General features: G+C 34.6%; 1 protein-coding gene across 6 annotated transcripts; it reads right to left on the bottom strand.

Moving 5' to 3' along the window:
- Positions 1-130,340: 130,340 nt before the first annotated feature.
- On the bottom strand, positions 130,341-286,525 carry Cyp4c3 (Cytochrome P450 4c3). Of its 6 annotated transcripts, XM_081727021.1 has the most exons (13): positions 286,073-286,210; positions 250,111-250,226; positions 203,418-203,533; positions 201,640-201,730; positions 196,259-196,444; positions 194,796-194,865; positions 190,795-190,921; positions 185,403-185,508; positions 163,019-163,128; positions 159,550-159,618; positions 152,350-152,518; positions 137,482-137,661; positions 130,341-133,379 (listed from the first exon to the last, which is right to left on the bottom strand). In XM_081727021.1, the coding sequence occupies exons 2-13, from the start codon at positions 250,160-250,162 to the stop codon at positions 133,219-133,221; spliced, it is 1,437 nt and encodes a 478-aa protein (XP_081583147.1). In that variant the 5' UTR covers positions 250,163-250,226; positions 286,073-286,210; the 3' UTR covers positions 130,341-133,218. The 6 variants fall into 6 exon arrangements, with proteins under 6 accessions (XP_081583147.1, XP_081583138.1, XP_081583143.1 ...); XM_081727012.1 differs by lacking the exon at positions 203,418-203,533 and having other exon boundaries at positions 286,073-286,525; XM_081727017.1 differs by lacking the exons at positions 203,418-203,533; positions 250,111-250,226 and adding an exon at positions 231,569-231,684 and having other exon boundaries at positions 286,073-286,525.
- Between the last annotated feature and the right edge of the window lie 1,833 nt (positions 286,526-288,358).

The following is a 288,358-nucleotide window of genomic DNA, read 5'->3' as shown; positions in this document are numbered from 1 at the left end:
GGCAAGAATGAAGTGTTAAGCCTCCATTTTTGTTAAGTGAGTTCATTTATTGGTAGCCTATTCATATTTTTTTTTAAAGTTTTAAATGCTTTTGTGCCAAATCATTTTTATATAACACGGAAAAGGCAGTATAAAGTAGTGATTTTGACGAGAAAAAAGAAAGAGTATAGAGTATTTGAACCTCCAAAAGAATATTAATGCTCTTAAAACTAGTACATCTGATCAACACAAAACAACGCGATACAATTCCATCTTTATATTTAGCACTTGTATAGAACTGTCCTTAAGTGCAGTGGTTCCCAACCGTCTTTGACGCATTTTACTGCATTACTACGACATCGCAACCATCGTTTAATTTTTTATTAAAATAACTACCCGAAACTGCGCTCTCTACACAGCGCTTCATTCACATATGAACATGAATCTCCTTGTCATTCCTCACAACATCTATACATGTCCCTACATGTCTATTTACAGACACAAGTGAAACACGTCTTGATAAAAGTCGGCAAGGAGTACCATAAAGAGTGATTTTTCGATTTTTTTTCAATATCTCAGGTTGAAGTTTCTAATTCATGTATGATCAATGTTTTCTTTCTTCTTGCATACAGTATGTAATAAGCAAATACATTACACTCACAACTAATTAATGTTAGTGATATAAGGCAAAACACTACAGACAATAAAGATTCATGTTAGACTGGAGAAATAGTTATCCTTCGTTTTTCATTATCATTTGGCCATGAAACACGCCTGAGAGACATCCTACTCCTATATACAATTATGTGGTGTTGAAAAGTATAACTCGTAGGATATGATGCTTTACTTTTTTAAAATTTCAACACTTTCCGTGAACCCCTAAAAATGCAATAAAAAATAACGGCCATGTTTTTTAAAATATTAAATTAGAACTGGACAATCTACACAAAATTTGGAATCGACCAGTGAAAACGGCACGTTTCTAACACTTGTGGTTTTCGAGGTGTCATTGTCGAAAGGATTGGAGACAAACATATAAACCTAGCATTTTAATATATACCTAGGTAAACTAGCTGAACCTGCGCTCTCTACACAGCGCAGTGGCGGCTAATGTTAGTGTTGCAGCGTTGCGCAACGACCAAAGTATTTCAAGAAAAAAAATTATTAGCAATAGTAGTAAAGAACAGAAAAAAATACTTTCTAATACTCCCATATATACTTTAAATAACATATATATATTTTTTTACTTGTGTAACTGTTCGTTTCGTTAATCCGTTTTAAAAAGTGAAAAATAATCCGTCACAGAGTCTCTAATTTATATTGTGTTGCAGCGAGCATACAACGACCAGATTCCTTCAGTGCGGCAATTGGAGCGAATGTTAAGTCTCCTTTCCCCTATCTCAGAAGTTAAAGGCTCTGGTCGTTGCAGTGCTTCTGCAACACAGCACGGTTTCCATTGAATGAGAAGGTTTTACGCACTAAATAAGCTTTCTGAATTTTATTTCACTAGCAATTAACAAATGGAATTGGTTTTTATGCATTCATATTTTTAAATTACGGTACTAATACTGAAGCAAATCAATATAATGACAATTGAAAAAAGGGATAGCAGAATTACAAAGTAAGAAAGAAAATATGTAGTAGAGCAGAAATCAAATGAAAGTAGATCCGCATTTACAAGTTAATTCTTAGCTTATATAGATAATGAAGGTTTCTTCTACAGTAATTTATGAACCAAATATTAATAAGTCAATATGCAAAAAAAAACCCTCTGTGGATAGTATTTTAGTATATACATATTTCTTTTATAAAATAAGTATATTTTATACTCTTGATAAAACTGTATGGTGGGGAACGCCACATTGAATTTGGGACTAGTTAGCAATGCTCAGAGGCGTAGCCACGAAGGGGTCCACAGGGTCCGGACCTCCCAAAAATTTCGAAACTTGACTAACATTTGTAGACTTTCCTAACGAACTATACTTGTTTAACAGAGAAATGATTGATGTACGCTAAATATTTTATTTTACGCCTCATCATGTACTCTTTCTTTTCTTATAGAAATAATCGTTCTATCATTTTTCTAAAAATATAGGTGACAGTAATTAAGAATTACTTATCTTTTCGGATACAGTATAAGACAGGTTCGTTATTACGTAGACGTATTGGACCTTCCTCAAATACTTTGGACCCCTCCCAGCTAACATGTTGTTCCTATATCTGGCGTGTTTCAAGGTTGGTTTCCAGAACGTATGACATTTATAAACATTGTTTCGCCTCATGTGGAAGTATATTGTGTTCATCATGCATTGCGTAACAACCAAGACGAATGATTTGAAATGTAGTTTTTTTTCTTTTACGCACATGTGTGTGTGTGTGTGTGTGTGTGTGTATGTGTTGATATATGAATAGGATTGCCAACTCTGTAAAATAAAAAAAAATGACACTTTCTCAAAATTCTCTACGATATAGGTCTCAGCGTGAAGTATCTCTGTTCGGACATATCCATGGAAAGGAAATGTACTATCGTGAACAAAAGTGCATTAACACATATATTCTGTATGTCCTTAGAACATTCAATAATAAGCTTAATAGATACATTGTGCTATAAATGAGAAACTAAAATTGATCAATCGGCATTGATCAATTTATTGTATTTACCAGTAACTACCATTTCTTTAAAATTATCGAAACAGATGAACAAAAGTTTAATAATCTTTACGTGACAATTTTGGATTTGGAAAATGAAATTCACTCTTTAAACATATAGTCTCTACTTCAACTATAGGAAATTGCTTTAAGAAGTCCTTTTCCACTCTTAATAAATGTATAAAATTCCTTGAAAGGAAATTTACATTTCCACAATTTATTTTAAATTTTTCTAGATAAATTGTGAATAAAGCGTGTTCAATGTACATTTTTTTATAACATTAATCAATGCTACGAACTCTCTTCAGTCTACACTGAAGAGGAATTCGGATCACTGTCAGGGACTGAGTTTGCTAGAATGAATTGTTCACAATAATCTGGAAAAACTATTTAGTGAATCTATAAAGCTTCTGAAATTAATATTAACTGTACCTATGGCGTCAGTAAAAGAAGAAAAGGTTTTTTTTTCACATCAAAAAGAAATGACACTTTCTCGAAATTGAATGTCCCAAGAAAGGTTATCACCATTGGTTATGCTTTCCATCGAAAAAGACCTGACAGTAAGAATACAAGAGTTCAACTAGTATGTATTAACCAGATTTGTTCCAATCAAAGAGAGAAGAATGAAGTTACTAATTAAATAAGGTGATTAATCGGATTAAATGTTTTGCATTTTTTATTTTTTTAAAAAAACAGAATTTTATTTAATTTAACATGTCACATAGCATTTGCATCTAAAGTTATGCTGATTAGTCAATGAGTCCACTTTATATATTCTGTTTCCGATCGTTCGTACTGCAACATCTGAAACCACAATCCACCAACCGCCACTGACACAGCGTATCATTCATATATGAGCATGAATCTCTGTCATTCCTCATAACATCTATACATGTCCCTTTACAGATACTAGTGCAAGATGTCTTGGTAAAATAAGCAAGAGATGACATAAAGGGGAAATTTTTTCGATTATATTTTTCAATATCTCGCACCGTTTGCAAGATTGAGCCTAATTCCGCTTGAAGTTCCTAATTCATGTATGATCAGTGTTTTCTTTCTTTTTGTATGAAGTATATAATAAGCAAATACATTACAATGCAAGTGATATATTTTGTTCATTGGGCAAAACACTCCAAATAATAAAGACTCATCTTAGACTGGAGAAATGGTTATCCTTCGTTTTTCATTATCATTTGGTCCCAGCCCCCGCCAAGTGAACTTTGTGGTGGACAAACACTGTGTGCGTGGGTTTTCTCGGAGTTCTTCCGTTTCCTCCCACTTTCTTCATTCCACCATTTCATTCATTACTCATAATCACCGTCTCCTTTAGCCTAACCGGCATAACCGCGGGACGTAAAACTCAAAGATTTCATTTTCATTATCATTTCGCCATGAAATAAACGCCTGAGAAATATACAACCCTTGTATACAAATAAATGCTGTTGGAATGTATAACTCGTAGGATATGATGTTTTACTTTTTTAAAAATTTCAACACTTTCCGTGAACCACTAAAAATGCAATAAAGAAATAACGGCCATGTTTTTCTAAATATTCAATTAGAACTGGACAATCTACACAAAATTTGGAATCGACCAGTGAAAACGGCACGTTTCTAGCACTTGTAGTTTTCGAGGTCTCATTGTCCAAAGGATTGGAGACAAACATATAAATCTAGCATTTTAATATATAGACTAGCTGAACCTGCGCTCTCTACACAGCGCATCATTCGCATATGAGCATAAATCTTCTCATTCCTCACAACATCTGTACATGTTCCTTTACAGACACAAGTGAAAGACGTATTGATTAAAAAAAAAAAAAACAAGGGGTATCATAAAGGGGAGATTTTTTCGATTCTTTTCTCAATATCTCGCACCTTTGCAAGATTTGAGCCTACTTCCGGTTGGAGTTTCTAATTCATATATGACCAATGTTTTTTTTTTTCTTCTTGCATGCAGTATTAATAAGCAAATACATTACATACACAATTAATTACAATTTCAGTTATATATGGTGTTCATTGGTCAAAACACTCAAAAAAAAAAAAAAAAAAAAAGATTCATCTAGAGTGAAGAAATAGTTATCCTTCCTTTTTCATTATTTGGCCATGAAACAAAGGCCTGAGACATATACAACCCCTATATACAACAATGTGGTGTTGGGACTTATAATGCGTAGGATGTGATGCTTTAGTTTTTTTTAAATTTCAACACTTCCAGTGTACCCGTAAAAATGTAATAAAACAATAGTGGCCATATTTTTTAAATATTCAGTTAGAACCGGACATTCTACATGAAATTTGCAATCAATCAGTGAAAACGCCATATTTCTAGAGTCTGTAGTTTCCGAGATCTCATTGTCGAAAAGATTGGCCACAAACATATAAGAGTCCACAAACATATAGTTTAAAAGACCTCCAGAGATGGCCGCACAATTCATTTACATTGATTTTGGAGAAGGATTATTAAAATACAAAAGCCTTGAACAATAATTTTAAAACATAAACTTTATTTTTATCAACAATAATTTTAAAACATAAAAAAGATGTATTTAAATAGTTTATTTAAAGTACACATACTTTAAAATATTTGTCTTTATTAAACGTGAAATCACAAATAACCGTAAATCAAAGGTTTGAAATCCAAAGTTCTAAGGTGGAGTTCAGGCGTTTTTATTCAAATATCACTTATCCCAACAAAAGTAGTCCATGCTCTATTTTCCTGATTACCTCTTCCCGAGTCGAGGGCGTAACCCTTGGATGGGGTTAGCTTTGGGCTAGCAAAAAAAGAAGCGCTTTTATTGCTATTGTAGCATTTTAATAGATAGAAATACATTATAATAGTCAGTGGCGTACGCAGAGTTTAATCAAGACAGTGTTCAAGCACTCTAGTTCATATGTTTTTTTATTAGGACACGCATGTCTTTTTTTTGTTTATATCATATTTCTTCATATAACAAGTTTATATTTTTTCACATCTTAGTTAAAATCCGAACTCCTTCCCTTTATGCTAGAGGTCTGCACGGGCCGGGCTTGGGCTCTACTTACTTAGCAAGCATTACTTCGGGCCAGGGAGGTAAATTTTGAAATATAAAATCATATTTCTCGGGCCTAACTTTGTAAATATACAGTAGAACGATATTTATTAGACCGTTCTTTCTGGAGAACTTTTAAATCACAACTACAAAATGAAACCTCTAATTGCTGTAAATAAAAATACAATTTTGCGTTAATTATTAAGTTTCTGTAATTCAGGCTTATTTCGGGCTCATTTGATTATCACACGAGCTCGGGTTGGGCTTGGGCCTATATGCTAAAACATATTTCGGACTCGGGTCGGGCTTCAGATTATAAATTCACGTGCCGGGCTCGGGCTAAAAATTTCGGCCCGTGCAGATCTCTATTTTACGCACGCAAGTGACAGTAGTATAAGACTAAGTAACTTTAGTAGTACTGGCCATTGTTGCTGGCGTTGAGGCATTAGCTGGTGCAACACAATCTAAATATTTATTCTAACTAATTGGTTAATTAAATTTTAAAATTTTGCGACCCACCCACTAGGGCTGCGCGACACACCGGTTAGGAATCGTTTTTAGTGTACGGTACATTTGAATCATAGTTCGTCTGCTTGTCTGCAAGATCAAAGATCATGAAAACCAAAGTCCAAATGTGAAGCAGCGTGGGCAGAGTATAAAAAGCATATTTCTTCGTCTTTCTTTTTGTTGTCTTAACATCAGAAAGACAAAGCCACCCAGATTTTTTTTTAACACATGTAACATCATGTACTGAGAACATGTCTGTTTTTAAGTAACTAAACTGATTAAGAAATATTGTAGGAAGTCTTATGTTTTACTTCTGAAAGAAACGATACAATGAGAATGAATGTTCTGAAGTATTGTTACAGTTGTCGTTTTCGCCTTCGGGAGGTCTCGGAATCCTACCAGTCATCCTGATTAAGATAAGTTTCGGATGTTCTAATTAGAGTTCGAATCAAGCTTTTGTACTAGGAGATAGATGTTTCCACATTTACGAGGAGGTGTTTTGTACTAAGGTATCTGTACTCTCTTATAATTAGAGACCGAATGTTAAGCTAAATGCCTATTCTTTAATATTAAAGACTAGCAGCGTTCACCCCGCTTCGCTGCGGTCACCCCGGAACGCAATAAACTTTGTTACTTAGATAATTTTTACTTTTTCGCTTTCAAGTGATATGATAAAAACCATAGAAGATTGCACTAATGTTAACATTATATCGCCTGTCATTTATGTTAACCCGCCCCGCTTCGCTGCGGTCACCCCAACCCGCCCCGCTTCGCTGCGGTCATCCCGGAACGCAATAAACTTTGTTACTTAGATAATTTTTACTTTTTCGCTTTCAAGTGATTTATAGCGCCTGTCAGTTATGTTAACCCGCCGAGTCACAGGGTCATGCGGGTTGCATATAAATACGTTTATTTTTATACCTATGATGAACTAATAACAAAGGATTTGTACGTATGGACACCTGAATGGTCAATTATCTCAAGACACTGGTAATTGAAAATTAAAGTGATATGATAAAAAACATCTAGGGTCCACATCCTAACAACCCCCCAAAAATGAAAGAAATCGGTTCAGCCGTATTAGCGTGATGAGCGGACAAAGGATTTTTTGTACGTATTGACACCTGATTGGTCAATTATCTCAAGACACTGGTAATTGAAAATTAAAGTGATATGATAAAAACCATCTAGGGTCCAAATCCTAACAACCCCCCAAAAATGAAAGAAATCGGTTCAGCCGTATTAGCGTGATGAGCGGACAAAGGATTTTGTGCGTTCTCTTTTATATATATAGATATGATCAAAAATAACATTTTAAAAAAAATGAAATGAAATCTTTAGTTTTATGTCCCACGGTTATACCGGTTAGGCTAAAAGAGACGGTGATGATGAGAAATGAATGAAATGGTGGAATGAAGAAAGTGGGAGGAAACGGGAGAACCCCGAGAAAACCCACGAGCACGGTATTTGTCCACCACAAAGTCCACACGGCCCGAGCTGGGATCGAACCAGGGACCCCAATCACCGGAGGTGAACGCTCTACCACTTTTTTTATTTTTTTTAAAAAAACTTCCTGACTTATTTTTTACTGCAACCATTTTTCAGGACTACTAGACACGACAGGGACACGAACACAGAAACATCGAGGACAGTTAAAATTCCACCCTTGCTACTACAGAGGGACTCGAACCCCCAATGGGCTTCACCTCACGATCATCAGCCTAACGCCTCAGACCGTTCGGCTACACCCACCGGCTCCACTGAGCCACCGCGTCCCCTATAACGTTTTAAAGCTTATATGGGGGGTTATAGTTTCGATTTAAGCCAGTTTTATTTTGCCTATTTCGACCTTTACTGCCTAAATAATTGCTTTAGTGCCTAACGTTGCCTATTCTTCTATGCCTTTTCTTTAAAATAAGCCTTCATTGGGAAAATATATAATTTATATAACATAAATAATACACAGATATATACGTATATTAGGTGTTTGTAAACACAAGCACGTGGTACGTTACAACATATATGCAGGGGGAACTTCAAAGATATGCACATGCTTCTGGAAGTGATTAATGATGTCAAAAGAAGACAAAAAGTCTTTTTGTATTTTGTCGAATTCCGTGTCGTGTAAGAGTGACAGTGGTGCCAACTTGGAATCGAAAATCGAATCTTGACAATTGGAACGGAACAGATGTGTAATGCACATACGTTGGGAGGTGATTTGTGACATGAAAAGAAGACAAAAAGTCCTCTTGAATGTCACGAATAACCTCCTGAAGTATGTGCAAACTTTTGTCTCGTTCCAATTGCTAGGATTCGATTTTCGATTCCAAGTTGCCCCGCTCTTACCAATTGTCCTCTTGAATGTCACGAATAACCTCCTGAAGTATGTGCAAACTTTCATGTCTCGTTCCAATTGTTAGGATTCGATTTTCGATTCGAAGTTGCCCCGCTCTTACCAATTGTCAGGATTCGAATTTCGATTCCAAGTTGCCTTCCTTGTCACTCGTACACGACGCGGAATTCCACAACATGCAAAAGAACTTTTTGTCTTCTTTTCATGTCACGAATCACCTCCCGAAGTATGTGCACATCATTCAGGTTTACCCAGTATATATGGAATGCATAACAAGCTTCGTTTTTATATATACCATAAAAGAATATATATATATTTAAAAAAAAAAAAAACAAGTATGTTTATATATTCTTTGAACATTATCTATGACTTTAATCTATTTTTTAATGGTATTGAGTATTTATCTTCATTATTTCGAGTTACATTTTAGAGCCTATTTTACTGTCTATTTTTTTTTAAATTTTAGTGCATATTTGCCTGCCTATTTCCCAGGTTTTTAGTACCTAAACATCCGGTCTGTACTTATAACATATTGACAGTGCCGTGCCTCGGAGGGAAGGAGGTAGCGGAGCGACGGCCCCTGGCGCCGTAGTAAGGGGCCGCAAAATTTGGCAGAAAAAAAGAAAAAAAGGAAAGAAAAAAGGGAGGAAAACTAGTCTTGTCAACATATCAGTACAAACTAATATGTAATTAATTAAATCCTCTTCCTGCTTTAGGAAGTGGTCCTGTAATGTTACTCATGTTAGGAAAATGCATGTGCATAAATATATAATGGAAGGAAAGAAGTAATAAAAAGTGCTGAAAATCAAGGAAAATCAGGGTTTATTTTTGAAAATTTTCTTACGATTCGCGCCAACCATGGTGGCGCTTCGCCGCTGGTCTGTCGACCTCACTCATATGTACGGGGGCGCCATAGTATACTCTCGCTCCGCGCGCTGATTTTCCACGGCGCGGCACTGCGTATTGAGACCGTAGTGAAATACATATAAGTTTGGTCATTAATAACAATGTAAAAATATTTTATTAATGGATGTAAAAATAAGATACTACTTAACAAATTTACATTAAGAGTTTAGCTTTATGTGACAAACTTTCTGTAGACTTTTCCCGGTGAGAAGTGTCTTTTGGAGAGCGATGTCCAGTCTGTTCATTCTGCCGCAAAATGTTTGGCAAGAAGGCCTTTGTAAATATACATATAATCACAAACACCACAGACGACAGTACTTTTCATTCTATTCGATTTCGAAGTTCAGTGAGAGTGTTTTTAAGACCACACAGTCAGACTTAATAAGATTCTGTTGTTAGTACGTTTGTTCGTCCCACCCATTGGTCCGTCCGTCCGTTATTCCTCACGATAACTCTTGAATGGACAAGAGATTATCTCGACCGAGTTCGTTAATGCGATCAATCCGTTAACGTCTGAACGATTTTAACGGAGAAGCTATTTATTAGCATATATTCCATATATCTAAGCTAATTTTTGAATTCTGTTTCTTGCAATAGTTAGCTACAGCGAATATTTCGGCTGAGCTCGCTAATGTGATCAATCCGTTAACGTCTGAACGGGTAACGACGATTTTAACGGAAGCTATCTATTAGCGTATATCTCAACATCTAAGCTAATTTTTAAATTCTGTTTCTTGCAATAGTTAGCTAGAGTGGATATCTCGTCCGAGTTCGCTAACGGCTCAATTGGTTAGTATATTAACACGTAACAGGAAGAACACTACAAAACTGTTACTTTGTTTATTATTTGTGGAATCATTAATAGAGCTGTAAATCCTCTTCATTATTCATTCTTGACAACCTATAGGGGCCAAGGTGGCTCAGTGGTAGAGCGTTCAATTCTGGTGCATGGAGTCCTTGCTTCGATCCCAATTCGCGCCAAGTGAGCTTTATGGTGGAGAAACACCGCGTGCGTGGAATATCTCGCGGTTCTCCCGTTTCCTCCCACTTTCTTCATTCCACCATTTCATTTATTTCTCATAATCACCGTCTCCTTAGCCTAGTCGGCATAACTTTTGGACGTAAAACTTACCCAAGACTTCATTTCATTTCATTTTTTGACAGCTTATTTTCTGAACTTGTATTTATCTAAACAAAGAACTAAAAGTTTCAGCGGGGTTCAAGGTGCCGTAAAGAGTGCTAAGTCTCCTTCCCCAGCTCATCCCTATTAGCTAGGGATCTGCTCCACAGTTTATTTATCTTTGCAGTTAATGTTCTGGAGGCTTTGTACCTTGAGGCAACTTTTCTCTAGGAGTCCTACACCTTTGATGCTAATCATATTGCAAAAATATGGCACCCGAGTTTGAAATTCTTAGAATGTAAAAGGACCAAGGTGAGATTTCGGTGCATTTAGCAAGAAGTATATAAATTTACGCACAAATTAGTAAAATGCAGTAAATTTAATTTAATAAATATAATCGCAAAAATTTTATATCTAAGTTTTGCTTTAATATTAAAAATCTCTACAACTTTTTATTTTAAAGGAAAAAAATAATTTGTGACGGATATTGCCCGCTCTTTCCCCCTCCTTAGCTACGAGCCTGCCTATATCCCATACATGTAAGCGAATTTTTAAATTCTATTTTTTACAATATATATCTACAGCGATTCTCTCAGGTGAATTCATCAATGAGGTCAGTCCGTTAACATCTTAAGAGATAACAGCGACTTTAACTATGATGTCTATATCCCAAATACCATACAAAGCAAATGTTTAAATTTTATTTCACACGTTAGATAGGTAAAGCGATTATCCGGTAAAACTAGTTCTTCCGTTTTCCTGGTTTTTATTTGTCCTGGACTTCAGCCCTACCCCCACTTCATAGTTCTTTAAAGGTCTGTACCAAAGCCAAAAGAATGCTCTCCAGAAGAACAGATAAATTAATTACTGCAACATTTACGCCTTTTAACCTAAACTATGGCTGAGAACGTGTAAACAATTATTTTTTGTTTATTAATTTGTCCACACTGGACCTCAAGAGATCTGAAGCTCACTAAGCATCAAGAGGAGGTGTTTGGCTAGAGACTACAGGAACGGAATTTACTGGATTCCAGTACTAAAATTTCATTTTATAGGAATATACATAAAAAGTTTTTTAGTTACTATGTAGTGAAAAAATCCCACTAATTTGTATAAATATACATGTAGATCGTCTGGATCAAAGCACTAGGTTTCCAATATACTTCTAAAGAATGGAGATTGTTATAGATCCTTCTAAACAGCCTCAAAGGCTATTATTACATGACGCGAACTCTTAACTATTAATACCAGTGCCATATTCCAGGGGTGCCCACAAGGGGGGTCTATGACGCAAACTGCATCATTGAAATATTTGGGGGGGTTAAAAATCTATATAAATATGTTTGAAGGGGGTGTAAAAATTAATCGAAAAGAATATTTTATTTTCATGAAAGAACACCTACGGATAACACAATGCATAATTTTTTTCTTCTGTCCTTTATATCACGATACTGACCATTTTGGTTAATGGTTGAAACGGTTTTAAGGTTTTCGGTTGCATTCCTTACCTGAAAATCATCTTGTCTACGCCACTTCAATCTGCACTTTTTCTGAACTTTATTACATTAGGGGATATTTACGAATTTTTTTTAAAATTAGCTGATAGTTTAATTTCGATGTCGAAAACCCTGTTAATTAAGTAACTAATCATCCAACTTTAGCTTGAAGTTCACGTGTGTTTTGTCCAGAGTTTGGAATATGGAAAGTGGTATTTAGATAGCAGATCCTTGACCAGTCATTACACCCTGTCCATGTTTAACCAGAGTCATCAATCCTCTTTGATTAAAGCGTTGTTTTGATTTATATTTTATATGCGTTAAAATTAGTTGCATCAGACGAGATTGATATTTGAAGTAGTCGGTTATAGTAGCTTTTTATGTAACAGCATTTTAAATGTTTTATAATGACGACAACTTCCACATATCAGTAGCCTCAGATAAGATATTTGTTATCCTGGGCCGCTATCTTGAATCTGTTTCAGGATTTCTTTTTTACTTTTGGCATACTGTAGTTGAGCCTGAATTTTAGCCAATGTTCTTTGGATTTTGCTTGCTGAGAACTGTTTGTGGTTCGCAGGAAGAATTTTGTATTTGAACTTAAAATTATGGATAGTAGAACAGACGATTTGGCAAGCGAAAGTGTTTGTATATACATAACATTTGAATTTGAATTGTAATAATTATACGATCAGGCTGGGAGGGGGGTAAGTCAGACAGTTGCGGGGGTGCGTCATGAACATAAGGGGGGTGGGCACCACTGCATATTCTGTAGATCTGAAGGAAATATATGACAGTATACCTGTGTTTCTAGATATGAATGATTATTACAAATACTGCTGACTCATTTATGAATATTTCAAGGTCATTGGTATATTACTAGGATTACAGGAATAATATAGAAAATAGTGTTATTTTCTTAGCTCCTGGTAAAGCAGAGTATTGCGGAATCACATTAAATATTACTGCCTAGTTTCTCTACATATAAAATTAGACCTAGTAAAAAAAAAAAAAAAAACTTCGTTAAGGACAGGGACAGCTTGGTTAAAAACTCACGTCGTACATTGTCACTTTGATGTACTTTTCCTAAAACTTAGTAACTATGCATGGGGATACGGACAAAATCTCGCGGCCGAAACATCGCCGCCCAAAATCTCGCCGGCCGAAACCTCGCGGGACAAAATCTCGCCGGGCCAAAACCTCGCGTGGCCAAAACCTCGCCGCCCAAAACCTCGCGGGACAAAATCTCGCCGGGCCAAAACCTCGCGTGGCAAAAACCTCGCCGCCCAAAACCTCGCGGGACAAAATCTCGCCGGGCCAAAACCTCGCGTTGCCAAAACCTCGCCGCCCAAAATCTCGCCGGGCCAAAACCTCGCCACCCAAAACCTCGCCGCGAATGAAACTTTTCTTTAAAATTTACCCAATGAGTTTCTTAATATGCAATTCCACATTACAAATAATAATAATAATAATAATAATAATAATAATAATAATAATAATAATAATAATAATAATAATAATAATAATAATAATAATAATAATAATAATAATAATAATAAGATACAAAAAACATCGTGTGCATGGGCTTTCTCGGATTATTCCCGTTTCCTCCCACTTTCTTTATTCGATCATTTCCTTCATCCTGGTCATCTACGTCTCCTTTAACCTACAGGACATAATCAAGGGACGTCGTAAAAACTCATATATGATTTCATACTTTCATAAACATTATTAGATTTTTGTTGAAATTTTAAGTTTTTGGATGCTACAAAGTTCACGAAACTAACCCCGTTAGTTGTCATTGCTTTCCTTATGCAGACTTTCTTTCCCTATAACCAGTTTAAAAACATCCTGTCGCCCTACCTTCACATTGAAATCCTCTAATACAGAAATAGAATTTTCATATGGTATCGCGAGACTTGGTCAAATACCCGTGATACTTTTTCTGAAACAGCGTCTTTTATACCGTCATCCTTATCATCTGTTGGAACATTTACATTTTGGTCAGGAGAGATTTTGGGTATGGCGATATTTTGGGGCGCGAGGTTTTGGCAAGGCGAGGTTTTGGCCCGGCGAGATTTTGGCCCGCGAGGTTTTGGCCCCGCGAGATTTTGGGCGGCGAGGTTTTGGCCAGGCGGGGTTTTGGCCCGGCGAGATTTTGTCTCGCGAGGTTTTGGGCGGCGAGGTTTTGGCCAGGCGAGATTTCGGCCCGGCGAGATTTTGGGCCGCGAGGTTTTGGGAGGCGAGGTTTTGGCCAGGCGAGGTTTTGGTCCGCGAGGTTGTCGCCGCGAGGTTCTGGCCGCGAGGTTTTGTACCCAAACCCTATGCATGACCAGCAAAATGGAAAATTTCATCTTGATATTCAGAACATGTAGCAGAAGTATAAAATGATGGGCATCATATGTTGTTCATCATATGATGGGCAACTACTGCTGGATTCTAGTTAAAGAAAATGACACGCGTTATAAGGGAAAAAATGAACTGAAAGAACAAGTTTTAGAAACATTTGTCGTTTCTATAATACTTTGTATATTAGCTGCATATTTTAGATTAATACCACAACAAACATTACAATAACATTAATTCTGATATTTTTTTTAATTATAAAAAGAACATTTTTTCGAAAACCTTGGCTTAATGTACTAAATAAAAATTGAAATGTCGGTCAATATTACAACTTAAAGTAATTCCAATTTTCTAAATGTATTAAAATAAGTTCAAGTAACTGTGAAAAGCAGATACATTTATTGAGCCGTATTCAAGCCAAACAGGGACGTACGCAGGAATTTATTTCGGGAGGGGTCCAAATACAATTTGAGGCTAAATTATATGAAAATTTCTAAAATTGTCCCTAAAAGTAGACTACATTTAAAAACAAATCGGGATTTCGGGGGGGGGAGGTCCGTACTCCGGACCCCCAGGACCCACCCCCTGCGTATGCCCCTGAAGCCAAAGATTAATTTTCCAAAAGCAACATTAGTTCATTACATTCAGGGGTATCTCGTCTGTAAAATGAATGCTTTTTTAGTCAAATTCAATCATTAAGTTATTAAAGTAGTGATCTAACTAAAATTGTGTATCAACAAAATTAATCTTTTTTTTTTTTTTTTAATTTTCACCAGAATCCTACTCGCTTCTGTCATACAAATATGTACGTTACGTGTTAGGAACTTTTTATTGCCATTTTCGTGTACGGAGGTGGATTTAGTAAAAAATAAACTACTTTCGTCCATGTGGTATACAAAAAGGTTAAATTTGTTAACTAATGTTATCAGAACAAACTTTTAAACCCACAATAAGCTATTCTTTTTTCTTTATCCTTTTTTCCCCCTCCACTTGAAAGGAAAATGTTCTGTTTCATTTCGTTTGCTACGCAGAGTTTTGTTTCTAGCTATGCAGTAGCAGGAAATTCCATCACTGATTTGCAGGAAATAACATTACTCACAGTTGGAATGTGACTAAAGAACTCATAAATAAAATGATTCACACAACAGCAGTCAAGAACAACAGAAAATGATTGCACAACTTGCATTATTGCCTACGAAACGAGACATGAAAGTTTTCTAGCCTCGTTTCGATTTTCGAAGAGCTTTAGTTGTCTTGTTTTGTAAATTTATGTACACGATTAATATCCCGATTTTTTTCTTAATTTCATCTAGAAGTTATCAAAATCCTTCCAAGTCACGAGGGGTTCACAAAGAGTGTGATATAACAACATTCATATTTTTTCTTTTATTGAAGTACTGTATATTGTGTAATAACGTGGTATGTCCCTAAATGTTCATAAATGCTGTTCATTGTGTTCGTACAATTTCTTCATAGTTTTTATACTACGAATAATATAACACTTAAACAGTGTTTGAGATCTAAGTTTTGGGTGAAGTAGTGTTACCCAGGAACCCAGGAGGGTAACGTTCATATGACCTAAGCGGCATAAGTCCTAAAAATATGGGCACAAACTCTAAATTTTAGGTCTTCTGTTGTTGAAGAAAAGCGGTACGGTAGCTCAGTGGTAGAGCGTTTACCTCTGGTGCGTGGGGTCCCTGATATGATTCCAGCTCGCACCAAGTGGGCTTTGTAGTGGACAAACACCGTTTTCGTGGATTTTCTCGGGATTTTCCTGTTTTCTACCACTTTATTCATTCCACTATTGCATTCATTTTTCATCATTACTGTCTCCTTTAGCCTATCCGGCATAACTGTGGGACTGAAAGATTTCAATTCATTACTGCCAGGGGCGTACGCAGGGGGTGGGTCCTGGGGATTCCGGACCCCCTTCCGAAATCCCGACTTTTTTGTAAATGTAGTCTACTTTTAGGAGCAATTTTTAGAAATGTTCATATAATTTAGCTTCAAATTGCATTTGGACCCCCTAAAGCGCTTTAGACCCCTCCCGAAATAAATTCCTGCGTACGTCCCTGCTTTCTGCCGTTTAAGTGTTGTGCCGCTTAGGACTTCTGTCGTTTAGGACTTGCCCCTGTCCCATTTACTTGCTTTAGTTCTGAAATTTGAAACTGCGACAGTGCAGTAGTTGCCACAACACTATTACCAACGTAGCTAATTCAACGAAACAGTTATATAAAGAACACTGAAAGTATATTGTCATTATTATTCTGCAGTCATATATAGGCCTAAAATAACTTGCTTCATTGTAAAAATGATGAAGAAATGATTTTTTTCTACGCAAAGGTTAATTTAAAATATAAATTACGTCAATAATAATATAAAAGAAAAAAACCTACCTTCGTACAGAGGTATCTACCTTCTTTTCTAAGTCATAGAAAATATCAACAGTAATTATTAGTGAAATGCTTTTTAGATGGAGCATACTGTGGTATAAATCTGTACATTTAATTCTTACAAACTTCTGATATTAGTAATGACAGCTCCACTTTGTTCGGCCGTTTCTCAGTCGGTTTGTATGAAGATCTCATCCTAAAGTATACTGTAAGGGTTGATCTTGCAATTGGTCTATACTGTACACCTTAGCTATAGTTCAATCTCCGACCATGGTCAATAGTAGGTCTTGTTCTTTGTAAACACGATGTTGTCTAAGGATGCAAAGCACAGAATAAAACCACTGGCCAGTTAGCCACTGGCAACCGCTTACTATTTGGTACCAAAACGATCACCATCCTAGGTGTTGATCAACACCAATATCATCTCTCTACGATTTACGGTTCCCGAGATATGGCTCCTTAAATCTCCCGAAATCAGCATTTTTTTTTTGCCAATATCTCGGGAACGGTAAAAGTGACGCGAAAAATTAATATCATTTGTTTAGATACGTTTTGATGCTCTATCGAATGGACGACTCAAAATTGAAAAATTCCCAAATAACACACAGACAGACTCACACACACAGAGAGAATTCAGTAAGAATTTTCAAAGTTCGTTGAACACACACACACAAACTCAAACATAGCTATTTATTATAAATTGATTTAATGGTTCATACCTCCCTCCCAATCCTGGGTGTAGCCTTCATTAAAAGTTGTTCTTGTGTTAATAATACTTGTTTTAAGTATATTTTAAGTCTCATTAATTTCAATTAAGTTACTTTTGAAAGATGCTATAAAATTTCAATGCTACACTGTAGGATTATACCCCATTCACCCCTTTTGGGCACTCCTACTACAAATCACAAACTTAAATTATTCGATAAAACATAGTGGTATCCGTTACCTATGTGTACTTCTTCTACAATATTTTTGACATGGACGGGAGATTTTTAGGACTTATATCGTTTACGACTACAGCATGCGAAATTCAATGCAGTTTAGAGTTTGTCCCGTTTAGGACGAGTGCTGCGTCCCCCACCCCACCCTACGAGACTCGAGAAATTTCTCGTCTCGTCTCGAATTTGCAAATGTATTTTCCTACTTCCATCTCGTTTTTGAGACGAAAACTTTATGTACAGTAGTGTCTCTAGTGGAGGGTCAGAAATAGATGTGTTCTGGTAGGAGAGGGGTGGATGTGTTCTGGTCCCCAGAATCTTGATAATTTTGCTGAGATCTTTGCTTGGATATCTGATGAGTATGATGAAAACCACACATATCTGAATGTCCCTCCATCAAAGTTATAAAGAAATCAGCACAGCTACATGTTCCCTCTAAATATCTTACAGAGAAGATAAAAGAAATCAAGGCTGAAGGTACGTCGTACACAGAATAAATAATGAAACAAGAAATTCAAATGAATTAAGATATATTGCTAAATAATAACTGCTGAGTTGTATAGTTACATGAAACTACATGTAATGTGTTGTAAATAAACACACAACTCTGTTCCATTTCCTTTTTTCTTCACAGAGATGGTATTATCCTTTTATTCTTATTACGTTTAAAATACCAAACTTTCATATAGGTAATGATGCAATATATGCTATAACTTAACTGTGTAACATAACATTTATTTGTTCTTCCTATCTATTAATACCTACTTAGGTTGCCTTCACACTAGGATCTTGTGAGCCACTCATGTGAACCTGTAGTGTGAAGGCATTGAATACTTTTGAGCAGCTCAAAAGATCGTGGTACAAAAATGGTAGCCATGCTAGAGCCAGAAGAAGCTACAGCTTTAATTTTTGCGATAAATTGCAACTTAAAAGGAAAACGAGAAATGGAACAATGTGGATTCATCTTATAAATCGATCAAGATTCGAGGAATGTTCATTTTGCAGTTTGTTTTGTTTCCTAAACTGAGAGAAGACGAAAGAAAATTTTTCAATTACTTCAGGATGTCTACATCTTCGTTTGACGAATTGTATAATAGAATAAAGTGTGTATTTCGTCAGAGTAGCACCAAAATGAGAAAATTTTCAACATCAAATATATTTAAACTTTTCTCCATTCCAACTGAATTCACGCTCACGTGTGAAGGGCTCTCATAAAACTGCGAGTTATTTTTTTTTTTTTCGCACCAGCAGCCCGCTTGAGCCAGCTGCTGGCGGGATGATCTTCATAGCAGCTTAAAGCCGCGGCTCACTTGCACTGAGGAGCATGTGTGAAGGCGTACATTTAATACAATGTAAAGCTAGCAGCTGCAGCTCTCGCGAGGGCTCACAGGATCCTAGTGTGAAGGCTACCTTACTCTATATAAGCACCTTAATCAATTTTATCTCCAACATCTTAGAACTAAGAATTAATTTGATCGTTGGGAAAGAAAATTGAAAGAAAAGTTATCTATAGTAAAATTGATTATATATGGGCGATTTTCTGGCAAGTGGTCCATTGTCAGTAAATTTTCAAAATTAATTTGAAACTATGATGTTTATGTTTTTCCATTAAGAAATAGTGTAACTATATACTGAGACATTTAAAATCTTTTTGTAAAATATATTTACAAGATTTTGACCACATAAACTTTATCTGTTCTACACCATGTTCAATGCTGTTCACATGTTCCAATTTTCAAATAATTTTCAAACTAAATTCTAAATCTGTAATTATATTAACAATAGAAAAAATATGAAGTGGACCTTTGTCAAAAATTTGACAATTTTGTTTTAATTAATGTTTGATTCTGGTAAGCAAAAATCGTAGTTTTCTCATGTCATGTTTTGCTGTCCCGTGCGTAACGGAAAACATGTATTTTACGTGTTTCCTTTGTAATTGTAGAAGATACAGTATTGAAACTTTTGTCTCAAATTAAAATTATATTAGCATGTTAGTGGTACTTATTAAATTTATTTATTATCCTCCTTATTTATTTTAAGAAGTATAGAAATGTCCCGTGCGTAACGTTACGCACGGGACATTTACAGATTTATGCAAGAAAGTGAATAAAATCAAGTTATTAAGATTTTAGCGCGTGTTTATTGTTATTGAGGTTAAACAATAAAGAATAAAGTTTTATATTAACTCAAAGAAACATGAATTTGAAGACAGGAACTAAGCCAAGCATAACTAAACTATCAAAACTGTCTACGTTAAGTTACATAGAAACATTTACCACGAGGCTTAGAGAGAAGTTATTATGATAAATCACACTTTTTTCTTGTCATTAGAAAGGTGGTATCTACGTTGGTTTGACCATCTTCTAGGGGATAAATAGATTAGCCTAAAAACTCTTTAGTTCCTTTCAAAAACGTCTATTGGTTCTGGAAATTTATAGTACATTCTTTCACCCTTTATCAACAAATTAAATTCTGAAAGTATAATTAAAACTTAATCAAATGAGACATAATATCTATTCTTTTCATCAAAACAAAACTTTGTACAACTGTTGTCCATGCATTTCAGATTTGTTACTCTAATGTCTCCATCTTCTTCTACATCACTTTCAGACACACATACATACCGATATTTAATCCTATTTCAGGAAGAACCACAATCAAAAATGAAATGAAATCTTTGAGTTTTACGTCCCACGGTTATGCCGGTTAGGCTAAAGGAGACGGTGATTATGAGAGATGAGTGAAATGGTGGAATGAAGAAAGTGGGAGGAAACGGGAGAACCCCGAGAAAACACACGAGCACGATGTTTGTCCACCACAAAGTTCACTTGGCGGGGGCTGGGTTCGAACCCGGGACCCCAAGCACCAGAGGTGAATGCTCTACCACTGAGCCAACGCGCCCCCCGAGCCACAATCAAATTTCACTAGGAGAAACACACCTGCTCTAATATTGCCAATTCTGAGCTCGACAGTTAGAGGGTTGGAATATCATTATGAACATCGTCTTCAAAGTTGTATTCTGAATTAATATCGCTCTCTTCACTGATCGTTTGGCCACTACAGGGCCACTTTTTTGAAAGCAGCAAAAGATAGTGATATTCTGGATTTCGATGAAAATGACTGACTAGGGAACCTATCCAAGTGTAACTCTGACTTCGAGTCAAGACTATGGCCGTTGGGTACCTTGTCCCAAAAGAACATAACACGAAAAGGGATACATCCTTGATCTCAACCGTTGCGGATATATAAGCGTGAAAAGTTAGAAATTGAGCTCCATACTATACATTACAAAGTCAGATTCCGGGTCAGATTTTTCGGAAGCGGTCGAGTAAGGAAACTCAGCGAATACATATCAAATTAGTGTGTGACCTTTTGAAAGAAAAAAATGTGTCCCCCGGGCACTCCCAGGGTCCCAGCATCAAAATTTGCAAATGGAACTGGGGATCAAGTGCATATTGTATGAAAGCTATTGTTAAATAAAAGAAGATAGAACAAATCTCAACTCTCTACAATAACCCTGTGCAAAGGGGCAACTGGTCAAAATATCAATACAACCTACATCAGAAAATCTATGGCCACGCTTCTAAATCCGTTAAGTTGCGACAATAACAAAACAGAAAAACACGTTTAAAAGTGCAAACAAAGTGCAAAGTGCAAAGTGCAAAGCAAACTGCTGCAGAGTCTCTCACAGAGTCACACAACGGACCTTATCCAAGTATAAGTCTGAATTCGAATGACCAATGGACCATAGAATGACCATGACCATTGGATCGAGTGTCCTAGAATAGAAAGGATACATTGTCAATCTCAACCGTTGTGGAAGGTGAGAAGTTCAAAAGGCAACGGGTCTGTTTTCATTGAATTTTACGATATTTGTTTTCATTTTGTCTAGCGCAATATATGTTTTCTTTATTGAAGTAACATTCTGTAAATACACCAACACGTATATGCAAAGTTGTATATCTACTTTCTTTGGACATAGTTTTGTTTACTTATATTTCATCCACATATTCTTCCAATAAATTTGCATATTTCTTCAAATCAATATTGTATTGTCACAGGGTATTTTGTGTGCCAATATTCTATGAAACACTACCTTCTGGTACGTTCACTATATTTTGGCTCGTCTCCCACCCCACTTGGTTATCGTTTTCTTTCCCGAGTTTACAATTATCAAACTGGTTTCCAACTTTATATTTTAACGAAATATTATTCTTGACCATTCCCTATAGCCCTAGAAAAGCACCCTCCGATATGTTTTATTTCTGCACCATTATTCCAGTTTTCTCCAACCCCACTCCTCTCCAAGTTGCCTCACAGTTTCAAGGTGTCACCCCTTTTCTTCCTTATCATCATGTTTTTTGTTCGGCAAGTACTCCGATAGAAATTTCACGGTGCAATCTGCGAATTTGAGGTCCCGATTCGCGAAGCATATACCGTTGCCATTTGACCTTCTCACCCTCCACGACGGTTGCGATTGACAATGTATCCTTTCTCTTTTAGGACACAAAATTCAATGGTCATTTTATGGTCCATTGGTCGTTCGAAGTCACTTTTATACTTGGATAAGGTCCGTTGTGCGACTCTGTGAGAGACTCTGCAGCAATTTGCTTTACATCAATACCTTGCACTTTTAAACGTTTTGTTATTGTCGCAACTTAACGATTTAGAAGCGTAGCCATAGATTTTTTGATGTAGGTTATATTGATATTTTGACCAGTTGCCCCTTTGCACAGGGTTATCGTAGAAAGTTGAGATTTGTTCTATCTTCTTTTACTTAACAATAGCTTTCATACAATATGCACTTGACCCCCGGTTCCATTTGCAAATTTTGAGTTAGATCCCGCCTGGGACCCTGCGAGTGCCCCGGGGACACAAAATTTTCATTCAAAAGGTGCTGTGCTCCCCACACTAATTTGATGTATTCACTGAGTTTCCTTACCCGACCGTTTCCGAAAAATCTGACCCGGAATCTGACTTTGTAATGTATAGTATGGAGCTCAATTTCTAACTTTTCACGCTTATATCTCCGCAACGGTTGAGATCGAGGATGTATCCCTTTTCGTGTTATGTTCTTTTGAGACAAGGTATCCAACGGCCCACAGTGCGTCTACCAATGGACAAAAATGAGAAAAGAAACAATTTTCTTCGGACTTGCAAATAGCACGGAATGAAGCACAAATGATTCACAAGACAGAAATCCCTAGCCACAAACTGATAACAACCCGTCAGCCTACAGAGGGCGCTCGTCAAGTTACCACATTAGACCGACCCGAGTCGAGATGACACTCTTACAGATAACAATTCGCATGCACAACTACTATACTAGACCGACCTGAGTCATTATCGCCACAGCGATCGCACTGGTATTTCAGACTAAAGCGAAAGTTGAGACCTTTTGTCACTAGTGGGCAGTTATAGCACAGGTACGTTCTTTCCTTTACGACGAACGATTGGTAATCATTTTTTACTGGTATATTTGGAATATCTCAAAAAAGCCTAAACATGTCTTGAGATCTCTGCAGGAATATCTTCCTTTAATGATTTCCTTTGGATTCAGCAATAGTGTGTGTGCAAGTGTCCGCAATATTGACTGTAATTAGTGAAATTGCGAAAGAAAACGCCATGAAAAACAAATACATTTTTGAAAGACGGATAACAACCACCAGTGCTAGTCGGAAGAAAGCGGAAACTATGCAGGCTATTTGTAGTCGTTATAAACTTGAAGACGCCAGGAACATGTGTACAAGAGTTTAGAGAAATTTAGTAAGTTATTAATATGACCTTGAGCAAAAAAAATGGAGGATGTCGCACAGAGTTTCGTCGGTTTTCCTAGCTAGAAATAAAGAGTGGTTTGATCGTGCATATACACTTCCGAACTATGTCTCAACAGTGATAACTGCTCGGTATCACAGCAACGTGAAGACCGATGTAGCTTGCTCTACTCGCGGTAGAACCAGTAAACAGTTCGCAGAGTGTTCAGTAAAAACAAAGAAAAAGCGCTTAGATCCTCTTGTAGTGACTAAATCGGCAGAGGAGCTTGCCTTTGCTGCCAAAGAAGCTTCAGTGAAATTAAATACACCAAGAAATGACGAATAGTCCAAAGGATTGTCGGTTATGCGGAAGAAACTTTAGAAGCCCTCCACAAAGTCTTCCGTCACACTAGGCTACATCTTATAACTTCTCTCTTCAATACTTATTTCGACTTAATGAAGCATATGCTTATTCTATCTGACCCTATTATTTCCTCCAAGATACAGATTCACGCAAAGAAAAGGAGGACAGATACGGATCTGGAAAGTTATTTCAAAACTGATGCTGCTAATGCTGTCCAGCTTCATAATTCTGTCGCTATGAAATTTGATAACTTAGACAGTGATGTACTGGCTTATCTTTTTTTAAAAAAAAAAAAAACTCTAGAAGTATTTCAATCATTTCATGCACTGCTTTTATTATATTTTAGCGTTATGTAGTTTTGAGTCGTATGGGTTCGTGTTTACGAGTGCCGTAAACAGGAAGGGCCTTATGCAGAGTCGTTTTGACGTATGTTTAGCGTCATACTAAAGGTCTGACTACTGCAGGAAACATATGTTAGTCGAACTCTTTAGTATGGCACTAATCACGCGTCAGACTACTCTGCATAAGGCCTTAAATGTCTAACTTAGTTTTTTTACGTCCCTGAACGGGATATTATTTTCTATATCAGTACAGTTGTCAAGTTCGATAACTTAAATAACAACTTTGCGTCAGTCTAAGTGAACAAAGAACGCCTTGCGACACAATAAACATGTGATAAAAGCTTCAGTATGATTTGTTTTATTTTTGTCCATTACTCCCATATGCTCAACGCACTGTGCGGCCATAGTCTCGACTCGAAGTCAGAGTTACAATTGGATAGGTTTCCTCGTGAGACTGTGATATGTTGTAGATGTTCTGATCCTGAGAAAAACTTTCAACAGGCACAACCACAAATCACTGACCGTTTGGCCACTACAGGAGCACTTTTTTGAAAACAGCCGAAGATAACATTCTGGATTTTGGTAAAAATGACTAAAACCGTTATACACTGAGGGAAAAAAATGTAGGTAGCGTACTTAGAAAGGTAGGTTACATACGTAATTTGTGTAGTTTTTGGACTGAACGTACAGCAGACGTATAACTGTAAACGCATGTTTTATAATACTTTCCGTATAAGTGTTCCATCTATACGTACTTTCCGTATGAAACAATATAGGTGGTCAGGATCTCACATACAAATGGACGTATATAACATATAGCTGAGGAATGTAACATAAGTATATGCATGTGATATACGAAAAACTGTTAGATGTCAGACATCTTGCAACGGCATGATGTAACATCTAATGGCAGTGTCTATGTTGTATACGGATAACGTATGCTCCGTACTGATTTCTGTAGTAAGCAAGAAGATACCGTATATTTGTACAATATACCGCTTTCCGAAGAACGGAGTTTTCTCAGTGTATGTTGTAGATATTGTGATCCTGAGAAAAAGTCTTAATGAGAATAAGCACCAATCACTGACCGTTTTGCCACTACAGGGTACATTTTTTAAAACAGCAGAAGATAAGGATACTCTGGAATTTTGATAAAATTGTATGAAACCCTGAAAAGTCCGATCCCACAACAGAAAAAAGGGATGGGAAGAATAGCGGCCAACATCATTTAAGCACAGACAACATTCAGATGTTCATCTTGCAGGACAAAGGAAAACCTTGAAAAGCCCTAGACAATTTTTCTCAGGGTCACGACATCTACAACATATCACAGTTTCATTCATTTACACCGAAATCAAAAATATCGTTATACCCGGCTGTTTTTTAAAAATCTGGACCTGTAGGGACCAAACGCTCATAATTCAATGATTGCGTCTATTAAGACTTTTTCTCATGATGAGAAGACCTTCAACATATCTTAGTTTTACTCAATCTTACCGAAATCAGCACATCGTTATACTCCGGCTGTAATCAAGAAAGTAGCCCTGTAGTGACCAAACGATTAGTGATTTGTGGTTGTGTCCACTGAGTCTTTTTCTCAGGATAACAATATCTACAACATATCACGGTTTTGGTCATTTTCACAAAAATCCAAACCATCACTATCTTCGGTTACTGTCATAAAAGTGGACTCGTAGTGGCCAAACGGCCAGTGAGTGGTAGTTGTGCCCATTAAAACTTTTCCTCAGGGTCACAATAGGGTCTATATACAACAAATAACGGTTTCACGCAATTCCATCGAAATCCAGAATACCGTTACCTTCTGTTTCCCCCCCCCAAAAAAAAAAGCGACCGTGTAGTGGCCAAACGGTCACTAATTGGTGGTTATTCACATTAAGATTTTTTCTCAGGATCACAATATATAACATATCACGGGTTTAGTCATTTTTACCGAAATCCAAAATATCGTTATCTTCGGCTGTTTTCAAAAAAGTAACCCTGTAGTGGCCAAACGGCCAGTGATTTGTTGTGCTCATGGAGACTTTTTCTCACGAACACCATATCTACAACATAACATGGGTTTAAGCAATTCCACCGAAATCCAATTTCCATAAGGATTGAGCGTTGTCCTTTGTCATTTCGAAGGGGGCCATAGCCCCTCCAACCCTTTTCTCGCAAAAAGGTCAAAACTCGTATTTCCTACTTTGAAGTCATCTTTGCATCGGAAGAGTTTAGTTTTTTTAAATTGGGCCTTTTAATCAAGGGGGCCCTTTTTTGAAAAAGGGGGCCTTTGTCTCAACCTATTTTCCGAAAGAAACAAAAAATACATGTCGATTTATTTTTGGTCTACTATATATGTGCCAAGTTTGAAAATCGGATGAGGAGAAACCCTTGTGAAGCTACTCCTTTACACTTTCACTTTTTGAACTTAACGGGTTTTTGCCCCAAAGTCTTCAATTATTAAAATATGTTTTCAGCTTCACTTACTATTATTAGTCTATATTATTAGGTATTCTACCTTTTGGCAGGTCTTGGGACTAATGAGGATTTTTTTTTTTTTTTTTTTTAATTTTAGATTTGGGCCTGGAAATGTTTCTTCCACTTTTGTCGATCTTCAGCTTCCTCTTTTAACTCCCAATATTTTCTCCTATCTGTCAAATCATCGATCAGCTGTGTTCTTCTTCTTCCTATTCCTCGCTTCCCCTCCATCTTTCCTTCTATGCAAAGATTCCTTCTGTGCACTTACTATGCACATGTTTATTTTCAATAATTTAACATTAAAAAGTGTATTGAAACAATGCTTTCTATAAATAAATTTTGAAGTAATACTTTCCATAAGTCCTATGGAGAATCTTATTTTTTAAAAAAAAAACGGTTATATTGATTTATTTATACGGCACGCCCTTCCAGAATATTAATCCCCATAGATGGAAGACGGTAAGAGAAAGCAAAATGCTTCTTGATTTGGATCCAGTGTCCCAGGAACATAGTACATCTCTTGTTCTTCTTTCATTTAACCCAGAGATGAAAATTTATCAGTTGCGATTTCAATCTTGGATCCTTATGATTTTTTTTTTTTTTTTTTAGTATATCTATATTGTAAATTTCAACGAACTTAAAAAGTTCGTTACTGAATTTTCTATGTCTGTGTATGTGTCTGTCTGTCTGTTATTCCGATTTTTTTTCAATTTTTGGCCCTCCATTCGATAAAACATCAAAAAATCTCTCAGAAAGTGATGATTTTTTTTTTGTGTCGCTCTTACCGTTCCTGAGATATTGGTCAAAAATGGCCGATTTCCGGAGATTTAAGAAGCCATATCATGGGAACCGTAAGTAATAGAGAGATGGTATTGGTGTTGATCAATGCCTAAGAGAATGGTGAACATTTTAGTACCAAATACTAACAAGTGGCCACTGACCAACTGGCCACCGTTCCCTAGATATTGGCCAAGAAAGTTCGAATTTCGGGAGATTTAAGAAGCCATATCTCGGGAATCGTAAGTCATAGAGGGATGGCATTTTGCGAATTTTTGCGAGAAACAGAAGATGCGGTTAAAAAGATTTACTTTTACATATAGGAACAATCACAATTATCCTTTCCGCTCCATCTCTCCATTCTTTTTAAGTTCGTTCTGGCACTAATCTTGGAGCATTCTCAACTGGTTCTAAACTGTAAACGAAACTTAGCTGTTTTCTTATTAGAACACTCGCTTCACTTTAAATATTTATTTTATACTTAAACACTATAGACACTTCATTTTAAAAGACCGTCTGTCAGTGGCGTATTTACGATTTTGTTTCGGGAGGGGCTTTGCTAACTTTCGGGATGGGGACTTTGCCTGAAAATGTGAAAATTCAGCAAGATATTTCATATACTTTACTATAGTAAGTAAGATTTCGGAGGGGGCTTAAGCCCGGAAGCCCCCCTGAATACGCCACTGCTGTCAGGAAGTAATAGAAACTTCTCAATTTACTTTAATACAATAAATAGTTTTATTTCTTTATCTTTATATGATTTTTTAGTCTCTTATATCACAAACAAAAAAGACATTTCAGTAACCAAATGCCTCTTTAAATATCTATATGTAGTTTGATTTTATGATGCTATCTTCCAGATTGCCTCAATTACGCTGATTACGCTGAATAAATTTTCGTATATTTTAGATGTTCACATTTTTGAAGGTGCACTTCACTGACCATAAAGTAAGATGCATGTTCAAGGCTTCTCCATAGAAAAATTTCCGGATATTTGTTCTTTGAAGATTTTCCGTGGAATTTTCCACCGAGCGTTACATGAAAAAGAAAAGATTATATTATTAATACATTAACCTAACAAACACATCAGTATCCTATGTTGCTTATAAATTGCATTTCCTAGCTTTTTACAGCCTCAAAACATCATAGAAGAGGAGATGCCTTTTTGTAGGATTATGTGTGTCCATTGCCATTGTTCTTTGATTTATAGTTTAAATTTGAAAACTCATAATTCAAGTACCTTCCAAATTGCATATCGTTTTATGCCTCCAACGGGAAACCGAATCCTAAACCATTCAGATCAAAGTCCATATGGTAGTAGCCAGGGGTGCACATACCCACCCAAAGCTGATGGCGCACTCCCCCCCAAAACTAATAATCTCTTCCCTCCTCAAAGCTCAAGTCCTCTAAAACAATTGCCCAGTGTAGCAGTAGTTTTTATAGTACTAGTAATTGTTATTTTTGTTGTTTTTATTTTCTGTAGTAGTATTATAGAATGCTTGTAGTAGTAGTAGGGGCAGTAGTAATTATAAAAATGGCATTACTTTTATTAGTAGTCTTGGTAGTGTACAATACTAAATATGTTCTATAAGGATATTGAAGGGTATAAAAACTTCTACACACTGTGTATGGTAGTGGTGCCCCCCACCTTATGTCCATGACGCACCCCCCCTTCCGCAATTGTCTATCCATAGGTGTTCTTCTATGAAAAAAATCTTTTCGATAAATTTTTACTCCCCCTCAAACATATTTACATAGATTTTTACCCCCCAAATATTTCAATGACGCAGTTTGCGTCATAGGCCCCCCTTGTGGGCACCCCTGGTGTATGGCACAGGTATTCTTTTTTTACAATTAGTAGTGTTATTTTTTCTTTGCAAAATATTGATATAATTCCTTTGTACATGAAAAGTAAGACGCAAGTTAAAAGTTATTGAGTTTGATACCAAAAGAAAATGTTATCCTCGAAATTAGCCTACAAAAAGAAGTGATATCCAACAAAAAACATTCCTGTAAAAGAGCCAAGTATGAATGGCCTTAAAAAGAATTGAAATCACAAAAATAGGCACCAAGTTTTGGTGGACAACAGTTACAAACACTCACTGGCTCACTTCAAATTTAGATTTGAAACTTGGCTGTTGTCTGTATGGTTACCACTAGCTCACAATTATGTCAAACTACTTTATAATTTTCAACAGACAACATAGGCAAGTTTCAAATCTAAATTTGAAAGTGATTCCTTGAGTGTTTGTAACTGTTGTTCACCAGAATTTGGCGCTCATTTTTGTGATTTCACTTCTTTTTAAGGCCGCTCATACTTTTTTTTTTTTTTTTTTTATTTTTTACAGGAATGATTTTGTTAGATTAAATTATTACTGGTCGTGGTGGTGACATTAACCTACCCTTGATGTCCTTTATAGAGTAATAATTTTTTTCTTTGCTCACTCGACCAAGCAAATTTGTCTATAATATCGCTGTTGGGAATGGATTCTAAAATGTCTTTTTCATAAGAAAGGACAAGCATGTCGGAGAGCCATACATCTCCCATGCTGCTTCTTAGTCTATTTTTTACAATCTTTACTTTACTCATAATCCTGTCTGCTGAGCAACTCGTTGCTGGTAATGACAGAAGTATCTGGTATAATATTGTTAGGTATGGAAAACCAGACATATTCAACAAATCTGTGGGCGGCCCTTCTCTCTTAAAACGAACCAACCTTTCCTTTCATACGGCTACTTGCGCGGTACTTCATTCATCGAGTATCGAAGCAGGGGGTACGGGGGTTCACCCGGAAAATTTTTGAAAATTAGCTTCTCAAAATCGTGTTTTAATGCTATTCCGACAGTAAAATTGCTAGTTCGAAAGTAGAGTAAAATCCCCCCAACTTTTTCTCAATGGCGCAGCTTGCGCCATACACCCCCCTGTGGGCGGCCCTGGTAGTAGCAATATATGAACGGCTGGTGCGAAGATAATGACAAGCCCCTCTTCTGGAGAAATTGAAAAATGAAGTGAAATCTTTAAGTTTTACGTCCCACGATTATGCCGGTTAGGATAAAGAAGACTGTGATGATGAGAAATGAGTGGTGGAATGAAGAAAGTGGAAGGAAACAGGAGAACCCCGAGAAAACCCACGGACACGGTGCTTGTCCACCACAAAGCTCACTTGGAACGAGCTGGGATCGAACTAAGGACCCATGCACCAGAGGTGAACGCTCTATCACTGAACCACCGCGGTCCCTCTGGAGAAATTGATTTATTAGGTGGACTGCGTTTCGATTAGACCACAGAACAGTATGCAGGTAGTTTAATATTGGAAATGTACTGCACAGGGCAACGGAAGCTTGCTTAATATGTGTTATTGCATTGAATTGCATGGGAATGGTCAATCTTCTTTTCAATTTATTTGAAAGTTAGAAAATGTGACACACTATTGTATTCGCAGCTCATATATTTAGTACGACTTAATTATTACATTGTGCATTCTTAACAACTACTCGTGCGTTTGAAAGTATATATTCGTAATGCTATATTATCAATCTCAAAATATGTCTCGAATCTTTAATACCGAAATATCGATTTTTTTAAATGACAGCGAATTATTAAGAAATAAGGAGGTGGTACAGATTGGGTCAACATAACTGAACCGGACGTGGAAGGTGAGAAACAGAAAAGTGCTAGTATATTCGACGTAGCAACATGGAATAATGTAATATTATTTCAGTTTAGCGTTTCTTTCAGCAGCGAGGCTATACGAGACGTGAACCTACAGGTTAACATAGGATCCGAAACATATGAGGTTCTTCCAGAAATCGAACCCGGAATCCCTGTCCCATGGTGTGCATAACACGGAATGATATTTCGTATTCCAGGTAGCGATCTATGAATGAAGGACATTTACATTGAGTGGAGAGAGGAGAAACATAGGAGGGGGAAAATACGACCAGCAACTGTGAAGGAAAAACAGCCCAGGTACAGTAAAGTCAACTACTAGTAGAGACAGAAAATTCTGCTGACGAAGGAGGCCAGGATGTTCATCTTAAAAGATTACTAGTCACAAAAATCATTGGAATGAGTAGAAGAATAGTTTCATGCCGAATTCAACAGTGATCTAACCACCAAATCATCAATATATGAATCCATAAAGAAGTTTGCTCGGGCAAGATCTGTGCAAAATAAGAAGCATGCATATCCGCTTTAGGAAAGGAACGGAGTGCACAAAGAAGATATTCATCAGCGGAGTTGCAGACCCCCAATTATTGCACGGAGTGTCTTTCGCAGCAGACAGGTGGTACGCAAACAACTTCAACCTGTAGGATTTTAACTGAAACCGTACAAGGAGTTGAGTTACACACCATGTTAGATATATACAGTACTGCAAATGTTACTGCAGGATTCCGAAAGTTATTTCCTCGATCCAAACTTCTATTTTATGACAAACTAGGCGTGATTTCACTTCAGTGGTTACGTTAATTCGCAGTGTATGAGGTATCGGTCTGTCGAAAACCCATCCATGATATATACTCGAGGTAAAGTACGAGACAAGAATAAACGACCAAAAACACCATTAGTTTTAATGGTATTTTTGGTCGTTTATTCTTGTCCCGCACTTTACCGCTGCATGATGCAAAGATTAGAGTGCGGTCCGCTGCGTCGGGAGTAAGAATCATTCGACCGATTTTTCGTCGAAACGCAGTAAAATAACAGATTCTTTAGCATCGTTTCGAAATGCAGTACATTTAATCAAGGGAATAGTGTCCTGTTCTTTGGAAGAATCCGACTGAGTGTACAACAGAGAAATTTTTAAATAGTGAATAATGCTTTGAAATAGAAAAAGATCTTCTCTACGTATACACACAATGTATGTGTACAAATATGTTTGTACAAATTAATAATTCGAAGTAGCTCAAGTGGTAGAGCGTTGGCTTCGCATTCGGGAGGTCGTGGGTTCGAATCCCGCTGCCGACCATCCTGACTGAGGTTTTCCAGGGTTTCCCTCAGTCCTACCAGGCAAATGCCGGGATGGTACCTACTAAACAGGCCCTGGCCGATACCTTCCCAAATCCTTTCCATTGTTATTGTTGTTGTTGGATATCCAGTGTAAAATGGCTTCTGAGCTGTATCTGGCGATTGTTAAATAAATAAATAAATAAATAAATAATTATTGCAACGTGAATATTGAGTTATCTCACATTAAGAGCTCAATTTTAATTACCTTCGTGCGTCAATAATAGTAAATAAAGAGACTTCTGATAGAAAAGAAATCGAGATCTCTACGGATATAATAAATTTATAATTTTACATTTGTCTCCTTATTTTAACATTATGTATTAACTTTATTAACCTAACTATTAACAGTAAGAGATTTTCGCAGAAGACCGAATAATATTTTATATCAATTTTGTTCCTTTTCTTTTCGCACAATATGTGTAAAATTTGAAAACAAAATAGTGTTGATAAATTGGCGTACTTCTATACAAGTGACCAAACTTTGGAAAGTCATTAAAAGTGATGTAGATGATGTAGCGAAGGTAATATTTTAACTACTAAAGCGAAACTCTAACAAAAGTACTACAACTATAAAAGTATAACAGTATACCTAGGTATACTAGACTATAACTATAGGACTAAGTTACTTCAGTGTTTCGAAGATGTCAAATGATCTGTAATTTTTTGTGTGCATTCAGATGTGAAGTGTGTCAAGTCCTTGCAATAGACCGGAAAGACTTTATTTACACAAACTTTCCTGATTCTCTACGTACCGTACATTATAAATATATATATATATATATATATATATATATATATATATATATATATATATATATATATATATATATATATATATATATATATATATATATATATATAGCTTCTGCACCAATTCCATCTTCATCATAAATACACGTTCTTAATAATATTTAAATTTTGGTAATTCTCTGGCTCAAAAAGTGGTAACTCTGTATTTCATTCCTTTCCTTACTACAAGGTGCACATTCTTGCTAGTAGTATTTCCATGAATACCAATAACGGCCGGAAGCTTCTCTCAAAGAATACTCAAAAGAGTATTAATTCCTTCCCTCAAAAGAGTATTAATTTACTGCTAGCAGTGTACAATATTTGGCCATAAATCAGAATGACTCACTTCATTGGTAGATTACCAGACCATCTTTTCTCCTTGTTTCAAAAATCTTGCAGAATAATAATGGTCGTCCTTCTGATTAATTACAAGCAGTGGCGTATTTAGGGGGGTGGCTTCCGGGCTTAAGCCCCCCCCCCCGAAATCTTACTATAGTAAGATATATGAAATATCTTGCAGAATTTTCACATTTTCAGGCAAAGCCTCCCCCCCGAAAGTTAGCAAAGCCCTCCCCGAAACAAAATCGTAAATACGCCACTGATTACAAGTATCACAAAAGCAATACGAAAGTGAATTTTATTATGAATTCTGCATCCAAATAACATGTTTCCTGGTCCCTATTTAATTCCCGCTTAATGACATAGTTTAGCTTGAGACATGAGAATTCATGATTTCTGTAAACCTCATTTAAATTTGATTCAGATGAAAATGAAACGAGAGATCTGATATTCTTGACAAACAAGACGAAATACATGATAACAGACTTCACTAAAATAAATGAAACGCTAATTTCAAAGGAGGCCAACGCACATGAAAGCACTGCTTGTAAGGCGTCTAATTTCTTGATTTCTATCATTAGGCATAGCTTCTAACTACACCTATCCAAAAAGAAATGCACATTCTTCGCGCGAAGAATGTGCCAGATAGTACCCAATACTTGTTATGACTAACAAGATCGGGTTAGAGCGTTTTGAGTGACGGTAGCAGAAATATTGTACCCTCTTTAGTACTAAATCATAAGCGAAAAAAGTATTTATTTGTCACTCAATACAAGTGACTCTTCTCAAAATACAATATTGAAGTCTACCATTGGTGAATAAATTATACTAATTTTAAAAAGGGTTTTACTTTTCTTATGCATGTTTGAGTTTTACTGATTGTTTATGAAGAAATGTAAATCTAGAAGTGATGTCATCTGTTGATCAATTTTTAATTTATGTGATTATTTATATTTTAATTTATTTATTTTCCAGGAATACTTTCCGTATGTAAAGTAGTTTTAAAATCTAAATACAGACTTACATAGCCCCCCGAAACTGTAAAATATTCCGAAGTTGTAAGCGCCAATAAACATAAAGAAGTTAAGTGAACCCACACAATAGTAAAATTTCAAGATAAATTCAAATAACTTCAAACGTATTCTCGCAATCTATAAGAATTTTTAGTAATACTTTATATTCCATAGAGGCTATCACAGAATATACTGTTGCCAACTCGGTATACAAATTTTATTTTCGGATAATACTACGTCATGTTATTACGGAGATAATGAGCTCATAATGGTGAATGAAAACGTTTATCTAATACATAATAGTGTTGTAAACATTTTGAATTATTTGAGGAAATGTATTGCTACAATTTCAATGCATAATTTATAAAATACACGAGAGAAATGACTGATTCATTGTTTTGAAACTAATACATCACATTTCTCATGTCAAAATATTTCAAGCATACAAATGATAGAATATCATTGGGGAATTAAACAAAATAATAATCTATCAGGACAGAAATAGAGAGGGCGCGGGGCAAAAATCACTAAAATAAACTTCATTAACCAGTTCTCGGTGTAGCCTGGTGGTTAGCGTACAAAACTCTTACGTGGTACATTAGGGTTTAAATCTTGCCCACTCCAACTTCCATATAATTTTATTTGTTTATTTTTACGTTTGGTTTTGGCATTCAGGAAAAATATTGGTTACAGTAGTACACCTCAAAAGCATGCGAGATATCGTCGAGTGTTATTACCTGACCAGCGAACGAGTGCGGGCGGCCGGTTTTCAAACTAAAATGCAAGCAGCAGTGTTTCTAACCGGATTACTTGTAATCAATCTATCATAGTTCTTTTTGTCCTGTTCGTAATAAACCACTTCACGCATGTACTCAAGCCAGGGGCAGATCCATGGGGCGGGGCGATTGCCCCTCCCCCAGAATGGGATATTTTTTTATTTTAAAAATAAAACCTAAGAATTTTCACCTTTGTATTATAAATGTAAAATAAAACCTAAAATAGGTAGGCCTTACTTTTTTTGTTTTACGTTGCAGAAGTCAAATAAAGCAATAAATTGCAAGAAATTACTTACATTGGCGTTCTTGCTCAAAAAATGTCCACCTTTGGAATCGCAGGTGGCCATTTCTGTTCTAGAAATTGCAGACAATAGCTACTTCTCCTTTTCTAAAGTTACTTTACTTTACTTTTTTTTTTTTTTTTTCCATACACTCTTACCTTGATTTAACTTCGAAACATTCAGCCTAAATCCGCCCCTGGCTCAAGTTAAGACAAACAGTTTCAAAAGTTATTGAAGTTATTTGCAGAACATCTTAAGTAACAAGAAAAAAAAAAAAAACTACAACAAAAATACACCCTCCATATTAACTTGTGAACAAACTAGCGAGCAGCGTTTTACAGGGTGCTCCTGTTTTATAATGACACCGAATAAAACGTAATCAATTTTTATACAATCTGCTTAATACACGGTAGTAGCTCACTGAATTGTCAATTGTGCTATGTTGTTTTTAAATTGGTAATTTCCATTCATATATCACTATTCACAATACATCTGCATTACTGCAGGAATGGTTCACTACAACCATATAACTTACGGCGTTCTTTATTAAGCGGAAAGAGATTAGGCTATGCATAACATCCAAACTGCAACTTTTAAAAACCGTTTGATACACTGCAGAGTGAAACTCTCCGCTCCCCTGTCCCGCCGCGCTTGCCAAGAAACTGATGTAAACACAACAGCAGCGCCATCCTCCCAAAACTGCACTGCTATCCTGGTCAGGTAATAACATTAAACTGAGTTAGGTGCAGTGGCGCCGCCTTGTGCAGTTCGCAAGAGCACGTGAACCACCAAATATAGTGCGCTGTTTGTTGCTTCTTAACATATTTAATAATATTTAGAATGTTATTATATTTGCGTTAATTTTTACTCTTCGCTTGCGTATATGCATTCCATCATCACACCACGTTCACAACAGAGCAACGAGCGTGATAGACTGCTCTATGTGTAGTACAGTAGGGAAACGCGGGCAGTTGAGGGGAGGAACTGCGGTCTCCTGACGTTCAAATCAAGATATGAACGAGCAGCGTTCACAACTATTGTTAACTTATTTCCAGTAATGTGGCGCTTAAACAGAATCAAAGAATGAACTGCTTTTAAAATAGAAGAATATAGTAGTAGTATATAACTCATTCTTTCAATCAGTTATCTACATTTCTTTCTCTCTCAAATTCTTGTAGTGAAAATAAACTAATGGGACAAACAAAATTACGGCTTCCCGAGATCCTACCAAAGGGAATGGGAGGTTTAGAACCTTTCCCCAGAGAGGAACTAAATTAAATTTTAATTTATTTTCAAGACTTTTTTTAATATATATATATATATATAATCTCTGATTTTTTCTTTAGGGTACGGTTTTCCTGCCTAAATAAGCTAAATGTTTGTAAGAAAAGCGAATAGCTTATCAAAACGTACTGTACTTGGTGACATTGCTACAATAGTATAATCTTGGAACCTAAAGGGAATTTTAGAACTGATTTTTTTTCAACATTCATCTTTAACATATGCAAAATAGAAATAGAATAGGAAAAGTGTTGGTGTTTGCAGTAACTTATGTCCAGCTGTAACACTTCTAAAAAACGCGAAAAGTTTTTTCTTTGGAGGGGGGGGGGGATAAAACTATTTCGGAGATCGACTTTATGCGCAGAAACATTATTCTCTCAGTGTATTTCAAAGTGGCAAAAGTGAAAACGTGTTGTGTGGTGGTATACTGATTGATTTATAAAATGTGTTTTCTGGTATTTATTATTTCTTGTCCATAATTCCCATCAGCTATATACTGCTAGAATTTTTGGTAGGTATACGCTCGATCGTTTCCAAAACTATAGCTTATATCCATCCCTATAAATCTATTACATCTCTCAATTAAAGTAAATATACGCCGAATTGTAATATATACTACACTACAATCCTATCGAGAAGGGTATACGGAATATATACCTGTATACCCTTCTCGATGGGATTGTAGTGTTAGGTTTTTCTAAAATACTTTCTCAATACTAGTGAATCTAAGGCCTGTTCGATACGGAAGCAATTTTCGGAAGATTTCTTGTGAGAAAAAATTTTATCATTACCCTTTTCCGTAAAGGATTCTGTTGAGCAATTGCAAACTACTGTGTATGTTTAGGTGCACTGACGGATTGTGAAAGTTTAGAAAGAAATTGTTAAAACATAATCGACCAAAGTTAACTATCATCTGGTGTCGAAATTTCAAAGTTGATTTAAAGCAATAAATAGCTGATAGATTACGAAACGAAAATATGATTGTTTTGCTTTTCTTGTGTCTTATATGAAGGGAATTAGCAGTGGACCTGAATTGTGTAATGTATTTGGTACATCTGACTAAAAAAGTAAAGAAGTATGAGAACTGTAATAAAACATTAAAATTATGCTGAATTTAATTGGTGTGAGCACCAAGGTAGCACCCAAACAGAGAATCTAACGGGTTTGGAATCAAAACTTCTTAACTTGACATTCGTTTGTACACTTTCATAATAAAACTATAACTGTTTAGTAAAGAAATGACTGATGTAGCCTAAAGATTTGATGTTACATTTCATCTGTACTATTTCTTTATTTAAAAAGTAATCTAATTCTATATTTTTCTTGGAATATAGATGGCAGACCTTACCAATTAGATATATTTCTCGGCTGTAAAATTACATCGGATCAATCGTACATAGATATAGTTTCTTATACGAGTAGTATTGGAAACCTCAAATTTTGGCTTATCCAACAAAATTTTCTGAGTGCGCGCCTGATAAGTGCGTCAAATATTCTATCACAATTCGTTCGCATGATCATTTCTATTAAGTCTGATAATAATTTTGTAGAAAAAGAAGTCACATTCGCTCACTTTTGATTGTTGTAACAGATTTTGGGGTGTTGGAATATGCTGTATGTTTCCATTAAAGGTCCGAAAATTTTAGTAGCTCTGGTGTTTTTCGTGGTTTGGTTGATTTCATGAAGTGTCGTGTCATCCTCATTTGTATAGTGACTAGTGTATGTCTTTGGTGGACTGGCCCCGAGTTCAGTTCCAAGTGGGGAGCATCAAACATATTACAGTAATCTCCTTTTCAAATTGTAAATCTCGTTTGTAGCCTAACCTCTAACTGAGAACGTAAATACAAAACAGTCATAAAGTGTCTTGAGACAATAATGCAAAAGTACATGGGCAAAATATTCGTTATTAAAAGTGCCTCTGCATTTGTCATATTAATTTGATACATTGTATGTTTCGTGTATACTGTTAACAGTTCACATAACAGCATACATTGCAATTCAAATATACGAGATAGCAGACGTTTGGAGACTAATGGAGATTCCATTAATTATATTGGACAAAAAATTCCAATAATAATTGAACCACTGATTGGAAAAAGGGAATAAGTACAATTTTTTGCGATTTTAACCTGAGATACCAGATGTGTTCCATTAAGATAGTTACATCGTTGAGTAAAAAATAGGAATGTTTGGGCAACTCTATATGACCAATGTAGAAGGCAAAATCTCTCGCTGATTAGAAAAAGGGAATAACTACGTTTCTTATTTCTTTCTTCCAGTCACTACAGGACACGACCACAACTGTCATAACGGTTCACCACTATACATCAATATTTGCCTGTGAGAGGTCACAGTTTTTACCATGTGACCGAAATTTTGCTGTAATCAAACCAGAACTCAAACGACACAATCGCATTTATTTACCAGCACAGTATAACCACATGATTGCGAATGCAAGAAATACTGATACTCCATTTCAGGTTTACGAAGTTGTTAATGAAGAAATCTTAGATTTTAAACATTTGTGGTAACCGTTTTACAAGAAATCTTCAGGTAGCATTGTGGACAAAACAGTGAAATTCCAAGTAAGTAAATAGAGACACTGTTTACAAAACAGAATCTCCAGGTTATGTGCAAGCTCATAAGTTTATCAATGGACTAAGAACTGATATTTTTCGATTACTCAAAAGTAATGTCAAAAACGTTCCACTGCCAACGTCAAAGGCATACGATTGACAGGTCTCGATCAATCTAAAAAAGATCAACGTTTCTTCACAAATCATCAAATGCATACATGACCAATACAAACAGTTTTATAGGATGATCTGTTCATGGAAACCCACTGACCAAGCTACTGTACAAGACAAGGTGCACACGGATAGGACCCTATGTAAACCCATTCTACTGTGACACTGACAACGTATTTTGCTACGTATTTTGTTCAGTTGTCTATTGTATTACTTTTCTTGTTGTATGAATAACATGTGCTGTACAGAAAAACGGTGACAATAAAAGTGTTAGAAGCCTAATATGCGTGATAATTCGAATACATATATATCCAAGATTAACATACAACATTGCATTAAACATGTATATTTTCATAGCTTTCTATCATAAACTGCACATTACATACCCTACACACAATTACAATTGTATCCAACTTTAATTGATTGGAAAAAGGGAATATTTTTTCTATTTTTAAGCTTTTTTTAACTAATTGCAGTGCTGCAATACAAGATTCTTCTTGTTGCCTTAGTGTTTGTTAGTTGTCTTGCTACAAGTAATCAATTATACACTTTTTGCAACAAATACAAACAACGCCTTGAGAAGGTTTTTTAGCGTTATTGAAAACTTAGGTCTGATGCACTTATTCCCTTTTTCCAATCAGTGATTCAATTAACATTGTGTAATGGAATGTTAAGAAAAGAATCTTGCTTGATTTTGCTCTAAACGGGTTCCCGTTTGTTTTATATGGGGCAATAATGCGGACTGGGTTCAACAAGCCCCTTCCTTGGTAGTACATGTTATCTTTTTTTTTTCGTTCTGACAAGATATCGTTGCGGCTTGGTGTTTTTGTTTTCTGCTACAAATAAACACTGGCATGTCTGGGCCTGGCAATACTAACGTTTTGCAACACTGATGGGCTTGGCAACACTAATAACACTGCTCTACAATGATTTTGCTGTTTGGAAACTATTAAGGTTTTCTTAATGTTTTTGACCTGAGAAATCCAAAAATGTAGCTAGTTTTGCCCTATCACGTACAGTTTTCTTAAAATAGAGGGGAGGGGGAGAGGAAAATAACCGTATAAATGTATATTTCGGAAGAAATACTGATTATAATTACAAATATAAAAAAGATACTTTCGATGCCATAGCCTTCTGATTGTCTTTGAATTTGTAATAAAGGACGTGCAGTTACTTATTCTGCTAACATTGAAAAAAAATATGTACTGTATCTGGTAGCACTGAATGATATCACAAGGCGTTACACATTGGGAACGCAAGAACAGCGCTGTGTAAGCTGTGATTTCGAGAACTATAATGCAGAGGAATGGAGACTTTTCATTGATTCCAACAAGAGAAGTTTGAACGGTCTGCTTTTTCACAACTGCAACCAACAACCCTCTGTACACCCATTATTCATTCTGTACATTTAAAGGAGATTTACGAAAATGTGGAAATGTTTAAAAAAAAATAAAATAAAATAGGAGGATCATCAGTGGTTATTGTGGGCGATCTGAAGGTGATATGTATGCTTCTTGGACAGGAGTAAGGGTGAACCAAATATCCATGCCACATTTTGCGAATGGAACAACAGAGAACACAATAAACACTGGACTCAAATTGATTGCCAGCGAAAGCCGCAATATAGGAAGTAAAAATGTGAAAAACATCTGCCTCGTAGACCCTTCAAAAGTCATATTACCACCGTGCATATTAAACTGCGCCTAATGAAACAATTTGTCAAAGGTCTGAATAAAGATGGACAGTGCTTCCAGTGTCTAGTGACAAAATTCCCAGAACTTTCAAGTGCTAGGTTAGAAGAAGGAATATTCATCGGTCCTCAGATCAGAAAGTCCCAGATCAGTCAGACTTTGAACATTGTATGACAAGTGTTGAAAAGGAAACATGAAGTGCATTCAGGGACGTGTGTCATAATTTTCTCGGGAACAAAAGAGACGAAATTACAAGTATATTGTGTCTAATATGTTTCAGAAGTTTAAAACATTAGGGTACAAAATGAGTCTTAAGATTTATTTTCTGTATTCACATTTAGACAGCTTTCCTTCTAACTTCGGTGATTAAAGTGAGGAACATTATGAAAGATTTCACCGGGACATCAAAACAATTGAATTCCAGTATCACGGACGTTGGAGAACAACAATGTTGGCGGATTACTGTTGGAACGTTGGTACGTAAAGATTCACGAACTATTCACAAAGGAAGTCTAGTTTTAGGAGCTTGCAAGTGAAAAGGCAGAGACAAAAATGAGGTAAGTTGTTTATCAATGACCTTCAGCGACATAAATACGCTATTTGTCGCCTGAGGCAAGAACGCGCCTTAGCGCTTCCCTGACCAACCAAACCAAAACGCTCCCCAAATATTTGCCCAATTTGGGCCCTCCTAATCCGACGCCGGGGTAAAAGCCCCGTTTGCCCTCCCCTAGTTACGTCACTGATGACCTTAATTATTTAGAATATCGATGTTCAAATTAGTTCTGATGCAAAATAATGTTCCTTTGTTAGAAATATATAGTCATAATGTTACTCTATATTAGTAGCGTTGCTGTGTAAATAGCACAATTTACGCAATCATGCTTTCCGATTTGTGAAAAAACCTGACGTGATGGGGGAAAACTAATTTCATTTTCGTAATCAGCAACCTCAAATTATATAAAATCAGATGTCAAAGCAAAAACAGCTTTCAAAAATTTTCATTTTGACGAGCAGTGTAATTGTCACTGTTTGTTATTGTTGAACGTGGTCGGTGATTTTGCAGTACTGAAAAGAGAACTAACATTGTGATCCTGCGAGTTAGATGTTTTGTTTTATAGCATTGCAGTATTTTCGTAGCTTCAGTGCTAATATTCTGAAGTCGAATATTGTTTCTTTTGTGTGTCGTATCGCGTAATAATATCAGTGAATGTAACCTATTCGTATAATCTACATGTATAATTTCATTTATAATGATGATTATGATGACGTGGGGTTCTACTCGAATGCAGATCATGTACCCGAATGTCCATGGGCGAGACGAACCCATGGTGGTTTGCCATTTCCTTCCATGGGATGATTATGACGTCCAGAGGACGGGACCTACAGTTTAACGTGAGATCCAAACCACTTTTGTTCCCGCTTGTGGAATCGAACCCAGGACCCCTTGATTGCAAGGCTACGACCTTAATCACTCATCCACCCGGACACTATTTCATTTATAACTGATTATTTAATAAAACATCTGATAATTTAATTTGAAAAGATTTTTTCTCTATCGATTCAACGAGCCCCGCCTGGTATGCTACGTTATAGAAAATACCTTGGTATCGTAAAGGTTAAAGAATATAAAAGCATTTAAAGGAGTACTGTAGCTCAAAGTAGTCTCAGTGCATTAGCTATAGCAAGGTTTCTACTGGTCAGGGAAATAAAGGAAGTCAGGAAAAATTCAGGGAAAATGGTGCAGGTCAGGGAGGTTCAGGGAAAAACACTGGAAATCAGGAAAAGTCAGGGAAATAATATCAACTAATATCAACTGTATACCAATTTCAGCTTAGCCAACCATTATACTGGACGTTGTTCAGATTTTTATAGGAGATAAATGAAATGAGCAATTGATTACTATTTGTCTCTATAGAATAAATGTTCTCGTATATAAATATTCACAGTTATTTATTTCTTATTTATATGTCAACGTCAACCGACACCTGTCATGAAAGTCAGGGAATTTCCTGCCAAAAGTCATTGATTACTATTTGTCTCTATAGAATAAATGTTCTCGTATATAAATATTCACAGTTATTTATTTCTTATTTATATGTCAACGTCAACCGACACCCAGGGTTTGAAAAAGCCCAACCCACCTGGGCCCATATGGGTTTTTTCGGGTATTTTCGGGTTTAATTGGGTTTTTTCGGGTTTAATCGGTTTTTTTCGAAATATTTCAATGTCTTTCGGGTAAAAATGTTAAAATGTGATGTATATTTCAAGATTGTCATTGTCACAACTGCAACAATTTTCTACTTACTGCTGTTTTGAAAAAAGGCCGCCATTTTGAAATTTTACATTCGATTGCCGAGAAAATCTATACAGCAAATTTGTCAGATCTCGTGCTTTCACCGTCAAAACTTCAACTTAAAAGACTGAAAATTGCGCTTCGTAGCGTGGATACTCGCTGTTTTGAAAAAAAAAAAAAAAATTCCGCCATTTTGAAATTTTACGTTGGTATGCCGCCAAAATCTATACAGGAAGTTTAGAGTGTCTCGTGCTTGTATTCTGAAAATTTTAACTTAAAAGGCCAAAAATTGTACCCAGCAGTGTGTGTGGTAGAAGCAGACAAACGAGTTGAGTTGATTTTGTGTTTAACGTCCCTTTCAGCAGCGAGGCTATATGAGACGGGACCTACTGATTAACGTGGAATCCAAACCATATGAGCTCCCTCCGGGAAGCAAACCCGAGTCCCACGATGAAGACGCGTGCACTAACCGCATAGCTATGAAGGAGCTCGGCAGACAAACGAACAAATGTAGATCAAGGCATCCAGAAGCCTGACTGACGTTCGCCAAATATGAATACCAAAAGGGGTCTATTAATTTAAAACAAAGACACAATTCATGTTGTATGAAATAAATACATGTTTTAAAATGTCTTATATGAAATTAACATCTTCCAGCGTAAATAAACCTGCCATATTTTCTCCATGAGAATACGGGACACCTCAGATCCCCCCCCCCCTTCCTCAACTTTCCAACACAATGCAATGAACTGTAGTCTGGTTATGAACAAAAGTATAATAGGCCACGGTGGCTCAGTGGTAGAGCATTCACCTCTAGTGCATGGGGTTCCTAGTTCGATCCTAGCTCACGCCAAGTGACCTTTGTGGTGGACAAACACCTTTGCGTGGGTTTTCTCGAGATTCTCACGTTTCCTCCCATTCTCATCATCACCGTCACCTTGAGCATAGCAGGTATAACCGTGAGATTAAAAGTAAAAGATTTCATTTTATTTAATTTTTTTTTCAAGAATATAATTGGCGAAAGTTCACTAAGCATCCGCTGCTTTTCTCTTTTCGTACCCTGCAATTAATTGTATAGACTAAAGATGCCTAAAAGCTTAAGATGTGCTATAAAAGTGCTTTACAGGAAAACAATATGCAAATTATTTAAATCAGTGGTACAATCTACTTTCAATATTTTTCGCGCGTTTAGCAATATTTATTTACATGGCTGTAGCTGTATTTACATGGCTGTTCGTTAGTTTAATCTGATGAAAAGCTGATTTTTCTCCTTTTGTCGTGTATAATTGTCAGGACCAGATTTACATTTTTCTAAGACCTGGACCAAAGCACAATTCTGTGCCCCTAGCCCCTGAAAAAGATTATGATTCTTGTTAACTTATCTAATGTGTTGCTTAAGAAAAGGTTAGTCATCTTCCCTATGTTTGTAAATGTAGAAACACTCAAAGCCATTTTTTTTTAATGTTCCGGAGAGTATCCGAGTTTCCATCAAGTGCAATGGAAAAAGTAGCATTGCAAATTTAGCTCGCTATCAAGTCGAACAGGGTGGTGTTATAACTTCCTCGAAACTGTTACATGCAACAGCGTACTGTTCATACACTAATTACAGGATTCCCAGCCAATGTCAGAATTTTTTGTTTTTCACTTTTCGAATAAGCTGATATTGATAGCAGAAATGGAACGGAGTTAAAATATGGGACATTTCCCTGTCCCGACTAAATTTAGGAGATGCGGGACACTCGGGCCCAAAAACGGGACACTCCCGTTTTTTGCGGGACGTATGGTAGGCTTAAGCGTAAAATAAATAGTTTTATTGTTGAAGTATTCATTTCCGATCCTTCTGCGTTTAATTCGGGAATTTTCCGAGCACTTCTTTCACAGCGTGTACATCAAAACTTCCACTAGTACGGAAATTTGAACTGAGCACTTGAAATAGTAAGCGTTACGTTGTTTTCGAAACCCCGAGCATTAAGCGTCTTAAATTTGACAAGAATTTTTACGCTATTGCTGGTGTTGATTCTACAGAATGCTTACTTGAAGAGTAGCAAGAAATGACTGAACTAAACTGTTATTGTTGGAAAACCAAATTTTAGTTGAAGAACCTTGTGTTTTACATCAAAGTTAAGAAATAATACTAATAGTTTTACTAATGTATTTATATATGTACTATTAGTACCGGCACCTATGACCTTAAACCCGTCAAACGTATGAGTGATAATGTCCCTCGGTGTCGCCAAATCGACGAGCATACTATTCACAGAAAATATTTTCTAAAGTACAAAATTGTTTATTTTAATTCAAATAGGTTATAAGCATAATCCACACATTAATTTGTTCTATAATTATCTCAAGCTATTTTTTTTTTTAATTCATTTAGTGCATTCAGAACTTTATGTTGAATGTTGTTGTATACCTTAACGTGAAAGCCTCTAATTCGCCCAAGGAAAGTCTGAAATCTGATAAAAATCACTTACAATGTGATCACCTTAGTTGTATCAATAATATACTAACAAATAGGTAAAAACCCAGGTGGGTTTTAAAGTGGGTTTTTTCAGGTGGGTCCAACCCGAAAAAACCCACCGGGTTTTTTCGGGCTGGGCCCACTTGGGCAAACCCTGCCGACACCTGTCATGAAAGTCAGGGAATTTCCTGCCAAAAGTCAGGGAAAATCAGGGAAATAGATTTCTCCAGATCAGTAGGAACCCTGTATAGTATCAACAGAGAAAAATTTTTAAAAAACTAAACTTTAGAAGAGTTATTGACAAGTTGATTTTCCAGAAGAAAATCAGAAGTGATGTCATATACGAATGAAATGGAGCATTTGTTTATCAATGAGTACTTCTTATTATATGTAAAATGCCTATATATGTCTATATATTAAAATGCTAGGTTTATATGTTTATCTCTAAAGAAAAGTTTATATGTTTGTTTCCAATACTTTCGACAATGAGATATCGAAAACCACAAGTGCCAGAAACGCCGTTTGCACTGGTCGATTCCAAATTCTGTGTAGATTGTCCAGTTCTAATTGAATATTTAAGAAACAAGACCATTATTTCTTTATTTCATTTTAGGGGTACACTGGAAGTGTCAAAATTTTAAAAAAATAAAGTATCACATCCTACGAGTTATACATTCCAACACAACATAGCAACATAATTGTATACAGGAGTTGCATATCTCTCAGGCTTTTGTTTCACGGCCAGATGATAATGAAAAACGAATTACGTCCATTTCTCCAGTCTAAGATAAATCTTTGTTGTTTGGAGTGTTTTGCCCAATGAACACTATATATCACTAGTATTATAATTAATTGTGTGTGTAATGTATTTGCTTATTACATACTGCACGCAAAAAGAAAGAAAACATTAGAAACTCTAACTGGAAGTAGGCTCATATCTTGCAAACAGTGCGACATATTTTTAAAAAAATCTCACCTTTATGATACCCCTTGCCGATTTTTATCAAGAGGTCCTTCACTTGTATCTGTAAAGAGACATGTACAGATGTTGTGAGGAATGACAAGGAGATTCATGCTCATATGTGAATGATGCGCTGTGTAGAGAGCACAGTTTCAGCTAGTAGGTCTATATAATTATTTTCATTGTTTTTTAATTTCCTAAAGACTGTGAACTACCGAAAAATTATGTCAGAGACGCCACTGGTTAGATGGCTTTTGCTACCTTGTTATATAACTAATGAATTTGCTATAGACTCACTGCTACTCCCTTGATCTAGATAATCAGGAAAAGTGACGGTTTCCGGTTAAAGTAGCTCTATAGATGACTGTCCTACTTTCAACTACTACAAAAACATATAGCCTGACAAAACAGTGTTGTCAGAGCATAAAGGACCCTGCACAATCCTTATAGAAATTGGATTTCGGTGGAATTGCCTAAAACCGTGATGTGATGTAGATATTGTAATCCTGAGAAAAAGTCTCAATGGACACAACTACCAATCACTGACTGTTTGGCTAGTACAGGGCCACTTTTTTTAAAAAGAGCAGAAAGTAACGGTATTCTAGATTTCGGTGAAAATGACTGAAATCGTGATATGTTGTACCGTTAGATACTGTGATTCTGAGAAAAAGTCTTAATGGGCACAAACACCAATCACTGACCGTTTGGCCACTAAATGAGTGAAATCGTGATATGTTGTAGATATTGTGACCTGAGAAAAAGTCTCAATGGGCACAACCACAAATCACCAACCGTCTGGTTACTACAGGACCACTTTTTTGAAAACAGCCAAGTGTAACCATATTTTGGATTTCGGTGAAAATGAATGAAACTGTGATATATTGTAGATTTCGTGATCCTGAGAAAAATTGTTCATTTGTAGCTACCGAGCAAGGGTAGGTCAGTTGATAGAGAAATTGTTCGCATTCGGGAGGTTCGGCCCAGAACGGTCATCCTGTCTGAAGTTTTCCAGGGCTTTCCTTCGTCCCGCAAGATGAACATCGGGATGTTATCTATGCATAAATGGTGTTGGCCGCTACACTCCCCATCCCTTTTCGGGTTGTGGAGTAGGATGAGAAGATCTAAACCTTTTCAGGGTTTCATGTAATTTCACCAAAATTCCCCAGAATATCGTTACCTTCTGCTGTTTTCAAAAATGTGGCCCCCTAGTGGCTAAATAGTCAGCAATGGGTGGTTGTGCTCATTGAGACTTTTTCTCAGAACCACAATATCTAAAACATATCGCGATTTCAAGCAATTCTAGCGAAATACAGAATACCGTTATCTTCTGTTTTTTTTTTTAAGTGGCTCTGTAGTGGTCAAACGGTTAGTGATTGATGGTTGTGCCTGTTGAGATTTTTTTCTCAGGATCACAATGGCTACAACATACCACGTTTTCAAGCAATTCCACCGAAATTCAGAATACTGTTACTTTCCCTTTAAAAAAAATGTGGCCCTGTAGTGGCCAAACGGTCAGTGATTGGTGATTGTGCCTGTTGTGACCTTTTCTCAAGATCACAATATCTACAACATACCACGGTTTCAAGCAATTCCACCGAAATTCAATTTCCATAAGGCTTTCCTTTACATTTTTGTATCTTTGTAAATCATGTTCTGAACAACTTTTAAGACTGGAGCAAGATATCTTCTCAAATTGCTCCTGAAGTTTCCAACTGCTACTTATTATTCATATATTCTTGTTCACCGTTATCTTGGTATTCTTCTAGTGACTGAAACATTGTGACATTATTACAAAAGAACTTAATTAACTAGAGGCTTAATTTCCGAACATAAAGCTTGTTCGTATCACACCCGAAAAATAATCTGCGCATTAATATATATTTGAATTATGGAATGCTTTTTTTTAAAGTTCCTGTTTCAATAGTGAGCACAAAAGTGTCTACTTTTTCTCGACTCATGAACTAGACAATGGAAAGAAGAGAATTGGAAATAAGGCCTACCAAATGACTTCAATATAGAAAACTGAAACTCTCAGTCAGTTCCGCTGCTATCATCAGCTATCAGATGTGGACTTTAATGCTATATCAAATGTATTGAAACGCATTACCTACTACAGTATCAGAGAAAAAATCCGTAAATATGTAGGTCCTATCAATGTAAACAAAACTTATTGCTTTGGTTTATATCGAATCTACTCTTTCCATTCACTTACTCGTTTGAACCCAGACTTTACACTGGTGAATTCTTCAGTATTTGACACTTACATAACGTTTCTGGATAGTGTTTACTTCGTCATTCGAACATTGTCGTGTGTGGCACTTTATTGAGGAAATGTATTTTGTTGTGCATCTTGTTCAAAATCTAAGCATACACTATACCTCTCAATCCTGTCAGTGAACATTCAAAAGTGGAGTGTAGAGGTCATTGTCAGGAACAAAAGTTTCTACATCAGGTCTGTGTTTGGAGTAGTTAGGAGGTAAATCTACTAAAAGTTGCCGGTTCTACACCATAAACGGAGTGCAAGAGGACATGGAAAAGGGTTTTCGGTTATATTTCGAAAACGGTGAGTCGTAACTGAGAAGTTACTATACTCAAAGTGAAGGCTGTCAAAATTTCCTGCAAGATTGTTTCTATTAGTTTTTATGTATTGCCAATAATTTTTGAGACATCCATCTGCAAAGATAAATATTCGAAAAACACTTTTTGCCTCACACTTTTTGACACACTCTGAATTCTAACACCTTAGTCCTTGGTTTTATAGCAAAGCTCTCAGAGAAGTAGAGAGTTAAATTATCTCCAAAATGAGTAATTATTATTAATGCATCTTCAACTAATCGAGAGCTCCTTCGTGGCTAAGCGGTTAGCATACGTGCTGCTCACGTAGGAGACCCGTTTTCGATTTTCGGTTCGGTTTAGGTTCGGATTCGATTCCCATGTTGTTCAAATTCCACGTTAATCAGTAGGTCCACGTCTCATACAGCCTCGCTGCTGAAGTTAAAATCAAAATCAACTCAACTAATCGAAAGTTACAGCAATTTGAAATTTTCAGGTACATTTGTAGAAACCGAAATGAAACTCATTTATTTGTATAATTTGCTGTGTTGTTTATTCTGTATTTAAAAATCCAATCACATTAGGACAAGCACAGAAAATTACTCGACTACACTACTGTACATTTTCTACACCACTGAATTTTTTACTGTAAATTTTAAGTATCATAATCAAAATGTGAAAAGATGGCAAACAAAACACTTTTGAGTACAGTTGTTGATTTTGCGAAAATTTGTTTGTTTTGACTCACTTAGGGTTCAGCAATTAGCTCAGGACATTGCACATATACCGCCACCTCGGATTTCCAGAAGACTATTTCAATTCATTTTCTTCTGCTCTTGATAGTTTTGAAATGAAATGAAATGAAATCTGAGTTTTACGTCCCACTGTTATGCCGGTTATGCTAAAGGAGACGGTGATGATGAGAGATGAGTGAAATGGTGGAATGAAGAAAGTGGGAGGAAACGGGAGAACCCCGAGAAAACCCACGAGCACGGTGTTTGTCCACCACAAAGTTCACTTGGCGAGGGCTGGGATCGAACCCGGGACCCCAAGCACCAGAGGTGAACGCTCTACCACTGAGCCACCGCGCCCCCCTTGATAGTTTTCGTTCCCTTCTGTTTGAGGTGGGAAAATGTATCCATATCTCTCCACAAAAACAAACTTGAATTTACGTTTATTAAACCATTTTCAAAGAACAGCCGCTTTAGTTGTTTATAACGAGAAATAATCCGAGAATAAACTAAAAATATCTCTAGAAGGGTGCGTGCGCCGCAGAGAGATTCCTTTAAAGTCATCTTCTATTCATCTTTTTCTCAGGTTCAGATCCTTTTCAACGTGGGTCGAGTGGCATTATGTTATGAAAATGGTTAAATATAAGAGTATTGTTATCTATCTATCTTTCTCTTTTACACATATCAGGTGTGTTCAATATAACGAATCGCGCTTATGATACACAACATTAAAATTGGAGTGTTGAGTCGCAGAGTCCCTTAAGCTTCAAAATAGAAATTTCTCAACTATATACCATAAATGTCATATATATGCAGAAAGGTGCTAAGTGCCACTTCCCTTGATTCCCAACTAAGTGCATATTCTTACTTCTTATTTCATGTTTAATGTTGGCAGAAAGGAGACAATTGGCAGGAGACAATATTGTATTAAAAATTTGCAGCGAAAACTGAATTATATAGAACATAGAAACAATCGAATTTAATTAATATTTAATTCGTTTTTATGCTCTCCTGAGAAATTTGCAGTTTGGCGCTTAGCACCTTTCTGCTTTCTGGGGGCGATATATACTATATATACACATATGACATTTATGGCATATAGTTGAGAAATTTCTATTTTGAAGCTTAAGGGACTCTGCGACTCAACACTCCAATTTTAATGCTGTGTATCCTAAGCGCGATTCGTTATGTAGAACTACCTGAAGTGTGTAAAAGAGAAACATTGAAAGTCAATGCAGCTAAATAAATTGAATTCTGACGACTACATTTTATGTACTCCATGTAAATTGATAATTCGTTTTCAGCTGTAAGACCATTGCTATCTTAAAAGGAGCCTCAGGTATAGGTTCCAAACATATACCGTACTTAGAAAGACCAAGTACTACCCTAGAATTTGTCAATTCCAACCACATTCCACCTTGTTGAGTAAGCAAAGAGATCACATGCATCGTTGTCTAAAACATACAGAGTGAAACATCGAAAATTGTTTATAATATCCTAGATGACATCACAAAATATAATTCTGAAACTATAAAAATCTACGATTGTTTTCTAATATACCACAGATATCAGTAAGTAATAATATTTATCCTGACACTAAATCAAAAAATGTAACTTCCATTCAAACGAATTAGTATAAATAATTTGCATATTTTTTTTATTAGAAACCAATTCAATAAATTGTATTAACTAATAAACCAATTTTAAACGGTAATACTGTTCCCTTGAATTGAAGTCACAAAGAAGTATCGGTACCTTTCAATAACAATAATTAGTATAGATAATTTTCACCATTATCTCGCACCTTCTTTATTAGAAACTAATTCAAAAAAATGTGTTCACTACTAAATCAATTATCAAAAGGTAATACTCTTTCCCTTGAAACGAAGTAAGAAATAAGTAGCTTTCATTCAATTATCTCGCAAATTCTCTGTTAGGGACTAATTAAATAAAATGTGCTTACTACTACATTAATTTTCAAAGAGTAATATTATTTACCTCGAAATTAAGCTACAAACAAGTATCTTCCATTCAAAAGAATTAGTATAGGTAATTGCGCTCCATTATTTCTCACATTCTTTATTAGAAACGAAATAAATGAAATGTGTCCACTAATACATAAATTTTTGAAAGATAATACTCTCTTGAAGTCACAAAGAAATATGTTCCATTCAAAATATTTAGTATAGAGAATTTGCTCTATTATCTCGCATATTCTTTATTAGAAACTAATTAAATATACTGTATACAATACTAAATATTTTTTACAAGATAACAATATTTCCTTTGAAATGCCGTAAAAAACAAATATTTTCCATTAAAAGAATCAGTATAGACAATCTGCTTTATTATCTCGCATATTCCTTATTAGAAACTAATTAAATGAAATGTGTTCACTTGTACATGAATTTGTAAAATGTGATAATATTTCTCTTGAAATGAAGTCACAAACAAGTATCTTCCATTCAAAACAATTAGTTTAGATAATTTCCTCTATTATCTCGCACATTCTTTATTAAAAACAAATTAAATAAAATGTGTTCACTACTACATAAACATTTAAAACATAATACTACTTCTCTTGAAATGAAGTCACAAAGAAGTATCTTCCATTCAAAAGAATTAGTACACATAAATTTTGCTCTATTATCTGGTATATTCTTTATATTACCAAATATGGTAATTAAATAGAATATGCCACTAATACATAATTTTTAAAATTATAATAGTATTTACTTTGAAGTGACAAAGAGGTATTTTAGACTCAAAAGAAAAAGTATATATCATTCAACTCCATTATCTGCCACATTGTTTATTAGAAACTAATTGAATAAAAGGTGTTCATTAGTACATGAATTTTCAAATGGTAATACTATTTCCTTTGAAATGAAGTCACAAAGAAGTATCTTCCATCAAAAGAATTAGTAGACAGAATTTAGCTCTATTATCTGGGAAACTCTTTATTAGAAACTAAGTAATCTGCGTAACTACTATACAATATTTTAAAAAGATTTTACTATTTCCCTTGAAATGAGGTCACATACAAGTATGTTCCATTCAAAAGAATTAGTATACATAATTTTGCTCCATTATCTGGCACATTCTTTATTAGAAACTAATTAAATAAATTGTGTCACTACTCCATATCTTTTTATAAAGAATACTTTTTCCTTGAATAGAAGTCACAAAGAAGTAACTTCCATTCAAAGAACTAGTAAATATAATTTGGTCCATTATTTCGCACACTCTTTATTCGAAACTAATTTAATAAAATTTGTCACTACTCATAAATTTTTGAAAAGATAACACTATTTCTCTTGAACTGAAGTCATAAAGAAGTATCTTCCATCAAAAGAGTTAGTATACAGAATTTTGCTCTATTATCTGGCACATTCTTTATTAGCAGCTAATTAAATAATTTGTGTCACTACTCTATATCTTTTTATAAAGAATACTTTTTCCTTGATTAGAAGTCACAAAGAAGTATCTTCCATTCAAAGACTAGTAAACATAATTTGGTCCATTATTTCGCACACTCCTTATTCGAAACTAATTTAATAAAATGTGTCACTACTCATAAATTTTTGAAAAGATAATACTATTTCTCTTGAACTGAAGTCATAAAGAAGTATCTTCCATCAAAAGAAGTAGTATACAGAATTTTGCTCTATTATCTGGCACATTCTTTATTAGAAACTAATTAATTAATCTGAGTAACTACAATATAATATTGTAAAAGGATTGTATTATTTCCCTTAAACTGAAGTTCCAAAAAGTATCTTCCATTGAAAAGAATTAGTATACATAATTTTGCCATATTTTCTGACACGTTCTTTATTAGAAACTAATTAAATAAAATGTGTCACTACTCATAAATTTTTAAAAAGAACACTATTTCCCTTGAACAGAAATCACAATGAAGTACATTCCATTCAAAAGAATTAGTAAACATAATTTGCTCCATCTCGCATATTCTTTATTAGAAACTAACTTAATAGAATTTGTGAATAGTACATAAGTTTTTGAAAAGATAATACGATTTCTCTTGAAATGAAGTCACAAAGAAGTATCTTCCATCAAAAGAATTAGTATACATAATTTTGCTCCATTATCTGGCACGTTCTTTATTAGAAAATAATTAAATAATTTGTGTCACTACTCCATATCTTTTTATAAAGAATACTTTTTCCTTGAATAGAAGTTACAAAGAAGTATCTTTCATTCAAAGAACTAGTAAACGTAATTTTGCTCCATCATCTCACATTCTATATTGGAAACCAATTTAACCATATGTGTTAATAGTACATAATTTTTGAAAAGATAATACGATTTCTCTTGAAATGAAATCACAAATAAGTATCTTCAATTGAAAAGAACTAGTAAACATAATTTTGCTCCATTATCTGACATATTCTTTATTAAAAACTAATTAAAAAAACTGTTTCACTACTCCATAACTTTTTAAAAAGAACACTATTTCTTTTGAATAGAAATCACAAAGAAGTACCTTCCATTCAAATGGATTAGTAAACATAATTTTCTCCATCATCTCGCACATTCTTTATTAGAAGCTAACTTAATAGTATTTGTGAATAGTACATAAATTTTTGAAAAGATAATACGATTTCTCTTGAAATGAAGTCACAAAGAAGTATCATCCATCAAAAGAAGTAGTATACAGAATTTTGCTCTATTATCTGGCACATTCTTTACTAGAAAATAATTAATTAATTTGAGGAACTACAATACAATATTTTAAAAAGATTGTAATATGTCCTTTGAAACGAAGTCACAAAGACATATCTTCCATTGAAAAGAATTAGTATACATAGTTTTACTCTATTATCTAGCACATTCTTTATTAGAAACTAATTTTAATAAATGGGACACTACTACATAATTTTAAAAGATGATACAAATGGAGCAATGAAATGACTCCCTCGAAATGAAGTCACAAAAAAGTATGTTTCATTCAAAAGAATTTTATATTAATTAACTCCATTATCTGGCACATTCTTTATTAGAAACTAATTAAATAAATTGTGTCAGTACTCCATATCTTTTTATAAAGAATACTATTTCCTTGAATAGAAATCACAAAGGCACACCTTCCATTCAAAAGAATTAGTAAACATAATTTGCTCCGTCATCTCGCACATTCTTTATTAGAAACTAATTTAATAAAATGTGTCAATAGTACATACATTTTAGAAGAGATAATACTATTTCTCTTGAAGTGAGGTCACAAAGAAGTATCTTCCATCAAAAGTAGTAGTATACAGAATTTTGCTCTATTATCTGGCACATTCTTTATTAGAAGCTAATTAAATAATTTGTGTCACTACTCTATATCTTTTTATAAAGAATACTTTTTCCTTGATTAGAAGTCACAAAGAAGTATCTTCCATTCAAAGACTAGTAAACATAATTTGGTCCATTATTTCGCACACTCCTTATTCGAAACTAATTTAATAAAATGTGTCACTACTCAAAAAGTTTTGAAAAGATAATACTATTTTTCTTGAACTGAAGTCATAAAGAAGTATCTTCCATCCAAAGAGTTAGTGTACAGAATTTTGCTCTATTATCTGGCACATTCTTTATTAGAAACTAAGTAATCTGCATAACTAGAATATAATATTTTAAAAAGATTTTACTATTTCCCTTGAAATGAAGTCACATAGAAATATGTTCCATTCAAAAGAATTAGTATACCTAATTTTGCTCCATTATCTGGCACATTCTTTATTAGAAACTAATTGAATAATTTGTGTCACTACTCCATAACTTTTTAAAAAGAACACTATTTCTTTTGAATAGAAATCACAAAGAAGTACCTTCCATTCAAATGGATTAGTAAACATAATTTTCTCCATCATCTCGCACATTCTTTATTAGAAGCTAACTTAATAGTATTTGTGAATAGTACATAAGTTTTTGAAAAGATAATACGATTTCTCTTGAAATGAAGTCACAAAGAAGTATCTTCCATCAAAAGAAGTAGTATACAGAATTTTGCTCTATTATCTGGCACATTCTTTACTAGACACTAATTAATTAATCTGAGTAACTACAATACAATATTTTAAAAAGATTTTACTATTTCCCTTGAAATGAGGTCACATACTAGTATGTTCCATTCAAAAGAATTAGTATACATAATTTTGCTCCATTATCTGGCACATTCTTTATTAGAAACTAATTAAATAAATTGTGTCACTACTCCATATCTTTTTATAAAGAATACTTTTTCCTTGCATAGAAGTCACAAAGAAGTATCTTCCATTCAAAGAACTAGTAAATATAATTTGGTCCATTATTTCGCACACTCTTTATTCGAAACTAATTTAATAAAATTTGTCACTACTCATAAATTTTTGAAAAGATAACACTATTTCTCTTGAACTGAAGTCATAAAGAAGTATCTTCCATCAAAAGAGTTAGTATACAGAATTTTGCTCTATTATCTGGCACATTCTTTATTAGCAGCTAATTAAATAATTTGTGTCACTACTCTATATCTTTTTATAAAGAATACTTTTTCCTTGATTAGAAGTCACAAAGAAGTATCTTCCATCAAAAGAATTAGTAGACAGAATTTAGCTCTATTATCTGGGAAACTCTTTATTAGAAACTAAGTAATCTGCGTAACTACTATACAATATTTTAAAAAGATTTTACTATTTCCCTTGAAATGAGGTCACATACAAGTATGTTCCATTCAAAAGAATTAGTATACATAATTTTGCTCCATTATCTGGCACATTCTTTATTAGAAACTAATTAAATAAAATGTGTCACTACTCCATATCTTTTTATAAAGAATACTTTTTCCTTGAATAGAAGTCACAAAGAAGTATCTTCCATTCAAAGAACTAGTAAATATAATTTGGTCCATTATTTCGCACACTCTTTATTCGAAACTAATTTAATAAAATTTGTCACTACTCATAAATTTTTGAAAAGATAACACTATTTCTCTTGAACTGAAGTCATAAAGAAGTATCTTCCATCAAAAGAGTTAGTATACAGAATTTTGCTCTATTATCTGGCACATTCTTTATTAGCAGCTAATTAAATAATTTGTGTCACTACTCTATATCTTTTTATAAAGAATACTTTTTCCTTGATTAGAAGTCACAAAGAAGTATCTTCCATTCAAAGACTAGTAAACATAATTTGGTCCATTATTTCGCACACTCCTTATTCGAAACTAATTTAATAAAATGTGTCACTACTCATAAATTTTCGAAAAGATAATACTATTTCTCTTGAACTGAAGTCATAAAGAAGTATCTTCCATCAAAAGAAGTAGTATACAGAATTTTGCTCTATTATCTGGCACATTCTTTATTAGAAACTAATTAATTAATCTGAGTAACTACAATATAATATTGTAAAAGGATTGTATTATTTCCCTTAAACTGAAGTTCCAAAAAGTATCTTCCATTGAAAAGAATTAGTATACATAATTTTGCCATATTTTCTGACACGTTCTTTATTAGAAACTAATTAAATAAAATGTGTCACTACTCATAAATTTTTAAAAAGAACACTATTTCCCTTGAACAGAAATCACAATGAAGTACCTTCCATTCAAAAGAATTAGTAAACATAATTTGCTCCATCTCGCACATTCTTTATTAGAAACTAACTTAATAGAATTTGTGAATAGTACATAAGTTTTTGAAAAGATAATACGATTTCTCTTGAAATGAAGTCACAAAGAAGTATCTTCCATCAAAAGAATTAGTATACATAATTTTGCTCCATTATCTGGCACGTTCTTTATTAGAAAATAATTAAATAATTTGTGTCACTACTCCATATCTTTTTATAAAGAATACTTTTTCCTTGAATAGAAGTTACAAAGAAGTATCTTTCATTCAAAGAACTAGTAAACGTAATTTTGCTCCATCATCTCACATTCTATATTAGAAACCAATTTAACCATATGTGTTAATAGTACATAATTTTTGAAAAGATAATACGATTTCTGTTGAAATGAAATCACAAATAAGTATCTTCAATTGAAAAGAACTAGTAAACATAATTTTGCTCCATTATCTGACATATTCTTTATTAAAAACTAATTAAAAAAACTGTTTCACTACTCCATAACTTTTTAAAAAGAACACTATTTCTTTTGAATAGAAATCACAAAGAAGTACCTTCCATTCAAATGGATTAGTAAACATAATTTTCTCCATCATCTCGCACATTCTTTATTAGAAGCTAACTTAATAGTATTTGTGAATAGTACATAAATTTTTGAAAAGATAATACGATTTCTCTTGAAATGAAGTCACAAAGAAGTATCATCCATCAAAAGAAGTAGTATACAGAATTTTGCTCTATTATCTGGCACATTCTTTACTAGAAAATAATTAATTAATTTGAGGAACTACAATACAATATTTTAAAAAGATTGTAATATGTCCTTTGAAACGAAGTCACAAAGACATATCTTCCATTGAAAAGAATTAGTATACATAGTTTTACTCTATTATCTAGCACATTCTTTATTAGAAACTAATTTTAATAAATGGGACACTACTACATAATTTTAAAAGATGATACAAATGGAGCAATGAAATGACTCCCTTGAAATGAAGTCACAAAAAAGTATGTCTCATTCAAAAGAATTTTATATATAATTAACTCCATTATCTGGCACATTCTTTATTAGAAACTAATTAAATAAATTGTGTCACTACTCCATATCTTTTTATAAAGAATACTATTTCCTTGAATAGAAATCACAAAGGCACACCTTCCATTCAAAAGAATTAGTAAACATAATTTGCTCCGTCATCTCGCACATTCTTTATTAGAAACTAATTTAATAAAATGTGTCAATAGTACATACATTTTAGAAGAGATAATACTATTTCTCTTGAAGTGAGGTCACAAAGAAGTATCTTCCATCAAAAGTAGTAGTATACAGAATTTTGCTCTATTATCTGGCACATTCTTTATTAGAAGCTAATTAAATAATTTGTGTCACTACTCTATATCTTTTTATAAAGAATACTTTTTCCTTGATTAGAAGTCACAAAGAAGTATCTTCCATTCAAAGACTAGTAAACATAATTTGGTCCATTATTTCGCACACTCCTTATTCGAAACTAATTTAATAAAATGTGTCACTACTCAAAAAGTTTTGAAAAGATAATACTATTTTTCTTGAACTGAAGTCATAAAGAAGTATCTTCCATCCAAAGAGTTAGTGTACAGAATTTTGCTCTATTATCTGGCACATTCTTTATTAGAAACTAAGTAATCTGCATAACTAGAATATAATATTTTAAAAAGATTTTACTATTTCCCTTGAAATGAAGTCACATAGAAATATGTTCCATTCAAAAGAATTAGTATACCTAATTTTGCTCCATTATCTGGCACATTCTTTATTAGAAACTAATTGAATAATTTGTGTCACTACTCCATAACTTTTTAAAAAGAACACTATTTCTTTTGAATAGAAATCACAAAGAAGTACCTTCCATTCAAATGAATTAGTAAACATAATTTTCTCCATCATCTCGCACATTCTTTATTAGAAGCTAACTTAATAGTATTTGTGAATAGTACATAAGTTTTTGAAAGGATAATACGATTTCTCTTGAAATGAAGTCACAAAGAAGTATCTTCCATCAAAAGAAGTAGTATACAGAATTTTGCTCTATTATCTGGCACATTCTTTACTAGACACTAATTAATTAATCTGAGTAACTACAATACAATATTTTAAAAAGATTTTACTATTTCCCTTGAAATGAGGTCACATACAAGTATGTTCCATTCAAAAGAATTAGTATACATAATTTTGCTCCATTATCTGGCACATTCTTTATTAGAAACTAATTAAATAAATTGTGTCACTACTCCATATCTTTTTATAAAGAATACTTTTTTCCTTGAATAGAAGTCACAAAGAAGTATCTTCCATTCAAAGAACAAGTAAATATAATTTGGTCCATTATTTCGCACACTCTTTATTCGAAACTAATTTAATAAAATTTGTCACTACTCATAAATTTTTGAAAAGATAACACTATTTCTCTTGAACTGAAGTCATAAAGAAGTATCTTCCATCAAAAGAGTTAGTATACAGAATTTTGCTCTATTATCTGGCACATTCTTTATTAGCAGCTAATTAAATAATTTGTGTCACTACTCTATATCTTTTTATAAAGAATACTTTTTCCTTGATTAGAAGTCACAAAGAAGTATCTTCCATCAAAAGAATTAGTAGACAGAATTTAGCTCTATTATCTGGGAAACTCTTTATTAGAAACTAAGTAATCTGCGTAACTACTATACAATATTTTAAAAAGATTTTACTATTTCCCTTGAAATGAGGTCACATACAAGTATGTTCCATTCAAAAGAATTAGTATACATAATTTTGCTCCATTATCTGGCACATTCTTTATTAGAAACTAATTAAATAAATTGTGTCACTACTCCATATCTTTTTATAAAGAATACTTTTTCCTTGAATAGAAGTCACAAAGAAGTATCTTCCATTCAAAGAACTAGTAAATATAATTTGGTCCATTATTTCGCACACTCTTTATTCGAAACTAATTTAATAAAATTTGTCACTACTCATAAATTTTTGAAAAGATAACACTATTTCTCTTGAACTGAAGTCATAAAGAAGTATCTTCCATCAAAAGAGTTAGTATACAGAATTTTGCTCTATTATCTGGCACATTCTTTATTAGCAGCTAATTAAATAATTTGTGTCACTACTCTATATCTTTTTATAAAGAATACTTTTTCCTTGATTAGAAGTCACAAAGAAGTATCTTCCATTCAAAGACTAGTAAACATAATTTGGTCCATTATTTCGCACACTCCTTATTCGAAACTAATTTAATAAAATGTGTCACTACTCATAAATTTTTGAAAAGATAATACTATTTCTCTTGAACTGAAGTCATAAAGAAGTATCTTCCATCAAAAGAAGTAGTATACAGAATTTTGCTCTATTATCTGGCACATTCTTTATTAGAAACTAATTAATTAATCTGAGTAACTACAATATAATATTGTAAAAGGATTGTATTATTTCCCTTAAACTGAAGTTCCAAAAAGTATCTTCCATTGAAAAGAATTAGTATACATAATTTTGCCATATTTTCTGACACGTTCTTTATTAGAAACTAATTAAATAAAATGTGTCACTACTCATAAATTTTTAAAAAGAACACTATTTCCCTTGAACAGAAATCACAATAAAGTACCGTCCATTCAAAAGAATTAGTAAACATAATTTGCTCCATCTCGCACATTCTTTATTAGAAACTAACTTAATAGAATTTGTGAATAGTACATAAGTTTTTGAAAAGATAATACGATTTCTCTTGAAATGAAGTCACAAAGAAGTATCTTCCATCAAAAGAATTAGTATACATAATTTTGCTCCATTATCTGGCACGTTCTTTATTAGAAAATAATTAAATAATTTGTGTCACTACTCCATATCTTTTTATAAAGAATACTTTTTCCTTGAATAGAAGTTACAAAGAAGTATCTTTCATTCAAAGAACTAGTAAACGTAATTTTGCTCCATCATCTCACATTCTATATTAGAAACCAATTTAACCATATGTGTTAATAGTACATAATTTTTGAAAAGATAATACGATTTCTCTTGAAATGAAATCACAAATAAGTATCTTCAATTGAAAAGAACTAGTAAACATAATTTTGCTCCATTATCTGACATATTCTTTATTAAAAACTAATTAAAAAAACTGTTTCACTACTCCATAACTTTTTAAAAAGAACACTATTTCTTTTGAATAGAAATCACAAAGAAGTACCTTCCATTCAAATGGATTAGTAAACATAATTTTCTCCATCATCTCGCACATTCTTTATTAGAAGCTAACTTAATAGTATTTGTGAATAGTACATAAATTTTTGAAAAGATAATACGATTTCTCTTGAAATGAAGTCACAAAGAAGTATCATCCATCAAAAGAAGTAGTATACAGAATTTTGCTCTATTATCTGGCACATTCTTTACTAGAAAATAATTAATTAATTTGAGGAACTACAATACAATATTTTAAAAAGATTGTAATATGTCCTTTGAAACGAAGTCACAAAGACATATCTTCCATTGAAAAGAATTAGTAGACATAGTTTTACTCTATTATCTAGCACATTCTTTATTAGAAACTAATTTCAATAAATGGGACACTACTACATAATTTTAAAAGATGATACAAATGGAGCAATGAAATGACTCCCTTGAAATGAAGTCACAAAAAAGTATGTTTCATTCAAAAGAATTTTATATATAATTAACTCCATTATCTGGCACATTCTTTATTAGAAACTAATTAAATAAATTGTGTCAGTACTCCATATCTTTTTATAAAGAATACTATTTCCTTGAATAGAAATCACAAAGGCACACCTTCCATTCAAAAGAATTAGTAAACATAATTTGCTCCGTCATCTCGCACATTCTTTATTAGAAACTAATTTAATAAAATGTGTCAATAGTACATACATTTTAGAAGAGATAATACTATTTCTCTTGAAGTGAGGTCACAAAGAAGTATCTTCCATCAAAAGTAGTAGTATACAGAATTTTGCTCTATTATCTGGCACATTCTTTATTAGAAGCTAATTAAATAATTTGTGTCACTACTCTATATCTTTTTATAAAGAATACTTTTTCCTTGATTAGAAGTCACAAAGAAGTATCTTCCATTCAAAGAACTAGTAAATATAATTTGGTCCATTATTTCGCACACTCTTTATTCGAAACTAATTTAATAAAATTTGTCACTACTCATAAATTTTTGAAAAGATAACACTATTTCTCTTGAACTGAAGTCATAAAGAAGTATCTTCCATCAAAAGAGTTAGTATACAGAATTTTGCTCTATTATCTGGCACATTCTTTATTAGCAGCTAATTAAATAATTTGTGTCACTACTCTATATCTTTTTATAAAGAATACTTTTTCCTTGATTAGAAGTCACAAAGAAGTATCTTCCATTCAAAGACTAGTAAACATAATTTGGTCCATTATTTCGCACACTCCTTATTCGAAACTAATTTAATAAAATGTGTCACTACTCATAAATTTTCGAAAAGATAATACTATTTCTCTTGAACTGAAGTCATAAAGAAGTATCTTCCATCAAAAGAAGTAGTATACAGAATTTTGCTCTATTATCTGGCACATTCTTTATTAGAAACTAATTAATTAATCTGAGTAACTACAATATAATATTGTAAAAGGATTGTATTATTTCCCTTAAACTGAAGTTCCAAAAAGTATCTTCCATTGAAAAGAATTAGTATACATAATTTTGCCATATTTTCTGACACGTTCTTTATTAGAAACTAATTAAATAAAATGTGTCACTACTCATAAATTTTTAAAAAGAACACTATTTCCCTTGAACAGAAATCACAATGAAGTACCTTCCATTCAAAAGAATTAGTAAACATAATTTGCTCCATCTCGCACATTCTTTATTAGAAACTAACTTAATAGAATTTGTGAATAGTACATAAGTTTTTGAAAAGATAATACGATTTCTCTTGAAATGAAGTCACAAAGAAGTATCTTCCATCAAAAGAATTAGTATACATAATTTTGCTCCATTATCTGGCACGTTCTTTATTAGAAAATAATTAAATAATTTGTGTCACTACTCCATATCTTTTTATAAAGAATACTTTTTCCTTGAATAGAAGTTACAAAGAAGTATCTTTCATTCAAAGAACTAGTAAACGTAATTTTGCTCCATCATCTCACATTCTATATTAGAAACCAATTTAACCATATGTGTTAATAGTACATAATTTTTGAAAAGATAATACGATTTCTGTTGAAATGAAATCACAAATAAGTATCTTCAATTGAAAAGAACTAGTAAACATAATTTTGCTCCATTATCTGACATATTCTTTATTAAAAACTAATTAAAAAAACTGTTTCACTACTCCATAACTTTTTAAAAAGAACACTATTTCTTTTGAATAGAAATCACAAAGAAGTACCTTCCATTCAAATGGATTAGTAAACATAATTTTCTCCATCATCTCGCACATTCTTTATTAGAAGCTAACTTAATAGTATTTGTGAATAGTACATAAATTTTTGAAAAGATAATACGATTTCTCTTGAAATGAAGTCACAAAGAAGTATCATCCATCAAAAGAAGTAGTATACAGAATTTTGCTCTATTATCTGGCACATTCTTTACTAGAAAATAATTAATTAATTTGAGGAACTACAATACAATATTTTAAAAAGATTGTAATATGTCCTTTGAAACGAAGTCACAAAGACATATCTTCCATTGAAAAGAATTAGTATACATAGTTTTACTCTATTATCTAGCACATTCTTTATTAGAAACTAATTTTAATAAATGGGACACTACTACATAATTTTAAAAGATGATACAAATGGAGCAATGAAATGACTCCCTTGAAATGAAGTCACAAAAAAGTATGTCTCATTCAAAAGAATTTTATATATAATTAACTCCATTATCTGGCACATTCTTTATTAGAAACTAATTAAATAAATTGTGTCACTACTCCATATCTTTTTATAAAGAATACTATTTCCTTGAATAGAAATCACAAAGGCACACCTTCCATTCAAAAGAATTAGTAAACATAATTTGCTCCGTCATCTCGCACATTCTTTATTAGAAACTAATTTAATAAAATGTGTCAATAGTACATACATTTTAGAAGAGATAATACTATTTCTCTTGAAGTGAGGTCACAAAGAAGTATCTTCCATCAAAAGTAGTAGTATACAGAATTTTGCTCTATTATCTGGCACATTCTTTATTAGAAGCTAATTAAATAATTTGTGTCACTACTCTATATCTTTTTATAAAGAATACTTTTTCCTTGATTAGAAGTCACAAAGAAGTATCTTCCATTCAAAGACTAGTAAACATAATTTGGTCCATTATTTCGCACACTCCTTATTCGAAACTAATTTAATAAAATGTGTCACTACTCAAAAAGTTTTGAAAAGATAATACTATTTTTCTTGAACTGAAGTCATAAAGAAGTATCTTCCATCCAAAGAGTTAGTGTACAGAATTTTGCTCTATTATCTGGCACATTCTTTATTAGAAACTAAGTAATCTGCATAACTAGAATATAATATTTTAAAAAGATTTTACTATTTCCCTTGAAATGAAGTCACATAGAAATATGTTCCATTCAAAAGAATTAGTATACCTAATTTTGCTCCATTATCTGGCACATTCTTTATTAGAAACTAATTGAATAATTTGTGTCACTACTCCATAACTTTTTAAAAAGAACACTATTTCTTTTGAATAGAAATCACAAAGAAGTACCTTCCATTCAAATGAATTAGTAAACATAATTTTCTCCATCATCTCGCACATTCTTTATTAGAAGCTAACTTAATAGTATTTGTGAATAGTACATAAGTTTTTGAAAGGATAATACGATTTCTCTTGAAATGAAGTCACAAAGAAGTATCTTCCATCAAAAGAAGTAGTATACAGAATTTTGCTCTATTATCTGGCACATTCTTTACTAGACACTAATTAATTAATCTGAGTAACTACAATACAATATTTTAAAAAGATTTTACTATTTCCCTTGAAATGAGGTCACATACAAGTATGTTCCATTCAAAAGAATTAGTATACATAATTTTGCTCCATTATCTGGCACATTCTTTATTAGAAACTAATTAAATAAATTGTGTCACTACTCCATATCTTTTTATAAAGAATACTTTTTTCCTTGAATAGAAGTCACAAAGAAGTATCTTCCATTCAAAGAACAAGTAAATATAATTTGGTCCATTATTTCGCACACTCTTTATTCGAAACTAATTTAATAAAATTTGTCACTACTCATAAATTTTTGAAAAGATAACACTATTTCTCTTGAACTGAAGTCATAAAGAAGTATCTTCCATCAAAAGAGTTAGTATACAGAATTTTGCTCTATTATCTGGCACATTCTTTATTAGCAGCTAATTAAATAATTTGTGTCACTACTCTATATCTTTTTATAAAGAATACTTTTTCCTTGATTAGAAGTCACAAAGAAGTATCTTCCATCAAAAGAATTAGTAGACAGAATTTAGCTCTATTATCTGGGAAACTCTTTATTAGAAACTAAGTAATCTGCGTAACTACTATACAATATTTTAAAAAGATTTTACTATTTCCCTTGAAATGAGGTCACATACAAGTATGTTCCATTCAAAAGAATTAGTATACATAATTTTGCTCCATTATCTGGCACATTCTTTATTAGAAACTAATTAAATAAATTGTGTCACTACTCCATATCTTTTTATAAAGAATACTTTTTCCTTGAATAGAAGTCACAAAGAAGTATCTTCCATTCAAAGAACTAGTAAATATAATTTGGTCCATTATTTCGCACACTCTTTATTCGAAACTAATTTAATAAAATTTGTCACTACTCATAAATTTTTGAAAAGATAACACTATTTCTCTTGAACTGAAGTCATAAAGAAGTATCTTCCATCAAAAGAGTTAGTATACAGAATTTTGCTCTATTATCTGGCACATTCTTTATTAGCAGCTAATTAAATAATTTGTGTCACTACTCTATATCTTTTTATAAAGAATACTTTTTCCTTGATTAGAAGTCACAAAGAAGTATCTTCCATTCAAAGACTAGTAAACATAATTTGGTCCATTATTTCGCACACTCCTTATTCGAAACTAATTTAATAAAATGTGTCACTACTCATAAATTTTTGAAAAGATAATACTATTTCTCTTGAACTGAAGTCATAAAGAAGTATCTTCCATCAAAAGAAGTAGTATACAGAATTTTGCTCTATTATCTGGCACATTCTTTATTAGAAACTAATTAATTAATCTGAGTAACTACAATATAATATTGTAAAAGGATTGTATTATTTCCCTTAAACTGAAGTTCCAAAAAGTATCTTCCATTGAAAAGAATTAGTATACATAATTTTGCCATATTTTCTGACACGTTCTTTATTAGAAACTAATTAAATAAAATGTGTCACTACTCATAAATTTTTAAAAAGAACACTATTTCCCTTGAACAGAAATCACAATAAAGTACCGTCCATTCAAAAGAATTAGTAAACATAATTTGCTCCATCTCGCACATTCTTTATTAGAAACTAACTTAATAGAATTTGTGAATAGTACATAAGTTTTTGAAAAGATAATACGATTTCTCTTGAAATGAAGTCACAAAGAAGTATCTTCCATCAAAAGAATTAGTATACATAATTTTGCTCCATTATCTGGCACGTTCTTTATTAGAAAATAATTAAATAATTTGTGTCACTACTCCATATCTTTTTATAAAGAATACTTTTTCCTTGAATAGAAGTCACAAAGAAGTATCTTTCATTCAAAGAACTAGTAAACGTAATTTTGCTCCATCATCTCACATTCTATATTAGAAACCAATTTAACCATATGTGTTAATAGTACATAATTTTTGAAAAGATAATACGATTTCTCTTGAAATGAAATCACAAATAAGTATCTTCAATTGAAAAGAACTAGTAAACATAATTTTGCTCCATTATCTGACATATTCTTTATTAAAAACTAATTAAAAAAACTGTTTCACTACTCCATAACTTTTTAAAAAGAACACTATTTCTTTTGAATAGAAATCACAAAGAAGTACCTTCCATTCAAATGGATTAGTAAACATAATTTTCTCCATCATCTCGCACATTCTTTATTAGAAGCTAACTTAATAGTATTTGTGAATAGTACATAAATTTTTGAAAAGATAATACGATTTCTCTTGAAATGAAGTCACAAAGAAGTATCATCCATCAAAAGAAGTAGTATACAGAATTTTGCTCTATTATCTGGCACATTCTTTACTAGAAAATAATTAATTAATTTGAGGAACTACAATACAATATTTTAAAAAGATTGTAATATGTCCTTTGAAACGAAGTCACAAAGACATATCTTCCATTGAAAAGAATTAGTAGACATAGTTTTACTCTATTATCTAGCACATTCTTTATTAGAAACTAATTTCAATAAATGGGACACTACTACATAATTTTAAAAGATGATACAAATGGAGCAATGAAATGACTCCCTTGAAATGAAGTCACAAAAAAGTATGTTTCATTCAAAAGAATTTTATATATAATTAACTCCATTATCTGGCACATTCTTTATTAGAAACTAATTAAATAAATTGTGTCAGTACTCCATATCTTTTTATAAAGAATACTATTTCCTTGAATAGAAATCACAAAGGCACACCTTCCATTCAAAAGAATTAGTAAACATAATTTGCTCCGTCATCTCGCACATTCTTTATTAGAAACTAATTTAATAAAATGTGTCAATAGTACATACATTTTAGAAGAGATAATACTATTTCTCTTGAAGTGAGGTCACAAAGAAGTATCTTCCATCAAAAGTAGTAGTATACAGAATTTTGCTCTATTATCTGGCACATTCTTTATTAGAAGCTAATTAAATAATTTGTGTCACTACTCTATATCTTTTTATAAAGAATACTTTTTCCTTGATTAGAAGTCACAAAGAAGTATCTTCCATTCAAAGAACTAGTAAATATAATTTGGTCCATTATTTCGCACACTCTTTATTCGAAACTAATTTAATAAAATTTGTCACTACTCATAAATTTTTGAAAAGATAACACTATTTCTCTTGAACTGAAGTCATAAAGAAGTATCTTCCATCAAAAGAGTTAGTATACAGAATTTTGCTCTATTATCTGGCACATTCTTTATTAGCAGCTAATTAAATAATTTGTGTCACTACTCTATATCTTTTTATAAAGAATACTTTTTCCTTGATTAGAAGTCACAAAGAAGTATCTTCCATTCAAAGACTAGTAAACATAATTTGGTCCATTATTTCGCACACTCCTTATTCGAAACTAATTTAATAAAATGTGTCACTACTCATAAATTTTCGAAAAGATAATACTATTTCTCTTGAACTGAAGTCATAAAGAAGTATCTTCCATCAAAAGAAGTAGTATACAGAATTTTGCTCTATTATCTGGCACATTCTTTATTAGAAACTAATTAATTAATCTGAGTAACTACAATATAATATTGTAAAAGGATTGTATTATTTCCCTTAAACTGAAGTTCCAAAAAGTATCTTCCATTGAAAAGAATTAGTATACATAATTTTGCCATATTTTCTGACACGTTCTTTATTAGAAACTAATTAAATAAAATGTGTCACTACTCATAAATTTTTAAAAAGAACACTATTTCCCTTGAACAGAAATCACAATGAAGTACCTTCCATTCAAAAGAATTAGTAAACATAATTTGCTCCATCTCGCACATTCTTTATTAGAAACTAACTTAATAGAATTTGTGAATAGTACATAAGTTTTTGAAAAGATAATACGATTTCTCTTGAAATGAAGTCACAAAGAAGTATCTTCCATCAAAAGAATTAGTATACATAATTTTGCTCCATTATCTGGCACGTTCTTTATTAGAAAATAATTAAATAATTTGTGTCACTACTCCATATCTTTTTATAAAGAATACTTTTTCCTTGAATAGAAGTTACAAAGAAGTATCTTTCATTCAAAGAACTAGTAAACGTAATTTTGCTCCATCATCTCACATTCTATATTAGAAACCAATTTAACCATATGTGTTAATAGTACATAATTTTTGAAAAGATAATACGATTTCTCTTGAAATGAAATCACAAATAAGTATCTTCAATTGAAAAGAACTAGTAAACATAATTTTGCTCCATTATCTGACATATTCTTTATTAAAAACTAATTAAAAAAACTGTTTCACTACTCCATAACTTTTTAAAAAGAACACTATTTCTTTTGAATAGAAATCACAAAGAAGTACCTTCCATTCAAATGGATTAGTAAACATAATTTTCTCCATCATCTCGCACATTCTTTATTAGAAGCTAACTTAATAGTATTTGTGAATAGTACATAAATTTTTGAAAAGATAATACGATTTCTCTTGAAATGAAGTCACAAAGAAGTATCATCCATCAAAAGAAGTAGTATACAGAATTTTGCTCTATTATCTGGCACATTCTTTACTAGAAAATAATTAATTAATTTGAGGAACTACAATACAATATTTTAAAAAGATTGTAATATGTCCTTTGAAACGAAGTCACAAAGACATATCTTCCATTGAAAAGAATTAGTATACATAGTTTTACTCTATTATCTAGCACATTCTTTATTAGAAACTAATTTTAATAAATGGGACACTACTACATAATTTTAAAAGATGATACAAATGGAGCAATGAAATGACTCCCTTGAAATGAAGTCACAAAAAAGTATGTCTCATTCAAAAGAATTTTATATATAATTAACTCCATTATCTGGCACATTCTTTATTAGAAACTAATTAAATAAATTGTGTCACTACTCCATATCTTTTTATAAAGAATACTATTTCCTTGAATAGAAATCACAAAGGCACACCTTCCATTCAAAAGAATTAGTAAACATAATTTGCTCCGTCATCTCGCACATTCTTTATTAGAAACTAATTTAATAAAATGTGTCAATAGTACATACATTTTAGAAGAGATAATACTATTTCTCTTGAAGTGAGGTCACAAAGAAGTATCTTCCATCAAAAGTAGTAGTATACAGAATTTTGCTCTATTATCTGGCACATTCTTTATTAGAAGCTAATTAAATAATTTGTGTCACTACTCTATATCTTTTTATAAAGAATACTTTTTCCTTGATTAGAAGTCACAAAGAAGTATCTTCCATTCAAAGACTAGTAAACATAATTTGGTCCATTATTTCGCACACTCCTTATTCGAAACTAATTTAATAAAATGTGTCACTACTCAAAAAGTTTTGAAAAGATAATACTATTTTTCTTGAACTGAAGTCATAAAGAAGTATCTTCCATCCAAAGAGTTAGTGTACAGAATTTTGCTCTATTATCTGGCACATTCTTTATTAGAAACTAAGTAATCTGCATAACTAGAATATAATATTTTAAAAAGATTTTACTATTTCCCTTGAAATGAAGTCACATAGAAATATGTTCCATTCAAAAGAATTAGTATACCTAATTTTGCTCCATTATCTGGCACATTCTTTATTAGAAACTAATTGAATAATTTGTGTCACTACTCCATAACTTTTTAAAAAGAACACTATTTCTTTTGAATAGAAATCACAAAGAAGTACCTTCCATTCAAATGAATTAGTAAACATAATTTTCTCCATCATCTCGCACATTCTTTATTAGAAGCTAACTTAATAGTATTTGTGAATAGTACATAAGTTTTTGAAAGGATAATACGATTTCTCTTGAAATGAAGTCACAAAGAAGTATCTTCCATCAAAAGAAGTAGTATACAGAATTTTGCTCTATTATCTGGCACATTCTTTACTAGACACTAATTAATTAATCTGAGTAACTACAATACAATATTTTAAAAAGATTTTACTATTTCCCTTGAAATGAGGTCACATACAAGTATGTTCCATTCAAAAGAATTAGTATACATAATTTTGCTCCATTATCTGGCACATTCTTTATTAGAAACTAATTAAATAAATTGTGTCACTACTCCATATCTTTTTATAAAGAATACTTTTTTCCTTGAATAGAAGTCACAAAGAAGTATCTTCCATTCAAAGAACAAGTAAATATAATTTGGTCCATTATTTCGCACACTCTTTATTCGAAACTAATTTAATAAAATTTGTCACTACTCATAAATTTTTGAAAAGATAACACTATTTCTCTTGAACTGAAGTCATAAAGAAGTATCTTCCATCAAAAGAGTTAGTATACAGAATTTTGCTCTATTATCTGGCACATTCTTTATTAGCAGCTAATTAAATAATTTGTGTCACTACTCTATATCTTTTTATAAAGAATACTTTTTCCTTGATTAGAAGTCACAAAGAAGTATCTTCCATCAAAAGAATTAGTAGACAGAATTTAGCTCTATTATCTGGGAAACTCTTTATTAGAAACTAAGTAATCTGCGTAACTACTATACAATATTTTAAAAAGATTTTACTATTTCCCTTGAAATGAGGTCACATACAAGTATGTTCCATTCAAAAGAATTAGTATACATAATTTTGCTCCATTATCTGGCACATTCTTTATTAGAAACTAATTAAATAAATTGTGTCACTACTCCATATCTTTTTATAAAGAATACTTTTTCCTTGAATAGAAGTCACAAAGAAGTATCTTCCATTCAAAGAACTAGTAAATATAATTTGGTCCATTATTTCGCACACTCTTTATTCGAAACTAATTTAATAAAATTTGTCACTACTCATAAATTTTTGAAAAGATAACACTATTTCTCTTGAACTGAAGTCATAAAGAAGTATCTTCCATCAAAAGAGTTAGTATACAGAATTTTGCTCTATTATCTGGCACATTCTTTATTAGCAGCTAATTAAATAATTTGTGTCACTACTCTATATCTTTTTATAAAGAATACTTTTTCCTTGATTAGAAGTCACAAAGAAGTATCTTCCATTCAAAGACTAGTAATCATAATTTGGTCCATTATTTCGCACACTCCTTATTCGAAACTAATTTAATAAAATGTGTCACTACTCATAAATTTTTGAAAAGATAATACTATTTCTCTTGAACTGAAGTCATAAAGAAGTATCTTCCATCAAAAGAAGTAGTATACAGAATTTTGCTCTATTATCTGGCACATTCTTTATTAGAAACTAATTAATTAATCTGAGTAACTACAATATAATATTGTAAAAGGATTGTATTATTTCCCTTAAACTGAAGTTCCAAAAAGTATCTTCCATTGAAAAGAATTAGTATACATAATTTTGCCATATTTTCTGACACGTTCTTTATTAGAAACTAATTAAATAAAATGTGTCACTACTCATAAATTTTTAAAAAGAACACTATTTCCCTTGAACAGAAATCACAATAAAGTACCGTCCATTCAAAAGAATTAGTAAACATAATTTGCTCCATCTCGCACATTCTTTATTAGAAACTAACTTAATAGAATTTGTGAATAGTACATAAGTTTTTGAAAAGATAATACGATTTCTCTTGAAATGAAGTCACAAAGAAGTATCTTCCATCAAAAGAATTAGTATACATAATTTTGCTCCATTATCTGGCACGTTCTTTATTAGAAAATAATTAAATAATTTGTGTCACTACTCCATATCTTTTTATAAAGAATACTTTTTCCTTGAATAGAAGTTACAAAGAAGTATCTTTCATTCAAAGAACTAGTAAACGTAATTTTGCTCCATCATCTCACATTCTATATTAGAAACCAATTTAACCATATGTGTTAATAGTACATAATTTTTGAAAAGATAATACGATTTCTCTTGAAATGAAATCACAAATAAGTATCTTCAATTGAAAAGAACTAGTAAACATAATTTTGCTCCATTATCTGACATATTCTTTATTAAAAACTAATTAAAAAAACTGTTTCACTACTCCATAACTTTTTAAAAAGAACACTATTTCTTTTGAATAGAAATCACAAAGAAGTACCTTCCATTCAAATGGATTAGTAAACATAATTTTCTCCATCATCTCGCACATTCTTTATTAGAAGCTAACTTAATAGTATTTGTGAATAGTACATAAATTTTTGAAAAGATAATACGATTTCTCTTGAAATGAAGTCACAAAGAAGTATCATCCATCAAAAGAAGTAGTATACAGAATTTTGCTCTATTATCTGGCACATTCTTTACTAGAAAATAATTAATTAATTTGAGGAACTACAATACAATATTTTAAAAAGATTGTAATATGTCCTTTGAAACGAAGTCACAAAGACATATCTTCCATTGAAAAGAATTAGTAGACATAGTTTTACTCTATTATCTAGCACATTCTTTATTAGAAACTAATTTCAATAAATGGGACACTACTACATAATTTTAAAAGATGATACAAATGGAGCAATGAAATGACTCCCTTGAAATGAAGTCACAAAAAAGTATGTTTCATTCAAAAGAATTTTATATATAATTAACTCCATTATCTGGCACATTCTTTATTAGAAACTAATTAAATAAATTGTGTCAGTACTCCATATCTTTTTATAAAGAATACTATTTCCTTGAATAGAAATCACAAAGGCACACCTTCCATTCAAAAGAATTAGTAAACATAATTTGCTCCGTCATCTCGCACATTCTTTATTAGAAACTAATTTAATAAAATGTGTCAATAGTACATACATTTTAGAAGAGATAATACTATTTCTCTTGAAGTGAGGTCACAAAGAAGTATCTTCCATCAAAAGTAGTAGTATACAGAATTTTGCTCTATTATCTGGCACATTCTTTATTAGAAGCTAATTAAATAATTTGTGTCACTACTCTATATCTTTTTATAAAGAATACTTTTTCCTTGATTAGAAGTCACAAAGAAGTATCTTCCATTCAAAGACTAGTAAACATAATTTGGTCCATTATTTCGCACACTCCTTATTCGAAACTAATTTAATAAAATGTGTCACTACTCAAAAAGTTTTGAAAAGATAATACTATTTTTCTTGAACTGAAGTCATAAAGAAGTATCTTCCATCCAAAGAGTTAGTGTACAGAATTTTGCTCTATTATCTGGCACATTCTTTATTAGAAACTAAGTAATCTGCATAACTAGAATATAATATTATAAAAAGATTTTACTATTTCCCTTGAAATGAAGTCACACAGAAATATGTTCCATTCAAAAGAATTAGTATACCTAATTTTGCTCCATTATCTGGCACATTCTTTATTAGAAACTAATTGAATAATTTGTGTCACTACTCCATAACTTTTTAAAAAGAACACTATTTCTTTTGAATAGAAATCACAAAGAAGTACCTTCCATTCAAATGGATTAGTAAACATAATTTTCTCCATCATCTCGCACGTTCTTTATTAGAAGCTAACTTAATAGTATTTGTGAATAGTACATAAGTTTTTGAAAAGATAATACGATTTCTCTTGAAATGAAGTCACAAAGAAGTATCTTCCATCAAAAGAAGTAGTATACAGAATTTTGCTCTATTATCTGGCACATTCTTTACTAGACACTAATTAATTAATCTGAGTAACTACAATACAATATTTTAAAAAGATTTTACTATTTCCCTTGAAATGAGGTCACATACAAGTATGTTCCATTCAAAAGAATTAGTATACATAATTTTGCTCCATTATCTGGCACATTCTTTATTAGAAACTAATTAAATAAATTGTGTCACTACTCCATATCTTTTTATAAAGAATACTTTTTCCTTGCATAGAAGTCACAAAGAAGTATCTTCCATTCAAAGAACTAGTAAATATTATTTGGTCCATTATTTCGCACACTCTTTATTCGAAACTAATTTAATAAAATTTGTCACTACTCATAAATTTTTGAAAAGATAACACTATTTCTCTTGAACTGAAGTCATAAAGAAGTATCTTCCATCAAAAGAGTTAGTATACAGAATTTTGCTCTATTATCTGGCACATTCTTTATTAGCAGCTAATTAAATAATTTGTGTCACTACTCTATATCTTTTTATAAAGAATACTTTTTCCTTGATTAGAAGTCACAAAGAAGTATCTTCCATCAAAAGAATTAGTAGACAGAATTTAGCTCTATTATCTGGGAAACTCTTTATTAGAAACTAAGTAATCTGCGTAACTACTATACAATATTTTAAAAAGATTTTACTATTTCCCTTGAAATGAGGTCACATACAAGTACGTTCCATTCAAAAGAATTAGTATACATAATTTTGCTCCATTATCTGGCACATTCTTTATTAGAAACTAATTAAATAAATTGTGTCACTACTCCATATCTTTTTATAAAGAATACTTTTTCCTTGAATAGAAGTCACAAAGAAGTATCTTCCATTCAAAGAACTAGTAAATATAATTTGGTCCATTATTTCGCACACGCTTTATTCGAAACTAATTTAATAAAATTTGTCACTACTCATAAATTTTTGAAAAGATAACACTATTTCTCTTGAACTGAAGTCATAAAGAAGTATCTTCCATCAAAAGAGTTAGTATACAGAATTTTGCTCTATTATCTGGCACATTCTTTATTAGCAGCTAATTAAATAATTTGTGTCACTACTCTATATCTTTTTATAAAGAATACTTTTTCCTTGATTAGAAGTCACAAAGAAGTATCTTCCATTCAAAGACTAGTAAACATAATTTGGTCCATTATTTCGCACACTCCTTATTCGAAACTAATTTAATAAAATGTGTCACTACTCATAAATTTTTGAAAAGATAATACTATTTCTCTTGAACTGAAGTCATAAAGAAGTATCTTCCATCAAAAGAAGTAGTATACAGAATTTTGCTCTATTATCTGGCACATTCTTTATTAGAAACTAATTAATTAATCTGAGTAACTACAATATAATATTGTAAAAGGATTGTATTATTTCCCCTAAACTGAAGTTCCAAAAAGTATCTTCCATTGAAAAGAATTAGTATACATAATTTTGCCATATTTTCTGACACGTTCTTTATTAGAAACTAATTAAATAAAATGTGTCACTACTCATAAATTTTTAAAAAGAACACTATTTCCCTTGAACAGAAATCACAATGAAGTACCTTCCATTCAAAAGAATTAGTAAACATAATTTGCTCCATCTCGCACATTCTTTATTAGAAACTAACTTAATAGAATTTGTGAATAGTACATAAGTTTTTGAAAAGATAATACGATTTCTCTTGAAATGAAGTCACAAAGAAGTATCTTCCATCAAAAGAATTAGTATACATAATTTTGCTCCATTATCTGGCACGTTCTTTATTAGAAAATAATTAAATAATTTGTGTCACTACTCCATATCTTTTTATAAAGAATACTTTTTCCTTGAATAGAAGTTACAAAGAAGTATCTTTCATTCAAAGAACTAGTAAACGTAATTTTGCTCCATCATCTCACATTCTATATTAGAAACCAATTTAACCATATGTGTTAATAGTACATAATTTTTGAAAAGATAATACGATTTCTGTTGAAATGAAATCACAAATAAGTATCTTCAATTGAAAAGAACTAGTAAACATAATTTTGCTCCATTATCTGACATATTCTTTATTAAAAACTAATTAAAAAAACTGTTTCACTACTCCATAACTTTTTAAAAAGAACACTATTTCTTTTGAATAGAAATCACAAAGAAGTACCTTCCATTCAAATGGATTAGTAAACATAATTGTCTCCATCATCTCGCACATTCTTTATTAGAAGCTAACTTAATAGTATTTGTGAATAGTACATAAATTTTTGAAAAGATAATACGATTTCTCTTGAAATGAAGTCACAAAGAAGTATCATCCATCAAAAGAAGTAGTATACAGAATTTTGCTCTATTATCTGGCACATTCTTTACTAGAAAATAATTAATTAATTTGAGGAACTACAATACAATATTTTAAAAAGATTGTAATATGTCCTTTGAAACGAAGTCACAAAGACATATCTTCCATTGAAAAGAATTAGTATACATAGTTTTACTCTATTATCTAGCACATTCTTTATTAGAAACTAATTTTAATAAATGGGACACTACTACATAATTTTAAAAGATGATACAAATGGAGCAATGAAATGACTCCCTTGAAATGAAGTCACAAAAAAGTATGTTTCATTCAAAAGAATTTTATATATAATTAACTCCATTATCTGGCACATTCTTTATTAGAAACTAATTAAATAAATTGTGTCAGTACTCCATATCTTTTTATAAAGAATACTATTTCCTTGAATAGAAATCACAAAGGCACACCTTCCATTCAAAAGAATTAGTAAACATAATTTGCTCCGTCATCTCGCACATTCTTTATTAGAAACTAATTTAATAAAATGTGTCAATAGTACATACATTTTAGAAGAGATAATACTATTTCTCTTGAAGTGAGGTCACAAAGAAGTATCTTCCATCAAAAGTAGTAGTATACAGAATTTTGCTCTATTATCTGGCACATTCTTTATTAGAAGCTAATTAAATAATTTGTGTCACTACTCTATATCTTTTTATAAAGAATACTTTTTCCTTGATTAGAAGTCACAAAGAAGTATCTTCCATTCAAAGACTAGTAAACATAATTTGGTCCATTATTTCGCACACTCCTTATTCGAAACTAATTTAATAAAATGTGTCACTACTCAGAAAGTTTTGAAAAGATAATACTATTTTTCTTGAACTGAAGTCATAAAGAAGTATCTTCCATCCAAAGAGTTAGTGTACAGAATTTTGCTCTATTATCTGGCACATTCTTTATTAGAAACTAAGTAATCTGCATAACTAGAATATAATATTTTAAAAAGATTTTACTATTTCCCTTGAAATGAAGTCACATAGAAATATGTTCCATTCAAAAGAATTAGTATACCTAATTTTGCTCCATTATCTGGCACATTCTTTATTAGAAACTAATTGAATAATTTGTGTCACTACTCCATAACTTTTTAAAAAGAACACTATTTCTTTTGAATAGAAATCACAAAGAAGTACCTTCCATTCAAATGGATTAGTAAACATAATTTTCTCCATCATCTCGCACATTCTTTATTAGAAGCTAACTTAATAGTATTTGTGAATAGTACATAAGTTTTTGAAAAGATAATACGATTTCTCTTGAAATGAAGTCACAAAGAAGTATCTTCCATCAAAAGAAGTAGTATACAGAATTTTGCTCTATTATCTGGCACATTCTTTACTAGACACTAATTAATTAATCTGAGTAACTACAATACAATATTTTAAAAAGATTGTAATATGTCCTTTGAAACGAAGTCACAAAGACGTATCTTCCATTCAAAGACTAGTAAACATAATTTGGTCCATTATTTCGCACACTCCTTATTCGAAACTAATTTAATAAAATGTGTCACTACTCAAAAATTTTTGAAAAGATAATACTATTTCTCTTGAACTGAAGTCATAAAGAAGTATCTTCCATCCAAAGAGTTAGTGTACAGAATTTTGCTCTATTATCTGGCACATTCTTTATTAGAAACTAAGTAATCTGCATAACTAGAATATAACATTTTAAAAAGATTATACTATTTCCTTTGAAATGAAGTCACATAGAAATATGTTCCATTCAAAAGAATTAGTATACCTAATTTTGCTCCATTATCTGGCACATTCTTTATTAGAAACTAATTGAATAATTTGTGTCACTACTCCATAACTTTTTAAAAAGAACACTGTTTCCCTTGAATAGAAACCACAAAGAAGTACCTTCGATTCGAAAGAATTAGTAAACATAATTTGCTCCATCATCTCGCACATTCTTTATTAGAAACTAATTTAATAAAATTTTTCAATAGTACATAAAAGTTTGAAAAGATAATACTATTTCTCTTGAACTGAAGTCACAAAGAAGTATCTTCCATCAAAAGAGTTAGTATACAGAATTTTGCTCTATTATCTTTCACATTCTTTATTAGAAACTAATTAATTAATCTGAGTAACTACAATACAACATTTTAAAAGGATTGTAATATTTCCCTTAAAATGAAGTCCCAAAAAGTATCTTCCATTGAAAAGAATTAGTATACATATTTTTGCCTTATTATCTGGCACTTTCTTTATTAGAAACTAATTAAATAAATTGTGTCACTACTCCATATCTTTTTAAAAAGAATACTATTTCCTTGAATAGAAATCACAAAGGCATACCTTCCACTCAAAAGAATTAGTAACCATAATTTGCTCCGTCATCTCGCACATTCTTTATTAGAAACTAATTTAATAAAATGTGTCAATAGTACATAAAGTTTAGAAAAGATAATACTATTTCTCTTGAAATGAAGTCACAATGAAGTATCTTCCATCAAAAGAAGTAGTATACAGAATTTTGCTCTATTATCTGGCACATTCTTTATTAGAAGCTAATTAAATAATTTGTGTCACTACTCTATATCTTTTTATAAAGAATACTTTTTCCTTGAATTAGTGTTGTAAATAGAAAAAAAACCGTTCGTATTTTTTCAGAAATGTACGTTTTTTTTAAGAAAAAAAAACATTGCCTCTCGTTTTTTTTCTAAATTTCGTTTTTTTTTTCAAATAGTCATTTGTAATGTATCTTACGTCATTTAAGTCTGAAGTTTTTTTATGTAGGTATAATTACCATAAAATGCAACATAAATTAAACACTAGATACTGATACGCTACAAATATTTTACAATTTATATGAGTAGCGTACCTACTAATAATCCGGGTTTCTGTACTGTTTCACCAATATCAACGAAGAAATAAAAGTATAAATGAACATTTGTTTTTTTTTTCGTGAAAGTAGGCCTTTAATAAGTACGAAAATAATATCACGAACAGTATAAAATGCAAATAACTTGTCTAAAGGTAAAAACTAATACTAATTTGCCTACTAATATTTTTCTGAATATCATATATAAATAATTTGTCGACTAGATATATAATATGCATTGCCGGCTCTACAATATATGCAACACGTGCATTTGCACTGGGTTGCAATATCTGTCATAAGTATTTTATTTAAAATAAATATTTCTTGTTGGAGACAGACTTCATGATCATGGTAGCTAAATTTACTAAGCTGACCTTCTATTTGAATACTACATTCATAAATTTTGTTTAGGTCGCATTAGTTTAAGTGACATGATCAGTGCTAAAGCAAATGGTAAAACAAATCCCAGAATAAATTTCTTGATTGTTGTCAAATACAGGAACTCAATTCTCGAATGCCTGTCCCCTTCGGTTAGTTATCAAAGTTCTGATATGAAAGCTTCTCTTGTCTTTGTCGCAAATAAGATCGTTATCATTGAAGGTGGAAACACTATTTAAAAAAAATAATAATAATAACAGATGTAGAAGGAAAATCAAGAAATAAAGGTAAAAGAGCTAGTTGCACTATGATTGCAAACTGATATGTTGAGACTGAAACTCGATATTGAATTCTATAAAAAGGATGTATTTGCTTTATTTTTCACTAACATAATAGATTAATATTTAAAGAAGAAAAAAGACACAACAATATTGTATCTGTAGTAAGTATTTAAGCCTTTCCGAGTGCGAGTGTAGTTTCCCTCCCTTTCGTTGTTCATGCTAGGGTACCATACTAGGGTGGGTCGTTTTGCCAGTTTTTCTTCGGAACGAAATGTAATACCTGGCAAAAGTGGCCAATCCACATGGACATTTCAGGTATAGATTTTTTTTCAAATCAGATAATATCTTCTGTAAGAACTATTGCATCAAAGTTTCAAAATTTCACTGAAAATTGCAAAAAATACCAAAATTGTTCATTTTTCTGTTATGTTAAAGTAAACATATTTTTGGGTTTATACATGCCAGATCTATAAAAACTGACATTCCAGTCTCAAAATATCAGTTATATTCGCTTGGGGGGTATAGGGGTGCCTCCTTTGGGGCCGGAAAAGAGAGTAAATTCAGTGCAATTAAGCGTTTCTACAACCTTTTTCGTCCTTGCCTTTTCCTTCGGGACCTGCTGGACCAATATGATGAACGTGACAATTTTTTGGATAGCATCGTCACTGGAGATGATACGTGGTGTTATCACTACGAGCCGGAATCCAGAAGACAGTCCATGGAATGCAGATTTTTACAAACGTGACATGCAGGCTCTGGTTCATCGTTGGCAAAAGTGCATAACAAACGGTGAGAACTATGTGGAAAAATGAGTCTGTAGCTGAAATATTGCTCAATTTAGCTGTGCTGTTGTTAGTTATGTATCTCCATTAGTTTCCATAAAAAAGGAGGCATTACTTTCGGAACGAGTTTCGTAGATTTGACTGAAACTGTTATGATTGCTCAGAGATACAATATAAGCGAGAGGGCTGCGGCACATATAACAACTGTGCTTCAGGCAGCTTCAAAGGCTGGAATTGTAACTTCTCAAAAATCTAGCGACATAACATCTGCTTTAACTGTAGACAGGAACAAAATAAGGCGTGCGAAACTTAAACTTGCTCGGAATTTAAAAGAAAGTTCTAGAAATGATGATCTCATTAAAATCCTATACTTGCATGATAGAAGGGATGACACTAAAATACACACAGGCACCGTTAGAGAAGAACACTTATCATTTGTGGCTGAACGTAACTCTCAATACGTTGGTCACGTGACACCATCCTCTGGCTCTGCACATAAAGAGACCACAGCTATTTTCGAATACATCATAAACCAACTCAGAGTTGGGCTTTGATAAAGTTGAGGTTCTTGGATGTGATGCAACATACACTAACATGCTTGGAATGGAGTTGTTCTTCGAAAATTAGAGGAACTAACAGGAAAACAAATGCAATGGGCTATTTGTCTCTTGCATTTTAATGAACTGCTGTTCCGAGCTCTCTTCACGCATATTCACGGCGCTTATGCAAGCCACTATTCTTACACACGTCCCATAGTTTCAAAACTATTTAACTGTGAAAAAGCTTTCAGTGTTGCTATTCAAACCAATAAAATGTGACTTACCTCATCATAGTCCAGAAGAGCACAGAAAACTCAGTAAGGACTTGAGATGCTATCTCAAACCATTGACTCCAGAGCATGCCCGGAAGAGCTTGTCTCTATGTTTCCTGGCAAACTAAACAAAGCTAGCTGGTTGACTAGTGCCAAAAGAATTTTAACATTGTATATTGCAACAAAAAAACCTACCAAGAAATTAATAGAAATTGCGACATTCATACTTAGAGTCTGTGTGATTATGCAATGCCGTATCAGAACATAGCCTTTCATTGCTGATGGTCCTCTCACGTCTTTGAGGCCATCCAAGGTCTAGGTACTTACCAAGGAAATACCAGGCTGTAATCCGTTCATTCATTCAGACGAATGCATTGTTTGCACTCCCAGAAAATTTCTTCTCGCCATGATGACTGATGGTCGACTTGCTGTCCGACAAGATGCATTACATAAGACTCTTAGTGCTCGAGAATACGAAGCAGGAAATCTCCATAACTCCATTAGGTATAACATCATTCCCAGACTGAATTTCGAGGCAAACGATTACACTGCAATGATCTTTTGAGAAAGCACTGATGTTTTAATAACTGTACTACCAGTAAGTTCTATGGACGGTACCAAACAAACAGCTCATGTTCAAACTTTCACTTCCTGACAACACTGTGCCAGAATGGTCCTTCACCGTCCATCGTGCCACACAGTGGCAGTAGAACGGATAGTGAATTTGTCACTGAAGAAGCCTCCCGAGTATGTGCCAGTGATGCTAGAGGCGGAATAATCAGGTCAACCTTACTTTCTAGACAAGCTGCGTCTAAATTTCAATCAAAGTCCCAATTTGTGACAATTTTTCGTGACAGTGACTAATCGGATCTGTTCATCCGGCCCAACATATGGTTGGTTGATTGGATAGGCCTAGCAGGGGAGCCCAAGGTGCAGCCATCTCTACATGGTGGGCTCTGGGTCACTTGGCCAGGCTATATTGCCAGGTGAGAGAGGAGATGCACAACCGCTAAACTGTACTGAATTTGCCCCCTTTTCTGGCCCCAGAGGAGGCACCCCTATTCCTCCCAAGGTCATATAACTGGCATTTTTATACTTGAATGCCAGTTTTCATAGCAACTGACATGTATTTAACCAAAAATATGTTTACTTCAACATAACTAAAATTAATGAACAACTTTGATATTTTTTGTAATTTTCAGGTAAATTTTGAAACTTTGAGGCAATAGTTCTCACAGAAGATATTATCTGATTTGAAAAAAAATCTATACCTGAAATGTCCATGTGGATTGGCCACTTTTGCCAGGTATTACATTTCATTCCGAGAAAAAAATGGTAAAACGCTGCGCCCTAGTACCATACTTAAAATCGTGACTTTTAAGATTTGTTCTTTCTGGAGAAAGATTTAGGCGGCAAATTACGTCATTGCGCGGGCGACAAATTGCCTAGAGCCGGCCCGATGATATGTACACTCATGTCCACAATGATTGTCGCATATCTATAACGGTCTTTTTGTAAGAATATAATTTGATAATTATTTTGCAGGGTACTTTTAATACTGATGATGTGTGCATAATCGGAAAATGTATATTTGTGGTAAATTTCAAAGGAAAAGAATTATACGAAAATGAGAAAGAGTAAAAAAAACTGTTGCTAAATGGACAAGAAAGTTTTATTTTCGTTTTATTGTTCTTATTTACTGCTGTTTTGACATGAAATTTGCCACATACATGTCTTTGCCGATTATACACATACTAACATTATAAGAAATACCAGGCGGATTCGTTATCAAATTATATTCCTACAACAACATATTTATAGACATGCGACAATAATCTTGGACATAAGTGTACATACAAGACATGAATATAGGATGACATAATTTGAAGTAATGCAGGGTGTTTCAAAATGAATATTAGGATTTTGAAACTTTGTAGTATCTATTACAATTAACTTACAATTATAAGTATTATCAAATAAAAGAGCAACTCAAACAGTTTTGTACACACGCATGTCATGCATTGTTTCCTCTGTCTGCCGTTAGAAAGAGCAAGTAGCAAAGATGGAGACTAGAGACCTGAAAGTTTTGTGTGTTTTAACTTTGCAAAGACTGAATCTGTAGTTACAGTGCAACCGTCTGTGTGAATTGAATGTTTTGTGCCATATGGCGGAAAGTTTATGAGCCTTTCTCACTTATTGACTCAATGTGTGCCATGTGACGAATGAAGCTCACATCGAACACTTGAAGCAAAAACTGTTTGAGGTGTTCTTTTGTTTGATGTATTATTTATAATTGTGCGTAAAATGTAATAAGTACTACGAAGACTTAATTCCCCGATATTCATTTTGAAACACCCTGCATTTCTCAGCATCAGTATTGGAACTAAGATGTAAAAAGGAGAGATTGTTTACAACAACGATATTATTATTAGTCAAGATTATAATTACTACAACAACACAAGTTAGTAGTCAAAAATGTAATTAAATGTACACTCGTAACCCTTTCGGACCCAGGTGGCCAAAGCGGCACATACGGGTGTGTCAATTTTTTAATCAGTTCCTGTATGGTCACTAATTAAGATATCGGTATATATATTTTTTGCCAAATATGGTTGGTCCATAGTTTATCATTTTAGTTTCTTTTTCTTCTGCGTGTGGAATTTCCCTCAAATTTCACCCCAGTCAAAAATTCGAGAATTTTCAAATTTTCTTTATTACTTTGCCCCTGTAGCTTCATTCGTTTTAGAGAGACCTCCTTAAGACTTGTCAGGTAGATACGTCGGATGGATACCTAATTGTTGACATCAATTGGACGGGCTTGCGCGCAGTGTTGCCAACTACGGAAATTAAAATCTCCTTAAATTGGGGCAAAAAATTCGAAATTTTTGTTATAAACCGTACCTATACGTCCGAATGCAAGTCAACTTACGCCAGTCGAACATTTGTTCTTACTGAACAAACTCGGGTACATATCGTTACAGTGGGGTAATTAGGGGACGCACGAAAAATTCGGATTTAGGTTCTAACTCTTGATTTTCCCCTACTTTTCTCTTTATCGAAATATATTTTTGGTAATTAAAAGCATTGTTTCTTAAATATCACCATGATACTTGTAGGATATATTAGTAATGTACCAGTGTTTAAGATAGTTTTCGTCTGTCTGGTAGCAGTGTTGCCAGCTACGGAAAATTTTAATTCAAGATGTTAGGGGAAAATTACGTGTTTTGTCTGTTATATCCCTCTTGTTGGCTACATAGGAACAAAAGTACCAGTATCTGAAAGTCTTGTCTTTATCCTTCACAACGCACTATAGAAAGTTTCAATAGGATAGTTAGGGGAAGTACAGCTAAGGTTTACAGTAGACCTTGTTCTCTAAGTGGAAAGATAACTGTGATTTTTTTAGGTAAACTGAATATTTTTAATGACCTGCTTACTTTATTAGATATCGTCACAATACTTGTAGGGTATATTATAGGGATACCAAAGCTTCTTTTAAGATAGTTTGTGTGTGTCTGCTAGCACTGTTGCCAGCTACAGAAAATTTTAATTTTCGATTTTAGAGGGAAATTTTGGAAAAAATCCCATTTTGTCTCTATTATTTTCCCTCTTGTTGGCTACATTCCAGCAAACGTACCACTGTCTGAAAGTATCGTCCTTAGCCTACACAACACACCATAAAAAGTTTCGATAGAATAATTAGGGGAAGTACAGTTAAGGCTTATAATAAACTATGTTCTGTAAATGTTAAGAAAATTGTGAATTTCTGAGGTAGAATGAGATTTTTTGTTTAAAAAAATCATGCTTACTTTGTTAGATATCGCCATGATACTTGTAGGAAGTATTCTTGGGGTACGAAGGTTTACTTTCAAATAGTTTACGTCTGTTTTATGGCAGTGTTTCCAGCCAAAACAATTAATTCCCGATTTTAAGTAAAAAATTCGGCAAATTTCCCTTTCCCCTCTATTATTTTCCTCTTGCTTTCTACGTTGCAACAAATGTACCACTACCTGAAAGCCTTCTCTTTAGCCTACAGAACGCATCATAAAAAGTTTCAATAGGATAATTAGAGAAGCTGTAGCCCCGGGATATCTGTTGGTTTTTGCTTCTGAGGCGTAAAAAGTGTCAAAATTTCATGTGTATGGAAACAGAGAATTTTTTCTTTCTCTCTTTGAATGGAAGCCAGCGACTATAAGTTTTCACTGTACCTTGTCAACGCACCAAAGAATTTTTTTTAGGTGACTTAGACCCATATTGCAACAGTGGTGCTAGATACAAAAAATCTTGAAATTCGGTTAGGGATTTTTTGTAAATTTTCACCCCTACATTTCCCTCAGTGATTTCCCACCCGCTCGCAACACTGCAATGTAACGTACACCAAAAAATAGCCACATTTCTTTTCTAAAAAACATGGTCTTAACTATATCAATAGGGTAAATGGTTTTTGAGCAATAAGTAACTAACTGACAAAATAGGAAAACGCCAAAAATGATCTGGGTCCGAAAGGAATAATCACACGATTTTGCTCGTATAGGTACAAGGAAACAAACGATTTGTAAGTTACGAGGGCTTCGACTCAAGTTCTATTGATTATTTCAATAATCTTCAACATAAATCAATAAATAATAGCTGCCAGAAAAAAAAACAGACATTTGAAAAAAAACATGAAAAAGAACGATGTTTTTTATTGAAAAAAAAAACTTCACAGAAAAAAAACCGTTTTTTTACAACACTACCTTGAATAGAAGTCACAAAGAAGTATCTTCCATTCAAAGAACTAGTAAACGTAATTTTGCTCCATCATCTCACATTCTATATTAGAAACCAATTTAACCATATGTGTTAATAGTACATAATTTTTGAAAAGATAATACGGTTTCTCTTGAAATGAAGTCACAAATAAGTATCTTCAATTGAAAAGAACTAGTAAACTTAATTTTGCTCCATTATCTGACATATTCTTTATTAAAAACTAATTAAAAAAAACTGTTTCAATACTCCATAACTTTTTAAAAAGAACACTTTCTTTTGAATAGAAATCACAAAGAAGTACCTTCCATTCAAATGATTTAGTAAACATAATTTTCTCCATCATCTCGCACATTCTTTATTAGAAGCTAACTTAATAGTATTTGTGAATAGTACATAAGTTTTTGAAAAGATAATACGATTTCTCTTGAAATGAAGTCACAAAGAAGTATCTTCCATCAAAAGAAGTAGTATACAGAATTTTGCTCTATTATCTGGCACATTCTTTACTAGAAACTAATTAATTAATCTGAGTAACTACAATACAATATTTTAAAAAGATTGTAATATGTCCTTTGAAACGAAGTCACAAAGACGTATCTTCGATTGAAAAGAATTAGTATACATAGTGTTAATCCATTATCTAGCACATCCTTTATTAGAAACTAATTTTACAAAATGGGACATTATTACATAATTTTAAAAGATGATACAAATGGAGCAATAAAATGACTCCCTTGAAATGAAGTCACAAAAAAGTATGTTTCATTCAAAAGAATCTTATATATAATTAAGCTCCATTATCTGGCACATTCTTTATTAGAAACTAATTAAATAAATTGTGTCACTACTCCATATCTTTTTATAAAGAATACTATTTCCTTGAATAGAAATCACAAAGGCATACCTTCCATTCAAAAGAATTAGTAAACATAATTTGCTCCGTCATCTCGCACATTCTTTATTAGAAACTAATTTAATAAAACTTGTCAATAGTATATAAAGTTTAGAAAAGATAATACTATTTTTCTTGAAGTGAGGTCACAAAGAAGTATCTTCCATCAAAAGTAGTAGTATACAGAATTTTGCTTTATTATCTGGCACATTCTTTATTAGCAGCTAATTAAATAATTTGTGTCACTACTCTATATCTTTTTATAAAGAATACTTTTTCCTTGATTAGAAGTCACAAAGAAGTATCTTCCATTGAAAGACTAGTAAACATAATTTGGTCCATTATTTCGCACACTCCTTATTCGAAACTAATTTAATAAAATGTGTCACTACTCAAAAATGTTTGAAAAGATAATACTATTTCTCTTGAACTGAAGTCATAAAGAAGTATCTTCCATCCAAAAAGTTAGTGTACAGAATTTTGCTCTATTATCTGGCACATTCTTTATTAGAAACTAAGTAATCTGCATAACTAGAATATAATATTTTAAAAAGATTTTACTATTTCCCTTGAAATGAAGTCACATAGAAATATGTTCCATTCAAAAGAATTAGTATACCTAATTTTGCACCATTATCTGGCACATTCTTTATTAGAAACTAATTGAATAATTTGTGTCACTACTCCATAACTTTTTAAAAAGAACACTGTTTCCCTTGAATAGAAACCACAAAGAAGTACCTTCTATTCGAAAGAATTAGTAAACATAATTTGCTCCATCATCTCGCACATTCTTTATTAGAAACTAATTTAATAAAATTTTTCAATAGTACATAAAAGTTTGAAAAGATAATACTATTTCTCTTGAACTGAAGTCACAAAGAAGTATCTTCCATCAAAAGAAGTAGTATACAGAATTTTGCTCTATTATCTGGCACATTCTTTATTAGCAGCTAATTAAATAATTTGTGTCACTACTCTATATCTTTTTATAAAGAATACTTTTTCCTTGATTAGAAGTCACAAAGAAGTATCTTCCATTCAAAGACTAGTAAACATAATTTGGTCCATTATTTCGCACACTCCTTATTCGAAAGTAATTTAATAAAATGTGTCACTACTCATAAATTTTTGAAAAGATAATACTATTTCTCTTGAACTGAAGTCATAAAGAAGTATCTTCCATCAAAAGAAGTAGTATACAGAATTTTGCTCTATTATCTGGCACATTCTTTATTAGAAACTAATTAATTAATCTGAGTAACTACAATATAATATTGTAAAAGGACTGTATTATTTCCCTTAAACTGAAGTTCCAAAAAGTATCTTCCATTGAAAAGAATTAGTATACATAATTTTGCCATATTTTCTGACACGTTCTTTATTAGAAACTAATTAAATAAAATGTGTCACTACTCATAAATTTTTAAAAAGAACACTATTTCCCTTGAATAGAAATCACAATGAAGTACCTTCCATTCAAAAGAATTAGTAAACATAATTTGCTCCATCTCGCACATTCTTTATTAGAAAGTAACTTAATAGAATTTGTGAATAGTACATAAGTTTTTGAAAAGATAATACGATTTTCTTGAAATGAAGTCACAAAGAAGTATCTTCCATCAAAAGAATTAGTATACATAATTTTGCTCCATTATCTGGCACGTTCTTTATTAGAAAATAATTGAATAATTTGTGTCACTACTCCATATCTTTTTATAAAGAATACTTTTTTCTTGAATAGAAGTTACAAAGAAGTATCTTCCATTCAAAGAACTAGTAAACGTAATTTTGCTCCATCATCTCACATTCTATATTAGAAACCAATTTAACCATATTTGTTAATAGTACACAATTTTTGAAAAGATAATACGATTTCTCTTGAAATGAAATCACAAATAACTATCTTCAATTGAAAAGAACTAGTAAACATAATTTTGCTCCATTATCTGACATATTCTTTATTAAAAACTAATTAAAAAAACGGTTTCACTACTCCATAACTTTTTAAAAAGAACACTATTTCTTTTGAATAGAAATCACAAAGAAGTACCTTCCATTCAAATGGATTAGTAAACATAATATTCTCCATCATCTCGCACATTCTTTATTAGAAGCTAACTTAATAGTATTTGTGAATAGTACATAAGTTTTTGAAAAGATAATACGATTTCTCTTGAAATGAAGTCACAAAGAAGTATCTTCCATCAAAAGTAGTAGTATACAGAATTTTGCTCTATTATCTGGCACATTCTTTATTAGAAGCTAATTAAATAATTTGTGTCACTACTCTATATCTTTTTATAAAGAATACTTTTTCCTTGATTAGAAGTCACAAAGAAGTATCTTCCATTCAAAGACTAGTAAACATAATTTGGTCCATTATTTCACACACTCCTTATTCGAAACTAATTTAATAAAATGTGTCAATAGTACATACATTTTAGAAGAGATAATACTATTTCTCTTGAAGTGAGGTCACAAAGAAGTATCTTCCATCAAAAGTAGTAGTATACAGAATTTTGCTCTATTATCTGGCACATTCTTTACTAGAAAATAATTAATTAATTTGAGGAACTACAATACAATATTTTAAAAAGATTGTAATATGTCCTATGAAACGAAGTCACAAAGACATATCTTCCATTGAAAAGAATTAGTATACATAGTTTTACTCCATTATCTAGCACATTCTTTATTAGAAACTAATTTTAATAAATGGGACACTACTACATAATTTTAAAAGATGATACAAATGGAGCAATGAAATGACTCCCTTGAAATGAAGTCACAAAAAAGTATGTTTCATTCAAAAGAATTTTATATGTAATTTAGCTCCATTATCTGGCACATTCTTTATTAGAAACTAATTAAATAAATTGTGTCACTACTCCATATCTTTTTATAAAGAATACTATTTCCTTGAATAGAAATCACAAAGGCATACCTTCCATTCAAAAGAATTAGTAAACATAATTTGCTCCGTCATCTCGCACATTCTTTATTAGAAACTAATTTAATAAAATGTGTCAATAGTACATACATTTTAGAAGAGATAATACTATTTCTCTTGAAGTGAGGACACAAAGAAGTATCTTCCATCAAAAGTAGTAGTATACAGAATTTTGCTCTATTATCTGGCACATTCTTTATTAGAAGCTAATTAAATAATTTGTGTCACTACTCTATATCTTTTTATAAAGAATACTTTTTCCTTGATTAGAAGTCACAAAGAAGTATCTTCCATTCAAAGACTAGTAAACATAATTTGGTCCATTATTTCGCACACTCCTTATTCGAAACTAATTTAATAAAATGTGTCACTACTCAAAAAGTTTTGAAAAGATAATACTATTTTTCTTGAACTGAAGTCATAAAGAAGTATCTTCCATCCAAAGAGTTAGTGTACAGAATTTTGCTCTATTATCTGGCACATTCTTTATTAGAAACTAAGTAATCTGCATAACTAGAATATAATATTTTAAAAAGATTTTACTATTTCCCTTGAAATGAAGTCACATAGAAATATGTTCCATTCAAAAGAATTAGTATACCTAATTTTGCTCCATTATCTGGCACATTCTTTATTAGAAACTAATTGAATAATTTGTGTCACTACTCCATAACTTTTTAAAAAGAACACTGTTTCCCTTGAATAGAAACCACAAAGAAGTACCTTCCATTCGAAAGAATTAGTAAACATAATTTGCTCCATCATCTCGCACATTCTTTATTAGAAACTAATTTAATAAAATTTTTCAATAGTACATAAAAGTTCGAAAAGATAATACTATTTCTCTTGAACTGAAGTCACAAAGAAGTATCTTCCATCAAAAGAGTTAGTATACAGAATTTTGCTCTATTATCTGGCACATTCTTTATTAGAAACTAATTAATTAATCTGAGTAACTACAATACAACATTTTAAAAGGATTGTAATATTTCCCTTAAAATGAAGTCCCAAAAAGTATCTTCCATTGAAAAAAATTAGTATACATAATTTTGCCTTATTATCTGGCACTTTCTTTATCAGAAACTAATTAAATAAATTGTGTCACTACTCCATATCTTTTTAAAAAGAATAGTATTTCCTTGAATAGAAATCACAAAGGCATACCTTCCACTCGAAAGAATTAGTAACCATAATTTGCTCCGTCATCTCGCACATTCTTTATTAGAAACTAATTTAATAAAATGTGTCAGTAGTACATAAAGTTTAGAAAAGATAATACTATTTCTCTTGAAATGAAGTCACAATGAAGTGTCTTCCATCAAAAGAAGTAGTATACAGAATTTTGCTCTATTATCTGGCACATTCTTTATTAGAAGCTAATTAAATAATTTGTGTCACTACTCTATATCTTTTTATAAAGAATACTTTTTCCTTGAATAGAAGTCACAAAGAAGTATCTTCCATTCAAAGACTAGTAAACATAATTTGGTCCATTATTTCGCACACTCCTTATTCGAAACTAATTTAATAAAATGTGTCACTACTCATAAATTTTTGAGAAGATAATACTATTTCGATTGAACTGAAGTCACAAAGAAGTATGTTCCATCAAAAGAGTTAGTGTACAGAATTTTGCTCTATTATCTGGCACATTCTTTATTAGACACTAAGTAATCTGCGTAACTACTATATAATATTTTAAAATGATTTTACTATTTCCCTTGAAATGAAGTCACATAGAAGTATGTTCCATTCAAAAGAATTAGTATACATAATTTTGCTCTATTATCTGGCACATTCTTTATTAGAAACTAATTGAATAATTTGTGTCACTACTCCATATCTTTTTATAAAGAATACTGTTTCCTTGAATAGAAGTTACAAAGAAGTATCTTCCATTCAAAGAACTAGTAAACGTAATTTTGCTCCATCATCTCACATTCTATATTAGAAACCAATTTAACCATATGTGTTAATAGTACATAATTTTTGAAAAGATAATACGATTTCTCTTGAAATGAAGTCACAAATAAGTATCTTCAATTGAAAAGAACTAGTAAACATAATTTTTCTCCAATATCTGACATATTCTTTATTAAAAACTAATTAAAAAAAACTGTTTCACTACTCCATAACTTTTTAAAAAGAACACTATTTCTTTTGAATAGAAATCACAAAGAAGTACCTTCCATTCAAATGAATTAGTAAACATAATTTTCTCCATCATCTCGCACATTCTTTATTAGAAGCTAACTTAATAGTATTTGTGAATAGTACATAAGTTTTTGAAAAGATAATACGATTTCTCTTGAAATGAAGTCACAAAGAAGTATCTTCCATCAAAAGAAGTAGTATACAGAATTTTGCTCTATTATCTGGCACATTCTTTACTAGAAACTAATTAATTAATCTGAGTAACTACAATACAATATTTTAAAAAGATTGTAATATGTCCTTTGAAACGAAGCCACAAAGACGTATCTTCCATTCAAAGACTAGTAAACATAATTTGGTCCATTATTTCGCACACTCCTTATTCGAAACTAATTTAATAAAATGTGTCACTACTCAAAAATTTTTGAAAAGATAATACTATTTCTCTTGAACTGAAGTCATAAAGAAGTATCTTCCATCCAAAGAGTTAGTGTACAGAATTTTGCTCTATTATCTGGCACATTCTTTATTAGAAACTAAGTAATCTGCATAACTAGAACATAATATTTTAAAAAGATTTTACTATTTCCTTTGAAATGAAGTCACATAGAAATATGTTCCATTCAAAAGAATTAGTATACCTAATTTTGCTCCATTATCTGGCACATTCTTTATTAGAAACTAATTGAATAATTTGTGTCACTACTCCATAACTTTTTAAAAAGAACACTGTTTCCCTTGAATAGAAACCACAAAGAAGTACCTTCCATTCGAAAGAATTAGTAAACATAATTTGCTCCATCATCTCGCACATTCTTTATTAGAAACTAATTTAATAAAATTTTTCAATAGTACATAAAAGTTTGAAAAGATAATACTATTTCTCTTGAACTGAAGTCACAAAGAAGTATCTTCCATCAAAAGAGTTAGTATACAGAATTTTGCTCTATTATCTTTCACATTCTTTATTAGAAACTAATTAATTAATCTGAGTAACTACAATACAACATTTTAAGAGGATTGTAATATTTCCCTTAAAATGAAGTCCCAAAAAGTATCTTCCATTGAAAAGAATTAGTATACATATTTTTGCCTTATTATCTGGCACTTTCTTTATTAGAAACTAATTAAATAAATTGTGTCACTACTCCATATCTTTTTAAAAAGAATACTATTTCCTTGAATAGAAATCACAAAGGCATACCTTCCACTCAAAAGAATTAGTAACTATAATTTGCTCCGTCATCTCGCACATTCTTTATTAGAAACTAATTTAATAAAATGTGTCAATAGTACATAAAGTTTAGAAAAGATAATACTATTTCTCTTGAAATGAAGTCACAATGAAGTATCTTCCATCAAAAGAAGTAGTATACAGAATTTTGCTCTATTATCTGGCACATTCTTTATTAGAAGCTAATTAAATAATTTGTGTCACTACTCTATATCTTTTTATAAAGAACACTGTTTCCCTTGAATAGAAACCACAAAGAAGTACCTTCCATTCGAAAGAATTAGTAAACATAATTTGCTCCATCATCTCGCACATTCTTTATTAGAAACTAATTTAATAAAATTTTTCAATAGTACATAAAAGTTTGAAAAGATAATACTATTTCTCTTGAACTGAAGTCACAAAGAAGTATCTTCCATCAAAAGAGTTAGTATACAGAATTTTGCTCTATTATCTGGCACATTCTTTATTAGAAACTAATTAATTAATCTGAGTAACTACAATACAACATTTTAAAAGGATTGTAATATTTCCCTTAAAATGAAGTCCCAAAAAGTATCTTCCATTGAAAAAAATTAGTATACATAATTTTGCCTTATTATCTGGCACTTTCTTTATCAGAAACTAATTAAGTAAATTGTGTCACTACTCCATATCTTTTTAAAAAGAATAGTATTTCCTTGAATAGAAATCACAAAGGCATACCTTCCACTCAAAAGAATTAGTAACCATAATTTGCTCCGTCATCTCGCACATTCTTTATTAGAAACTAATTTAATAAAATGTGTCAGTAGTACATAAAGTTTAGAAAAGATAATACTATTTCTCTTGAAATGAAGTCACAAAGAAGTATCTTCCATCAAAAGAAGTAGTATACAGAATTTTGCTCTATTATCTGGCACATTCTTTATTAGAAGCTAATTAAATAATTTGTGTCACTACTCTATATCTTTTTATAAAGAATACTTTTTCCTTGAATAGAAGTCACAAAGAAGTATCTTCCATTCAAAGACTAGTAAACATAATTTGGTCCATTATTTCGCACACTCCTTATTCGAAACTAATTTAATAAAATGTGTCACTACTCATAAATTTTTGAGAAGATAATACTATTTCGCTTGAACTGAAGTCACAAAGAAGTATGTTCCATCAAAAGAGTTAGTGTACAGAATTTTGCTCTATTATCTGGCACATTCTTTATTAGACACTAAGTAATCTGCGTAACTACTATATAATATTTTAAAATGATTTTACTGTTTCCCTTGAAATGAAGTCACATAGAAGTATGTTCCATTCAAAAGAATTAGTATACATAATTTTGCTCTATTATCTGGCACATTCTTTATTAGAAACTAATTGAATAATTTGTGTCACTACTCCATATCTTTTTATAAAGAATACTTTTTCCTTGAATAGAAGTTACAAAGAAGTATCTTCCATTCAAAGAACTAGTAAACGTAATTTTGCTCCATCATCTCACATTCTATATTAGAAACCAATTTATCCATATGTGTTAATAGTACATAATTTTTGAAAAGATAATACGATTTCTCTTGAAATGAAGTCACAAATAAGTATCTTCAATTGAAAAGAACTAGTAAACATAATTTTGCTCCAATATCTGACATATTCTTTATTAAAAACTAATTAAAAAAAACTGTTTCACTACTCCATAACTTTTTAAAAAGAACACTATTTCTTTTGAATAGAAATCACAAAGAAGTACCTTCCATTCAAATGAATTAGTAAACATAATTTTCTCCATCATCTCGCACATTCTTTATTAGAAGCTAACTTAATAGTATTTGTGAATAGTACATAAGTTTTTGAAAAGATAATACGATTTCTCTTGAAATGAAGTCACAAAGAAGTATCTTCCATCAAAAGAAGTAGTATACAGAATTTTGCTCTATTATCTGGCACATTCTTTACTAGAAACTAATTAATTAATCTGAGTAACTACAATACAATATTTTAAAAAGATTGTAATATGTCCTTTGAAACGAAGCCACAAAGACGTATCTTCCATTCAAAGACTAGTAAACATAATTTGGTCCATTATTTCGCACACTCCTTATTCGAAACTAATTTAATAAAATGTGTCACTACTCAAAAATTTTTGAAAAGATAATACTATTTCTCTTGAACTGAAGTCATAAAGAAGTATCTTCCATCCAAAGAGTTAGTGTACAGAATTTTGCTCTATTATCTGGCACATTCTTTATTAGAAACTAAGTAATCTGCATAACTAGAATATAATATTTTAAAAAGATTTTACTATTTCCTTTGAAATGAAGTCACATAGAAATATGTTCCATTCAAAAGAATTAGTATACCTAATTTTGCTCCATTATCTGGCACATTCTTTATTAGAAACTAATTGAATAATTTGTGTCTCTACTCCATAACTTTTTAAAAAGAACACTGTTTCCCTTGAATAGAAACCACAAAGAAGTACCTTCCATTCGAAAGAATTAGTAAACATAATTTGCTCCATCATCTCGCACATTCTTTATTAGAAACTAATTTAATAAAATTTTTCAATAGTACATAAAAGTTTGAAAAGATAATACTATTTCTCTTGAACTGAAGTCACAAAGAAGTATCTTCCATCAAAAGAGTTAGTATACAGAATGTTGCTCTATTATCTTTCACATTCTTTATTAGAAACTAATTAATTAATCTGAGTAACTACAATACAACATTTTAAAAGGATTGTAATATTTCCCTTAAAATGAAGTCCCAAAAAGTATCTTCCATTGAAAAGAATTAGTATACATATTTTTGCCTTATTATCTGGCACTTTCCTTATTAGAAACTAATTAAATAAATTGTGTCACTACTCCATATCTTTTTGAAAAGAATACTATTTCCTTGAATAGAAATCACAAAGGCATACCTTCCACTCAAAAGAATTAGTAACCATAATTTGCTCCGTCATCTCGCACATTCTTTATTAGAAACTAATTTAATAAAATGTGTCAATAGTACATAAAGTTTAGAAAAGATAATACTATTTCTCTTGAAATGAAGTCACAATGAAGTATCTTCCATCAAAAGAAGTAGTATACAGAATTTTGCTCTATTATCTGGCACATTCTTTATTAGAAGCTAATTAAATAATTTGTGTCACTACTCTATATCTTTGTATAAAGAATACTTTTTCCTTGAATTAGTGTTGTAAATAGAAAAAAAAACCGTTCGTATTTTTTCAGAAATGTACGTTTTTTTTAGAAAAAAAAACATTGCCTCTCGTTTTTTTTCTAAATTTCGTTTTTTTTCAAATAGTCATTTGTAATGTATCTTACGTCATTTAAGTCTGAAGTTTTTTTATGTAGGTATAATTACCATAAAATGCAACATAAATTAAACACTAGATACTGATACGCTACAAATATTTTACAATTTATATGAGTAGCGTACCTACTAATAATCCGGGTTTCTGTACTGTTTCACCAATATCAACGAAGAAATAAAAGTATAAATGAACATTTGTTTTTTTTTCGTGAAAGTAGGCCTTTAATAAGTACGAAAATAATATCACGAACAGTATAAAATGCAAATAACTTGTCTAAAGGTAAAAACTAATACTAATTTGCCTACTAATATTTTTCTGAATATCATATATAAATAATTTGTCGACTAGATATATAATATGCATTGCCGGCTCTACAATATGTGCAACACGTGCATTTGCACTGGGTTGCAATATCTGTCATAAGTATTTTATTTAAAATAAATATTTCTTGTTGGAGACAGACTTCATGATCATGGTAGCTAAATTTACTAAGCTGACCTTCTATTTGAATACTACATTCATAAATTTTGTTTAGGTCGCATTAGTTTAAGTGACATGATCAGTGCTAAAGCAAATGGTAAAACAAATCCCAGAATAAATTTCTTGATTGTTGTCAAATACAGGAACTCAATTCTCGAATGCCTGTCCCCTTCGGTTAGTTATCAAAGTTCTGATATGAAAGCTTCTCTTGTCTTTGTCGCAAATAAGATCGTTATCATTGAAGGTGGAAACACTATTTAAAAAAAATAATAATAATAACAGATGTAGAAGGAAAATCAAGAAATAAAGGTAAAAGAGCTAGTTGCACTATGATTGCAAACTGATATGTTGAGACTGAAACTCGATATTGAATTCTATAAAAAGGATGTATTTGCTTTATTTTTCACTAACATAATAGATTAATATTTAAAGAAGAAAAAAGACACAACAATATTGTATTTGTAGTAAGTATTTAAGCCTTTCCGAGTGCGAGTGTAGTTTCCCTCCCTTTCGTTGTTCATGCTAGGGTACCATACTTAAAATCGTGACTTTTAAGATTTGTTCTTTCTGGAGAAAGATTTAGGCGGCAAATTACGTCATTGCGCGGGCGACAAATTGCCTAGAGCCGGCCCGATGATATGTACACTCATGTCCACAATGATTGTCGCATATCTATAACGGTCTTTTTGTAAGAATATAATTTGATAATTATTTTGCAGGGTACTTTTAATACTGATGATGTGTGCATAATCGGAAAATGTATATTTGTGGTAAATTTCAAAGGAAAAGAATTATACGAAAATGAGTAAGAGTAAAAAAAACTGTTGCTAAATGGACAAGAAAGTTTTATTTTCGTTTTATTGTTCTTATTTACTGCTGTTTTGACATGAAATTTGCCACATACATGTCTCTGCCGATTATACACATACTAACATTATAAGAAATACCAGGCGGATTCGTTATCAAATTATATTCCTACAACAACATATTTATAGACATGCGACAATAATCTTGGACATAAGTGTACATACAAGACATGAATATAGGATGACATAATTTGAAGTAATGCAGGGTGTTTCAAAATGAATATTAGGATTTTGAAACTTTGTAGTATCTATTACAATTAACTTACAATTATAAGTATTATCAAATAAAAGAGCAACTCAAACAGTTTTGTACACACGCATGCCATGCATTGTTTCCTCTGTCTGCCGTTAGAAAGAGCAAGTAGCAAAGATGGAGACTAGAGACCTGAAAGTTTTGTGTGTTTTAACTTTGCAAAGACTGAATCTGTAGTTACAGTGCAACCGTCTGTGTGAATTGAATGTTTTGTGCCATATGGCGGAAAGTTTATGGGCCTTTCTCACTTATTGACTCAATGTGTGCCATGTGACGAATGAAGCTCACATCGAACACTTGAAGCAAAAACTGTTTGAGGTGTTCTTTTGTTTGATGTATTATTTATAATTGTGCGTAAAATGTAATAAGTACTACGAAGACTTAATTCCCCGATATTCATTTTGAAACACCCTGCATTTCTCAGCATCAGTATTGGAACTAAGATGTAAAAAGGAGAGATTGTTTACAACAACGATATTATTATTAGTCAAGATTATAATTACTACAACAACACAAGTTAGTAGTCAAAAATGTAATTAAATGTACACTCGTAACCCTTTCGGACCCAGGTGGCCAAAGCGGCACATACGGGTGTGTCAATTTTTTAATCAGTTCCTGTATGGTCACTAATTAAGATATCGGTATATATATTTTTTGCCAAATATGGTTGGTCCATAGTTTATCATTTTAGTTTCTTTTTCTTCTGTGTGTGGAATTTCCCTCAAATTTCACCCCAGTCAAAAATTCGAGAATTTTCAAATTTTCTTTATTACTTTGCCCCTGTAGCTTCATTCGGTTTAGAGAGACCTCCTTAAGACTTGTCAGGTAGATACGTCGGATGGATACCTAATTGTTGACATCAATTGGACGGGCTTGCGCGCAGTGTTGCCAACTACGGAAATTAAAATCTCCTTAAATTGGGGCAAAAAATTCGAAATTTTTGTTATAAACCGTACCTATACGTCCGAATGCAAGTCAACTTACGCCAGTCGAACATTTGTTCTTACTGAACAAACTCGGGTACATATCGTTACAGTGGGGTAATTAGGGGACGCACGAAAAATTCGGATTTAGGTTCTAACTCTTGATTTTCCCCTACTTTTCTCTTTATCGAAATATATTTTTGGTAATTAAAAGCATTGTTTCTTAAATATCACCATGATACTTGTAGGATATATTAGTAATGTACCAGTGTTTAAGATAGTTTTCGTCTGTCTGGTAGCAGTGTTGCCAGCTACGGAAAATTTTAATTCAAGATGTTAGGGGAAAATTACGTGTTTTGTCTGTTATATCCCTCTTGTTGGCTACATAGGAACAAAAGTACCAGTATCTGAAAGTCTTGTCTTTATCCTTCACAACGCACTATAGAAAGTTTCAATAGGATAGTTAGGGGAAGTACAGCTAAGGTTTACAGTAGACCTTGTTCTCTAAGTGGAAAGATAACTGTGATTTTTTTAGGTAGACTGAATATTTTTAATGACCTGCTTACTTTATTAGATATCGTCACAATACTTGTAGGGTATATTATAGGGATACCAAAGCTTCTTTTAAGATAGTTTGTGTGTGTCTGCTAGCACTGTTGCCAGCTACAGAAAATTTTAATTTTCGATTTTAGAGGGAAATTTTGGAAAAAATCCCATTTTGTCTCTATTATTTTCCCTCTTGTTGGCTACATTCCAGCAAACGTACCACTGTCTGAAAGTATCGTCCTTAGCCTACACAACACACCATAAAAAGTTTCGGTAGAATAATTAGGGGAAGTACAGTTAAGGCTTATAATAAACTATGTTCTGTAAATGTTAAGAAAATTGTGAATTTCTGAGGTAGAATGAGATTTTTTGTTTAAAAAAATCATGCTTACTTTGTTAGATATCGCCATGATACTTGTAGGAAGTATTCTTGGGGTACGAAGGTTTACTTTCAAATAGTTTACGTCTGTTTTATGGCAGTGTTTCCAGCCAAAACAATTAATTCCCGATTTTAAGTAAAAAATTCGGCAAATTTCCCTTTCCCCTCTATTATTTTCCTCTTGCTTTCTACGTTGCAACAAATGTACCACTACCTGAAAGCCTTCTCTTTAGCCTACAGAACGCATCATAAAAAGTTTCAATAGGATAATTAGAGAAGCTGTAGCCCCGGGATATCTGTTGGTTTTTGCTTCTGAGGCGTAAAAAGTGTCAAAATTTCATGTGTATGGAAACAGAGAATTTTTTCTTTCTCTCTTTGAATGGAAGCCAGCGACTATAAGTTTTCACTGTACCTTGTCAACGCACCAAAGATTTTTTTTTAGGTGACTTAGACCCATATTGCAACAGTGGTGCTAGATACAAAAAATCTTGAAATTCGGTTAGGGATTTTTTGTAAATTTTCACCCCTACATTTCCCTCAGTGATTTCCCACCCGCTCGCAACACTGCAATGTAACGTACACCAAAAAATAGCCACATTTCTTTTCTAAAAAACATGGTCTTAACTATATCAATAGGGTAAATGGTTTTTGAGCAATAAGTAACTAACTGACAAAGTAGGAAAACGCCAAAAATGATCTGGGTCCGAAAGGAATAATCACACGATTTTGCTCGTATAGGTACAAGGAAACAAACGATTTGTAAGTTACGAGGGCTTCGACTCAAGTTCTATTGATTATTTCAATAATCTTCAACATAAATCAATAAATAATAGCTGCCAGAAAAAAAACAGACATTTGAAAAAAAACATGAAAAAGAACGATGTTTTTTATTGAAAAAAAACTTCACAGAAAAAAAACCGTTTTTTTACAACACTACCTTGAATAGAAGTCACAAAGAAGTATCTTCCATTCAAAGAACTAGTAAACGTAATTTTGCTCCATCATCTCACATTCTATATTAGAAACCAATTTAACCATATGTGTTAATAGTACATAATTTTTGAAAAGATAATACGGTTTCTCTTGAAATGAAGTCACAAATAAGTATCTTCAATTGAAAAGAACTAGTAAACTTAATTTTGCTCCATTATCTGACATATTCTTTATTAAAAACTAATTAAAAAAACTGTTTCAATACTCCATAACTTTTTAAAAAGAACACTTTCTTTTGAATAGAAATCACAAAGAAGTACCTTCCATTCAAATGATTTAGTAAACATAATTTTCTCCATCATCTCGCACATTCTTTATTAGAAGCTAACTTAATAGTATTTGTGAATAGTACATAAGTTTTTGAAAAGATAATACGATTTCTCTTGAAATGAAGTCACAAAGAAGTATCTTCCATCAAAAGAAGTAGTATACAGAATTTTGCTCTATTATCTGGCACATTCTTTACTAGAAACTAATTAATTAATCTGAGTAACTACAATACAATATTTTAAAAAGATTGTAATATGTCATTTGAAACGAAGTCACAAAGACGTATCTTCCATTGAAAAGAATTAGTATACATAGTGTTAATCCATTATCTAGCACATCCTTTATTAGAAACTAATTTTACAAAATGGGACATTATTACATAATTTTAAAAGATGATACAAATGGAGCAATGAAATGACTCCCTTGAAATGAAGTCACAAAAAAGTATGTTTCATTCAAAAGAATCTTATATATAATTAAGCTCCATTATCTGGCACATTCTTTATTAGAAACTAATTAAATAATTTGTGTCACTACTCCATATCTTTTTATAAAGAATACTATTTCCTTGAATAGAAATCACAAAGGCATACCTTCCATTCAAAAGAATTAGTAAACATAATTTGCTCCGTCATCTCGCACATTCTTTATTAGAAACTAATTTAATAAAATTTGTCAATAGTACATACAGTTTAGAAAAGATAATACTATTTCTCTTGAAATGAAGTCACAATGAAGTATCTTCCATCAAAAGAAGTAGTGTACAGAATTTTGCTCTATTATCTGGCACATTCTTTATTAGAAACTAAGTAATCTGCATAACTAGAATATAATATTTTAAAAAGATTTTACTATTTCCCTTGAAATGAAGTCACATAGAAATATGTTCCATTCAAAAGAATTAGTATACCTAATTTTGCTCCATTATCTGGCACATTCTTTATTAGAAACTAATTGAATAATTTGTGTCACTACTCCATAACTTTTTAAAAAGAACACTGTTTCCCTTGAATAGAAACCACAAAGAAGTACCTTCCATTCGAAAGAATTAGTAAACATAATTTGCTCCATCATCTCGCACATTCTTTATTAGAAACCAATTTAATAAAATTTTTCAATAGTACATAAAAGTTTGAAAATATAATACTATTTCTCTTGAACTGAAGTCACAAAGAAGTATCTTCCATCAAAAGAGTTAGTATACAGAATTTTGCTCTATTATCTGGCACATTCTTTATTAGAAACTAATTAATTAATCTGAGTAACTACAATACAACATTTTAAAAGGATTGTAATATTTCCCTTAAAATGAAGTCCCAAAAAGTATCTTCCATTGAAAAAAATTAGTATACATAATTTTGCCTTATTATCTGGCACTTTCTTTATTAGAAACTAATTAAATAAATTGTGTCACTACTCCATATCTTTTTAAAAAGAATACTATTTCCTTGAATAGAAATCACAAAGGCATACCTTCCACTCAAAAGAATTAGTAACCATAATTTGCTCCGTCATCTCGCACATTCTTTATTAGAAACTAATTTAATAAAATGTGTCAATAGTACATAAAGTTTAGAAAAGATAATACTATTTCTCTTGAAATGAAGTCACAATGAAGTATCTTCCATCAAAAGAAGTAGTATACAGAATTTTTCTCTATTATCTGGCACATTCTTTATTAGAAGCTAATTAAATAATTTGTGTCACTACTCTATATCTTTTTATAAAGAATACTTTTTCCTTGAATAGAAGTCACAAAGAAGTATCTTCCATTCAAAGACTAGTAAACATAATTTGGTCCATTATTTCGCACACTCCTTATTCGAAACTAATTTAATAAAATGTGTCACTACTCATAAATTTTTGAAAAGATAATACGATTTCTCTTGAAATGAAGTCACAAAGAAGTATCTTCCATTAAAAGAAGTAGTATACAGAATTTTGCTCTATTATCTGGCACATTTTTTATTAGTAACTGATTAATTAATCTGAGTAACTATAATATAATATTTTAAAGAGATTGTAATATTTCTCTTAAAATGAAGTCAGAAAAAGAAGTATCTTCAATTGAAAGGATTAGTAAACATAATTTTGCTTCATTATCTGACACATTCTTTATTAAAAACTAATTAAATAAATTGTTTCACTACTCCATAACTTTTTAAAAAGAGCACTGTTTCCCTTGAATAGAAATCACAAAGAAGTACCTTCCATTCAAAAGAATTAGTAAACATAATTTTCTTCATCATCTCGCAAATTCTTTATTAGAAACTAATTTAATAAAATTTGTCAATAGTACATAAATTTTTGAAAAGATAATACTATTTCTTTTGAAATGAAGCCACAAGGTAGTATATTCCATCAAAAAATTAGTATACAGAATTTTGTTATATTATCTGGCACATTCTTTATTAGAAACTAATTAAGTAAATTGAGTAACAACTAAATAATATTTTTAAAAATTGTACTATTTCACTTGAAATGAAATCACAAAGAAGTACCTTCCATTCAAAAGAATTAGTATGCATAATTTTGCTCCATTATCTGGCACATTCTTTATATTAGAAACTACAAGGAAACCAAGAATGTCAAGTCAAATGTGTCAAGAACTCGCTCAACGATTTGGGGTAAGCAACGAAATCATTCGTGTGCACTTGCATGAGCTTGAAATATCGTGCAAACTGAGTAAGTGGGTCCCTCACTGCTGACTGCTGCGAAGCGCATCCAACGACTGAACAGTTGCTCTTCCTTGCTGACTAGGAACAACAACTGCCCAATTTTGGACCGCATTTTGACGTGTGATGAAAATTGAGTAACGTACGATAACACAAAACTCTCGTACCTTTGGCTATCGTCAGATGACTCCATGTCTTTAAGTGCAAAATCTGCTCTTCATCAGCGAAAGGTGATGCTATGTGTATGGTGGAGTACTGTTGGGATTGTGCACTATGAGTTCTTGACAAGTGGTAAAACCATAACCAAAGAGATGTACTCAGCACAATTGCTAAGAGTAGGCGAAGAGCTTTCAGAAAAACAACCTGCACTAGTGAATAGGAAGGATGTTGTTGTTCACCAAGACAACGCTAGACCTCATACATCAAAGATGACCTAGGAGATGATTTCTTTTCTCCGCTGGGAACTTGTGCTACACCCAGCGTATTCACCATACATTGCTAGATCAGACTACCATTCTTTCTTGTTTATGGACAACCATATTCGCAATCAACAACTCAAAACCCGAGAGGAGGTTGGAAACGCGGTGGCGCAGTTTTTTGAGTCCCAACACAAAGATTTCCTCAAAAATGGCATTTACAGGCTTGTAAAGCGATGGTATAAGGTTGTAGAAACGGATGGTGGATATTTTGAGGAATAAACATAAAGTAAACTCATTTTATGAAACTTTTCCTTTTGGTATTGAAACTACACGAACTTTCTTGGTTACCTGGTAATTAAACAAAATGTGTCACTAATACATAAATTTTTAAAAGATAATAGTATTTACCTTGAAATGAAGTCACAAAGAGGTATTTTCCACTCAAAAGAAATAGAACATATCATTTTACTCCATTATCTTGCGCATTCTTTATTAGAAACGAATTAAATAAAATATGTTCACTAGTACATGGATTTTCAAAAGGCAATACTATTTCCTTTGAAATGAAGTCACAAAGAGTTATTTTCCATCCAAAACAATTAGTATGCATTATTTTGCTCCATTATCTGGCACATTCTTTATTAGAAACTATTTAACCAAATGGGTCACTACTACATACAATTTTAAAAGATAATACTATTTCTCTTGAGATGAAGTCACAAAGAAGTATTTTTCATTCAAAAGAATTTTATATATAATTTAGCTCCATTATCTGGCACATTCTCTATTGAAACTAATTAAATAAAATATGTCACTACTCCATAGCTTTTTAAAAAGAATATTTCCCTTGAAATGAAGTCACAAAGAACTATCTTCCATTGAAAACAATTAGTAAATATAATATTGCTCCAAGATCTCGCGCATTCTTTATTCGAAACTAATTTAATAAAATGTGTCACTACTACATACATTTTTGAAAATATAATACTACTTCTCTACAAACGAAGTCACAAAAAGTATCTTCCATCAAAAGAATTAGTATACAGAATTTTGCTCTATTATATGGCACATTCTTTATTAGAAGCTAAGTAATCTGCGTAAGTACAATATAATATTTTAAAAAGATTTTATTATTTCTCCTGAAATGAAGTCACAAAGAAGTATTTTTCATTCAAAAGAATTTTATATATTATTGTGCTCCATTATCTGGCACATTCTTTATATTGGAAACTAATTAAATAAAATGTGTCACTAATACATACATTTTTAAAAGATAATAGTATTTACTTTGAAAAGAACGAAATGTGTCACTGCTCCATAAGTTTTTAAAAGATAATGCTATTTCCCTTGAATCGAAGACAGAAAAAAGTGTCTTTCATTCAAAAGAACTAGTATATATAATTTTGCTTCATTATCTTGTACATTATTTATTAGATACTATTTAATAAAATGTGTCACTACTACATAAATTTTTGAAAAGATAATACTATTTCTCTTGAAATGAAGTCACAAAGAAGTATCTTACATCAAAATAATTAGTATACATCATTTTACTCCATTATCTGGCATATTCTTTATATTTATAAACATGGTAATTAAATACAATATGTCACTAATACATAAATTGTTGGTTTCTGGTGTAGACGTATCGTTTGACATGAAGCAGGTATTCCTTGGTGTACATAGATTACATCATTATGAAATGTGTTTTTCTAACATATTATCAACCTTCAATTACCTCTTTTTCAACAGTTTCTCTCAAAAACTTCTTTGCATGTCGTAGAGTATATTTGAATCACCGATCTTGGGTTTTTATTATTGTTGTATTTTCTATGCAGTTTACCATTTGACTATTCTAGCACTGAATGATACTTTTCTTTTGATAGTTCATGTAGAAAAATCGTGAGTGAAAGGTACAATTCGCGTTGTCCTAGTTATTTTTAAAGGTTTAATCCATATATACACAAATAAATGTTTAGATACAACAATTATTGCGATAGTGCAAGCATCGTGAAAGATAATTTTATGATGGTAAAAGAATGTTAAGAATTAACGAAAGAACAGTAAAATGATAAGATCGGATGATCCAAAAGTTGGAAACTATTGACATCAAAATATTCATACAGGAGCAATAACTTTTATAATATGAAGATAACATGATGTAGATATCTCATCTTAGAAAATCAAACAAATATGAAGGTGATTCAGAAAGTAATTCCTCCAAGCCCAGTACTTGTCCAATAGTATTGCAAACATTCTGAACTGTCTATCATTAATACACTGATGTTTAAACTATAGAATGACACTTGTTTCACCTTCCTGTCTCTTCCAGAGTAATGGAACAATCCATGGCATCCAGTGGTAACGTCCGGTTGAAACTGTGGCTGTCATTGAATTTCAGACTGCGGAAGGTTGTGCCCCTGGAAACATTCATAGCCGGCAACGAATCATGGAAGCATCATTACGACCCGGAAAAGAATCGTCAATAGATGGAATACCGCCACACTTCCCTCTCCTCCGCCCAAAAATTCAAAGTTGTTTCATCTGCTGGCTAATTGTTGTTGACATTCTTCCTAATCCTGCCTATAGCCCGGATCTTGCGTATATGACTTTCAGCTCTTCTCCAAACGTAAGAATCACCTTAAGGGCCAACACTACAGTTGTGACGCGGTCGTCAGCAGCCAGCACAATCCTTCGTCGACGGCACGAAAAACCTTGTTTCGCATTTGCGCAAGTATGTTGCCCGTAATGAGAACTATGTTGAAAAATTATACCATCATTTGTAGCTGATATTGCTTTCCACTGATACCTGTATCGGTGCTATCTGTCAAACACAAATGAAAGTGTCACCTTGGAGGCATTACTTTCTGAATCACCCTCGCATATGTAGCTGTTAAGTTAAACATGAGTGCGATTGTAAACTTAGTTTAGTAGTGGTATACCTCCCAAAGGAAGGAAACGACAAGCGAACGTACAAAGTTTCTTATTTATGTTATTTTTAACGTGATCGGTATTAAGTGAAAAGTGACGTAAATATACGTAAATGTAAGCTACTGAAATTCTAGGAAGGAATGTTTTTGAGAAGAATCGTATATTTCTTTCATGGTTGTGTACTATTCATTTAAAATGTGTAAGGTTTATTCAAACATAATGAAAAATCATAATTATTCTTACATTTTAAAAATTCAACCTTTTCTTTCTGCTAAACGGTAGAATTGGTATGAAATGTAGTTTAAAATAGTTTTCTGATTCTTAATTTAAAAATAATGATATACTTTTTTTTTTAAAAAAAAAGTTTAATGTTCATGATTATACATCGGGGTTAAAGGAGGCGGTGATAATCAGATGAATGATAATGATGTAATAAAGAAAGTGAAAGGAAACATTAGAGCTCCGAGAAAACTCATACCAACGGAATTCGTCTACCAGGAAGTCCAGGAACTCTACGCACTAGAGAGTGAAGCATTGAGATAGTATAAAGAACTAGAGATTTCCTGATGCGAGATCTTTGATGGTATCGAACTCGCATATATCGAATTTATCCGCCATATTGGAAGAGGAAACAGAGGTGTTTTTCACGTAAGGCTCCAAAGTAGGGCTGTTCCGATAATCGAGTAATCGATAACAATTCGATAAAATTTCAAAACCGTTTCGCCGATAAAGAATTTTAATTTTATCGAATTATCGAACTTTCGAGACTCTCGAATTGTTTGAGACTTTCGAAACGTTTGACACTCTCGAAATGTTTGAGGCTCTCGAAATGTTTGAAACACTCGAAGTCTTAGAAAATTTAGACGAGTTTGAGAGATTCGAATTGTTAGAAAGCAGCAAATACTGAAAGATTTGGAAGAAACAATGCAATCGATGTTATCATAGGTGTAGGCCTCCATATGTACTATATATACACAGGGTGTTCATTTTAAAAGTTGCCTCTCTTGATATGAAGTTAAAGAATGGTTTCTACCCTCATGTCTTTAAGACCAATGTTTATGTATGTACAGGGCCGTAAATAAGGGCTCCGCAGACCACGCATTGCGGGGGGCCTCAAGCCATTAGGGGGCCCCAAATCGTAAAGTGGGACGTAGAGAAAGGGCCCTGCTCCACGCTGTCTGCGGGAGGGACCCCACGCCTCTAGTTACGCCACTGTATATGTACAAGGATTAAGTAGTCTGTCAGGGAAGGGAGAGAGAGACACACAGATAGACAGAAACAAAGGAAGATAAAACATGCATCACCCGAACAGGATTGAAATCCAAGACACTATGGGCCTTATGCAGAGTCGCTTTGACGTATGATTAGCGTCATACTAAAGGCCTGACTACTGCAGGAAATATATGTTAGTCGAACTTTTTAGTATGGTACTAACCACGCGTCAGAACAACACTGATACAATAGATGGTCAGCAAATAACAGAGTTAGAATTCAGGAAAAAATTGAATTGCCTGTGTGCGTGTGTGTGTGTGTGTGTGTCGAAAAAGCAGTTCCTTTCTGCACGCTTTCCTTTCTCCTCACAAATACAACTTTGCAATAAATTATCATATGATAAAGTAGTAGTAGGGGTCGACGTATATTGCGCCGAGTCAGCAAAAATTTTTGTGACGTCATAGGTCAAAGGTCAATGACCTTGGCCCGGGGTCAATGACCTAGGGGTACCTAGGACCACCCCCTCTAAATTTTGGCAGGGGTACAATGGCCCACCCCCTAAATTTTGGCAGGGGTACATAGGACCACCCCCCTTAAATTTTGGAAATTGCCAAATCTAAAAATTTGGTATGGTAGGGTAGGACCATAGTATGTACCTCTATCAGTATTGGGGGTCTATGTCGTTCCCTTTCATGGGTAAAAAATTGCCAAAAATTCAAATTTCGGGGGTTTTTGACCTAATTTATCCCCTTTGATGAAGTATTATTACCTTATATAGTTATATAGGCGTATACAGGGGTCCATTCCCTTTCATAAGACATGGGTATATTGGTGCACCCCTTGAAAAATTTGGGAGGGGTACCTTGGCCCACCCCTTAAATTTTGGAAATTGATCAATTTCAACATTGGGTATTATAGTACAGGACCCTAATATGTATTATGATAAATTTGGGTGGTCCACCTCGTTCCCTTCTAGGGGTACAAAATTGCCAAAATATAAACGTAAGCAATACGTAGTACCACGTGTTTGGTTTTTGGTCGATTTTATCCCCTTTGATGAGGTGTTATTATCCTATATAGTTATATGGTTATGTATAGGGGTCCATTACCTTTCATAAGATATGGGTATATTTGTGCACTCCTTTAAAAATTTGGGAGGGGTACTTTTGCCCACCCCTTAAATTTTGGAAATTGCTCATTTTACATATTTGGTATTATACTACAGGACCCTAATATGTATTATGATACATTTGTATGGTCCACTTCGTTCCCTTCTAGGGGTATCAAATTACCAAAATATAAAACGTAAGCAATACGTAGTACCACGTGTTTGGTTTCGACATAAGTTATCCCCTTGGATGAGGTCCTATTACCTTATATGGTTATATGGTCATGTATAGTGGTCCATTATCTATCATAAGACATGGGTACATTTGTGCACCCCTTTAAATTTTTGGGAAGGGTACCTTGGCCCACCCCTTAAATTTTGGAAATTGCCCAATTTAAACATTAGGTATTATACTACAGGACCCTAATATGTATCATGATAAATTTGGGTGGTCCACCTCGTTCCCTTCTAGGGGTACAAAATTGCCAAAAATATAAACGTAAGCAATACGTAGTACCACGTGTTTGGTTTTTGGTCGATTTTATCGCCTTTGATGAGGTGTTATTATCCTATATAGTTATATGGTCATGTATAGGGGTCCATTACCTTTCATAAGATATGGGTATATTTGTGCACTCCTTTAAAAATTTGGGAGGGGTACCTTGGCCCACCCCTTAAATTTTGGAAATTGCCCAATTTAAACATTTGGTATTATAGTACCGGACCCTAACATGTATTATGATAAATTTGGGTGGTCCACCTCGTTCCCTTTTAGGGGTACAAAATTGCCAAAATATAAACGTAAGCAATACGTTGTACCACGTGTTTGGTTTTGACCTAAGTTATCCCCTTGGATGAGATCCTATTACCTTATATGGTTATATGTATAGGGGTCTACTCCCTATCATAAGACATAGGTACATTTGTGCACTCCTTTAAAAATTTGGGAGGGGTACCTTGGCCCACCCCTTCAATTTGGAAATTGCTCATTTTATATATTTGGTATTATAGTACTGGACCCTAATATGTATCATGATAAATTTGGGTGGTCCACCTCGTTCCCTTTTAGGGGTACAAAATTGTCAAATTTTAGTACAACCACGTGTTTGTTTTGGCTCAATTTATCCCCTTGGATGAGGTCCTATTACCTTATATGATTATATGGTTATGTATATTGGTCCATTCCCTATTATAAGACATGGGTATATTGATGCACCCCGGGAGGGGTACTTTGGCCCACCTCTTTATTTTGGAAATTGCCCAATTTAAACATTTGGTATAATAGTATAAGACCCTAATATATATTATGATAAATTTGGGTGGTCCATCTCGTTCCCTTTCATGGGTACGAAATTGCCAAATTTTAGTACAACCACGTGTTTCGTTTTCACCTAATTTATTCCCTTGGATGAGGTCCTATTACCTAATATGATTATATGGTCATGTATAGGGGTCCATTTTCTATCATAAGACATAGGTACATTGATGCACCCCGGGAGGGGTACCATAGCCAATCCCTTAAATTTTGGAATTTTTTTAATTTAAGCATTCGCTATCATAGTACATGACCTCAATATGTATCATGATAAATTTGGGTGGTCCACCTTGTTCCCTTTCATGAGTAAAAAAATGCCAAAATATAAACATAAGCAATATGTTGTATCACGTGTTTGGTTTTTGGCCCAATTTATCCCGTTTGATGCGGTTCTATTACCGTATATGGTCATATGGTCATGTATATAGGTTCATTTCCTATCATAAGACATGAGTACATTGATGCACCCTTTAAAAATTTGGGAGGGGTATCTTGACTCATCCACTCAGTTTTAGAAATTGTTTTAATATAAGCATTTGGTATCTTCGTACAGGTCTTCAATATGTACCACTATAAATTTGGATGGTCCACATCGTTCCCTTTCATGGGTAAAGAACTACCAAAAATCAAATTTCGGAGGTTATTGACCCCTATTTAGCACGTTATATGGTTTATTACCTTTATATGTTTATGTTCTCTTTTAAATTTGGGAACTATAAAATAACATAATTTGGTAAACGTTTTCTAGGACCCATTGGTGTTCCTCTTATGGCCAAATATTCAAAATTTAAAGGTTATTGAACGGCTTTATTATTGAATAACTACAGGATTTATTACTTTTTCATAAGACACAGGTGTATTTGTGTACCAATCTTAAATTTCGGGAGGGGTGCATTTCTTATTGTCATATCAATAATTGGTAATTGTTCTTAAAATTGGATAGTATTTCATTCATTGGGTAAATCATTATGATCACGTGATCAGTTATTGACCTATGATGGGATTAGGAGTCCAGGACATTGGTACATTTAAACTTTGTAGGATAATTTGAGAATGCGTCATTGGTATTGATTATTACAGCCAAATATAAACGTAAGCAATACGATGTACCACGTGATTGACCTTGATGAGGTAGTGTACAGGGATACATAGCTAACCTTATTGAATCTTATGACTCATAGTCTTAAGGGAATACATGCTACAACACTGGCAAAGTTATTGTTGATGTAATTTGATTGGTTGATCACTATCTTTCGTGCAATCTGATTGGCTGATCACTATCTTTCGTGCAATCTGATTGGTTGCTGATTTTCAAATCTTTGCTGCATTCAGTTTTAAGTTTTGTTTAACATTTAAAAATCTTGGTTTCGTTCAACATTTTGCACTCACTGATAAATATGATCAAAACCGTTTATTTGTTAATCGAATAGTTAAAAACCGGATAAAGTTTGACGGTTAACCGTGAAACGTAAAATTTTTAGTTTGACTTTTTTGTTTGAAACTTTTTGTTTGAAAATTCTTGCTTTCAAATTTTTGTTTGAATTTTTTGTTTCAAAATTTTGTTTGACATTTTTTTTGACAACTTTTGTTTCAAAATTTTTTTGTTTAAAAATTTTTCGTTTGAAATTTTTGTTTGAAATTTTTCGTTTCCAAATTTTTTCGTTTAAAATTTTTTGTTTAAAATTTTTTGTTTCAAAATTTTTTCGTTTGAAATTTTTTGTTTCAAAATTTTGTTTCAAAGATTTTTGTTCTAAATTTTTGTTTCAAAGTTTGGTTTGACATTTTTAAAAGTTTGTGCACTCATTAGTAAAGAACCGGAACTGTTTAGAGCAAAAACCTTTGACAACATTGTGGTGCAATAGTACACGTCAGAACCTGGGGTTGTACTTGAAATGAAAAAACACAATTCATTGAAATGGATCATTTTATTACACTCCACATACATCCATACCAGATAGTGGTTCTGGATATTGTCGATACAATGTATTTTGAACTTCTTGCACTAGTTTGTCTTTAGCATATAATTTTAATTCCAATTGAAGTCTTTTAAGATCTAATGCAATATCAATTGGTGGAAACTCAATGTCCATTTGATCACAAATAAACTGTTTATCAATACAGGTATGCACTAGCCGGAACTGTTTAGAACAAAAACATCTGGCAACGTTGTGGTGCAATAGTACACGTCAGAACATGATAATGCAACGTCATCAGTTTTGCATCATATATAAGTATCGTTGGAGTTAGTATTCATGATAACGTCATCATGGCTACTTGTCTGCAGTTTCTAAACACACGTGATGTGATGAAATCATTTACCAAGATTACTAATTTACAACAGAATGTACCTTATAGAATCTTAGCTAGCCAAATGATCCCTACAAAGTTTGGATTAAGAATCGTAGTGAAGCTTGAAAATGATAAGAATATAATTTTACCAGCAAGATATTTACCCATGGAAGCATCAAAACAAGAAGAACTGCTGCGTTTCTTAAATACTGGATCTGTATCTTTATGTTACAAAGGATTCTTGGGTCGAAGTCATCAACTTGAATTTAGTACACAGCCGGATTCGTCAGCCATTGTGATGAAATCATGAATTCAAACGTCAGACATAGTTGTATGAATTTGGTTGGTCAGCATGACGTCAGCAACTGTGATGAAACCATGAATTCAAACGTCAGCACATTCCTTACCAATGACGTCAGCAATAACTATAAACCAGCAAATACAGTGTCAGCTCATGAAATCATTTGAGCAAGTGCTTTTCAGGAGGAAAGATGTGTACTTCTAACGATAAAGAGTTCATCTTCGCAAGCTATTATCCAATAAATATATTTCAAACAAAACATGTGATGATTGGTATCAGTGCTAGAACATTTGAACCTGTGATTCGATTGGGCAAAGCAGAACAATTTGGTGTACAACTGACCTGTGAAGAATGGCAAATATTATGTTCACGAATCGACCAAATGAACGATGAGCTAAATGTGACCATAGTCAAATCATTAGGCTCAAATCATGAAGTGGTGCTGCGTACAGTTCTCGAAGAGAAGATGGTGCTGTTACGTAAAAAGAGTACATTCCATGTCCCTCGCAATATGGTGTATCTAACACAAACTGAATGGAACAAATTCATCAGCGTATTTCAGTGTGTGAAACATGCAGTGGAAGTGTGCAACAAAACTAGTATATTCCTGAAAAAGTACTATTTTGAAAAATGTGTTATGCATATTGTACAACATGTATCTAGATATTGTGATGGTTGTCAACATCGTTCGTGGGTGCATACCTGTATTGATAAACAGTTTATTTGTGATCAAATGGACATTGAGTTTCCACCAATTGATATTGCATTAGACCTTAAAAGACTTCAATTGGAATTAAAATTATATGCTAAAGACAAACTAGTGCAAGAAGTTCAAAATACATTGTATCGACAATATCCAGAACCACTATCTGGTATGGATGTATGTGGAGTGTAATAAAATGATCCATTTCAATGAATTGTGTTTTTTCATTTCAAGTACAACCCCAGGTTCTGACGTGTACTATTGCACCACAATGTTGTCAAAGGTTTTTGCTCTAAACAGTTCCGGTTCTTTACTAATGAGTGCACAAACTTTTAAAAATGTCAAACCAAACTTTGAAACAAAAATTTAGAACAAAAATCTTTGAAACAAAATTTTGAAACAAAAAATTTCAAACGAAAAAATTTTGAAACAAAAAATTTTAAACAAAAAATTTTAAACGAAAAAATTTGGAAACGAAAAATTTCAAACAAAAATTTCAAACGAAAAATTTTTAAACAAAAAAATTTTGAAACAAAAGTTGTCAAAAAAAATGTCAAACAAAATTTTGAAACAAAAAATTCAAACAAAAATTTGAAAGCAAGAATTTTCAAACAAAAAGTTTCAAACAAAAAAATGTCAAACTAAAAATTTTACGTTTCACGGTTAACCGTCAAACTTTATCCGGTTTTTAACTATTCGATTAACAAATAAACGGTTTTGATCATATTTATCAGTGAGTGCAAAATGTTGAACGAAACCAAGATTTTTAAATGTTAAACAAAACTTAAAACTGAATGCAGCAAAGATTTGAAAATCAGCAACCAATCAGATTGCACGAAAGATAGTGATCAGCCAATCAGATTGCACGAAAGATAGTGATCAACCAATCAAATTACATCAACAATAACTTTGTCAGTGTTGTAGCATGTATTCCCTTAAGACTATGAGTCATAAGATTCAATAAGGTTAGCTATGTATCCCTGTACACTACCTCATCAAGGTCAATCACATGGTACATCGTATTGCTTACGTTTATATTTGGCTGTAATAATCAATACCAATGACGCATTCTCAAATTATCCTACAAAGTTTAAATGTACCAATGTCCTGGACTCCTAATCCCATCATAGGTCAATAACTGATCACGTGATCATAATGATTTACCCAATGAATGAAATACTATCCAATTTTAAGAACAATTACCAATTATTGATATGACAATAAGAAATGCACCCCTCCCGAAATTTAAGATTGGTACACAAATACACCTGTGTCTTATGAAAAAGTAATAAATCCTGTAGTTATTCAATAATAAAGCCGTTCAATAACCTTTAAATTTTGAATATTTGGCCATAAGAGGAACACCAATGGGTCCTAGAAAACGTTTACCAAATTATGTTATTTTATAGTTCCCAAATTTAAAAGAGAGCATAAACATATAAAGGTAATAAACCATATAACGTGCTAAATAGGGGTCAATAACCTCCGAAATTTGATTTTTGGTAGTTCTTTACCCATGAAAGGGAACGATGTGGACCATCCAAATTTATAGTGGTACATATTGAAGACCTGTACGAAGATACCAAATGCTTATATTAAAACAATTTCTAAAACTGAGTGGATGAGTCAAGATACCCCTCCCAAATTTTTAAAGGGTGCATCAATGTACTCATGTCTTATGATAGGAAATGAACCTATATACATGACCATATGACCATATACGGTAATAGAACCGCATCAAACGGGATAAATTGGGCCAAAAACCAAACACGTGATACAACATATTGCTTATGTTTATATTTTGGCATTTTTTTACTCATGAAAGGGAACAAGGTGGACCACCCAAATTTATCATGATACATATTGAGGTCATGTACTATGATAGCGAATGCTTAAATTAAAAAAATTCCAAAATTTAAGGGATTGGCTATGGTACCCCTCCCGGGGTGCATCAATGTACCTATGTCTTATGATAGAAAATGGACCCCTATACATGACCATATAATCATATTAGGTAATAGGACCTCATCCAAGGGAATAAATTAGGTGAAAACGAAACACGTGGTTGTACTAAAATTTGGCAATTTCGTACCCATGAAAGGGAACGAGATGGACCACCCAAATTTATCATAATATATATTAGGGTCTTATACTATTATACCAAATGTTTAAATTGGGCAATTTCCAAAATAAAGAGGTGGGCCAAAGTACCCCTCCCGGGGTGCATCAATATACCCATGTCTTATAATAGGGAATGGACCAATATACATAACCATATAATCATATAAGGTAATAGGACCTCATCCAAGGGGATAAATTGAGCCAAAACAAACACGTGGTTGTACTAAAATTTGACAATTTTGTACCCCTAAAAGGGAACGAGGTGGACCACCCAAATTTATCATGATACATATTAGGGTCCAGTACTATAATACCAAATATATAAAATGAGCAATTTCCAAATTGAAGGGGTGGGCCAAGGTACCCCTCCCAAATTTTTAAAGGAGTGCACAAATGTACCTATGTCTTATGATAGGGAATAGACCCCTATACATATAACCATATAAGGTAATAGGATCTCATCCAAGGGGATAACTTAGGTCAAAACCAAACACGTGGTACAACGTATTGCTTACGTTTATATTTTGGCAATTTTGTACCCCTAAAAGGGAACGAGGTGGACCACCCAAATTTATCATAATACATGTTAGGGTCCGGTACTATAATACCAAATGTTTAAATTGGGCAATTTCCAAAATTTAAGGGGTGGGCCAAGGTACCCCTCCCAAATTTTTAAAGGAGTGCACAAATATACCCATATCTTATGAAAGGTAATGGACCCCTATACATGACCATATAACTATATAGGATAATAACACCTCATCAAAGGCGATAAAATCGACCAAAAACCAATCACGTGGTACTACGTATTGCTTACGTTTATATTTTTGGCAATTTTGTACCCCTAGAAGGGAACGAGGTGGACCACCCAAATTTATCATGATACATATTAGGGTCCTGTAGTATAATACCTAATGTTTAAATTGGGCAATTTCCAAAATTTAAGGGGTGGGCCAAGGTACCCTTCCCAAAAATTTAAAGGGGTGCACAAATGTACCCATGTCTTATGATAGATAATGGACCACTATACATGACCATATAACCATATAAGGTAATAGGACCTCATCCAAGGGGATAACTTATGTCGAAACCAAACACGTGGTACTACGTATTGCTTACGTTTTATATTTTGGTAATTTGATACCCCTAGAAGGGAACGAAGTGGACCATCCAAATGTATCATAATACATATTAGGGTCCTGTAGTATAATACCAAATATGTAAAATGAGCAATTTCCAAAATTTAAGGGGTGGGCAAAAGTACCCCTCCCAAATTTTTAAAGGAGTGCACAAATATACCCATATCTTATGAAAGGTAATGGACCCCTATACATAACCATATAACTATATAGGATAATAACACCTCATCAAAGGGGATAAAATCGACCAAAAACCAAACACGTGGTACTACGTATTGCTTACGTTTATATTTTGGCAATTTTGTACCCCTAGAAGGGAACGAGGTGGACCACCCAAATTTATCATAATACATATTAGGGTCCTGTACTATAATACCCAATGTTGAAATTGGTCAATTTCCAAAATTTAAGGGGTGGGCCAAGGTACCCCTCCCAAATTTTTCAAGGGGTGCACCAATATACCCATGTCTTATGAAAGGGGATGGACCCCTGTATACGCCTATATAACTATATAAGGTAATAACACCTCATCAAAGGGGATAAATTAGGTCAAAAACCCCCGAAATTTGAATTTTTGGCAATTTTTTACCCATGAAAGGGAACGACATAGACCCCCAATACTGATAGAGGTACATACTATGGTCCTACCCTACCATACCAAATTTTTAGATTTGGCAATTTCCAAAATTTAAGGGGGGTGGTCCTATGTACCCCTGCCAAAATTTAGGGGGTGGGCCATTGTACCCCTGCCAAAATTTAGAGGGGGTGGTCCTAGGTACCCCTAGGTCATTGACCTCGGGCCAAGGTCATTGACCTTTGACCTATGACGTCACAAAAATTTTTGCTGACTCGGCGCAATATACGTCGACCCCTACTACTAAAGTTGTCTGACTAGTTTGGCTGCGAGAAGGAATCATTGGCTGCGAGAGACTTTCATAATATATTTTCGATAATATCCGAAACTTTGATAATATTCGTACTTTCGATAATACCCGAAATTTCTATAAAACCCGAAACGTCGATAATACTCGAAATTTCGATAATACCCGAAACTTCGATAATTTCAAATACTCGAACGGTTTTGAATAACCGATGACAACTCGATAAGTTTTCATTCCCAAAGTTCGATAGGTCCTCAGCCTTATGGAACACACCTACTCCAAAGCAATTTATGTCTGTTTTATTGTTGATTATCTGTGCTCCTAGGAAAAACTATACGACGAAAAAATCAACGTTCCTTGGAATTTCATAATATGTCAAAGGTAAGTCATTTCTTTCTTCTTTTACCCTGTAACAGTCAATAATATAATGTGGTTGCGTACTTATAATAACATTGGGTGAATAGGCATATGCATTGTATTTACACTGTCAAAAGGCATGTAAAGACTACTAACTAGAGAATTGTCAAACTATATTAAGTTTGCTTATTTATTGAACTATATGTTTATGAGTTGTTAGAAATTTTGCCAAAATTATGTAACGTACAAGTGTTCTGTGACACCTTGGTAAGGTAACTGTTTGGTTGTGGAGGGAGTAAGCCTACTTTGACTACGTTAAAAGTTGCTAATGATGGCAATTTCTGCATTAAATAATCCTTACTCACTGTTAAGAGGAACAACAGACCTATCTCTCATGCAAGTCCCACGTTGTTTATCGATATTCTGCACAAGAAAAACACATTTGTAAATTGGTTCATTCATTTTAACAGACGGTCCTACCAAATTGGAAATTTATTATTCGTAGATATTATATAATTATTTTTGTTTTGGTGGTACAGTATTTAATAGTTAAAAATCACAGGCGCTACGATTTAACTTTAAAAATAATAATTTCCGATTTAATATCGTAAAGCTTAGAACGGATAACGTAAAAGGTTGTAGCATTTGGAATTGTTCAAAATCTACGGTAAGTTTTAGGCACCCGTTCCAAGTTTGCCTTCCAAAGATTTGTTCCAAGTTCTTAACTTCTACTTCGCTTACATCTGCATCCTGGGAGGGATTAAGCTTAGTTGAATACCACAAGAGCAGAGCGCTGAAAAACATGACAAGTAATACAATATATGGCAAAGGTGTAGGTAACTAGCCCACCGTATGTGTACCATTAGTAATTTTCTAATAGGTCTTGGGAGTTGATATTCTCGAATCGAACGCTACAGTCGAGAGCATGCCCGAATCAACACTGCAACATACAGAAATGGATCTATAGTTCTTTATATTATCTCAAAATATTGCTAATTCTTCTCGTAATCTTTGTAAGTTTATTTTGAATATTAATTACAGAGTCCTTTCTGAAGGATTTTTGAAGAAAATAAATTACTAAAGTCTTTATCTGTTTTCCTGAAATACATGTTGTTTTAAATACCCACATTTAAGAAAGAAAGAAAAAATTCGCCTTATACGTAGCAAAATGTATTAATACTATTAGTGTTTTATCTTCCAAGTTATGGTTTATTTTCTGCACTAGTACATAACTTTACTATCCTCTCAACATCCTGTGCAAAAGACGGCTAGGATGAATCACAGGTTACCGAAAAACAGGATAATGCTTTCAAATATTTTTGCTTTTACTCTGCAGATTTCGATAGGTTTTCATAAATTGCTTCTTAGTGTTAGATCGAAAAAAAAATAACCGGACATAGGAATGCTTTCAAGACAATCGAATTAGCAGTGAAACAATTAACAAACCACGTACAGCAAATAGTTAATCTTAATTGTAGTCTATTTGTAGTTATGATAGTGCGACTTAAAATTACCGTAATTTTCTGTATTTCATCTTCGACGAAATCATCATATGAACACTGCAAAATTCTTGTTCAATTTCCACCTTTCGTGATAAAAATGCATTAAACGTGATCCAGACCTAAAGGAAATTCGTAAGTATCTAAGGTAGTTTTTTCGGACTTAGTCTCTGGAAGGTAGTCTATGTTTCTATGACGTGTGACATCAGGCTTAAAAAAAAAAAAAAAAAAAAAAAAACTGTCTATTTCTCCCATTATCTGTTCTGCCTTATTGAAACAATTGTACCCAAAGTTGAGGTGAAACTAAACCCAGCACGATCTAGTGTTAGGGGTTCCAATCAATGTTCAGGCATTTTTAGTACGAATTTCGTGATTTCAGGTCCATTACAGATATTCTTGTTCATCTCAAAAGCCGGATTTAAGAATACGTATTTCCTATCGGCACCATCTTGTTGCTATATCTTCGACTTAAAGATGATTAGTAGCACAAAGTGACGCTATGAAATTTAGAAATAGCTGTATAAATTCGTTCTTCGTGGCTATATGACATAGTTCATCAAGAAGTTTCTGGTTGAACGTTGTTTTTAGGAGCATGTGGGTTCTAGTCTTCGATTTCTACTATGTTCTTAGTGTCACACTGTTTACTGTCCTCTTCAAAAATGTTCTATATCTAATTCATGCTCTTATCTGCTGTCTTTATATTGACAATCTTGAAATTTATTGTAAATCCTAGGACCTTAGCGCTATCACTTCAGCGTTATCACCTTAGCGCCAGCTTCAACTACATTAAATCGTCTTGTTTATTACTCAACCAAGACAGGCATGTATTTGTAAAATGTCCAGAATACTCAGACCTCGGAGAACTTTTAGCACTACCTAATACTTTTAGTCATTTTGGGAGAGGCCTAAATCTTAGTGGAAAGATACATTCTTCTCAATACGGATGATCTTTGTCATTTTCTAAATAGGAATATGTGAGGAAAGATGGCCAGCTATGCAAGCGTGCTCACTCTATCCAACTAACTAGTACGTGACGTTGTCTGCCAAGTACTGAAAATAGATTTTACTGAATGGAAAATATTTTCCAATCTGTTTGCAGTTTGAGCGCATCTCCTCGAGTGGAAGCACAAGAATCCGCTCCGGTGCAACATCCGCCATTCTTGACTATTGTGACTGTGCGCTCGTTTCCTTGTTTTGTGTCTGTATTGTCGCATTTATTCGCGGGATTAAAATGGTTAATATTCTCTGAGGCTTTCCTTTTGAGGTTTCGTGTATTTATTTCTTTATTATTATTGTTCTGTTAGTCACCTTCCTTCCTATATGTATTATATTTATTTCTTTACTTATTAGTCTAACTCTTTTGCGAAATTTATCTTAACTTATTGTAAAATTTGTTGTGTGGTTTATAAATTGAGCGAGTGTATATTGTATAAAGGCAACCATGAAAGTTCTGTCGCCTTTTCACCCACAACTTTCGAACATCGATATGTCACCTAAGACGTACCTGGAAGATCAAAAGTAGTCCCCATCCCCATCGACGACCTTCAGACTACGTTCTGGAAGGCCATATATTCCATCGCAGTAGAACTTGGTGAGCCGTGAAGCGAAGGTATCAAGTGCATTTTGCATCTCTACTAGGGATTTGAACAGGCGTTCTCTAAGCTGATTGTCCAAGGAATGGAACAGGGATAATCGGACGGTGCGATGTTCGAGAAGTATGGTGGATGTAATAGTGTTTCCCATCCAAGGCATAGAATGGTGTCCCTGGTCATCCTAGCCACGTGGGGCTTAGCGTTATCCCGTAACAGGAGAACCCGTTTGCGATTCAGAAATGCTGGCTCCAGAGTTTTGAGTTTTTCTTAAACACGGCTCAACTGCTGCCAGAACACATTTGCATTGATGCTCTGATCAGCTGGTAGCAGTTCCCGATGCACGATGCTGCGAGTAGCCTAACAAACACACAGAGGACAGTGGTGCAGTCGGCTGTTTTAGAAGTGGTTCATGTAATGCTAACCAATTATGACGGCACCGTGGAGCTTCGTACAGGCCCCACTTCACATCACATGTCAACACCTTGTCCAGAAATAGCCCCTTCCTCAAACGAGACAGCAAAGAAACACAGGTGTCTGCTCGCGTTGCAGTCTGGCCCGGAGTCAAATCATGTGGGACCCATCGACCCAACTTGTAGTGCTTCCCAAGTTGATGGAAGTGCTGTCAAATATTTTCTCCACTCACACTGAATTGTAGTCTCAGTTCTTCACATGTCTGGGAACTGTTCGCCTCAATTACTGCCTGAAGATATTCATTTTGCACATGTGTTGGTCTTCCGGTATGTGTTGCATCTTCGAGTGCTTCGTCACCGTCCTTAAACTTGTTAAACCACCACTGCGCGGTCCGCGTAGACATGACACCCTCACCAAAGGCCTGGCATATCATCCGCCCCGCTGCAGCGAAGTTTAACCCCAGTTTGAACTCGTACAGCATATACGCCCTTATGACGCTCTGTGGAGATCCCATGTTCACTCTGTCCTTATGGAAGTTTACGTTTTAACTGAACTGCCACAACCAGGTGTTATGTTGGATATACTCACACCAACAACTGACCTTCATCTTATCTCCATTCGCATTCAACTCACGGTATGAGGGCCAATTTGTAAACATTGTTTTTATTGGGCGTTTTTAAATGATAAATATGTGGTCATTGATCTTTACGTCACAGGAACAAATAACGCTGGAGGTGACTTCCTATTATCACACCAATTAATCAGTTAACATTGAAATCCTTAATAGATTACTAGAGATATGGAATAGATCACGTGGCTCAGAAAGATACCGGAATGATATACAGAACGCAAAAATAACTGATCCTCTTTTCCAAACCCAGGGGCAACAGTTCCTCTAATCGTAACATGTACTGGTCTAACAAGGTACACTCATGTCCAAAATGATTGTCGCATATCTATAGTTGACTTCTTGTAAAAATATAATTTGATAATGATTTTGCAGGGTACTTTTACTGCTGATACTATGTGTATAATCGGGAAATGTATATTTGTGGTAAACTTTATAGGAAAAGAATTATAAATACAAAAATTAGAATGAGTAAAACAAAATGTTGCTAAATGGACAAGAAAATTTTATTTTCGTTTTATTCTTATTTACTGCTCTTTTGACATGAAATTTGCCACATACATGTCTTTGTCGATTATACACATACTAACATTATAAGAAATACCGGGCGAATTCGTTATCAAATTATATTCCCACAACAACATATTTATAGACATGCGACAATAATTTTGGACATGAGTGTACATTCTCAAAGTGTCCCGTCGAGATTCGTGTAAAATTGATTCAAATACAAAGTCCTCTGCGGCCCATTGTCTATTGTACTAATTTTAGCGGCCCATACCGGTAATTTGAATATTTGTGGGCTTTCATATGCCCGGGATTCAATCATACATTACTATAACGCTCAGACAAAAAATGGCTTTTAGTTTCTTTAGATTTAACCGAAGATGAATGTGGGCATATGCAAAACAAATTGGATTAAGCACTACTTCTCTGACACATGTTCCAAGTTATTCCGGATTACGATCTTTACTTGCTGAGTCCGCAACACATAATTCCGTAATAATTTTGCTAATAAAACAAAAATTGGCACACATTCTAAATATTAGGGAAAAATCATATAAAATCCTACCTTACAAGATTGATGAAAATGTCTCATCTACGGCGGCTTTCTTATCAAACCAGGAAGACAAGAAATGAAGGTTTCTTGTTGAAATTTGAGTCATATCCTTCACACTTGGCCGTAAACTGACACTGTATTCGAAAGAAGGTTCTGCCCTATATGGTTGATCTTAGTTCAATATTTATAACTTCCAGTTGCCTTTGTATTAGACGATTATTACATAAAACTTCATAGAACTCATGAAACTTCTCTAAATTAAATTGTTTCCAGTAATGTGTAATTTCATGATGTAGTACAAAACAGACATGATATGTTTGGAACAGTAAGTGAAGAAGAAGCATGTCATATCATATATGTATATCTCCATAACGGATATTACAAATGGTGATAACTCAAATACAAAAAATTAACCATCAATAAGTTCACTTTTTTCGTTGTTTACGTATGTGTCGTTTGAAAATACATATGTTGTAAATTATAATTCATGAAATTTTCACTAAATTTTGATTTTGATACACTTAAAAAAAACTAAATAAATTTGTCAAAGAAACTCAAAGAAATCATGGCAACTGTAAATCCTGTGATTGTTAGCTGTATTGTTGTCTGAATTAAAAATGTAGAATATAGTTTATTTCACGTACAATACATTGAATGTTTTAAATTTTTGAGGGACACAAAGGCATAAAAACGTAATATTACGTTCTATGTGTCCATATCCAAATTACCACTGAAATCATTACAATGATTTACTTGTCATTGCAATGGTAGAAAACTTGAGGAAGGGCTGTGAAGAATATGGGATGAAAATAAATGTTAGAAAGACAAAAGCTATGGTGATTGGAACAAAGAAGTCGGTGTCAAATATACAAGTAGGAGGGGAGAAAATAGAACAGGTTACTAGTTTTCGATAGCTGGGTAGTATTATTGGTAATGATATGAAATGTGAACGTGAAATAAAAGCAAAGATAGGAATGGCGAAAGAAGAATTTAGGAGAAAGAAAATATTATTTTGTGAGACCTTGAATACAGAGTTGAGAAAATGCTTCGTGTGGAGTATTGTATTGTATTGGTCAGAAGCATGGGACATCACGCACAAAATGATGAAACAAAGACTGGAAGCTTTCGAAATGTGGATGTGGACAAGAATGGAAAGAATTAGTTGAATCTAGCAGAAAACAAATGAGAAGATGTTAAGACTGGTGGGGAAGACAATAACAATTTTAAATATAATTAAGATGAGACATTACCCTCTAGACACTGTCTAAGAAGGAGCTGCATCATGAGGGACATGCTATAGGGTATGGTGGCAGGAAAGATACGGAGAGGACGAAGGAGACTACAATTAATGGACGATATCAAAACAGAGAAATCGTACGTGAAGACGAAGAGGTTAGCGGAAGACCGTGGTGCATGGAAGATTTTCAGTTGCAGCATGTGACCTGCCAATAATGGCAGAATTCCTATGATGGTGAGGTGAACACTCACCAAAAGTGAGTGACAGGAGTACATATTCCTATTAGTTGAGTATCGATGACTAATAAAAACGGTCGTTTTTTTTAATATTGCACGAATGATATTAATTCACGTTTTGAAGAAAAAACAGGGCATTTGGAGTTTTGGACAATTTATATGGGGAATGGGACTGCCTCGATGAAACTGGGACGTCCGCGAGCCCAATCGTAAGACCCAAAAGTTGAACCAACAGTCTAAAATTGAATCTTTTAAACAAATCAAATATCTATATATTAATATGTTAGGGTTATATGTTTGTGGTCAAGAAAACTTTATATGTTTGTGGGCGTTTATATGTTTGTGGTCAGCTCTTTTGACGATGTTATCGCGAAAAACCACAAGCTCTAGAAAGATGTCGTTTTCACTGATTGATTGCAAATTTTGTGTAGATTGTTGTTCTAACTGAATATTAAAAAATGGCCGTTATTTCTTTATTACATTTTTAGGGGTACACTGGAAGCATTGAAATTTTAAAAAGTAAAGCATCATATCCTACGCGTTATAATTCCAATAACACACGTTTGTATACGGGGTTAGTATACCTCGTTGACGTTTGTTTCATGGCCAAATGATAATGAAAGTGAAGGATAACCATTTCTCTAGTCTAAGATGAATCTCTATTGTTTGGAGTATTTTGTTAAATGAACACCATATATCACTGACATAATTAATTGTGTGTGTAGTGTATTTGCTTGTTACATACTGAATGCGAGAAGAAAGAAAACACTGATCATACATGAATTAGAAACTCCAAGCGGAAGTAGGCTCAAATCTTGCAAACGGTGCGACGTATTGAAAAAATCTTCCCTTTATGTTACTCCTTGCATATTTTTATCAAGACGTCCTTCACTTGTGTCGGTAAAGGGACATGTACAGATGTTGTGATGAATATCAAGAACATTCATGTTCATATGTGAATGATGCGCTGTATAGCGAGCGCAGATTCAGCTGGTATACTATAATTTAAACAAGTAACTTATGTTTGATGTGTTTAAAAACGTTACACTTTCTTTCAAACACCATTTTAATTCATATTTTCTCTCTTTGAGTTATAAGCTTATATTTATATCGTACGTATAACATGAATGTCAATTGCGCTTTATTTTAAATTATAAGATTCAAGCTTTAGTAAATTATATATATTATAAAATAAATTATTCATTTTGTTTTTCTGTATTCTTTTTTATTTTTAATAAAATTTATTTAATACATAAAAAAGAACCATCGTAATATAAAAAAATATATATAACATAAATATGTACATCTAGCAATAAATCCCAAAGTACTTTATCTGTAAATAATATCCCATATGGCATTTTATTCTTTATCCTTAAAAGTCGCCTCCTATTTAAAAAACATAATGAAATGGATTTCCATGTGTGTGGCAATTACATTTTCATAAGTTTTCTTCCACATGGCTTAGAACAATTAAATTTTAAATAATAATAATAAATCATATTTTCAAATATCATATTGCATGGAAAATAACATTGGAAAGGAGGAAATGAAACACCAATTACTGAGCTGAGCGGTCGCCTCGAAAAATACAATATCATTGAGTAATATTAGCATCCAGCCTACTTATAGAAAAATAGTTCTACTTGTTTGTTACTCCAAATTCCTTACGTAGGCAGCAGGGAGAGAATAGGATATCGTAGTTCTTGCTATTATTGCAGGGACATAGCTTGATTCACAAGATTTCACATAATTATCTCATTTCTTAGAAGAAACAACTTTAGGGCTCTTTAGATCTTGGAAATAAGAGTAATGACTCCTGGTTCGTCATCTGAATCTTATAAGACACTTTGTCTTTAACTCATGAAAAATAAGTTAGATTTTTATACAAAGAGGGAGGATTTAGAATTTAGAGAAATATATATAACATAGTGTGGTTCAACAGCTTTTGGTCCAACCTCTGGACCTTATGGGAACATTTAATCCTCTTTAGCTAATGAAAAACTAGATGGTTAAAAAAAAAAGATTATTTTAGAATTTCAAGAATTATGTACAACATATTGTTTCAGCAACTATTGGCTCAAACTCTAGATTTTATGAAAGCTTTTAATTGTCTTTATATAACGAATGAAACTCAAGTTTTATTTATTTTTGAAAAAAGAGGTTTTAAAACACAGAATTATGTACAACATAGTCTGGTTCAAATGTAGGCCTGTGCTTATTTTTTTCATTTTCTATTTTCTTTTCTGTGTCCGTGAGTTCGAGGAATTGAAGTAACCCTGAATGGAAGTTCAGATGAGACAGCACAAGAGATTATTGACTCAATTTATACAGAGATAATAATTCTTCATCGGAATCCATTGAATATTATTACTATATATATATATATATATATATATATATATATATATATATATATATATATATATATATATATACTATGTGTGAAATTAATCAAACAATGATCAAATACAGTTCTTTACATTACAAAATGCTTTTATTTATTTTACAAGAAAATTTTATTCCATTTACTGGAACTTCCTCAGGTGTATGCACTATTTACAATCCTATACAAGTTGTATTGTATTTTTCAAGCGTCATTATGATAACAGTATTGTCGAGCTTCATACTACATTATCAATAGTATTTGTATCACAGAAATTTGATGGACAGGGACAATTTTGTTAGCATCCATAAAAGAAATAGCATATTTTATATACAAGCTATTTCCTGTATATATCCTATTTCTCTTCATTGCAGACTGCGGAATACCCTAGTTTTTGTTGTTGTTGTTGTAAAATACTGTATGCAGCTGTGGAAATTGGAGCAAGTAGTTTGCGGAAAAAACAAAGATTGTGTTATTCGTTATATATATGCTCCATAAAATCTTTTAGACATTACAAAAACGTGCAAAGCAAAATAAAAATGTAAGACAAATTATTATTATTAGTTATTCCTCCCAAGCCTTCGGCTCGTCTGCATGCTAGCGACATCTCTTAGTGTCACGTAGACGGCAGTGCAACTATTAGCATGATTGGGAACTATTGTGAATAAGCGTGACTGACAGACTGAAGGATCTTTTTAAAGTTTAATGTTCCATAATCATGCACCAAGGCTGGAAATGTGATGGTGAGATGGATGATAATGATGGAACGAAGGAAATGGAAGGAAACGGGAGAACCCTGAGAAAGCCCACGTGTTTGTCAATCACTAAGCCCACTTCGCGGGAGCTGGAATCGAACCAGAGACCCCACGCGTCAGAAGTCAGCGCTCTACCACTGATCCATTACGATTTTATCCCGTAGCATACAGTGACTGGAAGTCTTGGGTGAATAACTAGTAAGAGCGTCAATTTCCTTTTTTTTTTTAACAAGACTATAAATTAGTTCTACGGCCTTGAGTTGATGTTTGAGCTCTGCACTAATCGCAAAAGGAAATTGCTTCACATGATTCATAAGAGATAATATCGTTAGATCTTATTAAGTCTTTACTAAATGGCTGCTAAAAATAAAATACAGAAGTACGTGGGCTTTAAAAAGATGCCACACTTTTAAAATACGATGACTGAAAACTGACTAATAATATTACTACAAAAAAATTCAATAATAGCACGACACAAAAGAAATAAACACTATTAATCATAAAATGTTATCTGTGAAACACAAGAGGCTGAGAAAATTTTGAAGATAGTGAGTTGGTACCCTAGACACTCTTTGAACTCAGAATGTATACTCAACACCCATCAATATTTTCCCCTGTTTTAGTCATACAGGATAGTAAATGTTAAACGCTTCAAGCAAGATCGCGATAATAATATACTTCTAATTACTGCTGTGTAAATGGCGTTAGATGACAACTAGCCAATCAAACGTATCCACTGAAGTTTAGCGAAAAGTTTCAGTGCTGAGTTTCCATGTATATACCGTAGATCCCTATGCATGATTTGGGCGATCTGTTAGTGTGTGGGATTTTATCAAACTTTTAAGCATTTTTCAACTTTCTGCACAACTAAACGTGGCAACAGTGCGCAGCAGAGAGTTTTGTGTTTTACAAGGCAAATAAATCAAGTTTAATATTTCGAACTGTAAGTGCCAACACATGGGAAGCATCAAGTAATCAAAGTAATATATTAATAACGTTTGGTTGAGTGACATATACGATATACCTGGTACACCCATTGAATACTATTAACAATGTATTTACATCCATGAAGTCACTTGCGAAAAATTGGGTTAGTAAAAGAATTGTTTTTCCTTCTTATTTCTCATGCAAGTAAGAAAGTTAAAAGAGAAACTTAGTAATTCCATATGAGTTATTAGTGTTCTACTAGAAACAAAAGCTACCAACCAACTAGAATATCCAGTAGAACCATAGATATACCTAGAGTAAATCATAATAAAACTAATGCTGTATATAAGCGTTTCTCAAACTGTGGTCCTCGAGATTTGCTCTTGTGGTTCTCTCATATTAGCATTAGTCCAGAAAAGACAGAGCAAATAAAATTCAACTGAAGTGCGTATCACACATACACTATACTTGAGAATCTCAGAATTTGGAAATTAGATAAACAAGCGTCTTTTACTTCCTCTTCTAGGACGGTCATTATATGAATTTTATTACTCTACTTACACTACTCTCCGCAACATAAGTTGGATTTTCTGTTGCAAAAACATACGTTGAACAGTGTTTAGGGAAGACCTAATGCGTCTGAAGATCCCAGGTACCATTCATCTTTTTCATCACTGACATTTTTAGTTAATAAGGGAAAGATTATACAAATTCTAATAGCTTATATTAGTGTATTATTATCATAAAATATTCTTGATAGCCTTCAAGTATTAAAAAGAAACTAAGGTTTACTATTAATATCAATATACAATTAAGGGATTTCTTCGATTTGGATTTGAGCTTAGCGCCCCTTTCAGCAGCGGGACTATATGAGACGTGGACCCACAGCTTAAGAGCCGGACATACTAAAAATAATACAAAATTTGCCATTTTTCTTTTGCTTGTTTTTCATAAGCGAAGGGAAACAATGAAATGTATCTTTCTATAATCGTATATAATGTTATTCTACAACAGAAAATATGAACCTGAAGAACTTTCAGTGTTGCTTCCATAGAAAATACAGTGTTGCCTGAATAACATTTACCCCAGAATTTAAGTTAAGACAGCGACTAGAGGAACGAACTGAACTGCATTTGATTACGTATCAAGTTGTTTTGGTATCCTGTGAACTACTTTTTAAATAACATTATTATTATTTAATTTTAATAACCGTATGTTAAAACTATTTTGTTTATTACAAACTAAATACAATTATTATTTAAGAAGTAGCTGACAGGATTTCAAGACAACATAATATGTAATCAAATGCAGTTGAGTTCGCTCCTCTAGTCGCTGCCTTAACTTAGATTTTTTGGGAAAGGTTATTCTGACAACACTGTGATTTCTATGGATGGTAACACTGAAAATTCTATAGGTTCATATTTTCTGTTGTAGAATAACATTATCTATGATTGTGGTAAGTTGCATTTCATTATCTCCTTTCAATTATGAAAAACGAGCAAAAGAAAAATGGTAATTTTTTTATTATTTTTAGTATGTCAGGCTCTTAGTGTGGGATCCGAACCACACGAGCTCCCACCAGGAATCGAACCTGAATCTCTCGCACCAAAAGCGAGTACGTTATCCACAGAACCAAGAGGGAACTCGATAAAATCAAGGCAATTTTAATTTAAAATATGTTAAGAATATAATTGTACCGGTATTAACATATTCTCAAAACATTATATTATATAAATTTGCTTTCGAAGGAAACAACACTAAGATAATCTGTAGACCATTCTAACTACTGAAAGTGGTATCTACTTGGAAAAAGTTTAAGAAACGCTGCTGTATAAATATAATACATCATAATGAGTACAAAATGAAGCATCACTAGGATAGATAAAATGTTTATTGAGACACACTTTGCTCTTAACTTATCATGCATGTGTCCAACATGATAAAGCATGAAACAATTTGCAGTGTTTCAAGTAACTTCGGCTCAATGAATCTGTTATATTATTAATCTTGAACTCTTTCGTGCTCTAAGTAGACAAGCAATCAGAAAAGAAATGAAACAAATGTCCTTGACAAAGGAAGCTTGTGCAATGATTGAGGAACATATCACATGAAGTGTATGAATCATCTTAACTACTACACTATTCTAACAATTGTCACGTAGGTTATTTCCTTGGATAAATCTTCACTTGCAGTCCATCTCTTGGTCTTAGAATTAGTTCTCCTAAAAGAGTTAGATTTTCTCTTCTATCAACGGCTACCACTCTGTAGTTCCTCAGGATAGTCGATATCATTGCCTTCTCTTCCAACAGAGCGAACTTTTGACCTGTTCAAATAACAAGATAATGTTATCAAAAGGAACGTTGCTCTTTTATATATATTAGTCTATATTATTTTTATAGAGCAAAGTGATAGCAACAGCATATAGCAAAATAAAGGGTACAATGTGAACTTATCTATTTTTCTACCAATGAAATATCAAATATAGATTATTTATTTCTCTATTTTTTATTTTTTAAAGCAAAAAAAGTTATCACATTATTGCTTGTTTACAAACAAGTTTCTTTGTTGCGTCTCAAGTCATTGATTATGATGTCTAGAACATGTTTTTTTACAAACTAGAAAGTGCAAATCTATTTTAGGTAGATCACTATTAATTCGGGAAACAAGCAGTAGTATCATTCAATCTGTTCGCACTGGTTTGCCTGGTGCAGTTGTTAAAATTTCTCAGTTTCTCCCTAAACTGTTGTTAGGGTTGTCTTTACACCTCTTATCCAGCGCCTACGAAATAATGAAAAGTCTCTCTACTATTATACTTGAGAATCTAGTATAAATTCTTTCCTTTTCAGCTTTTAAAGAGATAGTTAAGTCATGCTACAGTTGAAACATTTTCATCCCCTACAGCAACTCACCAATGGAAAGTAATTCTGTTGGTGCGCAGACTCAGCTCGTTTCAGTAACACGTAGAATTAAGTTTCCTTTCAATAAATCTTTCAGTTTAACGTCCCACGATTATGTCCTGTTAGGCTAAGCGAGACAGATGATTACGGCAAGTGAATGACGATGGAAGAAATAGTGGAATAAGAATATAGGAGGAAACGGACACGATGTTGTCCGCCACAAGCTTACTTCACTGGAGATCGTACCAGGGACCCCACACATCAGAGGGGAGCGCTCTACCATTGAGCCACCGTGCGCAGAGTTTCCTGACAGAAGCAAATTTTGGGTTATGCGCAAAACTACAACAATGAAGTGCGAAAAAGGTCAGGGACGAAGCAAGATAAAGTTTTACTGTCTGTTGTAAAGCCAACATTGACGCCTAGGAAGGTCATGCTGTGCGTTTGCTGGGATTGGAAGGGCATAATGCATCACGAGCTGCTGCCCCAGGGCAGAACGCGTACCTGTACTGTCGATAATTAGCACCTAATCAAGTCAAAAGAAACAACCGAAACTTCTCAAAACAAAGGGTGTCGCGAGCATACGTCAGAGCGTATACAACTTTAACGACTCGTCAGAAATTGAGAGAACTTGGCTGGGAGGTTTTTACTGCATCTACTATACAATCCGGACCTGGCATCACCAGACGATCACTTGCCTCTGTCTCTGCAGAACTGCATGAATTGGGTTAAGTTAGTTTCAAAAGAAGCGTGTGAAAACCACGTGTTACTTTTTTTTTTTTAACTAGAAGTTATAGAAGTTTAATTGCGACAGATTATTAGGTTGCTGGGAAAATGACAGAACGTCATATGTGATTTCAAAATGGTGCATATATGATTTCATAATATTATTCTCAAATCACAAATAAATAAATAAATAAATGTATTCTCAGTTTTGACCTCCAAAGGCTCTATACTTTTCAGGCAATCTGATAGAATAAAGCAACATACAATAAGCCCTGTTCAAATTAGTCACAATTACTTCTACAAAAAATGTTTTACTTAAGGATAAACTTACATGGTTGTAAATATGGCCAAACCAGGGATGCAAATAAGCACTCGCCCGGGGCGAGGGTTCATCGGTGCTGGCGAGTATTTAATATCATATCGAAGGTAAGTAAATGATTTCTGTTGTAAGATGTGGACTAGTAGCTTTTTGCTGGGGCGATTAAAATTTTGTCGCTTATTTGCACCCCTGGGCCAAACTGAACTGCTGGCCGAGCTAGATAGCGAATAACTTAATTGTTTTATTTTATCAGTTATGAGAAATGTCCTACAGGAAACCAAACTATTGAAATGCTGAATTCTAATACTCTAAAGCAGTCATTTTCAATTCAGTGCTCTGTGACGTCATAGGTTGTTGCTCTCATTCTCAATAAAACATATACTGAGGACAAGGAACAGACAAGAAAAATGACATTAATTAATGCACTAATCCAGTGGTTCTCAACTTAATTCGTATCACGGCCTCCATTTTATCACGTTCTCTTGCCAGCGACAACCTTATAATTCCTGATTTGTAATAAGCTTGTGCGATTTTTAATATACCTATTGCGGAGATCTCACGATATTTATCTATTTCTATAATTGTAGAATCCATTTCTTGTGTACAGTGGATACAGAACAGTAATATATTCCCTACGATGAAAGTGCTGGTTCAAGATGAATGTTAAACCCTTTCATTCAAAAGGCCATCAAAGTAGCTGATCTAAGTCAAGAAATTCTTGACCAACTAATAGAATTATCGTGCGACAAGTCCTTGCTACTGATTTTCTGTAACGAAGACTTGGACAAGTTCTGGCTGAAGAGGAGAGAAAAATATCCTGTTCTGATATCTGCTGCTTTAAAAGTAATAATTCCATTTGCTACCTCGTACATGTGCGAAAGTAGTTTTTCCTCTATGGTAAGCAATAAAACAAAGACAAGAATCGCTTATCAGTTGAAAATGACTTGATAATGTGCGTCACGAAGATTGAACCAGACATTGCGGCATTAGTGAAATCACACCATGCTCAGGCATCTCATTAGCTTTCAATTTCAATTGTATTTCAATATGCACGTTTTGTTGTATTTGTATTTTCCTGATATTTCAATGTACAGTTCTCATTAGTTTCATGTCGTACTTTTTTTATATTATTATTTAAATTGATTTGTAGACAACTCTGCACCTGTTGAAAATGTTTAGTAGACCTATTTTTTCGTTCTTAACAGTATATGCAAAAATAAATATCCCGTATTAGATTCAAATTATATTTATCTCTTCCGCTTATCTTCGCGACCCCCATCAAACCCTCTCGCGATCCCCAGGTTGAGAAACCTAGCAACTAGTCTATGGTTTTGTAAATACAATACTTCTAGTGTTGCCCAAGACACAAGAAATTTTAGTCTCATTTCGAAAATGAGGCGAAAAATACGTATACTTTTAAATTCGAGGATGAGAAACATGACGTTTCTCGTCTCGTTTTAGAGACGAGACTAAAATATCAGTAGTCTCGTGAGCAGTGGCGTATCTAGGGGGGCTTCCGGGCTTAAGCCCCCCGAAATCTTACTTACTATAGTAAATATATGAAATATCTTGCAGAATTTTCACATTTCCAGGCAAAGCCCTCCTGAAAGTTAGCAAAGCCCCTCCCGAAACAAAATCGTAAATACGCCACTGCTCGTGAGCAACACTAATTCACTCAAATCTTAGATCTCAAACTCTGTTTTTAGTATTTTATGATTCACAGTACGAAAATATTAAATTGACGAAGTGGTTGCACAAACACAATTAGCAGCATTTGGTATTAGCGTTTTTAAAGTTACGCAACTCATTACAAAAATATACTCCAATAATAAATATAGTTTAAATGTTGCTATATCATATCCTTCATGGATCTTTCTTGTCGCTGAAAGACTCTGATAACTTCTAGATGAAATTAAGAAAAAAAATCAGGTCATACATTTTGTATATAAGTTCGCAAAACGGGACGAGAAAAACTTTTTTCGAGAATCGGAGTATCTTTAAACGTTGATAAATGCTCTTCATTATGTTCGTATGATCATCATATCAATTTAGATTTTATATTATGAATAATGTAACACAAGCCCACGAGACTCAATAAATTTCTGATATCGTCTCGAATTTGAAAATATACTTCTCATATCGTGGGCAACACTAGATATAACATGTACTAAATGTAATTTTGTTAGAGTAGCCCAAAAGTAGGTATACACCCCTGTATTGATCAAGTATAAAATTCTAGTTAATGGATATAATTGATTCGACTGTTCCGGGCTTAAGTTATAAGTAAAAAAGACGTTAAGAACAAATAATAAAGAAACTAGGTCTACCTGTTTATAACAATAAGAAATGATATAAAATTTAGTACGGAACAGTATACCTACTTTTGGGCCACCCCTGTGGCACCACTGAATTCCGTTTAATACATGTTTTATTGTATATCTACTACGGTAGAAAAAAATGTTATGTTAACTAAATTTTGTAGGTACCAATGCAATTTCTTGGTCCAGCACTGAACGGAATGTAGGCGTATGGGTGACGTCCTAAAACATTCTCCGGCAAGAAACGATCAGGGTCAAACTTTTCTGGATTGGGAAACACTTCAGGATTACGATGAAGCATATACGTCAAAATAAGTGCTGTGGTTCCAGCAGGAACAGTATAGTCACCTAGAAAGAAGGAAAGTAGTATTAATCTTTATTGTTAGTTTTGTTTCTTAGATTTTATAACATTAGGAATTGTACACAAAATTAAAGTAGAAAATTGTAATTTAGTACTTATGTATTACTTGTAGCAGGGAATTCGTGTTACTATTCGGTTCAAAATCTCTTCTCGTCGCGAATTCTGTCGAGAAATTTGAAGCTTAAAATATACAAAACGATAATCATGCCTGTTGTTCTGTATGGTTGCGAAACATGGTCACTTACTCTGAGGGAAGAACATAGACTGAAAGTATTTGAGAACAAGATCCTGAGACGAATATTCGGACCCAAGAGGAACGGGAATGGGGAATGGCGGAAACTTCATAACGAGGAACTACATAATTTATACGGTTTACCCAACATTGTTAAGGTCGTCAAGTCTAGGAGGCTTAGGTGGGCGGGTCATTTAGCTAGAATGGAAGAAAGTAGAAACGCTTTCAAAGTCTTGACTGGAAGACCAATCGGAAAACGACCATTAGGAAGACCTAGGCGCAGATGGGAGGACAATATTAAGATGGATCTCGCAGAGATTGGAATACAAAGTAGAAACTGGATGCAGTTAGCTAAGGATAGAAGTCAGTGGAGACTTTTGTGAATGCGGCATTGAACCTCCGGGTTCCATAAACCCAGAGCCGTAGCTAGAGATTTCTGCGCCCGGGGCGAAGTAGAATTCAGCGCCCCTACACTCACTTTAGCAATCATTATATATATATATATATATATATATATATATATATATATATATATATATATATATATATATATATAAGAAAAGCAGCTTTTGTTGTTACGCTGAATTTTTATTAATCTTCTTGGAAAGACCATTACAACAACCAAAAACGATCATTATGTATCCTTTTCCAAATAAGAGCTGTTTTCGAGAGACTTATTTTGGACTTTTTGTTAAACTTGACAAAACTACCTTTGGTTGTATACAAATTCGCTAGGAGAACAGTTATGGAAAGTTACTACTATTTAGAACATTTTATACTATTGATAAGAAATGAAATTTTAATACATTAAAAACTATGTGCTTTTAAATTGTTCCAAATGGGTGACTATTAATTTCCAGTAATAATTGTAAACTTTTTAATTTTATTCTGTATGTGACCACATCAATAGTATGTTAATTTCGATCTCTTAACATACTATTTTGTATAAAATATTTTGTGAAATGTAATGGAAATTCAGAAGGATTCTTCTTTGTGAATTTCTAAATATTGATCGATGGAGGTGAAGAATATGTTCAATGTTTGTACTTAAAATCCAAAATATACTTTGGCTACTACATATGTCTGAAATTATAGTAATTACTTAATTTCTTAATGAATGAAAGTTCCGAATTTAAGGTACTTATTATTAATTAACATATTAAAATACACTAACACGTACATATATGAAGAATGTGTGTACTTATGTTTTGTATGTATGTAGATAGATAAAAACATCACACAACTAGACACGCATACACAAAATAATATGGTGCCGATATAAAAAGTTAATGAAAAATGACCTCAATAAATTCCTCCAAATTGGAAGCATTTGATATGTCAATGGAATTTTAAAATAAATCATTGGTAGTGATTAGTGTGTGTAAAAGAGTCGAACTTCGTCGGGCTAAGTTCTGATCCCTTAAGCCCTTATTCTACAACTGCTTGAAGTTCGAAAATGTTATTGTTTCCCTCGTTTACTTTTGTTTTTAATATTCCCGCGCAAACAGCAGCTTGAATGTGTCTCTTCACTCTTCTCACTTTCATACCTTCATTCTCAACGTCGCACAGTGGAGCCAAACCAGGCAATTCTTAGCAAAACTCGAAGAATGAAGTAAAAGATTGACTTGATATAATTTGCTATAATGAAACCGTAATAGTGTACACATAAGATAGTGTGCATGAAAAGAAGTGATAGCTATTTACAATGAATTCACGGGACGTGTAAATTTGGTTATCCACCGAAGCAGAAAAGGTGCTGCTTAGTGACAGAAGATAGGAAATTGACTTTGAATGTGTCTATTCCTACATTGCGTGTAGATATTCCGTGACTGGTAAACATGGTGACACGACCGACATGTATGTATCGTTTTGTATATTTAGAATGTTGAGGTAATGTGTAATCAATCATATTTGGAATGATGTAATATCAGTATCATATCCCTATGGCAATCCCCTATTTAATATCATATTTGGAAAATGCTGTGGTAGTGAAAGCATATAAACTAGTCAAACGATAGAATGGCATTTTAGTAGAAAATATGGCATAATAATGTTATGTCTGTGATTTTTTAATATATCGTAGCGGAAACATTGTTCTTACTGTATGCAAAGTGAAAACCTGCACATATTTGCACTTTTGGGAAATATAGCGCATGAAAATGTTTGAGGAAAACCGCATTTTGAATGCAATGCTGCTTTTGAATTGAGGTGGGATGAATGTGAGAGCAAGTGTTAGATTATTAGACGTGTGATCCCCATGCACGCAGTGACAAAGTTGAATATAGATCGATTCTGGGAATTTTGCCGCCAAACCTACTTGGTGCTTCGCCCCCTAGGACCCATCTTGTTACAAACTTCCAATCATACTTCTCTGGCATTCGCCAACAGAACTAAACTCTAGTCAAACATGTGTGATTAATGGTGGCGATATTTTGAAACGTCAATGTTTGCTAAACAATCTATGGACCATAAGGTAGAACCATATTTAAAATGGTGTTGATCAATTCAGTATTGCGTTTTTTTGTGATGCGATGCGTGCACAGAAGTGACATTGGAATCAACTGTAATGAGCCTCCGCTCGCTCCAGCTCAGAGTGTTCCAATCAAGCCCTGAAATCAGCCCACGTAATGCACGATGCAGTATATGAAACAAGCTGAACAGGTTACTGATGCTTGTAAATCATAATATGTTTAATACATCTGATAATATATCGAGAACTTGTGATGAAATAATTTTTATGTATTGAAGCGTCCTTGCATCTTCATTGTCATAACGAATCCTCCACAACTTGGAAATAATTTTGAGAAGCAAGAACTTTTCTTCAATTTTATTACTCTTCACTTGTAAAAAGAATAAGTACACTTTTTCCTTTCATGCGTAAGAATGTAAGTCAATCATATAATCTGTTATATTATTTAGGCGCGAATATAAGGAATATTTCCTTTTATGATGTAACACTCTATGTTTTTGATAAAATAATGTCGAAATAACATTATTGTAGCCACTGCACACACCAAACTAATTGGTTTTCTTTCAATTCTCTGCTTCATATTGCGAATTCTTATTTTTGCCAAGAAGTCAGTGCCTTGGCTCCACTGTGCGTCGTGATTAATCGGATTGGATAGGAAAAAAAAATGAAATGAAATCTTTGATTTTTACGTCCCACGTTATGCCGGTTAGGCTAAAGGAGACGGTGATGATAAGTAACGAATGAAATGGTGGAATGAAGAAAGTAGGAGGAAGCGGGAGAACCCCGAGAAAACACACGCACGCGGTGTTTGTCCACCACAAAGTTCACTTGGCGGGGCTGAGATCGAATCCAGGACCCCAAGTACCAGAGGTGAACGCTCTACCGCTGAGCCCCCAGGGGTAGAAAAACGTTTTGAACTAAGCAAACTCATCACTGTCAAAACGCCGAACACGACTTTGCTCGTTTCTGAGTTTGAAAATGCTCCTGCGTACACTATAAGTCATTACTCGGCACCTTGTATACCACATGTCATTAAGAAATCATCAATAATTCTTTAAGTAATAAGTAAAAACTTGTTGTGACTTATTTAAACTTTTGGATTGCGAGCGAAGCGAGCAAGAAAATTTTTAAGAAATCTACGTATTTCATTGATAACCGACAGCAATATTGATCTAATAGGGTGCCAATACTTTCTGGGTGCGACTCGTCTTTTATTCATGTCCAACACAACTTTTTCTTTCTCCTTGCTCGTTCGGCGCCCCCCTGTTGTCAGCGCCCGGGGGGGGGCGCCCCGCTGGCCCCCCCTTAGCTACGGCTCTGCATAAACCATACAGTTAGTTAGTTAGTATTACTTGTAGAAATTGGACTCCGTTCTAAATGAAGAGACTTATTCCATTGTACAACTTGTATGCAATGTTTCAACATCAACCTGCATGTACATGTTCAAAGAAAAAGTACACACCTCTCCTTATACGGATCATATACAGAAGGTTGTTCTGTTTATATCGAACCGAATCAACCTATCAGAAATCTGATCGCTATCGCCAGCAATGTTCTGATGGAACTCCGAAACTGTGCACCATCGATAGACATTGAAGTATCCACTAAAGGAAACTCCGGCGATACATGGGCAAGGGTATTCAATTCCACTCCATCTTGCAAGTTTTTGAGAGACAAGTGAAGATGTGCAGCTGCCGATGATGGATCAGGGGCGGATCCAGGACGGACTTCTGGGGGGGGCGGTCGGCGGTAATACTGCTACTTTTAAGAGCTCCAAACTTGTTATGGATGGGTTTATTTATATATAAAATAAGAAAGTTTCCTCTTGTGAAGGGGGGGCGATCGCCCCGATCGCCCCCCTCTGGATCCGCCCCTGTGATGGATACGTATTTTCAAGATGTGAAAGCCGTAGAAATTCATTGGTCTGACATCAGGACTCTTTACAGGAATGTCTTGAAACGGAATGAGATAAATTAATAACTCACTTTCCATTTCCTAATAAAAAGTTTGGCAGTAAGGCTTTAAGCCTTGTCCATATCGGTCCTCACCTTGGTTGGCACCTACATCGTACGATTGTCAAATTGTGAAATGTTGATAAGAAAGATGGGCATCGTAATTGCTTCCTAGAAGTATCTTGCACTGTCTTTCACGTTTCTATCACCTTGCATACCAGGATCCTCCCTGCATAACTGAATCCCGTAACAACTATAAACATAACTCTTCCTACAACTGTATAGAAAGAGTAAACAATTATAAACGGAATGAACATTTCTCTTTTGACCAAAGGTTGTAATTTAAAGACACCATCGTGTAGAACTAGTCTTCAATATACCACATACCAAAAATCTCAGAAAAATATGTCTTCGTTACGGAGATATAACGCTTCAATGAATGAAAAAATGAGCTGCTTGCGTCACGGTAACACAGACAAGCGTTTTGGCGTGACGTCACAGGTCCGTAGCGCTCTGTGAGTGGCATTGGAAGCTTCAGGGAATCTTTTCATATTGCAGTTTCTCATTGTAAACTACAAATAAATTTAGTAGAATAGTGAAAGGAAAAATGGCAAAATAAGTAATACACTTGCTGTATATAAACGTAAAGTGTTAATAAGACCTATTTTCCTAGCTTGAAATACATTAATGGTCATTTGCAATGCTCTATCATTACAAATATTTTAGATACTATGCACTTAAGGAGGATTACTTTACTATTGTATTACCCCAAAAACATTAGAACCTAAGCACTATATCAGTTCATGCGCACATTGAGATTGAGAATATCTAGGCCATCATATAGCTTTCCCTTATTTTGAAGATTTGTCGTGAATCTCCATGCTATTATACTACGGCTACAAATAAGCGCTTTCTGCACCAAAAAGCTCTTAATTCCTTTAAAAATATTCATATCCTATTACATCCTTTCATTTTTTCTACTATTTACTCTGCGTATTAGCAATCGGTCATCCCACACCATTGCTACAACTATTCTTATCTTAATGCTACAAGAATCGTATTATATATAGCGCTTTACATTCTTATATTTCTACAAGAGAATGCTTTTGTGGTCACCGCGGTGGTTTGAAGCTGAAGGAAGCTGTAGCGAATAGAGGCAGGCAGATGGTTAGGCTGCCGAAAGACCATCATAAACAAGATACGTGCTCGAGAATTTTTCTTGTGACCTAGGCGCCGATTCTCAACCCTAGACATCATAATAATACATACATGGGCCTTCATAATTTTATTTTTGATTTAACTTATTTATGAAGCAGACTCTAGGTCATGTAGCTAGAATGGAAGAAAGTCTTGACTGGAAGACCAATCCGAAAACGACCATTAGAAAGACCTAGGCGAAAATGGGAGGACAATATTAAGATGGATCTAGCAGAAATAGGAATACAAAGTAGAAACTGGATCCAATTGGCTAAGGATAGAAGTCAGTGGAGAGCTTTTTGTGAACGCGGCATTGAACCTCCAGGTTCCATAGGCCATAGAGTTAGTTTTAGGAGGCAGACTCCTATTTCCAATCGCCTTGAATACCTGGCGTCCGGGATTTTTCGAACCTGAACAAGAGGGATATTGACAGAAATCCATTGTGTGTTACTTATGTTGTTACTTTAAAACTTCAGTTTCTTCTTTTCAATAACTTCACACGAAATGGTGTTTTAAGCATACAAACATAAGTTTATTTATATTCTCCTCCCCTTCAGATAGGCCAGTATCCCCGGGAGGCTGCCCCTCTAAATTTTTACTGCCCCCTAAACTTTTCAAGGTAGGCTTGCAAATAAACCATACAAAAAACACCCTCTTATTTTTTAACCATACCATGTACGTGTTAAGATGAATGTACAAAAGATTTCAAAAGTTTCATATTGTAATTTTTGAGCAATGGCACAATTTGTAAAAACCCTAAAATTTGCTTTGTATGTCCATTAATGTTTGACAGTGTAACCTTTTGCAAGGTTATTTAAGATCTACTGAAAGAACAAAAATTAAGCTTTTATTTGACACCTGGATGAGCCCAATAACTTCAAAAATAACGAAGTTATGGTAATTTAGTTCCATAATGCTGTGCCAAAAAGTGAAATTGAAGCAAAATTCACATTTTAAAAAAAATTCTCCCCGGCCCATTTCTCATCCAAAAAATCGGGAAAAAATAATTTAGCATAATTTCATTGGTATTTATGCATGAAAAATTTTTGAAGAGAATCTGAGACATTGAAGCACAATGTTCTAGGTGATTTGACATGGAATGATCCTTTTCTTATATTGGTTCACTCACTGAAACAGAATATTGTGTTCATTACTCGTTATGACATATCACAAACATTCATTATCAAAGGACACAGTGGATCTATAGTGGAGTGCTTACCTCTAGTGTGAATGGTACCTGATTCGATTTCAAGCCATATGAATTTGTGATGGACAACATCGTGTACGTGGGTTTTCTCGCGATTCAGACGTTTCCTCCCACGTGACCATTCCACCGATTCTTTTATATTCACTCTCATTAATCATCTGTCTCCCTTTGCCTACGGGACATGTTCGTGGAACAAAAAATAGAAATTTCATTTTATTTTATTCAGTAATAAGCCACTATAAGTAGTTTGTTTGTCATTACTATCAGACCACATCTGTTCATTTGTTGGTTTAAATGTAAACTCATGTGCTCAAAACACTTCAGCCAAATAGTAAATGTTCACATGGACTAATATAAACAATTTACGAGTATGTTCCATTTCTAAAGAAAACGACAATAAGCGCGAATATATTATGATGAAATAATATTGCTGATGTGTAAAGTAGTTCGGTAATAGCACTGAATGCTCATGAACATAATTATCATCGTAAGTTGGTGCGTCCTTGTGTTGAAGTCAATAAAGAATTTAGATTATTTTTACTTGAAGAAATGTTTCTTTCATGTATTATTTTCCTTAGGCATCCCCCTGAGCGCCTAACTATAGAATCCACGATGAACTTGTATATAAGAAATTAGCACTCTACTATCAAAAATGATATTGTTGATTTTTTCTTAAGAATGAATAAAATTCGCTTCGTAAGATCGGTCGGTGACCGAAACATGAGGATATTAATTAGTTTCTTACTTCAGGCTGCAAACAATGTCAATAATATAGCAAATTAGTACATTTCAACTTTGTCGTAAGATATTCAAGTATATTTAAATAATTGTTAATAAATATATAAATAAATAAATAGCTTGCTTTTTAAATAAACCTTAAATTCTGTTAATTTCTTATTCTTTGTGTTATTAGCAACGTCGTACACATTTGAAAAACATGCATCGTATCTTTCACTAAGCCGTTTCTCTAGTGACCTTTTCCCCTGTACCGACATGTGACGTACAAACATGGTGGTTGTTCTTTTAAGCGCACGAGTAGCAGACCGGAATTTAATCGCAAATTTCGACTAGTTAGGATCGTCGCATGAGCGAAAGGAAGTCTTCTCCGTAATCAGCTAGTTTTAAAGTTTTTTTTTTTTTTTAGAGCAATAAAAATAATCAGTGGAAATGTCCATTCTTCCTATGACTACAAGAAATTTTCTAGTAATTTTCAGAAATATTATCCAGGAATTCAGTAAGCACTTAGGTAGTTAGGCTACAGCAAAATCACTGTGCCGTTAAGTAAAAGTTTTCAGTCTCATGTATATTTCATAATTTCATGTATACACCACGTGAAGCATTTGTTCGCATGATACTGGAAAGAGATGAAGTAGATTTTCGGGACGCTCAATTGATTACAGCTTATTGGTAACTATTACCGTTTTTTCTCTATAGTGATCAATGTTAAGACTGGAAATGGGTTATTTCTACCATTTCTAATTTGAATATCACCATTATCAACGAACTCAATCGTTCCGACTGAGACTAACTTTAATCACCATTATCAACACCTTTCGACTCCTTACACCCTGGCCAAAATTGATGGTTACCCATCAAGTAGTTCTTGAGATTTTGTCTCTCCCGAACACACGGACAAACAGTGCAAATATATAAAGAAGTTTCTGGTAAACCAAACTCCTTAATAAACTAATAACTATTATCAGACCAGAATGTCAAACAGTCAGATTTCTTGACTATACGAAATGTAATTCGAAAACAATTATTAGTTAATTTAATACCATTTAGCAGATACTATCCGGCTTACTGTCTAAATTATGTTCTCATTAACTTTAATTTATTCATTTTATTCAAATAATTTGGAGCGAGTAGAAAAAATAACAAGGACTCCTTAAGGATCTTGATATTATTAAGGAGCAATATCATACCTGAATATTAATTGACATATGTAAATGAATATCTATATAATGAAGACATAATTACACAGATTTTTATATTATAATTTCCAAACTATACCTTCGCTGCCACAGACTACGGGTAATCCCAAGTTTTTCATTCTATGTGAACCAAGAGAGAAAGGAATCAACCAACCTTCCCATTCATTAACTCCACTTCCTACGTAAAGTAAGTGGGCGGAAACTTGTCTTCGAGCAAACAATGTAGTTGAATTTTATTGCTTATTTTGCTGTTTGTAGGTTTATTTTGTTTCTTCCTTTGTCAAATTATAAAGTATTTTTGGATATTATAAAGATCCAATTGGATATTATAAAGATCCAATACTATATTTCAGGCAAAAATTTTCTTCTAAGCCTTATATCTTGAGAACTACATATAGTGTAAAGAAACCAAAACTAACAACTTACTCTCCGTAAAAAAATACGAAAATTGATTTAGTAGCAGTTCAAAAATTTTTGTGGCCCTTCATTCACAAAATTCAATATATTTCATTCAACCAAACATTTTCTTGTACACCCCATGTTTTGAGAACTACATAAAACGTAGTCAAACTAAAACTAAAAAATTACTCAGTATGATGTGCCTATTTCGTAAAAAACATGAAAATTGGATTTACGAAATTTGTCCAAAAATTTTCTGGCCCTTGACCCCCCCCCAAAAAAAAAATCCAACATATTTTATTCAATCAAAAATTTTCTTGTACGCCTGATATCTCCAGAACTACATATAGTGTAGTCTGCCAAACCCAATCTTTTGATCCATATTTGGATCATTCCTAAAATTCTTGTTATTTATATAGATTTGAGCAACCATTATTCACACTTAAAATTGCACTCTTATGTAGCCAGTGTAAATTTCACCTTCCACTCATGTGCCAGGACACACCACGTGTATTGTTTGTACTCTCCGATGTCTAATTTCGGCTGACTTGTTTTCATTCTTCATATAGTTCTTTCATTTTCACAATAGTTGGCAAGTCTTTGTAATGTAGACATAAAGTTGGCGTTCTTTTTTTCCCATTTGAACAGGAAACCTAACACTTTTTTTTTTTTTAACGTCTGCTCTCACGATGGTGGAAAGGAAATTGTTGAAGGGCAATGAGATAGTCGATCTTTTACCTCTAACAAGGAGATTTACGAAAGTGTCACTCTCATATTTGAATAAAATGTTGCATGTTTGTAGATAAAAAAAAAAAAAAGACACGTATTTTTTTGTTTCGGCAATGGTGAAGATTTAAGGGTGGAAACCACTCTTTGAACGCTAGAGGTGGTCCCTAAGCATAGACCGAAAACAAACATTTAATTTAGAAGAAAACATACTGCCAGGTTTTTTTTAAGACACCTGATTCAGAATCTGACGTCAAAATTACAAAATTCAAAATGGCGGATCCAATATAGTGATTACAATTACAAAATATCTTCTGGTTTGAAATTCTCTGCACTTAGCCAAGAACAATTATAGTTGGCAGAGATTACTGCGAGGAGTTTGCAGACCAATTTGAAACCCCTTTCTATATTCATTTTAATGGGTTGCTTGATTAAAGTTAGTCTCTGCATCTCTCACTATAGCGTTTACAGAGACACAAACAGTAGAAAGTGCGGCACAGTCAATAAATCCATGACTCACAGCTACACCATACTGCCTTCAATTTGGTGTTCTGTTATCACCGTTGTTAATTATTTTGCAGGAAAAGAATGGAACATTTGGCCCTATAATTCAAATCTCTTTTAATCTGAAAATGTCCTTGTAAAAGCATCAAATTCGGGAAAATTAACATCAGGTCATGTGAGATCATGGTTTCAAGAGATTTTTCTCCCAGCGTCTAATACAAAGTCCATTTTGTTATTAGATTCGTGGATTGGTCGCAATTAATCGAATTTTCAACCTATTTTACGAACAAAAGAGTACCTCAAAATAAAAACCATTCAGCACTAACAATTGTACGATTCAGCCTCTTGATGTGTTTGTCTTTAGGCCGTGGAAAAACTTGTTGAGACATTTTACTGATATTGTTCTCTACAACTATAACAAATTTACATTTCCATAATAATATAATTTAGATCCAAATCACCGATTAATAATCTGTTTTCTTCTCCCAGATTTGCAAATATTATTAAATATGCGTGATACAAAAACAGTTATTTGGAAGAAGATTGTTTTGCATTTTGCGATTTGTCACAGTTATTGCTGTAATAAGGTGAGCTTGGTGTAAACAATGTTTATGCCTCATTATGCCAAGATTCTTTTTACGAAATATAATTAGTGTGAAGTGTTTTCCAATGTTTATGCCATTTTTTTATTTTTTTTTTACGAAATATCATTACTGTGAAGCGTTTTCATAATAAATTCATTATAATAAATTCATTGAGAATATGTGAAGTTCTGGCATAGTGAGAGGCGAGGGGACTCACTATAGGCCTACATAAGTACCCGGAATAGGGAGAAGTGCAGAGACCCACTTTAATCAAGTATTATGTTAAAATAAAGGGGTTTCAAATCAATAGAAAGGAAAGGAATCAACAACCTTCTCGTAGTAACCCCTGCCAACTATAATTGTTCTTGGTTAAGTGCAGAGAATTTCAAACCAGAAGACATTTTGTAATTGTAATCACTATATTGGATCTTCCATTTTGAATTTTGTAATTTTGACATCAGATTCTGAATCATCTGTCTTAAAACGCGCCTAACAGTATGGTTTCTTCCATATCAAGTGTTTTTTTTTTTTTTTTTTTTTTTTTTTTTGGTCTATGCTTGGAAACTATTTCTAACGTTCAAGGGGTTGTTTCCACCCTTAAATCACCACTATTGTCGAAACAAAAAAATACGTGTCGATTATTTTTCGATGTTTAACAAGTATGCAAAGTTTCATTCAAATCGGTGAGTGACACTTCCGTAAGTCTCTTTGTAAGTAACTCTTGAAAATGACTTTAGTAAGGAAAGTGATAAGGAAGTTGCCACAAATAGTTTTGAAAGCACATCAAGCAGTAGTAGGGAGAAAACGTCCGACAATTATGTACGAAGGCTATGGAAGACGGAGTAGTACGGAGAAAACGTCCGTCGATTATGTACGAAGGCTAAGGAAGACGGAAGAATACAGATTTTAAAAAAATGAACCAGAAGGTTACATACAAAAATAGTGGCAGTGATAATTGGAAACGATATTTAGTGAATGATCCTGAAATCTTTAAATTTTCTTTTAGCGTTTGAAAGCGAGATTTACAATTAGGAACAAAGAATAGACGAAAAGGTTAAAATTGAAGTTTTAGTTTTACATTCGAAATTTGCGAAAAAGAAATAATAGTTGAGGGTTATTTATGTGGCATGAAAGTGGAGTGTAAAAGGGAAGTGGCGTATGTACGATTTTGTTTCTGGGGCTTTGCAAACTTTATTCCTGGAAATGTGAAAATTCTGCAAGATATTTGATTTACTGTAATATAGTACATAAAATTTTGTGTGGGGGGGTCTTAAGCCCGAAAGCCTCCCTTAAATACACCACTGGTCAAGGATTAATCGAATCGAGCGGAAATCCAATATTCAGTCCAAATTATTCAGAATGTATTCGCTTTTCCATTATTTCTACTTTCATTAAACATTTGGGACTGATAACCCTCCTTACTAATAAGTGTAGAAATACATCCTATTGTTGTTCTGTGATCTTTTCGTATCAACAACTAGACAAGTAAATGAAAATAACGTACAATAGCTTCAACGTTTGTAACACATATTCAATGTAATGTTTCAATCACGTTTTTTTTTTTCTGTGGATATGGAATTATACGTTTCACTATCATGTTATTTTATTCCTGTATCCGCTTTAACTCCCACTCTGATTCTGGCTCCATTATTTTCCATGTAAAACATGAACATTATATCCGGCTCAACCAATAAATATTCTTAATAGTAATTTTGTTCGGAAGTGTACTATAAAAGGTGCAGTAAAATACATATTTTATCACATTCTCAAAGGTCATTGTGTTGTAATGCATTCCAATAGAGACGTCCATCTCTCAAAATCCAGACGAGACGAGGGAAACGCACCAATCACCAATGGTAGAGGCTAGTATACGATAGATAGGTCTCAAGAGCTTCTTACCACTAAATTCCAGAATGATAGAACAACTCCTCTAGGTGCTCTTTTACCTTTAAACATTCCGCTTATGCTAGTCACTTCCTACAACCAGGGGCGGATCCAGGGAGGAGTTCGGGGCGATCGTTCCCCCCCAGAAGAGGAAACTAAAACCCATCCCAAAGTCTGGAGTCCTTAAAAGTAGCAGTATGACAACCCACCGCCCCCCCCCCCCTTCCCAGAAGTCAGACCTGAATCCGCCCCTGCCTACAACTACCCACGATAGGATCTGAAAGACTGCTGTCACTCCTTACACACTTTTCTAAATTCACTCTTAATGTTATAAAAATGTTCAACACAACCTTATTACAGATCCGCTCAAGAATCCTAATGGCAGAATACTTTTGATCTTAGATATATAAAGCCCTATACAGGGTGTTAATGAACTATACCAACAAACTGTAAGAGCTGATTCCTCACATCAAAATAAGAGAAAGAGTTCATATGAACCTATGGCGAAAAGTGCATAGTTTCAGAGCTAGGGCTGTCCAAAATCGCGAAAAAGCTTAATTTCAACAGGCCCTATTTTGAATTCCAGAAACTGTGGTTGATGGCCATTATCAGCGTAAAGGAAGCCACGCATACGCAATCCAAAAGTGCGTATTTCATCAAGTTTCAACAGGGTACAGGGTATTCCTTACAGGATGTAATTCTCAGATATGCTCTCAATAGAGTTTTCAGATATACCCTGATTTCAAGGAGGGCCCAGAGTAGGCAGGCCAGCCTTGATAACAATAGACATCCAATGCTTCCGAGGGAAGTCGAAAATGTTAGGAACCGGCAGCTCCATGTTTTTTTTTTCTTTCTTTTTTTTTCGTTCTGAATAACGTGTGATGCGATGTATTTCGTCACGGTATATTTCACATTTTCTTCACTTATAAGCGTGAAAGAAAACATCACAGCATGCGTTTTCCCGAGTACGAGAGACCGTGCTGCTGACGATTCTTAATACTTCCGACATAGCGTCAAAGGATTCCGCGTTCACTGCTTTCAGAACTTATCGTTTGGTTACTTTGGACCAATCATAAAGTCAGAGCATATCTCAAAATTCGGTTGATGACATGTCTGGGAATTTCACCATGCAGGGAATACTCTGTACACCTATTGAACATTAATGAAATGTGCAATTTTGGACTGCCTTTACGCTAATGAGGACCACCACCCACAGTTTCTCGAATTCGAAATAGGGCCTCTTGAAATTTGGCTTTTTCGCGATTTTTGGACAGCCCTAGATCTGAAACTAGGCACTTTTCCCCACAGGTCCATATAAACTTTTTTTTTCTTATTTTGATGTGAGGAAACACCTCTTACATTTTGTCGGTATAGTTCATTAACACCCTGTATATGTATACAGCTTAGCCATAATACAATACATATATCACATTGGTTTACAGTTTTAGTTACAATTACCGATGGTTTATTTCTTTTTTCTTTGCCACTCAGTTCCTACTGAAAGAAAACATAAGCTTTACAAAAGGAAGTTTTGTGTTATTATTTGAAGTACAAAAGGATAGAAACAAAGTAAGGTTACCACTTACCTATCTTCACATCTTCGTTTATCTGCCTTGCAATCATAGGAACACTGGGATATAATCGAAGCGCTTCCTTTATACAACATTCCAAGTATTTCATCTCCTGCAAATCCTTCATAGTTACAGGACGATCACTGTCTCCAAAAATGCTAGTTAATTCTTCCACTACTTTGTCCTGAAAAGTGAATGCATGACACAAATTTAACATGATTTCTCTAGCTATCATAGAACTTATTTATAGTTGTGGAAAAAATAAGCATTATTTTCATTCCTAAAAGTGAAACTCTAGGCAAATCGGTTTTGTTTATCTATGATTAGGAAAAGCAGAGATAGCCCTATAACCGTTACCAGGTTATATAAATATTTTTTGCTAAGACTGTATATTTTGGAAGGGCAGAAACCATTCTTCGATTTTTATTTTATTTTAGCAACAAAAATCATTTGTATTCTTCTGTGGGAATAGCGAACAGCTCGACTTCTCTCCCACGAATTAGAACAATAGAATCTTTTATAGTTCACCAATACATATGCGAAACATTTCACAATGAAAAGATTTCACAGTGAGCAACAAAGACGTTATTCATTTTCTGAACTATATGTATGAAAATCGTATTTCAATTACTTGGATACCTCAGTGTTTCTTCCTTACTCATTAATATGCAAATACTACGTTATATAGTTATTTGGAACTAAATGAAGTGCTTTCTTCAGTTACTTATGGAAATACTAGATTACAGGTGCGATGTACCCAGACCTAGTGATGGGGAGTGGGAATATTCCCGGTGGGAAGGAATTTAAAAAATGGGAATATTCCCGGGTTTTTTCCCTGACCTATAAATTCCCGGGAAGGAATTTATTTCCAGTTTACTTTATCTTCCAAATTATAAGAACTATATGACTAATTACTTTATTTTAATATATTATGATTTACTTCTAGGTTAGGTTTTAAAGAATTTGGAGGTTAAAAAATTTAAAATTCTTTGATTGTACTTTATATAACTAATAATATGATTTTTTAAGTTCCATTTCCATTTGCACTAAAAAATAAGGTAATTGTTTAGTATTGGGAGGACAAAACTAGCAAAAAGTAAGATCATTTACGGAAGAAATGAGTTGATAGTGATGTTCAAGTAGTCAAGAAAGTATGGAACACAATTTTATTTTAGGGCATTAGGGGATTTGTACAAACCGTAAATGTAAGTGGAAGTGATTTATGTGAGAAAAGAAAGTGAATTGTTGGTAACGAAGATAAACAACGTGCCATGCGGGGCTCTAACCCGCCTTCTCTCGCTAACGCTCGCTCTGATGTGCTGTCTGAATTTAATGTTGGTAGCGTAATTTAACGTATGAAACCATAAAACAACCGCATCGGAATAGAATATCGCAAAAAAAAAAAAAAAAAAAAAAAAAAAAAAAAAAAAAAGTAGGTGCAAAATCTGTACCCACCAAACTAAAAAATAGCCAAAAGTAGCAAAGTACTAATTTACAAATTATGAAAAGAATCCATTTTGTAAAGTAATTTAGAATTATGTAGAAATAGAGACGAAGTACTATTAATAAACCCTGAACCACCGTTAGTAATAGACGTCGGTCTGTCTCCTCTTTTTGACTCGAATTTCTGAAGAGATACTCGGACTCCTCTTACATGTGAATTAACGCATGAAATTTTGAGAAATGGGCAGGAAGAATGATCGTGTGTGGCAATGTTACATGCAAAATTATAAAGAAAGTATCTTGCAAATATTGTGAACATACATATTTATGCGCAATTGTTGACAAAATTGTTTATAACATTTTAAAATTTATTATGTTTATAATATCAGTAGTAGAGTCAAGTTTAGAAAAGCCACTTACATGTAAATTTAAGCTCTTTAGCAGTTTAAAAGTATGCGGACTTACTATACCATTTTTGAAACATATTTACTTTCATAGGACCCTATTGTAAATAAATATCCATTTATGTGTACTCTCTAAATATAATAGAATATTAATAAAATAACATAACATCGTTCAGAATATACATTTTAAAGACTCCTCTGGGGACAACAGTAATAACATACTGTGATATAAAAACGAATTTATCTTTGAAATCTTAATATAATAATAGAATGCAATTTTCTTTGTGATTGTACAGAAATTCCCATTTTTGGGAATCTTCCCGGTAATTTACCAATCACTATCTCTGACTCTAATTTCTGAAGAGGTACTCGGAGTTCTCTTACATGTGAATTAACGTATGGAATTTCGAGAAATGGGTAGAATGAAAGGTCGTGTATAGCAATGTTACGTGCTAAAAATATAAAGATAAGGAAGTATCTTGCAAATTTTGTGAACATAAATATGTATGCGCAAATGTTGATAAATTGGTGAGACATGTATCTTCTGGCATTTACCCAATCTAACTGGTTTATAATATTTATAAATTTAATGTGTTTATAATATCAGTAGTAGAGTCGTTTAGCAAATCCACATACATATAAATTTAAACTGTTTAGCGGTTTAAAAGTAATAGGACTTACTATATAATTTTTTCACACATATTTAATTGATAGAACATATTGTAAATAAATATACATTTATGCGTACTCTCTAAATATAATAAAGTGTTAATAAAGGAACATAGTACCGTTCAGAATATATAGATTTTAAAGAATCCTCTATGGACAACAGTAATAATATGCTGTGTTATAAAAATTAATTCAACTTTGAAATCATAATATAGTAATAGAATGCCATTTTCTTTCTGATTGTGCATAAATTCCCGGATAAATTCCCATTTTGGGAATCTTCCCGGGAACATTCCCGAAAAATATCTTCCCGGGAATTTACCCATCACTACCCAGACCGCCGCCAAGCAATATTGTTCAGCCAGTTTTTATCTTCAAGTTCTCATGTTCGAACTATTGTCGTCTTCTTTTACAGTGTAGTCAGTGAACTGTGAATTAACGCAAATTCTTTCAACATTTCCAACATATATCCAGGGGCGTCATTCAGGGAGGGCAGGAGGGGGCAATTGCCCCTCCAAGAGTTTGCGGATTACATATACTTTAATAGATTGTCTATTAATATACTAGTACAAAACGTGAAAGTATATGTCGGTGGTGCTCTTGCTCCCCTCAAGCGAAGTCTGAAATGACGCCCCTGCATGTATCATTTAGTGGTGTGAGAAAAGTGCTTGTGCTGATCTCCAAAATATAATATTTCATTCGTGTATATATGTGATACAAAGTTATAAGGGCTATCATATTTTGAAAAGTGAAGTGCAATTTTGTGTTTATTGAAATAGTTAATTGTCCTTATACCAGTGTTTCGTGTTGTGATTATTTTCTTCTGCATAATTATTTTTTTTATATATACATATAGTGCGTCTAATAAATAAGAATATTATTATTTTATTCAATGTGTTTTCGTTTCATGTGTGAATAGTGTTTTTATATGTAGAGGTCTAAGCAATTGTCTGGATGTCCATGAGGATTTTGAGACGAGACATCCGAACCTCCCGGTACTTTATGTTCATCTCATTGTCGAGATCCGAGAGCGATCCGGGAAAGGTTCTGTAATTAATTTTTGGAAATGTTCTTTAATGTCTAAACCAAGTAAGCTCAGGTGTTTTGAAAGTATCCATTGGTTGGACGTTAGGAGCAGATCCCGAAAGAGGTTATAGCCAACGTGACCAGACGTCCCCTTTTAGCCGGGACAGTCCGTTTTTTCAAGCACTGTCCCGTTTTTTTCTGATTCTCAAACGGGACGCCTAAATGTCTCGTTTTTAAGCACAAATGACCCAGGTGTCCCGCAATTATTATTCAAAATATAAATGGTCAATGCAAATTCTACCAGAAATATTGAAAAAGTGAAACTCAAATAGAGCATCTCCTGACAAGTGCTGGGTAGAAGTATTTTCCCATTTCTGTTCTAATAACGTCTCGTACTCAAATCTTCTAAAAGTTTTGGAGTTCCCTCTGTTTACCGGGGACTAATGCTCCATTGAACGTGTATTTTCGCACATGAATGCTTTGTGGACAAGTGAGAAAACCCTTGAAAGTTGTGCTGATCAGTAACATTAATTTTGATCAGTCTTGTACCAATTTCTACAAACTGTTGACTGCAAACAAAGAACATTTAAAGATCTATTCATCCCAAAAATACAAGTGAAAGTTACGCTAGACGATATAGTAGAGAATAACGGATATTTAATAATGAGGTAAGTAGTTTATTAGTAGTTCAAAGTATTGTTGGGTAGTACTTAAGTTAGAAATGCTGGTTATTACTTATACTTGTGTATTTTGTAAATTGAAAACAGTGCTGAGTCCCAAAATGCAATCTGGAAGTCAGATATATAACCCTTCCCCCCCCCCCATCCGACGCCAATTCGTATGCGTCCCGTTTTTGCAAGTACAAATTCTGGTCACCTTGGTTATAGCCCCGGATTAATGTGTAGGCTGAATAGGCTAGAATACATTTATCATATGTTTCCTGGATAATACATGCGGTGAAATGAAATATTCCCCTTGGAAGAAAGTGGTCACTTTAACAAAGCAAATGTTAATTTACATAATACATAATTGTCAGGACACGGAGACTAGGACAGCATATTTATTTGTGATTGTTTTACAATTTTGGCACTTCACCATGACCTGTCAACTTGCACCACTTTTGCCCAAATTGAAAACTGACGTGTGCTGTACTTTTCTGACAATAACCTGATACTGGTTTGTATTTTTTGTCTCGGTTATAGAAGATACAGAAACGGAAGTACGTAAAATAGTAATAGCAGCGTAGCCGGTAGCAAATATGTGCGTTTTTCTGCCAGAAAAGTTGAAGCGTTATTTACTATATCTATACATGTGCATATAATACAGAATTTCTTTAAAGTATGATCGTTTCCTCTATTCGGAGAATAAGTGGAAAATGAATGGCACAAGTCACTTTGTGTAGTTATTTATAAAAGTATTTATAAAAGTAAAAGCATATAATTTTATGTTCTTTGTAGTACAATTTTTAATAATAAGAAGGATGTTCAACAATTATCCTTGATATAAAAGGAATTGAACAAAAATTTTGTGCTAGTAATATATTGTACTCTACTGATACGTATGCAAAAGTACATGACAACGTTATTGATATTGGTTGTATTTTTTGTGTTTTGCAGTTAGTAAATGCGTCCATTTTCTCGATTTTTGACTCGAGGGGAATTGGTAGGCGTCAAATATGTAAGTCTCTCGCTGTTTCTAAGAACGCATTGTCTGTATGCCACCAATATTACATATTTATTTTGAAAATGAAATTAAATGAAATCTTTGAATTTTACGCCCCATGGTTATGCCGGCTAGGTTAAAGCAGACGGTGATGATGAGAAATGCATGAAGTGGTGAAGTTATTTTTGCAGTAGGTAAGCGATTAAAGTAAAAATAACTGTGAGAAAATGGCAAGCTCATTTTTTCTTGGGCAACGTTAACTCAAATCAGTTGTTGCCACTATCGTGATTCATTGACCTGTGATTATGTGCAGAGCTCAGTGATTCTTTTGATGCGATTTTATTGATTGACAGCAAGAAGAAAAAAATCTTAAAATAACGTAATACATTACTAAAAACAGATTAATTGCATTGGTATTGTTATTAGTAGTAATATTATTGAACCTTAGCTGTTGGGTTCGTTTGTGTTTCCCTTTTTTTCTTTCTTGAACCGTACTATTTCTACTAATATTAGTGGCAACGTCGCGCTGCACAATGTCACATTGAACGTCACTTCCGTTTTACTGCTTTCTAAAAGTAAGATGGAGTTTAGTTTCTATCTTTTATCTCTATACGTGATATAGATCACTAGACAATGTCATTATAGCTTTTGTCTTCTCATTTTCAGTCTATGTTCCACATGAATATGTTAATTCTTAGGAGGCACGGTGGTTCAGTGGTAAAGCGCTCACCTCTGGTGCGTGGGGTCCCTGGCTCGATCCCCGGTCAAGTTGTGGTGAGCACGTGTATTTTCTCGGGATATTCCCGTTTTCTCCAACTTTCTCATTCCACCAATTCTTCCACTAGCATTCACTTGCCTTATACATCGTCTCCCTTAGCCTAAAGGGCATAATATGGAAAGATTTCAATTTTTAATTTTGCTTAGGTCACACAGTAAAAGCAATAAGGTAAACGCACCGGATTTCGACAGGTTAAGGACCTTTTTCAAAATCAATTGCCTATTGTGACCATAATATTGGTCGGTGTTGGCCCATTTTTTCCCTTGAAATGTACAGTCTCTACTAGTGCTAAAAGTCACTTCAAGGCTCAAGTGCTAATGTTAAAATTTTTTATGAAACTGGAACTCGCCAATGGAACCCGAATTCGACACACTTCACCTGGTTTCGACAGTTGCGGTATCTGAATTCGACACCTTCAATTATATCCATGTAAAACATTAAGTCGGCATTATTTGTAATAGTAATCTCTTCTCAGCTTCAAATATTGTTTTATTATTATGCAGAAATTATCAGACGGGCAAAAGAACACAACTTAAATTTTTTGAGCTGAGTAGTTACTTCGATGATCCTCAATTCGACATGCTGGAACCTTATTTCGACATTCCATGTCGAACTAAGGTTACAACTATCGGAGAATTATGCAACAAATAGCTTTATGAAAGACTTTGAACATACTTGTACGTTCAGATATTCAGTTAAAATTATATTTGCACTACTGAGCATGAATTCGACAACCTTGTCGAAATCCGGTTCACGTTACAAATAAAGGCTCGTGTTTTTGACAACCCATGTTACATCACAACCTTTGTCCTCACAGAAGAAAACAAAACGCACTGATTGAAACTCCTGTACAACATTAAAGTACCACTATTTGCTTGAAGCAAACCTAACTTTAATAAAAGTCTTACGAAACTAACCTGCCGTCTTATGATTTTCTTAAGATTATGTTTTTTTTTTTTTTCGAAGAGTGTATCACACACACAACAATGTACTTCTTTTCTCCATGCGTATGACTCATCTACTGTAACCGCACTTTTGACACGAGAAAAGACACTCCCATAATGTTGCCACTTCTATTCACGATCGCAGGGATGACATCTTACGCTTATTTCACAACATTTAAGCACAGGTATGTCGAATTCGGGTGCCTGTCGAATTCAGGCGCGTTTACATTACGGCCGACAAATGATTATTCAGGGAGAGAAAGTAAAATTACAACTTGACATAACTTACTTGAATGTCAGGATTTCCACCCAATAGAAACAGCAGCCAACTCACAGCAGCAGATGTTGTATCATGGCCCTGAAAATAATAATAATCACTGGTCATCTAGAAATACAATAAATTATAACTGATTCCCAACCTTTTTCAACAGGCGACATACTACTGAACGCCCACGACACACTTACATTTTATTAATAATATAAATTGCAGTAGTGTAAGACTGTTAGTTGCTATATAGTAATGACTACATTTACTTAGTATTGTTGCTGGCGCTGAAGGTGTTAATTGACACAGTCGGTATTGTTGCTGGCGCTGAAGGTGTTAATTGTTACAGTCGGTATCAAAATCGATTTTAATTAATTATTAAATGCTTCATGATTTTTAAATTCTGAAATTTCGCTACACATTCTATAGGACTGACTGGTGTGTTGGAAAAGGAAACACACTGTTCGGGAACCACTGAATTAACCTGATAAATTAAACAAACTCATTTTGAAAGTATAGTTACAAACAGAACAGAGTATTAACTACATCGATAACCCCATAAACAAAACAACCCAACAAATTTCGATTATTTTATTTTATTTTATTTTTATTTTTATAGAATTCTTATTTATTTATTTATTTTTTTTTGAGAGGGGTAATATATGTATACTTGTATACACATATAAAATTACTTCACTAACACTTTGTATTCCTAATGCAGTTGTGAATAGTGGATTAAATGTTTTTTTTTCTTTCTTTTTATCTCTCTTTTTTAAAATCTTTGGATATAAACCTAAATTTACTGCAGTGACGTAATGTAAAATTTTGCAATCATTCATAAAACTGTTTTCAAATATTTTCAGTTAATGTCGGATTTCGTGGTGAGAAAGCGGCGTGGTATACAAGGAGGGATCAAATGAAGATCTTAAAAGTGCAATACGGTTTAGAATGTAACAATGAAAAGGAAATCTGACCTCTTATTTTTCAACGTAGTCTCCTTGACGTTGAATGCAAGTATTCCACTGCCTTGGAAGTGCATGGATAGCACTCTGGAAGAATTCTTTTGGTCGAGATTGCAGCCACTCGTGCACCGCATTTTTCACCTCTTCATCATTATTGAAATGCTTGCCTCCCATCGCTTCTTTCATTGGCCGAACATATGAAGTCACTGGGGGCAAGGTCTGGTGAATAGGGTGGATAAATGAGACTCGTATTAGATTTCATCGATAGTCTCAATGGTGAAACGGGCAGTAGGCGGTTGGGCGTTGTCATGCAATAGGAGGACATCTGAGGACAGACGTCCTCATCGTTTATTCCTGATTGCAGAGCGAAGTTGATTTTTCAGCAGGTTTGAATACGAGGTACTGCTTACTGTCACTCCCTTTTCCAGGCACTGTTCCAAAATTACTCTCTTTGCATCCCAGAAGGGAGTGAGCATGACCTTTCCTGATGATGGTTGAGCGTGGATTTTTTTTTCAGAGAAGAGCTATGCCGACATTCTTGCTCGCTTTTTTGGTTTCTGGTTGATGATAGTGAACCCAGGTCTCATCGCCTAAAACAGTGGTTCTCAACCTAATTCCAATCACGACTCCCATTTTATAATATCCTCTCGCCAGCGACTCCCTTATAATTTCTGGTTTGTAATAAGCTTGTGTGGAATTTTTAATATACCCATTGCATAGATCGCGCGATATTCATCTATTTCTATAATAGTAGAATCCATTTCTTGTATATAGTGGATACAGTAACTTTCCTAAAACCGAATGTATTAAAACCAAATTTCGTCACTTCATTCATATTACAAATATAGAACCCGGTCCGTCATACTGTTTCAAAATGGAAGTCGTTTCAAAATTCTAAAACTTCATAACTGTTAATTTTGGGTCACGTGATAAAAATATAAAGTGATTTCTAATTTTGGTTTAAAAAACTTGGACAGTTGTTTAAAAGTTATTGAGTATTTTAAATGACTTGATAATGTTCGTCACGAAGATTGAACCGGGCCTTGCCGCACTAGTGAAATCACACCATGCTCAGGTATCTCGTTAGCTTTTAATATTGGTTGTATTTCAATATCTAGGTTTTGTTGCATTTGTAATTTTCTCGTATTTGAATATGCAGTTCTTATTAGTTTCATACTCTGCACCTGTTGAAAATGTTTAGTAGACCTATTATTTTCTCTTTTTGTTGTTGTTGTTCTTAACAGTAGGGCTAGGTATAGAAAAAAAAAAAAATATGCCTATCAGAACAAAATTCAAAATAATATTTAAAAATATTTTCCTTTACCGGCATTAGATACTAATTATAGCTATTTATCTCTTCCACTTATCTTCGAGACCCGCCATGAAACCCTCTCGTGACCCCCCCCCCCTTAGAAATGCATCACCCTTGGCGTTGAGAAGTTCTTCAGAGACGTCGACGCGACGATCTTTCAATTCAGCAGTCAACTGACGTGGGACTCATCTTGCAGACACGTTATTGAAATGCAGAACATTATGCAAAATGTGTTCAGTTGAAACAAGGCTAATATTTATGATTCTGGGGATTTCTTTCAGTGTAATACGCCTGTTTTCCTTTATAAGCTGTTCCGCTAAGGCAATGTTTTAGTCGGTCACTATTCGGTGAGCCTCTCCCGGTTGAGAAGGAGCTTCTTCCATAGATATTATGAAACTTTTAAACTTCCTACGTCACTCGTATACTTGCTACAGGAACAAACACGAATCACCCTACTTTGCTGCCATCCTACGATGAATTTCAATTAGTTTCACACCTTCATTGCTGAATTTCAATTAGTTTCATTGCTCAAAAACCGGGTCACCAAACGCTGTTCTAAATGGTACATGTAGACAGTGAGGAGGCCATTTTGGTATTGACGCTGCTGCCTTCGCCGTTCTTCCAGTAACACTCTGTCACCAGGGGCGTCATTTAGGGGGGCAGGAGGGGTAATTGCCCCCCCAAGAGTTTGAGGAATACATATGCTTTAATCAATTGTCCACTAATAGACTATACTAGTATAGTACGTGAAAGTCTTATATTTGTGGTGCTTTTGCCCCTCTCAATTGAAGTCTGAAATGACGCCCCTGTTTGTTACCCGTCAGTCATTAAGTTCAAGTCAAGGCATATCACTGCTACGTATCGAAGGAATCCTCCAACTTTACTGCATTTGATTGCATTTTTACGGTTTTCATTTGATCCTCCCTCGTAGTTGTATATAGTCTTGGCACCTGTCCCCTGATCGGGTTTGACGCTCACAATTTAACTTTACAATATAGACTAAATTAAATATAATAATAATAATAATAATAATAATAATAATAATAATAATAATAATAATAATAATAATAATAATAATAATAATAATAATAATAAAGAATGAGTCATAATAACACACAATACATATTTTAAGAACAATATAATAACGAACTTAACTAATGAGAATGGACTTCATATATGGCATAAAACTAAAATTTTCAATTTGCTAAGTTAAAGTTACCTCAAACATAAATGTATCCACTTCTTCTCTGATATCATCATCACTTAAGGCAATTCCATCTTGGGAAGATTCTATTAGCAAATCCAGAAACGCAAGACGCTTTTTCTCTCCTTGAAAATAACAATTGAAACAATACAAGAAAATGCTGCATACACAAGAACAAGCACATTTGAGACATCGAGAGCTCAAAGACTACAAGTGCTATTACTAGGAAACGGATTGTTGCCAACTAGAAAGCATTTGATACAGATAGTTGTATAAATACATTTTTAATTATTATCATGAAAGTGGGGACATGAAAATTGACCAATTACATTTAGGAGTCTAATAAGTGGCTATCGAGCTAAATAAGACATTCATTTACTTTACATTCTCCATAAATTTCATTAATATCAATACAAATTCAAATAGACAGCATAAATCGTAATGACTCCCACATGATTTTTCTAAGAAGAGGGAAAAGAGAAGACCGAAACACAAACAAAGTAGCAACTCCCCCCCTCCCACACACACACCTTGGACTTGTGCATATAACTCTTCATGTAAAAATAACTATTATTTAAGGACATTGCATAATTATATTAACTAACTATACTAAACATACTATAGTCAGCGATGTAGCCAGGAAGTTGTTGTAGAGCAGGTGATTTTTGACTGATTTGTCCCGCGTCCCGACCCGACCGGACACTTGTCGGGACGCATATTGTCCCGATTAATCTATTTTCAAAGTTAATTAATATTTCACTGGGCCATTTTTACAAAGGAATTACTTATTCTTTTACACACACAGTTCTATGTATAGAATCAATTTGACAAATTTGTGTTTTGACTCATGAAAAAATAGTTAGCAGCTCGTCTTTAATTTGTAGTTACTCCCAAAGGAAATAGCCAAGGAAAGGACTTGATTAGTTGATAGTCTGTTTCAGTCATCCTTTAAAGGAACTCATTTGTTTGTGATAAAAACCAAACATTCTATGTAGTTTTCTTATGTTAAAAATATTACAATTGTTTTAGTTTGAATTTGTTGTATGATGATAGCCAAAGAATTAGACTTGAATTTAGTAATACTTTTTGGCAGTAATTCCTTAACAATGCTATGCACTCATTTATGATTTAAAAAAAAAATCTATATAGTTTTCGCTCTCAAGCTTTGTTTATAGATAAATTGCAGTTGTTTTGGTTTGAATTTATATCTAGTGATGAGCAGTGGGGTGGGAAAATAAAAGAAAAAAGGTACCGCATTCATTCAGGTTCCTGTTATTCAACTGATTATTTACATTGTTTTCAACGTCTCGCCGTATGTATAGTCGTCTCCGGGAGTGGAGGAAGGCTCGAACATCGATTGTCCCGTCCTGAGTTTTTCTTAAGAAAAGTTGGCAGCCCTGTTCTAGGGTGAGATTAAATTTACATTGAACTTGCACCACCCAAGCATGATGTAATGTCACGTGGTATTTAGTCCACTTTGCACACACAACTTTAATTTATTTATATTAAAAAAAGTGATTTACTTACGCTACGAAACATAGCTGAGCAAGTGTCAGCGACCGAAGGGGGTTAGAAGGCCCGCAGGTCTAATTTTAATCCACCTTTATGCTTTATCTCAATGATAATACCACGTAACATTACGTCACGCTCGGATGGTGCAACTGCAATGTAAATCAAATCTCACCCGTTGTTTTAAGGGGTTTATGATTTTCTCAGGGGGTTGAGGATTGTAAATTTACTAAAATCAAACCAAAAGTATTCTTTCAGAATTTAAAAGCATTAATAACTCATCATACATAGATCCCATACATACGAGATGGGATTGGAAAGTTTTAAGACTGGGTTTGTAATTTAAAAATGGCAGTACTTACAGGTTATTGTGATGGATCTCCTTCAAAGTAGTCCCCTGCTGAATGAACACACCGATTCCAACGGTATTTCCACTCCTGGAAGCATTCCTAAAAATTATTTTCCGTGATGGTGTGAAGCACTCTCTCCGTATTTGTTTGAATGTACTCAATTGAGTCAAATCTCTTCCCTTTCAATGACAATTTTAATTTAAGAAAGAGATTAAAGTCGGGCGGGGCCAAATCTGGGGAATCCGGGGGTTACGAAAGCACAGGAATGTAGAATTTGGCCAAAAATTCCTGGATCGAGAACGCATAATGCGATGGTGCATTGTCGTGATGGAGAATCCAATTCTTTTCTTTCCAGAAGGCAGGACTTTTCCTCCGCACATTTTCGCGCACACGCTGAAGGAGACTTGAAGTATTCCTGGTCGACTGTCTGCCCCCTAGGTCCAAATTCATGATGCACAATACTTGTAGAATCGAAAAAAAAACACCAACATTGTCTTCACATTTGACCGACTTTGTTGCGCTTTCTTTGGTCTTGGTAAATCTGGGCTCTTCCACTGAGAAGATTGGGTCTTTGTTTCTGGATCATACCCATAAACCCATGATTCATCATCTGTTATTACCCTATTCAAGAAATCTGAGTCCATTTCAGCTCGATTAAACAGTTCTTGAGATACTTCAAGTTTGTGTTGTTTCTGCTCGTGTAACAACACTTTTCGAATGAATTTCGCGGTCACTCGACGCATGTTCAAATCATCAGTTAAAATTGACTGAACCGCATAGAAACTTAAATTCAGGTCTTCAATCATCTCCCTAATTGTAAGTCTACGGTTCGAGAGCACTAAATCGCCAACTTTCGCAATGTTTTAGTTAGTTTTTGATGTTGAAGGCCAACCAGACCGGGGGTCATCCTCTACTGACTCGCGGCCATCTTTGAATCTGTGAAACCAGATAAACACGTTTGACCGGCTCAGACATTTGTCTCCAAAAGCTGTTTTTAAGAGTTCGTAAGTCTCCGAAGCAGATTTCCCAGTTTTAAAACAATATTAAAATTTCATACAAACGTATTGTTCCAATTTTTCATCCATTTTGCGCACTTAAAAATTTGCCAAGACACACACACACACACACACACACGCCCGTACTCAACTGGTTGCTACGCCGTACTGAATAAAGATATCTCGGTGCATGTTTCAACATGTCTCAAGGACACACCAAACCACCGCTTCCATGCTAACGGGCGATTATATCTACTTCTCCTGAGCAGTGTTGCCAACTGTCTTAAACCTTTCCAATCACACCACGTATTATTATTATTTCAGAATACAACCTTATTGTAGCAGGAGTCGTGAAAATGAAACAAAATCTTTTAAGTTTTACGTCCCACGATTATGCCGGCTAGGTCAAAGGACTCTAACAGCACAGGATGTGCTGGGCATGTGCCATTTGGGTGTCCCAGCTACTTTTTACGTATCCGACACTTGGCACATATGATATTCATGTGCTAAGTATGTACTTCAGCTACCTACAGTTTTAGGTACTTGTTACACCTAATTGATATTTGCAACTATGTACCACAAATATAGCATTTATATACCTGGCTCAGTTTCGCACTCTAACAGTCATTTGTTTTTATGTCGTCACTTGGGATATATATATATATATATATATATATATATATATATATATATATATATATATATATATATATATATATATATGTCATGTTCTAGGTACATCCTTTAGGTACATACTGTTTCAGATACTCTAACAGCACAAGATGTGCTAGGCATGCTACATTTAGATGTTCTAAATTCATCTCCCACATTTGATGCATTTGTTGCTTCTTTTTCTAAGCGATTGTGTACTAGAAGCAAAAAACGCATCGACTTTATTAGATGACAACTGTCGCCAATCATTTGAAAGTGAATATGGAAGAACCATGAAATAAAGTAAATAGACACTCATCATTTTGTTATAAAATTACATGGCGAGTAGATTCTATCTGATCCCAAATGGTTATCGTCGAATATACGCAGTTAAAGGAGCACTCTGATTAGCCAAATTCAAAAGACCTCAACATTTTATCCCTCTATAAGCGACATTATTTTCATCGTCTCCGTGACAAAGTTCCCGGCGGCAATAGCCGAGTGGTCTCGGGCGTTTGGCTTCGGATCATGAGGTGCAATCCACTGGGGGTTCGAATCCCTCTGAAGAGCAAGATCGGAATTTTAACTGTCCTGGATCTTTCTGTGTTGGTGTTTCTGTCGTATTTGGATTACGCAGAAATTGCGCGAACTGCCCATGGCGAACAGTATCCCGGTTCGGACGAACTTTTTTTTTTTTTTTTTTTTTTAAAGTTGGTAGAGCACGCGGTTAGTAATCCAAAGGTTGGTGGTTCGCGCCCACTCTGGAGTATTTTTTTTTACTTGTTTAAAGTATTTTATAGACTCACCTTAATGTAAACACATTACGCATATAGGAGATTTAACATATTTTGGGGGAGTAATTTTGTGGTTCATTGACGCTTACGGCATGGGGAACATAATTAGAATATACTAGGCACGTTTCCCAGGTAAATGTCAGGTATGTGCCTAGGGGCGGACATAGAGTGTGACTATCACTTGCCATCCATGTAATTTCTCTCTCAGAGATACACAAGGCACGTACTGGACACATTCCCATGTACCTGAGGGAATATGATAGGCATATGCCTGCTATGTGATTGTGCTGTTAGGGCAGACGGTGATGATGAGCAATGAATGAAATGGTGGAATGAATAATGAGAGGAAACGTGAAAACTCGAGAAAGCTCACGCACACAGTGTTTGTCCACCACAAAGGTCACTCGGCACTAGCTGGAATCGAACCAAGGACCCAATACACCAGAGGTGAACGCTCCAATAGTGAGCAACTGCGGCCCTATTATTGTAGTATGAGTCGTGGCAGTCGAAAGGTATTAGATTGGTTCGTTAATTTGAAGTTTAGCGTCCAGTTCAGCATGACACGTCGACCTAGAGCTTAAGATGGCACATGGGCTATCGCCAAGAATCGAAAGCGGCTCTCCCGTGGAAGTCGCGTACACTAACTATATACCCAGGATGAAGTTCTGCGCGAAGTTAGAATCACATGTTGTATGGCGATTCTCAGCGTTACGCACGGAACATTTGTACAAAAGCTGCTTTTTTTTAAAAAAAAAAAAAACAAAAATGTATTTTCAAATAAAATAAAAAGTATGTCAAAATTAGGGGGGAAATTATTAATGCATAGTTAAATAAAAAGAAACACTCAAAACAATTGCAAATTTGAGTTATAAGCCAAAATTAAGCGTTACGCACGGGACTCAGACAAAAAGCTCATTTGACAACCTCAATTTCATTGGCTATTCTCTGCGATTTATGGCGGCATTTTCATTTTATATGCCATCACTTATGTTCTACTTTCATTCTCCTTACTGTGCATTATATTTTTAAATTGGAAAATATAATTTAATTAGCTTTACGTTATGTTTTCTTTTCCGACTCACCGTTACGCACGGGACAGAAAAGTAACCATGCAATTGTCTGGTTGCTCTAAGACTGTTATTATGCAATATTCTTACTAAAGAGACTGATATATTAAGATTAACATTTGGACACTAACAAGCATAAAAAATTTGGATCCATAATTTAATTTAAATGAATTAAATTACATTCCAAAGTATCAAAGTCGAACTTTGCTAGGCAACTCGCTTAGAGTTATTACCATGTCTTTGGGGTATTTGTCTGAGCGCTGATTGGTGGCGTTCAAACTACATAATGTTGTGTAACTGTTTAGCTACTCGATCCTCTGTGCTACCTACCAAACGTTGAGTCGTTTGAACTCTGCCATTGTCAGGTGGAATGCGGGAAAGTGGATTGAAGGGAAACAGTTGGTTTTTGGTTATTTGGTATTATTGCCATCACTTATTGGCCATCACTTATGTTCTACTTTCATTCTCCTTACTGTGCATTATATTTTTAAATTGGAAAATAGAATTTAATTAGCTTTACATTGTTTTCTTTTCCGACTCACCGTTACGCACGGGACAGAAAAGTAACCATGCAATTGTCTGGTTGCTCTAAGACTGTTATTATGCAATATTCTTACTAAAGAGACTGATATATTAAGATTAACATTTGGACATTAACAAGCATAAAAAATTTGGATCCATAATTTAATTTAAATGAATTAAATTACATTCCAAAGTATCAAAGTCGAACTTTGCTAGGCAACTCGCTTAGAGTTATTACCATGTCTTTGGGGTATTTGTCTGAGCGCTGATTGGTGGCGTTCAAACTACATAATGTTGTGTAACTGTTTAGCTACTCGATCCTCTGTGCTACCTACCAAACGTTGAGTCGTTTGAACTCTGCCATTGTCAGGTGGAATGCGGGAAAATGGATTGAAGGGAAACAGTTGGTTTTTGGTTATTTGGTATTATTGATTGTCACTTCAGTGAAGATTTGTTTAGTGTGAGTTTTTTAAGTAAGTAATATGGATTCACAGGCAAGTAACTCTGTTCCAAATAATATTGTCAGTGATGAACTGAATCGATCAACAAAAGCAATGAGTGACGCTGAAAAGGCTAGAACACTTAGACTTAAACATACGGACAAGGCGAGACTGAAAAATAGAGTGAGAATGCAGCATTATAGGCAAGTTAAAAGATTAACTCTTTTCCTCTCACGTTCCTTTTGCGAAACTCATTCCGCATTGTTTCGTTGTTGGCCATTTAGAAGAGGAAAATACTCTAAAATGTGAAGAAGAACAAGGTAATTCAAGTTAGATTGGTTCAAAGAAAACAAAAAGAGTGCCAGTGTACAGAATGATATATTCATCAAGTGATGGGACCGACATTAATTTAGAATACAACTTTGAAGACGATGTTCATAATGATATTCCAATCCTCCAAATGTCGAGCTCAGAATGGGCAATATTAGAGCAGGTATATTTCTCCTAGTGAAATTTGATTGTGGTTCTTCCAGAAATAGGATTAAATATCGGTATGTATATGTGTCTGAAAGTGATGTAGAAGAAGATGGGGACATTATAGAGTAACAAATCTAAAACGCATGGACAACAGTTGTACAAAGTTTTGTTTTGATGAAAAGAAGAGATCTTATGTCTGATTCGATCAAGTTTTAAATATACTTCAAGCACCTAATTTGCTGATAAAGGGTGAAAGAATATACTATAAAGTTCCAGAAACAATAGCCGTTTTTGTAAAGAACTAAAGAGTTTTGAAGTGAATCCATTTGTCCCCTGCAAGACTGTCAAACCAACTTAGATACCTACCTTTCTAATGAAAAGAAAAAAAAAGCGTGATTTATCATGATAATTTGTTTTTAAGCCTTGTGGTAAATACCTCTATGTAACTTAACGTTTTTGGTAGTTACGTTTAGTTGGGTTTGATTTAGTTTCTCTCAGGAAATTCATGTTTTTTTGATTTAATATAAAAGTTTATTCTTCATTATTTAACCTCAATAACAAGAAACACGTATTGAAATCTTAATAACTTAATTTTATTCACTTCCTTGCATAAATCTGTAAATGTCCCGTGCGTAACGTTACGCATGGGACAACATTTCTATACCTCATAAAATAAATAAGGAGGATAATAAACAAATTTAATAAGTACCACTAACAGGCTATTAATAATTCTACTTTGGGGTAAAAGTTTCAATACTTTATCTTCTACAATTACAAAGGAAACACGAAAAATACGTTTTCTGTTACGCACGGGACAGCAAAAGATGACATGAGAAAACTACGGTTTTTGCCTACCAGAATAAAACATTAATTAAAACAAAATTGTCAAATTTTTGCCAAAGGTCCACTTCATAGTTTTTGCTATTGTTCATATAATTACACATTTAGAATTTAGTTTGGAAATTATTTGAAAATTAGGATATGTGAACAGCATTGTGCATGGTGTAGAATAGATGGAGTTTATGTGGTCAAACCTAGTAAATATATTTTACAAAAGATTTTAAATGTCTCAGTATATAGTTATATTATTTCTTAATAGAAAAACATAAACATCATAGTTTCAAATTAATTTTGAAAATTTACTGACAATGGACCACTTGCCAGAGAATCGCCCTGCATAGGAAATATACCAATAGACTCTCATTTCAAATATATTCATAGCGAAAAATGTACATAGATATTCATTTACATGTCTTTGTACTTATATGAATATATTGTTTTAAAACCGAAGAAAAAGTAAAATTGAACTCAGAAACTGTCATGCAATAGTAGCCTATAGTAATTTTCAATTGTGTTCATCCAATTAAGGAAATGAAAATAACAAAGTGAATGATTAATTTTAGTTGTTTTTACTATTTTAAGGTGTTGGTTATTTTCTTTTCATTATCTATTATAAACACATTTGCTGTAAGTATTAAACAAGTTTAACAAAGATTTTAGAGACAAGTCCCATTCGGGAGGCCAGGATATCATTTGGAGGGTTAGCTTTCCATTTGCCTTAGACAAGATTTGAGGCTGTCTCGTCTCGAAAATGTGCTGTAAAAGTGATATCTCGACTCGAAAAATGTAGTTTTCTCTATTGGAAGAGCTGAGTCTCTTCTCGAAGTTTGTCAGGAAAATTCTGTCTCGTCTCGTGGACATCCATATTCAAAAGCTTTACCCCTTACTATAGCATTTTACATAAATATATTAAATATTATACTATATAAATAAGGAAATCCAATGTAGTTTGACATATATTTCGAAGAAATGGACCCCTTCAAAAATCCAGGGTTAGCACTTGCCCTACCCCGAAGGCGCCTACGGTTCTTGCATTTCATATTATAAACAAATAAGTTTAAATTCGCATTCAATATGGTTGGCAAAACTTAAAGGATAACAATATAATTTCTTCCAGTTGAATTTTCAGCAACAAGATACATTTTACGAATGAAGTTAGTCGGTTAAGATCATTGCTCGCTAGGAGGGGGCGCTGTTGCGTCGAAATACAATGACATTTCGAAAGCGTAGATTGAAGGACATTTCCAAAGCGTGACCTGTTTATTTATTTTTGAACCATTGAATTTAGCACATTTTATTATCTTTTTTATGATAAGAAATGCATCTTTTTGTAAATACGGATGAGTACAGAAAGACACCATTTACAAAATATGGAAAATTTAACTGAAAATGTAAGTTTTAGAGTCATCGATAGGAAATCTGTCAAAAATCTATGAACAATACATTCAATTAGATTGCATTTACGCCCTTAACCTCCTATTCAAATTAGAAGTCTAGTAATATCACTATTTAATATTTCCTTAACATTCATTGAGCACAACGTATTTAACATTTTATACGATTATTAAACAATCTTTACGGCATTCCAACGATTGTTGACGAAATTGGCAGTAAACTTTACTATCTGTAGCTTTTCATTTATATTTCATTATTTGATAGTTGGTGTTTATTCCTTAGGCGAGAGCAATCCAGAAGAAAAACCTAGTTTAATCTTAAATTATGAGATGAAATGAAATGAAATTTATTCGCAATTAGGTTTGCCCTTTAGCTTAAGAAGAAGAATGAGTAACGAAAATGAATGGTTATGATGTAATTGATGTAAAGATAATATGATAGGAAACGGAAGAACTCCGAGAGAAGCAACGAACCGAATCCTGTCTACAAGAAACTCACATGGCCGGGAATCGAGCCAGGTGCCTCTCGTATCAGAGATAATCGCTCTACCATTCCACTCAGCTCGCCTTTTACAGCAAATTATATTCTTATTTGCATAAGTTACACTACACATACACTAAGAGCCAATTACACATTCAATGAACGATGTGAAATTTTTAAAGTGTATAGTGGCCCAAAAGTAGATATATAGCCCTGTATTGATCAAGAATGACATTTTAATTTATTAAAATATGAATTTTATTTTCTTTGGTCTGTTCCGAGATTAAGATGTAAATGAAAAGAAGTTAAGAACAAACAATACAAGAAATTAAGTCAATATCTGTACGGATAACAATAAGAAACTATATAAAATGGCATAATGCAGATCAGTATGGTGTTGTATAACTACTTTTAGGCCACCCTGTAGTACACAAAAAGAATTAAATTCTACCAAGAATATTTTCAAGGTATTCTCAAATAACTTAATTGTGCAAGGAAATAATATAGTCTTTGAAGTGAAATACACAGTATTACGATACTTATGTAATAAGCAACAAGAAAGTAGTCTTGTGGTTACAGGGTATTGCTTCTGGTTAAAAAAAAAAAAAAGACTGCAATGCTAAAGAAATTGTGATTATGTAACCAAAAAGAGAGAGAGAGAGAAAGAAAGAAACCAGAGCAGGTTTCAAGAATGTTCTATTGCAAATATAGCCCAAGGCATATTTCTTTTTAGTATTTGCGTTTGGCGACGTCTTTCAACTTACCTTATTATAGTTGAAACAGAAATCAATGCCCAATCTGAAGCATAATAGACATTTTTTTACCTGTTCTAATTCCCTCCATGAACTAGTATGAATTCAATTGAATTGTCTTTTCTCTTTGATGATCTCTAATTTTGAACTTGATTTTCTTTTAGTAAAATGGAAAGTAAAAGCTTTAGACGAACTAAAAATACTTTCGCTTTCTTTCTGTGGTTTTGTGGCACGGAATGTATATATTAGGAAATATATATTTTTAGTAGTACCAGAAAGAAAGTAGAAACGAAATCAATTAAACGTAACCGACAGGAAGATTCCAAAGTGTCTATTATTGGTACACTTACCTTAAAAAGCTAGCATGTGTTTTCTTCAATGAAATAATAACACAATATGAAATCAAATGAATTTTATTTAATACTATTTTAAAATATATAAGTATACTAATATATGCTTTAAAATAAATATTTATTGCTTTCGAAATGGATACGAATAGTGTGGTCTGTAGAATATTCTTAATAAAAGTGGCTTCACTTGAAAAAAAGTTTGAGAAACAATGTCCTATAGAGCAGAGGAAATGAATTATAAACGCAAATGTTTTATAATAAAACCAGTGGCGTATTTACGATTTTGTTTCGAGAGTGGCTTTTCTAACTTTATTCCTGGAAATGTGAAAATTTTGCATGATATTTCATTTACTTTAAAATACTAAATACAATTTCGGGCTGGGGGCTTATTCCCGGAAGCCCCCTCCCTTAAAACGCTACTGAATAAAACATTGGAATAAGGAAATGGGAAGCAACAACAGAATTCTGAGACAACCTTGAACACGACATTGTCCATCATAAAGTCACATTGGAATTGAAAGCATTCATTCATACTGTATGAGCAATCTACTACTGGGATACCATGTCTAGCATATTATTATTATTATTATTATTATTATTATTATTATTATTATTATTATTATTATTATTATTATTATTATTATTATTTTTATTATTATTATTATTGAACATATCTTTCCTGTTAAGACTCCTATCTATTCTGAAAACAGAGTAAAGACAGAAGAAAGAAAGCAGCTCTTATTCCCAGTTAAATGGTAATTTTGGGTTTGCTTTTATAACGCCATCCAGAATCAAGAAGTGAAATCAAATGCAGTTTAATGTGCCACAATTATGCACCCAGGCCGAGGGAGACGATGAAGACGGGAATAGCTGAAATTGTAGAATGAGCAAAGTGGGAGAAAACGGGTGAACCCCGGAGGTATAGACTCATTGCTGATATTGATATTCCTTTCTGCCCCTAACCGATCAATTACTCTTCGAATAAAAATCTAAATTCCATCTTAAGAGCCTTCACCCCGGCGAAATTAAAATACCGCTAATTTTACAGTAATTATGTGATATCTTCAAATAGATAAAATATAATTGAAATATGGAACAAAAGCGCCCTAGACAATATTATTTTGCATGAGGTACCGTTATTACAAGTCACCTAGTGGCTTTCCGTTTTCAGCTGTTTAGAAACGCGAAAATAAATGCTGATTTTCAAAATGTCTCGAAATCGAAGGCAGATAAGTGAGTCGTGATAATGGTATCTCATGTAAAATAATATTGTCTAGGGCGCTCTTGTTCCACATTTCGATTATCTTTTATCTATTTGAAGATATCACATAATTACTGTAAAATTAGCGGTATTTTAATTTCGCCGGGATCAAGACTCTTAACAAAAAAGGATATGTACAGAGATTGATTCATTTATATTGATTCGAATTTAAATGTACAACTTCGATCTGCAGGACACTTCTACTGACTATTGTCCTGCATCGGAGTTTGCATTGCAGCAGACTGCGATCCAGCTGGACAAGGGTATTGCATCCCATTTCTCCTTTCATACTTTCCACAGGCGGGAGACGGTGCAGACTCAATGATGGGACAGGTGCTGCTTAACGAGTCCGAAAGCACAATAGTCCATTGGGATGCACATTCCATCTGAATAGTCCATCTGGACTCTTGACAGGGATGTCAGAGAAGGGAATTGCCAAAATTGCAGTTTCCTGTCCCATAGGAAGATTTAATTCCAGCGATGTTTTCGCCGTGTCACTGGCGCAAATCCCGGGGGGATGAAGGGGACATGTCCCCTCCAATCTTGGAACTGGGCGGACTGTCCCCCCAACAATCCGATTTGAAATGTGTTTTTTGGGGAGGAATGTGATTATTTTTATCCGATTACCACAAAAGAAAGTAAGATGAAATTGATGTCCCCCAAGAATAAGCCTCAAATTGCCCGCCTCCCAATGTTGAAGACAACTCTGCTCCCTAATCCTCCACAGTATTGTTTTTCAACTTCATAAATATTTTGAATATCGCTTAAAATAATTAAAAAAAAAAAGATTATGGGAACGATCTTACCTGTCCCCCTCAATGTTGAAGACAGATTTGCGCTGCTGCGCTGTGTGGCTGGGTTTCTTGTCTCAGTGCAGTTCTACCTGATTCATGTCTTGTTCGTACAATGCTGGGATTTCATGCTGTTTAGTCAGAACATGAGTCAAGTAGTACGCAACATTGATCTTAACGTTTTCCTCCATCTTCCGGAGATGTAGTTTGTCCCTGTACAAGAACCGCCCACAATCATGAACTCTTTTTGGGAAACTCTCTGCGCGTAGGGATGGTGACGAGACGAGACGAGACTTTGTACAGTCTCGGTCTCGTCTCGGTTTAAAAATAGCTGTCTCGGTCTCGGTCTCGTCTCGAGTCAAAAATCGCCGTCTCGGTCTCGGTCTCGTCTCGGTTAACAAATGCTTGTCTCGATCTCGGTCTCGGTCTCGAGGGCCAAATCTCGGTCTCGTCTCGAAAGTCTCGAAATAAATAGGTGAAATTAAAATTGTAAAAGTATTGTTATTGTAAAGTCTGTCGTTTCTACTTCTTATTTTTGGCCTTATTCTTGACTTAGAATTATAGTATGGCGTACTTCTTCAGAGCTAATTTGCTAGCGCTGATGCCTTCCATGCGTGTGTTCCAGTTTCAATCATCAGTGTGTATATCATATGTGGGATAAAATTCTAATAGTAACCCATATTTCACTTTCAGCAAAAGACTTTCTCATATGGCCTCAGTACTGCCTATACAATTAAACTCTATTAAATTAACTTCAGTACTATATAGTAGTTTATTTCCTTCCTTAGAATAAGAATTGTTCAATACATTCTAACGGATAACGTAACACATAGCAGCATAAATGTATTTAATCATACCGAAATTGAAATTTTACAATTTCTTATTTATTATCCTTAATTGACACCTTATTATTAATTGACACCTTATAACACGAAATTCCTGAACTTTGTGGTGGGAGCTACGGCACTCATCTTTGCTATGTGTGGCCTCGGGTTGCCATCACGAAACAAGTTAGATTTAAAGTCAGATGTTTCGCATAGTTCGCGTCTAAATTTAAGTACATTCTGTTTCTTATACTAGTTCCTAAATTTGTAATGCATTACATACGCATACGTATATCCACTACCGTAACATAGATTAAGCTTATTCCTGAGCTCTTAGCGGTGCATGTAATCTTTATTCAAGAAAACCAATCGTGCGTTCATTACGTTGAAATTTTATATTGATTGAAAATTAATTGCGAAACATGAACATACATATTATATAAGTATATAGGTAATTCGAGCTAGCTGTATCTATTTTCTCTCTCTCGCCAAAACAAGTAATTCTTAACTTTCTAGTTTTCTTTTGTATTCATTTTTGTAATTTTGCAGCAACATGAAGTATTAAATAGTCAAAAATATATTTTTTTTCGCTGTATGACTTTCGTTAAATTTTGGATCCAATTTTATCCTTATATATATATATATATATATCTGAACATTAGTGGTAGACTGTTAAGTCACTTTTTGGTCAAATCGAGTTAGAATACTTTTTTTTAATAGACTACGTTCTTTCTAGTGGTGTAAAGTAATAATGTAAGTCTAAAGCCATCTTATTACTTTGTAACTACTTAGTATAGTTTGAAAAACAGTATTATAAATCTTAGTTAGGGAACCGGTTTTTCGCTTCTCCTGTAAAATTACGAAATTACGACGTGGTTTAGTTTACCTCCGAGTTCTCGATATAAAATCATCATCATCATCATCATAATCAAGCATTATCAATCCACTGCTGGATGAAGTTTTCCCAAGTTTTCTCTACAACTATCTATCTTGGGTAATTCTTTTCCAGGTTACTCCCAAGTTGTTCCTGATTTTGTCACAATTTCTTGTATGCGGACATTTCCTAGGCTGTTTTTGTCACGTGGTATCCAATCTAAAATTGTTTTCGTCTATCGATCATAATTTCGTCTTGCAATATGTCCATCACATTTTTCGGTCTATTTTAAACATTATTTCATTAGTACCAGTTTAGTGAATTATTTGGCAACTAAATAATTCATTTCTATATATTTGGGCTACAAATAGTACATATCCTCTAATTTTGGAGCATAGACACGCTACTTTTTGATCTTTGGATCTGGCAATACTGACTCAATTATTTAAATCAACACAATGTAAGAACCCCCATTTGCTGTAATGGCTAGTACGCTTCATTTTGGTTCGCATGGTCCCGAGTTCGATTCTCGGTGGTGGTAATGTTCAACGACCGAAGTTTTTCGGATTCCACTATGATCAGTAACTCCACGTCTCCTTTAGCCGCCCTAGCATAATCGTGAGACGTTAAACTAAAACAAAACAAACCAAAAATCAACACAATGTGTATTACTAACAGTAAGTCTTTGAATAATTGCATATAGCTATATGGTATGGATCGAGTTTGAGGTGGTCGGTGGTCAAAATATAACAAATGAAATGCAGTTAGGGTGTAATTAAAATTTTAATAAAGCAGTGTTTTAATCGATCTTGCATCGTTTGGCCTAATCCTCGTTTCGCCTAACCAATTATCTGACACTTTTATGACAGATAAAAGATAAGCTTTATGTCCGCCATTTTAGGCGAAATAAGGATACTCGTTTGGCCTAATCCTCGTTTTGCCTAAAATGGTGGACTATAAAAAAATCGTGGAGATAAAACTGGAGGGAAATCTTTCGAAAAAAAAATATTCCCTACTATGTGAAGAACTGAGAAATACAGATGCAAAACCAGTTAAATCCCTCTTCCATAATCAGTTTCATAAACTGTTAAATCCTAAACCTGCAAATAACCTAATGAGAAAAGCAGAATCAAACCCGGTTAATTCCATATTTCAATTTGAGGTTTCGTACTGTATAGGATTAGTTTAGTAATCTGAATATTTATTGCAACTCTTCGTACATCATTCGAAATTTTATTTGGCAGAACTTGAAGTGTACACTTTCATTTTTTTAATTCTTGGACTGAAAATTGAAAAAAAAGAAAATGAAATCTTTAGTTTTACGTCACAGAGTTATGCCGGTTAGGCTAAAGGAGACGGTGATGATGAGAAATGAATGAAATGGTGGAATGAAGAAAGTGGGAGGAAATGGGAGAATACCGAGAAAACCCACGAGCACGGTGTTTGTCCATCACAAAGTCCACATGGCGCGAGCTGGGATCGAACCAAGGACTCCAAGCCCCGGAGGTGAACGCTCTACTACTGAGCCACCGCGCACCCTGGACTGAAAATGGAAACGCTATACGTCTTAACCTAACTGTTCGTGAAACTTTTCTGTGCTTATTTGCTTTTCTTTAATAATTACTAAACAAATGCACGCAAAATCAAAAGAAAACGATACTCTAAGCAGCGATGATCATAATTTTGTTATCAGACAACACCAAAATTGTCTAGAAAACGTACAAGACACATGAAAAACTGGAAACGAAATGTAGTCAAAAAGACAAGGTGAGTGGACTATCTATGTTAAAAGTCGTTTGTTTTGTATTTCAGGGTAACTCTTTACTTTGAACAGAACATTGTTGGATTAGGTTCTTCTCTAAACGGTCTCTTCAGCTTCAGCAGAACCTCTTTCTTAAAATGTCTCGTGTCAATTATCATTTAAAATTATAACATGCTTCTGGTACAACATGTTAAAAAATTTTGCCACTTATTTACCATTTCTGATTCTCTTTCTGCCACTGTTTTGCTCAAACTCAACATTTGCACATTTTGTTTTGCTATATTTCAAATTCATTTATTGGGATAGTTGGCAAATTAATATTCACCCTATATTAGTCCATAAAAGGTTACAAACTCTTCCAAAATATAGTCATTCAGTTTTGAAATGTATACGGATAGGTATAATTAACTCCGCTTGTAGTTACGAAGGGTTTGACGATTGAAAGCAGCTCAAAGCTCACGTTTTACAAAGAGTTTTTTGACGAATAGAAAACCGAGAAAATGGTGATGCACCAGAGGACGACGACGATATGGATTTCCATTTAGTAGATGATGATGGAGAGGAGGTTACATAATTCAATTTTTTGCACATTTGGATCCATTGTTTTCAATTTAGAACAAAATTAATGTAGCATTTATGTATCCAATTCATTTGTGCCAATCTTGTGCAATGTATAGTTAATAATACATTCCCCCCCTTCCAATATTTTAGTAGGCATAAGACTGATTTCTGACTGACTCCCTTTCTTTTTGATAGGTTTTGTATCTTGAACCTCAACAAAATGGCCGCTCGTCCAGATGCAAAAGCTGTTATTTCCATTTACATACGCAAAACCTGTTAAATCCAAACTATTTTCTTCAATAACGCAATTCACAGACTAGTGTGATTATACAGCTTTCGACAGACCAGCACTCACATTATTCTTAATTTTTTAATGGTCTCTAGTTTCTAATGTTATTTTACAATTATGACGTGTTTAAACAGTTTTTCTCGATTTGTCACAAATTTTAAAATGTGAATTTAACGGGGTTTGCTATTCACCTACTCATATATATTCGTATATATCCATGGTCTTAGTAAATACATAAAGGAGTTTTGGTAATCCTAACTCCTCGAAAATAGTTAATATAATATTAATCTATATATTTTGCATTTCTTAATTCTTTATACACTAGGGAATTTTCTCTTATATAATTTCCCTCTAGTTGAATTTCCACGATTTTTTCTTATTGTCCGCCATTTTAGGCGTAACGAGGATTAGGCCAAACGAGGATCCTTTTTTCGCCTAACATGGCGGACACAAATCTTATCATTTATTTGTCATAAAAGTGTCAGATAATTGGTTAGGCGGAACGAGGATTAGGCCAAACGTGGCGACACGGTTTTAATCTAAAAAAAAAAAAAAAAAATACAACAGGCCTAAGGCTTAGGGAGAACAACTAGTGCTACTGAAAAGTTATCAGTTACGTTTAATTTCAGTTACAATTTGCTTTTACATGTATTCTGGAACGAAAACTTTGAACATTAACATTGTAAGTAGCCCAAAGACTATGAAAAACATCGTGTTTTGAAAACATTCTTGCACCATAAAACAAATTACGAATAATTTTAAAATACTTTGCATTTTAGCTACGTTATTTGCACTATATTTATAATAATATTTAGCAATTTATTTAAGTTCGCAACACTGCTTAAAATAATGTAACTGCGACTTGTTGTAATTAAAACTACTGAACACTAATGTTATAATGTTCCTGCCATTTGAGTTATTAGAGATCTCCAAAATGTTGATGTTAGTGATATGTATTGTCCTTTGTTACACTGAATAATATATGTGCTTTTGTGGTTTAATTTAATATCTAAATTAGAAATATGTAGAGCTCTTTCGTGGCTAAGCAGTTAGCCTATGGCGTGAGAGACCCGGGTTAGATTCCCGGCGGGAGCTCATGTGGTTTAGATTCAACGTTAATCAGTAGGTTCAGTCTCATATAACCTCGCTGCTGAAAGAGGCGTTAAACTCAATTAAAAAATGAAATGAAATTTTTGAGTTTTACGTCCCACGGTTATGCCGGTTAGGCTAAAGGAGACTGTGATGATGAGAGATGAATGAAATGGTGAAATGAAGAAAGTGGGAGGAAACGGGAGAACCCCGAGAAAACCCACGCACTAAACTAAATCAACTGAACAGAAATATGTAATATCAAACGTAGTGCAATTTGAGAAATGACAACTTTATGTTGCGTTGGCAACATTGCTTGTTTATCTAGTGGTATTGCAGAGTATCTAGAAGAATTTCCCCTTCCATATTTCACACAGCATGTTAAAAAAAAATCAGCAATTTTAATATATATGACTATTATATATAACTAGATGAAATGTCCATTTTTCGCATGGGACCAGTATTTGGAAGTCAAGGCCTGTGGGAGTATCATATATCAGCAACCGCGAAAACTATGTATTTGACACTAATATCGGTCATTTTGTATTATTTTTACATGTCTCGGTACCCAGTCCCCAGCAGGTGAACCCCGGCCCGCATGCACTGGTAGCTGAATTTGGAAGTCATCGCTAATGGAAGCGACACCATTGATCTCAGCGACCGCAAAAATTATACATTTGACACTAATATCGGCCATTTTGGATTACTTTTACATGTCTCGGTATCCCTCCTTTGAACTCCGGCCCGCAGCTGAATGGGGTGAATTTGGTGGTTAATGCGATCGGAGTTTCACCATTGATCTCAGAAAGCGCGAAAACTATTTCACACTAATATCGGTCATTTTGTATTATTTTTACGTCTCGGTACTCCCCTCCCCCGCAAGTGAACCACGGCCCGCATGCACTGGTAGCTGACTTTGAAAGTCATCGCTAATGGAAGTATCATCATTGATCTCAGCGACTGCAAAAACTATGTATTCGACACTAATATCCGTCATTTTCTACTACTTTTACATGTCCCGGTAAACGCCCCTCCTGATTCAAAATTAAAAAAAAAAAAAAAACGCTTCTTCTTGGTCTGAGGCCTGGGACATGATACTGGTCACCCAAATTTCATAATTCTTGTACTCTCGTCTGGTCCCCAGACTGCACACAGGCAATCAGAAAGACAGTCACGTAGACACACAGAGACAAACAAACTCTTCCTTTTACTTATATTAGATATGATATACAGGTGAGGATCCAAGGGGAGTGTTAAAGGGGTTATACCTCCCCTCGACGCTCAGCTACACACTGTATAAATTGGGCTTCAATCCTACTTCTTTCTTTACACTGGATAAAATGTCAAACTATGGTTTAGCCCCTCCCTCGATCATATCCTGGATCCGCTGGTATATATATATATATATATATATATATATATATATATATATATATATATATGTGTGTGTGTGTGTGTGTTGAGAGAGGGAGAGAGAGAGACAGAGATGACTATACACATCAGCATGGGTTTTGTTTCGGGAGAGGCTTGAGAACGAGTAAGAAATATTTGTGTTGTACGTGCAATGCGAAAAAATGATCACAATTCTATTTCGGGAGGGGCTTCAGTCCGATAGCCGTCCCCTAAATACGCCACTGAACATTAGTCAACCGTTTCCATATTACCTAATACAGCAACGAAAGAAATTTTGAGTAAAGGTCAATCTTAATAGTTGTCTATATCAATATTCGAGACGAGACCGAGACTTTCGAGACTGACCTAAGTCTCGTCTCGGTCTCGTCTCGATTTTTAGAGCTCCGTCTCGGTCTCGGTCTCGTCTCGGTAGATAAAAGGCCGTCTCGGTCTCGGTCTCGTCTCGGTATATAAAAGGCCGTCTCGGTCTCGGTCTCGGTACCATCCCTAGAAGAACGTGCTTCGGCTCTTGGCGTCAACAGGTCTGTATGTAATGGCACAAACTTCTCCACAATCTGTGAGGTAAATTCAAGCCTCATAAAGGATAACAATCAATTCTCATCGATCATCCGCAAGATCCCGTTCATATAGCCTTCTGCAGTTCCTCTTTCACCCAGTTGGCTATCGCAAGCTATGTGTGTCAATTTTCGGAGGTCACCATACACCGAACCAGACGTAATAGTGCTGGGGTCCTCTTCATGGGAGATCGGTTTCTAGCTGCTAGCGTCAGTGTGGTGGGCCCAGAACTGTATAATTCTGTATAATACGATTTACAGCGGCACGACCTACGCAAAAATTACGCACTTTACACACTTCTACGAGACGCGATGCGTGAACTTAATTTCAGAAAGGGTCACAATGAACCTATCCCAGAATTTGTTCAGTTTCGGCGAAATTAGACTACACTCGACCTCACTGTTCCACTTCGTTATTAGGAGTCTTCATCCCGGCGAAATTAAAATACCGCTAATTTTACAGTAATTATGTTATATCTTCAAATAGATAAAAAGATAATCGAAATGTGGAACAAGAGCGCCCTAGACAATATTATTTTACATGAGAAACCGTTATCACGACTCACTTATCTGCTTTCGATTTCGAGCCATTTTGAAAATTGGCGTTTATTTTCGCGTTTCTAAACAGCTGAAAACGGAAAGCCGCTAGGTGACTTGTGATAACGGTACCTCACGCAAAATAATATTGTCTAGGACGCTCTTGTTCCATATTTCAATTATCTTTTATCTACTTGAAGATATCACAATTACTGTAAAATTAGCGGCATTTTAATTTCGCTGGGATGAAGACTCTTAACGAGATACGCTTGCTTACCTCGTGGCAATCTCACGGGGTGACAGGGATGGGTTGCGAATGAGTTGTACAGTTGCATATTGATTTCGGCATAACATAAATGAATCAACCTCTGTATTTCAGCACTTTGGCCGAAGTATAATAGCCCTCCTTTTAGTCCTGTAGGAATGTTAAGGAACATTCTGTTTGTCCACTGGCATGATCTTTTAAGACCACCAAAATTTTTCTATGAAATCATCAACAAAATAACAACTATTGCGAAAGGTCCTTTTCTTCATTCGGGAGAAAGAGTCAGGAATAATTTTATGTGTTCAGGTTCAAGTCGGCATATCACTGTTACGGAAGGACGTGAAGAGCAATCCACTACATTCTATAAACAACGTTTACAAATAATTGTATTTGAAAAGCAAACAATTCGGTATTTAGTATTATCAAATACTATACAAACATCCCAAACATCATCGTAAACAAGCAGAAAAAATGTCAGAACAAACAACTTATTGTTATCATATTCTAAGGCATTCTTTGTTCGAAGACCTTCGTTTATCACTAAACAACATGTGCGAAGAACATGTTTTCTTTCTTCAATTACTTGTCGACAATAACGATCGATTTTAGGGTTGGCTTGTATTGTAATCCCCTTAGGATATATTTCCAATATACTACTTTTAACCTACGTGCACTGAAAGTCATCTTCGAGGGAATCAATTCCTGTAGACATTGTAGACTATCTATACTATTACAACATTAATGGGCATGCTCATATAGGAAAAATCTTCCTTTTATCGTATTTTTCGCTTTCGAATTTCTAATTATACTAAATCTAACCAATGATATACATAAGAGAAGGAATATGAGTACTATCAGAATAATCCTTATATTATATTTTAGGTAAATAGCTATTTGTAATACAGATACAGGCATAATTTATGTGAATGATTATTACGTGTATAGGTATGTATGTGTACAAACTTATAAAATGTACAAACTTTATATATATATATATAAAGTTACTACAACATTATATATGGGCGGATCCAGGATATGATCAAGGGAGGGGCTAAACCATATTTTGCCGTTTTATTCAGTGTAAAGCAGGATTGAAGCCCATTTTATCCAGTCTCTATCTGAGCGTCAAGGGGGGGCTATAGCCCCTATAGCTCCCCCTTGGATCCGCCACTGCATATATATATACATATATATATATAATTACCGGTTATTTTAGTATTCAGTTCTAGGCAGGGACGTACGGAGGGGGGGACACGGGGGTCCGTACCCCCCCCCCCCCGAAATTTCGACTTTTTAAAAATTTAGCCTAATTTTAGGGGCAATTTTAATATAAAATAGCTTCATATTTAGTTTGGACCCCCCCCCGAAATAAATTCCTGGGTACGCTACTGGTTCTAGGATCCATAGTCGTTTCCCCACCCTTTTTCTAAATTTCATCTATGCTGCTGTATGTGACTAGTGTCATAAATACATATCAACGTATCTTTTAGTTTTTTAATGTATCGTGTTTTGTGGATATTTTCGTTGTAAAGGTCACATTATCAAAATGTTGCTTACCATACACGTTTCCTGAGTCTTCCTTGTCTTCCTCCTTTTCGGTACTGGGTTCGACCTTCTTCGTTGCATTCATTTCTGCAAGCTCCCGGCGTCTCTCTTGAATAACCTACAAACATATATTATGAATTATTAATTTAAAAATTTAAATAATAATAATAATAATTATTATTATTATGTTAAATGCTAAAAATTAAATAACTAGGTAGAATTATATTATTCTGTGTATAGCATGTTCTGACATGTAAAATGAATGGCCTGAAAACGAAAGAAATAAATTTGTCGCCTATTCTTTTCTTAGGTTAGTCTATATTCTGTAAAATCTGTAAATATGTGAGAGTCGCGAGTGTAGAGTAAGCTAATGGTGATTGTGGAAAACTACACGTGGTAATTTCTCATAATCATTAAAGCTAAACGGCGTGACAAACATCTTGGCATTTGAAGGCGACGCTCCAAGTTCCCTTTAAATGCTGCTAGCAAATGAGAGGCCAGCGGTATTGCCACGTTTATTTTGCACAAGTCCATGTCTATTCCCTGTCACCTGATCGCGCTGAAGTTTGTCTGCTTAGCCGTAGCCACGCCCCTTTACCACTTGGCAACGCCGCGCCAGAGCTTGCGTTTTATTCGTTTAGCTGAAATGCCAAGATGTTTGTCACAGGCTTTTTTTAAAAAATTTTTAGTAGTTTTAATGTATTCTCCACTTTCATTCTCAAAACCCGAACTAAAATTTGTATAATGGGGAAAACGACAGTTATTTATGAAAAGTGAGCAATGACGAGAGAGTGTCAAAATATTCTGAAGAAATAAATGAAATGAAATGAAATGAAATCTTTCAGTTTAACGTCCCACGATTATGCCTGTTAGGCTAAGGGAAACGGATGATTAAGGCAAGTGAACGTTGTCGAAAGAATTGGTGAAATGACAATGTAGAAAATGGAAGTACTCCGAGAAGATCCACGGACACGATGTTGTCCACCACAAACTTACTTGGCCGGGGATCGAATCAGGGACCCCATACACCAAAGGTAGCGCTCTACCATTGAGCCACCCTGGCCCGAGAAAGAAATAAGATAATAGATATAATATAATATCCTGAAGACCAATAGGCTAGGAGTGTTCGTACATTGAGATTTTTTTTTTTTTTTTTTACAATTAAGGAAAATTTGGTAGCAAAATTTAGCAAATAGAAAAAAAAAAGGGTTAAATCCTTTCAGGGAAACACCTTTCTTCTCTTTCTTTATATATGTCAAGCGAGTGTTTCTTCCAGCTAGAGTCGCCTTCCACCCCTTTCTCGATAGGCGATTGGATATATTGACAGGGACAAGCGACAAACTTTTATGGTATTAGTTGAGAAAAGGGATGCTGCAACTTCGAAGAATTTAATTGTCGACAATGTTTTGCCAGGAACTACAATCAAAACTGATTGCTGAAGAGGATATAGCAAGTTGGCACGTTTAGAATACAAGTACAATACTACAGCTCACAGATGACGAGAAGAAGCAGGGAAAGGTAAAGGACACGGTCAAGTCCATTTTCTGTTTTTGAGGTGTGGTCTATACTTAGATGTCGTCTGATACTCCGGGTAATTATCTGTGTGCTATTCTGTGGTGTCATTTGAAACCCCTGTGCGAAAAGTGGGTGAGACCATACCTACGTCACACTATTTCTGCTAGGGTTCTTCTCGCCATCTGTGAGCTGTACTAACCACAGTTTATATTTTATCAACTCTAGTCACAAGGCAACACACACACTGAACATAGAAAGATATTGGTCTCGAGCAAAGCGTAACATGTGACGGTGAATTGATAGAATGAAACTAATTAGAACAGAATAGTTCCTCTATGAGTACGTATGATATAGCAAGCATCGTACAAGCGAAGAACGTTTTGAAGCCTTTCTTCCCACAATAACATCGACTGTGGCAATAATTAGACGGGCTCAATAATGACAATGGAAACTATCCATCTAATTTCCAAATACTTTTATGAGTACAAGTATTTGACAATGAGACTCAACTGTTCCGTAGTTTTTTTATATATAATCTACATATAAAATTATGTGGGACAAGCAGGGGCGGATCCAGGGGGGGCGATCGGGGCGATTGCCCCCCCAGAAGAGAAAATTTTCTTATTTTATATATATAAATAAAACCCATCCCAAAGTTTGGAGCCCTTAAAAATAGCAGTATGACAACCCACCGCCCCCTTCCCAGAAGTCGGTCCTGGATCCGCTCCTGGAGACAAGGAGACTCAAAAGTGCTCCATATCTTTTAAACACACTCTTTTAAATGTAGAAATAATTACTATATTATCAATTCTAAGCCCGAATAAAATATGAAAAAAAGCTGGGGAAAGTAAAGTTAAATACTAGTTGGTTTATTATAGTATAAAGAAAATGAAAGTTTTTTTTTTTTTTATTTAACCAAAAGGAGTTTTAAGGCAGAATGCTGAAAGGCAGGGATATACGACGGCTATTTTTTTAACTTCCGCAAAGCAACAGAGAAGAACCTCTTGACATGACGAAAGGGTGACAAAACATAACTTTTCATTGCACATCGCCCACCGATAGATAAACTTCCGTTCAATCGTTGTGGTTGGCTCAGCGGTAGAGAATTCATCTCTGATGCATGGGGTCCTTGGTTCGATCCCAGGTCGCGCTAAGTGAGCTTTGTGGTGGACAAACATCGTGTGCGTGGGTTTTCTAACGGTTCTCCCGTTTTCTCCCACTTTCTTCATCATTCCACCATCTCAGTTACTTGTCATCATCACTGTCTCCTTTCACCTAGCCGCCATAATCGTGGGAAGATTTCATTTCATTTTCTCCAATCGTTGTTCAGTAGCAAGGTTAAAAACATATCGAGTTGAATCGAAGTGCTCACCAAGTATAATTCGATTCCCCAAGACGCATACCTTGATATTTCAGGGAACTCAGCAGACAGTTCAAAAATCGTAATCTACGCCTTTCAAGAGCCGCATGTTTTACGCGTTCAGTAAAGTTGTCTACCGTCGTAGTTTTCCACTGTTCGCTGCTCTCGTCCTGTACAACTGTAAGTCGTTCTTTAAACTCTTTGGAGCTGTGCAAATAGCTATGACCAATGAAGTTTCTTCTATAATCCTTACTCCTTTGACGACGAATTGCAACTGTATAATGAACTTCTGCCTTGTAATGGAACTACAAATTGATGAGTTGATTTCGAGTTGAAAGTCCCTTTCAGCAGCGAGGCTATATGAGACTTGGACCTACTGATTAACGTGGAATCCGAACCATATGAGCTCTCGCCAGGAATAAAACCCTGATCTCTTACGCCAAAGGCGCGTACGCTAACCGCTTAGCCACGAAGAAGCTCAATACCAATTAATGAAAACAAAAGTTCTGTACATGCAGTTGTGGGACGCTATGCTTACAATTTCCTTGCGAAATAGTTCTAGAAGAATCTGTAAGTGGCAGCACCTCTCTCTGCCTTTTGGCTATAGTTTGAGAGTACGTCGATAGATGGCTTTAGCTGTTACGTCAACCGAGTTTCGTACCTTACGTAAAATTTGCGGTTGGATGAGTCAGCCATTCTAATCACAAAGGTATTTAATTACCTATGTTACATACACAGGTAATCAAGCGCAGTGCAACACGACTCCTTAAGGGAGGTGCAAAGCCAAAAGATTATAGAGTTAACGCCAATTAAAAAAAAAAAAAAAAAAAAACTCCCCAAAACAGAATTACTTCACTGAACTACTAGATAGCCAGTAAAAGCAGCTTTGAATCATATAGGCCTATTTGTTTCTATGTAACTAAGATTGGTAAAATATTTTGAAAATTTAACAAATTGCTAAATCTCAAAACTTTCCAACATTAAAATTTTATTGCAAAAGTAACGAAATATAGGCTATGCTTTAACAAATAACATGCAAAACTAGTAAAACGAACGAGTAAGTTATTAACACTCCCTTTTTAAAAGGTTTAATTTTCAACAGTAATTTCTAACCAAATGTCTGTTATATATATATATATATATATATATATATATATATATATATAAGGGAAAGAAAAATCGTGTCCTGTAGATACAGGAAGCCCAAGCTCGTTTATCAGTGAATAGTATTTCCGAGATCTTAAAAAATAGTGTAACATCCGAGAAACTAAAGTGACTTTGCAGGTAGTTGGTTTCAGAGATAGACAACTTACTGTCACTTCACGAGTGTGTATCTATTTTAAGATGGGTTATCAACAATTTTCTGAGCTGTTTTATATAGTTAAGTCATTGGAATTTGATTCATTATTTGGAAATGATTTTCATCGAAAATGTCAATCTGTTATTGACTTGGAAAATGAATCTTAGGCCCTATAGAGTTCAAGCAAGTAAATTGGTAATTCCTTTAAATAAACCCAATCAAGTTTTGCAGTCTTCTTCTCGTCCTGTACTTATTTCTTCCAGGGCTGGTGTAGGGAAGCCATAATCACCAGGCGAAAGACAATATATGATCCATATATCGTTTCCTGAAGGAAGAAAGAAAAAAAACCTTGCGATATTTCTCGAAATAAACGGTCTGCTGTCGTACAAATGGAACCAGAAGTACACCACAGTCCAGAATTGGGAGATCCCGGCTATGAGACCTACACAAAATTGACCACGAAATTCTACGAATACCAGGGCCATCTGGAATTAATGAATCTATAAAAGGTAAATATATAATGTCTAAAAATTTCTTACATCAAGATATTAATTTGCAAAGTTATGTACATAATTTGGTTTAAAAATATGACAATGTAATTATAAAAAAGTTGGGATGTGTTAAAGATTTTGAATATAAAATCGAACTGTAGATACAGTGAAGTCCCGGTAATCCGAACACGTTTAATCCAAACATCCGGTTAATACAAACAGGTTCGGGAGAAAGATTTTATTATTTTGCGAAAATACATAGTTTTAGGAAATTAATAACTAAAAGGTTGAAAATGGGTGCATGCTTTCTTCGAATACAAAATCAACTTTCGTTAAATACAGTTTTTTTCTTTAATACCTGTATTTAGGCCTTAAGCCACATTACGACAATTACACAAAGTTTGAAATAGAATAAAAACATCGAGTTTTTTCCCCAATATTTTAAACATTTTTCCAATACAGTACATATACTGTAGTCAGAAAACATGTTTTGAAATACTGTACGCTATATATTACAACACAATAATCTGGTTTAGCCGCTTCAAATCGTGATTTAACTGTTATTCCGGCTAATCCGAACCGGGTTCGGTCCAAATTAGTTGGTATTAGCGGGACCCCACTGTACACGTATCTACAAATTTGTAAAAAAAAAAAAATAGATAATAAAAACATTTTTAAATAGGGATCTAATTTTCATGGAAATTAAATAGATCCAATTCATTTTCTGGAATAACTTACCTTATTTGTGAAAGCATGCAAAATTTTAACGCATTTTTCTTGCTCTTTCTTGTAAGATGTTAAGTTGAAGATAAATTCTGGTTGTAGCCAAATTTTAGCTTGTCTACTTTGAACAATTGCTCCCATTCTGAAAACAAAGTTGTGAACGTTATGAAATTGAACAGGAAATAAATTGTTTGTAATTTTTTTTTTTTAATACGAGCCATGCTTTTGTATATATGTATATTTCATGAATTCTATTGATGTAAAAGAAAGAAAAATAGCACATTTCAAAATATTAATCTTAGTACAAGTAATAGGTAAACTATTCAGGGATAAGATTTGACTTTTCCCTAAATATTAGATATTCATTGATTCAGTAATTGTTCCAGTCCTTATGATACCACATATAATTTTATGTTCAGTTTTAGAAGATTCATATATTTCTTATTTACGTAACATTCTCAGGTGTTACTATTTTAAAAACAACTGTACTAAACAAACCAAACATTTCCGAAAGTTTTTATCATCTAGATTCCGATTATTATTTTTTTAATGGGCCCTGTAGTGCAAACCAAGACAACGGCTTAAGATTAATATTTCTGAGATTTCATTCCAGACGTTGACGTAAGAGAGACGTTGAGAACATTTTTGACCAGAATTAATTTTGAGACATATTTGTGCATAATGAAAACTGAAGAAATATAAATTACAGTTGTTTTAGAGATATCACTATTTAGTGACATTACTTTAACTTAATTACCTTTTTTCAGTTTTCTATTTCAACTTTTATTTGATCGTGTTCTGATAGCTTCATCAATAGAGTGTTAATTGTATCTTACATAATTGTTCAGTGGTACGGTGGCTCAGTGGTAGAACACTAATCTCGAGGCTTCCTAATTCGATTCCAAGCTATGGAAGTTTGTGATGGACAAGGCCGTGTTCTTGGATTTTCCCTCGGAGGTTCCTCGTTTCCACCCACGGTACCATTTCACTATTCTTTCACAATAATTCACTTTCATCAGTTATCTCGCTTCTTTAGCCTCAGGGTCACAATCGTGAGAAGTTAAGGGTCTTCACTACAGCGAAATTAAACTACCGCTAATTTTAAATTTTTTCTGTAATATCTTCAAAACAAATAAAAAATATTCTAAAAGCGGAAACGTAGTGATCTGGACAATACAATTTTGTATGTGATAACTTTACCACAATTCACCTACCTGCTTTTGATAAATCGCTATTTACATAACCCGCAAAACATACTAAATCTATCTTCAGTTGCAAATCGGAAGCAGATAGATGAGTTGTGATGACGGTATCACATGCAAAATAATATTCTCTAGTGCACTACGTTTTTGCTTTTCGAATATTTTTGTTTGTTTTGAAGATATTACAGAAAAACTTTAAAATTAGCAGTAGTTTAATTTCGCTGTAGTGAAGAGCCTTAAGTTAAAGATTTATTTTATTTTTATAGCGTTATCATGTTACTACATCTAATGAAGCGAGAAGGTAGGGAACATTCATAGATGAATATTCTGAGAATGTAATTATATAGTAGAATGCTAAAATTGTTTGTTGGTGGCAACCGCATTGTGTCTCACTTTGTATAGAGTAACTTGAGTAAAGATGCCCCACTTCATTATTACCCTTTTTCCCCTCCTGCAATTGAGGTGAGGTTATTGAATTTATGACCAATTACAAGACTGATGTCTTGTTTGTAATATCTCTAAAGACAATTTTATTTCAGTAAATTTAAGAACTTAAAATAAACCACTTATAAAAACCTTCAAGTGGGGCGACTCCGGCATGCATGTTGGGGAAAGATGCCCCAGTTTCACATTTTTTCTAAATGTGTTCATGAACATTATAGAAACAGGTAATTATGCTTTTGTACCACTAATATTACTAACTTTAATTTCTAATAACTATCTAATTGTAAAGAAAATTTTCAACAAAATGGCAAATATTCTCCATGTATATTTTCTAAATTCGTTTGTAAATGATGGATAAAAATAAAAGAGAAAAAGGATTGTGGACCTTACACATTATTATCAATTGTTCAGTTTTTTAAACTTGGATTCTTGCGACCACAATTAGTGAAGTGGCATGCTGTGAACCTACAATTTAAATCCAAACCACCGTAATCATTCAAATTTTCCAAGGCGTTCATACCGGAAATCGAACCCGGGACTTCGTGTACCAAAGGGACATGTACTAGCCACTAGACAAGAGGGGAGGAGGCTTTCCTTTAATATGTAAAAACCTGCTCCCTGAAAAAGTGCTGCCTCCCTTTATAACAACTTGCTGGCTACAACACTGGAACACTTCTGATCTCATCTGATGGATTAGCGGAAATTCTTTTCACTTTGCAATGAAAGGGTATTTGATTCACCCAGAGATTTACCTTTGGCTGGGATAAAAAAATGTATTGCAGGACCCCTCCTTCAAGGATATTTTTAAAGTATTTTGAACAACCCTCATACATATTCAGCTCGCATTAATGATTTGAAACTCAATCCATGCACATTCTTCTGATTCAGCTTGCTAGCCAATTATCAGTCCAATGTTGATCATGTAAGGAGCAAAAAGAAAAAAAAAAGGTTATAAATAGAATATTGCATCATTGAAAGCAGCAACATAGCCAGAAGATTAAGCCCTTGCTCGAAATGGGAATTTCCCGTTTGCTCCTGAGAGAACAATTAATTACAGGTTATTACCGAGCTTCGATTTCACCGGGGCAACTTTCCCAATTTTGAAGCAGTCGATCACGTGACATACTTATGGACGAAGAAACGCAACAAAGCGTATTAGCGTTTGTAAAATACTGAAATTCTTAAGCAAATGTGTTTTATTCATGTACTTCTATTTAACTACCGTCAAGAGCAAAACTACCTACGTTTCACTCTCTAAAATTATACACACTGAAATAAGAGTAACTTAACTTTGTGAACAGGCCTGAACAAAAGTAGCTTCTTGCAACTTCCACTCGTATTTACTCAAGACTGTGTACCCTTTCACGCGTATGGCAAGTGCTGTGACTACGAGTCACAGGCCTTGAGCAATTCGAGCAGGGGCGTCTTCACTCAGTGGGGCATCTTTACCCAAGATACTATAATTATATGAAAAGTTATGATATATTGTGATATCGTGATATTTAAATATATGAAAAGTTATTATTAATACAGTAAAACCCCGTAATCCAGACTCCGATAAGCCGGAATACACTTAATCCGACAGACAGAAAAAGGCACAATGCAAGGCTTTAAATGTGGTTAGACAGAAGTCAACAATTGCACTAGTAACATAACTCCTTGATGATCAACAATACTGTACTGTATTTGTCCATCGTTGTGGATACTACAATCCAAACTGTCCCAACAGTATATGGGGCATTCAGAGCGCAAGGAAATGAAATCCAATTACCTAAGTTGTGAGAGGAAGACGTATACAGTTTCTACAGTATGCTTAAGTGCAAGAAAATGTTATCACTATTCCTGCCTTTCTTTTTTTCTTTCCTATTTATAATATACAGTATGTATCTGAATCTTTTAAGCTGTGAAAGATCTTTCAGATTGAGGTCTTAAAGACAAAAAAATGGACTTGATTCCCTTTTGCACTGAACGTGTCACATAAACATATACTTCAAGCCAACTTTCGCAGTACGAGTTCAGAATGATGCAGAGCCATATCTGCTGGGCACATCATCATACTACAGGATTAATATATGTACGAACTATAATATACGTGCGTTATTCCTTTACATTTTACTGTATCGTTGTATGTATTTTAAAGCTTTGACCTTTACGTGCATCATACTAAACGTGTTTTGTTGCAATAAACAGAATTTAATGCATTTTCTGCTGTTCTTTTCAGCTTATTTCCGTTCATTCGGACTTTAGTTAATCTGGTCAACTCATTCTCACAATTAGTCCGAATTAACGAAGTTTTATTGTATTTTATTTGTTCGTTAGTTTTTATAAAATGTAACTTTTCTGAAAACTACTGGTAATACTAATGCTTACCTATAGATTGCTTTGACATATTCGGAATCGCTGTCTTCTTGAGCATTTACGATTCGACCCATAATGCTACCTGAAATATGAACACACAAGTATGTCATACAAATTTATATAATTCTGTTATTTTAAATCACACGGTTTCCAAACATTTCGTTAACGCTACTCCACTATTCGCTAAAAAATTATTTTTGGATTACTTACAGTAGACGGTTCAAGTAACAAATATAGTAAGTCTTGATAAAAATTGCAATTACTCTGTTATTTCATAGGAAATAATTCAAAGATAATTCACTTCCAGTATCGTTATTCCTGACTTTCTAGACGAAGCTTTGTTATCTCTTAACTAACTTCCCAATTAGTGAACATATGCACGATTCGCACAGAAAATTTGTAACTTCCAACGGAATCGAAATCTGGAACTAGAGTTGTACGATACGCTGATTTAAATATCGAAAATCGGTATCGACAAAATATCGAAATATTAATATATCATCAGTAAATTTTCGATATTTTTGTATTTCGATAGATCGACATTTTCAATATTTCGATTGTTTTCGTGATTTCGATCGATCGCTATCTTGAAATATCAAACAGTATTAAGTGTATGTACACTCATGTCCAAAATGATTGTCGCATATCTATAACTGTCTTCTTGTAAGAATATAATTTGATAATGATTTTGCAGGGTAATTTTAATACTGATATTGTGTATAATCGGGAAATGTATCTTTGTGGTTAATTTCATGGGAAAAGAATTATAAATACGAAAATTAGAATGAGTAAAACAAAATGTTCCTAAATGGACAAGAAAGTTTTATTTTCGCTTTATTGTTCTTATTTTAAGCTCTTTTGACATGAAATTTGCCACATACATGTCTTTGCCGATTATACACATACTAACATTATAAGAAATACCAGGTGAATTCATTATGAAATTATATCCCTACAACAACATATTTATAGACATGCGACAATAAATTTGGACATTCGTGTACATCAGAATCAATGGGCGAACAGACGGACAAACAAAAAATAACCTTTCCGGCATGGGAAGCACGGAAATTCGAATTAGACTTTTTCATAATCACCATACTTGCTTCAGTCGTGTAGTCGCACGATATTGTTAAGGATCCAGCTAGGTAGCAAAAATGCTGTTCTCAATTGTGGAGTCATTGAGAAATTAAACTATTGGTTTTTGTATAGCACATAACCAAATGTAGCTAAGTTCTAATAGGAAATTGAAAAGATCGAAACACTTTAATATCGACAATATCGACATTTTGCAATCCTGAAAAATATCGAGATATCGACGAGTAGTTTCTATATCGATCGATCGATCACTATATTGAAATATGAAAAAATAACTTGACCTATTGAATTAGTTACCTGAGACCCTGAATACACAGTTACAAAAGGCTCAAAATTTTAACGAGACATCTTTAATAAATAATAATGCATATACTTACCACATATTATATCTAAGGCACAATGAGTGATGTAAGGAAATATATTAAAGGATGGTTTCCCGACTTCCTTCTTCAGCTTTTCTATCAATATTCCGCTCTGTTCGTTGAAAACATCAATGAAATCTTCAAGAATTTTAAAATGAAATGCTGGAGTTAGAATTTTCCTTCTTGAATGCCATTTACTTCCTAGAAATGTAAAATACGAATAAAATTAGTAATTAAAATTCTCTTAGATTATAGAAAATTATAAAATACTTACCGAAAACATTAAACATGACCTTAGCGAAATAAGGTACTTATCATTAAGGTCATGATACAGTAGACGTTAGCGATAATTCAAATTAAACATCAAATTTTCAATATCCACTCAAAAAGAAAGAAAGAAACATGTAAAAGTCTGTCACCTGTTCTTCTTGTTAGTGAACACACATCTAAGCACCAACCTTAATCTATATTTATGTATGTTAAGGCTGACATTTTGTGCCATGCACAAATCTACAGAGAGAAATCGTTTGATGTAATCTGTTAGAGTCCTTTTATTTCAAGTGTGCCCTCGGAAAATATGAGAAACCTACTTTGGCGCTAACCCTGCAACCCTTTTATGAAGGAAACCCTCCCGTTACTTAGGGGAGAAAAGTGAATGACCTCGGCTGTGTTGCCAATTTGTCATTCAGACGGGTTTGGTCTTGACGAGTGAAGATCATAGGCTACTTAGAATGGCTAACAAGACAGTGCATCATTGAAAGTCATGGAAATAATTCATTGTGGCAACGCTTTCCGCATCCAACAATTGAAAGATAACGGCCAGAGCAACTTGTTTCTTCTCTTTCGAGGGAGGTACGGGAAAACACACATCGACAGCAGCACCAGCAGGGGCACACTTGAAATAGAAGGGATCTATGAGACTAATGAACAGTACTGTCAACCTAACATAGAGTAACATTTTCTCAAATGTCACTACGTGGGTACATATTTCAAACCCTACATATTGTTTTAAGCGAAAACTACATTTATCAGTCAGTATTACAAACTAAAGACCACCGTTTTTACCAAAATGAAGTTTACCAAACGGAAAAAGCTTTCGTCGCTGACCGTACGTGGTAATTGTAAGTACTAAAAATAGTAGCTGCTGTAGTGTTATAGAACCAAATGAAAACAACAATAATTTTAAAATGTTCCCCATAAACACGCCATTTTTAAACTTCTACCTTTGCTTTTCGTAACTCTGATCATATCACATCAATATACGTACATTTACCACGTTCATAGTATTAGACACTAAGGAACTTTAGCAATCTATTCCCCCGTTTGTCTCACTTGTCACTCCTGTTGTAGAGGCCTCCAAAATTAGGATGTTTGCAACACTGAAGCGTCTTTAGTTTGTAACACCGAACAATTAAGAGTCTTTATCCCGGCGAAATTAAAATACCGCTAATTTTACATTAATTATGTGATATCTTCAAATAGATAAAAGATAATCCAAATATGGAACAAGAGCGCTCTAGACAATATTATTTTGCGTGAGGTACCGTTATCACAAGTCACCTAGTGGCTTTATGTTTTCAGCTGTTTAGAAACGCGAAAATAAATGACGATTTTCAAAATGGCTCAAAATCGAAAGCAGATAAGTGAGTCGTGATAACAGTTTCTCATGTAAAATGATATTGTCTAGGGCGCTCTCGTTCCACATTTCGATTATCTTTTATCTATTTGAAGATATCACATAATTAATGTAAAATTAGCGGTATTTTAATTTCGCCGGGATGAAGACTCTTAATGTGGCACAGGAAGTATTCGTTTAACATGTAAATTTGAAATATATAGTTAGCTTACGTAGTATTATTTTTAAATACATCTTTGTAAGAGTTGACGGTACGATTATTGATGGTACGACGGCTATTAATCTGGTGCGATTATAGGATACGTTAAATAATTCCTTTCTGTAGGTATTTGCATCGTACAAAATTTCAGCATATTTTATCTATAGGTTTAAAAATTTCAAAGGACACTACAAGGTAATATCAGTGCTTGTGTCCGTAGGTATGACATACCGGTACCATCATTTATTTATTCCATTAATTTTCATACCGGCATTTTTAGAATGAATTAATGAATCGTTAAGTTTTACGTCCCACGGTTATGCCGGTTAGGCTAAAGGAGACGGTGATGATGAGAAATGAATGAAATGGTGGAATGAAGAAAGTGGGAGGAAACGGGAGAACTCCGAGAAAGCCCACGCACATGGTGTTTGTCCACCACAAAGTTCACTTGGCGCGAGCGGGGATCGAACCAGAGACCTCACGCACTAGAGGTGAACGGACACTTTTAGTAGTAAAAATTCTATACTGTTATACTAATTTTACTCATATGGATTTAAAATTCCATGAAACAACAGTTACCATATTTTCACCGAATTCAAGTAAAATGGAAGAAAAAGGAGTAGCTGCAAATTTATTTCTCGATACACAGTGACTCCATAATTTCGTAAATTTTTCTCCCTTTTGCGTTGATCATTGGTTAAAGGGAGTTTAACTTGCTACGAATAGAGCCCAAAAATGAAATAATGGAAATATATTATATTTCATTGTTGTATTCAAGCGGAATGTTTTGAAATGAAATGAAATCTGTAAGTTTTACGTCCCACGATTATGCCGGTAAGGCTAAAGGAGACGGTGATGATGAGAGATGAGTGAAATCGTGGAATGAAGAAAGTGGGAGGAAACGGGAGAACCCCGAGAAAACCCACGAGCACGGTGTTTGTCCACCACAAAGTCCACACGGCGCTAGCTGGGATCGAACCAGGGACCCCAAGCACCGGAGGTGAGCGGAATGTTTTATGTTGGTCTTGTTTTTAGTTTAATGTCCCACATTTATGTCCTTTAGGCTAAGGGAGATAGAGCGGGCAGGATGTTGTCCAATACAAACATGCTTGGCCGAGGGTCAAACCAGGGACCCCACGCACTACAGGTAAGCTCTCCATCACTAAGCTATCGTGTCCCCTATTTTGGTGTTCTTAAACACTTTCGGTGGATTATTAAAAGAGAAAATGAGCAAGTTTTTCCTGTTTCTAAAAGGCTAGATTACCGTAGATAGATGCATGAAAATTAGAGGTCATGTGAAAAAGGAGTCGACCAGTATATATTTTCATGTTACCATTGAGGTATTTACATGGTATTGCTGAGGATATATATTGAAAAATTCCGGTGAAGATGGCCGGCGTGAGATTCGATCGAAAGACCTCCCGAATGCGAAGCCAATGCTCTATGATATTATTATTATTATTATTATTATTATTATTATTATTATTATTATTATTATTATTATTATTATACGAGTGGGAAAATTTGGGTTGTCTACCTTCATACTAGAATTCGGTATTTTATTGGAAGTTATAGTTGCATATTGAAGTACAAAAATATATCGGCACTTGTCATTTTCCATTTCGACTACTGGGTAATATAAATAAACAAATGTGCTTCAGGACATCCTGGAGGTGATGCTCTCGATCATTCTAGAAATTCTAATTTCTGATGTTTAGTAGTCACTTCAATGGGAAATAGTAGGCTAGCCAACTACCAACGTTGGCTCTATGTTTTAAGTGGTCACATGGCCAACCAACTCAATTGCCAATTCAATAGCTCCTACGAAATACGTAAAGCTGCTATTGGAAATTCATAGTCGAAACTGTTAATGAATGACAACAAACTGGTGGTAGGAAATCATACTCTTTAAACTACGTTAGGGTAAGTGCAATTATCAATTTCCAACCATGGGCTCTATTCCGTAAAGATTTGCGTCAACGCAAAGCAAAATGTACGTTTTAGTTTGTGATAACAGACATAGCAGTTATAATTTATTTTTGTAAGTTTTGCGTTGCGTTACGCTCCGCAATATTTGCGAAAGTTCATACTGAATAAGGTCCCATGTCGTGTATTAGCCTATGTAGAGCCTACCAATTGTTCTGCTAGGAGGAATAATGATTTCCCTGTGTCTCTTTTAAAAAAATCTTATCAATAGATGAGACTACAGGGAACACAAATGGAATTTGACAACACTTCTATACCAGGGCACTTCCAGAAGTTTCTATTTTAACACTTAAATATTGTGGCACTAGTAATAAGAAGTTAATGGTATATAGTGCTATCTATGGAAAAAAATAATGTATTAATTTCAACTGTTTAGCTGCGTCAGTTCGTCAGTGAAAGTCATTTCAATTAGTTGCTGTACTTTGAGTTCGTGTACTGTATAGCAATTCTCCAGTCCATACAGCTGTTGTTGCCAAGTCTGCAGTGTACACTGGGGCTTCAAGGAGATTCAGCATCTAAATCACAGTGCATGTTTAGCATGAAACTATGCAAGCTTGACGTACACCGATTGATTCAAATAATTCTTCCAACGAACTGACGCAGCTAGACAGTTGAAACTGATACATTATTTCTTCTACAGATGAATTATACGTCATGTACTAATGAGTGGCTTATTGCATAACAATATTCAGTCCACAAGGCTGTAGTTCTCAAGTCTTCAGTGAAACACTCGGGCTTCGAGGAGATTCAGTATTCACATCACGGTGCAGATTTAGCATGAAACTATGCAAGCTTGACGCACAGCGACTGATTCAAATAACTTGCTCCAACGAACTGACGCTGACGCAGCTAGATAGTTGGAACTGATACATTCTTTCTTATGGCAATATTTCAGTTCACATGGCTGTAGTTGTCAAGTCTTCAGTGAAACACTCGGGCTTCGAGGAGACTCAGCATTCTCATCACAGTGCAGATTTAGCATGAACTATGAAAGCTTGATGCACAGCGACTGATTCAAATAACTTCCTCCAACGAACTGACGCAGCTAGACAGTTGGAACTGATACATTCTTTCTTTCATAGATGCATTATACGTCATGAACTAATGAATGGCTTACTGCATGGCAATATTCCAGTCCACATGGCTGTAGTTGTCAAGTCTTCAGTGAATCACTGGGGCTTCGATAAGATTCAGCATTCCCAACACACTGCAGATTTAGCATGAACTATGAAAGCTTGACGCACAGCGACTGATTCAAGTAACTTTCTCCAACGAACTGACGCAGCTAGACAGTTGGAACTGATACATTATTTCTTCCATAGATGCATTATATGACATGAACTAATTAATGACTTATTACAAGTGATGCAATATTTCAGAGTCAGGCCGCAAACTTCTGGAAATATCCTTGTATGACTGTTTCGGGCATGCAGCTAAACTGGTTTCTCACTGGTTTCCCGCCACAATATTAGAATGCATAAAAGTCATGGTAAAATAATAATAAAAAACAATTTGTAAGTATGTAACTTAATTATCAACTAATTAGGAGAAAAACAAATAATATTGGTGACTAACCTGAGCTTGTAAGCAGTCCAGTTCCCAGCCAAGGATGCAAGTATGTGTAATCCTTGCTTTTGTCAATAAGTTTTGTACTGTTTAATATTGGCTGAAAAAGAAAACATTTATATTCTTAATATTTTCCTCGAAATTCGAAGCTGAAAAAGCATTTTTGAATAAGAAAAACAAAAATATAAAACAGCCTGTGTTTTCAATTATTCAGATTATCCAGGTAGTACTTCTGTGGGTTAAAATTGAATTTCTACAAAGGGACTCAAATTATATTAAAGAATACAGGGTTAGGCCAAAAGAAATAGACAAGTTGTGCTATGTATAAAATGTTATGAATTTTTTTGAGCAAAAAGATTTCACCTGTGGTACATGAGCACATACTTGAAGTTTTGGAGCTGACAGCTTTTCTTTTGTTTCAGTAACGGGTGTGTGACGTAAGCAGCCTTGCCCTTCAACTTGACCTTGACGTGGGTTGGAGGAACATAGCGAGCCAAGTTGAGAATGCTTTCTGTGTTCTGGAATATGCCAAGGCAAATTCAGTTACTGTAGTGCAACGTCATTTGAGGACAAAGTATGGGAAACAACCACCCACACGGCAGTCCATTTATGACTGGGTGCATAAATTTGAAAAAAAAAAAAGAAAGAAAAACAGGTTGTCTGTGTAAGAAGAAATCCACGGAAGACCTCAAATGAAACAGTTGAGCGCGTGCAGCCCGAGGACATCAACGACATGTACAGGAAAGGAAATTGATATCCCTCAAAAGACTGTCTCGAACATTCTACGCAAATGTCTCAAGTTCTATCCATATCGATTGCGATTAGTGCAAAGTCTCAGTGAAAGTGACAAACAGCAACGTTTAGAGTTTTGTGTGTTCATACAAAATCTTTGGGAAGAAAAAGGAGACTTCTTTCAGGTGCTTACATTTGGGGACGAATCAATCTTTCACATTAGTGGTGCGTATATTGGGAAGTGAAACCCCTCATGAGATTGTGGAACAGATTAGGGACTTCCCAAAAGTTAATGTGTTTTGTGCTCTATCGCCCAAAAATGTGTATGGACCGTTCTTTTTCCAAGAAGAAACCGTTACTGCAAGAACGTACCTGGACATGTTGCAACTTTGGTTGATGCTACAACTTGAAGAAGATAGTGAAAATTTCATATTTGTGTTGGATGGAGCCCCACCACACTGGCATTCCGATGTAAGGGGTGACCTTGACGAAGTTCTTCCTAGGCGGTGGATTGGCCGTTCAACTGATGTGAATGTGGCTATGACTCAATGGCCTCAACGAAGTCCAAACCTCAAACCGTATGATTACTTTCTGTGGGGTTTCATAAAAGATAAAGTGTATGTTCCCCCCTCCCTCAGAGTCTGACGCAACTGAAAGAACGAATCAGAGATGCTGTTGCGTTGATGGACAGTTAGACTTTGATGCGTGTTTGGCAAGAATTGGACTACAGACTAGATGTTTCCCGTGTAACCAAAGGATCACACATAGAACATCTGTAGTTGTACCACGAAAACTTCCAGATGTACCCTACAACTCATGTAAGTTATGTCATTAAAACTCTTCATTTGGGGGACCACTAAATTTGTCTATTTCTTTTAGGCTAACCCTGTATTATAATAAACGAAAAGGTGTAATAGGAAGTTCAAAATTATAATAGTAAATCTGTACTTCGTGACATCGCTGTTAACTGAAACTGATATTAATTAAATTCCATGACCTAGTTAGTTGGCTACCCTCCACCACTAATTCCATTATATAGTCCACATTGGTCCTACCTCAACACTATGTGGTTTAGACACGAAAATATAGGGGTAATGAGCAAACCAACCCCTAAAAATTCCCTTCTTTGGTGCGAAGACGAGACTGCCAGTGTTGAAAGATTGAAACATCACTATAACACAGAAATAATAATAGTAAGTTTACTAGAAAATATGGCATTTGGACGAAATTCAAATTTATGTTCAACATAGTTTTTGTTTCAACGCAATATTTATTGCTTACTGTTTTATGGTTGAATTGAAGCTAGTAGCTTTTCTCAATATTAATCATAATATTTATTTACAGTAGTATATTAACTACACAAAATATATTAAACTCAATAAAAATGTTTGCAAGAAACAACACAAATAGTACAATTACAGTTGACAGCTCTTGACGGAAAAATTAACGGTAAAAATTAAAATTTTAGAGCCAGATCTAAGGCTAGGAACATTGTTGGGAAATTTCAACTCGTCATTCACCTCTTTACTTTGTAGAGCAATCACTAACCAGTTATACTTCTTTTTGTCTTAAGAAGTAGGCTTTCAATCATCTTTCCGCAAAATTGACATCGTGATGTTTATAATATTTTGCCTGAGAGCAGTGGCGGATCTAGGCCAGGGCCGGGGAAGCCTAGCCCCCCTCCAGTTTTTTGAGTAACAAAAATAATTTAAGCTATTATCTATATATATTTGAAAGTTTATAGTAAACTCATGATATACCTATCATAGTCTGTCCAGGCCAGGCTGTCCCCCAGTTTTTACCTTCTAGATCCGCCACTGCCTGAGAGAACTTTGGTGGAAATATATCGTTCAACTTCCGTAGATGGTGTTCATTCACAAGTGAAACCAGTTCCTAGTTTTACTATATTTTTATTGTAAAATGTTGGTACCAGTGTTGGGCAAATTTCAATTGAATTAACAATTAACAATTAATCTGTAAATTTAATTGTTAATTGCAATTAACAATTGAAATAAGTAATGGTTAATTGTTAATTGCAGTTGGCCATTAAAAAAGGAGAATCAATTGCAATTGATCAATTGATTGAAAGTAATTGCACTGGAAAGTAATTGCAATTGAATTCTGTAATTCAATTGCAATTGAAATTAATTGGCAATTGATTCAATTGCAATTGATTTCCACAGCAATTACTTTCAATTGATTGATCAATTGCAATTGATTTTCACTGATTAATTTTCAACACTGTAGTTCAGAGAGGGCGTGGGGCAATGAAAACTTTAGCCACGACCAATTGACTCACCACCCGTCGTGACCCACGACCCACCGTGACCCACTCTGACCCACCACCCACCATAAATCACTCTTACCCACTGTGACCCACAGACCCGCCAAAACCCATTGTCATCAACTCTGACCCATGATTCACGCCCTCTTCTCTACTGACTAAAGAGTTTAAACTTGTAATAAAACAAGCCTATAAAATTATCACTCATCGGAGTTTGAATTTCTACGATCAATCGCTCAAGCATCGCACTAATACAATAACGGCGGATCTGACCTTTCTAATATAAATAAAATAGTTTGTTCGTGTGTCTGTGTGTCTATCTTTGTGCGGCCTGTGGACGAGACGAGTGGACCGAAACTTTTCAAAATTAGGTCACGGGTAGCTTGGTCTAGGCCCCAGACCAAGACGAAGAGGTTTTTTTTTTTTTTTTTTAATTCCTTACTATGGGGTCTCCAGGAGACGTTTACCGGGACCGGCCTGGGGACCAGGCAAGTCGACCGAGAGTTACCAAATTTTGGTCAAAGATACCTTGGTCCAGGTCCCACACCAAGGCAAAGCTTTTTCGAAAAAATTCGAACCAGGGAGTCTCAGGGGGCGTTTACCGGGACATGTAAAAGTAGTAGAAAATGACCGATATCAGTGTCGATTTCATAGTTTTCGCGGTCGCTGAGATCAATTGTGAAACTCCGATCGCATTAACTTCCAAATTCACCGTATTCTGCTACGGGCCATGGGTCAATGAAGGGGGGGGGGTACCGAAACGTACAAGTAATCCAAAATGACCGATATTAGTGTCAAATCCATAGTTTTCGCTGTCGCTGAGATCAATGGTGATACTTCCACAGGCGTTGACTTCCAAATACAGCCCCCATCGGCTGCGGACCAGAGGCATTGTTTTTTTTTTTTCAAAATTGGAACCAGAGGATTATAGGGATTTTTACCGGCATATGTAAAAAGTAGTAGAAAATGGCAGATGTTAGTGTCACATTCATAGTTTTCGTGGTATTAGTTGGGGGTTGGTGGGGGCCAGAGGAGATTGTTTCACAATACGAACCAAGGGGGTCTGAGGGGGCGTTCACCGGGACATGTAAAAGTAGTAGAATTTGTGTCGAATCCATATTTATCGGGGTTGCTCAGACGTATAGTGACACCCCCGATAGTGTTTACGTTCAAGTTCAGCCCCATCGGCCTTCCCAATGAAAACACATGTACGTTGTTGGATATATATTCACACAAAATATATCCAATGTTAGAAATGTTTCTTAATTGTTCTCCCGTTGTTCAGTTTGTTTACATTGATATTTTATCTGATCCGTGCGAAGAACGGGCATAACAGCTAGTACGAAATGGTAAAGTGTTTGTTATGGACCAAATTACAATGAATTCAATTATATAGATAATTATTATAATTATAACTAATAAATATTTCCTTGTTGAATCATAGAGCTCCTCCGTGGCTAAGCGGTTAGCGTACGCGCCTTTGGCGTGGGAAACCCGGTTTCGATTCCCGGCGGGAGCTCATGTGGTTCGGATTCCACGTTAATCAGTAGGTCCATGTCTCATATAGCCTCGCTGCTGACCGGGACGTTAAACCCCAAAAGCAACTCAAAATCAAATCAACTTGTTGAATTATACATATTTTTCAGTGGAAAAATGAATACAATTTAAAAGTCCGAAATCAACGTAAAGTAGACCAACGTAAAGGAAAAATGTATAAAATTTTCCGTATAATTAAGCTTACAAACTTAAAATTTCCATGTAATTAAGCTAAATTTCCATTTTTGTGTCGTTTTGTGCGCCTATTTCCTCGTTTTCTGCGTCACCGGAAATGGGTCAATGTTATCCTACAAATATGGCGGAACAAGTTAATGCTGTTCCGTCAGGAACGATTTCGAGGTCGTTTCCTTCACATCGTTTTGTGCGTGTTTTCTACCGTTTTGTAAGCCTATTTCCACGTTTTGTGAATCAATGGTAGTGGGTCAAAATGGGCATTCAATGTGGGAAGAAAACTGATCCACTCTCCCACCAGTATCGAATTTCAAGGTCGCTTTTTTCGCATTGTTTAGTGCATATTTATACCGTTTCTGCGCATACTTTCACGTTTTGTAGGCCAACGAAAGTGGGTCAAAGGTGACCTACAAATATGGCAGAGAAAGACATATTCATTCCACTTTCAAGGTCCATTTTGACCCTCTTCCACTGATGCACAAAGCGACACAAATCATGGATAAAAAGTGTGAAGGAAACGACCTCATTTGATGATGACGGAACAGCATTAAGTTATTCCGCTATACTTGTAGGCCATTTTGACCCATTTTTGTTGTCGCACTAAAGTGGAAATAGAAGCTCTAAAGTGGAAATAGGAGCACAAAACGGTACAAAGCAGGCAAAATACGATGCGAAAGAAACGACCCCCCAAATTCGATAGTGGCGGAACAATGGCTCTATTTTCTCACACATTAATGGACCATTTTGACGCATTTCTGGTGATGCTCAATACGTGGAAGTAGGCGAACAGAACGGTACAAAATACACACTAAACGATGCGAAAGAACCAACCCCGAAATTCGATAGTGGCGGAATAGTGAGCCATTTAACTCCCACTTTAAAGGCCCGTTTAACTCACTTCCGGTGACGCACAAGACGAGGAAGTAGGCACAGAAAACTTTTTAAAAAATAATCACTAAACGATGCGAAAGAAGCGACCTAGAAATTCGATAGTGTCGGAACAATGGGTCATTTTGGTCACACTTTGGACGTCCATTTTCACACACTTCTGGTGACGCGCAAAACGTGAAAATAAGAGCACGAAACGGCACGAAACATTCACTACTCGACGCGAAAGGAAGGACCACGAAATTCGGTAGGTATAGTGGCGGAGCAGTGGGTCATTTTCGTCCCATCTTCGAGGCCCATTTTGACCGTCTTCCAGTGACGCACAAAACGTCGAAATACGCGCACAAAAGGGTACGCGATGTGAAATTAACGACATCGAAATTCGATAGTGGCGGAACAGTGTGTCATTTTCGTCCTACCTTGGAAGCCCATTTTGACCCATTTCTGGTGACGCACGAAACGTGGAAATGGGGGCACGAAACAGCACGAAAATTCAGTAGTCGATGCGAAAGGAAGGATATCGAAATTCGGTAGTGGTGGAGCAGTGGGTCATTTTCGTCCCACCTTCGAGGCCCATTTTGACCGTCTTCCAGTGACGCACAAAACGTCGAAATAGACGTACAAAAGGGTACGGGATGTGAAATTAACGACCTCGAGATTTAATAGTGGCGGAACTCTCGGTCATTTTCGTCCCATCTTGGAAGCCCATTTTGATCCACTTCCGGTGACGCACTAAACGTGGAAATAAGGGCACGAAACGGCACGAAACGTTCACTAATTGATGCAAAAGGAAGAACCTCGAAATTCGGTAGTGGCGGAGCAGTGGGTCATTTTCGTCCCACCTTTGAGGTCCATTTTGACCGTCTTCCAGTGACGCACAAAACGTCGAAATAGACGTACAAAAGGGTACGCGATGTGAAATTAACGACCTCGAGATTTAATAGTGGCGGAACTCTCGGTCATTTTCGTCCCATCTTGGAAGCCCATTTTGACCCACTTCCGGTGACGAACGAAACATGGAAATGGGGGCACGAAACAGCACGAAAATTCAGTAGTCGATGCGAAAGGAAGGATATCGAAATTCGGTAGTGGTGGAGCAGTGGGTCATTTTCGTCCCACCTTCGAGGCCCATTTTGACCGTCTTCCAGTGACGCACAAAACGTCGAAATACGCGCACAAAAGGGTACGCGATGTGAAATTAACGACCTCGAAATTCGATAGTAGCAGAACTCTCGGTAATTTTCGTCCCATCTTGGAAGCCCATTTTGACCCACTTCCGGTGACGCACTAAACGTGGAAATAAGGACACGAAACGGCACGAAACATTCACTAGTTGATGCGAAAGGAAGAACCTCGAAATTCGGTAGTGGCGGAGCAGTGGGTCATTTTCGTCCCACCTTTGAGGCCCATTTTGACCGTCTTCCAGTGACGCACAAAACGTCGAAATAGACGTACAAAAGGGTACGCGATGTGAAATTAACGACCTCGAGATTTAATAGTGGCGGAACTCTCGGTCATTTTCGTCCCATCTTGGAAGCCCATTTTGACCCACTTCCGGTGACGAACGAAACATGGAAATGGGGGCACGAAACAGCACGAAAATTCAGTAGTCGATGCGAAAGGAAGGATATCGAAATTCGGTAGTGGCGGAGCAGTGGGTCATTTTCGTCCCACCTTCGAGGCCCATTTTGACCGTCTTCCAGTGACGCACAAAACGTCGAAATACGCGCACAAAAGGGTACGCGATGTGAAATTAACGACCTCGAGATTTAATAGTGGCGGAACTCTCGGTCATTTTCGTCCCATCTTGGAAGCCCATTTTGACCCACTTCCGGTGACGAACGAAACATGGAAATGGGGGCACGAAACAGCACGAAAATTCAGTAGTCGATGCGAAAGGAAGGATATCGAAATTCGGTAGTGGTGGAGCAGTGGGTCATTTTCGTCCCACCTTCGAGGCCCATTTTGACCGTCTTCCAGTGACGCACAAAACGTCGAAATACGCGCACAAAAGGGTACGTGATGTGAAATTAACGACCTCGAGGTTTAATAGTGGCGGAACTCTTGATCGTTTTCGTCCCACCTTGGGGTCTCATTTTAACCCACTTCCCACGACGTACAAAACGGAAGTAGACGCACAAAACGATGTGAAGGAAACAATCTCGAAATTCATTGGTGGCGGAAGAGCAATAACTTGTTCCGCCATATTTGTAGGCCCCTTTTGACCCACTTCCGGTGATGCACAAAATGTGGGAATAGGCGCATAAAGCGACACAAAACACTCACAAAAGATGCAAAACAAAGTACCTTGGAATTCGTTGGTGGCGGAACAAGTTAATGGCGCCGTGAGCACCAATATAAGTATATACTGTAGTTCTTACCAGTTGGCGCGGTGGGTCAGTGGTAGAGCGTTCACCTCCGGTGCTTGAGGTCCCTGATTCGATCCCAGCTCGCGCAGTTTGTACTTTGTGGTGGACAAACACCGTGATCGTGGATTTTCTCGGGGTTCTCCCGTTTCCTCCCACTTTCTTCATTTCATTCATTTTCTATCATCACCGTCTCCTTTAGCCTATCCGGCATAATCGTGAGACGTAAAACTAAAGATTTCTTATCATTTTTGTAGTTCTTACCATCAAGGCTGAGAACTGCACGGTCCAATTTTTTAGCCAAAGTAGAAGCCCAACCGGAATAGTGATGTCAACCGACTCGGCTTGGTTCAACTGAGCGTACAGCTTGAGCTGGCTTGGTTGGGATTACCCATCGACTGGGCTCAATTGAGCCAATGGCTTGAACCGGCTCGGTAAAGACGAGTCATCGGCTCGGCTCGATTGGAGCCAATGGCTCGAACCAGCTCCGTTGAAACGAGTCCATAGGCTGGGTTCGAGTCAGCTCAACTGAGCCGATGGCTCGAACGGGCTCGGTTGGGGTAAGCAATCAGCTCAATTCGGCTCGGCTCATGTGAGCCATCGGCTGGAGCTGGCTCGGTTGGATGAGCTGTTGGCTCGGCTCACTTCTCGGTTCGGCTCGATAAGTGAATAAGCTGTGAGCGAGCCGCTTGAGCTGTTGACAATCCTAAACCCGGGTCGAGCAGTTTTGAACATGTTTGGCTGGAGTCCCATAACTTCTAACAATTTTTGGCTCGAGCCCGAATACTTGCTCCTCCTGAACTCAAACCAAGAATCTCGTGACCGATGTCCTTGCCTCCTGAAGATTTCTTGACGACCGAGATCGACAGTCAACTAATTTTTAGTATTCCGATACAAAGCGCCTATATTCCATGTTTATACAGGTACACGGTGTTATAATCATAATTAATTATAGTAGTAGTAGTAGTATCATTGATTATTATATTGTCTATGTAGGATACTTGAAGATAGTAGTACTTGGAACTACACAAAGGATTTAGCTCGAATTGGCTCGACTCGACTGGAAACTCGATCCGAATTCGAGTCGAGTTGGGGGAAATTTTTCGAGCCGAGATCTCAAGTCGAGCTCAAAGATGTCTGCTTCGAGTCAATATAAAACTCGCTGGTGCCCATTCCTATTGTATGCATGACGGGCATATAGAGTTCTTTCGAGGGGGATAGAACCATAAACATAATATATTTTAAAAAATACTTAGTTTCCTGGCTTTCTTCCCAGGGAGGGGAAGGGATGGTAGGTATCCAGCATTTCTTATAAGTACCTTATTTGAAATATGTAAAACAGTAACAAGTGGACAACACAATACACACACATCTTCTTATCTTCAGTTTTAATTGCTGATTTCAATTGCAATTAACAATTACAATTAACAATTACAAGTTTCAATTGTCAATTGCAATTAACAATTAAATGTTTCAATTGCACCCTTTGCAATTGACAATTAACAATTAAAAGTTTCAATTGCCTGGTGACCAATTAACAATTAACAATTGACGAAAATTTAATTGCAAATTTTATGATTGAATTCAATTGCAATTGAAATTAATTGTCAATTACAAATTGAAATCAATTGCAATTGAAATCAATTGCAATTGATTTTCAGAGCAATTACTTTCAATTGATTGATCAATTGCAATTGATTTCAATTGATTTTGCCCAACACTGGTTGGTACTACCAACTTGGTAGATACTGAATGAGTCAGACTGAACTTCACAGTGGCAAAGTGACTGACGAAAAAGTCAAATACGTAGTTGAAATGCGAGGATAATGGCGAGGTGCTTTGTTATGTGTTATACCAGTGATTCTCAAAGTGGGGTACGCGGACTCTTGGATGTCCGTGGGACGTAGTCAGGGGGTCCGCAACGCCTAAAAATTGAAATTTGTTATAATAAAATGGAACTCACAGCTGTTATGCAAGAAGTATTCTTTTTATTTACTAAAAGGAAAGCAATTAAAATTTCAGGGGTGCCCACAAGGGGGGGCTAAGACGCAAACTGCGTCATTGAAATATTTGGGGGGGGGTAAAAATCTATATAAATATGTTTGAGGGAGTGTAAAAATTAATCGAAAAGTTTTTTTTTTCATGGAAGAATACCTACGGATAGACAATTGAGGGGGGGTGCGTCATGGACATGAGGGTGGGTGGGCACCACTGATTAAAAATTACACTTACGTTTGTAAATTAAAATTTTATCTCCTTTACTAAATTTCTGTCCTGTGTGTATGAAGAGTTGTCTAAAAAGGCATTGCAACAATTGATGCCTTTCCCTACCACTTACTTATGTGAACAGACCTTTTCTGCTCTTTGCAGTATTAAAGCCTGAATACAAAGCGAAATCGTCTTAATGTGGAATTGGACCTAAGATTATTTATGACAAAACATATTCCGGATTTTAGTTCAATTATGGAAAAACAGAAAGAATTGCATTCCTCATATTAGTGACCGCACATTTGAGAATATTGTTTATCAAGTGAATTTCCTTTCTTTTTTTTAAAAAAAAAAAAGTACATTGATTTTCAGTCTTGAAAGTTACTGTATTTTCAATTGAAATTTCCTTCACTAGGAATCAATCATTTATCGTTAGAATAAATTACTTATTGCAATATTTTTCTTGATCTTTCTCTTGTCAATGGTAATTCTAATCAGTATAGTTTTTAATATCATGTGAAATTTCAGATTGCATTGCAAGGGGGTCTGCGGATCACTTTCCAAATGCACAGGGGGTCCGCGTTATCGGAAAGTTCGAGAACCACTGTGTTATACCATATACTTATTGTGCTGAGAACCATACAAGGTGAATTGAAAAGCGAACGGCAATGTGAACGCTGTCACAGTTTTCATATTGAGGAAAGAAAACTTAGTTAACGTATTAATACTTGTATAAGAATCAATATATTAAGTTAGTTTGTAGCGATAGGATTTTATTTTTATCGATGTGACTTCCCTCAAGAGCCAGCAGTAGTATATACTAGGGATGGGCAAAACCGGTTTTTATAAAAACCGAAAACCGGTTTCTATAAAAACCAAAACCCGAAAAACCGACATTTCGGTTTTCTCCAAAACCGGTTCGGTTTTTCCCCGAAACTGGTTTCGGTGAAAACTTTTCGAAAACACATACAACCATTTCTGTGGAAATGGATTCGGTTTCCGGAGAACAACGAAACACCATTCTGGTCAGAAATAGAACAAATTTTGGAAAAAGCCGGAATCGGTTTTGAAGAAATCCGAAACCGGACCAGGTAAAAAACCGAACCGGTTTTGGAGAAAACCTATAACCGGTTTCGGTGAAAAACCGAACCGGTTTTGAAGAAAACCGAAACCGGTTTCGGTGAAAACCGAAAAACCGGTTTTTGTGCCCACCACTAGTATATACGATTTAAATTTTACATGATTTAAATTTTACAAAAATAATGATAATAATGATAGGCTTGTCAATATTCACTCCATTACTCAGTTTTTTTTTAAATTTAGAGTTTATTTTTCTTTTCAAAACTGAGCCTGTGAGGCTGGTTTTACATTTAGCGGGAATTGAAGCCCGTCTCTACAGAAAGGCAAGACACTAACCGTTTAACCAAAAGGGAGCTCTCAATATTGTTTCTTGTGTTAGTAGATTATATTTTTGTTTATGCAGTGTGCTATGTAAGTATGCTTAAGATACTATATAATACAGTAAACCACACATAAAATTTAACTACTTTGTTCGTCACATTACAAATTGCTATTTTTTTTTACTAAAGCAATAAAAAAAACATCCATAGATAATTTTTACTTTTTTATTCCATTTAAAATACTGCTAACTTTATGCTTGCCACAACGTGAATTAAATGCAAATTTAGGGTTGCCAACTGATCGCTATTTTTGCCAGGCTCAATTACATATTTAACTTTTAAAATGCAATTATTCTTGATCTGTTTTGAGGATCATAAGCAAGTGTCGGGAATTTTATATTTCAGAGTTGGGAACCCTAAATACAATATATATTTTACGTGAATAAATGCATATATAATATGCAAACATAATGCAAACATTATGCAAACATACGTAACAACATTAATTAATTCTGCTGGTTGGATTTTAAAACGCATTTTCACTTTTTTAATGAATACTTCTAACATTAAAATCTTATTAAATTTTTGAAACCAGTGGCGGAATACAACATTTTAAAAAGTGTTAGTTTACTTTGTACTTTTAGTATATATAGAGTGTCCCAGACATCATATTACACAGCTTATAGGTAGATTCGTTGGACCAAACAGATTAAATTTTCTCAATACCATTTGCGCGAGTGCCGCTTCGTTTTCGAGATACAGGTTTGCCCATTGCGACGCATTACTCACTTTCGAAAATGGTAAATAAAGTTCAAAAGTAGGGCGCAATAGTGATAATATATTGCAGCAAGATGCTCTGTGGACAATTAGTGCAACGAGTGCATTAAACGTCAGTGACACGGAGGTGACAGTGTTGCAAACCGCGAATAGCGTTATATTGTAAAAAATATTATCCTGTCAGGTTATTACGTGTTTGATGTCCTTTGGTACTGTTGATCAAAATATCGGAAGATAATAATTCTATGATGCCAACTATTAGGAATAAAACGATATCACCGGTTTGCACTTTATCATGAGTTTCGAAACAGGTACTGGTTAATTTCAACATTACATGTTGGGCTTCATAAAAGTAGCACAAAAAAGAAAACAAACGAGCAATAAACTATTTGAATATCAAGGAAAAATTCATGTGTGCGTTTGCTATGTACATTCATTTGTGGATGTGATGTCACTTTCGAAAAATGGCAGACAACAACGAGAAACATTGTAGCTCTCCAGGTGTTTTCCTTTGTTGAATTGCGAACAATGCAGTTGGTTTTCAATTATTATTGCATGTAATTGAAAGGTGACACTGAGAGATGTTTGATGTGAATCATAATTACAATTACAATAATAATAATAATAATAATAATAATAATAATAATAATAATAATAATAATAATAATAATAATAATAATAATAATAATAATAATAAAACTAATAATAAGCAGAAAACTAAGAAGACAAAGAAGAGGCGGGAGAAGAGTAATGATTCTAATTTATAGTGACTATGACGAGAATAGACACGATCTGGAAGGCTTTCAGTCCTTCGAGCCCAATTTGCACTCGCCTATGTGAACGAAGAATGGGGAAAGAAGCGAATGAAATCTGCACAAGCAGCATTGGTTCGTCCATTTAAAGGACGTTGTCGAGATCAGTGTCTCTCCTCTGGTTCACTATTTCGCAGTTTAGTTACATCAAGTGCCACCTAGCAGTTTGAGCTCTCTCTAAAGCACGTAATAATGCAAACGAAGGTACGCTTGTGACACACTTCACTTCTAACAGTGCCTCTGAATCAGAGCTTCATATCAGTAGATGTTATACAAATGAGTCAGTTTGCAGGAAAAAACGCATGCGAGTTTAGAATGACCCATCCATAATGAGTACTCTGATATGCCTCTCATATATATAGAAGCCAGGCAAAATGGGAGAGAGGAAAGGAGACTGTATTAAGAGAGTTTCCCGAATAGGCCACAACCTGCACACATCATATTTGCAAGGCTTGAACTTCGTTTGCATGAAACAGGCCGTTTGTGTGGTACTAACCAAGAGCGTGGAGTTCCCAGAAGAGTTTGCACCGTCAGATTGGAGAAACAAGTGCTGCAACGTGTTGAAGACAATCCTTCCACAAGCACTTTAGCTACTGCACATGCCCTTAATGTTGGCCATATGAGGATATAGCGCGTTCTTCACGATGAGTACATTCATCCTTATCACCTCCTGAAAGTTCAGAAGATGGAATCACAAAATTTCGCTGCACTCGAACAATTCTGTCAATGGTTTCTTGACTGAGTAGCTGAAGATCCGCAGATCACAAACTTCCTCTTATTTGGTGATGAAGCTCTCTTCACACAAGCAGGATACTTCAACAGAAGAAGCACCCACGTTGACAATTGAAAATTCCTACGCTGAGCATTCCAGGAGCTCCCTTGAACTGGAATTGTAGAAGACCAGCTGATAGGTCCATATGTTTTACCTCCAAGTGTTAACGAGCAACATTACCTTATATTTCTGAAAGAAGTGCTCCCTGGACTTTTAGAAGATGTTACATTTGTAGTACGTAGACAAATGGGGTTTCAGCATGATGATGCAGCTACACACTTTACTGCAGAAGTTCGTATCTTCACAACATATTTGGAGATAGATAGGTTGGTCGCGGCTGTTCACTGGCTTGGCCTGTTCGCTGATCAGACTTGTCATCTCTAATTCTTTTTTTTTTTTTTTTTTTCATTTAATGTTCCAGGAAGGAGCTTGTTTATGAGACTTCAGTTCACACTTTGGAAGTTCTAGTAAAAAGAATTGTGGCAGCTACAGGAAAAATACGTGAAATGCCAGGCATCTTTCAACGAGTTCGTCAGAATCTGAACAGAAGACATATATATATATATATATAATGTGTTCTTACGTCGGTGGAAACCATTTCTACCAATTTCTTTAATGTGTCAGCAGAGATTACGTTATAGTATAGGATGATTATACTTCATGTTCAATGTTGTGGCTTTTTCTACTGTTCTGGTCTCAGAATAGTTGAAAACCGATCTCATTGTTGCTTTGTCTGTGGTTTTTGGCCTCAGGACAATTAAAAACAAATGTCATTATTGAAAAGAGAAAAAACCTTCAGATATTAAAATTTTGAATCAGAAATTAGTAAAGTAACACTTTTCATTCATGCACTAATATATACTTAGTCTACAAGTCACATTAAAGTGAAACGCGTTTCTAGAATATAGTACAATTATCAAGGAAGCAATTCCTGAAATGTTTTTATGTTGCATTAAGACTAGGTAATAATTTGCAGTAGTAATCGTTTGTATGTGTTTTGTTTCTTTCTAGAAATATCTGTGGAATTATGAATGTCGCAATCGAAAACGATCGGCGATAGCTCCAACTTCTAAGAATAAAACGCTGTCAACTCGCGGAAGTGCTTAGATGGATAAAGGAGATGTTGACGAAGGACGAGATTAGTGTTGACTGATCGTAAAGATCATACGCGAAGACGAAGAAGTTAGCGGAGGACCGTGGAGCATGGAAGCTTTTCAGCTGCGGCAAGTGACCTGCCAATAAAGGCAGAATACCTATGATGATGATGATCGTAAAGAAATTTGGATATCAGAAAGTGTACGCCCAATCACTGAATGCTCAAGAATAAATACAAACTACAATCGTGCACTTAGTTGGCTATCGGGATGTTCGCTTGACCACTTAACTCATTACCAGTTGATGGGAGAAAACTTTTTGATGTGGATCATTACTGTAGATGAAATCTGGTGTCATCACATTGAATCAGCGGGAAAATATCCCAACACACAACCGAATACCCTTTGTCAGCAGATCAGAGATAATTCAAGTTTCAAACATACAGTATTAAGAAAAAGTAACTTCAACACAGATCGTCAGTGTGACATTCTACAGCACGTTCGAGATGCAATCGAAAACAAACGTTATGCACTTTTCTTACCAGCAATAAAACTTTGAAAAGAATATTAGCGGCTACCTGTTGACTATCTGTGGGTCAAATATTGCTACCATTACAAATGGCTAGCCACTTGCCATTGTCAACATGAAGCATAAGGAAAACTACTCTCTTTTCCATTGAATAATGGCATCCATAGACTATAGCGAAAAAATTGGTTTTGTTTTTGTGCAAACTATATTATCTTGAAGCCAGGGGAATATTCTTGCATGCCCGCATGTTACTCATAAAATGAATGACTTGGTATTACTTAAGGAGAGTGTTGAACCATCCACTCTATAGCCAGGACTGGTCTCCTTATTGCGACTTTCACATTTTCGGAATCTAAAAGAGAGGGCATAAGTTTTACGTGTTCCTTAGGGATAATGAGATAAGAGCCGTCGTATTACAATGGTAAAAAAAAAAAAAAAGATAGAAAAAGGAGTAATCCAGAGCCTAGTCACACAATTAGACAAATATTTCAATAGCCAGGGAGAGTTTTTCTACGAAACACGTCTCATAAAATTAGTCAACCAAGTGCTGTGAAAGATAATGTAAAGAGTACTGTACACAGAATCACTTACAGTAAAGAAATGTACTGAAATGGGTTGATGTGATATGAAAGTATGAGATTAAAGCCCAGTTTTCAAGTCTTAAACGTTTAGCCTGAAACATCATGGACCTTATGCAGAGACGTTCTGACGTGTAATTAGTGCCATACTAAAGAGTTCAACTAACATATGTTTACTGTAGTAGTCAAGTCTTTAGTATGACACTAGTCGTACGTCAAAACGACTCTGCATAAGGCGGCAAGACTCCAGGCTTATGCTTACCTCTAAGAGTTGTGGTTTAGTTATTGCTATCCAAGGGTGCATTCCTACCCATAACTTGGTAATACCTTCTTTCCTATTGTGGACTAGACAACCAGCACACATCAATCTGAACAAAACTAGAAAAAAATAGAAGCAATGGAAACAACATGTCTTAAAAGTTGAGACAAGATGGTCACACCTATTGAAGAGCAACACTATTCGTATAGAAAGCGGAATAAGACAGAATACAAGAAAACACAACGCAAAGACATGGATGAATAACAAGTTAGTTCCCCCCAGAAATGCAAAAGTGAAGTATATCCCAAAGAACAGTATTAGATAAAGACAAAACTCTAAGGCTACAAAGAACAATAATCTGATACTAGACAAGTAAATGTAATCAACAAATAACGAAATGTGTTGACTTGGAAACACATTCTAATCTCATGGAACTACAAAATTGAATTAAGGAACTGAAGTATGGGAAGTAAATAATGAGTAATCTTAAAGACACACATTCTCTACGGACACGAACCTCTCCATTCGCAACTTTCAACAAAAATCTACTCTACTACGTAGTCAATTCTTAACAGGATGAGTGCAACCAACGTAAATTATATCTCCATGCCTTTCCACAACACAAAGTTTGATAAGAGTACTTGTTTACTCAAGCATTTTCATACGAACCAGTTCTTGAAAATTGACTAAGCGTAAAATGTTTCAAAATTTTGTTTTAAAATTTCACAGAAGTTCTTGATTTCCTTGGTCAATGCATTTTTTTTTTTTAGTTCACATTTTATTGCTTCCCGTCCATGGTGTTTGGATTCGCCAACTTAATAAATCCTATGGACCCACAGTTAGACAGAAGACTGAAGAAATGGATCACCATATCTTACCACTATCTACAGGGAAAACTAAAAGCATTTTTAGACCACATTTAGTTTACAAAATATTGGCATCAGTTTATTCTAGATGTAGAATTGGATTAAAGGAAATAAAATATCTTCACCTATGTTTATTATTATAAGAATATATACCAACTTAGAAAAACAACTGAGTTTCCATTTTTTTGTGTGTGAAATTTAACGTTACATTTTAGCATCAAGGTTATATGAAACGTGAACTTACAGTTTAATGTAGAATTCAAACCACCCTATGTGTTCAAATTTCAATGTTCTTCCACCGGGAGCCAAACCCGGGATTCAGTGAACCAAAAACACACGCGCTAGTCACTTTTTATTTTTCTAAAGTCGACCCAACGAGGAGATTTGTCTTCAGACCATGAGATGAGCTCCCAAAAATTTGGACTTCAGTTTAACACACGAGAAATATCAAGTTGTCCAAAAAGTATTGAACTTTTGGAGATCAAAATTAAGAATACATTTATTCTTGTTTAGAAATTACATTATGGAACCAAATATGCACCATTTTGTTCAATGACCTTCGGTCATTTCGTCAGCAACACCATAATAGGTAGCATTATGTTGGATGGTTTAGAACGTGGTTTGAATATAATCTTCTGTGTGGATCGAAATTAAGTTACAACCATCGTTCTGTGACAGACACTTACAGAAAATAGTTCAATTGGTTCAGTTTCCGCCAAAAACACATAAACTAAGTTGTTCGTTGATCGCTGCGTGTTAATGGATACTTCGCTCGTCTTGAAATTCGTTATCCATTATAACAGACAAAAGCAGCGATATTAAGACATTGCGATGGAGACGTATCAAGAAATGCCAACAGCAGAACAGAAGAGGCTTATGGGGACTCATTGTCCTCGAAATCAACTTTACATTAGTAGTTTACCAGACATGATCAATTAATTTTCTCCCAGATAACGGAACACAGCTGACTTGATAACAACAGACCAGTGAGAGGAAAATGTCATAAACATAGTCAATACATATGATAACATTAGGCTACGTCATTTTCATGCCACACTCATGCCGTTGAGATGATCATACGTATAGTCACGGATGCTTCGAACGCAGTATGTGGACTTGAGAGAACAGACAGTCACATCCGGACAAAACTGGTCTCTCGTTAGCAAATGCCAATATTTGAAACGAAGCATAACTGTATCATGTGAAGACGAACAAGCTACTGCAGCTATTTGAACAACAACGCTTTAGGGTGATCGTCGTAGCACGAATTTGCAGCCACGTCCTCATTGTGAGTTCTGGGTGATTTCGGAGTTTTTCAGGGTGAATCCGAAATCGGCGAAGAGATGTAGAAACGATCCGAATAAGAGTCAATAAACTATTTTCTTTAATTTAGAGAAGTATGAAGAAATGATGTGCTAATAATAATAATAATAATAATAATAATAATAATAATAATAATAATAATAATAATAATAATAATAATAATAATAATAATAATAATAATATCCTTAAAAAGGCGTATGAAATCAAGGAAAGCATGCACAAAACTACATTGTTTTTTGAGTCTTCGTCGTTGTACAGCGTGGAAATGAATTTAAGAAAAAAAATGAAATTTTCATATCAGAAACATTAAAGCTTGCGAGTCGCACCTTAAAAAGCAATATTACAAGGTAAAAAAAAAAGCGTCCAGTGTTGTTCTTTTTCCTACCTTCGGCCGTGACCTCCTTGAAGCAGGATAAGGAAATAACCAAAGAAATGCGCAATTTTGCAAGCAAACTACTGTAACCCCTCAACATGCTTAAACGAAATTTGAAAAACATTTTTCTCGACCCACTCCACACTATAATTCCATTGCTATAGAACTTCGGTAGTTTCTGGTCAAAGAATCCCAATATGTTACAACGATATGGTAGACCTATATCTATTTTGTAATTTCTTCTATTTTTATATCTTGGTTTTGGGCAACGGTGCACAAAAATACACAATCTGTCGTGTAGAAGAAGAAGAAGAAAAGAATATATATATGTTGTTGATTCTAAATAGAAAGAAATAAGATTTAATCTCAATAGTTAAAGTATATGTTGATTTATATGTTGGTTTTATAGGTGTAATCTGCATTTATAGTTATCATAACAGCAGATGGTTACTTGTTTAAAAAACGTTGCTATGATAACCGAAAAAGAAAAGTATAATTAATGGAGTTTGGAGAATAAAGGTAATAGTGATATAAGTTGTCGTGCCTGATTTAATGTATTTTGACCGTGTTAACGTACCTAAAAATTACACGAATTGTGGGCTCGAATGTAACGTAAAATATAAATTAATCATTACATTTTAAATGGTGGTTCCCAATATACGTTACATTTATAGATGGTGTTATCTCGCCCAGGACGTTACATTTTAGATGGTGGTTACAATTTACGTTACAATGTGGCTTTTTCAGGTCTCTTTTGAAACTAATATAACACCATTCGAAGAGTTCTGCAGAGACCGAAACAAATGACAGTATAACGGTGACAGATCCAGACTATTGGATGGGTGTATTAAAACCTCCAGACAGGTTCTCGCAATTATTGACTGGTTATAAAGCCGTATGCGGTCTGGCATTATCAGAGTGGCATACGACATCCTATCCGTTGTCCAGTTGAGGCCATTTCTTTTGAATTGCTAGTTGCAGTCGCGCGACAGTAGAAGTCTTACTTTATATTTCTGACCGGCGACAGCAGCTCGTGATGCACGATGACCTTCTACTCCCACCAAACGTACAGCATAATCTTCCCGATCGTAAGTATGGGTTTTGCTACAGACTGTGGGGCTTCTTGTTTCGACAACCACCTTTTCCGCACATTGTTGTCATAGGCTATCCACTTTTCATCTCTCATGATCAACTGGCAAATGTCAGTCTTGTTCGACATTTCCCAGAATATCATCCACTTTCTCTGTGATTGGTGGCCCCCTACGAAGATCATCCTGAACATCAAAATTTCTAAAAGGAAAGCGACTAAACAATCTTTTGATAAGGTATCTTGTTCATAAATACCAGAAATTTCTTCACTGGTTTACGCATTATTTGCGCTTTTATTGAAATAAGATTGTAAAATGTATCTCAGATTTGGTGAAAGTTCTGTCATCTTCACAGCGCAATACCTTACGTCTGATCACAGGAATTCTAACACGTTTTGCACAATTAGTTCAACTGTCATCTGTTAAATTACGTTCAGCCTAACACACTTCGACTCATATACCCTGAGATTTGGGACACTAACGCCATTTCGTGTGCAAGAGACTCAATACTTTTTAGGTGACCTGATATTAGCTATTATATCTAGTTTTTAGTTCATATTAAATTTACGCTACTGTTAAATCTGTACTAAATTAGATCTTGAATCTCTATTGGTTTTTATGATTACCCTACCTCCTTTCACTGACTTTAAGTAATTCGACATTAGAATAGTATGAAGCTTTTCAACACCAACAGTTTTATTGAGTAGACTAAGTATAATATTCTTTATTTATATTATTTTTTTTTTACTTTCCAAAAAATTAGCATAGTGGAGTACTATAGAAAGTAGAACTTATTTGGAAGTCGTATCAAATAGGCCCAATATTTAGTGCATTGAGTTTATGGTAGTTGTTGTCATTTATGAATATCTATTTTGGAACTAGCTAGATGTTTACGTAGTGACATATATAGCCCGTTTTTCAAGACTGAAATATATTCTATATTCAATACTTCTTTGAAATGCGAAAGTTAGCTGTTCGTACTACATAAAGCAGATTCAAATACACATACAGACTCAGCACTACATTTGAATTAGTCATTTCAGAAAACCGACTTATCCATAAAATTCTACTTTTGGTAAAGTTGGATACGTTTTATGTTTGCTGCTTCGTACTTTAAATTATTTTTGAGCCTTTCATTAGGAGGTTATTGAAGCCTTTTGATTAGATTAAATGTTTTCTTATTATTTGTAATGCATACTTTTTTTGTTTAAATAATGGACTAGTCGGGTTTCTTCTGTCGGATCTCCCACAAATAGTGTTTTACATTATATTAGCAAATACGCCACGGCGAATTAAAGTTTAAACTAGGGATGGGCAAAACCGGTTTTTATAAAAACCGAAAACCGGTTTCTATAAAACCGAAAACCGGTTTCTATAAAAACCGAAAACCGGTTTCTATAAAAACCGAAACCCGAAAAACCACCATTTCGGTTTTCTCCAAAAACCGGTTCGGTTTTTCACCGAAACCGGTTTCGGTTTTCTCCAAAACCGGTTCGGTTTTCACCGAAACTGGTTTCGGTGAAAACTTTTCGAAAACACAGAAGACTATTTCTGTGGAAATGGCTTCGGTTTCCGGAGAACAACGAAACATCATTCTGGTCAGAAATAGAAGAAATTTTGAAAAAAAAATACGGAATCGGTTTTGAAGAAAACGGAAAGCGGATCAGGTGAAAAAACGAACCGGTTTTGGATAAAACCGATAACCGGTTTCGGTGAAAACCCGGAACCGGTTTTTTGAAAATGTTCAAAAACCGGTGTCGGTTTTTCTAAAAACCGAAAAACCGGTTTTTGTGCCCACCACTAGTTTAAACAACCTTTTGAATCAGGGCTTCATTTGAGGAGGGCAGGGGGCAATTGCCTACCTGCTAAGTGATAAATATATGCTTTCTTAATAAATTGTACACTAATGTACTAATAAAAAAAATTTAAAATCATGTCGCTGGACATTCTTGTCCCCACCCTACCCCATGACAAAACTTGAAATGAAACTTCTGGTTTCATGTGGTTCGGATTCCACGTTAAACAGTAGGTCCACGTCTCATATAGCCTCGCTGCTGAACGGGACGCTAAACTGAAATTCAACTCAACTCAAACTTCTGGTTTGAATTTATCCATGATTTTTATTAAGTATTAACGTACAAAACATGATTCAAAAATTTGACGAAATTCTACCTAATATAACAAGGTATCAGTCTATCTCATGTTTCCGTTAGTTCTCTTGAGTTTTGAATTCCAGAATTTCATGAGGAGTTACAGAACAAAAGAAAAAAATCTTCCAAAATCGCTGCACAGGCTTTGTAGTACTGTTACGTCTTTTGCAAATCTTCAATTTTTTTAATGTTGATTGGAATCTGATCAAATGAATAGGATGCTGTCATCGGAAGGTATACGTTTCCAAGACTATTTTAACATCCATACTAGCACTCACCAACAACACTTTAACACATGAAGGTTACATTAAATGTTTGATTAATGTAACAGATGTACGTTTGCGAGTGCGCACCTACAGATATGTGAAATATTCAAGGAGTCCTACAGTTCTGGTCTAGTCTGCTTTATCTTGCTTTCTGACGCTTCAGTATCCGTTATGGACACTTTCTAATTACTACAGAAAGTCGAATTTCTCTTGACATTGCTAGTTTTACTCTTGCAAATACTATTTCAAGCATAAAATGAAAATAGATTTGTTTTGGTCAATAGTCGAGTTTCTCAAACGACTAATTCATTTCACATTAGGAGTGAAATTGTATGGTTTTCCTCAACTAGAGGATTTTTATTTGGGCATAAAATAAGAGACTTACGTTAGTTAGTTTGTAGTGTGAAGAGTCTTGCTGCAACAAAATATACCTTTTAAATTTAAATTGCAATATGATCGGTGCTGTGTTCGTATAAGCGATTTTATCTATTCCTTTCACTTTTACTGTGTCTCATGATTCACTTTACTATCATGCATCTATAGATTTGCAGAGATATGGGTGGGTTGGCTGCCAAGTGGTGTAAATCACAAAAATTGAAAAATGGATTAACACCACATATCATATGTAGGCAGGCAACTACACTTATCCGCCAAGCAGTGTGAGTCCTAGTTCATTATTCCGCTCACAAATGGTGCTCGTTGATTGTCGGCCAAACGAAGCAGCTGAGCGGCTTGGCGTTAAGTCCCAATTCTCCCGCCTAACGCTAGTCCGCGCTGCCGCAGTCTCTTTCTAGATATTTCTGTTTTGAGTGTGATGTCGTATGAAATGCAATCTGTCGATTTTCTGAATGTGAAGAGCCTCAAAGAGTTTGTCACAAAAAGGTAAAAAGAATCGTGCTGGAAGTGAAATCAACTGGCTGAAAATGTGCCAATATCAAGTGCGATAAGACGTATGGACTATCAATCCTCTACAAACAACTACCGAACGACATGGTTGAATTCCAGGAGCTTGACTTGTGGAAAGGAAGCAGAGCTGGGCGTCCATCACTACAACTGATTCAGCATGAACTTAAAACAGCATACCCTGATGGAAGATCCAACACAGCAGCCAACAAAAAGGATATGTTGGACCTACTGAATTTTATACCCTCTTGTCACTATCCATTTTTTTGAACTTAAAGACTGACCGCAACAATGAAGAATTGACGAAGCCATGTAAGAAGTAAATAATTTGTATTGTTTACTCTCAGATTTTCTATTCTTGTACTTCTTAACATCAAACAGCATTAGGAGTGTAAGAATAATGCTTTAATTTATTATTTAATCCCACTTCATTTTCACAGTAGTTTTTTTTTCTCACAAAAGTACCGTCATTCGCCATATCATGATCTTGCAACTTCTAATCTAACCTACCCTAACCTTGAAACTTCTAATTTTGACAAACATGCAACTTCTGCAAAATAGACTTTTGCAATGTACTTACGATATTATAGATCAAAGTCATTATTGAGCAGTAACTTCCTGAAGAAATATACATTTCTGAATTTACAAAGCGTTGCGAACTTTCAATTTGCTCTCCTGTAAAACAGGCATTTTGGACTTACACCACTTGGCAGCCAACCCACCCATATATAGGTTGCACAATCCAAAGTAAGTTTGAACACATTTTTCCGTTCAGGTAAGGTCTGCATCAAGGACATTCTGTGTTACATTTTGATAGGGCTTTATATTATAAATGTCCCTTAATTTTTTCAAAATGAATTTGCATTATATATGAATTTGATATTGCTGAAATTGTTTTCAATTATTAAATATTGAAATCGGACATTTAAATAGAATTGAAGAATAACTCAGAAAAATCAAAACATTAAAATTCCATTTAATTTAAAAAAAACTGAACAATTAATTTCCCGTATAAACCAATTGACTGAAAAACAAAGATCGTTAAATTACATCACAAATAACTATTCAACAACATGTGTGCTCCGTTTATTCAAATGTCAAGGATCTATCTTGCTCAAGTTTAAAAAAAAAAATAAACGTGGAGCAAAATATTGTAACTTAAATCATTTGCTAAAGTGTTACTAAAACTCATGAAGCGTTTATTATACTTTAGGCTTTAGGTGTAAGCTGATATGGTACAGATCCTTTTAATGGAAGTATCTGGAGTCGGGAACACTTTCGATTCCTGGGCTGACAATGATCAGGCGGCAACCGCAGCACCGGTGATATGTTACGAAAAAGTCTATATAATGTGCGGAGCAATAGAACAACAATGTGCAGTGAATTGAGTAAGCAGTCATGGTATAAAATGGATCCCTCTAATTTCCAAAGAAGGCAAATTGTTGATTCTGGGTATGTGGTCTGAACGTCAGGAAAGTGGCAAGTGTGTCGCGAGGAACAGTGTCCAAAATGATCGTCTACAGAGCTCACGGCAAAAACACTTTGGAAAAGAGGAACAGCGGTTAGAAGAAAACTCTTAGTGACTGGTCCCCACAAGCATTAAAACGCATTGTCATTCAAAACTATCATGTGAGTGCAATGTAAATAACGGAGAAACTCAAGAAATACTTCCTACATCCTGTGTCACCAACCACAATCAGCCGCGATTTACATGACATAAACATACGGGGTCGAATTGCAAGGGCGAAATCGCTGACAGGAAACCGTAATGTTTTAGCACGATACCAATGGTACCCCAAACATGCAAAATGGACTGCTGATGACTGGAAACGTATGGTGATATGGTCAGATGAGGCATCGTTCACCTTATTTCAAACCGTGTTTATATGGCGTGTGCCTAAACAAGCGTGTGATCCACAATATCTTCGACCAATTGTGAAATATGGCAGTGGCTCTGTGATGCTGTAGGCTGCAATATTCTCCTTTACAGTTGGTCCTGTGCTGATGCTTACCAATCACTTCACTGCTCGTGATTATGTCGCCATTTTGGGGAACCATATGCATCCTAAGTCTGAATGTCATTTCCAGGCAATAACGCCATATTCTGAAACGATAATGTGCCCATTCACATAACTGAAGCTATTGCGGCGTGGTTTGAAGAACATCGGGATGAAGTTGAATACCTTCCCTGGTTCGCCCTGTGCCGTAAGCGTCGGTGGACCACGGATGGGCAACTAGCTACCTATCACTAAAAATTGGCAGTTCCGCAGCGACGATCTGCGATGGTCCCACTTCCATTTTGAAAATTATACCACCAGCGGCAGAGACGCGAGGAAACGCCAATAAACCACAAAATTACTCCTCCAAAATATGTTAAATTGTCTACATGCGTGATTTTTCTTTACATTAAGGTGAGTCTAAAACAGTAAAAAATACCTCGATGTGGGCACGAACCACAAACCTTATGACTACTAGGCGCATGTTTTTCCGACTTCGCCACAGAAGCGATGAAGAAAATCTCGCTTGAAGAGGGATAAATTGATGAGGTCTTTTTATTTGGCCAATCATAGTGCTCCGTTAACCGTATATATTCGACGATAACCGTTTGGGATTAGAAAAAATGCGTTCACCATGTAATTTTATAATAAAATGACACGCGTCTATTTACTTTATTTCATAGTTCTCCCATATTCAATGATCGGCGACAGTTGCCATCTAAATTCATACAATTATACGCACTCATCTCAAGATTTTTCACTTCATGATGGAGATGCATGGATTACTCTTGACCACTGGAGTTCACTTTAGGTACAATTCGTCAGGAAAAAATAATGTAAAATAATAACCACATGCACATGACTGGCGATAGTTCGTATTGCTCCCTTCGCGGTTCTCCACGATGAATCGAATAAACGCGAACCAAAATAAAGTCCTCCCTGCTGCGCGATGATAATTTCTACCACCCCGACTCTAGATATCTGTTCGACTCGACGAAACCCTGCTGCCAGTAGCACACTAACGGCAATCCTTCGGGGTTTCGCTATATGGACGGTCGACATTTATCGGCAAGTGGGACACTAGGTATTGGCGACGTTTACGGCATGGTGGCCCAATCCCCAGAGCTAGGCATAATTGAACATCTGTGGTCCGTTTTGCAGATACGTATCTGGAACAGGTTTCCGCCTCCATTCTTTCTCATGGAACTGAGTGATAGTCAGGGCAGGATTTTCCAATAGGCCCCGGCCTATGGGCGCAAGCTCCCAGGGGGCGCACGGCCGAGAGAAAAAAAAACATCTAGAAATAAAAATAAATAGCCATAATTTAACATACTTTTTGAATTGATTTAAAAAATCAGGCTAATAAAGTATTCTGATTTTGAAGTTCATTGGAACAAATAATTGTTGCTAAAGTTCACCAATCTTTTGTTAATACATTAACGGTATTTTGTTAAGCCCAGAAACAAGTAAATTCCTCAAAAAACTTGCAATGATAAAATTGCATCGTGGAGTGGTGTTTAAGCAATTAACATATAGGCCTGATATAATTTTTTAATAAAGGTTTTTAGGAAAGTAACTTTAACCAGACTAGGGGGCGGAAAAATTATTGGGCCTAGGGGCGCCAAAATGCTAAATTCGGACCTGGTGATAGTATAATATTCCAATTGTTGGTACTATTCACAACCTCTGTGGCTCTGTTCCACGTCGCATCAAAGCTGTTCTGAGGTTGAAAGATGATCGAACACCATATTAATCTAATAATATTCACTTTTTCCAGATGTTTTTATTAAATTAATAAGTGTCTATATATGTCATAATTAGAGCCCGAAAGTTTCGGCATTTATTTTGTGTAAAATAGGCAGGCAAAATGGCATTTAAAATTTGACAAATAGGCACTAAAAGGCAAAAACAAAAGTTGTTACTTGCTAATGCTAAAAAATTACATGATATTTTTCTTGTTATATGAATATGTGTACAAAATGTTACTTACAGTGTATGCTGGTTGCACATGACTACAAGATGCTTCTTTAAGTTATCAACAGTCATACTTAATCGCCTGTCAGAAAGAACGGTTTTTACAATAGAAAATGATCTTCCCACTTCAACTGAAGTAACTGTGGCGTACATAAATAAAGTTATTGTAGATGGACTCATTTCAAGATCAACACACTTTTCACCGTTAAGAACATCACGAAGTTTCAACATTTTTTGAAAGTCCTCGTTAGCTGCCACAACACGTTTGCACTTTTCATAAACAGCCAGTCCCTTTTCCTCCGGCACTTTTCCTAGCTGGTCAACTGTTTCCCGAAAGATCTGTAAGGATGTTGGAAGGGTTTCACCTCTTTTCTCTAGTTTCGTAATAGTCTCTGACAACTAACCATAATGCACTGAAATGAATGCAAGATCACTGCTGAGATCTGAACAGCACAAAAGCTTTTCACCTCGGAAATTGAAGTAGTATTCTCTTCTGATAATTGTTCCATCACAGCACGGATCCCTTTTCAGGTTGTTTGCATAGTACACTGCAGCTGAAATCCAGGTCCCCCACTTCGTGATAATCGGCTGTGGAGGAAGAGGAAGCTCGGGCGCTACTTCCTTAAAAATCCGACATCGAGAAGGAGATTTCAGAATTTTTTTGGTGTTTGAAATTAGCTTGTCTACTTTAGGGTACAACATTCTTATCTCTTCATCTCCTTTCGAATCTGGAATAAAGAATATTGCTTCGAATGCTTCGTTGATTGAACTTAGTTCTTTCTTTCTTTCTTTTTTTTTAATAGAAGCTCCAGCTTCTTTTGATGCCGACTGGGGAAACAATGACCCCGCGAACAACAACTTGAAGGAAATCGCCGCTCTTTGTTGCAAGCGCAGATACTATTTCTGATAGCACGCTACAGCCTTTGTTCGCATTAATTGTTACAATCCCAAAGTTCGCCGACTTTCGTCTAACAAGGGAAGTATGAATGAGCTCATATCGAAACCTACTGTAAAATTTCACTCCGATGAAGGAAGTCCCACAGGAAAACCACACACAAAAAAGCAGCTGCGTTTTCGAAGTGGAATTAACCAAAATGGCAGATTGAAATGTCGCGTATCCATGTCGACAATTGCACAATACGTTCAGTACCACCCCTTGTAAACGGCCTGTCAATAATAAAAAGTCAATAACAACAATGTGGGTACATACTATACCTAAGGGGAAGTCGTACGTACGTACCTTGATACCAGCCATCTTGAAATCCGCCATCTTGAATTCAGGTCAAGTTTTGTAAATAGGAATAGGGCAATATGATACATGATTTTGGGGTAGAATTTAAGCAGGAAAACAATGGTAGCAATAGTATTAAGATACGTGCATTTAGTAAAAATTTACAGGCATATTTATTGTGTATGTTTCCATGTGAACAACTCCCGAATGAAGCAACTGTCCACAATTTGTAAAATACAAAAATATAGGAAACACCCTCTATATTTTCCCAATTTGTTCCAAATGTTGTTGAGCAAAGCTACACACTTGTAGGAGATTAGTCTGCAAATTTGGTCCAAATTGGTTGAATAGGGGCGGAGATAGACCAGATAATACGAACATTTATCCAAAATCGCTGATAAAATCGTTATATTAAATGCTGTATGTGCAATTTTCCTCTGATCTGTCTCATTTCTGCTTTTCTTTCGTCCCTCATTGAAATGTATTGTGGAACTATCAAGTAGGAGTTACATTTCAACAGCGACAACTTATTTTTGGACAGCTGCTTCATTCGGGAATTGTGCACATGGAAACATACACAATAAATATGCCTGTAAATTTTTACCAAATGCACGTATCTTAATACTATTGCTACCGTTGTTTTTCTGCTTAAATTCTAGCCCAAAATCATGTATCATATTGCCCTATTCCTATTTACAAAACTTGACCTGAATTCAAGATGGCGGATTTCAAGATGGCTGCTGTCAAGGTTCACCTTATCATACGACTTCCCCTTAGGTATAGTATGTACCCACATTGTTATTATTGACTTTTTATTATTAACAGGCCGTTTAGAAGGGGTGGTACTGAACGTATTGTGCAATTGTCGACATGGATACGCGACATTTCAATCTGCCATTTTGGTTAATTCCACTTCGAAAATGCAGCTGCTTTTTTGTGTGTGGTCTTTCTGTGGAACTTCCTTCATCTGAGTGAAATTTTACGGTAGGTTTCGATATGAGCTCATTCATACTTCCCTTGTAAGCTAGCATTTTTAAATCAACCTGAACCTGAAGTCAATGTTATTGTTGAACATGATATCACGCTACACAGACATTTCAATGAAAAAAAATAACACTCCTAATCGAGAATGAGCATTTATAATTTGAAATTTTTGTTGAAGCTATTAAAAGGCAAAACAGGCAAAATAAAACACTTCACTACAGGCTCACAACAACACAAAATGATTTTTTCCTTTTAAAAAATACAGATACAGGCATCTTTAAAAGAAAGGCATTTTGCCAAAGTTCCGGGCTCTAGTCATAATACATTTGGTAATTTTTTTTCATCTTAATTCTTACCTCTAAAAGATATGATTTGCTAAGTGTTACCCAAGGGGATTCTCCTAACCAAAACTTGCTAATGCCTTCGTCTCTATTGTGAAGTAGGGCACCACCGCATATCATACGGAATAAAACTAGAAGGAAATAAGAAGAGAACTGGTCATTTAAGAAAGGTATTGTTCGTATTAAGGAATAACAGAATAATAGGGCCATAAGAAAGCTCCAAACCGAAAAGCAGACATGGATGAAGATAAATTATTTTTCCCAAACAAGCAAAGTCAAAATATAGTCCCAAAGAACATTGATAAGCAAAGCGTCAATACTTGCACCTGACAAAGTTGAATATGTAGTACTACGAAAGGTATTTAAATGAACAACAATACAATTGGACATCATTCATCGATCACAATATATCTGATTTTAGGGAATTTAGTGATTTTAGTGATGAAACGTTCACATTAAACCCAGTAATTTCAACTCTTACGTGTCTCTTGACTTTTACAGTACAGTGCAGTACATGTGCTAAAAATAGATGGAGAAGGAGAAGTATAGCTAGCATATCATAACAATGGACTTACTCTTTAGTAAACAACTGTTAAGCAAATCAAGTATACATTGCTGCTGTTCTGAATTAAAAGTCATGCTAGACGAAAGGTTTATTTTCAGCAATTCGGTTAATCCGAAGATTCGGTCCATCGGAATTCAGTTAGACGGAACTGTAGTGTACTGAACTTAATATTCAAATTGTTGAAGGGATGAGGAGGGAATGTCTCTGTATATAAAGATTTGAGTTTAGCGTCCCTGTCATCTCTATATAAAGAAACGAAATTATCGGTGGAATATGTCCTTATATAGGCATTTAGTGCAAAATATATTGCATGTGAGGTAATGATCTCTTCAAGTACATACATGTCCTATAAAAACCCCTCATTTCGCATACTGATAGTACCAAAAGTAAATGCGAACACAAAGGAGAACATGTATCCTCAAGTTCAATTTGTAACTTTTGTGCATAGTGGTTCACCAGATTCATTGATTTATGACAAAGGTATTTTATGGGAAAATATTTTTTCTTTATCATAACATATCACAGATTTATTTTTAGATTCTAAAAGTATTTTCTGTCCCAAATACGTAGAAACAGAAATAATTCCTCTCCGTTATTAAGAGGCCACTAAAACGTAAGGTGGAGAATAAAGTGGTGTGTGTGTCTCTGTAAAAGAAAGAGTTTTGTCATGTAATACTACATATATTTTTGCCATGACAAAAAATCTGCCCGTACTACGAAGGTGTCCGTTTGGGAGAGGTGTTGGTTTTGGTTACGAGTGGGGTAACTGTAATTGGAATCTTTGACAGAGGATCCAACTACTCAACTACTGGCAACAGTTGGTTGCCTATAAACAGCGTGAAGAAATGCTGCAGCGATTGGCGAACAACTCTCCCCTTCGTTGTTTACCTAGTACACCACGTGGAATATTTGACAGAGAATCTAACCACTCAACTACTGGCAGTTGGTTGCCTAAAAACAGCGTGAAAGAGTGCAAAACCAATTGGCGAACAATCCTCCCTTTCGTTATGTTTACATTACATGCAGCTATCTATCAGACTACCTTGTCTGACCGCACAATAGAATGAGTCTTAAAGAATAAGCGTCCACTTTTCTCCGTCTTTCGATATAGATCAAAGCAAATACGGCAAGAGACAGCGAGTAACGTTTTCTTGATATGAATTCTGGATTCCAAAAATAGGTTTCACCTTCACCTTCATCTTTCTATTGAAACCGGAAGTGGTAGATCTATCACACCCAATTTCAATAGTGGATCCCTATAGTTTGCAAGTCTGAAGTAGTTCCACAATATCAAACGGATTCATAAAAGATTCTGATTTCGTAACGTTTACTCTCTATAAATCTCGAATTTACGTTTCGTCACTTTGAATTAATGTACATATGTCTTTGTATTATTTCTTATCATTTGAACCCTGTTCTTACCTCTAGAAGATGTGATTTTTCAACTAATACCCAAGGAACTGTTCCAAACCAAAACTTCCTCATACCTTCATTATAGTTGTAGAGTAGAGAACCACCGCATATTATGGTGAACACTATAAAGATAGAGGGAAAGGAAACAATATTTCGTAACAAGGTGAAAAAAGATAAGAATTTCCTATTTAAGAAAAGCAATATTCATAATTAGCAATGAAGGACAAAATATATTTTCAAGTAACGCTAGCGTGCTGAAGGCATGCTAGCCCCGTACACGGGTTATATAACTTTTTTTCGGGAAGATGAGTTACAGAAATGTGGGATGGAGACAGCGGGATGATGTAAGAGATTTATTAAAACAGAATACTTTATTGACCCTTGGCAGAGAGCATTGCCATAGATAGATACAAGTAGCACAATAATAGACATTATGACCTTTAGCCATAATCATGGGGACGGATGATAAGATTAAGGTAGGATGAAGTGATTGGATGGTAAAACTCAGTACAGGGAAGGGTTATTGAGACATATGCATGTTATCTTTCTATCCTAGAGTTTCTCACATATCAGAATCACATGATTAGCTCTGTTAGAAGAGATGGATTATTGTGCTTATGATATATAGATGTAGTATGAGTCTGAATGAATGGCAAACGCTGCTGTGATATCTTCATCAGAATGATTTTGTGGGAGTGAAAAATGGTGTAGAGTGAAAATTAACGAAAGTGGGGATGGACAAGGTTTTTGTATTGTAATCTATGTCGTGCTGGAGGGTATCAAGGGAAAGAGGGTGATCTAGTCTTTTGGTGGTGTATGATAACTGTGGAAAGAATATGAGGAAATGGGAGGAGATCATACAAGTCTTGGGTAGGATTTAGTAACTTAACACGATATGCAAATGCAGGGCGTGTCGTTAGAGTATCATGAGCTTATTATAGAAGGTGCAGTTTGGCAGCGATATGAGCAGTAGACCGATAGGAGAAGACAGAGAGGGTAAATACCTTGAATGATTTGAGAATGGTAGTGGCTTGAGTGGCAGTAAGTCGGAGGAGAAGCTTTTAGTCTACTGTATGATTTAGTAGCTAAGTAAGGTTGTCATGTGAAGTGGATATCGAAGGTGACAACTAGGTATTTGATTTTTTTTTATAGATTTAACGGAAGTATAAGAAATAGAAAGGTTCAGGTGTTTTGGGTTCCTATGTACATGAAACCGTCGCTTAGGGTCAAGAAAAACTATGGAGTCTTCTCAGAGTTTACGCGAATTCACCATTTCGAGAACTAATAAACGAAAACATAAATGGCAACTATAAGTTGTTTAGTTGATTAATAGTTTTGGCATGAGCAGAAAAGGCTGTGTTTCCTGCGAACTGGAAGATCGCCAACAAAAAGTAAATATAGAAATGGAGATAAAGAAAGACTTTGTGGAATGCCTTAAATAATAAAAACAGAATGAGATACTGTAGTGAGTTGATGACTGAGATATATATACAGTATATGTAATGCAGCAGGATAGAAAGTTGAAGATGAAGTGAATGTAACATAATGGTAATAAACGGAACGGCAATTTAGAGAAAAGTGCAACGTGCCATACCTTATGAAAGACCTTCTCAAGGTCGAAGGGCAGTAAACAGGAAGGCTGTAAGCAGTGTAAATGATTGATAATGATAATAGTGAATCGCAATCACTGGTCTTGAACACCAATCTTCTTCTAAGCCGTTTTGCCAGATAGCTGGAATCGGCTTTTCAAATCGCCGTTCTCCATCTATTTCTATCTTGAGTCATATCAACTGTGACAACCATACTGCACCATGTCGTTCATCACACAATCTCCCCACTTCTTATTTGGTCCTCTCGCCCTTGTTTCCAAGTCAGCTCTATAGCATCCACTTAGTTAGCTATATATTCCGAAGATCTTCTAATATGTCCAAACCACTGAAGTCTACTTTCTTATACCTTTTCTACTACTGGATTTACTTTTATTGTTCCTCAGATCACGTCAGTCTTAATTTTGTTCTTCCGCATCGCTCCACACATTCATCGCAACATTATGAGGGCAAAATCCTGCTTAGTATAGCAAAATAAAGTAATAGCGAGAAAGATGTGGATGAAACCTATTAACAAGAATATGTTCGAAAATTTTGCAGAAAGCAGTAGTTAATTCAATTGGATGATAATATAATACAGATGTAGCTGGCTTGTTGAATTTAAGAAGCATTATAGTCTTTTAAGATTTCCAGGCGGCGGGGATGAATCCGGTGCGTAAAATGAAAATGAAAATATGTGCTAAAAGTAGTAGTGAAAATATGTGCTAAAACAGACTCTCTTCAATCTGCCGGTTGGTGATAGTCCATGCCTGTAGCGGTGTGACGTTTGTGAGTTGTCATTTATCGGACTTTTGGGACTATAATTGAAGTAGTGAGTTCGTGATGAGCTGTTAAGGTATGCTCTAGACTGGGTTGAAGATGAGGAGAAGCAATATTAAACCTGTAAGCTGGATTGTTTAGTTCGGATCTATAAGGAGAAAAACGCTTGAAAATGTTTTAGAGATGGAACCTCATCGTTCTTCGTGTACATATAGTCTCTGTAAAATTATCAAGAACGATTGTTATGCAAAGATAATGAGGATGTCATGGATGCCATGGATGTCGGGGATGCCATGGATGTATTTGCGAATGCTGTGTTATGTTGATTGATGGTTTTGCTGAAGTTCTGTTATCTGTCAATGCCGATAAATAGCATGCATAGAAGAGGAAATAGTTTCGAGACCCGAGTACAGTTCATCTTCAGTGGTTGTGGTTCAAAATTTTCAAGTTTAGAAGTAAGATGGATTCTGTGGTTATTTCAGTTACCTTTATCAAATCTAGAAACTTCCTTAAGTGGAAGATTCACAGATCAGCGGTCATGAAAAGAGTGTTTGATAGTTAATTTTCCAGGAAGATGGTCGCTATCAAGAGAGTCTAGGAATCGAGACGACACTTATCTGCGATGGTAGTAGATGTGATGACGACATTGAACGTGCTATCTGAGAGAGGACATGTTAATTTAAGAAGCTTGTGCAGGGCGCCAGGAAGTTCTTCAATCTACCCTTCTGGCAACTGGTAAGTAGGTCCAGGATATAAGCCATTATCATGAAATGGTAATAGTTGTTTGCAATATACTGAATAAAAGTGTATGACATTGTACGATCGGGGACAAGGTTGATGGTCGCCAAGATGATGTAGAGAGCCTTGAAACAAACTGTTGTAATAAGATATTCTGTAAGATTTTGGATAGGAGCTTGTAAATTATTATAGGGTAAGTGAGAAGTAAACCCAATTATAACTCCATCATTGGCACATCGGACTGATGCTTGATTGTTTGTTCGCAGGATCTGATATCCTGGAAACTTATAACACATACCTGCATTATGTGCATTTCGTTCAGTAAAAACGCTGAAGAATGCACCTTGAGAAGATCTTCGAAAAGAGATTTGTATGTTGGTTGAGAGAACTGATATTCAGAAAAATAATAAAATAATAATAAACAAGTGTAATCTCATACGGATTGTTTGAAAATGAATTCAGTGATATGTGTAGGTTACATGGAATATGCAGCGGGAAGTATATTGTACTTGTTGTAGGACTTGTGGGGGTGAAAAGATGTACGTTTCGAAGCATTCATGTGATGAATTGAATAAGTTGAATGACTGTAACAGGCTGATTATTAGTTAGTTCGTCCGGTGGAGGAATAGAATCGGATAGCTGATCGCTGTGACTACCAAGTCCAAGCACCAAATGAGATTTATCCGGTGAAGGAGCGAGTAGATTTTGAAACTTAAAGTCATAAATAGGGATATTCCTAAGGGCAAACAGAGCACTGTGGCGGACGTTGCATATTTGGAAATGTTTGTGTTGAATGTAATCTAGCACAGTATCTAAATTTCAGAATATTTCTGCAGTTGGTGGTGGTTGTGTGGTTACGTTCTTAACAGAGTTCACAGTGGATTGGTGCTGGCTGAGCAACGCGTGAGGGTCCAACATGATGTCGTTTGCGATAAATGTAAGCTTCGTTCCCTTCTTCCGTAAGTTCCCCAAAAGTCGCGTTGTCGGTTAAGTTTGGGAATGGACAACTAGTATGACACCAAAGAAAGCGGGTGGGTAAGATGGCGAAGACTGCTGCTTGATCCTCCGGTCAGGAAGTTTAGGAGTTTGACTGAATTTGTTACAAACAGTCGAAGCCATGGATGTAGAGATTTATGATTATCCCACATAGTTCATACAATTTGAGAGATCTGAGCTCGACGATAGTATTTGGTGAGTTGAATATAGTTATACTTTGTATTCTGAAGTTTTCGTGTCAAAATTGGTGAGCAATAATGCGTAAATAGGTTGTTACACGCTATCAGATAAGTGAGAAATTTCTCGCCAATGATCCGAAGTTGATCAGTGTTGAAGTGTGAAAGCCCTATCTCGTTGATAACGCTTTGAGCATGGTATGTGATCTATTTTACTGACTGGCGAATGGAATGTTTCCGAACTACTGTCGTTATGATGTGAGTAGCTGTCCCTATGCAGTACGTCTACCTCCACAAAGGATACAGTGGGTATCGCTATGACAGGATTATCCACCAGTTTCCATTTTCTGTCAAATTAGGTATGGGCTCGAAGCTCACTTGCTGAAATGATGAATGATTATGAAAAACAATGAGAAGTGAAATGTATGGGTTGGACAATCCATTTGGATAGTTGTCCAGATGGAAAAATTGTCTTGTTAATATCCGTCGTCTCAACTACCTTTGTCTGGATCAGCCTGACTGTTCGCGAGATTGAGACAGCAAAAGAAACTCAATATGAGGAATAGGCAAAATATAATTAAAAAAAAAAACTTGTCATTGTGTAGCAAGTGGCATTTCAGAGCAGAGGTCTGAAGAAGTCTGAACAGAATATGAGCATAGCAAAGTTCAAGGGTAGAAGGACATTAGTGAATGGTGAGAAATTAATCCCTCTTACGTAGCAATGTCATAATTAAGTTCCAAATCAATCAATGGTTAAATATAACGCCCTTATACAATAAAACGCAATAAAGTGATGTAATATTGCGAAAGACTAAAATAATGAGGATTATAGTTACGATCAAAAGCGTCAGCGTTTCTACATCAATGTCCAAGCGAACCCAACTAAAATTAGTGGTTTTTCAACCCATATTAATATGTTAGTGCATAGTAGAAGAAAGGATTTTTTTTAAGATTACTGGTATCTGACCCTATTTAACTGATTTCAAGTTTGAAACAAGTGTGCACGTTAAAGAAAGAGGGCATGAAATAATTGGAAAAGAATCTAAGGACTGGAGTGGAAAAAGAGAAATATGATAAGGAAGTGGAAAGAAGATCAATAAATCAAACATGAGAAGGATGTATTAATGAATTGAATGGGCGGGTTTATGATCCATGTGTTGTGAGATTCAGGTAGTGATGGGCAGTGGGAATATTCTCGGTGGGAAGGAAAATAAAAAGTGGTAATATTCCCGGGTTTTTCCCTGGCATATAAATTCTCAGAAAGGAATTTATATCTATTTGTTTTCTTTATCTTCCAAATTATAAGAACCATATGCCTAATTACTTTATTTTCATTTATCATGATTTACTTCTAAGTTTTAAATAATTTGGAGGCTAAAAAAATTTAAAATTCGTTGACTGTACTTTATATAACCAATAATATGATTTTTAAAAAGTTTCATTTCCATTTGCACTAAAAAGTAGCAAAGTACTAATTTACAAATGATGAAAAGGAACCATTTTGTAAAGTAATGTAGAAATTATGTAGAAATAGAGATGAGTACTATTAATACACCCCGAACCACCTTAGTAATAGACGTCGGTCTGTCTCCTCTCTCCGACTGCAATTTCTGAAGAGGTACTCGGACTTCTCTTACGTGTGAATTAACGCATGAAATTTCGAGAAATGGGTAGGAAGAAAGGTCTTGTGTGGCAATGTTACGTGCAAAATTATAAAGATGAGTCAGTATCTTGCAAATATTGTGAACATAAATATTTATGCGTAAATTTTGATAAAATGGCGGGACATGTGTCTTCTGGCAGTTACCCATTTAATAAAATAACATAATACCGTTCAGAATATACATTTTAAAGACTCCTCTGGGGACAACAGTAATAATATACTGTGCGATAGAAACGAATTTAACTTTGAAATCGTAATATAGTAATAGGATGCGATATTCTTTGTGATTGTACATAAATTCCCGTAAAATTCCCATTTTTGGGAATCTTCCCGGGAATATTCCCAGGGAATACTCCCGAAAAATATCTTCCCGGAAATTTACCCATCACTAGATTCAGGCAGTGGTGGACAAAACAGAAAGGTAAAATCTGAAAGAGTAAATAACACTACAGATGGGCAGGTGTCAAAATTCAGAACAGGTGTGAAAACTGCTAAGTAAAAATTTACGTTCTGTACAGATGGATGTGTAAAATAAGCTTGTCCTCCTTTCACTCTTATGGACATTGAAGTTGTTATTTTAGGATTGATTTTTCATAACGTGTCTGATGAAGGTGATGTTAGATTGCTGAAGCTGTTACACAAGTATTATTAACATATATATTTGGTGCTTTGGTCAGTTTTATTAATACTGTAAATATTTCCAAAGCTACAATGAACAAGATACAAGTGAGTTGCGTTTCACATTGCCAAAACTACGGCAGACTTCCAAACTATTCCATATTCATATCAGACCCGTATTAATGAATATCAAAAAGCCATGGTTTGCTCAGCATTCATATCAAAGCCGTATCAATGAATGTCAAAAAGCCATGGCTTGCTCAGCATTCATATCAAAGCCGTATCAATGAATGTCAAAAAGCCGTAGTTTGCTCAGCATTCATATCAAAGCCGTATCAATGAATGTTAAAAAGCCATGGTTTGCTCAGCATTCATATCAAAGCCGTATCAATGAATGTCAAAAAGCCGTGGTTTGCTCAGCATTCATATCGAAGTCGTATCAATGAATGTCAAAAAGCCGTGGTTTGCTCAGCATTCATATCAAAGCCGTATCAATGAATGTCAAAAAGCCATGGTTTGCTCAGCATTCATATCAAAGCCGTATCAATGAATGTTAAAAAGCCATGGTTTGCTCAGCATTCATATCAAAGCCGTATCAATGAATGTCAAAAAGCCATGGTTTGCTCAGCATTCATATCAAAGCCGTATCAATGAATGTCAAAAAGCCATGGTTTGCTCAGCATTCATATCAAAGCCGTATCAATGAATGTCAAAAAGGCATGGCTTGCTCAGCAATGTGGTGTGAGTACTACACAGATGTTACTGGTCATTAGTTATACATTTAATTTATAGTTTATTGTTAACCTAAAAAAGAAACAACAATACTACGGGATTGTTCAATATATAAATTTCCCTAAGCTGTAATGTATTTATTTTTAAGGTACATGTGTAAACTTTACTCACATGTGTAGGTGGCTCCTTGCTCACGACTTCCACGTAATTCCCATTAAGATTCAGGCATTTATCTCACCGTTGCAGCAATTTGTCCAAACTCTGAAAAGAAAGGGGGGACTCTGGCTATTTAGCACTCTCCTCACATTTCGCTTTACTTTTCCGTGTTTCGAAACGTTTACTTTGCAATGCTGGCTTTAAGACCAGGGAAAAAATAAAGTAACTCGGCGGTAAATTGAAGCTATATGCAGATTGGGGCAGCTCGTAGCCAGCCCCAAAATTTAAGGGAGGCCGGCTGAAGTTAGGGGGGGCCCGATCCAACCATATGATAGTTCATCACCATATTATAGTTCTTTTGCAAGCCTACTGTAAAATTTTTAGGTGGCCAGCAAACATTTAGGGGGGGGTCTGGCCCTTCCTATCCCATTTCATCAATTTTGTATCTTGTTTGCGTTATGAGTGGAGGTGGGCGTTATCGTCAAGAAGAAGAGACCAGGTCGCTTATTTCGAATTGCGTTTCTTTGAAGAAAAGATCAGGTTCGACATAAGCGACCTGGTCTCCTGTCAACTGGTGATGAACAAGTGAAGCGGAAAGTGAGGAGAGTACAGAATAGCCAAAGCCCTGATTCTTTTGCAAAGGTTTTGGTCAAATTGCTGCAACAGTAACACAAATGCCCGAATCTCAATGGGGATTATGTGGAGAGGCAAGGAAGGACCCACCTACACATGTATGTATCTTAAAAAATATTTTTATCTTACAGCTTAGTGAAGCTTACACAGTATATTGAACGACCCACGTAATAACCAGGGAGGTACGCAGCGGGTGGGTCCTGGGGGTCTGGACCCCCGAAATCCCGACTTTTATGTAATTTTAGTCTATTTTTCGAGTTAATTTTACCATAATTTATCGTCATATTGAATTTGGACCTTCACGAAGTAAATTCCTAAGTACTTGCCTGCTAATAACCATAAATTAATAACTGCGTGCAACCTTACCTCTCAACTGTATACTACTGTATTGTAATTCCAGACGTAGATATATTTCCTGTGAGAATTGATCTATCACGGTGTCATTGAAAGTCGGGTTTTTCTAGGTGTAGACATACTTTTATTTCTAAATACAGTTCCGCGAAAGAACAGGATCTGAAAGATTTTTTAAAACAGATTTTCTATCCATTACAAAATTACATTCACATTCGCTGGAACAAGATCCTGCCACTGTTTCTGTTAATATGGAATTTGATTTCATTATATAGTACATATATAAATTAAATATTTACTAAAAAAGAAAAGAAAAAGAAAACACAAAACCCAGAAGCGCCATACTACCTTTACGTTTAGTGTCAAAGCGACAAGTTAACAATATAAACAAGGGCCATACCACACTGCTTACAAGCCTCCAACATATGTGTTACGTATTTTCTCGCCGCAACCACAGCAGATTGGTATTTTACCGTCTAGCAAACCGGTAACATTGCTCTTTGAGTAGGTATTGTTTTCATCCGCAACAGAGTCATGGAATCGTAGGTGTCAAGCTTCTCTATCGGGTTTGTTAAATTCCTCTAGCTGGTAACAACATTCTCGTTTGGCTCTGCTCCAGTAATACTTGCTGACTTGGGATATCACAAAGTCATAGATTTAATGACTTGGATTAAGTTAAAACAGCTTTAAAATCAGGTGTCAAGAAGCAAACTCCTGAATTTTTCCAAAACGGTTTTGATGGCTGGCTTTGACGATGACGGAAAGGTGTTAACCACCATAGTGACTAAGTTGTTCGGTAGTTTTCTGTCGAGCACAGTTCTGGCTATGATCTGTAATAATTTTTGCTGTTATATGTTCATTAATACATGCTTTTTTTTATGTCACACGAGGCATAACTTTTTGATCCACCTCATACTTCCTCCTCCAAGATATTAACTTTTTATATCGGTCTTTCTCTTTCGTTCGACGCTTACGTCTCCAGATATTTTGCAGTCTCAGGTTAAAAAATTCACTTTTTATATTTATCCTGTCTGACCGTGTGTATGTTCTTTCGCCCGGGAGACAAAATCATCTCAATCACCATCGATCACCATTGATTTTCACCAGAGTGAGAGGATCAAAAGTTAGGGATCAAGTTTATTGGTGAAGAAAATATTCAAACCGAAAGAGATAGAAATCAATCTTTTCCGAACCGTCGATCGCGAGTTCGGTAGATCACGTTAACGCTATGGTTGGCTAAGAGCTACCGCCCACTGGCAACTTTTAGTCGAGCAACTCTTGTTGCCTTGTATTGAGTTTTGTTGGAGTCCACTCACTGCGGCAACGGCGACAGAAAAGTTGCCGAGGTGCCTCCAAGCACGAATTAAGTTGGTTGTTATTTTTGGTTGGTAGCTCACAGTAGCTCGGAAAATTCATAAGTTTCGCGACCACTGCTATAGAGTAAAAACAGTAATAGGTATAACGAGAATATGTTTTCTGCAATTAAGCATCTCAAGAATAAGTTTCATTCCCACCCTAATCTTTCTATTAAAACCGGAAGTAGTAATAGATTTATACCACTTGCGGTTTCAATATTAATTGGGAAAATATCATGCCATATATACCAAACTCTTTCACGTGGTGTACTGTACTGTTACGTGTTCTTATTTTTTTTTTAAAAAAAAGTCATCCTCGCTGATTTAGTGGCTAGAAGTGTGCCTTTGGTGCACGGGTCCCGGGTTCGATTCCCGGAGTGAGAGCACAAAAATTCAATTTCAGTCATTCACTTTCATTAACAGTTAATCGTCCGTCTCCTTCAGCCTAAAGGGTATAAGCATGGGACGTTGAACTAAAAATATTAATTTTTCATTTCATTTAAATGCTAAAGGCGTGCTTGTTCGTCGGACAATGGCTAATTGGAAATGATTGCTTCAGGACATGTAATTTTCTCTTTCTGTTTCAGCCATTCTTTCTCTCTGCTCTTGAAATCAAAGAAATGTCATGCAGAATATTTATATTATGAACTAAGGAAGTCTATTCCGTTTCTTAACACCAGTTTTAGTGTCATTAAAACTGTTGAACTATAGCACTTTTCAAAGACCTCTTATCTCTAATGAATAATCATATTCAACAGCTAAAGTTCACTTTTGTTTCTTTCCTCAACCATAAGTTGAAACACATTATCTAGGCTTAATTTCTTTGTAAACATTTATTCTTTAAGAATTCCTTTCCCTACTGAAAACGAGTCACAAATGTGTGGATGGAAAGTCCAATAATAACCGGTCATTGACATGAATTATGATCTAGATTCTTTATCTAACAAACTACTACGCTAGAACATTGTCACGTGATGTTTAATTAATAGAACAAGCTCATCAGTTTTATATAAACACTTCAAATAACATATTTATTTGACTGTCAGTTATGATTGAAGACTAATCCAGGGAGAATGCTTAAATTTTATTGGTCAAAGAGTAGTGTGAAAAATTTCACTTTGTTCCAACACTGTTTCCCAACAAGCTATTCTTCAGGATGAAGTAAAACAACTTCGCTATTAAATTAAGTGAAGAGGTGCAATATTTTATTTGGATTAATCTGAGATACACTTTAATCATATTCTGTGTGTTGTATAACTAAATATGTTTAGTGAATATACACGGTATGTTAAATTATTTTTGTTGAAATCAAAGGATTCAGGAACAGGTGCTCAGTTTTAACACTATCATAAGGGAAATAAAACGGGATATTTTACGTTCCTAAATTGTGATTACATCTCTCCAATTTTATTGATTTTCTACGACGCGACGATACATTACGCAAAAATGATTAGAAACGACTGGAAGCTTTTGAAATGTGGGTGTGGAGAAGAATGGAGCGAATTAGTTGGATCGAGCAGAAAAGGAATGAGAGGGTGTTAGAAATGGTAGGGAAGAAAAGAACAATGTTACATATTATTAAGAAGAGGAAGAGAAACTGGCTTTGACATTGGATAAGAAGGAACTGTATTATGAGGGACGTGCTAGAAGGTATGGTGACAGAAAAGAGAGAGAAAGGGGGCGAAGGAGACTACAATTAAAGGAAGATATCAAAACAGAGAAATCGTACGTGAGGACGAAAAGGTTAGCGGAAGACCGTGGAGCATGGAAGTTCCTCAGTTGCAGCAAGTGACCTGTCAATAATCGCAGAATACTTATGATCAGTGGCGAAGGGTCGTAAGAGGCTCTGAGGCCCGGCCTACCCATTTACTTTCTGAAATTATAATTTATAATTAATTTATTTTACTTACACAAAATGTATGATAGTTTTATAAGTTGAACAAAAAATATTTTTCGATAAAGAAATCGTGATTAGCACCACTGCTGGGAGGCTCACCGAGCAGTGTCTCAGGCGGCAGTAGAGCTGCCGCCAAGCTACTCAGAAAATCCCGCGAGAGAACGTGTTGGTAATAACCTGCGAAAGAGACCGGTCTCAGCGCTTATCGACTTTCATTTCTACATAAAGCGTTTCTCTCGAGACCTTCGTTTTCGATTCGATATGTTAAACAAATAAAGAGCAAGACAACGTGGGGCCCCATTCCGTACCAACTTTGATTACTTTTGCGGACTCTAATGCAACGCAAAAGCTGAAACAAGCAATTCTAAAGCTGCTACGCCTATTATCGCAAACTAATGCCCCTTTATTCCGTTATGTTGACGCTAGCCTGTACGAAATCAGACTTGTTGAGTTCATTAGAATTGAGTAGAGAGTGTGTGTTTTTGAGATACTGCAAGTGACTTTTTTTCTTACATTTGCAAAAATGAATGAGAGAAAATTCCAGTAAGTGGAGATTATGAACATAATATAATTCCTATTAAAGAATCCTTTATGTCAGTAGTCTTTTGAAAATCAATGTGTTATTAAGGAACGAAGACCAACACCTGTGTTGAAAATGGAACAAACAGAGGTGTTGACATAAAGAGCAGCGTATGAAAAAAATATATATATTTAAGTCTGATTCTGTTTTAAAGGAGAATTAAGTGAAATACAATATGACTTGATTGAACGCGTGTTGTGTTTTGAACAATATAATTAAAGACGAAATTTTACAAACAGAGCTTGTTTCAGTACAAGTAGACGAAACGCATATATTTCTTGTGAAGCACAGATAATGCGATAGCCCATCGTTCCCACCCGATCACGCCCTTTTAAGTTTAACGTCCCACATTTATGCCGGTTAGGCTAAAGGAGACGGTGATAATGAGAAATGAGTGAAATGATGGAATGAAGAAAGTGAGAGGAAACGGGAGAACCCCGAGAAAACCCACGAGCACGGTGTTTGTCCACCACAGAGTGCACACGGCGCGACCTGGGATCGAACCAGGGACCCCAAGCACCGGAGGTGAACGCTCTACCACTGAGCCACGGCGCCTCCCACGCCCAATTGAAACAATTCATTTCATTATGGCGAATTAGATCAGCTCGGATTGAATAAGTGCTGTCGATGGTCTACAATTACGTGAAATTTGTGTGAATTTGTCTTCTTGTGTTTCTGTAGTAAAATATTTATATCCAGTGGCGTATTTACGATTTTGTTTCGGGGGAGTCTTGGCTAACTTGGTACCTGGAAATGTGAATATTTTGCAAGATATTTCATTTACTTTAATATATTAAATATAATTTTGGGGGGTCTTAAGCCCAGAATCCCCCCGTTAAATACGCCACTGTTTATGTCTATCGATAATTTGCTTATTATTATTATTATTATTATTATTATTATTATTATTATTATTTTATTATATTGGGCCTACCCTCTTAAAACTATCACCTTTCGCCACTGCTTATGATGATGGTCAGAGGCGGCGTTAGGTGCGCGCAGGGCCTAGTGCCAGACCCCACGCGGCCTGATTACTGGTAAAAATTGCGATGTGCTTTTGTACCTAGTACTTGGACGAACCATGCTCAGAACGCGGAGCCTGGGACAGTCGCCCCATTTGCCACCCCCAAACTACGCTTCTGACGATGATCTACGACGATTTAAACTCAAATGTGAAAGCAGTGAATTATATCCAGTGTTCTATTTATTTATTTATTTATTTATTTTATTTGACTTAAGATCGAAACCATAGTGTTTTTAAATTTTTATTTCGTCTATACAACACCAGGATTATGAAGGACAGGGAATAATATTAATGTGGGTTCCGAAGCACGACAGAGGCTTGAACCGATCCAGTTGGCGAGTGAAGAACTGGATTACAAGGCCACTTCACTGGTTTCTGCTATAAGTCATATATTATATAGAACTAATTAGATTTAAAATTTTGAGCTCCCTCGTGCCTAAGAGGTTAGCGTACGCGCCTTTGGCGTGGGAGACCTGGGTTCGATTCCTAGCGAGAATTCATGTGGTTCGGATCCCATGTTGAACTGTAGGTCCTCGTCTCATATAGCCTCGCTGTTCAGCGGGACGCTAAACTCAAGTGAAATTATTCTAAAATCAAGTTTTAAAGTTTTCTTCTTTCTAGCTTCAAGATTTCAAGGTAGTGTAGTATTCCTTCGTAAGTACACTGTATAATTTCCACATAGTCAGACTTATAATACATAAAAACATGAAATTCTTACTACGTTCCGGAACCGTAACAGCTCCTTCCTTAGACTTCTTCCTTTATGAAAATGTAGGGTTATACTCCATGTCACCCGAATTGGCGTATGGCGTCAGCCAATACGTCAGCCAATAAACCCTTAGGGAGGAATCTAATCATTCATAATTGATTTTGTTTGTATTTGTAGACAGTTATGAATGATAAGATTCGTCACTGAAGGTTTGGAAACAGCGGAATGCGCAATGCGAGCTTATTGGCTGACGCCATACGCCAATTCGGATGACGCGAACTATAGTTCTACCCTTACATACATACTAGAGAACCTTTCATTTTCTGTTGCTTCCCGGGGCTGCGGTGGCTCAGTGGTAGAGAGTTCACCTCTGTGCGTGGGGTCCCTGGTTCGATCGAATAGGGTCCCTGGGGCGCCTAGTGAATTTTGTAGTGGACAAACACCGTGTGCTTGGATTTTCCCTGGGTTCTCCTGTTTCCTCCCATTCATTTCTCATCATCACCGTCTCCTTAGTCTAGCCGGCATAACTTGGGACGTAAAACTGAAAGATTTCATTTCTTTTTCTTTTCTTTTCTTCTTCTTTCACTTTTGCTCACTTGCTTCTGTGTACATGTACTTATCTGATTTCATTTTTTGGCTCTTCCTTAGCAGTTTCTCTGCTCTTCAATCTTTTTTGCTCCACATTTTCTTCATGTGTCTTTTTTCTTATTTTCTTCAGAATTCAATCCTCCTCATTGCTTACGTCTAGTTCTTCACTCCAGTTCATACTTAATTATTTAATTTCTGTTATCTTTTTGCTGTTGCTTCTTTTCATTTCCTCATCAGTGTCCTATTTTTGTGTTTTGGACAGAACCAATAGTTCTACAGATGATTCGGGGGGCACAACCCTCTGCTCGCCTTTAAATGACACCCCTGAATAGAATAAAAAAGGAACACTTGTACAAATCAGGAACTATCGCTTCATTTCCTCAGGCTGCAGAAAACAGGCAGTCTGAGGAGGATATTGTTATTATCAACCTTTCTTCCTGAAAACTTTGTCCAGGGGAGGAAGAGGGGAATTATAATATGAGAGGACTACTATTTCCTGAGGGTCGTACTCTGCAGTGACAAATAATCGAATTTACTTTATCTTAGCTCCTGGTGGAGGCCAAGGCCTCCAAGAAGTACGCCGGTAAGAGATCTGACTGTTGCGATAAAAAGAAATAAAATTACATATTTTTGTATCTCTAATCTTAACTAAATGGAAATCATACGAAATCTGAAGGAAGGTAAGATATCATACAACACGAGGAAAACACTATGTAGAATAAAGCGGCTTAGAATTATATTTAAACGCAATGTTTGAATATGTTCAATTATTTAACATGTCACTATATACATTTCCAAATGTTCAGAAGTAAATATTTGTTCCACGTTTGCGTCTAATGACATTATATAAACAACAAGCCGCATATCTTTATAAACTACAGTAAATAAGCTATTAATGCAGTATTTAATATAATTATACTTACTACAGTAGTGAGTAAGCAGATTAGTATGTCTTGGCATGTACTTGTAAGAAGTAAACACCCTTCAAAAATTCAGGAAAGCAACTTTTCCCCATCCCCTTTCCCCCGCTGCGATCAGTTTTCTTTCTTTCTGTTTCACAGTATATGTTATCAAGGCTGACGTCTCATTTTATATGTTTCAGAATACCAATTTCAAGTCAAAAATTAATTACTTGTTATAATTATGTCAATTTAAAGCTTTAACCCACTCGATGTTACTCAGGGTTTACTAATTAAATTAATAATTCCTACTAAGCTTGCTCAAAGAATTTCAATCAAGATTCAAAATAGACATCTTAATATGACTATGAGCAGGGTGCAAAATCCTTGGATGAGTTGGGGGAAATTCCCACACACACTTACAAGCAATATTTTTAGAAGAAAATTCCCTCCATTAATAACTTATTTGGGACAGAAGAAAGTGAAACTATTGCCAGCAATTTCAAAATTAATTGCAGCAATCTGTATGTAATTTTGTTTCATACGTATTTAATGGGGGAACTAGTGATTATTCATATCCCTAATCTTACAAAACTAAATAATTATGGATATCCAAATATGTGAACTCCCTATGTCGGAACATTCTAGAGTGATAAGAGTTTTTTCACTATTTTTTCCCTGGATTTCATCAATTCTTTTTACTTGTAAAAGGAAATGGCATAGTAAAACCCATGGAGTTGGATTATGCAAATATCCAAAACGAGCACATTATAGTATTTGAAAAATAAGAATATTGAATTTCAGGTAAAAAATTTAAATTTGTTCAATGTGCCAGATATGATATAGCCTTTCAATTTAAATATGCTGATACAAACAGGCAATCATCGTCCAATTCCCAGTATTCATACCATAGGTATCAATTTTATTATCGCCTTACTCTGTATGTCATATAATAAATAACAGGAATTCACCGGATAAGTATGATAGCTTGTTGAATCTAAGATCAACGGTGAGAAAGGGAAGGGATATCGTATTTGAACACCGCAAATAATGTAATTTAGTTAACTTTTGTTCCTTTTGACTAAACTTTAAACCTACCTCTATAACTTTTGGCTTGCAAAGAAATATCCATGGAATTGTATAAAACCATCCCCTATGAATTCCTTCTTTGTAATTGTTGATAAGAACGCCCGTGCAGAAAACATTCCACAGAGCTACAAAAGAATACGGAAATTACGTCGCTACAATCTGTTGTTTGGATCTAACTGAAACTAGACATACTCGATTAAAATCAAAAAAGAGTAAAGAACCACGTTTCCCCAGGTTTCTAGCGAGCAAACTACTGAAAACAAATCATCTATAGTTTCAAGCAGTGAATGCTGTAATTCAAGTTTCTAGATCTACTATTTCTACTTTCTACTTGAAATGGACCTTCAGTCAAAAGAGATTAAGTAATCAGCAAACAAGTAGTGCAAGCAGGTAAAGTCATGCCTAGGAGACAGTCAGAAGAAGATAAATCAATTGGAATGCATAGAAAGTTTTGACAGATCATGCTAAAGAAAAACGTTGTAATGCTAGAACTTTTCGTAGGCATACGATCGACTGTTTTTCAAAACATATCGTTTACCCACCTCCATATACGCTCGTCTTTTGTAAATTTTAGGCCAGTAGACGGCGCGGGCGGTCTATAAAAATATTAAGTGGGTATACGCAAATATATTCCCTTATACGCCCCATTACATTTAAAGCTTTTCTCTCACTTGGGAGAGCTGTTTTATACTTTGATAAGGTCTCTTCTTCGTAACTGCGTCTAGATATTCTATCCTTCATCTTCCTCTTCCTGATTTTCCTTCTGCCTTTCCTTCTATCAGCACAGTGATCTAATCGGAGTGCCGAATAAGATGGCCAAGCATGCTGTTTCTTCTTTTACCTATTATCTTCATGATCTTCGTCCTTCATTAACTTCCTTTAGTGCGTCTTCATTCCTTTCAATTTCGATCCATAATATGCGCAGCATTCTGCGGTTACACAACATTTCAAATGCTTCCAGCTTGGATATTCAACATACAGAACGAAAATGAATTTGCATGTGCAGAATATCTGTTTCACTTTAACTGTTGTATTTGCGAGTTCTCAAAAGACCAAGAATTTTGTAAAGCTGTCAAACGTGGAAAAATTTGTAAATTTCTAGATGACAATAAATAAAAAAATAAAAATAGTAATAATAATAATATATTCGCTTATCGCACATTGTAATTTCATCCATGTTAAAATCTTATTTTTTTTTTTTTTTTTTTTTTAAATTTTAACTTACAAGGGGAAAGCAGACTTTGGTAAATGAACTTCGGGGACATCTTTCGCGAGGTAGTAGTGCATATTTAAAGTGTTAATACTACAAATTAGGAGAGCAGAATAGTAAGAAATAGCTGAGAAAAAGCGTCTTAAAGTTTCCCGCGTTTTTTCTTTCGAATAGTAAATCAGGTTTTTGAATTCAGTAAATTTCAGTGTCGAATTAGTATAAAGGAGTAGGTGGAATTAACAATTAATCTTAATCGTTTCTTTACTTCTAAATTAGCTAATGAAATAAAATTTCTTTATTTCGAAATTTTCTAGATTCCTGATTTCTCATAGTACCGTTTAAGAACAGAAACATTTTTTTTAAATCAAAAGATCCAATATGTTTCAATCAATTTTTTGTAGACCCTATATCTGGAGAACTACATATAGCGTAGCCAAACCCAAACTATCACTTAACTGAGTATAATATGCTTATTCCGTAGGGAATATGAAAATTCGATTTAGGGTCCGTTCAAAAATTTTGTGGCCAAGATCGCAATCTTTTGATCCATTTTTTTTTATCATTCCTACAGTTTTTGTTTATCTCATTTGAAAGTACTGAGTTCTCATTGGTAAAATCTTTACACACCAGGGTGCGGTAGATATTTGAAAACACACATTAGAAGCGAGACAGTTCCCTGTTACAAACCTTTTTCTTTGCAAGAAAACATAGAAGAACCTTGGCTGACCCAGGAGTCATGGTATCATAACCTTCTTAGCTTAGCTGCAGGCTACTCCAACTCAGAGATCCTGAATTTCGCCCGATCATTTGTCTTCAGAGTTTAGAGAGAGCTGAGGACTGCCGGAGATAAAGAGGCCACCGTTTCCCTCAGGAAACGACATAGTCAGGGATAAAACATTATGACAAGATTATTGAAAATGTGAAACATTCAGGAGTTAGTTTTGATAGATTCTACTGTCGGATTCTGCTTCCCAAATATAAATGATGACCATGATCTAAATTTGGACTGCGTGTATGCTGAATTAAGGAAGACTGACAAGAATGTTTTTGCCTGGAAATTTCTCATTTAAAGAAAGATTGATTTGAAACACTATACTCGTATAAAAAGTAGGAAAATAATATAGGCTATGTCATAAAGGAAAGACAATGATATATATTCTTTTCTATTTCAAAATAGCTCGTTTCTGTCTTTTACTGATCATTTCCTATCATTGGCCCAAAAGTAAATATTCGTTTCATACTAAAATGGCGAAAGAAAGGTAGCGTTTGATTTAACATGTTAAAAAAAAAATAGAAAAAGGTGCTGGATCAGAGTAGAATTTGACACCAATATGAGTTAGGAAATGAACATTTGTGTGAAATTAAGCTGTTCATGGACTGCGTGATTCCAGTTCTCCGGTTTTCATTACAGATTCAGCACTTAAAAAAAGATAGCTCCATATGATATGAACACATTTGATACAAGCTACCAGCTTAAATAATCAGTAGTAGCCCTATGTCGAAGTTTTTTTTTTTTTTTTTTTTTTAATATTGTCATTACTTTATGTCTGCTTTGCTTCTCATTATCATGGTTGTTTCCTATACACAAAAATTGTTTACATGTATTAATCCATGCCCACGTAAAAGAATAAATTATAAGATAAAATAATTAATATATATATGTAGGGGTCTGAAACTACATGAGCTGACTATTCAGCACTTCCTGTAGGGCTACATTGATTAAATTTGGCATGATTGTAGCTTTCCGAAACTAACCCACAGGAAAATTGCCAAAAGTTAATATTTTTAATTTTAGGAAGTCTAAAGAGGGGATGAAGAATTTCCCTATCTGATCTAAATGGACCTTTTTTTGGATCCGCCACTGGTTGTATATTATCTTTTTCGTTAAATGTGTTATGTTGATTAACACACGCAATCATGGAAACAAAATAACTAAGAAAATTGATACTTTGTCAGTTGGAGGGATAAATAATATAGTGCACTAGAAATATGGATAACCCACATGCGCGCCGACTACGTGGGTGCTCCGGGACTCCGGCACCCACATAAATAATCTTGTGGGTGAGGCGCATCCACAAGATTTTTAGTTTGTACCCATGTTTGAATTTGTTTTTCTCTTGCGTTTAAGTCAGCCGTGTTACCAACTGAACTAGGACAGCCCCAACTTACCTTTATAGTACCGGTATATTTTACTTTATCACAGCACAGCCCTTTATGACAGTGTTCATAAAATATTTTAACTAAAAATAAATCTATCATATATATATCAAGCCTTCTCTGAAAAAATATAGGCTAACACGTCCCGCCATTGATATGCACTCACATAAATTTTGGAAAGTCTATGCCGTTGGTAACGCACAGTTAATGACTCGTATCAATTAAGTAAATTAGTTTAGATTTTTGTGGCTGACCGGTAGTCGTAAACTAATATACGTTTTTTGAACCAATTATGGAAGTGGATACCCAAAATCATTTCTGTACTACTTGTGTCACTCATGATAATTTTATTGTTTATTAATCTCCACCCATTTTTTCAAAGAAACAGCAGTCGCTAAGAAGGAGTTTCCATTACTGAAAGTTTGAGATACAGTCGTTACCAGTAGTGGCAGATCTAACCCGAGGCCGGGGGCGCTAGGCCACCCCAAGTTTTTTGAGTGACAAAAATAATTTAAGCTATTATTTGTATTTTTTGAAAGTTTATAATAAGAGTTACCTTTCATTCTTTATTGGAAAATTCTTGAAACATTACATATAGTTTCAGTTGATTTTTTTCCTGTTATGCAATGTGTAAAACATTTTTTTTTTTTTTTTTGAAGTCCACAATGTCAACGTCCAACCTAGCCATAATATGCATAGGGAAAGAATGAAGTTGGGAACTTCTGCAGGAACTATCAAAAATTGCAAACTCATGATATACCTATCATAGTCTGAGTTCTGAGTGCCGCCCTCCCAAGTTTTTGTCTTCTACATGTCACCAGAATTTCCTCATAGGATAAATTTATCAGTACCCCACTTATTAAAATAATGAAGTATTTTCAATCTAGGAAAATAAACATTACATGATATGAAAACACCGATTGAAATAAAAGTAGAACTGGTTCTTTCAAACTATTTCTTGAAATAGGACTATAAAGCACATAAGCTGAGACTTGTTAGTTGCTTCAGACTTTATAAAATAGTTTAATAAAAGCAATTCAAAAGTTATTTTATTCTTCCAAAGAGGTTTTAAAGCCAAGAATTTCGTAATTTTTTTTATATATATATATATATTTAAAGAAAGAAAAGAAGAAAAGGAGAGGAAAGAAAGAAACTTGAGGTTGTAAATAGTTAAAGCCAATGCCAACATACTATATCTACGTTTTTTTTTTTTTAAATGTAAAATTGCAATTTGGTAACGTTCTTCCCGCCACTTGCCGAAAGTTCAAAAATCCAGTATGCTGGATGAGGAGGGGAAAATATCTATCGCCTCCTTAGAAGATCTTTGATTCTTACCTTTTTTTTCGAAAGAGATCACTGTAGTAGGAGGTGGCAGATAGTTTATGTATGAAAAAGGTCTTAGGGAAGATCACTGTAGATATTGCTCTGTTTGATACTAAATATTTTTTGCCCAGAAGAACACTTATGTGCTGACGGAAAGATAATTTCTGTTAAAAAAAAGAGCAAAGAGAGATGTTTCTCTTATTTATGATGTCTTTAAAGAAAGAAAACGATTTTTTTTAGCGTTTATAATTGTCTTTTAATCGCCCATAGTTCTTGCCCTTAGTACTATAAAAAAGTATATTTGTCTTTCAATAACCTTCAACAGTTTCTTGAACTCCGAACAGTGTATTCTATTAATCGATATGATAACTGCAGTTTTCCTTGGTATTAAGTAACCACTGCAACTTATTGACTAGCCCTTCGATACCGTTGAATATTTGGAGTCCGGAAGGAACCGGAGAAGCTCACCTTTTAGAATGGGCGAGATAACAACCAGCGAATCCTGAACCACTTTCTTTCCCAACCTTCATTCTGTCGTTTCCCATACAATAATTGTCATTCAATTTATTTCATGGTTGCAAGAAACTTTATGTGTTTGCAGCACAGAATATCCTCAGAGTATCACCGTTCTGAATTCAACCGTGGGACGTCTGAGACATCCCTTAAAGCTCAATATGACGGCATCTGACTTGCCTGAGAATTACATATATCCTCCTCTACGAAACAGCTTTGTAATTTCTCCAACTTACACTGTACATACTCCTTACTATCTATCTTTCTTTGTTTCTTTTCTTCCTCCTTTGCACGGTGGCTCAATGGTAAAACACTTATCTCTGGTGCGTAGATTTCCTGGTTCGATCCCAAGTTTTTGTAAATTTGTGGTGGACATCATGTCCGTGAGTTTTCTCGGGGTTCTCCCGTTTCCTCTCACATTTGTATTCCATCAATTTTTCCATTATCATTCACTTGTCGTAATTATCATCTCCCATAGCCTAACAGGGCATTTTAATTTTTCCTTCCTCCTCCTCCACATTTTTTTTTATTAAGTTTTGTATAGTTCTTCTTGTCCATTTGAAGTTTATCGTTCCTCTTGAGCACCGAGACTATACGGGTATAAGCACTTCAGCAAAATATGTAAGTATCAAGCACGAATAAGGAATTCATACCGGGGGGTGTTAAAATTCAATATGAGGATAAATTATTTTAAAATATGTAAAATCATCCTTAAAATTAGACTCAATTTACAGAAAACAAGGGACTTAAAGGGGGTCCGGACTCCTAGGAGAACCTTCCCCGTACGTCCCTGATAGGTATCATCCTTAATGTTGCACGAATTGTGGAGAACAATGATTTAAGTTCTGCTAATACACCGAAACAAATATAGATTACTTTCCAGCTTTTGTGTACTACTAAATGTAATAAATTGGTTCACTTTCCAAAGAAATATTATTGTAAATTGCAACCTCGATGAATATATGTGGAAAAATACGCAATATTTGTCAAGGCTCCCATATTTCTATATTAAAAGGCAACAAGACATTTTATGGAAATTTACAGTGTATTACCATTAATATAATTGCTTCTTTCTCAAATATCATATTTAATTAAATAATAGCTGAACACTCAGCAAAAGTAACAGAGAGCAAATTATTCCTGCTAGTTGAGTGTGGATCACTAAGTATATACATATAACACGGACGATATTAACTTGTGTTATGGAGAATACCCTGGACATTTGGAGTTTCGAATCATTATTGAGGTAAGAGATTATGTAAATCTGGGACTGACCTGGCTAAAGTGAGACGTCTGGGAGCCTAAATACTTGCCTCTTATATGAATTAAAAAGAGCTCTATAGGCTTGAAGTTAGTAGACATATGGATATATTTTTTTAAAAAAATTAATAAAAGTAATAAAAGTTAATGGTGAAAAGTTTCTAAAAAGTGATGAGCCTTTTGGGTACGAGATGATGTTTACATCCCAATTCTCAGGATATATGAATCACAACGAGTCAAGCCTAACAAAATTTCCCAACAGAGTTCAAGCTAATATATGTGCAAGAACTGTTGAACTTTTTAACAATAAAACATATAATTCTGGATCTTCCATCATTGTTACTCTAATTTAGTTTTAAGAAGATAGTATATGGCTCATCGAGTTGAGATAGACTATAAATTATGAGCTTTTCACTTTAGATTGCTTAAGTCACAACGTCACATCCGGACACTTACTATGGTGATGCTAGATCCTTAGGCTATGTTTTATGCTGTATGTGAGATACGCTCCACTTTTTGGATCAAATGATCCAATATATTTCAATCAAAAAATTTCTTGTAGGACTTATATATGGAAAACTACATACAGTGTAGTCAAACCCAAACTATCACTTAACTCAGTATGATGTGCTTATTCCGTAAAAAAAAAAAAAAAAAAAAAAAAAAAAAAAAATCTTGATTTAGGGACCGTTCAAAATTTTTTTGCCCTCTGATCCAAAAACTAATTATTGGCCAAGATCACAATCTTTTGATACATTTTTTTTTTTATCATTCCTAAAATGATTGTTCACGTAGATGTTCACTTTAGATTGCTTAAGTCACAACGTCACATCCGGACACTTACTATGGTGATGCTAGATCCTTAGGCTATGTTTTATGTTGTATGTGAGATACGCTCCACTTTTTGGATCAAAAGATCCAATATATTTCAATCAAAAAATTTCTTGTAGGCTTTATATATGGAAAACTAGATACAGTGTTGTCAAACCCAAACTATCACTCAACTCAGTATGATGTGCTTATTCCGTAAAAAACACGAAAACTCAATTCAGGATGTAAGAAACAGAAATATATAATGAAATTATAGGCTTAGGTACTTTCGTACGAGAAGTATAGTGACGAACCTCTTATTGTATTGAGAGGATACAAAGAAGAAAAACATAATGTACATATGAATGGTTGATGTCGGGAGATTAAGCAGATGTGTTAAGTGCGTTAGTAGGTACCGACTCATGGCAATATGAAAATTTAGATTAAAAGCAGAAAAAAATATTTTCATTGTGCGTTATTATGTTTGTTTGTATGTCTTTTACAGGATTATATTAAGTATTGCTTTATATTGCCTAAATTTCATATATGTGTTTATGTCATTTTCAGTGAAATCATATTTGGTATTAAAGTACATGTCTAGTGCTTTATTTTGATAACGAATTTTTTGCAGTATGAATATATAACTTATTTATATATGAGAATATTTGTGTGTAGATAGGCCTATCCAGTAAGGCTAACGCTATATTTAAAGTTTCTGTTTAACTATCTACTACAGAACCCATAAAAAATAGATACTTGCTGAAATATCTACTCATAAGAAAATTAGATATTGTAACAGTTGAGAGCCAGAATAGCCTGTCTCAACATACAGAAGAGCCTGTCTGTGGAAATCTGCTGAAGAAAATGTTATGTTGTTACACACAACACGTTACTTGCATGATGCTCTTTTTTGCAGTCCGCCAACTGCACTTGACCTAGGTCCTGATCGTGGTTCGAATTCCATATTAATAGTAGATCGCGCTTTTCATAACTTCGGTATTGCACAAGGATGCAGAACTCAATGATACTTTACTAAATTGTATTATTTTTTCTATTCTCACACACTTACACTTTTTAAATACTTTTAACTGCTATTAATTACTTTGTATTGTAGGAAACGGGTAGATACTTCAGTGTTCACGAATACCGATAACACACAATTCTCACTTAAGTACAGGTAATTTGTCTACGTGTTATTATTCACAAGTTTCATATTTGCTGGTCGACGTATGGACACAGACTGTTTTACATAGTGTTTCAGTAACCATTATTCATGTTATATAACTTATATATGTTAAGTAATTAAATTAAATGCTTACTTCCATGTTTCAAACTAACAAGGGATCATTCCAATTTGGTGAATTCAATTACTGAAAATGATTGCTGGCATTGGATTCAGCACCAAAAGAAACAGAGAAAAAGAGGATGTTTAGTGGTAGACCGTATACAGGGTGGGAGATAAATGAGGGCAAAGTGCGAAGAAAGAACGTCGAAAATGTCTAGAAATGCCATGTTAATTTTGAAACGAGTAGAGGGTTGAGGTCAATTGTTGGACATGAGGAATGCATGTAGAGCTCCACTGAATAGGCTTAACGTGAACAGTGTTTTAACTGCCAATTCTATGTAATTGGTTGTGAGAAAAGTCTCCAGTGTTACAACCGGCACGTTTTGTTGGAGAAGGTCAGTAATATATCAGAACCCTGAATGAGGCAGTTGTCTTTGTGCAAGGTACCACACCAGCATTCATCCACTAGAAGTACTTCTTATTCCGTTACATGTTGTAAACATTCTTCTTGATGCTCCACGATTCGATTCTATCTCTTTCTACCTCTCGTGCATACAAGGTGCTCATGGACCGTTCTACAGGGTCTCTAGTTCCTAATTCACGTCACCTTTACGACAGTATTGATACATTGCGATAGCGTGGAACGCCTTCTATTACAGAGGTCTCAAACTGTTTTGGGCACTATTGATTTTAATAGACGGTGTGCGTCAAGAACCATATATCACATGAAGCCTTTCCCGTATATTCTTCTTGGGCTAAGTCCAACATGGCGGGTTTTCAAATGCCTCCCCATGATTCACATTACGCCTGTTCAGTGGAGCTCTACATGCATTCCTCATATCAATCCCTCTACTGGTTTCAAAATTAACATGGCATTTCTATACATTTTGTACGATCTATCTTCTCATTTTGCCCTAATTTATCTCCCACTCTGTATACGGTCTGCCACTAAACACACTCTTTTTCTATGTTTCTTTTGGTGCTGAATCCAGTGCTAGCAATCATTTTCAGCAATTAAATTCACCAAATCGGAATGGTCCCTTGTAAGATGTAGTGTGTGAGATACGATTAAGATCCATGTCTTAACGAATATTTCATAGGCAAAAATAAGACAGGACTAAGCTGTATATCTTACAATTTACAATCCTTTGGGAAAACTCTTTCCGGTTCTGAAATCGTTACGTTTATAGAACCTTGAATGAGTGATAGCATTTCTAGAACCTATCATTTGTTCTCAAAAAATATGTTGCTTTTACAGTAATATGCCGCAAATAACGCTTGAATTAGGCAGTCCATACAAAAGAACCTCACCTCAGCAGCATCCTGCCCGAATATAATGATAAATGGTACGATCCCATTCCATCCTCTGTAAAAACCCTCCTTCTTTACTTTGTCGCTTAAGCAAGAACCAAGAATCAATATGTCCATGAGACCTGAGCCTATAAGATAATAATAATAATAACAACAAAAATCAAATATGACGAATATATAATGAGATATGGTGAACACAGTTACATTCAGTGGAGGCCTCCTCAAATGCTCTGGTGTCCCCATTTTCGTGCTGTTAGTAACCGGAATAGTAGAAACAAGCCATTCAACAAAGAACAATGACCCGTCCTGTTTCAGCATGCAAAAGTGTCTATGATTGACTTAGGTGTAAATAATATAATAATCATGTAAATCAAATTCCAAATATCAGTACTGGACCCTGAAAAACTTTCATAGCTTAATATTATAATTAAAGTAGATGATTTGATATTATCAACTTAAAGAGAAATAAATAAATAAGCATATGATACATAATTATGCTAAGAATAAATTTTTATAACGTATTTGAAATCCTTATCATAGAAAACAGTAGATGCTTCCTGAAAGATGGTAATTAGATTATACATTATTATTAATGTATTTACTTAGTTATCTATTGGAGTAAGGAATATAGAAGATCGCCCAATACCTTCATTTACATTTGCATAAAGCTATTTATCTTTGTCTAACGTTATAAATACATCTTTTAGCAACACATAATAATAAAACACATCTTTTCAAACAATTATAGTGTATGTTTTAATACACATTGCCTAGACATTTTGAGTCAAAAGTACACAATATACTTGAAAGCCTATTTATGATTTTTTTAAATAATAAACTACTTGTCAAAAATTATTAATAATATATCAATGACATATTCCCGGAAGACTCCTGCAATATCAATATGTCGAGGATCCATTACATGTTGTCAGCAGCGTCATTCCAGATTTTGCTTGAGGGAGCGGGGACAAAATCCTAGATGTCAGTAGATTTTCAAGTTATTCATTGGTTTATTATTATCTTTTGGATTAAAATGTACATAGATGTCGAACTTAGGGGGACAACTGCCCCTCCTCTGGAACCCCAAATGACACCATGTTTGCTGTGATCACAGTATCAATATAGTTGGAGAAAACTTCCTAGAGTAACACTATAAATTCTGTGTAGTGCCCACTGTCTACTGGATCATCACGTCCTTCATTTAAGAAGGAAAATCACAAGATGCAGCGGAACGGAGACCCGAGTCCTTCCAATGAGTGGTGGTTGTGCCAGTTAGTTACTTGGACCACAGAGGTCGGGTGCGTCGACCTGTTCCTAATTGGACTTTCCAATTCACCTTATAGGAGGTGTTTATGAGAGTTCAGATCAAGGTTGTAAGTACTCAATTTAGCTGATGAACATTGTTGACAAACATAGTAAAACACCTTTAAGACGACCACCCAAAGTTATAACTAAAATCGGTCTTCTTAAAGAGGGTTCATTGAGTAGCTCTAAATCAAAGTGTAAAGTTCAAATAACGCGGAAGAAGGAAGGAGTAATGAATTATAAGTTTTATGTTAGTTCTATTACAGAAAAAAAAATATTTTGGAAGCGGTGTAGTATTAAGGGCTTTTTGAAGAGACTATATTACTCAAGTGGTAACGTAAATTAACTGCCGGGGGTGCCTTTTGCACTAGCACGGGAACTACTTGAATACTGCCTTATTGGTATCTTTGTAAGGTTGCCAGTGTCTTTTCTTCGCTTCTCTGTTAATGTTTAGTTTTCATTATTTTGCCTAACTAGTGTTCTCCACAAGACGAGACATTTATCGAGTTCGAGAAAAGACGAGAAACAGGAAAATTATCGTCTCAATTTAACGACTCTTGTAGGCAAAATTAGTTCACCCAAATCTTAAATCTCAATCATTCTTTTAGTATTATATAATTCATAGTATAAAACTATAAACTGATGAAGCGATTTCACGTTCACAATGAAGAGCATTTATCAAGGTTTAAGATGCGCAAGTCCAAGAATAAATATGGTGTAAATGTTGTTATATCACATCCTTCGTAAACCTCTCTTGACGCGGAAGAATGCTGATAACTTCTAGAAGAAATTTTCAAAAGCAGGGCATAAATTTTGTACATAAATTTATAAAACGAGACGAGTAAAGCTTTTCGGAAATCGAAACGAGATGAGAAATAATCCTTCTAGAATAAAGACGAAACGAGACTTCTGTAAAATTTACGAAACACACTAGGCGTACACTCATGTCCAAAATGATTGTCGTATATCTATAACTGTCTTTAGGGGCGGATCCAGGACGGACTTCTGGGGGAGGGGCGGTGGGTGTAATACTGCTACTTAGAGCTACTTTTAAGAGCTCCCAACTCTGGAATGGGTTTTTATTTATATATAAAATAAAAAAAATCCTCTTCTGGGGGGGACGATTGCCCCGATCACCCCCTGGATCCGCCACTGACTGTCTTCTTGTAAGAATATAATTCGATAATGATTTTGCAGGATACTTTTAATACTGATACTATGTGTATAATCGAGAAATGTATATTTGTGGTAAAATTTCATAGGAAAAGAATTATAAATACAAAAATTAGAATGAGTAAAATAAAATGTTGCTAAGTGGACAAGAAAGTTGTATTTTCGTTTTATTGTTGTCATTTACTGCTCTTTTGACAAGAAATTTGCCACATACATGCCTTTGCCGATTATACACATACTAACATTATAAGAAATACCGGACGAATTCGTTATCAAATTATATTCCTACAACAACATATTTATAGACATGCGACAATAATTTTGGACATGAGTGTACATAATGTTAAGGATTATCAAGTACAGATAACACTATACTTTTAATACATTAAAAGGTTTCACTAAATTTCATTGCGACTTCTGCTTTATCACTCTTCCTTATTACACAAAACTCTGTCTTCAAATAAAATTTCTTTTTTGTATTAACATTAAACATGATAGATACATAACTTCCGTGTCAAAGGAGGAAAAGAACTACAGATAATTGCTTTTAGTCTCTGACACACAGAGAATACTTTACTATCCCAATCACAATACGAGTAATACGCAACAAGAGCTTTCCATGAGGAAACGATTCCACCAAAGTTTGTTCCATTTTTGAAGTGTGTCAATTAATTTCTGAGATTTTTTTCAATTGAATGGTTACAAATGGATGCAATTTAATTTTGTCACAAAGGAATTTGGCGGTGAAAAGCATAGAGGGTATAGTTTTCTGAAAAGCATAGTTAGTGATCATATAGTGACATTACCTATAGGCATCGGAAGCGTTTGTTATATTTACATGAAAACTTGTTTGTTCCCAGAAGCAGAAAGGAGACAAAATATTTTGTGGCATTTCCAGTTTTATCAACCGACTGCTGAGGTCATTAACATTACTTCACTATGTATGTAAAATCACAAATACAAGATATGTTTTTGTTGTAATGAGTCATCTACAAGAGGGTAAAATATAATTTTCTGACAAAACTAGGTAGTCGGAAGGAGAGGGTTGTAATACATTACTTTAAAGATAATATTATTCCATTCCAGTGAAAGACGGTCATAATGATAGACGTCAGCTTAGATAGGTGGTCATCCAGAGATGTTTATCTGTATCATTGTTTAACCTCTCTCTCTCTGCATACTATAACTAATATTATCACAAAGGTAGCACGAGCTCTTAACTTGATCATCTCCATAAGATATTAGGAGCATTTCTTATTCATAATGTTGCAGTAGATGTAGCACTATGAACTCTTAATGGTTTGATCTCATAATATAAGCAGCTCCACGCTGAAATTCCACTACTTCTTAATGGCATAATTCATCAAAGTAGAAATTGCTTTATGAAATGCAACATATACATATAAAACATAACAAAAAGTTTCTATTTATCGCTCCAAATTCTAATTCATTACTCAGAATAACAGATATCTACAGCTAGATTGTCCAGATTCCATATCTAAACACCTCAGATTAGAATGGTTCTCGGCATATATATATATATAAAAAAATAAATAAACTTTATAAATTAGGGCTACTAGAAATTCGGGTAAGGCGCCCTTTGTGTAGAGTGTACTTTCTCTAAATCTACTCCTTGGTCATGCTAGAGTAATGTTCATATTTCTAAAATAAAATAGAACGATGTGTAGTTTAATCTTTCATGGTTGTGCCTCTTACATCTTTCATGGTTGTTAGACCACAGCAGACGGACGATAATTGAAAGTGTACGATAGTGAGGGTGTAATGATGCAGAAAAACCCTGAAATAAGCCACTGACAAGATCCAATCTAAAATGATCGAAACAAGGAAGTGAGAACATCCATAGATTATTTGTAACAAGCGGCATGAAAGCAGAACGTAGTTCTGTTTTTATTATTTGTATTTTATTTATTATCATTATATAAAATATTATTTTTTATTGTTATGAAAACAATAGCTTAATAAATGATCTACTAGAAACGACACTTCGTAGCAAATTTTATTACACAAACTTATCAATGAATCAAAGGAAAAGCGGGAAATTTTAAAACTGAAATTCAATGCGTAGAGAAATAGGTTGTATACGCAAAACATTAGTCTGCGTTTGCAGTAAATTGTACATTAGACGTGTCAGATGATAAAAGTATTGTAATACATAAAACACGGTGTGAAATTGTGTAATCGAATCTTATTCTGTATAAATATGCGAAGACACTGTTTTGTTTATCGTGTTGCTTGTTTACGAATCCTGAAATCGACAGTGTTTGTCTCCGAGATCAACATCAAATTTCGGCAGTCTTGCCTCGCGGTATGAATGAACAGTTATATCGTAACAGTGATCGTGAGAGAAAGTTTTACCATCTTTGCTCCATGTTCTAGTTATTAGAGCGAATGGTATGAGTTTATTAGGGAGACGAGATCCAACAAATGATGAACGTACAGTAAAAGACGAAGATAGAAATTGTTAGCTAAGATAATACACAATTACCATACATCTGTTTAGTTCTACTCTCCACCTTCACACGAGTTCCCTCGTGGCTAAGCAGTTAACGTATGTGCCTTTGGCATAGGAGATGTGGGTTCGATTCTCGGCGGGAGCTCATGGGATTCGAATTTCACATTAAGCTGTAGGTCCACTTTCATACAGTCTCGCTGCTGAAGGGGAAACTAAACTACAAATGAAATCAAATCAATCCACCTGCACACTTCTCAATTAATAAGACTGATTACGCTCTCGGTTGATATTGATATCCATTATTATTATTATTATTTTAATCAACACTTTCTTCCTTATATACATCAATATAGGCATAAAGCTTACTAACCTACATATTGTTTAACTCAGTAAAAAAGGAACATTTTAATATATCACACATATAAGTGATGCCACCAATGTATGAGTTATATTTTATGCGATTTATAAACCATCCCCTTAACGTAAATTGAGTAGTATCTTTTCAGACCAAGCAATTCTTAGTCTCTATCTGAGTACTAAATTTCAGCTCGATGGGCTGAGTGCTATGTAGCAGCAATAATTTCAGCTGCTTCATTCGTTATTTCCTGAGAAGAGTCTCATTGTAATCGAATCAATCATGTTGTGTTCTTAATGAATCATTTTCTTCTGAAATACGAACAAAATTGTAAGGCATTTTAGGAAAATTTTGCCCTAAGAAAACTCATTCCTTAAAGTAAACTATTCCTTGTGGATTTTTCATAAAGAAATGACTTATGCCAGATATCAGAGTTATTCATGAAAACGTTAATTTATGAAAAATGGACAAAATTGTTAGTCATTTTTTAAAAAAAATATTCGAGAAAAACTCACCCCAATGATAAATTAACCCTCGTAGATTTTTCAGGACAAATGTGTTTTGCAATGTTACCAGGTCATTAGTAAAAATATTTATTTATGAAATGTGAACAAAACCGGCTGAGTTGTTTTCGAAAAAAAACGTCCGAAATAAGCTCATCCTCAAGGATAAACAACACTCTCAAGAATCTTCTCTATTATATAGATCAATCCGTGAATCATCTTAACCTGTATATCAGCGTTTCCCAACCGGTGTGCCGCGGCACACTGGTGTGCCGCGAATGGGCCGCTGGTGTGCCGCGAAAAAATCGAAACAAATTATTAATTCTATACGAACCAAATTGCAAGACAGGGGAAAATGTATATTTATATTTCACATTACTATGAACCTCTACTATAAATCTACAATTTTAAATTTCATACTGCGTTACTTTTCTGTACATTTTTAATGTTGAAAAACGTATTTATCATTTTCATGATCATTATTACTTCTTTATTGTTGCAGACTATTTCGTAACTTGAAATTTTAACATATCATTCAATAAATTCAACAAAGCAAGCATGCATACAAATTACCTACATTTGTGTTTTAAAAGTATAGGAGATTTGTTTATTTGTTCGTTATTTAGTGATCTTCCCTTTTAGTTAGAGGTTAGATACAGTTTTCGAAAGAGAAAATGGATTTTTAAAAACCCGAGTCCTATATTTCATTGCTATTGTTTTCTATTTTAAAATTAGAATGAAAAATAAGTATAATGATTTAGCACGGGGGAAAATCAGTGATCCGAGCTTTCTTCTCTGTAAGAAGAAATTAGTAATCACATTAAAATACCACGGTAATTATATATATATATATATATATATATATATATATATATATATATATATATATATATATATATATATATATATATATATATATATATATATGGGTGTGCCGCGAGAATTCAAGTTACACCTGTAGTGTGCCGCAAGTTGAAAAAGGTTGGGAAACGCTGCTGTATATCGTTCAACTCAGTTAAAAAAAAAAGTGGAAGATTTTGATATATCTCACATGAAAGTGGTGCCACCTATGTATGAGTTATAGATTGTTGCTATTTATTAGCTATTCCCTTAACTATTATTCAGTAACGTCCTTTCAGACCTAGCACCTTCTAGTCTCAATCTGTGTAATAAATTTCAGCTCGATTGGCTAAGGACTTTTTACTACTCCAGCGAAATGGAATTGTTACATTCTTCATTCCTTGTAAAGATTCTTTTTTGCAGTTGAATCAATAAATTTCAGAAAGTAGTGATATAATTACTATATCAACATAACTATTGCTAACATAGAGTACTGACGTAAATGATTATAAACTTCAAAAATCGCATATGCAAAAGTAAACAAAGGTTATCTTCAATAGCAAAGGACAAAAGGTTTAGAAATGTTCAAAGTTCAAGAACTGATGAAGATAAATAGACATTAACTGTTCTTCAATAATTCAGCTAGAAGGTTATGGGAAGACCTAAACAAATACGAAGAAAACTTAGATAGATAAATACAATAATTAATTCATAAGTCGATTTTAGTTAGCGTTAGTCACTTTCAAATATTTTTTTTCCATTTTCTCCTACTCGCTACACTTATGTGGCCCCGTGTAGCGTCCCGGGTTCGATTTCCGATGGGGTCACTCGGTCGAAAAAGTGTAACACGTTTTTTCAGGCCAGCCACCCTGAATAAGGTTTTCCTGGGTTTTTCTCATTCACACCAGGCAAATGCCGGGGTGGTACCTAACTTATAGGTCCCAGGCAGCTTCCTTCCCTTTCCCCGGATTGTGTGCTCGCCGAGGGGTGTCATCTCTCAAATCGTGAAGGCTAAATGGCCTTAGATGCCGAAAGCCTAGAAATCTAAATCCTAAATCCTAAATCCTAATCCTAACTCGCTCCACTTATATATTTTTAACGCAGTAAATGTGAATTCATGAGTTTTTCTCTGCGGAGTAACCTATCCGTTTCAACTACAATTAGCTATGTCGTGGGACGTTAACCTGAAAGATTTTCTTTCCTCCCCTTTCCAGATAGTGTGCTAACCCAGGGACATCATCCCTCACACGTGACGGGCATATTCAGAAATAGTTCAACGACAATTTATTTAGTAAGATCGCAAATGGTAGTATATGGTGTACGCGATCAATGATAATTATTCGATCTTGTCCGAACTTTGCATGCTAACAATGTCGACGAGGAAAGATCCTTCAAGCACGAATTTTAGAAGTAATAGGGAGACCTAATAATTAAACGTTTTTAAGTATGTTACTTCATTGGTAAGGAAGAACTGCTTTTACAATACGACTATATTTTCAAGGTTTTCATTACATTTTCTGTGAGAATGTAATTTTTTCCTGCACAAGAGAATAAGAAATTCATTTTCTCCTGTTTGAAAATATTATTCGACAAATTTTCTCTATTTAAATGAAATGTGTTTATTTATTTTTACGTATATATCTTTATAATCCATAATTGTCAAAATAATTTATATTTAGAAGTTTCAATTACAAATTTTGAGCACTTTTTGCAGCAGCAAATATCAAATATAAGAACAAGCATTCAGTATTTTTATATTGAATTAAAATAACAGTGTTCATTTCATCGTCATGGCCCAATACTATGGACTTGAACTTGTAGTTTTAACAACGGAAAGTTGTGGAAAGCAAAATGAACCTTACAAATATGTCTAGAAACGTTCGAAGGTAGTATTTGATTCGCGAAATAACGCGAATACAGGCAATTTACCAGAATAACACCGAATTTCACCTAATACATGAATCAAATCGCGAAAAATCATTATTCTCTCAAAACTGTAGTATCTCAGGACCTTGAGATTATACTTCAGATGTGGTGGACAGTAGACACATTGACTTTCTAGACGGATCCATTTATGCTACTGCCCACTTTCTTTTCAGCAAGCTTTCAGAAACCTCAAACTTAAATTATAGATTTGACAAAAGAATACCTCTCAGATTCAATAAATGAAACTTTATCAAATGTAACTATTTGTGCCAAAGACAAACTTAACAAACAAGCAGACTTTGTACGTTGCTTCAGCAGAAACTGAATATTCTTATGGAAGCAGGACCTTGTAAAAAAATGTTTCAACTATTCCACGAGTTATTCAATCTTCTGTCCATTCTGAAAACGACTCAACACTAGAAATGCTAGATCGACTGAAAAATTGAAGAGGAATGAAGAGAATTCCACCTCAAGAACTAATGAAAGCCTATGTCTCTCTAAAAGACATTATAAGTTTATCGATAAAAAAAAAAAAAAAAAAAAAAAAAAACTGTGAATCTTGGGGAAACATTTGTGTACTTGGAGTTGTACATAAAGAGTTTGCTGTTTACGACATTCAAGCACTATTATTACCTGCCTCGAACGTAGAGTGAAATATTTATCTCGGAGTAAAGTAGTGTGTTGAGAATGAGAAGGCAAAAAATCTCTTAGTACAAAACTCGGAAGCACTTACAATTTTGCCCTATGAGAAGTAAGAACATAAAGAAACCGCATATTCAGTAAGAAGTGAAGTATACAAAAGTGTGTTCATCTGAAGTAAATAATTTAGTTTTGTTTTGGTTAGTTTTTGTAGAAATACAATTTGTGGTTCTGAATGTTTCTTTGTAAGTTGTAGATGGGAGGGATATAATGTTTTTCTATTTGTAAGTAAACTACACAAAATATTAAAATTATATTGTGTAAGTGAAAAATTTAAAGTGATTTCGAACGAATCATTTGTATATTTTTTAAAATCAGAATTCATGTGTGAAGCTTGTACTCATTGGTTAGATACCTGTATTGATGTAAGTATTTTTTTTCTGAGCCACGAAACAAATATTTCTTCGCAAAAAATAATACTGAACTCGGATAAAAGTAATAAAAATGAATTTAAGTATAAAACTAAACTATAAATTTAGGTTCACCCATGACACATTCTCTAAATTCTTATGCCATGTTTTTCCTCAAGAAATACCTACTTTTAAATTAACAGCATGGATCTGATCTCCGATACCTTATACTCCTTGGTACGGCTTTATCCATACGCCACTGAGTATTTCCTAAATGATATATTTTGTATAGCTACACAATTGACTATATTGAATACTTCCATTTTTAACTTCCTCAATCCCCTATAATTTCAATGATGAACTTTGCCTCATAACCGTCCCCATAAGCATCCCTGAATAATAATAATAATAATAATAATAATAATAATAATAATAATAATAATAATAATAATAATAATAATAATAATAATAATAATAATAATGCGGGTCTGAGTAGAATATATTTGCAGGGCACGTACGAAGAAAGAATTCTTAGATATCGTCCTTCTGCAATATCTTTTGTTGCCATTTAATCATAAAAATAGTAAAAGTAACAAAAAAATAACAAATTGTTCGTGCATCATTCAATATCTGTACACAAATACTGCGTAATTGAACACGCGACTATTGAGTAAACACGAGTTTAACAAACACGAGTAAAAATAATAGAACCTTGAATGTTAAAGATAAATTTAAGATAGATATAAAGTTTACTTTTGTTGGTGACCTCTGAAATTTATCCTTTCGCTTGCAACAGGTCTTTGCTGATTTGTAATGACGCATCCTGCAATATCTCACGATCACTGATAAAATTCTAACCCTGCAATTGCTCTCTAACACTTCATGGCATAACCAGATGAATCATCTCTTGGCAAAGCCTTCTAAATATTTATGTAATCAATCTTGCTAAATACTGTAAACAAGGTTTTTGTGCACACTACAGGAAGATCGATCAATAATAATAATAATAATAATAATAATAATAATAATAATAATAATAATAATAATAATAATAATAATAATAATAATAGGGTCATTCCATATGAAATTAACAAAAAAGCACATTTTTCCCCTCACATTTTCGGATTTTGATGATTTTTAGGTCACACGAAGATATCATAGCAAGATTGAAAAGTACCAAATTTCAACCTTCTAGGTTGATTAGTTTTCGAAATTTTACGGTTCGAAATTTCAAATTTTGGTCCAAAAATTGCATATATTAGCTTCTTTAATTTGATATATCTCGGCTCCTAATTAACGTACCAAACTAAGACTTACGTCATTGCAAAGCCATTGTTTTAAGTTTTTTTAAAGATATATAAATCAATGGGGATGTACTAAAAAGAATGTTCGAAAATTCGAATTTGAATTTTTCAAATTCAAATTTCTCGAAAAATGGCAATTTTAAATTTGTGAAAAAAATCTTATATGTAGGTTAGGCCTTTATAAAGATACGGTCAAAATATAATTTTGGGATCGTTATGGGATCGAGAGAGACAAATAATAGAAACGAACCGGGTGAAGTTCTTCCACCAGAAAACGCCCAGCCCGTCAAGGAATTATACCAAGTTGCTGACATTTCTAGGATTATGCACGCATAAAAGATTGTCTTTCAGTAAGAGACAGCAGTGGGAAGAAAGTTAAAATTTCTAAACGTCCTTTGTAAAATTTGTGGAAGGTATATCAGTCGTTTAAAGAGCGGTTTCTTTATATGAGCATAGGGTTTTTCAAATTTGCAGAGTTTCGCCCAAAAAACGTCGTTAGCTGGAGCTAATGGAACGCACACTGTTTGTGCGTTTGTATAACACATCGAAACGCGAAGTTAATGATAGAAAATGATAAGTTACAAACTCTCACCAATGGTTCCATAATTGGTTCGATTGCCGGCGGAAGCTCATGAGGTTCAGGTTCCACGTTAATCAGTAAGTCCATATCTCATATAGCCTAGCTACTCAACTCAAAATCAACTCAAAAATGGTCCCGTAATAACTTACAAAGATTGCCTACATCTCATAATGTGTGAACCTATGTCTGAGGACAGTTCTAAAAAAACTTGTTCTTCTTGCCCTGGAACTGACGTCATCAAAACTCTGCTGGAAGACACCCTACAGGAAAACTTAATCGAAACTCTGCATTTCCGTCAATGGTTGATAGATGTACGGTACATTACAAACTCTTCAAAAGCCATCATCAGAATTTATTAAGCTATTTTGTCATAAATCAAACGATCTTTATCACGACTTCATAGGGAAGCAACAACGTTTATTTTTCAACCATGTTAAAGGGGAAAAAAATTCTCAAAGTGAATTTGTTGTTGTTTTTTACTTCGTGGAAAATTATGACTTTGTTGTACATACAAGATGAGGCAAAACAGCTACCAGAGCTTTCCAGAAAAAACATCTCTTCAAAAGATTTTAGCTAAAGGTTAGTCTCTGCTTAAAGATGGGCTACAGTTGAGTAGTTTGAATAATTGCCAAATGTTACAGTGCAAGGAAAGTTCAGTGAACACATGAAAATCATGGGGAAAAACCAGGAATGTCCATCTATGTGCTTTTTCGGGTTCTTTGTCCTATCTGTTGGTGACTCTTGGTACTATTTGACTGTATATGCCATGCATACGTAGATGTAAAAATGTCCATGTAAAAAGGGTCAAAAGATGTAACTAACCCTATTCTTCTTATGCGGTTTTCAATATTAAATCGCAATTTTCTCGAAAATGCAGTTTTGTGACATTCCTTCTTTTTTTCCCTTACCCTTCATATAAGACATGTTTTCTTTATTCACACAATTTCCTTCGTAATTTGTCTCTCTCGATCCCATAACGATCCCAAAATTATATTTTGACCGTGTCTTTATAAAGGCCTAACCTACATATAAGACTTTTTCACAAATTTAAAATTGCCCTTTTTCGAGAAATTCGAATTTGAAAATTCGAATTCGAATTTTGGAAAATTATTTTTAGTACATCCCCATTGATTTATATATCTAACTCACAAAGTACTTCTTTATGAATTTCAACCAATGCTTTGTATAAGTATGAGTAGTCTTACAGAAGTCTACGTGCGTCCGTTCGTCTGTGTATCGACAGGTATGGTAATAAGAGATAACAAGAACAAATATTTTATTCAGAATGGACCATGTTGAAACGCTCTTGTAACGATGAAAACCTAATAGATAAAAAAAAAAAAAAAAAAAAAAAAATAGCTGAAATTTTTGCACGAAGAAAATACCGTCAGGGCAAGGGTGTAGCCTTCAGGTTTATCTAGAAGGGGCCCGTCTTTTTTAAGGAAAGCCAGCTACAATGTACAAAGCCAAAAAAAAAAAAAAAAAAAAGTTACAGCTAATGATTTTAAGTCCTGAAAAAAAGGGAAAATGTTAGTTTCCGTCCGGAAAACTAAAAACACTGTCTTCTTAGCTTTTTTTTTTTTTTTTTTTGGTTCCTCTATAAATATTGCGTACCAGGTAGTTTTTATTACGCTTAACCAAGAACTACTGACCCGGACCAAACGTTATACCTTTGTGTATGTGTACATACAGTTGCGCAACCCAAAGTTTGATTGCGTATATCTTTTGATCTAAAAGCGATAAAGACCTGAGGCTTGAAATAAACGTAAGCATGTTCTATGTAGATGTTTTTGAGATCATGACCAATTCTGGAACTTGTAACGTTTTTGTGTAGTAACGAAAGAAATTACCGTAAGTGTAAAATTTTAAAATAATAATAATAATAATAAAATGTGCAAAATGAAGAAAATCGATATTTAATTGCAGAAAACTGATTCCTGCCGGTGAATTCCTGTGTATATGTACAGTATGCATCAACATTTATCCATTGGTGCGAAAATGTGACAAGGTGATGCAGTGTTCCCATATAAAAAGGCTATTTAATGCAAGTCCGTAAAATGGGTGTTTTTTGACAGAAACACGGCCCCTGGCAACACTGTTGTCATAAAATTACTGCAGCAGGTGTGTTTTAGGTTAATTAATGATAAACAATGAGAATTTGATAAGAATTTTCATGCAAAAATTGGCAATAAATTTGCTATATCGATTCCCGAAAACAGAAATTTCGAGAACAGTTAAAAATCTATCCATGCTTTACAGATGGACTCGAGCCCAGGCAGCAAGTAGTTTTTATTAGCATAAAATGTGAAGATATGAAGCTTATCTTTAGCAGCTTTGAGACATTTCGCTGTTTATTATTAAATATTCAAGAATTAGTCAATTTATCAGTTCAGAAGATAATGCAACGTTCATTTATTTTTAAAAATGCCTGTTTCACATTATCTAAGGTATACCTAAAAGTAGTTAATTTGGCCTAATATTGAATGTGTTAGTTACATCCATGGGCGCCCGAATAACATTTTCTAAGAGGGGGGCTCAAATCCTGATTGTTATATTACGTTTGGTATTTTTTTTATTTGCATTAAGAAAATCTTAAGAAATTTAATACATTTTCATGAGCAAGGGGGCTCGGGCCCCACCATGCCCTCCTTTTCAGGCGTTCATAGTTACATCGTCGTGTATCCTGTTTATGTAATACACCCATCTTCTTACATACTGGCCCCCGCACGCCCCCATATCTTCGCTTATGTGAGGGGACGTTAATTTTTTTAAAAGAAAAAGAAAGAAAAATGAATATTGATACAGAGATTGTGCAGAAAAAATCTGTTATCAAATGAGTAACAACTCTTGTAAATGTACATACAAACAAAAGTGAACTTATAAGAACATAATTGAACCGAAGACCGGTTTCGTTGTAGCGATAACCATCGATTATGTTGTTTGTAAATGCTATTGATGTACAAGAGTGTGTTGCAATCTATTGACAGCAACATAACAGTGTTTTTGGTTTGGAAATACTCGTTAAAGAGGTTTGAAAAAGTTATTATATAACATTTTCAAACAAACAGAAAGAAAAAAACAAAATCAAATCATTATATATATATATCTCAAAATTTATTACTATCATCGATTATTTTCTTCAACGCAGAATTCTAACTGTCCTGTATGCTATCAAAACCAGAATTTCTTAACTTCAATGGCGTGAGTATCCGAATTATTACTAAAATATGCATTTGAATATGTAAAAATATAATTACATAAACACTCGTACCTTAAAACGTATACCTGTGTGCATCAGACGCTAATGCCTTATAAATGCTTCAAATTCATATTGACTTATCGTTTTTGTCAACGAATGTCGTGGTATTTCTTAATTAGAATCTATTATTCTGTTTGAATCATTTTAAAATCCGAATTAGAACTATTATTATGTTATACGTATACATTCGTCCGCCCCGTGTTACTGTAAATTTCGTACATACAGTAAAGCCGCTACTAAGTCATGTAAATTTATTTTATGTAAATAGAAGTAGGGATAAGTAGTGTTGAACCAGGGGCGAGCCCCTGGCGCCTGATGGACCCATCTTCTGAGTTATCGCCGCATCACTAGGTACCGATTCTCTAAAGCATCGTTCAACAAATGCAAACTTACAAATCCCACAGATCGAATATACATTCAATTTTAGCAGTTATAATTGGAAACATTTAAATGGAGTATGTTTAAAATTACTGAACTATGTAATTATTGTTAGGATAAGGTTTGGTAACAATTCAGATCTCAATTGTGATAACTAGTAGTAGCGACATACCGTATGCGGCGCAACTCTGGATCAGTTATGTTTATCACCGACCATGTGGGCCAACTGTAAAGCTTTTGCTTCCACTGAAGTCGACGGTGACATGCTCAGTGCCCAGCCAATCATTCGTAGGAATAGGTAAAAACAAAGATAATAGTTCAATTGTTCACAACAATAACATTTACAGCTTAAGTTTGGTATCAAATTTGCCTTTATTTCTGTAAAATGAATCATTGTTTATCTACCATTATTCATCGTCAGTCATCCTGCACCATTCTCATCATTTTTTACATTAAATTCGCTATATAACAAAACAATTATTATAATAATTCAGTGATATGAGTGAGTTGGACCCAGCTCTGTACTTAAAAATACAAACTCTCAATTGAGATTACGAATGAAAAATCGTTGTTGACTTTTGATTTCTTGGAGCTTAACGTTTTTTTTTTTTTTTTTTTTTTTTTTTTTTTTAACCAAGATATCAACCATAAATCAATGAAGGGAGGAAAGTCCAGCGATATTTTTTCTAGGAGCAAATGAATTCTTCCCTATAAATTATGAATATTAGATGGAGATAATCTAATACCTAGAATACTTACAAAAAATCTTTTTTTTTTCCTAAAGGGTTAGTACTTCCAGTAGGTGAAAATGTCAGAATACATATGGAGAAAAAGTTCTACAGTTTAAAAGATGGGATTCGAACTGGAGAGGCTTTCAACGCGAGGCGAGCCCAGCTTTTCTGTAGAAATGATAGTGACACAAACTACTTAGCTATAAGGGACTTCATATATTTGTTGATGAATGCTCATGTGTTTATAAGCATCTTTTGATGATATTTGTTATTTTTGTGACATACTCTGTTCTTCATCATCAGACAGAAAAATCATTTTCAGTTTATTGCTTAGGATATTTTGTAAGCATGCAAGATGTTGGGTTATTTGTGGGAAGAAACCCTAAGCTATTTTTCTCAAACAAATAAAATACACATAATCCTAAAAATACAGATCAAGGTCTGCCACTACGCTCAGTTTGATTTCTTCTTCCTTCGAAAACATGACCCAAATTTTGACCACTCATAACTTGGGAACCACAATTCTGTGCAACATGAAATTTCATAGCACTCCGAGATCTACCACCAGTGCCGGATTTACGTATAAGCTAAACAAGCTATAACTTAGGGCCTCACTCTCTTGGGGGTCCTAAAAATTAAAGAAAAATAACTGGATGTACATTTCCAATACAACGATACGTTGTATACGTTGTATATTTACTACTTGTAAATCTTTACTACTTGTAAATATTTAGTACTTGTAAATATTTACTACTTGTAAATATTTACTACTTGTAAATATTTATTACTTGTAAATTTTTGGGGCCCAGAGTATTTTTATATATGTACTAGACTGATTATGCCATTTGAAGAAGAAAAGAAGTATGTTAAATAATTATATAAGATCGATAAAAAGAAAGATGTTTATATGTTTGTATATGTTCTAAATAATATGATTTTGGATATGAGGTTGTCAGGGGCAACCAGAATCATGATGTAAATAAATGGATGAATTGCAGCAGAGGAGTTATCGTTTTCTTAAGGCTCAATAATAATCATAAAGAACCAGAATAGCGATTTTATCGTCTTACCAAAATATAAGGAAAACAATAAATAAAATAAAATCTAAATATAGAAACAATCTTTTGCCTTGTATAATCTCTTTGTTTCATGAAATATCACTAGTTTCCTCATTTCTGTATATAGGGTGCCTACGTTGATCTGGGCACATAAAGGGCCCCATTACTTTAAACAACTTAGGGCCCAGCAATCCTAAATCCTTCACTGCTACCACTATGTCAAGTTTGACACCAATCGGATCAGTTCGGTTCAGTTGAACTCGTACGATATACAGTGTCCTTGAATTTTTTTGAAGCAAAAAAATCAAATGAGGGACGATAAGTAAATGGAAGTTTCCTATTCATTTTTCTGACTAACATAGACATACCCAGGCCTCCATATTAAGAGAATAACCAAGTTTGTCTAGAGTAGCTACTGCTGAAGTAATTAGATGATGACAATCTATTCTTTGAACTGAAGGGCTTTTTTGTTTCCTGAAGTTTAGATTCCATATGTGACTACATTACGATAGAAAAGATGGTACTCTAAAAAAATACTGAACTTCTGCCTAATGTCATAGTTAGTGCAGGATCCGGATGATTAGTTGGGATCTTTCCTACCGTTACTCCTGTAAAACGTCTGCGTGCTTTAACCGTCTACGTAACTATATTTCTCAATAATTTTACGGCTGTGTTTATCCTTAGTATTTTTTCAATTTTCAAACTTAAAGTGTTATTTCTCCAAGATATTTTCAGAGGCAATCTTCTTCCACCGAATTCTTGAAATGGCAAATATGTTTCATTTGTGTCATACAGGGCTATATATTAAAAATAATTGGTGCCTGCAGATTTCCTTTTAGAGTGAATGAATTTTTTTCAAAGAGGAAACATGATGTGGCTCTGAGCTATAAGACTAAGAAGGACCTAATTGCTTGAAATTTTATTGAAAATATTATATTTATGTTTTATTTCAAACATTCAGAAGGTCACAAAGAAAATCATTCACCTCTTCGTATGCAATCAGGATTTTTTTTATCAACATCAACAACACAATGTCCAAACACTATGGTAGATAAGAGTTCAACATAAATTTTAAAACCCTGTTTGAGGGTAAATATCTTCCCTGCTCCACATACACGTTTGATTCTGCCAACGCATAACTTTCTGTTCAAATGTTTTACTCTTTCAAATATGTTGATTTTTTTAAAAAGTTTGTCGTTTTTTTTAAATATAGAAATAGACCCTAGGACCTACAGGCAAAAGTTGTTTTATTTTTTATTTATTTTTTTAGGAAGTAAGTTTTGCTTCCTTTTTTCAAATCTCAGAAAATGACATAAACGGAAAAAGAAAAATTATCTCCAAGGAAACTGGTAAACTATATGGAATTGATAGTAACAAAGCGCACTCGGAAGTAGGCGAAGTAGGAGTGAAATATACGTATTTTTCTAGCACTTTACTAGTTGAAATATTTCTTTTGTCTTGCTTACTTTAAGTTATCAGAGATGCGATTGTGCCATTAATAAGGCATTTATCCATTATACGTTGGTTGTAACGCGAAAAATGAAGAATGTATTGCAACAAATATAACTCGATAAGACGCTATCAACAACTAGAGTGCACAGCGAAAGCACGACTAGATCATGGGCAGGGGGGGGGGAAATGGGCCACAGAGGTTATTTTGACCACCCAGGATCTGAAAATCTTCACTTAGATCTTTGTTTGGATATCTGACAACGACATACACATACCAAAACATTCCCTTCCACGGCAACTCGCGAGTATGATCCATCCAGCAAACAAGCAAAAATTTAAAATGTACGATTTCTCCTTTGAACTCTTATTTTTTAAAAATGACAAACTTCGTTATCATTGAAAGCAACTCTTTTTCTTATATTGTGAATTGAACATGTTTGTTTTATTATTTTAATAATAATAATAATAATAATAATAATAATAATAATAATAATAATAATAATAATAATAATAATAATAATAATAATAATAATAATATGTAGGTATGTACATGATATGAGACGAACATAATTTACGTGACGAGGTTTGAAACAAAGCAAGATCTCTCCGATAGAAACAGATACATCACTTGCACGATTCAAGGCGGATTTTCATGCCCGCGTTAGAACGGAAGCATCACATGTAGCGTATTCACCGTAAATTATTTTCGTTTTCATACATCCGTGCGTGTATTGCGCCAAATTACTACTCCCTAGCTAATGCGCATGCGTAAAATAGAAAGTTTGCGACTTCCGCCATGTTAGTCAGTGAATAAAATAGTGTACGCGCGCTACTTCCGTCAGAATTGAACAAATTTCTACTCTGACGCGAGTGTAGCGCGCCATCTCCGATGCGTGATTTCATTGGCTGTTTAGCACAATCGCTCGCAACTCACGGAGGTAAAGGACACATGAAAATCCGCCTTCATTTTCAAGACGAGACAAGCTCAACTCCTGTCTCGTGCGAATCACTACTAATACATTCGTTAATTGCCAACGTTATATGTTTGATTTTATTTATGAATTTTGTACTTTTAATTTTCCTGATCCTCTAAGTACAGTAGAACCCCTCTCGTCCACCCTTGACTGGTCTACCACGCTTGATCCGACCGTGTACGAGCCGAACTTGTCCCGACTCGTCGGTGAGTCACGAGGCATATTGTTGTTTACTTGCTGTAGCTGCATATCCGCTTAAGTGTTTCGTCATCTCTTGTATCGTTTCTTTCGTTGTGCGTGTTTTCTGTACTGTACTGTGCAGTTTTAGTGGTTATTGTTCGTTTGTTTTTAATGTAGAGAATAATACAGTCAATTTTTTAGTACAGATATTGTTTATTTTACTGTAAATCCATATTTTTCTGTATTTTCTGATAATCCGACCTTCTTTGCGTTCCGACCATACTCCCAGTCCCAAAGGTGACGGAGTAGAGGGGTTCTACTGTATAGTTGTTATTTTGCTCCGACTCTCATTGCCCTCAGTTATTATAAATTGACTATCACCGCCATAAAGGATTATGAATTTTCCTTCATCGACTACTAATCCAAATAAACTAAATCTAGCTAGAAGTAAGCTAAATTGAAAAAAAAAAAACTAGTTTGCAACAACATTGTAACATACAAAACAATGCAATAAATAAATAAAATCCGTAATAATAATAATAATAATAATAATAATAATAATAATAATAATAATAATAATAATAATAATAATAATAATAATAATAATAATAATAATAATAATAATAATAACAATAATAATAATAGAGATGCAAAAAAGCCGGCTTTTTTGAATCGATGGTTTTTTTCACATAAAAAGCCGGCTTTTTTGAAAAAAAACGAGAATTTTGGAAATTTTGGCTTTTTTCATTTTCATGATTTTTCTATCTAAATAGCTTTCTTATAGTATATTCTATACTTAGATAAGAATTCCACGACCTAAATGCCATATTTCGCTCTAAAATTCACCATCAAGATGGATGGAGCACATGTTTTACGAATTAAAGCTAACATGAAGAATGTAGTATTTGAGGGCAATTTTAGAGGCTATTTAACTTTATTTTAACTTTTGAGTTATCGATATTTTTTCTTCTCGATATCATTTCAGTTTGTCGTCTGTTTCATTTCTAAGAGCTTAGTACTCTAGCTTCTAACGCAGAAGTTAAACTTACGTTTTTCTATATATCCGTCAAAGCGTACGTTTTTCAATATATCCGTCTAACCGTACTTCCACATTTCTGTTATACTGTAGCTGTGCAACGATTTAGCAATAATTTTCCGGATACAACCTTGAATACTAATTTATACAAATAATCACTAGCGGATTTAGAAACGTACTTTGGGACGGGTTTCTCTGATTGTTTCATTTTCTAAAATCTCCTAATTTTATTTGGGAGGAGCTTGAAGTTTATGAGTACAGGCATAACTAATACTGTATTTCGTTTCGTTTATATATTTAGCGATAATCTTCCGGATACAACCTTGAAAATCATTTTATACTGAGAATCAGTGGCGGATTTAGAAAAGTATTTTGGGAGGGTTTTTTTCTTACTAATGTTTAGTTTTTCTAAACATTCGTAATTTTTATTTGACGGGAGCTTAAAGTTTATGAGTAAAGGCATAACTAATAGATATTTCGTTTGTTTTAGACATTCCGTAATTTTGGGGAACAGGCTTCAGTCCGAAAGACCGCCCCCCCTAACCCTCGCAAAACCGTCACTGCTGGTAATTAGTAGTAATAACGATTTAAAAACAATAAGAAATGAAGTCAGCCAACTCACAGTACACGCACTATTTCTACTTCATAGATGGAATGAAGAAAAGTTTTGTCAGAATGGTCGAATGCTGAGTTGAATTCCGGACTTCTCGATAGAAGCACAAAAGCTCCAGTCAATCATATTTGTTGTGCAGTTGTATTTATCTTAACTTAAATATATTCCGTAGTCCTTTTTGTGTGTGTGTGTTGGTGGGGTGGGGAGAGTTCCATAATGATATGAAGGGTGTGAGCCAAGAACATGATAAGTAACAAATTTTCAATTGCTGAGTTACGCAGCATCAGACAGGCAGCAACGCATACCGCTTCGTTTAATCCCTCATGTATAGACTTATGTGAAAAATCAGCTTTCCGACTTTCAAAATGGATTGTGCAGCAGAAAATTTCTAATTTCTTAAAATAGTAAAATTATGGGTTACCATGTTCTTACAGGGTTTGTATGATAAGTAATGAGACCAGGTCTGGAAACATTGTTTTATTGATCTGATCTGTACAGGGACTTAAAAGCTTTCGAAGTACTCTCCTCTTGCGTCGATGCACTTCTGCAATCGATGTTTCCACGCTGCAAACGCCCCCTGGAAGTCAGCAGCCGGCATGTCCTTTAGAAATGTGGTCACGGCTGCTTGGATGGCTGTGACGTCTGCAAAACGGGTTCCTTTCAAGCGTGGCTTCAGCTTCGGGAAGAGGAAGAAGTCGGCCGGGCTCACATCTGGGCTGTAGGGTGGTTGTGGAAGGACTTCCACCCCAATCCGGGTCAAAAAGGAGGTCACTAAGAAGGCGGTGTGGGCAGGGGCATTGTCGTGATGCAACTTCCACCGGCTAGCGATCGCCGGTCTTTTCCGCTTGACGCTCCTGTGCAGTCTCTCAAGGACTTGTTTGTAGAAGGCGGCGTTGACGGCTTGTCCTTGGGGTACAAACTCCTTGTGGACCACCCCCACATTGTCAAAAAAAACAATCAACATTGTTTTCACCTTTGACTTCGACATTCTGGCCTTCTTGGGGCGCGGGGACGCAGGAGTGTGCCACTCCGCGCTTTGACGTTTCGTTTCAGGGTCGTACTGGAACACCCACGACTCGTCACCTGTTATGACGTCATCTTCAAAGTTAGGGTCACTGTTCATGAGGTTCAACAGTTCCTGACAACAATCAACACGTCGTTGCTTTTGTTCGTCAGTCAACACTCGCGGCACCAGTTTCGCACAGATTTTTCTCATTCCCAATTGTTCCGTCACAATCTTGTGCACTGTTGTGTGGTTCATATCGAGTTCATCAGCAATCAATCTCAACGATAATCGACGGTCTGAGTTCAGGAGATCCCTCACTTTTGCCACAGTTTCGTCCGTAGTCACTGTTGTCGGGCGTCCAGCCCTCTCCAGATCCTCAACGCTTTCCCGGCCGTTCCGGAACGCACTGTGCCAACGAAACACCTGGGCTTTGGATAGGGCTTCCTCTTTGTAGGCCTCCGTGATGAGAGAAAGCGTCTGAGTAGCCGTTTTCCCCAGGCGAACGCAAAATTTGATCGCATAACGCTGTTCGATGGAACCCTCCATGTTTGTTGATTTTCCGCCGTGACAAGAATGTTCACAAGGGCTTTGTCCAAGGCTTGTCCGCGCTCCACTAAGGCTCGGAGCCAACTGACGCGCGGTGCGTTGCTTTGCTCGGACCCCCCCCCTACATCCTCCATCACCGACAAACCCGCTCCAGCGACACGCGCGCCGCGGCGCGGCGAGTCTCATTACTTATCATACAGACCTTGTATCTCACACCCTTCATGTTCAATCCCTCTTGTTAAAAATACAGAAAACTTGAGGACTGAATAAACCGTGATGGTGCTTATATAAAACTGTAGAATTTCAAGAATATACAAAACCAAAAGCTCTAGATGTGCAGCTTTTAAGTGTATCATATAAATCTAAGTATTTTTCTTATGTTTTATTTTAATTTTATTTTGTTCCAAAAAGAGGGTATGGAATATTTTGAAGTAAAAATACTACATAGAATTTTGCTACTTATTTGAGTATTTTTTAAAAAGAAGTATATACTTTTAGGGTTGGCTGGTTTACACCAGCTGTTTTTCTTCTTTTTTTTAAATAAACAACTGGTTTAAACCGAAAAAAAAAATAAAAGGTACGAAAGATGCGAATCGTGTGAACTTCATGGTGATGTTTCCATACATCAAACCATCTGCATTAGTTTTATTTCCTTTTCACCTTTTAATCAAGGTGTCCCATGTTCAATTCTCGGTCGAACCACAACCCTTCTTTCATGCGTAAACAAAGTAGCGGTTCGGATGTCACTTTAAGTGAAAGTCTTCTCCTTGATAACCTCGGTATTACGTAAGGATGTTAAGCCTGAACATACGAAACGAAACTAAATTGTATATTTCTGCATGCCTGAATGCCTGTTGTTTTATAAAGAAGCCAAGGTTGCTTAAATATACTGATATAAATTGACAAAAGTGAGCCGCGGTGGCTCAGTGGTAGAGTGTTCATCTCTGGTGCTTTGGGTTACGGGTTCAAACCCTGCTCCCGCCAAGTGAACTTTGTGGTAGACAAACACCGTGTGAGTGGGTTTTCTCGGGGTTCTCCCGTTTCCTCCCACTTTCTTCATTTCATTCATCTCTCATCATCACCGTCTCCTTTAGCCTAACCGGCATAACCGTGGGACGTAAAACTGAAATATTTCATTTCGTAATAACACGAATTCCCTGCTTTTAATCGACATTTAATTTCTTCGTGAATATGGTTTTCGTCTGTTAATATTGATCCTAGATATTTGAAAGTATCCACTTTATCAAAAGTATTATTTGATATTTTAACATCCATAATTTACTGTATTACTATCCATGTATTTAGTTTTCTCTGCATTTACTTCTAAACTGATGTACCTACAAGCGTTTAATAATTATAATAATAATAATCTTCGTATACTAAATCATGAAATTATTATCATTATAAGTTAGGTATTATCAAGAAATACCTGTTGAATTCCATTATTTCTTTACATTTATAGGTTAAGTAAACATCTAAATTAAAAATGATTTCTGATAATAATCAATTTGATATCGCTTATCAAAGAAACATAATAACTAGCATACTTTCGAGACTATGCTTAAAACAAATACAGTGAAACCTATATAATCTGACCACTCTTTGTTGTACAGAAATTATTCAACTTATGTATATTTTCTCTTCAATTGACCAATTTATTCATTTCTTTATTGAAGGAAATTGCAGATACAAGCGTGGGTGTATTTTGCTTTGGAAACAACACGTTTCCTTCTTCTCATAATGGAAGATGAGAAAAAAAATCCAACGAAGCCAATTAGGCATAGGCACAGCCAGTGGCGTATTTACGATTTTGTTTCGGGGGGGGTTGCTAACTTTCGGGGAGGGGGCTTTGCTTGAAAATGTGAAAATTCTGCAAGATATTTCATATACTTTACTATAGTAAGTAAGATTTCGGGGGGGGGGGCTTAAGCCCGGAAGCCCCCTAAATACGCCACTGGGCACAGCCTAACTAGAGGAGGACCAGAAGGATCAGGCTTTCCCAGAAAACTATTCATGTATGCGCCAATCCTCGTGGGACAAGGGAGCCCATCGCTCCTGAAGTTTGCTTGGGTCGACGTATTTGTATTAAAATCGTCATTGATATTTTGTTATATATATTATGCCACCAAAATTATAGAGAAATCGGCGCCATTGACTATGGACCCGCCTAGAATACTGTTGGACTACAGGGAAGATTCTTTCAGTTCTAATAGTATTCTACTATCACTTAGGTTTTCGGGACTCGAACACTCTAACCCCTCTGACTATGCCACTGTACAGGACCATCTGATTACAACGTAAGAATTCTAATAATAGCGGGGTAACATCTGTCATTTTTAAGCCATTATTCTTAATACATTTTAAAATCATTATTTATATTAATGTATTATTCTGTTTTCTTAGGGTTGGTTAAAATTTAGGGTCTTTTTTCAGCATTAATAGCAGTTGTACTACAGTTTAAGATGGAATACAAAACACACACATGAGCTCCTTCGTGGCTAAGCGGTTAGCGTACACGTTTTTGGCATGGGAGACCCGGGTTCGATTCCTGACGGGAGCTTATGTAGTTCGGATTCCACGTTAATCAGTAGGTCCACTTTTCCTATATTGTCGTTGCTGAACGGGATGTTAAACTCAACAAAACACATATAGCAGGTTTCTCAAGCTGTGGTGCGCGTATCACTGGTAGTACGAGAGGCTCTGCTGGGTGGTAAGTACAACCAATGGGAAAGGTTGAGAACCCCTGCCGTAAAGCGTTCAAATTTGAAGGCTCCCCCACCGGGAATCGAATCCGGACCCACTGAACCAAATGTGCGCTCGCTAACTAGACCAGTGGAGAGGGCTTTTATTAAGGAGAACCTGACTTCAACAGCTTCCATGGATGCTATGGTACAGCTAAGTACTCATGAACTCGATAAAATTGTAGTATACCGTTGTATCTACACTGTTTCGCACAAATATAGCAAGTGCCAAGTTACAATGTGGCCAACTTAATAAATTTTACTACATTATAAAAACTATAAAATCAAAATATTGCTGCTACAAGTAAATAAAAATGAAACAATTACTCTAAAACTAACATGTTTGAAAATAATTTCAAAGCATTTTCTTAAAATTACACTAAAAATTACTCGTATTCATCATGTATACAAAAATTACCTTGATACAGTTAACATAAATATACCATTGCAGTGCTCCCAAACATACCGTAAGCATTTGCATTCCCCAAGCACATTGACTGTATACAGTTTTAGCATGCTTGCATCCCTACATTCCAACCCAGATACATAATTCATGCCCAAAATACAGTTTCATATACACAACTGTAAACTAGAAATAATTACATATATTGAGTACTTACCATCGTGTTCCACATTGATATCAATGGTGTTGCCTATAAGAGGAAGTGCTGGAGGGCCAGGAATTTTTTCTATCAAAGTTACAAGACGCGATTTCCTCCATCTATGGTAGTACAAAATTAAAGACGCTAAGATTATAAGAAGAAAAGTTGTAGGACTAAAATATTGAAGAACATTTCGAAACACACTTGAACTCCAATGCATCTTTCCTTCCAATGAAGTAAGATACTTTACTTAAAAAATAAATCAAGCTAGTCAAAAGAGCGTCAAAATGTTGTTTATGGTTTTTCCCAGCTTTTCCTTTATGTGATATAACGAGACGAGTATGTCTTGTTTATTGTGCAGAGTCAAAACCAGTTGGTGGACTGGTCAACCACAGAAATCTCAACAACAGCAGCTGAAGGAAACGAATCTCACACTTCTTTTGTTTTTAACTTCGCAAGACTCTCTTAATATTTTTAAATTTAATACAGAAAACTGTTTCCGACAAAAGGTCAAGTGTTACTTGCGACCTTCCTGATAACTTATTTATCGTTGTTTATTATCGCACTTCTTTTTTTTCAACTTCGAAGTTGATAAGTTTAGTACGATGACTAATGAGTCATCATGAAAAATCCAAAGTTTTAAGTTTTCTTCGACTTTATTAAAAGAAAATCTTTTTAATCATTTTAATTACATCTTTTCATTACTATCTCTTCCTGGCCATCTTACGAGTGTTAGTCATTAACTAATGTTCTTTTTCATTTTTTTTATAAAGAAAAAAGAGCAATGCTCCTGTTACAACAAAATATTTTTAGAAGAAGAAATACGACAGTTCGCTATTAAGGTAATTTTTGTTACACAAAAGTTTTTTTTTTTCTTTAGGGTATAGTGTTATACTAAAAAAAATCGTAAATTCGAACTCGGTAGACAACTATTTATAAGCAGAGCCATCTCGTCGGTTTGAGAGAGGTAGCGATTGCTCAGTGGTAGAGCGTTCACCCTTGGTGCGTGGGGTCCCTGGTTGGCTCCAAGCTCGCGCCAAGTAGAATTTGTTCTGGCCAAATACCGTGTGCGTGGATTTTCTTATGGTTCTCCCGTTTCCTCCCACTTTCTTCATTCCATTATTTCATTCATTTCTCGTCATCACCGTCTCCTTTAGCCTAGCCGGCATAACCGTTGGACGTAAAACTGAAAGATTTCATTTCTTCGTTGGTTTGGGGAGTCTGGTATGGGGACCGCGATGGCTGAGTTGTGCCCTCGCCGCTGGTCTAGTGGTTAGCACGTGAGGTTCTGGTGTACGTGGTTTTGGGTTCGATTTCCAGTGGGAGAGCATATGTGGACTTTCACATGTCCTCGATATTTCTACATGTTCGTGTCCATTTCGTGTCGTCCCTGTCGAAGTTTTGTTAATTTCTATTTACTTATTTATCCAATATATATATTCGCTAACTTGAGTTTCAGTTTCAAAGATATCTGTGTAAGCTATGATCAAACAATCATGCTGTCGAATTTCCTTATTCTTTTAGTAACATAGATGTTGTGCATATAGATATGAAAGGGCCGCCGTGGCTCAGTGATAAAGCGTTCACCTCTGGTGTCTGGGGTCCCGGGTTCGATCCCATACCCCACCAAGTGAACCTTGTGGTGGACAAACACCGTGTGCGTGGGTTTCCTCAGGGTTCTCCAGTTTCCTCCTACTATCGGGGTTCTCCAGTTTCCTCCCACATTTCATTCATTTCTCATAATCACCGTCTCCTTTAGCCTAACCGGCATAAGCGTGGGACGTAAAAATCAAAGATTTAATTTCATATAGAAATCACGTCAGAAAATCTTGCTTTACTTTACCTACTTATTGTGTATTTTATGTTATTAACGAAAGGTAGAGCATTATCTGTTAGTCTGTGTTGTTTGAACCTTCTTTTATTTCTATGCATTCATGTGCATTCTTGGAGAGAGAGGAGGTAAAGCTGTCTTGAACTTTATCGATTACATAGTATACATCGCTATTATTAATTTAAAAAAAAAAAAAAAACTTGAAATAGAGATAGTGTGTCTGCCACGCGGAATTCGGTAGATTGAGCATATAGCCACGAACTTCCGCAGCCCGTTCTAAGTCCTACATTTCTTGAGTCCCACGAGGCGAATGCAGGAATTGTAGCTTCTATAAGGCCAAGACAGCTGTTTTCTACATCCTTGTTCTTCCCCTATTTCGGTCTGACCCTTAGCTAAGTAAAGGGTATGAAAAATGAAACTTAATTATTGTCAAAAACATGTCAACATTGCCCAGTTCTCATTTTCATTGTCCG

The sequence above is a fragment of the Thermobia domestica genome, chromosome 1 (assembly GCF_964235325.1).
Source record: "Thermobia domestica chromosome 1, izTheDome1.hap1.1, whole genome shotgun sequence".
NCBI lineage: Eukaryota > Metazoa > Arthropoda > Insecta > Zygentoma > Lepismatidae > Thermobia > Thermobia domestica.
The sequence above is the reverse complement of the archived record's forward strand: the minus strand, read 5'-3'. Positions and strand labels throughout refer to the sequence as shown.

Bases quoted from the DNA above. Each gene is read 5' to 3' on its own strand.
- Cyp4c3 (XM_081727005.1), bottom strand. From the start codon at position 286,274: ATGCATTGGAGTTCAAGTGTGTTTCGAAATGTTCTTCAATATTTTAGT. The intron at 159,619-163,018 runs GTAACTTTAACT...TATTATTTTCAG, and splicing joins TGGATACATTTATGTTTGAG to GGCCATGATACAACATCTGC. The intron at 133,380-137,481 runs GTACCTACAAAA...TTATTTGAACAG, and splicing joins TGGACCAAGAAATTGCATTG to GTCAAAAGTTCGCTCTGTTG.